General features: G+C 52.8%; 2 protein-coding genes and 1 pseudogene across 11 annotated transcripts; 2 read left to right on the top strand and 1 right to left on the bottom strand.

Annotated features, from left to right (window-relative positions):
* The first annotated feature begins 66,912 nt into the window (after positions 1-66,912).
* On the top strand, positions 66,913-175,315 carry kcnn3 (potassium intermediate/small conductance calcium-activated channel, subfamily N, member 3). 4 transcript variants are annotated; one of them, XM_070868551.1, is made up of 9 exons: positions 66,913-68,143; positions 75,793-75,927; positions 83,071-83,166; positions 110,907-111,325; positions 126,627-126,768; positions 159,229-159,339; positions 163,761-163,888; positions 168,288-168,357; positions 173,822-175,315. In XM_070868551.1, exons 1-9 carry the CDS (start codon positions 67,424-67,426, stop codon positions 174,101-174,103), a joined length of 2,103 nt encoding a protein of 700 aa, XP_070724652.1. In that variant the 5' UTR covers positions 66,913-67,423; the 3' UTR covers positions 174,104-175,315. The 4 variants fall into 4 exon arrangements, with proteins under 4 accessions (XP_070724652.1, XP_070724653.1, XP_070724654.1 ...); XM_070868552.1 differs by lacking the exon at positions 75,793-75,927; XM_070868555.1 differs by lacking the exons at positions 66,913-68,143; positions 75,793-75,927 and adding an exon at positions 71,101-71,324.
* Positions 175,316-198,010: 22,695 nt separating this feature from the next.
* Positions 198,011-285,760, top strand: adar (adenosine deaminase RNA specific). Of its 7 annotated transcripts, none has more exons than XR_011588693.1 (16): positions 198,011-198,088; positions 235,211-236,827; positions 239,056-239,236; positions 241,083-241,249; positions 244,445-244,580; positions 250,273-250,487; positions 254,776-254,929; positions 255,832-256,003; positions 265,357-265,450; positions 269,042-269,161; positions 270,332-270,465; positions 275,027-275,209; positions 276,875-276,987; positions 277,814-277,941; positions 279,217-284,417; positions 284,518-285,760. XR_011588693.1 is itself a non-coding variant. In XM_070868546.1 (16 exons), the coding sequence occupies exons 3-16, from the start codon at positions 235,314-235,316 to the stop codon at positions 279,455-279,457; spliced, it is 3,552 nt and encodes a 1,183-aa protein (XP_070724647.1). In that variant the 5' UTR covers positions 198,029-198,088; positions 216,329-216,622; positions 235,211-235,313; the 3' UTR covers positions 279,458-285,760. The 7 variants fall into 7 exon arrangements, 6 of the variants coding, with proteins under 6 accessions (XP_070724646.1, XP_070724648.1, XP_070724647.1 ...); XM_070868546.1 differs by adding an exon at positions 216,329-216,622 and having other exon boundaries at positions 198,029-198,088; positions 279,217-285,760; XM_070868545.1 differs by having other exon boundaries at positions 279,217-285,760.
* LOC139240274 (5S ribosomal RNA) lies at positions 222,776-222,894 on the bottom strand (annotated as a pseudogene).
* Positions 285,761-287,223: the final 1,463 nt, after the last annotated feature.

Below are 287,223 nucleotides of genomic sequence, written 5' to 3'. Positions count from 1 at the left end.
GTCAGTCTGAGCCTCCGTGGTCATGGGGGAAGCTGATAAAGTCCATCCTCCTCGCGTACCGGGCCTCCGTGACCTGTCTAATGCAGCGATGGTGAGACAGAGGAGGCCCGAAAGGAACCGGACGCGTGGAAAGACAGTGCCGCGGTGACCTTGACCTCGACCGACACTGATGTCCCGAGGGCAGGCTGCATACGTGGCCTGATGAGCTCACATACTTCAATGATCACCACCTTGTGGAAGTGCAGTCTCCTGAGGTGTGCTCAGAGACATCGAGGTAAGACCTCTTCTTCCTGTATGTGCGGGGTGTGTATGGTCTGGACCTCCTCCTCATTCTTGCACATCTTAAACTGGGGACATACTGATGTGCATCACACATTGAGCCATCTGCACTCTGCAGCATCTGCGTATTAATCGATGCAGGCTGAGAAATGGCTGGCCCCATTGCAATGAAAGTAGAATAGCGATTGATCAGAAGCAATGATTTCCTCACGAAAATACAGCTAGAGTAAACGCACAATAATCCAGAGTCTAAAAATACACCTGTTGAGATGGTCACTTCACCTGAGAAGAACTCAGAGTCAATGCAAACTGCTCCCCGAAATTGAAGCAGCCTTTTGAATGGAGCGCCCTGCGATTTTAAAAATGGCTTTTGTTCAGAACAGTTCCACCTCTTCTGGGTGTTTTTTTTGGGGGCGAGCGATATTGTGGGCGATTTGTGTGCGAGGTGGTGAAAGTGACAATGGGTGATCTCCTGGGTGTTAGTTTCGCCAAATGTGCTTTTTATGACAAAACAAAATGGGCGGGCGTTATTATTGAATCTCGGCGTTAATTCCGTGCGGAAAGTAACGCCGGGCGATATTATGGGCGCTGATTTCGTCCATTCTGATGATTCCGCCCCGAATAAATTGGGCGGGTGGTAATATTTTTTCCCGGCGTTAAGCACATGGGGAAAGTAACGATCGCCGATAAGTCTCCAAGAAATGCCCGTCAGTTTCCATTTTGTGGCAAAATGGGTGATATGGGCCAGAACCAGGGGTCACAGTCTAAGGATAAGGGGTAGGCCATTTAGGACCGAGATGAGGAGAAACTTCTTCACCCAGAGAGTGGTGAACCTGTGGAATTCTCTACCACAGAAAGTTGTTGAGGCCAGTTCACTGGATATATTCAAAAGGGAGTTAGATGTGGCCCTTACGGCTAAAGGGATCAAGGGGTATGGAGAGAAAGCAGGAAAGGGGTACTGAGGTGAATGATCAGCCATGATCTTATTGAATGGTGGTGCAGGCTCGAAGGGCCGAATGGCCTACTCCTGCACCTATTTTCTATGTTTCTATATGGGCGTTATACGTCATTTCACTGGTAAAATGGGCGTTAAGCATGCAAAAAAAAATGGAGGTTCTAGCCCTATGCCCACTAGTTCTAGATCCCCTCACGAGAGGAAAGCAATGATAAGCAGAACTTCAAATAGGGAAGAAACAACATGGCATGAACAAGAACCTAATTGGTGGTGAATTAAGGAAGAGTGCATGGAACCTAATAGGGCCTTGAGCTGTTCATGCAGCCAGAGTGACATTAAGGCACTTTTGTTGAGTGCCTGTGGATTGCGGTTCAGGAAGTGGAAGTCTGTGGATGATCAGAGCGATGAAGATGTGATGAATATCTCCCAGTTCTGGGAACTGATGGCCCACTTTACAAACAGGAGGTCCCTCTCACTTTAATCGATTAAAAAGACATCAGCCCACATCCTGTGAGTGTTGCTCATTGCCCAACCCACAATGGTCAGGCCACTCTCTGACACACAGCACGACTTCCTTACAACCTCTCCCTGCGTGGCAGAGTCAGGGATATTCATCGTAACTCAGCCGTCCCATCAAACACTTCCCAGGGCAGGTACAGCACGGGGTTAGATACAGAGTAAAGCTCCCTCTACACTGTCCCCATCAACACTCCCAGCGCAGGTACAGCACGGGGTCAGATACAGAGTAAAGCTCCCTCTACACTGTCCCATCAAACACTCCCAGGGCAGGTAAAGGGGGTTAGATACAGAGTAAAGCTCCCTCTACACTGCCCCATCAAACACTCCCAGGGCAGGTACAGGGGGTTAGATACAGAGTAAAGCTCCCTCTACACTGTCCCATCAAACACTCCCAGGGCAGGTACAGGGGGTTAGATACAGAGTAAAGCTCCCTCTGCACTGCCCCATCAAACACTCCCAGGGCAGGTACAGGGGGTTAGATACAGAGTAAAGCTCCCTCTACACTGTCCCATCAAACACTCCCAGGGCAGGTACAGCACGGGGTTAGATACAGAGTAAAGCTCCCTCTACACTGTCCCATCAAACACTCCCAGGGCAGGTACAGGGGGTTAGATACAGAGTAAAGCTCCCTCTACACTGTCCCATCAAACACTCCCAGGGCAGGTACAGCACGGGGTTAGATACAGAGTAAAGCTCCCTCTACACTGTCCCATCAAACACTCCCAGGCCAGGTACAGGGGGTTAGATACAGAGTAAAGCTCCCTCTACAATGTCCCATCAAACACTCCCAGGGCAGGTACAGCACGGGGTTAGATACAGAGTAAAGCTCCCTCTACACTGCCCCATCAAACACTCCCAGGGCAGGTACAGCACGGGGTTAGATACAGAGTAAAGCTCCCTCTACACTGTCCCATCAAACACTCCCAGGGCAGGTACAGGGGGTTAGATACAGAGTAAAGCTCCCTCTACACTGTCCCATCAAACACTCCCAGGGCAGGTACAGGGCGTTAGATACAGAGTAAAGCTCCCTCTACACTGTCCCATCAAACACTCCCAGGGCAGGTACAGGGGGTTAGATACAGAGTAAAGCTCCCTCTACACTGTCCCATCAAACACTCCCAGGGCAGGTACAGCACGGGGTTAGATACAGAGTAAAGCTCCCTCTACACTGTCCCCATCAAACACTCCCAGGGCAGGTTCAGGGGGTTAGATACAGAGTAAAGCTCCCTCTACACTGTCCCATCAAACATTCCCAGGGCAGGTACAGGGGGTTAGATACAGAGTAAAGCTCCCTCTACACGGTCCCATCAAACACTCCCAGGGCAGGTACAGCACGGGGTTAGATACAGAGTAAAGCTCCCTCTACACTGTCCCATCAAACACTCCCAGGCCAGGGACAGGGGGTTAGATACAGAGTAAAGCTCCCTCTACACTGTCCCATCAAACACTCCCAGGGCAGGTACAGCACGGGGTTAGATACAGAGTAAAGCTCCCTCTACACTGCCCCATCAAACACTCCCAGGGCAGGTACAGCACGGGGTTAGATACAGAGTAAAGCTCCCTCTACACTGTCCCATCAAACACTCCCAGGGCAGGTACAGGGGGTTAGATACAGAGTAAAGCTCCCTCTACACTGTCCCATCAAACACTCCCAGGGCAGGTACAGGGCGTTAGATACAGAGTAAAGCTCCCTCTACACTGTCCCATCAAACACTCCCAGGCCAGGTACAGGGGGTTAGATACAGAGTAAAGCTCCCTCTACACTGTCCCATCAAACACTCCCAGGGCAGGTACAGCACGGGGTTAGATACAGAGTAAAGCTCCCTCTACACTGCCCCATCAAACACTCCCAGGGCAGGTACAGCACGGGGTTAGATACAGAGTAAAGCTCCCTCTACACTGCCCTATCAAACACTCCCAGGGCAGGTACAGGGGGTTAGATACAGAGTAAAGCTCCCTCTACACTGTCCCCATCAAACACTCCCAGGGCAGGTACAGGGGGTTAGATATAGAGTAAAGCTCCCTCTACACTGTCCCATCAAATATTCCCAGGGCAGGTACAGGGGGTTAGATACAGAGTAAAGCTCCCTCTACACGGTCCCATCAAACACTCCCAGGGCAGGTACAGCACGGGGTTAGATACAGAGTAAAGCTCCCTCTACACTGTCCCATCAAACACTCCCAGGCCAGGGACAGGGGGTTAGATACAGAGTAAAGCTCCCTCTACACTGTCCCATCAAACACTCCCAGGGCAGGTACAGCACGGGGTTAGATACAGAGTAAAGCTCCCTCTACACTGCCCCATCAAACACTCCCAGGGCAGGTACAGCACGGGGTTAGATACAGAGTAAAGCTCCCTCTACACTGTCCCATCAAACACTCCCAGGGCAGGTACAGGGGGTTAGATACAGAGTAAAGCTCCCTCTACACTGTCCCATCAAACACTCCCAGGGCAGGTACAGGGCGTTAGATACAGAGTAGAGCTCCCTCTACACTGTCCCATCAAACACTCCCAGGCCAGGTACAGGGGGTTAGATACAGAGTAAAGCTCCCTCTACACTGTCCCATCAAACACTCCCAGGGCAGGTACAGCACGGGGTTAGATACATAGTAAAGCTCCCTCTACACTGTCCCATCAAACACTCCCAGGGCAGGTACAGGGGGTTAGATACAGAGTAAAGCTCCCTCTCCACTGTCCCATCAAACACTCCCAGGGCAGGTACAGCACGGGGTTAGATACAGAGTAAAGCTCCCTCTACACTGTCCCATCAAACACTCCCAGGGCAGGTACAGGGGGTTAGATACAGAGTAAAGCTCCCTCTACACTGTCCCATCAAACACTCCCAGGGCAGGTACAGCACGGGGTTAGATACATAGTAAAGCTCCCTCTACACTGTCCCATCAAACACTCCCAGGGCAGGTACAGGGGGTTAGATACAGAGTAAAGCTCCCTCTCCACTGTCCCATCAAACACTCCCAGGGCAGGTACAGCACGGGGTTAGATACAGAGTAAAGCTCCCTCTACACTGTCCCATCAAACACTCCCAGGGCAGGTACAGGGGGTTAGATACAGAGTAAAGCTCCCTCTACACTGTCCCATCAAACACTCCCAGGGCAGGTACAGGGGGTTAGATACAGAGTAAAGCTCCCTCTACACTGTCCCATCAATCTTGTATGTGTAGAACCAATACCTCGCCATCAGAACGCTTTCCTCGGGGTTGAGATGTTCCCGGACCAGTGTCGACAACTCATCGTACGGCTTGTCTGTGGGTGTCGCTGGAGCGAGCAGATTTTTCATGAGGCAATACGTTGGTGCCGTGCAAACGGTGAGGAGGATCGCCTTTCGTTTGGCCACGTTCGCTTCTCCTTCCCGCTCGTTGGCCACGAGGTATTGGTCGAGTCGCTCCACGAAGGTTTCCCAATCATCTCCCTCCGAAAATTTCTCCAGGGTGCCCACGGTTCTCTGCGTTATTGTCGTGGGGTTCGTCATTTGTAGTTTGTCGCCATTTGTTACGCCTTGAATAAAGAGTCAGACTAGATACTGCAAGCTCAAAGTAAGATGTGACCGTAGTCCTTTATTACAGATCTCAGAGCGCCTCGCCAGCCTGTGAGGCCTCCTTAGATACAGGTGTTCCCAAGGGATTGTGGGATCCCTTGGGACTTCAGAGGATAAGCCCTATGGTATTTAGACATGGTATTTACAGGTTTACATACATAACAGGGAGGGGTATAGGTCTGGAGGAGGTTACAGAGATAGGGAGTGGTGTAGGGGGCTGGAGGGGGTTACAGAGATAGGGAGTGGTATAGGTCTGGAGGAGGTTACAGAGATAGGGAGTGGTGTAGGGGGCTGGAGGGGGTTACAGAGATAGGGAGTGGTGTAGACCTGGAGGAGGTTACAGAGATAGGGAGGGATGTAGGGGCTGGAGGGGGTTACAGAGATAGGGAGGGGTGTAGGGGCTGGAGGAGGTTACAGAGATAGGGAGTGGTGTAGGGCTGGAGGAGGTTACAGAGATAGGGAGTGGTGTCGGCCTGGAGGAGGTTACAGAGATAGGGAGGAGTGTAGGGCTGGAGGAGGTTACAGAGATAGGGAGGGGTGTAGGGCTGGAGGAGGTTATAGAGATAGGGAGTGGTGTTGGCCTGAAGGAGGTTACAGAGATAGGGAGGGGTGTAGGGGCTGGAGGGGGTTACAGAGATAGGGAGAGGTGTAGGCCTGGAGGAGGTTACAGAGATAGGGAGTGGTGTAGGCCTGAAGGAGGTTACAGAGATAGGGAGGGATGTAGGGGCTGGAGGGGGTTACAGAGATAGGGAGGGGTGTAGGTGCTGGAGGAGGTTACAGAGATAGGGAGGGATGTAGGGGCTGGAGGGGGTTACAGAGATAGGGAGGGGTGTAGGCCTGGAGGAGGTTACAGCGATGGGGTGGGCGGAAATCAGGAAATGCGTCATGCACCCCTCGGTTGAATATCCCACCGAGAGACGCGCGCACACACACACACACACACACACACACACTTGGCCGCTGAGCTGTGCTCCCGGAGTGGTGCGGGCGAGGGAGGTGAGCGGGGAGATAGGAGACCCAAATGCAATCTCCCCTCCTCGCCCTTCAGTCGACAGGCAAAGTCTCCTTGGCAACTGGCTGCGGTTGTAGTTGACACCGCAGTGGGAGGCCGAAATAATGAGCAGGCTGCCTTGTCCCACTGCCGCCCCCTTGCTCTCCCCGGCCCACCTCCCGATTATGTGCTGCTTTGATTCAGCCGGGCCCGCGGGAAGCTTTGTCCTGGACCCATTGATTTCACATTTCGTGTCTCCTTAGGTGCAATCATTCACTCAGTCCTTATTGAACCTCTCACTACAAATGGCAAAGAGGCAGAATTGGTTCGAACTTTAATTAGATTTTGCTCCAATCACTCAAGAGGCCTATAATTAACTGATGAAGAATTACATCGAGTGTAAGCACAGACACAGGCCATTGGCCCCATCGGCTCCGTGCCGGGGTTTATTCTTCACACCAGCCCCCTCCCACCCCTCTCCGTCTCACTCCAACACCATATCCTTCTATTCCTTTCTCCCTCAAGTGTTTATCCAGCTTCCCCTTAAATGCCTCGATACTATTCGCCTCAACCACTCCCTGTGGCAGCGAGTTCCACATTCTCACCCCTCTCTGGGTGAAGAAGTTTCTCCTGAATTCCCCGTTGGGTTTATCAGTGACTGTCTGATATTCATGGCCCCCGAGTGCTGGTCTCCCCCACAAATATCTTCCCGACGCATGATTATAATCGCTCCACCATTGGTGGCTGTTATGTATTTAACCCCTTGTAACCTGTATTAGACTACCACCAGAGAGGGCCCACCTGTTGGAGTCCCAAGGGGATCCCGGCATCCCTTGGGAGCCACCACCCACGAGGTACCTGCACTCTGGAGTCTTATTAAAGGAGCTAGGGTCACACTTGCTCATTGTGCACAGTACTCACTTTCGTCCTTTATTGTGAACATATCGGTGACCGTGCCTTCAGCTGCCTGGGCCCCAAGCTCTGGAACGCCCTCCCGAAAGCTCTCCGCCTCTCCTTCCTCCTTTAAGACGCTCCTTCAAACCGGCCTCTTCGACCCAGCTTTTGGTCACCTGCCGTAATTTCTCCTCGGTGTCAAACTTTTCATCTCATGATGTTCCCGTGAAGCGCCTTGGAACGTTTGACTACGTTAAAGGCGCTATATAAATACACGTTGAGGTTGTTTACCTGAACAAAACCCCTTTCATAATTTTAAAGACCTCTATTAGGTCACCCCTCAGCCTTCCCTTTTCAAGAGAAAAGAGACCCGGCCTGTTCAGCCTTCACTGAGAGGTATAATCCCTCAGTTACATAAGAACAGAAGAAATAGGAGCAGGAGTCGGCCATTCGGCCCCTTGAGCCTGCTCCGCCATTTAATACGATCATGGCTGATCCGATCATGGACTCAGCTCCACTTTCCTGCCCGCCCCCTTATCCCCTTATCGCTCAAGAGACTGTCTATTTCTGTCTTAAATTTATTCAATGTCCCGGCTTCCACAGCTCTCTGAGGCAGTGAATTCCACAGATTTACAACCCTCAGAGAGAAGAAATTTCTCCTCATCTCAATTTTAAATGGACGGCCCCTTATTCTAAGACCATGCCCCCTAGTTCTAGTCTCCCCCATCAGTGGAAACATCCTCTCTGCATCCACCTTGTCGAGCCCCCTCATAATCTTATACGTTTCGATAAGATCACCTCTCATTCTTCTGAATTCCAATGAGGCCCAACCTACTCAACCTTTCCTCATAAGTCAACCCCCTCATCCCCGGGATCAACCGAGTGAACCTTCTCTGAACTGCCTCCAAAGCAAGTATATCCTTTCGTAAATACGGAAACCAAAACTGCACGCAGTACTCCAGGTGTGGCCTCACCAATACCCTGTATAACTGTAGCAAGACTTCCCTACTTTTATACTCCATCCCCTTTGCAATAAAGGCCAAGATTCCATTGGCCTTCCTGATCACTTGCTGTACCTGCATACTAACCTTTTGTGTTTCATGCACAAGTAACCCCCAGGTCCCGCTGTACTGCAGCACTTTGCAATCTTTCTCCATTTAAATAATAACTTGCTCTTTGATTTTTTTTATGCCAAAGTGCATGACCTCACACTTTCCAACATTATACTCCATCTGACAAATTTTTGTCCACTCTCTTAGCCTGTCTTTGGCCTTTTGCAGATTTTTTGTGTCCTCCTTACACATTGCTTTTCCTCTCATCTTTGTATCGTCAGCAAACTTGGCTACGTTACACTCAGTCCCTTCTTCCAAGTCGTTAATATAGATTGTAAATAGTTGGGGCCCCAGCACTGATCCCTGCGGCACCCCACTGGTTACTGGGGCCTAGTACTAATGGTGGTACTAGGCCTTGCACTGATCAGCCTTCATTCCCCTTGTGCCCAGTGACATATCGCACCTCCCCACTCCCCCACAGTTCTGTACCTCAAACAATTCCACAGGCAGCCCGGTCCCTCCCAGTCACGATGCTTTGGCACAGTGGGTCACACCATCCTCTTCCAACGCTCTCCTCCATTGTCCAGCTGGGAGGGTCCGCCCCTATCCTGGTTCCATTCTTATCTAGTCGTAGTAAGAGAATCTCTTGCACTGGCTTCTCTTCCCACAGGGGTCACTGGACAGTGACCAGGAGCAGGAACCCTGGCTGATTTCCCCCTCTCTCTAACCCAGGGGTCACTGGGCAGTGATCAGGAGCAGGAACCCTGCCTGATTTCCCCTCTCTCTAACCCAGGGGTCACTGGGCAGTGATCAGGAGCAGGAACCCTGGCTGATTTCCCCCTCTCTCTAACCCAGGGGTCACTGGGCAGTGATCAGGAGCAGGAACCCTGGCTGATTTCCCCTCTCTCTAACCCAGGGGTCACTGGGCAGTGATCAGGAGCAGGAACCCTGGCTGATTTCCCCTCTCTCTCTAACCCAGGGGTCACTGGACAGTGATCAGGAGCAGGAACCCTGGCTGATTTCCCCGCTCTCTAACCCAGGGGTCACTGGGCAGTAATCAGGAGCAGGAACCCTGGCTGATTTCCCCGCTCTCTAACCCAGGGGTCACTGGACAGTGATCAGGAGCAGGAACCCTGGCTGATTTCCCCGCTCTCTAACCCAGGGGTCACTGGACAGTGATCAGGAGCAGGAACCCTGGCTGATTTCCCCGCTCTCTAACCCAGGGGTCACTGGGCAGTGATCAGGAGCAGGAACCCTGGCTGATTTCCCCCTCTCTCTAACCCAGGGGTCACTGGACAGTGATCAGGAGCAGGAACCCTGGCTGATTTCCCCTCTCTCTAACCCAGGGGTCACTGGGCAGTGATCAGGAGCAGGAACCCTGGCTGATTTCCCCCTCTCTCTAACCCAGGGTTCACTGGGCAGTGATCAGGAGCAGGAACCCTGGCTGATTTCCCCTCTCTCTAACCCAGGGGTCACTGGGCAGTGATCAGGAGCAGGAACCCTGGCTGATTTCCCCTCTCTCTAACCCAGGGGTCACTGGGCAGTGATCAGGAGCAGGAACCCTGGCTGATTTCCCCCTCTCTCTATCCCAGGGGTCACTGGGCAGTGATCAGGAGCAGGAACCCTGGCTGATTTCCCCTCTCTCTAACCCAGGGGTCACTGGGCAGTGATCAGGAGCAGGAACCCTGGCTGATTACCCCTCTCTCTAACCCAGGGGTCACTGGGCAGTGATCAGGAGCAGGAACCCTGGCTGATTTCCCCCTCTCTCTAACCCCGGGGTCACTGGGCAGTGATCAGGAGCAGGAACCCTGGCTGATTTCCCCTCTCTCTAACCCCGGGGTCACTGGGCAGTGATCAGGAGCAGGAACCCTGGCTGATTTCCCCCTCTCTCTAACCCAGAGGTCACTGGACAGTGATCAGGAGCAGGAACCCTGGCTGATTTCCCCTCTCTCTAACCCCGGGGTCACTGGGCAGTGATCAGGAGCAGGAACCCTGGCTGATTTCCCCTCTCTCTAACCCCGGGGTCACTGGGCAGTGATCAGGAGCAGGAACCCTGGCTGATTTCCCCCTCTCTCTAACCCAGAGGTCACTGGGCAGTGACCAGGAGCAGGAACCCTGGCTGATTTCCCCCTCTCTCTAACCCAGGGGTCACTGGACAGTGATCAGGAGCAGGAACCCTGGCTGATTTCCCTTCTCTCTAACCCAGAGGTCACTGGACAGTGATCAGGAGCAGGAACCCTGGCTGATTTCCCTTCTCTCTAACCCAGGGGTCACTGGGCAGTGATCAGGAACAGGAACCCTGGCTGATTTCCCCTCTCTCTAACCCAGGAGTCACTGGGCAGTGATCAGGAGCAGGAACCCTGGCTGATTTCCCCTCTCTCTCTAACCCAGGGGTCACTGGGCAGTGATCAGGAGCAGGAACCCTGGCTGATTTCCCCTCTCTCTCTAACCCAGGGGTCACTGGGCAGTGATCAGGAGCAGCAACCCTGGCTGATTTCCCCTCTCTCTCTAACCCAGGGGTCACTGGGCAGTGATCAGGAGCAGGAACCCTGGCTGATTTCCCCTCTTTCTCTAACCCAGGGGTCACTGGGCAGTGATCAGGAGCAGGAACCCTGGCTGATTTCCCCCTCTCTCTAACCCAGGGGTCACTGGGCAGTGATCAGGAGCAGGAACCCTGGCTGATTTCCCCTCTCTCTCTAACCCAGGAGTCACTGGGCAGTGATCAGGAGCAGGAACCCTGGCTGATTTCCCCTCTCTCTCTAACCCAGGGGTCACTGGGCAGTGATCAGGAACAGGAACCCTGGCTGATTTCCCCTCTCTCTCTAACCCAGGGGTCACTGGGCAGTGATCAGGAGCAGGAACCCTGGCTGATTTCCTCTCTCTCTAACCCAGGGGTCACTGGGCAGTGATCAGGAACAGGAACCCTGGCTAATTTCCCCTCTCTCTCTAACCCAGGGGTCACTAGGCAGTGATCAGGAGCAGGAACCCTGGCTGATTTCCCCCTCTCTCTAACCCAGGGGTCACTGGGCAGTGATCAGGAGCAGGAACCCTGGCTGATTTCCCCCTCTCTCTAACCCAGAGGTCACTGGGCAGTGATCAGGAGCAGGAACCCTGGCTGATTTCCCCTCTCTCTAACCCAGGGGTAACTGGACAATGATCAAGAGCAGGAATCCTGGCTGATTTCCCCCTCTCTCTAACCCAGGGGTCACTGGGCAGTGATCAGGAGCAGGAACCCTGGCTGATTTCCCCTCTCTCTAATCCAGGGGTCACTGGGCAGTGATCAGGAGCAGAAACCCTGGCTGATTTCCCCCTCTCTCTAACCCAGAGGTCACTGGGCAGTGATCAGGAGCAGGAACCCTGGCTGATTTCCCCCTCTCTCTAACCCAGGGGTCACTGGGCAGTGATCAGGAGCAGGAACCCTGGCTGATTTCCCCTCTCTCTCTAACCCAGGAGTCACTGGGCAGTGATCAGGAGCAGGAACCCTGGCTGATTTCCCCTCTCTCTCTAACCCAGGGGTCACTGGGCAGTGATCAGGAACAGGAACCCTGGCTGATTTCCCCTCTCTCTCTAACCCAGGGGTCACTGGGCAGTGATCAGGAGCAGGAACCCTGGCTGATTTCCTCTCTCTCTAACCCAGGGGTCACTGGGCAGTGATCAGGAACAGGAACCCTGGCTAATTTCCCCTCTCTCTCTAACCCAGGGGTCACTAGGCAGTGATCAGGAGCAGGAACCCTGGCTGATTTCCCCCTCTCTCTAACCCAGGGGTCACTGGGCAGTGATCAGGAGCAGGAACCCTGGCTGATTTCCCCTCTCTCTAACCCTGGGGTCACTGGGCAGTGATCAGGAGCAGGAACCCTGGCTGATTTCCCCTCTCTCTAACCCAGGGGTCACTGGGCAGTGATCAGGAGCAGGAACCCTGGCTGATTTCCCCTCTCTCTAACCCAGGGGTCACTGGGCAGTGATCAGGAGCAGGAACCCTGGCTGATTTCCTCTCTCTCTAACCCAGGGGTCACTGGGCAGTGATCAGGAGCAGGAACCCTTCTTGAACCGCTGCAGTCCGTGTGGTGAAGGTGCTCCCACTGTGCTGTTAGGGAGGGAGTTCCAGGATTGTGACCCAGCGACGATGAAGGAACGGCCGATATATTTCCCAGTGGGGATGGTGTGTGACTGGGAGGGGAACGTGGAGGTGGTGGTGTTCCCATGCGCCTGCTGCCCTTGACCTTCTAGGGGGTAGAGGTCGCGGGTTTGGGAGGTGCTGCCGAAGAAGCCTTGGCGAGTTGCCGCAGTGCATCATCATTATCATCAGAGGCAGTCCCTCGGAATCGAGGGAGACTTGCTTCCACTCCTGAAGTGAGTTCTTTGGTTGCTGAACAGTCCCATATGAGAGCCACAGTCCCCTGTCACAGGTGGGACAGACAGTGGTTGAGGGAAGGGGAGGGTAGGACTGGTTTGCCGCACGCTCCTTCCGCTGCCTGCGCTTGGTTTCTGCACGCTCTCGGCGACGAGACTCGAGGTGCTCAGCGCCCTCCCGGATACACTTCCTCCACTTAGGGCGGACTGGTCTTTGGGCCCAGGGACTCCCAGGTGTCGGTGGGGATGTTGCACTTTATCAGGGAGGCTTTGAGGGTGGTCCCTTGTAACGTTTCCTCTGCCCACCTTTGGCTTGTTTGCCCGTGAAGGAGTTCCGAGTAGAGCGCTTGCTTTGGGAGTCTCGTGTCTGGGGGCATGCGGACAATGTGGCCCCGCCCAGCGGAGCTGGTCGAGTGTGTGGTCAGTGCTTCGATGCTGGGGATGTTGGCCTGGTCGAGGACGCTAACGTTGGTGCGTCAGCCCTCCCAGGGGATTTGCAGGACCTTGCGGAGACATCGTTGGGTGGTATTTCTCCAGCGACTTGAGGTGTCTACTGTACATGGTCCATGTCTCTGAGCCGTACAGGAGGGCGGGTATCACTACAGCCCTGTAGACCATGAGCTTGGAGGGCCTGGTCTTCAAACACTCTTTTCCTCAGGCGGCCAAAGGCTGCACTGGCGCACTGGAGGCAGTGTTGAATCTTATTGTCAATGCCTGCTTTTGTTGATAGGAGGCTCCTGAGGTATGGGAAATGGTCCACGTTGTCCAGGGCCACGCCGTGGATCTTGATGACTGGGGGGCAGTGCTGTGCGGCGAGGACAGGCTGGTGGAGGACCTTTGTCTTACGGATGTTTAGCGTATGACCCATGCTTTCGTATGCCTCGGTGAATACGTCGACTATGTCTGTACTCCAGGACAGAGGCTGCACTCCAGGACATAGTCGAGTTGCCGCGGTGCATCTTGTAGATGGTGCACACTGCAGCCACGGTGCGCCGGTGGTGGAGGGAGTGAGTGTTGAAGGTGGTGGGTAGCGTGCTGATCCAGCGGGCTGCTTTGTCCTGGATGGTGTCGAGTTTCTCAAGTGTTGTTGGAGATGCAACTCACCCAGGCAAGTGGAGAGTGTTCCATAGCACTGTCAGAGGGGCGGTACTGAGGGAGCGCCGCACTGTCAGAGGGGCAGTACTGGGGGAGAGCCGCACTGTCGGAGGGGCAGTACTGAGGGAGCGCTGCACTGTCAGAGGGGCAGTACTGAGGGAGTGCCGCACTGTCGGAGGGGTAGTACTGAGGGAGCGCCGCACTGTCGGAGGGGCAGTACTGAGGGAGCGCCGCACTGTCGGAGGGGCGGTACTGAGGGAGCGCCGCACTGTCGGAGGGGCAGTACTGAGGGAGCGCCGCACTGTCGGAGGGGCAGTACTGAGGGAGCGCCGCACTGACAGAGGGGCAGTACTGAGGGAGTGCCGCACTGTCGGAGGGGCAGTAGTGAGGGAGCGCTGCACTGACGGAGGGGCAGTACTGAGGGAGCACCGCACTGTCGGAGGGGCAGTACTGAGGGAGGGCCGCACTGTCGGAGGGGCTGAACTGAGGGAGCGCCACACTGTCGGAGGGGCAGTACTGAGGGAGCGCCACACTGACGGAGGGGCAGTACTGAGGGAGTGCCCCACTGTCGGAGGGGCAGTAGTGAGGGAGCGCTGCACTGACGGAGTGGCAGTACTGAGGGAGTGCTGCACTGACGGAGGGGCAGTACTGAGGGAGCCCCGCACTGTCGGAGGAACAGTAGTGAGGGAGCGCTGCACTGACGGAGGGGCAGTACTGAGGGAGCACCGCACTGTCGGAGGGGCAGTACTGAGGGAGGGCCGCACTGTCGGAGGGGCTGAACTGAGGGAGCGCCACACTGTCGGAGGGGCAGTACTGAGGGAGCGCCACACTGACGGAGGGGCAGTACTGAGGGAGTGCCCCACTGTCGGAGGGGCAGTAGTGAGGGAGCGCTGCACTGACGGAGTGGCAGTACTGAGGGAGTGCTGCACTGACGGAGGGGCAGTACTGAGGGAGCGCCACACTGATTGAGGGGCAGTACTGAGGGAGTGCCGCACTGTCGGAGGGGCAGTACTGAGGGAGCACCACACTGACGGAGGGGCAGTACTGAGGGAGCGCCACACTGATGGAGGGGCAGTACTGAGGGAGTGCTGCACTGACGGAGGGGCAGTACTGAGGGAGCCCCTGCACTGTCGGACGGGCAGTACTGAGGGAGCGCCGCACTGTCGGAGGGGCAGTACTGAGGGAGCGCCGCACTGTCGGAGGGGCAGTACTGAGGGAGCGCCGCACTGTTGGAGGTGCCATTTTCCAAATGAGACATTAAACCGAAGCCCCGTCTGCCCTCTCGGGTGGATGTAAAAGATCCCGGGGCCACTATTGGAAGAAGAGCAGGGGGAGTTCTCCCCGGTGTCCTGGGGCCAATATTTATCCCTCGACCAACATCACTAAAACAGATGATGTGGGTCATGGGTCATTATCACATCGCTGTGTGTGGGAGCTTGCTGTGCGCAAATTGAGCTGCCGCGTTTCCCACAATACAACAGCGACTACACATCAAATCCGCGCCTCCACCTCTCTGCTGCGAGCACACAAAACCTGCGAAGCGATGAAAAATCGCAATGTTTTTGACCTGTGGAACGCTCACAGACACAGCCTTGAGCAGCAGCTCTCCAGCGCTGAGAAAATAAACAACCACTTCTTGTTTGCTTTCAGCACAGAATTGATGGAAGTAATGAAACTTTATCTTTGGTCTGAAAATAAATCGAGCCTCTTGGCCAAAAGCACTTCACATTTATTTCCATTGGCATTCAGCTCCTCTTCTGTTGATGTCAACGGTGCCATATTTACAACTGTAACTAGGAATGATGTCACAGAACGAAGGAAACGGGTTTGAAGGATGCGTGCTCAGTCGAGCAAGCCTTTTCCTTTCACGGCACATTGGGTCGCACGCTTACCTCGGAGTCAGAAGGTCATGAGATCGTTCCCCACTCGAGTGACTCAACATACACTCCCAGTGCAGTACTGAGGGAGCGCCGCACTGTCGGAGGGGCGGTACTGAGGGAGCCCCGCACTGTCGGAGGGGCGGTACTGAGGGAGTGCCGCACTGTCGGAGGGGCGGTACTGAGGGAGTGCCGCACTGTCGGAGGGGCGGTACTGAGGGAGCGCCGCACTGTCGGAGGGGCAGTACTGAGGGAGTGCCGCACTGTCGGAGGGGCGGTACTGAGGGAGCGCCGCACTGTCGGAGGGGCGGTACTGAGGGAGCGCCGCACTGTCGGAGGGGCGGTACTGAGGGAGCGCCGCACTGTCGGAGGGGCAGTACTGAGGGAGCGCCGCACTGTGGGAGGGGCGGTACTGAGGGAGTGCCGCACTGTCGGAGGGGCAGTTCTGAGGGAGCGCCGCACTGTCGGAGGGGCAGTACTGAGGGAGCGCCGCACTGTCGGAGGGGCAGTACTGAGGGAGCGCCACACTGTCGGAGGGGCAGTACTGAGGGAGCGCCACACTGTCGAGCAGCCATTTTTGAGATGAGACATTAAACCGAGCTTCCGTCTGCTCTCGCGGGTGGATGTAAAAGACCTCATGGCGACTATTGGAAGAAGAGCAGGGGGGTTCTCCCAGGTGTCCTGGCAAATATTTATTCCTCAATCAACATCACTAAAATCAGATTATCCTATTGCTGTGTGTGGGAGCTTGCTGTGTGCAAATTGAGCTGCCGCGTTTCCCACATTACAACAGTGACCACACTTCAAAAAGTACTTCATTGGCTGTAAAGCGCTTTGGGACGTCCTGAGATTGTGAAAGGCGCTATATAAATGCAACATCAGTGCTGGGCTATCGACCGGTGTGAGCAATGCTCAGATGATTCCATGTAAGTCCCGACTAGCCTGAGCACTGGTTGTTCCTCTGGCCACTGATGGAGGCATTCATTGTGCCCACTCCACCAGGAACAATGGTCTGGAGATCCTATTGCTGACATCTTGAGGCTGCATCGACAATCCCCCGAGATCTCTGCACTCCTCCAATTCTGCCCTCTTGCCCATCCCCCGATTTCCATCGCTCCACCATCGGTGGCCGTGCCTTCAGCCGCCTGGGCCCCGAGCTCTGGAACTCCCTCCCTAAACCTCTCCGCCTCTCAATACACAGAAAAAGTGAGCAAGTAATTAGGAAGGCAAATGGAATGTTGGCCTTTATTGCAAAGGGGGATGGAGTATTAACGTGGGGACGTCTTGCTACAGCAGTACTGGGTATTGGTGAGGCCACACCTGGAGTACTGCGTGCAGTTTTGGTCTCCTTATTTAAGGAGGGATATACTTGCATTGGAGGCAGTTCAGAGAAGGTTCACTCGGTTGATTCCTGAGATGAAGGGATTGTCTTATGAGGAAAGGTTGAGCAGTTTGGGGCCTGTACTCATTGGAGTTTCGAAGAATGAGAGGGGATCTTATCAAAACATATAAAGATTCTGAGGGGGCTGGACAGGGTAGATGCAGAGAGGATGTTTCCCCTCGTGGGGGAATCGAGAACTAGGGGTCACATAGTCTCAGAATAAGGGCTCGCCCATTTAAGACTGAGATGGGGAGGAATTTCTTCTCTCAGAGGGTGGTGAATCTGTGGAATTCTCTGCCCCAGAGAGCTGTGGAGGCTGGGTCACTGAATATATTTAAGGCGGAGATAGGCAGATTTTTGAGCGATAAGGGAGTGAAGGGTTATGGGGAGCGGGCGGGGAAGTGGAGCTGAGTCCATGATCGGATCAGCCATGATCTTATCGAATGGCGGAGCAGGCTCGAGGGGCCGAATGGCCGACTCCTGCTCCTATTTCTGATGTTCTCTCTCTCCTCCTTAATGATGCCTCTTACACCCAACCTCCAACCTGTTGGGCCGAGCTTCTGTTCCCCTGAAATAATATCCCTTCATGTGGCTCAGTGTTGAATTATGTCTGATAATTGCTGTTGTGGAGTGCCTTGGTATGTTTTACTATATTAAAGGTGCGGTATAATTGTTGATCTCCTGGCTGGTCACAGTCACCAGCCCCCCATGACATCCCTCCTCAATGTGTTTGTGGACTTTCCCCAACTTACTCAGCGTCTCAGAGGGGACCAGCGCACCTTGAGCTGTGGTAGCTAGTCCTCTTCCTCCATGTGGTCAGCGCAAAGCAAATCAAACGTTAATATCCGAGTTGGATATCCGGGCCAAAGCTTCCGGTGTAACAGCGTGGAGATCCCGCAGGCTGCCTGGGAGTTCTCTCTGAGGGCAGGGCTCGATGATGTGCTCCAGGGTCTGACTCGGAGCTCCACGGTCGCACGATGGCGACGCGATGGAGAAGGAGGCAGCATTGACCGTGACCGGTTCTGAGGCGGCTGATTGCGAGGAAGGTGTGATCCTTCGGGTTGTTCTGTCGGGTCCGCGATAAGGAATCCATTCCGCGCGTCGCGGTTCTCCCCCAAGCATTTCGCCGTCAGTCATCGGGGCTGAGGGGAGCTCGCTGAAGGGCTTCAGCGACGGTCCAAAATGGCCCTCTAGATTGGAGACGGGATGCTGGCCGGTTGTTCAAGTCAGCCTGGATCGGCATGTCTTTGCTCGTGTAGCGGTTGTATTCTCCGGAGACGGCACATTCGCGCGTGGGTGTGGCGGTGTGATGTTTGCCAGCACGGGCAGCCAAGGTGTTGGTGTCGATAAAAGCGTACCGGTGATAATTCTCACAGCAGAATTCAGCTGGGCGTCAGCGGATTTTCCCTGCGGACTGGATAGCCATGCCGGAGGGCAGTACTCCGCGGTAGAGTACACCAGGGCGAGTGTTGCCATACCGAGGGTTTGAGCGTCTGCTCCCCCATGTGGATCCACCGAGTCTCTGGATCACGTTGACTTCTTCCCAAGGTTCTGGAGATGATGTCGATATGACAAGGTGCCATCAAGCATGACTCCTAAATAGGAGGGGATTATGGTGTGGTTTACCTCTGCGCCACAAAAGAAGACTTTCAAAAGCTTGGTTTGCTTGAGGTGGAATGCCGAGGTGACGGACTTTTGAGGGTTTGGCCGGAGTTGCCATCGGTGGAGTTAGGTCCCCATCCTCTGTAAATCACTGGTCAGGGTCTCCTCGGCGAGGGACACATTGGTGTTTTGCGTGGCCCAAGGCAATGTGGTCGGTAGGGGCAGAGAATGTGACCCAATCTCCACAGTCCCATCAGGACCCGGCCTATCACAACGTGGCATCAGCATGTTGCAGAAAATTCAGCCAGCAATCAGTCTTGCTAATTCACTGAAAATGCTTCCATGTGCTGCTCAGGCCTGGACCCTTTCCAGCACCACACAGATTTGTCCCGGCAAGGCACTGACCCCGCTCTCAACCATTCCAATTACCCAGCAATTTTTCCGATACAGTCACAGATTCAGCAAGATAGGTCCACATCTCTGTGGAGGTCCCGCTAACCCCGCTCTCACGCTCCGATATCTGGGGAGGTCAAATTAACACCTCTCCCACACTGCTGTATCTGGAGAGGTCCCTCTAACCCCTCTCTCACACACTCCTGTATCTGGGGAGGTCCCTCTAAACCCCTCTCTCACACTCCTGTATCTGGGGAGGTCCCTCTAACCCCTCTCTCACACTCCTGTATCTGGGGAGGTCCCTCTAACCACTCTCTCACACACTCCTGTATCTGGGGAGGTCCCTCTAATCCCTCTCTCACATACTCCTGTATCTGGGGAGGTCCCTCTAACCCCTCTCTCGCACACTCCTGTATCTGGGGAGGTCCCTCTAACCCCTCTCTCACACACTCCTGTATCTGGGGAGGTCCCTCTAACCCCTCTCTCACACACTCCTGTATCTGGAGAGGTCCCTCTAACCCCTCTCTCACACACTCCTGTATCTGGGGAGGTCCCTCTAACCCCCTCTCTCACAATCCTGTATCTGGGGAGGTTCCTCCAATCCCTCTCTCACACACTCCTGTATCTGGGGAGGTCCCTCTAACCCCTCTCTCGCACACTCCTGTATCTGGAGGGGGTCCCTCTAACCCCTCTCTCACACACTCCTGTATCTGGAGGGGGTCCCTCTAACCCCTCTCTCACACACTCCTGTATCTGGGGAGGTCACTCTAACCTCTCTCTCACACACTCCTGTATCTGGGGAGGTCCCTCTAACCCCTCTCTCACACACTCCTGTATCTGGGGAGGTCCCTCTAACCCCTCTCTCACACACTCCTGTATCTGGGGAGGTCCCTCTAACCCCTCTCTCACACTCCTGTATCTGGGGAGGTCCCTCTAACCCCTCTCTCACACACTCCTGTATCTGGGGAGGTCCCTCTAAACCCTCTCTCACACTCCTGTATCTGGGGATGTCCCTCTAATCCCTCTCTCACACTTATGTATCTGGGGAGGTCCCTCTAACCCCTCTCTCACACACTCCTGTATCTGGGGAGGTCCCTCTAACCCCTCTCTCACACTCCCGTATCTGGGGAGGTCCCTCTAACCCCTCTCTCGCACACTCCTGTATCTGGGGAGGTCCCTCTAACTCCTCTCTCACACTCCTGTATCTGGGGAGGTCCCTCTAACCCCTCTCTCACACTCCCGTATCTGGGGAGGTCCCTCTAACCCCCTCTCTCACACTCCCGTATCTGGGGAGGTCCCTCTAAACCCCTCTCTCACACTCCTGTATCTGGGGAGGTCCCTCTAACCCCTCTCTCACACTCCTGTATCTGGGGAGGTCCCTATAACCCCTCTCTCACACTTATGTATCTGGGGAGGTCCCTCTAATCCCACTCACACACTCCCGTATCTGGGGAGGTCCCTCTAACCCCTCTCTCACACACTCCCGTATCTGGGGAGGTCCCTCTAACCCCTCTCTCACACACTCCCGTATCTGGGGAGGTCCCTCTAACCCCTCTCTCACACACTCCCGTATCTGGGGAGGTCCCTCTAACCCCTCTCTCACACACTCCTGTGTCTGGAGGGGGTCCCTCTAACCCCTCTCTCACACACTCCTGTATCTGGGGAGGTCACTCTAACCCCCTCTCTCACACTCCTGTATCTGGGGAGGTCCCTCTAACCTCTCTCTCACACACTCCTGTATCTGGGGAGGTCCCTCTAACCCCTCTCTCGCACACTCCTGTATCTGGAGGGGGTCCCTCTAACCCCTCTCTCACACACTCCTGTATCTGGGGAGGTCCCTCTATCCCCCTCTCTCACACTCCTGTATCTGGGGAGGTCCCTCTAACCTCTCTCTCACACACTCCTGTATCTGGGGAGGTCCCTCTAACCCCTCTCTCACACACTTCTGTATCTGGGGAGGTCCCTCTAACCCCTCTCTCACACACTCCTGTATCTGGGGAGGTCCCTCTAACCCCTCTCTCACACTCCTGTATCTGGGGAGGTCCCTCTAACCCCTCTCTCACACACTCCTGTATCTGGGGAGGTCCCTCTAAACCCTCTCTCACACTCCTGTATCTGGGGATGTCCCTCTAATCCCTCTCTCACACTTATGTATCTGGGGAGGTCCCTCTAACCCCTCTCTCACACACTCCTGTATCTGGGGAGGTCCCTCTAACCTCTCTCTCACACACTCCTGTATCTGGGGAGGTCCCTCGAACCCCCTCTCTCACACTCCTGTATCTGGGGAGGTCCCTCTAACCCCTCTCTCACACACTCCTGTATCTGGGGAGGTCCCTCTAACCCCTCTCTCACACACTCCTGTATCTGGGGAGGTCCCTCTAACCCCTCTCTCACACACTCCTGTATCTGGGGAGGTCCCTCTAACCCCCTCTCTCACAATCCTGTATCTGGGGAGGTCCCTCTAACCCCTCTCTCGCACACTCCTGTATCTGGGGAGGTCCCTCTAAACCCCTCTCTCACACTCCTGTATCTGGGGAGGTCCCTCTAACCCCTCTCTCACACTCCTGTATCTGGGGAGGTCCCTCTAACCACTCTTTCACACACTCCTGTATCTGGGGAGGTCCCTCTACTCCCTCTCTCACACACTCCTGTATCTGGGGAGGTCCCTCTAACACCTCTCTCGCACACTCCTGTATCTGGGGAGGTCCCTCTAACCCCTCTCTCACACTCCTGTATCTGGGGAGGTCCCTCTAACCCCTCTCTCACACACTCCTGTATCTGGGGAGGTCCCTCTAAACCCTCTCTCACACTTATGTATCTGGGGAGGTCCCTCTAACCCCTCTCTCACACACTCCTGTATCTGGGGAGGTCCCTCTAATCCCTCTCTCACACTCCCGTATCTAGGGAGGTCCCTCTAATCCCTCTCTCGCACACTCCTGTATCTGGGGAGGTCCCTCTAACCCCTCTCTCACACTCCCGTATCTGGGGAGGTCCCTCTAACCCTTCTCTCACACTTATGTATCTGGGGAGGTCCCTCTAATCCCACTCACACACTCCCGTATCTGGGGAGGTCCCTCTAACCCCCTCTCTCACACTCCCGTATCTGGGGAGGTCCCTCTAACCCCCTCTCTCACACTCCTGTATTTGGGGAGGTCCCTCTAACCCCTCTCTCACACTCCTGTATCTGGGGAGGTCCCTATAACCCCTCTCTCACACTTATGTATCTGGGGAGGTCCCTCTAATCCCACTCACACACTCCCGTATCTGGGGAGGTCCCTCTAACCCCTCTCTCACACACTCCCGTAACTGGGGAGGTCCCTCTAACCCCTCTCTCACACACTCCCGTATCTGGGGAGGTCCCTCTAACCCCTCTCTCACACACTCCCGTATCTGGGGAGGTCCCTCTAACCCCTCTCTCACACACTCCCGTATCTGGGGAGGTCCCTCTAACCCCTCTCTCACACACTCCTGTGTCTGGAGGGGGTCCCTCTAACCCCTCTCTCACACACTCCTGTATCTGGGGAGGTCACTCTAACCCCCTCTCTCACACTCCTGTATCTGGGGAGGTCCCTCTAACCTCTCTCTCACACACTCCTGTATCTGGGGAGGTCCCTCTAACCCCTCTCTCGCACACTCCTGTATCTGGAGGGGGTCCCTCTAACCCCTCTCTCACACACTCCTGTATCTGCGGAGGTCCCTCTATCCCCCTCTCTCACACTCCTGTATCTGGGGAGGTCCCTCTAACCTCTCTCTCACACACTCCTGTATCTGGGGAGGTCCCTCTAACCCCTCTCTCACACACTCCTGTATCTGGGGAGGTCTCTCTAACCCCTCTCTCACACACTCCTGTATCTGGGGAGATCCCTCTAACCCCTCTCTCACACTCCTGTATCTGGGGAGGTCCCTCTAACCCCTCTCTCACACACTCCTGTATCTGGGGAGGTCCCTCTAATCCCACTCACACACTCCCGTATCTGGGGAGGTCCCTCTAACCCCCTCTCTCACACTCCCGTATCTGGGGAGGTCCCTCTAACCCCCTCTCTCACACTCCTGTATTTGGGGAGGTCCCTCTAACCCCTCTCTCACACTCCTGTATCTGGGGAGGTCCCTATAACCCCTCTCTCACACTTATGTATCTGGGGAGGTCCCTCTAATCCCACTCACACACTCCCGTATCTGGGGAGGTCCCTCTAACCCCTCTCTCACACACTCCCGTAACTGGGGAGGTCCCTCTAACCCCTCTCTCACACACTCCCGTATCTGGGGAGGTCCCTCTAACCCCTCTCTCACACACTCCCGTATCTGGGGAGGTCCCTCTAACCCCTCTCTCACACACTCCCGTATCTGGGGAGGTCCCTCTAACCCCTCTCTCACACACTCCTGTGTCTGGAGGGGGTCCCTCTAACCCCTCTCTCACACACTCCTGTATCTGGGGAGGTCACTCTAACCCCCTCTCTCACACTCCTGTATCTGGGGAGGTCCCTCTAACCTCTCTCTCACACACTCCTGTATCTGGGGAGGTCCCTCTAACCCCTCTCTCGCACACTCCTGTATCTGGAGGGGGTCCCTCTAACCCCTCTCTCACACACTCCTGTATCTGCGGAGGTCCCTCTATCCCCCTCTCTCACACTCCTGTATCTGGGGAGGTCCCTCTAACCTCTCTCTCACACACTCCTGTATCTGGGGAGGTCCCTCTAACCCCTCTCTCACACACTCCTGTATCTGGGGAGGTCTCTCTAACCCCTCTCTCACACACTCCTGTATCTGGGGAGATCCCTCTAACCCCTCTCTCACACTCCTGTATCTGGGGAGGTCCCTCTAACCCCTCTCTCACACACTCCTGTATCTGGGGAGGTCCCTCTAAACCCTCTCTCACACTCCTGTATCTGGGGATGTCCCTCTAACCCCTCTCTCACACTTATGTATCTGGGGAGGTCCCTCTAACCCCTCTCTCACACTTATGTATCTGGGGAGGTCCCTCTAACCCCTCTCTCACACACTCCTGTATCTGGGGAGGTCCCTCTAACCCCTCTCTCACACACTCCTGTATCTGGGGAGGTCCCTCTAACCCCCTCTCTCACAATCCTGTATCTGGGGAGGTCCCTCTAACCCCTCTCTCGTACACTCCTGTATCTGAGGAGGTCCCTCTAAACCCCTCTCTCACACTCCTGTATCTGGGGAGGTCCCTCTAACCCCTCTCTCACACTCCTGTATCTGGGGAGGTCCCTCTAACCACTCTCTCACACACTCCTGTATCTGGGGAGGTCCCTCTAATCCCTCTCTCACACACTCCTGTATCTGGGGAGGTCCCTCTAACCCCTCTCTCGCACACTCCTGTATCTGGAGGGGGTCCCTCTAACCCCTCTCTCACACACACCTGTATCTGGGGAGGTCACTCTAACCTCTCTCTCACACACTCCTGTATCTGGCGAGGTCCCTCTAACCCCTCTCTCACACACTCCTGTATCTGGGGAAATCCCTCTAACCCCTCTCTCACACACTCCTGTATCTGGGGAGGTCCCTCTAACCCCTCTCTCACACACTCCTGTATCTGGGGAGGTCCCTCTAACCCCTCTCTCACACTCCTGTATCTGGGGAGGTCCCTCTAACCCCTCTCTCGCACACTCCTATATCTGGGGAGGTCCCTCTAAACCCCTCTCTCACACTCCTGTATCTGGGGAGGTCCCTCTAACCCCTCTCTCACACTCCTGTATCTGGGGAGGTCCCTCTAACCACTCTTTCACACACTCCTGTATCTGGGGAGGTCCCTCTAATCCCTCTCTCACACACTCCTGTATCTGGGGAGGTCCCTCTAACCCCTCTCTCGCACACTCCTGTATCTGGAGGGGGTCCCTCTAACCCCTCTCTCACACACTCCTGTATCTGGAGGGGGTCCCTCTAACCCCTCTCTCACACACTCCTGTATCTGGGGAGGTCACTCTAACCTCTCTCTCACACACTCCTGTTTCTGGGGAGGTCCCTCTAACCCCTCTCTCACACACTCCTGTATCTGGGGAGGTCCCTCTAACCCCTCTCTCACACTCCTGTGTCTGGGGAGGTCCCTCTAACCCCTCTCTCACACACTCCTGTATCTGGGGAGGTCCCTCTAAACCCTCTCTCACACTCCTGTATCTGGGGATGTCCCTCTAATCCCTCTCTCACACTTATGTATCTGGGGAGGTCCCTCTAACCCCTCTCTCACACACTCCTGTATCTGGGGAGGGCCCTCTAACCCCTCTCTCACACTCCCGTATCTGGGGAGGTCCCTCTAACCCCTCTCTCGCACACTCCTGTATCTGGGGAGGTCCCTCTAACCCCTCTCTCACACTCCCGTATCTGGGGAGGTCCCTCTAACCCCTCTCTCACACTTATGTATCTGGGGAGGTCCCTCTAATCCCACTCACACACTCCCATATCTGGGGAGGTCCCTCCAACCCCCTCTCTCACACTCCCGTATCTGGGGAGGTCCCTCTAACCCCCTCTCTCACACTCCTGTATCTGGGGAGGTCCCTCTAACCCCTCTCTCACACTCCTGTATCTGGGGAGGTCCCTATAACCCCTCTCTCACACTTATGTATCTGGGGAGGTCCCTCTAATCCCACTCACACACTCCCGTATCTGGGGAGGTCCCTCTAACCCCTCTCTCACACACTCCTGTAACTGGGGAGGTCCCTCTAACCCCCCTCTCACACACTCCCGTATCTGGGGAGGTCCCTCTAACCCCTCTCTCACACACTCCCGTATCTGGGGAGGTCCCTCTAACCCCTCTCTCACACACTCCCGTATCTGGGGAGGTCCCTCTAACCCCTCTCTCACACACTCCTGTGTCTGGAGGGGTTCCCTCTAACCCCTCTCTCACACACTCCTGTATCTGGGGAGGTCACTCTAAACCCCTCTCTCACACTCCTGTATCTGGGGAGGTCCCTCTAACCTCTCTCTCACACACTCCTGTATCTGGGGAGGTCCCTCTAACCCCTCTCTCGCACACTCCTGTGTCTGGAGGGGGTCCCTCTAACCCCTCTCTCACACACTCCTGTATCTGGGGAGGTCCCTCTAACCCCTCTCTCACACACTCCTGTATCTGGGGAGGTCCCTCTAACCCCTCTCTCGCACACTCCTGTGTCTGGAGGGGGTCCCTCTAACCCCTCTCTCTCACACTCCGCTATCTGGGGAGGTACCTCTAACCCCTCTCTCACACTCCTGTATCTGGGGAGGTACCTCTAACCCCCTCTCTCACACTCCTGTATCTAGGGAGGTCCCTCTAACCCCTCTCTGACACACTTCTGTATCTGGGGAGATCCCTCTAACCCCTCACTTGCACATTCCTGTATCTGGGGAGGTCCCTCTATCCCCCTCTCTCACACTCCTGTATCTGGGGAGGTCCCTCTAACCTCTCTCTCACACACTCCTGTATCTGGGGAGGTCCCTCTAACCCCTCTCTCACACACTCCTGTATCTGGGGAGGTCCCTCTAACCCCTCTCTCACACACTCCTGTATCTGGGGAGGTCCCTCTAACCCCTCTCTCACACTCCTGTATCTGGGGAGGTCCCTCTAACCCCTCTCTCACACACTCCTGTATCTGGGGAGGTCCCTCTAACCCCTCTCTCACACACTCCTGTATCTGGGGATGTCCCTCTAATCCGTCTCTCACACACTCCTGTATCTGGGGAGGTCCCTCTAACCCCTCTCTCACACACTCCTGTATCTGGGGAGGTCCCTCTAACCCCTCTCTCACACTCCTGTATCTGGGGAGGTCCCTCTAACCCCTCTCTCACACACTCCTGTATCTGGGGAGGTCCCTCTAAACCCTCTCTCACACTCCTGTATCTGGGGATGTCCCTCTAATCCCTCTCTCACACTTATGTATCTGGGGAGGTCCCTCTAACCCCTCTCTCACACACTCCTGTATCTGGGGAGGTCCCTCTAACCCCTCTCTCACACACTCCTGTATCTGGGGAGGTCCCTCTAACCCCCTCTCTCACAATCCTGTATCTGGGGAGGTCCCTCTAACCCCTCTCTCGCACACTCCTGTATCTGGGGAGGTCCCTCTAACCCCTCTCTCACACACTCCTGTATCTGGGGAGGTCCCTCTAAACCCTCTCTCACACTCCTGTATCTGGGGATGTCCCTCTAATCCCTCTCTCACACTTATGTATCTGGGGAGGTCCCTCTAACCCCTCTCTCACACACTCCTGTATCTGGGGAGGGCCCTCTAACCCCTCTCTCACACTCCCGTATCTGGGGAGGTCCCTCTAACCCCTCTCTCGCACACTCCTGTATCTGGGGAGGTCCCTCTAACCCCTCTCTCACACTCCCGTATCTGGGGAGGTCCCTCTAACCCCTCTCTCACACTTATGTATCTGGGGAGGTCCCTCTAATCCCACTCACACACTCCCATATCTGGGGAGGTCCCTCCAACCCCCTCTCTCACACTCCCGTATCTGGGGAGGTCCCTCTAACCCCCTCTCTCACACTCCTGTATCTGGGGAGGTCCCTCTAACCCCTCTCTCACACTCCTGTATCTGGGGAGGTCCCTATAACCCCTCTCTCACACTTATGTATCTGGGGAGGTCCCTCTAATCCCACTCACACACTCCCGTATCTGGGGAGGTCCCTCTAACCCCTCTCTCACACACTCCTGTAACTGGGGAGGTCCCTCTAACCCCCCTCTCACACACTCCCGTATCTGGGGAGGTCCCTCTAACCCCTCTCTCACACACTCCCGTATCTGGGGAGGTCCCTCTAACGCCTCTCTCACACACTCCCGTATCTGGGGAGGTCCCTCTAACCCCTCTCTCACACACTCCTGTGTCTGGAGGGGGTCCCTCTAACCCCTCTCTCACACACTCCTGTATCTGGGGAGGTCACTCTAAACCCCTCTCTCACACTCCTGTATCTGGGGAGGTCCCTCTAACCTCTCTCTCACACACTCCTGTATCTGGGGAGGTCCCTCTAACCCCTCTCTCGCACACTCCTGTGTCTGGAGGGGGTCCCTCTAACCCCTCTCTCACACACTCCTGTATCTGGGGAGGTCCCTCTAACCCCTCTCTCACACACTCCTGTATCTGGGGAGGTCCCTCTAACCCCTCTCTCGCACACTCCTGTGTCTGGAGGGGGTCCCTCTAACCCCTCTCTCTCACACTCCGCTATCTGGGGAGGTACCTCTAACCCCTCTCTCACACTCCTGTATCTGGGGAGGTACCTCTAACCCCCTCTCTCACACTCCTGTATCTAGGGAGGTCCCTCTAACCCCTCTCTGACACACTTCTGTATCTGGGGAGATCCCTCTAACCCCTCACTTGCACATTCCTGTATCTGGGGAGGTCCCTCTATCCCCCTCTCTCACACTCCTGTATCTGGGGAGGTCCCTCTAACCTCTCTCTCACACACTCCTGTATCTGGGGAGGTCCCTCTAACCCCTCTCTCACACACTCCTGTATCTGGGGAGGTCCCTCTAACCCCTCTCTCACACACTCCTGTATCTGGGGAGGTCCCTCTAACCCCTCTCTCACACTCCTGTATCTGGGGAGGTCCCTCTAACCCCTCTCTCACACACTCCTGTATCTGGGGAGGTCCCTCTAACCCCTCTCTCGCACACTCCTGTATCTGGGGATGTCCCTCTAATCCGTCTCTCACACACTCCTGTATCTGGGGAGGTCCCTCTAACCCCTCTCTCACACACTCCTGTATCTGGGGAGGTCCCTCTAACCCCTCTCTCACACTCCTGTATCTGGGGAGGTCCCTCTAACCCCTCTCTCACACACTCCTGTATCTGGGGAGGTCCCTCTAAACCCTCTCTCACACTCCTGTATCTGGGGATGTCCCTCTAATCCCTCTCTCACACTTATGTATCTGGGGAGGTCCCTCTAACCCCTCTCTCACACACTCCTGTATCTGGGGAGGTCCCTCTAACCCCTCTCTCACACACTCCTGTATCTGGGGAGGTCCCTCTAACCCCCTCTCTCACAATCCTGTATCTGGGGAGGTCCCTCTAACCCCTCTCTCGCACACTCCTGTATCTGGGGAGGTCCCTCTAAACCACTCTCTCACACTCCTGTATCTGGGGAGGTCCCTCTAACCACTCTCTCACACACTCCTGTATCTGGGGTAGTCCCTCTAATCCCTCTCTCACACACTCCCGTATCTGGGGAGGTCCCTCTAACCCCCTCTCTCACACTCCTGTATCTGGAGGGGGTCCCTCTAATCCCTCTCTCACACACTCCTGTATCTGGAGGGGGTCCCTCTAACCCCTCTCTCACACACTCCTGTATCTGGGGAGGTCACTCTAACCTCTCTCTCACACACTCCTGTATCTGGGGAGGTCCCTCTAACCCCTCTCTCACACTCCTGTATCTGGGGAGGTCCCTCTAACCCCTCTCTCACACACTCCTGTATCTGGGGAGGTCCCTCTAACCCCTCTCTCACACTTATGTATCTGGGGAGGTCCCTCTAATCCCACTCACACACTCCCGTATCTGGGGAGGTCCCTCTAACCCCCTCTCTCACACTCCCGTATCTGGGGAGGTCCCTCTAACCCCCTCTCTCACACTCCTGTATCTGGGGAGGTCCCTCTAACCCCTCTCTCGCACACTCCTGTATCTGGAGGGGGTCCCTCTAATCCCTCTCTCACACTCCTGTATCTGGGGAGGTCCCTATAACCCCTCTCTCACACTTATGTATCTGGGGAGGTCCCTCTAATCCCACTCACACACTCCCGTATCTGGGGAGGTCCCTCTAACCCCTCTCTCACACACTCCCGTAACTGGGGAGGTCCCTCTAACCCCTCTCTCACACACTCCCGTATCTGGGGAGGTCCCTCTAACCCCTCTCTCACACACTCCCGTATCTGGGGAGGTCCCTCTAACCCCTCTCTCACACACTCCCGTATCTGGGGAGGTCCCTCTAACCCCTCTCTCACAAACTCCTGTGTCTGGAGGGGGTCCCTCTAACCCCTCTCTCACACACTACTGTATCTGGGGAGGTCACTCTAACCCCCTCTCTCACACTCCTGTATCTGAGGAGGTCCCTCTAACCTCTCTCTCACACACTCCTGTATCTGGGGAGGTCCCTCTAACCCCTCTCTCGCACACTCCTGTGTCTGGAGGGGGTCCCTCTAACCCCTCTCTCACACACTCCTGTATCTGGGGAGGTCCCTCTAACCCCTCTCTCACACACTCCTGTATCTGGGGAGGTCCCTCTAACCCCTCTCTCGCACACTCCTGTGTCTGGAGGGTGTCCCTCTAACCCCTCTCTCTCACACTCCGCTATCTGGGGAGGTACCTCTAACCCCTCTCTCACACTCCTGTATCTGGGGAGGTACCTCTAACCCCCTCTCTCACACTCCTGTATCTAGGGAGGTCCCTCTAACCCCTCTCTCACACACTTCTGTATCTGGGGAGGTCCCTCTAACCCCTCACTTGCACATTCCTGTATCTGGAGGGGGTCCCTCTAACCCCTCTCTCACACTCCTGAATCTGGGGAGGTCCCTCTAACCTCTCTCTCTCACACTCCGCTATCTGGGGAAGTCCCTTTAACCCCTTTCTCACACTCCTGTATCTGGGGAGGTCCCTCTAACCCCTCTCTCACACTCCTGTATCTGGGGAGGTCCCTCTAACCACTCTTTCACACACTCCTGTATCTGGGGAGGTCCCTCTAATCCCTCTCTCACACACTCCTGTATCTGGGGAGGTCCCTCTAACCCCTCTCTCGCACACTCCTGTATCTGGAGGGGGTCCCTCTAACCCCTCTCTCACACACTCCTGTATCTGGAGGGGGTCCCTCTAACCCCTCTCTCACACACTCCTGTATCTGGGGAGGTCACTCTAACCTCTCTCTCACACACTCCTGTTTCTGGGGAGGTCCCTCTAACCCCTCTCTCACACACTCCTGTATCTGGGGAGGTCCCTCTAACCCCTCTCTCACACTCCTGTGTCTGGGGAGGTCCCTCTAACCCCTCTCTCACACACTCCTGTATCTGGGGAGGTCCCTCTAAACCCTCTCTCACACTCCTGTATCTGGGGATGTCCCTCTAATCCCTCTCTCACACTTATGTATCTGGGGAGGTCCCTCTAACCCCTCTCTCACACACTCCTGTATCTGGGGAGGGCCCTCTAACCCCTCTCTCACACTCCCGTATCTGGGGAGGTCCCTCTAACCCCTCTCTCGCACACTCCTGTATCTGGGGAGGTCCCTCTAACCCCTCTCTCACACTCCCGTATCTGGGGAGGTCCCTCTAACCCCTCTCTCACACTTATGTATCTGGGGAGGTCCCTCTAATCCCACTCACACACTCCCATATCTGGGGAGGTCCCTCCAACCCCCTCTCTCACACTCCCGTATCTGGGGAGGTCCCTCTAACCCCCTCTCTCACACTCCTGTATCTGGGGAGGTCCCTCTAACCCCTCTCTCACACTCCTGTATCTGGGGAGGTCCCTATAACCCCTCTCTCACACTTATGTATCTGGGGAGGTCCCTCTAATCCCACTCACACACTCCCGTATCTGGGGAGGTCCCTCTAACCCCTCTCTCACACACTCCTGTAACTGGGGAGGTCCCTCTAACCCCCCTCTCACACACTCCCGTATCTGGGGAGGTCCCTCTAACCCCTCTCTCACACACTCCCGTATCTGGGGAGGTCCCTCTAACCCCTCTCTCACACACTCCCGTATCTGGGGAGGTCCCTCTAACCCCTCTCTCACACACTCCTGTGTCTGGAGGGGTTCCCTCTAACCCCTCTCTCACACACTCCTGTATCTGGGGAGGTCACTCTAAACCCCTCTCTCACACTCCTGTATCTGGGGAGGTCCCTCTAACCTCTCTCTCACACACTCCTGTATCTGGGGAGGTCCCTCTAACCCCTCTCTCGCACACTCCTGTGTCTGGAGGGGGTCCCTCTAACCCCTCTCTCACACACTCCTGTATCTGGGGAGGTCCCTCTAACCCCTCTCTCACACACTCCTGTATCTGGGGAGGTCCCTCTAACCCCTCTCTCGCACACTCCTGTGTCTGGAGGGGGTCCCTCTAACCCCTCTCTCTCACACTCCGCTATCTGGGGAGGTACCTCTAACCCCTCTCTCACACTCCTGTATCTGGGGAGGTACCTCTAACCCCCTCTCTCACACTCCTGTATCTAGGGAGGTCCCTCTAACCCCTCTCTGACACACTTCTGTATCTGGGGAGATCCCTCTAACCCCTCACTTGCACATTCCTGTATCTGGGGAGGTCCCTCTATCCCCCTCTCTCACACTCCTGTATCTGGGGAGGTCCCTCTAACCTCTCTCTCACACACTCCTGTATCTGGGGAGGTCCCTCTAACCCCTCTCTCACACACTCCTGTATCTGGGGAGGTCCCTCTAACCCCTCTCTCACACACTCCTGTATCTGGGGAGGTCCCTCTAACCCCTCTCTCACACTCCTGTATCTGGGGAGGTCCCTCTAACCCCTCTCTCACACACTCCTGTATCTGGGGAGGTCCCTCTAACCCCTCTCTCACACACTCCTGTATCTGGGGATGTCCCTCTAATCCGTCTCTCACACACTCCTGTATCTGGGGAGGTCCCTCTAACCCCTCTCTCACACACTCCTGTATCTGGGGAGGTCCCTCTAACCCCTCTCTCACACTCCTGTATCTGGGGAGGTCCCTCTAACCCCTCTCTCACACACTCCTGTATCTGGGGAGGTCCCTCTAAACCCTCTCTCACACTCCTGTATCTGGGGATGTCCCTCTAATCCCTCTCTCACACTTATGTATCTGGGGAGGTCCCTCTAACCCCTCTCTCACACACTCCTGTATCTGGGGAGGTCCCTCTAACCCCTCTCTCACACACTCCTGTATCTGGGGAGGTCCCTCTAACCCCCTCTCTCACAATCCTGTATCTGGGGAGGTCCCTCTAACCCCTCTCTCGCACACTCCTGTATCTGGGGAGGTCCCTCTAACCCCTCTCTCACACACTCCTGTATCTGGGGAGGTCCCTCTAAACCCTCTCTCACACTCCTGTATCTGGGGATGTCCCTCTAATCCCTCTCTCACACTTATGTATCTGGGGAGGTCCCTCTAACCCCTCTCTCACACACTCCTGTATCTGGGGAGGGCCCTCTAACCCCTCTCTCACACTCCCGTATCTGGGGAGGTCCCTCTAACCCCTCTCTCGCACACTCCTGTATCTGGGGAGGTCCCTCTAACCCCTCTCTCACACTCCCGTATCTGGGGAGGTCCCTCTAACCCCTCTCTCACACTTATGTATCTGGGGAGGTCCCTCTAATCCCACTCACACACTCCCATATCTGGGGAGGTCCCTCCAACCCCCTCTCTCACACTCCCGTATCTGGGGAGGTCCCTCTAACCCCCTCTCTCACACTCCTGTATCTGGGGAGGTCCCTCTAACCCCTCTCTCACACTCCTGTATCTGGGGAGGTCCCTATAACCCCTCTCTCACACTTATGTATCTGGGGAGGTCCCTCTAATCCCACTCACACACTCCCGTATCTGGGGAGGTCCCTCTAACCCCTCTCTCACACTTATGTATCTGGGGAGGTCCCTCTAATCCCACTCACACACTCCTGTATCTGGGGAGGTCCCTCTAACCCCTCTCTCACACACTCCTGTATCTGGGGATGTCCCTCTAATCCGTCTCTCACACACTCCTGTATCTGGGGAGGTCCCTCTAACCCCTCTCTCGCACACTCCTGTGTCTGGAGGGGGTCCCTCTAACCCCTCTCTCACACACTCCTGTATCTGGGGAGGTCCCTCTAACCCCTCTCTCACACACTCCTGTATCTGGGGAGGTCCCTCTAACCCCTCTCTCGCACACTCCTGTGTCTGGAGGGGGTCCCTCTAACCCCTCTCTCTCACACTCCGCTATCTGGGGAGGTCCCTCTAACCCCTCTCTCTCACACTCCTGCATCTGGGGAGGTCCCTCTAACCCCTCTCTCGCACACTCCTGCATCTGAGGGGAGGTCCCTCTAACACTTTTCTCTCACACTCTTGTATCGGGGGAGATCCCTCTAACCTCTCTCTCACATTCCTGCAAATTGGCTGCTGCGTTTCATCTAAAATAGGTGCAGGAGCAGGCCATTCAGCCCTTCTAGCCTGCACCGCCATTCAATGAGTTCATGGCTGAACATGAAACTTCAGTACCCACTTCCTGCTTTCACACCATACCCCTTGATCCCCCGAGTAGTAAGGACTTCATCTAACTCCCTTTTGAATATATTTAGTGAATTGGCCTCAACTACTTCCTGTGGTAGAGAATTCCACAGGTTCACCACTCTCTGGGTGAAGAAGTTTCTCCTTATCTCGGTCCTAAATGGCTTACCCCTTATCCTTAGACTGTGACCCCTGGTTCTGGACTTCCCCAACATTGGGAACATTCTTCCTGCATCCAACCTGTCCAAACCCGTCAGAATTTTAAACGTTTCTATGAGGTCCCCTCTCACTCTTCTGAACTCCAGTGAATACAAGCCCAGTTGATCCAGTCTTTCCTGATAGGTCAGTCCCACCATCCCGGGAATCAGTCTGGTGAATCTTCGCTGCACTCCCTCAATAGCAAGTATGTCCTTCCTCAAGTTAGGAGACCAAAACTGTACACAATACTCCAGGTGTGGCCTCACCAAGGCCCTGTACAACCGTAGCAACACCTCCCTGCCCCTGTACTCAAATCCCCTCGCTATGAAGGCCAACATGCCATTTGCTTTCTTAACCGCCTGCTGTACCTGCATGCCAACCTTGAATGACTGATGTACCATGACACCCAGGTCTCTTTGCACCTCCCCTTTTCCTAATCTGTCACCATTCAGATAATAGTCGGTCTCTCTGTTTTTACCACCAAAGTGGATAACCTCACATTTATCCACATTATACTTCATCTGCCACGCATTTGCCCACTCACCTAACCTATCCAAGTCACTCTGTAGCCTCATAGCATCCTCCTCGCAGCTCACACTGCCACCCAACTTAGTGTCATCCGCAAATTTGGAGATACTACATTTAATCCCCTCGTCTAAATCATTAATGTACAATGTAAACAGCTGGGGCCCCAGCACAGAACCCTGCGGTACCCCACTAGTCACTGCCTGCCATTCCGAAAAGTACCCATTTACTCCTACTCTTTGCTTCCTGTCTGACAACCAGTTCTCAATCCACATCAGCACACTACCCCCAATCCCATGTGCTTTAACTTTGCACATTAATCTCCTGTGTGGGACCTTGTCGAAAGCCTTCTGAAAGTCCAAATATACCACATCAACTGGTACTCCTTTGTCCACTTTATTGGAAACATGCTCAAAAAATTCCAGAAGATTTGTCAAGCATGATCTCCCTTTCACGAATCCATGCTGACTTGGACCTATCATGTCACCATTTTCCAAATGCGCTGCTATGACATCCTTAATAATTGATTCCATCATTTTACCCACTACTGAGGTCAGGCTGACCGGTCTATAATTCCCTGTTTTCTCTCTCCCTCCTTTTTTAAAAAGTGGGGTTACATTGGCTACCCTCCACTCGATAGGAACTGATCCAGAGTCAATGGAATGTTGGAAAATGACTGTCAATGCATCCGCTATTTCCAAGGCCACCTCCTTAAGTACTCTGGGATGCAGTCCATCAGGCCCTGGGGATTTATCGGCCTTCAATCCCATCAATTTCCCCAACACAATTTCCCGACTAATAAAGATTTCCCTCAGTTCCTCCTCCTTAATAGACCCTCTGACCACTTTTATATCCGGAAGGTTGTTTGTGTCCTCCTTAGTGAATACTGAACCAAAGTACTTGTTCAATTGGTCTGCCATTTCTTTGTTCCCCGTTATGACTTCCCCTGATTCTGACTGCAGGGGACCTACGTTTGTCTTTACTAACCTTTTTCTCTTTACATACCTATAGAAACTTTTGCAATCCGCCTTAATGTTCCCTGCAAGCTTCTTCTCGTACTCCATTTTCCCTGCCCTAATCAAACCCTTTGTCCTCCTCTGCTGAGTTCTAAATTTCTCCCAGTCCCCAGGTTCGCTGCTATTTCTGGCCAATTTGTATGCCATTTCCTTGGCTTTAATACTATCCCTGATTTCCCTAGATAGCCACGGTTGAGCCACCTTCCCTTTTTTATTTTTACGCCAGACAGGAATGTACAATTGTTGTAATTCATCCATGCGGTCTTTAAATGTCTGCCATTGCCCATCCACAGTCAACCCCTTAAGTATCATTCGCCAATCTATCTTAGCCAATTCATGCCTCATACCTTCAAAGTTACCCTTCTTTAAGTTCTGGACCATGGTCTCTGAATTAACTGTTTCATTCTCCATCCTAATGCAGAATTCCACCATATTATGGTCACTCTTCCCCAAGGGGCCTCGCACAATGAGATTGCTAATTAATCCTCTCTCATTACACAACACCCAGTCTAAGATGGCCTCCCCCCTAGTTGGTTCCTCGACATATTGGTCTAGAAAACCATCCCTTATGCATTCCAGGAAATCCTCCTCCACCGTATTGCTTCCAGTTTGGCTAGCCCAATCTATGTGCATATTAAAGTCACCCATTATAACTGCTGCACCTTTATTGCATGCACTCCTAATTTCCTGTTTGATGCCCTCCCCAACATCACTACTACTGTTTGGAGGTCTGTACACAACTCCCACTAACGATTTTTGCCCTTTAGTGTTCTGCAGCTCTACCCATATAGATTCCACATCATCCAAGCTAATGTCTTTCCTAACTATTGCATTAATCTCCTCTTTAACCAGCAATGCTACCCCACCTCCTTTTCCTTTTATTCTATCCTTCCTGAATGTTGAATACCCCTGGATGTTGAGTTCCCAGCCCTGATCATCCTGGAGCCACGTCTCCGTAACCTGCAATACAATGGGACCCTGGGCTTCATAAAGAGAGGCAAAGAGTACAAAAGTGTAGAAGGTATGATGAACCTGTATAAAACACTGGTTGGGCCTCAACTGGAGTATTGTGTCCAATTCTGGGCACCGCACTGTGGGAAGGATGTGAAGGCCCTTGGAGAGGGTGCAGAATAGATTTACAAGAATGGTCCCAGGGATGAGGGACTTCAGTGACGGGGAGAGACTGGAGAAGCTGGGGTTGTTCTCCTTGGAGCAGAGAAAGTTGAGAGGAGATTTGATCGAGGTGTTCAAAATCACGAGGGGTCCGGACAGAGTAGAGAGAGTGAGAAACTGTTCCCATTGGTGGAAGGGTGGAGAACCAGAGGACACAGATTTAAGGCGATTGGCAAAAGGCAACAGGAGGGAAAACGTTTTTCCGCAGCGAGTGGTTAGGATCTGGAATGTGCTGCCTGAGAAGGTGCTGGAGACAGACTCAATCGTGTCCTTTTTATGTTCACTGTGTCAAATGCCATCTGAAAGTCTAAATACACCACATCCACTGGTTCCCCTTGATCCATCCTGTTCGTTACATCCTCAAAGAACTCCAGCACATTTGTCAAACATGATTTCCCCTTCACTAATCCAGGCTGACTCTGCCTGACCCAATTTTGCTTTTCCAAATCTCCTGTTACTGATCATGGACTCAGCTCCACTTCCCCGCTCGCTCCCCATAACCCTTCACCCCCTTATCGCTCACAAATCTGTCCATCTCCACCTTAAATACAGTCAATGACCCGACCAAGGCTCTCCGGGGGCAGAGAATCCCACAGATTCACCAGGAGAAATACCTCCTCATCTCCGTCTGAAACAGGTGGCCCCTTACTCTGAGACAATGCCCCCTAGTTCTAGACTCACCGCACGAGGGGAAACATCCTCTCTGCATCTACCCTGTCCAGCCCCCTCAGAATCCGGAGGGGGGGAGAGGGAGGGGGGGAGAGGGAGGGGGGGAGAGGGAGGGGGGGGAGAGGGAGTGGGGGGAGAGGGAGGGGGGAAGAGGGAGGGGGGGAGAGGGACCTCATAGAAACGTTTAAAATTCTGACGGGTTTGGACAGGTTAGATGCAGAAAGAATGTTCCCAATGTTGGGGAAGTCCAGAACCAGGGGTCACAGTCTGAGGATAAGGGGTAAGCCATTTAGGACCGAGATGAGGAGAAACTTCTTCACCCAGAGAGTGGTGAACCTGTGGAATTCTCTACCACAGAAAGTAGTTGAGGCCAATTCACTAAATATATTCAAAAGGGAGTTAGATGAAGTCCTTACTACTCGGGGGATCAAGGGGTATGGCGAGAAAGCAGGAAGGGGGTACTGAAGTTTCATGTTCAGCCATGAACTCATTGAATGGCGGTGCAGGCTAGAAGAGCTGAATGGCCTGCTCCTGCACCTATTTTCTATGTTTCTATGTTTCTATGTGGCTTTCAAACGGGAGTTGGATAAGTAGCTGAAGGAGAGAGATGTGTCGTGCTCCGGGGAAAGGGCCGGGGAGTGGGACTGGCTGAGGTGCTCCTGCAGAGAGCCGGCATGGGCTCGACTGGCCCAATGGGATCCTCCTGTGCTGTAACCGTGCTGTGATTCTAAGTGACGACACTTCAAAAAGTACTTCACTGGCTGTGAAGTGCGGTGTGAAGTCCTGAGATTGTGAAAGGGGCTGTAGAAATGTAAATCCTGACTGGTATGGTTGGGTGTCAATTCCTTGCCTGATTCACGCTCCCGGGATGTTGAGCTGGGAATTAAAGTTTGTTGTTGGTGTCACCACCTTCAGGCCCACAATGTTGTTTGCCAATCGCGCCAAGCAGCCAACTAAATATTCTCGTGGGAACGGAGTGGAGATGGGAACACTGGGATCGATAAAGGCTGGACCGAGGGAGGGGGAAGGGCAGAGACTTACATTTCTATAGCGCCTTTCACGACCACCCACAGTGCGGTGCTCCCTCAGTGCTGCCCCTCCGACAGTGCGGCGCTCCCTCAGTACCGCCCCTCCGACAGTGCGGCGCTCCCTCAGTACTGCCCCTCCGACAGTGCAGCGCTCCCTCAGTACCACCCCTCCAACAGTGCGGCGCTCCCTCGGCACTGACCCTCCGACAGTGCAACGCTCCCTCAGTACCGCCCCTCCGACAGTGCGGCGCTCCCTCAGTACTGCCCCTCCGACAGCGCGGCGCTCCCTCAGTACCGCCCCTCCGACAGTGCGGCGCTCCCTCAGTACCGCCCCTCCGACAGTGCGGCGCTCCCTCAGTACCGCCCCTCCGACAGTGCGGCGCTCCCTCAGTACCGCCCCTCCGACAGTGCGGCGCTCCCTCAGTACTGCCCCTCCGACAGTGCGGCGCTCTCTCAGTACTGCCCCTCCGACAGTGCGGCACTCCCTCAGTACCGCCCCTCCGACAGTGCGGCGCTCCCTCAGCACTGCCCCTCCGATAGTGCGGCGTTCCCTCAGTACTGCCCCTCCGACAGTGCGGCGCTCTCTCAGTACTGCCCCTCCGACAGTGCGGCACTCCCTCAGTACTCCCCCTCCGACAGTGCGGCACTCCCTCAGTACTCCCCCTCCGACAGTGCGGCGCTCCCTCAGCACCGCCCCTCCGACAGTGCGGCTCTCCCTCAGTATTGCATGGGAGTGTCAGCCTGGACACGTTCACCAACAGAGGCTGTTTTCTGCTACTCCCTTGGCCAAGGCCAAGCCTTGCTCAGTGCCTCATTGTGTCAACAGCACACATATTGCCTGTTTTTGTCAGGACAGGAAGCCAGCAGCAGGCTCAATGAATCATTCCAAAGAAAGGGTTTGCTTCTCACCCTCCCCGGGAGCCTGAAAGCTTTGAAGGTCACAGCTTTCTCTGGGTATTGAGCGCTCAGGTTTACCGGCACACCGTGGCTGCAGTGTGCACCATCTACAAGATGCACCGCGGCAACTCGCCAAGGCTTCTTCGGCAGCACCTCCCAAACCCGCGACCTCTACCCGCCTAGAAGGACAAGGGCAGCAGGTCCATGGGAACACCACCCCCTCCACGTTCCCCTCCCAGTCACACACCATCCCCACTTGGGAATATATCACCGTTCCTTCGTCGGCGCTGGGTCAGAGTTTCCCCACGGTAGGCTGCCAGCAGGCCAGATGAAAAAACTGAAAGAAAAAGTTCCCGACTCTTCCCCACTGGTCCCGTTAATACATAAATGCGAGAAAACATAAACAGAACCACTTACCTTATAAGAACATGAGAAACAGGAGGCAGGAGTCGGCCATTCGGCCCCTCGAGCCTGCTCCGCCATCCAATGAGATCATTGGCTGATCTGATCTTGGCCTCAGCTCCACTTCCCCGCCCGCTCCTCACAACCCTTCAGCTCCCTGGATCCCTGGACGTGCCCCGATGTCCCGCCACCTTTCCCAGGCTGGACGGATGCTTGCCGGTAAGGCTGGCGCGCACAGGTCATTTCCCGGCCGCCGCGGCACACCTGAGCACGGCCCTCACCGCCCAGCTAAATGCGCCGTGAGCCCAGGAACCCGGTCGCCCTCGACGGTAAGGCCCGCCCTTGCCCGTTAGCCGGCCCCTCTCCGGCGGCGTTGAAATCAGCGCCTCAAAATACGGCGGGGCTGGATTTCCGCCCCGGTGTGCTTGGTTTTCTCTCGAACTATTTCTCTCAGCCACATGCCCGCGGCCTAACTCAGCCCGTCTGTTTCCAGCTCTGTAACATCGCCCGTCTCCGCCGCCCCACCCCCCTCCCTCCCCTGCCTCAGCTCATCCGCTGCTGAACCCCTCATCCCTGCCTTTGTTACCGCCAGGCTTGACGCACTCCTGGCTGGCCTCCCATTTGGCCTGGATGGGTCGGGGAGGAATTTTCCCAGATTTTTTTTCTCCCTAAATTGGCCTGGGTTTTTACCTGGTTTTTGCCTCTCCCGGGAGACCACCTGGCTCCGGTCGGGGTGGAGTGTCGAATGTTTCAGTGTAAGGGGCGTCGCAGTTGTGTGGGGCGGACTGGTTGGGCTGGTGGGTGCCCTTTATCTGTCCGCCATTGTTCATTGTTCATCGGTTTGTATGTAACCTTCAGGGGTGCTGACCGAGGGCCGTGCGGCTCTTTGTCGGCCGGCTCGCACACGATGGGGCCGGAATGGCCTCCTCCTGCGCTGTAAATTTCTATGTTTCTATTCTACCCGACGTAAACTAGAGGTCATCCAAAACTCGGCTGCCCCGTGTCCTAACTCACATCAAGTCTCGCTCACCCATTACCCCTGTGCTCGCTGACCGACATTGGCTCTGTCATGTATCCTACACATTACTGTTGGTACTATCACCAGGTGTGCCACCAGAGGGCACAGCAGTGGGAGACTCGTAGGTTACCTGTGCAGGTGTGCCTGGGCCTAGTATAAAAGGCAGGCCACCAGGTGTGATCCTCACTCTGGAGTTAACAAGTAAAGGACTAAGGTCACTACAGTTCAAGTACAACACACTGCCCCATGGAGTCATTATTAGAGCATCCTAGGATACAACAGGCTCCGGTTAAGCAATGCCGCAATTTCAAAATTCTCATCCTTATTTTCAAATCCCACCATGGCCCTCGTCCCCTCCCTATCTCTGTAACCTCCTCCAGTCCCTACACCCCTCCTTATCTCTGTAACCTCCTCCAGCCCCTACACCCCTCCTTATCTCTGTAACCCCCTACAGCCCCGACACCCCTCCCTATCTCTGTAACCTCCTCCAGCCCCTACACCCCTCCCTATCTCTGTAACCTCCTCCAGCCCCTACACCCCTCCTTATCTCTGTAACCCCCTACAGCCCCGACACCCCTCCCTATCTCTGTAACCTCCTCCAGCCCCTACACCCCTCCTTATCTCTGTAACCTCCTCCAGCCCCTACAACCCTCCTTATCTCTGTAACCCCCTACAGCCCCGACACCCCTCCCTATCTCTGTAACCTCCTCCAGCTCCTACACCTCTCCCTATTTCTGTAACCTCCTCCAGCCCCACACCCCTCCCTATCTCTGTAACCTCCTCCAGCCCCTACACCCCTCCCTATCTCTGTAACCCCCTCCAGCTCCTACACCCCTCCCTATCTCTGTAACCTCCTCCAGCCCCTACACCCCTCCCTATCTCTGTAACCACCTCCAGCCCCTACACTCCTCCCTATCTTTGTAACCTCCTCCAGCCCCTACACTCCTCCCTATCTCTGTAACTTCCTCCAGCCTCTATGCCCCTCCCTATCTCTGTAACCTCCTCCAGCACCTACACCCCTCCCTATCTCTGTAACCTCCTCCCGCCCCTACATCCCTCCCTATCTCTGTAACCTCCTCCAGCCCCTACACCCCTCCCTATCTTTGTAACCTCCTCCAGCCCTACACCCATCCCTATCTCTGTAACCTCCTCCCACCCCTACACCCATCCCTATCTCTGAAACCTCCTCCAGTGGCGTTAGAAACTGTAAAGTCCTGTCCCCTCAGTACAGATTCACACGAGGCATGTCGTGACGTCAAGGTCACTCTGGACCTGCACCTTTATTTCACAGCTCTGGAATGCTGCACTTGCCTGAGACCTGTCCTTATATATCTGTCTCTTGCAAGTGCACCCCTGGTGATTAGGTATGTTGGTGGTTACAGGTCATATCTTATTACAGTCATGTATAGCATGTTAGGATACAGTTATATATAATAATGTAAGATACATGACGTCACCCTCCCCCAAGGTCTTATTGTCTTTATAGGTTCAGTCTCTCAGGTGGTCTACGCTCTCGCATGCAGCGTCTGAGTTGTGGTTCAGTTGTTTGCCTTGGTGTCTGTTTTTCTTTGGGTGTGGTTGCTGGTATCTTGCCTGGACTGTCTGTTTCGATTGGTGTGATTGTTGTTGACTCGCCTGGGCTGTCTGTTGGGATTGCCATAGTTTAGTACAAACACTTTGTCCCCTATCTCATTCCATCTCCCTCTCGAATTTCTGTCATGGTACTCAGTCAGCTTACGGCGCTTTGCCTCAACAATTTCGTGCATGTCTGGGAGGATTAATGAGAGCCTTGTTTTTAAAGTCCTTTTCATCAACAGTTGCGCGGGGGGGATCCCAGTCAGTGAGTGCGGACGAGATCTGTATGCCAGCAGCAGTCGCGACAGGCGACCCTGCAGCGTGGGACCTTGGATTTTAAGCATGCCTTGTTTAATGATTTGCACTGCTCTCTCCGCCTGGCCGTTGGAGGCCGGCTTGAACTGTGCCGTCTTGACATGATTTATGCCGTGGTCAATTTTAAAGTCTTGGAATTCTGCGCTGGTGAAGCACGGACCATTGTCACTGACCAATATATCAGGGATTCCGTGCGTTGCAAACATGGTTGCGAGGCTCTCCACAGTGGTGGAGGTTGTGCTCGAGTTTAAATGGTGCATTCGATCCACTTTGAAAATGCATCTACAACTACGAGGAACATTTTGCCCATGAATGGGCCCGCATAGTCTACGTGCACCCGCGACCACGGTTTGGTAGGCCAGTGCCAGGGGCTCAGTGGAGCCTCCCTGGGGGCATTGCTGAGTTGGGCACAATGGTGCACCTTCGGACGCAGAGCTCCAAGTCCGCGTCAATACCAGGCCACCAGACGTGGGATCTGGCTATGGCCTTCATGAGAACGATCCCCGGGTGCTCACGGTGGAGCTCCCGGACAAATGCCTCTCTGCCTCACAGACGCATGACTACTCAGCTGCCCCACATCAGGCAGTCTGCTTGTAGTGATAGCTCATGCATGTGCCTGTGAAAGGGTTTTAATTCCTCGGGGCAGGCATCGCGAGCCTCTGCCCAGTCACCGGTTAGGACACATCTTTTTACTAAGGATAACGTGGGGTCGCTGGCCGTCCAGGCTCTGATTTGGTGAGCCGTCATGGGCGAACCTGTGGACTTAAAGGCATTGATTGCCATGACTATCTCACAGTCCTGTTCGTCAGACCCTTCCGTGGTCGCCAGGGGTAGCTTGCTGAGCGCGTCGGCACAGTTGTCTGTGCCTGGTCTGTGCCTTATGGTGTAGTCGTAGGACGCCAGCATGAGTGCCCACCGTTGAATTCGCGCCGAGGCGTTGGCGTTTATTGCCTTGCTCTCGGATAGGAGGGACATGAGAGGCTTGTGGTCGGTTTCTAATGCGAACTTGGCCCCGAAAAGGTATTGGTGCATCTTTTTGACACCATACACGCACGCGAGCGCCTCCTTCTCTACCATTCCGTACCCGCGCTCTGCCCGCGAAAGTGACCTGGAGGCATAAGCTATGGGTTGTAATTTGCCCGCACTATTGACATGTTGCAAAACGCACCTGACCTCATACACTGACGCATCGCATGTGAGAACTAGCTTTTTACCTGGGTCAAAGAAAGTCAAAACACTGTTGGAACACAGAAGGTTGCGTGCCTTATTGAAGGCGCGTTCCTGGGCGTCCCCCCAAAACCAATCGCACCCCTTCCTGAGTAGCACGTGGAGAGGCTCCAGCAGCGTGCTTAAGTTCTGCATAAAGTTCCCAAAGTAATTGAGTAGCCCGAGAAAGGCGCGCAGTTCTGAGACATTCCGGAGCCTGGGCGCCAGGCGAATTGCTTCTGTTTTGGACTCTGTTGGGCGGATTCCATCAGCGGCAATCCTTCTGCCCAAAAATTCAACCTCGGCTGCGAGAAACAGACACTTGGATTTCTTGACTCGTAGGCCTACCCGATCCAACCGCTTTAGTACTTCCTCCAAATTGCGGAGATGGGAGTCGGTGTCCCTGCCCGTGATAAGTATGTCGTCTTGAAATACAACCATCCCCGGGATGGACTTGAGCAGACTCTCCATGTTGCGCTGGAATATGGCAGCTGCCGACCTGATGCCGAATGGGCATCGATTGTACATGAAAAGGCCTCGATGTGTGTTGATGGTGGTGAGTAGCTTGGATTCCTCGGTCAATTCTTGCGTCATATACGCAGATGTGAGGTCTAATTTTGAGAAAAGTTTACCTCCAGCCAATGTGGCAAATAAGTCCTCCGCTCTGGGCAGCGGGTACTGGTCCTGTAGGGAGACTCTGTTTATGGTAGATTTGTAGTCCCCACAGATTCGTACGGATCCATCAGGCTTCGTGACTGGGACGATGGGACTTGCCCAGTCGCTAAATTCCACAGGTGATATAATGCCTTCCCGCAGAAGCCTGTCTAGTCCGTGTTCAATCTTTTCCCTCATCACATAGGGTACAGCTCTGGCCTTGTGATGGACCGGTCTAGCATCCTGTGTGATGTAGATTTTGACTTTGGCCCCTTTGAAAGTGCCCACACCTGACTGAAAGAGATGTTCAAATCGCTTTATAACTGTTGAGCAGGAGGTCCGTTCCTCTAATGACATGGCATGGACATCATCCCATTTCCAGTTTAGTTTTGCCAGCCAGCTTCTCCCCAGCAGTGCTGGGGGGTCTCCGGGGACAATCCACAGGGGAAGTCAGTTCACTGTCCCTTTGTGTGTGACAGAGAGCATGGCGCTGCCGAGGACTGGTACAATTTCTTTGGTATAGGTCCTTAGTTTGGTGTCAACCGTTGTGAGTTTTGGTCTGTCTCTTTTATGCGGCCACAGTTGTTCAAATTGTTGAGCGCCCATGAGAGATTGACTCGCTCCCGTATCCAGCTCCATGTTGATGGGTATCCCGTTGAGTAGGACCCTCAGCATTATAGGAGGCGTCCTGTTGTAGGAGCAGCGGCCATTGATCGTGTTGACCCGCTGTACATCGGTGTCCCGGGTACTGTCCCCACCATCTTCTGGTCCGCTTTCCGACCCTTCTGATTCGTATACCAGCTGAGCTGCCGTTTTTTTGCACATGCGGGCCAAATGCCCTGTATATTCACAGTTCCTGCAAACAGCCTGCTGGAATCGACATCCCCTTGACGAGTGCCCACCCCCACACCTCCAGCACAGACCTGTTCCATTGTTCAAAGTGTTTCCAAAGAATGAGCTGTGTCTGGCTGACCTCTCTTGAGCTTCTCTCAGTTTGTAGTTGATTACTCGCATTGTGGGTTGATGAGGTGTAAACGGCCGTTCCTGTGGCCCTTGATGGCTTCTGCCTGCTGTCGAGAGCCTGTTCTCCCGGTTTTGTCTGTGTGTGGGGGTAGCAGCTTGTTTAGTGCTGTGAACTTCTTGTTCCGATATTTCGTTAGTTGTCGTACCCGCATTGTCAATCAACCTCGTTTCTTCTTCCCCTACCAAGAATGTCTGTGCAACCAGTGCTGCTGCCTCTAAGGTCAGGTTCTTGGTCTCTATGAGCTTTTGGAATATGCCTGCGTGGCCTATTCCTTCAATGAAAAAGTCTCTCAGCATTTCTCTCCTCAGTTCATCGGAGAACTCACATAAACTAGCCAACTTCCGAAGTTCCGCCACGAAGTCGGGTATGCTCTGGCCCACACAGCGTCTGTAGTTGTAGAACCTGTGTCTGGCCATGTGTAGGCTGCTCGCTGGCTTCAGGTGGTCTCTTACCAGTGTGCTCAACTCTTCAAACGACTTGCTTGCTGGTTTCTCGGGTGCCAGCAGATCCTTCATTAAAGCGTATGTTTTCGAGCCACAGCTGGTCAAGAGATGGGCTCTTCTCTTGTCTGCCTTATCGTCGCCTAACCAGTCTTTGGTTACAAAGCTTTGCTGGAGCCTTTCTATAAAGTCCTCCCAATTGTCTCCCGCATTGTACTTTTCATCTGGTCCGTTGTTCGCCATTCCGTGGATTCTGTAATCCCGTAACTCGTCGCCACTGTAAAATCCTGTCCCCTCAGTACAGACTCACACGAGGCATGTAGTGAAGTCAAGGTCACTCTGGACCTGCACCTTTATTTCACAGCTCTGGAATGCTGCACTTGCCTGAGACCTGTCCTTGTATACCTGTCTCTTGCAAGTGCACCCCTGGTGGTAAGGTATGCTGGTGGTTACAGGTCATATCTTATTACAGTCATGTATAGCATGTTAGGATACAGTTATATATAATAATGTAAGATACATGAGAGAAACTGAATTTTGACCCCACCATTTTTTATCATGCACAATTGATTTGGAGATTGATTGTTAATTCCTGGAGACTCCCAGACCATTGTGCAGGGTCGTAGACCCAAGGCCCCAAAGGTGAAAGAGTGTCGAACCCACTGCCCTGTCCCTCCTCCCATTATACAATCAGAGCGCGATTCTCTTATCAACTCCTCCACATGTGAGACATTGTGTACAATCGCCGATTCAATGGGAGGGGTGGCAGGGTTTGTTTTTCTGAAGCAAACGTTGTTTTCAAAAATTTGCTAGACTTCCGAGGTCCTTTGTCTCCAAGTATTAATAATCCAGGCAGCAATCAATCAAGTGGAGTTTATAATGTTCCATTTGCCGGAGACAAAACATTAAGATCAAGAAACAAGGAGGTGCAAGAGAAACTGTGCACCGATTTCACAACATTCGTATTTACAGGGATGCTAGTCCCGGGGAATGGGCCCATCAAACACTCCCAGGGCAGGTACAGCACGGGGTTAGATGCACAGTAAAGCTCCCTCTACACTGTCCCATCAAACACTCCCAGGGCAGGTACAGCACAGGGTTAGATACAGAGTAAAGCTCCCTCTACACTGTCCCATCAAACACTCCCAGGGCAGGTACAGGGGGTTAGATACAGAGTAAAGCTCCCTCTACACTGTCCCATCAAACACTCCCAGGGCAGGTACAGCACGGGGTTAGATACAGAGTAAAGCTCCCTCTACACTGTTCCATCAAACACTCCCAGGGCAGGGACAGCACGGGGTTAGATACAGAGTAAAGCTCCCTCTACACTGTCCCATCAAACACTCCCAGGGCAGATACAGGGGGTTAGATACAGAGTAAAGCTCCCTCTACACTGTCCCATCAAACACTCCCAGGGCAGATACAGGGGGTTAGATACAGAGTAAAGCTCCCTCTACACTGTCCCATCAAACACTCCCAGGGCAGGTACAGCACGGGGTTAGATACAGAGTAAAGCTCCCTCTACACTGTCCCATCAAACACTCCCAGGGCAGGTACAGGGGGTTAGATACAGAGTAAAGGCTCCCTCTACACTGTCCCATCAAACACTCCCGGGGCAGGTACAGCACGGGGTTAGATACAGAGTAAAGCTCCCTCTACACTGTCCCATCAAACACTCCCAGGGCAGGTACAGCACGGGGTTAGATACAGAGTAAAGCTCCCTCTACACTGTCCCATCAAACACTCCCAGGGCAGATACAGGGGGTTAGATACAGAGTAAAGCTCCCTCTACACTGTCCCATCAAACACTTCCAGGGCAGATACAGGGGGTTAGATACAGAGTAAAGCTCCCTCTACACTGTCCCATCAAACACTTCCAGGGCAGGTACAGGGGGTTAGATACAGAGTAAAGGCTCCCTCTACACTGTCCCATCAAACACTCCCAGGGCAGGTACAGGGGGTTAGATACAGAGTAAAGCTCCCTCTGCACTGTCCCGTCAAACACTCCCAGGGCAGGTACAGAGAGTTAGATACAGAGTAAAGCTCCCTCTACACTGTCCCATCAAACACTCCCAGGGCAGGTACAGCACGGGGTTAGATACAGAGTAAAGCTCCCTCTACACTGTCCCATCAAACACTCCCAGGGCAGGTACAGCACGGGGTTAGATACAGAGTAAGGCTCCCTCTACACTGTCCCATCAAACACTCCCAGGACAGGTACAGTAGAGACAGTAGGGGCTGAATGGCCTACTCTCGAACCTTGGATTCGGCCTGAAAAAGCCCTCTGTTTACCCAGGAGTGGGCCAGACTGTTGACACTCACCCAGCCCGCCTGGCAGGCTGTGCTTTGTGCAATAGATTGTTGCAGCTCCCAGGCAAGAGCTGGTCAGATGACAGAAAGTCTGTAGGCGGTAAGTACCAGTTGCCTTGTGCTGTATTAATAGTCTACGTCTCTTTTATAACAGATTTTCGAAGGTGTAAATGTAAAATGGATGGAGGTTGCTGGTTTCCTGGTTCGCTGGTTACATTGGCCATTTGGATCAAAGCGTGAATGGGAATGTGACACACGAGGAACACAATAACACGCAGCACTGCCACAGCGCAGCAAGTGGGATCATTGCCTTTCCCCGGTGTAATGTTGCAGCTTCATGGGTTCTTTGCTTCTGAATTCGTAGCAACACATTGCTGTTAAGAACAAGTCAGTTTATCAGCAATAGGTTTAACAATCGCACACGACTCATCGGGGCTGCCACGCTGCCCAAGGCTACCGTTTGCCGCTCCTTTTAACGCCCCGACCTGCCGCTGATGGTCGCTCGCAGGCCGGGGCTACCTCGCCACAATAGGAGCATCAAGCGGCGGCCCCTTGGCGGCCAGGCGCGGCAAGGTACAGCGCGAGCTGGTGCAGGAGGGCCACGGCAACGACGGGGGAGGTCATCAAGGTCCAGGTCGGTGATTGGAGCGCGGGCAGGTACAGCAGGAGCGGCGAGGTCAGGGGGGGGGGCGAAGGAGCGGCGAGAGATTGTCGGGGGACGTGATCGGGGCCCAGGGGAGGCGCGAGCTCGGGGCGAGGGAGAGGCGAGGGCCCCAGGGGCAGCACGGGCCCAGCCCACACACTGTGTGCGATATGTGTGCGCGCACTAGGCCCGTGCAGCAGAGCTGGTCTCCAGTCGTCCTGGTTAACCCTTGCCCCTGGACCGAGACCTCGCTCGGTCAAGCCCCGTGTGGTGGCTGGTGTGCAACGGTCACCCCACGTTAAAACAACCCACCCACAGGCATCTTCCACCCTTCAGGATGGAGTTCGGGATCCGGAATATTAGGTCCTTCATTGAAACACCTGTGAACTCATCCCTTTTTTTGCGTGGAAGCAAGTTATCCTCGCTTCGAGGGACTGCCTATGATGATGGTGGCACATTACCAGTTCATCCACCAGGCTCACAACCACCTGCCCCATCGTGGATCCCCCGAACCCAACTGGCCGGGGTTTTATTGAGTCTTGTGAACATCACGTGACTGGCTAAGCCCCGCCCAACTCAACAGCTCTGCCAGCCGGTGAGCTTACTCAGAGGTGCCTGCACGACACACGGGCACGGGTCCAGGCACACTGCGCGGGCAGAGAGGGAGAGTAGAATAGCTTCCATTTCTAGATAGAAAATGAACGTCTCTCGTCCCTGGGACATTCCACAGCGCTTCACAGCCAATGAAGTCCTCGCGAAGTCCGGTCACTCTTGATATTTCGGCAAACGCGGCAGCCCATTTTATGTACAGCAAGATCCCACCAAAGCAAATGACACAAGTGGACAGATAATCCGATTCCCACCGGTGTTGGTTGCACTAGGAATATTGGTCTCGGGACACCGAGGAGAACTCACACCCTGTTCCCTGCCGGCTCTTCCTCTAAATAGTGTCCCTGCGATCTTTTATATCCACCTGAGAGGGCAGGGAGAGCCATTGTTTTAAAGTCTTATCTGAAAGAGAGCCCCTCCGACAGTGCGGCACTCCCTCAGTACTGCCCCTCCGACAGTGCGGCGCTGCCTCAGTACTGCCCCTCCGACAGTGCGGCACTCCCTCAGTACTGCCCCTCCGACAGTGCGGCACTCCCTCAGTACTGCCCCTCCGACAGTGCGGCGCTGCCTCAGTACTGCCCCTCCGACAGTGCACCTCTCCCTCAGTACTGCCCCTCCGACAGTGCGGCGCTCCCTCAGTACCGCCCCTCCGACAGTGCGGCGCTCCCTCAGTACCGCCCCTCCGACAGTGCGGCGCTCCCTCAGTACCGCCCCTCCGACAGTGCGGCGCTCCCTCAGTACCGCCCCTCCGACAGTGCGGCGCTCCCTCAGTATCGCCCCTCCGACAGTGCACCTCTCCCTCAGTACCGCCCCTCCGACAGTGCGGCGCTCCCTCAGTACTGCCCCTCCGACAGTGCGGCGCTCCCTCAGTACCGCCCCTCCGACAGTGCGGCGCTCCCTCAGTGCTGCCCCTCCGACAGTGTGGCGCTCCCTCAGTACTGTCCCTCCGACAGTGCGGCGCTCCCTCAGTACTGCCCCTCCGACAGTGCGGTGCTCCCTCAGTACTGCCCCTCCGACAGTGCGGTGCTCCCTCAGTACTGCCCCTCCGACAGTGCGGTGCTCCCTCAGTACTACCCCTCCGACAGTGCGGCGCTCCTTCAGTACTGCCCCTCCGACAGTGCGGCGCTCCCTCAGTACCGCCCCTCCGACAGTGCAGCGCTCCCTCAGTACTGCCCCTCCGACAGTGCGGCGCTCCCTCAGTACCGCCCCTCCGACAGTGCGGCACTCCCTCAGTACTGCCCCTCCGACAGTGCGGCGCTCCCTCAGTACCGCCCCTCCGACAGTGCGGCACTCCCTCAGTACTGCCCCTCCGACAGTGCGGCGCTCCCTCAGTACCGCCCCTCCGACAGTGCGGCGCTGCCTCAGTACCGCCCCTCCGACAGTGCGGCGCTCCCTCAGTACTGCCCCTCCGACAGTGCGGCGCTCCCTCAGTACTGCCCCTCCGACAGTGCGGCGCTCCCTCAGTACTGCCCCTCCGACAGTGCGGCGCTCCCTCAGTACTGCCCCTCCGACAGTGCGGCGCTCCCTCAGTACTGCCCCTCCGACAGTGCGGCGCTCCCTCAGTACTGCCCCTCCGACAGTGCGGCGCTCCCTCAGTACCGCCCCTCCGACAGTGCGGCGCTCCCTCAGTACTGCCCCTCCGACAGTGCGGCGCTCCCTCAGTACTGCCCCTCCGACAGTGCGGCACTCCCTCAGTACCGCCCCTCCGACAGTGCGCCGCTCCCTCAGTACCGCCCCTCCGACAGTGCAGCACTCCCTCAGCTCTGCACTGAAGTGCCAGCCAAGATTTTTGTGCTGGAGTGGGACTTGAGCCCACAACCTTCTGACTCAGAGGCGAGAGTGCTGCCCATCGAGCCACAGGGTTCCAAGGGAGAGCAAACGATTTTTTTTTGTCTTGATTCCGGGCAGAGGCCGATTGGGCATGCCTCGCACCCGCAACTACGCCAGAATCGTAGAACAATGCAGCACAGAAGGAGGCCATTCGTTGTTCCTGTGCCGGCTCTGTGACAGAGCGATCCAATCAGTCCCACTCCCCTGCTCTTTCCCCACAGCCCCCCCCAATTTTTTCCCTTTAAACATTTATCCAATTCCCGGTTTGAAAGTCACTCTTGAATCTGCTCCCACCCGCCTTTCCGGCAGTGTGTTGCCGATTGCAACAACCCACTGCGTAAAAACATTCTCCTCCTCTCCCTGCTCACTAACCTCGAACATGAGGCAAATCGTGAGATGGCGATTCAAAGACTGCATATTTGGGATTTAAAGCCTTGTCGGTTCGGACTAATGGGTGGAAGTGGGAGGAATCAGACACGGTCTCTGGAGGGAGTGGGACTGGTGATAGAATGGCTAATTGTGTTTATTAATGACTTGGATGATGGCGTAGAAAGTCATATATCCAAATTTGCTGATTACACAAAGATAGGCGGCATTGTTGGCATGGTAGACGGAAGCATCGAGTTACAAATGGGATGTTGACAGATTAAGTGAATGGGTAAACGGATTTCAATGTAGGCAAACTTTGGACCTAAAAAGGATCGAACGGGGTACGTTCGAAATGGAGAAAAGCTAAAAGCAGTGGAGGTCCAAAGAGACTTGGGGGAACGGTGAACATAGTTCATTAAAATGTCATGGACAGGTAAAGAAAATAATCAAAAAAGGCCAATGGAACGCTGGCCTTTATATCCAGAGGAATAGAACAGAAGGGGGTAGAGGTTATACTGCAGCTGTACAAAACCCTGGTTAGACCACACCTGGTGCACTGTGAGCAGTTCTGGGCACCAGACCTCGGGGAGGATATATTGGCCTTGGAGGGAGTGCAGCGTAGGTTTACCAGAATGATACCCGCACTCCAAGGGTTAATTTACGAGGAGAGATTACACAAACTGTATTCCCTGGAATTTAGACGGTTAAGGGGTGATCTAAACAAAGTTTTCAGGCTATTAAAAGGAACAGATCGGGTAGGTACAGAGAGAGACTGTTCCCGCTGGTTGGGGAGTCTAGGACCAGGGGGCATAGTCTAAAAATTAGCCAGGCCTTTCAGGAGTGAGATTAGGAAACACTTCTACACACTGCGGGCCCAAGTTTCCACATGATTTGCGCCTGATTTTTAGGAGCAACTGGAGGAGAACGGACTAGCTTAGAAATCGCAATTCTCCGCATTTTTTTTTCTGCAGTTCGAGTCAGGTCGAACAGTTCTACTTTGGAACAGAATTTTTTCTTCAAAAGGGGGCGTGTCTGGCCACTGACGCCTGATTTCAAAGTTTCCACAGTGAAAACTAAGTTAGAATGGAGCAAGTGAAGATTTTTGTAGAACTGAAAAAACCTGTTCTACACATTAAAAAATCAGGCGCAGGTTACAAATTAGGTGTCCAAAACGAGGTGGAGGGGGGGGGAAGGGAAGTCATTAAATTCTACAATCAATCCTTATTTATACTTCTACAAATATTATACAAATAAATCCAACCTGAATAAACATTTATAAGCAAAGAAAAGATTAAATAAACCATCTTCCTACCTGTGTGAAAGTGCTTCAGGCACAGAGAATGCTGCAGGCGTTTGTTCCTGCGGAGGGGAGGGAGGGGGGGAAGGAGACAGTGAGAAGGCTACAAGTGCTGATGTGCTTTTATTAAAAAATGTTCAAAAATTAAACAGCTACAAAGAACTACAAAAATGGCCGAGTGCCAATGGTTTTTTTCACACTGAGCATGTGCGAACGCTCCAACGCGCACGCGCAGCGTTGCCGGCAGGAAAAAAACTAATTTAAATAGTACCCGCCCCCTCCCACTTACAAAATCGGCGCGAGTGTAGGCTCCGCCCCCCCTGGGCGCCGCGCCAAACAGACAAGGGGCTGCAGGGCGCTCGAGAATAGCGCGGTTTTTTTTAGGCGCCATTTTAGGAAACTTGGGCCCAAAGGGTGGTAGAGATTTGGAACCCTCTTCCGCAAATGGCAATCGATGCTGGATCAATTGTTAATTTTAAATTGGAGATTGATAGATTTCTGTTAACCAAAGGTATTGAGGGATATAGGCCCAAGGCGGGTATGTGGATTTAGGTCACAGCTCAGTCATGATCTCATTGACCGGGGAAACAGGCTCGAGGGGCTGAATGGGCCTCCTGTTCCTAATGTAACAGGCTCGAGCGGCTGAATGGGCCTCCTCCTGTTCCTAATGTAACAGGCTCGAGGGGCTGAATGGGCCTCCTCCTGTTCCTGTGTAACAGGCTCGAGGGGCTGAATGGGCCTCCTCCTGTTCCTGTGTAACAGACTCGAGGGGCTGAATGGCCTCCTCCTGTTCCTGTGTAACAGGCTTGAGGGGCTGAATGGCCTCCTCCTGTTCCTGTGTAACAGGCTCGAGGGGCTGAATGGGCCTCCTCCTGTTCCTGTGTAACAGGCTCGAGGGGCTGAATGGGCCTCCTTCTGTTCCTGTGTAACAGACTCGAGGGGCTGAATGGGCCTCCTCCTGTTCCTGTGTAACAGGCTCGAGGGGCTGAATGGGCCTCCTTCTGTTCCTGTGTAACAGGCTCGAGGGGCTGAATGGCCTCCTGTTCCTGTGTAACAGGCGTGAGGGGCTGAATGGCCTCCTCCTGTTCCTAATGTAACAGTCTCGAGGGGGTGAATGGCCTCCTGTTCCTAATGTAACAGGCTCAAGGGGCTGAATGGGCCTCGTCCTGTTCCTGTGTAACAGGCTCAAGGGGCTGAATGGGCCATCTCCTGTTCCTGTGTAACAGACTCGAGAGGCTGAATGGGCCTCCTCCTGTTCCTGTGTAACAGGCTCGAGGGGCTGAATGGCCTCCTGTTCCTGTGTAACAGGCTCGAGGGGCTGAATGGCCTCCTGTTCCTGTGTAACAGGCTCGAGGGGCTGAATGGCCTCCTCCTGTTCCTAATGTAACAGGCTTGAGGGGGTGAATGGCCTCCTGTTCCTAATGTAACAGGCTCAAGGGGCTGAATGGGCCTCGTCCTGTTCCTGTGTAACAGGCTCAAGGGGCTGAATGGGCCACCTCCTGTTCCTGTGTAACAGGCTCGAGGGGCTGAATGGCCTCCTGTTCCTGTGTAACAGGCTCGAGGGGCTGAATGGGCCTCCTTCTGTTCCTGTGTAACAGGCTCGAGGGGCTGAATGGCCTCCTGTTCCTGTGTAACAGGCGTGAGGGGCTGAATGGCCTCCTCCTGTTCCTAATGTAACAGGCTCGAGGGGGTGAATGGCCTCCTGTTCCTAATGTAACAGGCTCAAGGGGCTGAATGGGCCTCGTCCTGTTCCTGTGTAACAGGCTCAAGGGGCTGAATGGGCCACCTCCTGTTCCTGTGTAACAGACTCGAGAGGCTGAATGGGCCTCCTCCTGTTCCTGTGTAACAGGCTCGAGGGGCTGAATGGCCTCCTGTTCCTGTGTAACAGGCTCGAGGGGCTGAATGGCCTCCTGTTCCTGTGTAACAGGCTCGAGGGGCTGAATGGCCTCCTCCTGTTCCTAATGTAACAGGCTCGAGGGGGTGAATGGCCTCCTGTTCCTAATGTAACAGGCTCAAGGGGCTGAATGGGCCTCGTCCTGTTCCTGTGTAACAGGCTCAAGGGGCTGAATGGGCCACCTCCTGTTCCTGTGTAACAGACTCGAGAGGCTGAATGGGCCTCCTCCTGTTCCTGTGTAACAGGCTCGAGGGGCTGAATGGCCTCCTGTTCCTGTGTAACAGGCTCGAGGGGCTGAATGGCCTCCTGTTCCTGTGTAACAGGCTCGAGGGGCTGAATGGCCTCCTCCTGTTCCTAATGTAACAGGCTTGAGGGGGTGAATGGCCTCCTGTTCCTAATGTAACAGGCTCAAGGGGCTGAATGGGCCTCGTCCTGTTCCTGTGTAACAGGCTCAAGGGGCTGAATGGGCCACCTCCTGTTCCTGTGTAACAGGCTCGAGGGGCTGAATGGGCCTCCTCCTGTTCCTGTGTAACAGGCTCGAGGGGCTGAATGGGCCTCCTCCTGTTCCTGTGTAACAGGCTCGAGGGGCTGAATGGCCTCCTCCTGTTCCGATGGTCCAGTGTGGATGGAGAAACACACGACCCTTGTGGGTACTCACTATTGTGTGAGCCCCATAAATTATGGATCGTAAATTGCTCACACATGACAAAAAAGAAAAAAAAAAATTTTTTTTATTAAAAACCTCTGCTGCTAATGTATTAATGCTGCCTGCCCACGCTACAGCTGTGTAGAGGGACTGTTGTCAGAGTGAATGATAAGCTTCCAGCACTGGATAATGGCTTCATCGAAGGGGCATTACCCTCAGCAGGCGTGGGCCCTGTCTATCGGTGTGACCAAAATAGCAGGCTGCAACCGGACACCAATCTCTCACGTTCTCTTCCCGTCTTTAAGCTTCTGAGTTTTGGGGCTCCGTTGTTGTGTTACAGATCTGCCAGGGTAGAGATCAATCTGTACCCAGTTTCATTGTCTCACGGTCCCAGGGCAGGTACATCATCATCGGCAGTGCCCAGAAACGAGGATGACTTGCTTCCACGGCGAAAAGGGATGAGCTCACAGGTGTTTCAATGAAGGATGTAATATTCCGGATCCCGAACTCCATCCTGAAGGGTGGAAGATGCCTGTGGGTGGATTTTTTTAACGTGGGGTGACCGTTGCACACCAGCCACCACACGGGGCTTGACAGAGCGAGGTCTTGGTCCAGGGGCAAGGGTTAACCAGGACGACTGGAGACCAGCTCTGCTGCACGGACCCAGTGCGCTCACATATCGCACACAGTGTGTGGGCTGGGCCCGTGCTGCCCCTGGGCCCCGATCATGTCCCTCTGCAATCTCTTGCCACTCCTACTGTACCTGCCCACGGTCCAATCAGTAACCAATCCTAGCCGAGGCCCCAGCACGAACCCAGAAACCCTCACCACATTTAAAAAGTACTTGGATGTGCACCTGAAGTGCCGTAACCCACAGGGCTACGGACCGAGAGCGGGAAAGTGGGATTAGGCCGGGTGGCTCTTGGTCGGCCCCTGGGCCCTCGGCTCTTCTGGGCCTCACATCCCTCTACGAACTCTCTCCGCTCCCTCGCCCCGACCTCGCTGCTCCTGCTGTAGCTGCCCGCACTGCCGTCAGCCGTTGCCTTCCTGCAGCAGCACGCACTGCTCCCTGCCGTGGTATACTGCCGTACGCTGCTCCCTCCACTGGCCCCGGTCTGCCGATGGTCTCGCAGGACGGGGCCACGGCAATTTCCGGATCAGGGGCAGGTACAGCACGGGGTTAGATACAGAGTAAAGCTCCCTCGACACTGTCCCATCAAACATTCCCAGGGCAGGTACAGCACGGGTTAGATACAGAGTAAAGCTCCCTCTACACTGTCCCATCAAACACTCCCAGGGCAGGTACAGGGGGTTAGATACAGAGTAAAGCTCCCTCTACACTGTCCCATCAAACACTCCCAGGGCAGGTACAGCACGGGGTTAGATACAGAGTAAAGCTCCCTCTACACTGTCCCATCAAACACTCCCAGGGCAGGTACAGCACGGGGTTAGATACAGAGTAAAGCTCCCTCTACACTGTCCCATCAAACACTCCCAGGGCAGGTACAGCACGGGGTTAGATACAGAGTAAAGCTCCCTCTACACTGTCCCATCAAACACTCCCAGGGCAGGTACAGGGGGTTAGATACAGAGTAAAGCTCCCTCTACACTGTCCCATCAAACACTCCCAGGGCAGGTACAGGGGGTTAGATACAGAGTAAAGCTCCCTCTACACTGTCCCATCAAACACTCCCAGGGCAGGTACAGGGGGGTTTGATAGAGTAAAGCTCCCTCTACACTGTCCCAATCTTCGACTACATGTACGCAAGTGACAATTCCACTTACTACACCAGCTGTTCTCATAACCTTTCTGAGTGAGGGTGTTATTTCCGTGTTAATTCACGCTGAATTGTGTGTTGCGGGGTCTGCCTTTTGGCACTGGGGTGGAACTGCTTAAAACAGAATTTGTGTAGGATCATGACATCCGGGAGAGAGAGACACTTTCACCCCAGCATTCCGGGCTAGATTATACTTAGATCCCAGAGTCCAGAGGCCACATGCCCTCTTTGCATCAGGGGCACTGGGTGGTGATGGGGAGCAGGATTTCTGCTTTGATTTCTGCCAGTGATTGTAGCCACCCCAACTGTAGTCCCAGAGATTGATCCAGTGACCTTCAGTACTGCATGGCAATTCTGAGGGAGCGCCGCACTGTCGGAGGGGCAGTACTGAGGGAGCGTGCACTGTCGGAGGGGCAGTACTGAGGGAACGCTGCACTGTCGGAGGGGCAGTACTGAGGGAGTGCCGCACTGTCGGAGGGGCAGTAATGAGGGGGTGCGGCACTGTCGGAGGGGCAGTTCTGAGGGAGCGGCGCACTGTCAGAGGGGCAGTACTGAGGGAGTGCCGCACTGTCGGAGGGGCAGTACTGAGGGAGCGGCGCACTGCCGGAGGGGCAGTACTGAGGGAGCGGCGCACTGTCGGAGGCGCAGTACTGAGGGAGCGCCGCACTGTCGGAGGGTCAGTACTGAGGGAGTGCCGCACTGTCGGAGGGGCGGTACTGAGGGAGCGCCGCACTGTCGGAGGGGCAGTACTGAGGGAGCGCTGCACTGTGGGAGGGGCAGTACTGAGGGAGCGCTGCACTGTCGGAGGGGCAGTACTGAGGGAGCGCCGCACTGTCGGAGGGGCAGTACTGAGGGAGCGCCGCACTGTCGGAGGGGCAGTACTGAGGGAGTGCCGCACTGTCGGAGGGGCAGTACTGAGGGAGCGCCGCACTGTCGGAGGGGCAGTACTGAGGGAGCGCCGCACTGTCGGAGGGGCGGTACTGAGGGAGCGCCGCACTGTCGGAGGGGCAGTACTGAGGGAGCCCCGCACTGTCAGAGGCGCAGTACTGAGGGAGCGCTGCGCTGTCGGAGGGGCAGTACTGAGGGAGCACTCCGGTAGATATAAAGATCCCGGGGCCACTATTGGAAGAAGAGCAGGGGGAGTTCTCCCCGGTGTCCTGGGGCCAATATTTATCCCTCAATCAACGTCATTAAAACAGACGATCTGGGTCATTATCACATTGCTGTGTGTGGGAGCTTGCTGTGCGCAAATTGGCTGCCGCGTTTCCCACATTACAAAGGGACTACACTTGAAAACTGTGTGTTGGCTGTAAATCGCTTCGGGACATCCCAGGGAATCTCAAAGACGTTCTCTCAATGTGAATTCCTCCTTTTTTCTATGACTTGATTCTCCCTTGTGCCCCAGCGATGTTCTGTTTCCCTCTTGTGCTGCCAGTGTCACTGCTTCTCGTTGGCTCTCTCTATTCTGCCAGCAGACGGCACCACAGGGTCAGCTGCCAACCTGGCAATCATCAGCTGGGAACTCGGTGCACAAACAGGCCCCAACCGGGCATTACCCTGCCCTCCCACTGCCTTCTCAGGCTTTTGATAAGCCCCGCTCGAATCATATCCTCAACTTTTCTCTCTCTCCCTCTCCGTTCACTCTATCTTTCTCCCCTCGACAGTACTGAGGGAGTACCGCCCCTCCGACAGTGCGGCGCTCCCTCAGCACTGCCCCTCCGACAGTGCAGCACTCCCTCAGTACCGCCCCTCCGACAGTGCGGCGCTCCCTCAGTACTGCCCCTCCGACAGGGCGGCGCTCCCTCAGTACTGCCCCTCCGACAGGACGGCGCTCCCTCAGTACTGCCCCTCCGACAGTGTGTCGCTCCCTAAGTACTGCCCCTCCGACAGTACGGCGCTCCCTCAGTACTGCCCCTCCGACAGTGCGGCGCTCCCTCAGTACTGCCCCTCCGACAGGGCGGCACTCCCTCAGTACTGCCCCTCCGACAGTGCAGCACTCCCTCAGTACCGCCCCTCCGACAGTGCGGCGCTCCCTCAGTACTGCCCCTCCGACAGTGTGGGGCTCCCTCAGTACTATCCCTCCGACAGTGCAGAACGGCGCTCCCTCAGTACTGCCCCTCCGACAGTGCGGCACTCCCTCAGTACTGCCCCTCCGACAGTGCGGCACTCCCTCAGTACTGCCCCTCCGACAGTGCAGAACGGCACTCCCTCAGTACTGCCCCTCCGACAGTGCGGCGCTCCCTCAGTACTGCCCCTCCGACAGTGCGGCACTCCCTCAGTACTGCCCCTCCGACAGTGCGGCACTCCCTCAGTACTGCCCCTCCGACAGTGCAGAACGGCACTCCCTCAGTACTGCCCCTCCGACAGTGCGGCACTTCCTCAGTACTGACCCTCCGACAGTGTGGCACTCCCTCAATACTGCACTGGGAGTGTCTGCCTAGATTTTTTATATGCACTAATCCAAGAAGATAAAAAGGTACGAGGAAATGGGGTTAGAGAGTATGGCTCCAGTTAAGAGGATAGCAACGTCCCGATGGGCCGAATGGGCCTCGAATTAAAGATTTTTATTTTTGGCCGCGTGAATGGGGCAGTGGTTACCGGGAACTGCTCACAGCATTGACAGAGGCTGCGAGCAGTAAAACGATGTCCCAGTGGGCAGCACTGAGATCGCTCACCTCCCAGAAGTGCTCTCTCCGCACATTCCCAGCTACCGCCAGGACACTCTGTCTTTTCATTTCACACACTGCCTTTAATTACTCAATTGCTGTTTCGGCGTCCCACAAAACATTAACTGCTGAGGGGGTTTTAACTGCGGATCAGGGCTCCAGTTACAGGCAAGAGTTGCGTGGAATATACAGCACAGACACAGGCCATTCGGCCCATCGGCTCCGTGCCGGGGTTTATGCTCCACACCAGCCCCCTCCCACCCCTCTCCATCTCCCCCCATCACCATATCCCTCTATTCCTTTCTCCCCCATGTGTTTATCCGGCCTCCCCTTAAATGCATCGATACTATTCGCCTCAACCCCTCCCTGTGGCAGCGAGTTCCACATTCTCACCCCTCTCCGGGTGAAGAGGTTTCTCCTGAATTCCCCGTTGTGTTTATGAGTGACTGTCTTGCATTGATGGGCCCCCAGGAAACACTGGTTCTGCCTCAACTGGAACACTGTGTCCAATTCTGGGCACCGCACTGTGGGAAGGATGTGAAGGCCCTTGGAGAGGGTGCGGAGGAGATTGACCGGAATGGTTCCAGGGGGATGAGGGACTTCAGTGACGGGGAGAGACTGGAGAAGCTGGGGTTGTTCTCCTTGGAGCAGAGAAGGTTGAGAGGAGATTTGATCGAGGTGTTCAAAATCACGAGGGGTCTGGACAGAGTAGATCGAGAGGAACTGTTCCCATTGGTGGAAGGGTCGGGAACCAGAGGGGACAGATTTAAGGTGAACTAAAGGCGACATGAGGAAAAATCTTTTTCCGCAGCGAGTGGTTAGGATCTGGAATGCGCTGCCTGAGAGGGTGCTGGAGGCAGACTCAATCGTGGCTTTCAAACGGGAGTTGGATAAGTAGCTGACGGAGAGAGATGTGTCGTGCTACAGGGAAGTGGGACTGGCTGAGGTGCTCCTGCAGAGAGCCGGCACGGGCTCGACTGGCCCAATGGGATCCTCCTGTGCTGTGACCGTTCTCTGATTCGATGGATTTATTAGTGACTATTCTACATTGATGGACCCTAGTTCTGATCTCCCCCACAAGTGGAAACATCTTCTCTACGTCTACCCTATCACACTCTTTCATAATTCACAACTCAGCCTTCTCTTTTTCAGAGAAAAGAGCACCAGTCTGTTCAACCTTTCCTGATAGTTATAAATTCTCAGTTCTGGTATTATCCATCTACATCATTTTGTGCACCTTCTCCAATGCCTCTATGGAGACCAGAACTGTGCACGGTGTTCCAAGTGTGGTCGAACCAGGTATATGGAGACCAGAACTGTGCACGGTGCTCCAAGTGTGGTCTAACCCAGGTATATGGAGACCAGAACTGTGCACAGTGCTCCAAGTGTGGTCTAACCCAGGTATATGGAGACCAGAACTGTGCACAGTGCTCCCAGTGTGGTCTAACCCAGGTATATGGAGACCAGAACTGTGCACGGTGCTCCAAGTGTGGTCTAACCCAGGTATATGGAGACCAGAACTGTGCACGGTGCTCCAAGTGTGGTCTAACCCAGGTATATGGAGACCAGAACTGTGCACAGTGCTCCAAGTGTGGTCTAACCCAGGTATATGGAGACCAGAACTGTGCACAGTGCTCCAAGTGTGGTCTAACCCAGGTATATGGAGACCAGAACTGTGCACGGTGCTCCAAGTGTGGTCTAACCCAGGTATATGGAGACCAGAACTGTGCACGGGGCTTCCAAGTGTGGTCTGATCCAGGTATATGGAGACCAGAACTGTGCACAGTGCTCCAAGTGTGGTCAAACCCAGGTATATGGAGACCAGAACTGTGCACAGTGCTCCAAGTGTGGTCAAACCCAGGTATATGGAGACCAGAACTGTGCACAGTGCTCCAAGTGTGGTCTAACCCAGGTATATGGAGACCAGAACTGTGCACAGTGCTCCAAGTGTGGTCTAACCCAGGTATATGGAGACCAGAACTGTGCACAGTGCTCCAAGTGTGGTCAAACCCAGGTATATGGAGACCAGAACTGTGCACAGTGCTCCAAGTGTGGTCTAACCCAGGTATATGGAGACCAGAACTGTGCACGGTGCTCCAAGTGTGGTCTAACCCAGGTATATGGAGACCAGAACTGTGCGCAGGGCTCCAAGTGTGGTCAAACCCAGGTATATGGAGACCAGAACTGTGCGCAGGGCTCCAAGTGTGGTCAAACCCAGGTATATGGAGACCAGAACTGTGCGCAGGGCTCCAAGTGTGCGTGTGCTCACTTAGTCTCTCCCTAAGGGTTAAGAAACGATTAGTTTGCGTGCTGATTAATGGGAGTTTGTCGTTTCTTTGTTTGCTGATTCTCTGCGTGATTTATAGCTGAAGCGGAGGGGAAAGGTTCCGTATTGTTTGCAGCAGCTTCGTGCCATTTGCTTATCAATTGTTGCTTTCTCTGAGTATTGTGCGCAGCAGGAAACTGGTGCCTGGGGCTTGGTTCAGTTTGTCGCGCACCCGCCTCTGAGTCACAAGGTCCTGCCTTCGTTGTCCCACTCCAGCACGTGAGCGCATTATGGCGGCGGACACTCCGGTGCTGTGTTGTTGGAGATGTTGTGCCTTGGAGGCATAACACAAGGTGAACTATATAATGTCTTTCATGTCAGTGCTTCACAGCGAATGAAATGGAGTTACTGTGTTGTCTCCTCCAATTCTGCCCTCTTGAGCATCCGCCCGGTTCCCATCGCTCCACCATCGGTGGCCGTGCCTTCAGCCGTCTGGGACCCAGGCTCTGGAACTCCCTCCCTAAACCTCTCCGCCTCTCTCTCCTCCTTTAAGACGCTCTTCAAAAAAACGATCTCTTTGACCCAGCTTTTCGCCACCTGTCCCTGCTATCTCCTTATGTGGCTCGGTGTCAAATTTTGTCTGATTAACGCTCCTGTGATGCACCTTTGCATGATTTACGACGTTGAAGGTGCTATGCAAATGAAAGTTGTTGTTGTTGTTTGGAACTGCGGCAGCCAATTCGTGCACAGCAAGGTTCCATAAACAGCGATGTGATACTGACCAGATCACCTGTTTTTTAGTGAAGTTCTTTCAGGGATAAATATTGGCCCCTGGGCACCGGGGATAACTCCGCTGCTCTTCTTCGAATAGTGCTGCACAATCTTTTGCACCAGAGAGAGCAGACGGCGCCTCAGTTTAACGTCTCATCCGAAGTACCGCCCCTCCGACAGTTCGGCGCTCCCTCAGTACCGCCCCTCCGACAGTGCGGCGCTCCCTCAGTACCGCCCCTCCGACAGTGCGGCGCTCCCTCAGTACTGCCCCTCCGACAGTGCGGCGCTCCCTCAGTACCGCCCCTCCGACAGTGCGGAGCTCCCTCAGTACTGCCTCTCCGACAGTGCGGCTCTCCCTCAGTACTGCTCCTCCGACAGTGCGGCGCTCCCTCAGTACTGCCCCTCCGACAGTGCGGCGCTCCCTCAGTACCGCCCCTCCGACAGTGCGGCGCTCCCTCAGTACCGCCCCTCCGATAGTGCGGCGCTCCCTCAGTACCGCCCCTCCGACAGTGCGCCGCTCCCTCAGTACTGCCCCTCCGACAGTGCGGCGCTCCCTCAGTACCGCCCCTCCGACAGTGCGGCGCTCCCTCAGTACTGCCCCTCCGACAGTGCGGCGCTCCCTCAGTACCGCCCCTCCGATAGTGCGGCGCTCCCTCAGTACCGCCCCTCCGACAGTGCGCCGCTCCCTCAGTACTGCCCCTCCGACAGTGCGGCGCTCCCTCAGTACCGCCCCTCCGACAGTGCGGCGCTCCCTCAGTACTGCCCCTCCGACAGTGCGGCGCTCCCTCAGTACCGCCCCTCCGACAGTGCGACACTCCCTCAGCACTGCCCCTCCGACAGTGCGGCGCTCCCTCAGTACTGCTCCTCCGACAGTGCGGCGCTCCCTCAGTACTGCCCCTCCCTCAGTACCACCCCTCCGACAGTGCGGCGCTCCCTCAGCACTGCCTCTCCGACAGTGCGGCGCTCCCTCAGCACTACACTGAGTGCCTGACTGCATTATATGATCAAATCTCTGGAGTGGGGCTCGAGCCCACAAGCCTCTGACTCAAAGATGTTTGTGCTACCATTTAATTAACATGCAGTAGCAATAAATAAGGACTGTTAAATATATAAGCATTATGTAACTTTTAATAAACACTGGAGTATTATACCCAGTTACGTAAGAAAGTGTTATTTAATACTGTTACACCAGTTACACGGGAGAGTATTATTTACGGGATACTTGCCTTTATTGGCCAGGTGATCGAATATAAGAGCAGGGAGGTTATGCTTGAACTGTATAAAACACCGGTTAGGCCACAGCTGGATTACTGCGTGCAGTTCTGGTCACTACATTACAGGAAAGATGTTATTGCACTACAGAGGGTGCAGAGGAGATTTACCAGGACGTTGCCTGGACTGGCGAATTTTAATGATGAGGAAAGATTGGATAGGCTGGGGTTGTTTTTTTTGGAGCAAAGGAGGCTGAGGGGAGACCTGATTGAGGTATATAAAATGATGAGAGGCCTGGATAGAGTGGATAGGAAGGACCTGTTTCCCTTGGCAGAGGGGTCAACAACCAGGAGGCATAGATTGAAAGTAATTGGGGGGAGGTTTAGAGGGGATTTGAGGGGAAATGTCTTCACCCAGAGGGTGGTGGGGGTCTGGGGGGGAACTCACTGCCTGAAAGGGTGGTAGAGGCAGAAACCCTCACCACATTTAACAAGTACCTGGATGTGCACCTGAAGTGCCGTAACCTACAGGGCTACAGACTGAGAGCGGGAAAGTGGGATTAGGCTGGGTGGCTCTTGGTCGGTAGCATGGTGGGCCGAAATGGCCTCCTTCTGTGCCGTGGATTTCCCGGATTCTACGATTAACGCACAGGAGTGTCACACCCAGTCGCTCAGGAATGCTATTTAACATCTGGAAACCTGGTTCATGCTGGACAGATGTTGTGCTTTGAGTCTGCCAGATGGGAAGGAAGGCAATCAAAGTCAGTTCTCCCAGCTGGGGCTCAGTGGGCAGCACACTCACCTCGGAGTCAGGTTGTGACACAAAAATCTAGGCTGACACTCCAGTGCAGTACTGAGGGAGTGCCGCACTGTCGGAGGGGCAGTACTGAGGGAGCACGGCACTGTCGGATGGGCAGTACTGAGGGAGCGCCGCACAGTCGGAGGGGCAGTGCTGAGGGAGTGCCACACAGTCGGAGGGGCAGTGCTGAGGGAGCGCCGCACAGTCGGAGGGGCAGTGCTGAGGGAGTGCAGCACTGTTGGAGGGGCAGTAGGAGGGAGCGCCGCACTGTCGGAGGGGTAGGGCTGAGGGAGCGCCGCACAGTCGGAGGGGCAGGGCTGAGGGAGCGCCGCACTGTCGGAGGGGTAGGGCTGAGGGAGCGCCGCACTGTCAGAGGGGCAGTACTGAGGGAGCACCGCACAGTCGGAGGGGCAGTGCTGAGGGAGCGCCGCACAGTCGGAGGGGCAGTAGGAGGGAGTGCCGCACAGTCGGAGGGGCAGTACTGAGGGAGTGCCGCACAGTCGGAGGGGCAGTACTGAGGGAGTGCCGCACAGTCGGAGGGGCAGTACTGAGGGAGCGCCGCACCGTCGGAGGGGCAGTACTGAGGGAGCGCTGCACTGTCGGAGGGGCAGTACTGAGGGAGCGCCGCACAGTCGGAGGGGCAGTGCTGAGGGAGCGCCGCACTGTCGGAGGGGCAGTGCTGAGGGAGCGCCGCACTGTCGGAGGGGCAGTACTGAGGGAGCGCCGCACTGTCAGAGCTGCCGTCTTTCGGATGAGGTTAAACCGAGGCCCCGTTTGCTCTCTCAGGAGGACCTAAAAGATCCCATGGCACTATTTCGAAGAAGAGCATGGGAGTTATCCCCGGTGCCGTGAGGCCAATATTTATCCCTCAATCAACTTAACAAAAACCAGATTATCTGCTCATTGTCACAATGCTGTTGTGGGAGCTTGCTGTGCACAAATTGAACTGCTGCGTTTACCACATTCCAACAGTGACCACACTCCAATAAATACTTCATTGGCTGTAAAGCGGTTTGAGATGACCGGTGGTCGTGAACGGCGCTATATAAATGCAAGCCTTTCTTCAAAAAAAAGTTATAATGAACTATTAGAGAAAATCAACTGATGCCCTTGGCTGGAGAGATTTGAAACAATTTTGACTGCAGGTACAAAGATTTTTATATATAGCCTCAAAGCAACTAAAATAAAAATTAAACAGATTTGCAGCACAGAAAGAAAGCCTTGCATTTATATTGCATTTGAGAAAGCAGTTCTCAAACTTGGAGCAAACTTTGTGCAGAGAATGCAAAGAAAAGTTTGCAGAGACCACAACTCCCGGCATGCCAAGGGGCGCATGCCCAGACCGCCTGCAAGGCTGGAGGACTACACGTCCCAGGGTGCCGCGGGGCTGGTGGGCGTGGCCGGCGGCAGCCAATGGGCGGGTGGGGAGGCGGGGCGCTGGGACAAAAGGAGGAGACGGCCAGAGAGCGAGAGACAGAGGCTGCTGGAGCCCTGCTGGGATGGACGGGGGCAGCAGGAGCAGGAGGAGGAGAAGAGGTCTGGCTGGCTGAGGGCAGGGCAGGGATGGGCAGCAGCGACAGGTCCTGAGCTCCCTTTGGCCAGTGGTCACTTGTGGGCAGAGGTGGGTGGGAGCTAGGGCAAGAGGGAAGAGCCAGCCCCCATGGCAGGTGTGCAGACACCTGTCCCAGCAGGACGCAGCAACTGAGGCTACTGGGAGGAGTTGTGGGTAAGAGGGAGGGTGAGGTAGGACTCATCTGAAGGTGGATTAAGGAGGTCTACCTGAGAGGGAAGAGAGGGAGAGGGGAGCTCCTCCAAGGAACATCTCATCTGAAGCTGGATCAGGGAGGTCTACCTCTGAGAGGGGAGGAGCCCTGCTGCGAGGAACATCTCAGTTGGGATCATCTGGTGGATGGGGGAGGTCTATCTCTGAGAGGGGAGGAGCTCACCTCCGAGGGACATCCCAGCCGGGATCATCCGGTGGATCGGGGAGGTCTATCTCTGAGAGGGGAGGAGCTCGCTTCCGAGGGAACATCAGTTGGGATCTCCCAAGTTGGAGATCTCCACCGGGGAAGGACTTAGACTGCTCCACGTTGGGGGAAGGACGATGGATAGCAGTCAGCACGGCCACTGCCATGACTCCGGGGTGGGAGACCTGGCCGAGGACATTGTCAGGTGCAAGTGTCCTGCCTCAACAGGTGGAGGGGAGGTCCAGCAGCAACAGCATTGCCACCAGCAGCTCCTGTCCAACCTGCTCAACACTTCATCGCCAGCCTTCAGGAAGATCTCGGCCACCTCCAGCCTGGGCAACGTGCACCAGCTAGCCTCTTCCAGGCCGGGCAGCCAAGCGCACCTGGATGACCACCTGTCCGGGGCAACGGCTGGCAAGCACAGGCAAGCGAGCCCTCTGGTCCACCGGAGAGACAGCAACCCGTTCACCGAGATCGCCATGAGTAGCTGCAAGTACAACGGAGGGGTGGTCAAGCCCCTAAGCAGCCTGGGCACCTCCAGGAGAAATCTCGTCGACCAGGAGCCCGACTCGCAAGCCCTGCAGCTATTCGGCTGCAGCAACGCGCCCGAGATAGTCATCTCCTGCAAAGAGGACCATCAGCACCATCTCTTGCACCCTCTGCACCACGCCGCCGGCGCCCCCAACTCCCGCAAGGGCACCAAGAGAAAAAATCAGAATGTTGGCTATAAGCTGGGCCACCGACGGTGCCTGTTCGAGAAGAGGAAGCGGCTGAGCGACTATGCCTTGATCTTCGGCATGTTTGGCATCGTTGTCATGGTAATTGAGACCGAGCTGTCTTGGGGGATCTACAGCAAGGTGGGTTGCTTCTCGGTTGCATTCTCTCTTAAAGAACCTGCATTTCGGCAGTGCACTGTCTGAATTTTCAGCGAACGGTACAAGCCATTCGGCCCATCGAATCTGTGCGGGCTCTGTGAAAGAGCGACCCAATTCACTCCCACTCCCCCACCCTCTCCCCTGTATCCCTGCAACAACAACAACAAAAAAAACCCCTTCAAGTATTTAATGATCTCCCTTGTGAAAGTTACTGTAAAATCTGCTCTCACCGCCCTGTGTGGATCACACAAACACCTCGCTGCTTAAAGACACGAGTCATCCTGATCGCCTCCGGTTCTTGCTGAATAAGCCTTGTTTTAAAGGTGCTGTCGATCGAGGGATCAATATTGGCCCCAGGTCACCGGGGAGAACTCCCCCCTCCCCTTATTCTTCTTCGAAATAGTGTCCCTGGGATCTTTTACGTCCACCCATAGGATTTAATTTTTTTTTGGGAGGGGGGCAGTGTTTTTTTTGGTAATAGAGTGAATAATATTCCCAGTCTTCCATCACACTTAGCACCAACATGTTGCATTTCTGCGCGGTGCTTTCGCTCGGTATCCGCCCATTGCAAAGACGTTTCTATCTATCTGTGTCGTCCCCCCCCCCCTTCCCTTGTATCAATAGCAAGGGGTGTGAAATGATGTGTTGTATCTTAAAGCTTACCCCTCCATCCCCACACCGCCCCCCGCGACCCCACCTTGGACTGTGTTACGAGCTGTGCTTATTATTATCTGGGGAGGAAGGGGGAAAGGGGGCATGGGAGGGGGTGGAGGAGGAATTGAAGGCTTCCCTCCTGGGTACGAATGCCCCACAGCCTTGCCCAGGGGTGTGTGGAATGGCACTGACCGTGGTAAGCATAACCCACACGTTGTCAAGCGAGATGGAGCGAACTGCTCCAGTTAAAATCTAATACCCCTCTCTCTCTCTCTCTCCACCCAACCCCTTCCCCCCCCCACGGGATATAGAACAGAAGTGCAGTTAAATGATAGCCACACATTTTTTTTGTGACTTGCTGTTAAAATAAGTTGTACTTTTTTTTTAATGGAAATTCAAGAGAGGATTTCTCGGCTCCCAAAACAGAGGAGGGATTTGCCTGTTTCTGGGCAGGTGCTGCTTTAAATAACGCGAGGGCTTTCAGACTGTGATGGACCAGGTCAGATGTCAGTGTTAGACAGGGGAGAGAATGGGGCAGGGAAGGGTCAGACTGGGTTGGTTAGTCAGTGCCAATTGACCTGTTGCTCTGTTTATATGCTATATATACACACACACACACTATATATATATATATATATATATATATATATTGCTGTTTGTGTGATTTGCAGGCCAGTTCAGTCCTCCACGTCTGTCAGATGCCAGTAGTCTGACTGATGCTAATTTGAGAATGGCAGAGCCTCACACAGCCCCAGCTGCTGTGAAGACATTCATCTTTGAGGACTCCCAGTGCACAGGGCGCGCAGGCAACTGGCTCACACACTTCACATTTCCTGATTAACAAGTGATTAACAACAGATTACATGGGTACTCTCCATTTTCTCTCACTCTGTCTCCCATTCACTCCTCTGTCTCCAGTCCTGCACTCCCTCTGTCTTGCTCCAGCTCCTGTCTCTCACTATCTCTCCTGTATTTCCCGTTTTCTGTGCCCTGACTCCCTTTTTCTCTCATAATATGTTTCCCTCTTTCTGATTCTCTTTTTCTCCCCGTCTTTCTCTCTCTTTTTTATTTCTTTGTGTTTCTCTCTTTCTGTCTGTCTCTCCCTCTCTCGTTCTGTTTCCTCTCCCCCTCTCGTCTGTTTCTCTGTGTTTGTCTCTCTCTCTCTTTTATGTCTGTCCATCTCTTTCTCTCTCATATATATATTTCTATCTCCCCCTGTTTCTGTCTCTCTTTCTGTCTCTCATTATTTCTGTCTGTCTCTCTGGTGATATATTTCTCTCTCCCCCCCCCCCCCCCCCCCCCGTCTCTCTTTCTGTCGCTCCCTTTTTCTGTCTGTCTGTCTCGCTATCTCTCTCTGGAGATATATTTTTCTTTCTCCCTCTGTCTCTCTTTCTGTCTTTCTCTTTGTCTGTCTTTCTCTCACTATCTCTCTCTCTCTGGAGATATATTTATCTCTCTCTGTTTCTGTCTCTCTTTTTCTATCTGTCTCTATTACTCTGGATATACATATATATATCTCCCTCTGTCTGTCTTTCTGTCTCTCACTATTTCTGTCTGTGTCTGTCTGTCTGTCTCTCTCTCTCTCTCTTATATATATATATATATATATACAAATACACACATATATATATATATATATATTTCTCTCTCTCTCCCTCTGTATCTCTTTCTGTCTCTCACTATTTCTGTCTGTGTCTGTCTGTCTGTCTGTCTCTCTCTCTCTCTCTTATATATATATATATACAAATACACACATATATATATATATATTTCTCTCTCTCTCCCTCTGTATCTCTTTCTGTCTCTCACTATTTCTGTCTGTCTGTCTGTCTCTCTCTCATAATATTTCTCTCTCTCCCCCTCTGTCTCTCACTATTTCTGTCTGTCTGTCTCTCTCTCTCTATCTCTCTCCCTCTGTCTCTTTTTCTGTCTCTCACTATTTCTGTCTGTCTGTCTGTCTCTCTCTCATAATATTTCTCTCTCTCCCCCTCTGTCTCTCACTATTTCTGTCTGTCTGTCTCTCTCTCTCTATCTCTCTCCCTCTGTCTCTTTTTCTGTCTCTCACTATTTCTGTCTGTCTGTCTCTCTCTGGAGATATGTTCCTCTCTCTCTCTCCTTTTCTGTCTCTCTTTTTCTGTCTGTTTCTGTCTGTCTCTCTCTCTCTCTGGCGGATATATTTATCTCCCTCTGTCTCCCTTTTTCTGACTGTCGTTCTCGCTATCTCTCTCCCTCTCCCTCGCTCTCTTTCTCTCAGCTGCTTTGCTCTCTCCAGATTGTGACCAACACATAACCATTAACACCCTGAAGCAGCGAGTTGAAATGCTGGGAAAGCAGAAATGCCACTTGCACCCAATCTATCTTGTAGGACAGAAATTGCTCAAAATGAGAAGAATTTTATTGAAAGACCGGGAAACGTTTAGCGTAGATTGCTACACCATCCAGATCCCTGGAAAGCGATTCCAGCAGCAGTTCACACATACAAAGCCAGAGCTGGATTAACAACTTTTGGGTATGTGGTCATCCAGAGACTTTGTGTATTTAGAATTGATACTCTAGATTATGCCCTGTTACAGTTAACCTAATATCGACATTCTCCGTTTTAACCCGAGACAGACAGAAAGAGAGACAGAAAAAGGAGAAAAAAAGAGAGACAGTTTAACCTGAGAGGGAGAGCGAGACGGAAAGAGATAGAGAGGGAGAAAGAGACAGAAACAGAGAGAGAGACAGAAACAGAGAGAGAAACAGAGAGATAGTTTAACCTGAGAAGGAGAGATGAAAACAGATAGAGAGAGAGAGAGAGGGGGAGAGAAACAGATAGAGAGAGAGGCGGGGAGAGAGAGAGACTGAAACAGAGAGAGAGAGAGAGACAGAGACAGTTTAACCTGAGAGGGAGAGAGAGAGATGGAACAAAATAGAGAGAGAGGGAGAGAGAGATGAAAGGAGAAAGAGAGACAATTTAACCTGAGAGAGAGAGACGAAAAGAGATAGAGAAGGAGAGAGAGACAGAAAGAGAGACAGAAATAGATAGATAGAGAGGGAGAGAAAGACAAAAACAGAGCGAGAAAGAGAGAGATATAGTTTGACCTGAGCGGGAGAGAAACACAGAGAGGGAAAGAGAGAGAGTTTAACCAGAGAGAGAGTAAGACAGAGAGAGGGAAAGAGAGAGAGAGAGAGTTTAACCAGAGAAAGAGTGAGACAGACAGAGAGAGAGAGAGAAACAGAGTGGGAAAGAGAGCGAGGCAGTTTAACCAGAGAGAGACAGTCAGAGAGAGAGCGCGAGGGGTAAAATGTGTCTTGGGCGGAGGGGCAGAACGGGTGGTATCGGATCGCTCGCCCGTTACACGGTGTGCTTGATATTCGGTGAACTTCTAGGCCGGAGAGTTTAGCCTGCTAGCAGCCAGCGCACTTGCAGTAAAATAACACAGCCCACTAAAAGTGAGATAGCAGAAAATTGCGTCCAACCCCAAAGTAATGCTTTGCCCCCTTTTACTCGTCAGCAGAAGTTACTTCCCCGCAGAGTGACGGAGAAGGAAGGAGGCCCACAAGCCTGTGGCGCCATTCAATGAGATCATGGCCGGTCCTGTATCTTAACTCCACACACTGGTTTGATTCCATAATCCTTAATACCCTTGCACAACAAAAATTGATCGATCTCGCTCACTCCTGGGGTGGTCATCATGGGCCCCCTGAGTTTTTCCGCTCCTGTATGATGCACTCCTCCTGCACCGGAAGATCTGCAAACTCTCCAGGAGATAAAAAGCAGCAGGGACTATTACCATATTGCTGTGTGTGGGAGCTTGCTGTGCGCAAATTGAGCTGCCGCGTTTCCTACAACAGTAACCACACTCCAAAAAAAATACTTCATTGGCTGTAAAGCACTCTGGGATGCCCTGAGGTTGAGAAAGGCGCTCTAGAAATGCAAGTCATTCTTTATTTTTTTTACAACAATGCACATTTATACACTGCCTTTAATTTCGTAAAATGTCCCAAGACGCTTCATAGGAGGGCAGTCAGACAAAATATAGAACCCGAGCCAAAGAAGGAGATATTAAATCAGTTGACTAAAAGCTTGGTCAAAGAGGTCGGTTTTAAGGAGCGACTTAAAGGTGGAGAGAGGCGGAGAGGTTTCGGGAGGGAGTCCCAGAGCGTGGGGCCCAGGCAGCTGAAGGCACGGCCGCCAATGGTGGAGCGATTATAATCAGAAATACACGAGAGGTCCGAATTGGAGGAGCTCAGAGATCTCGGAGCATTGTAGTGCTTGAGGAGGTCACAGAGATAGGGAGGGGTATAGGGACTGGAGGAGGTTACAGAGATAGGCAGGGGTGTAGGGGCTGGAGGAGGTTACAGAGATAGGGAGGGGTGTAGGGGCTGGAGCAGGTTACAGAGATAGGGAGTTGTGTAGGGGCTGGAGGGAGGTTACAGAGATATGGAGGGGTGTAGGGGCTGGAGGAGGCTACAGAGATAGGGAGGGGTGTAGGGGCTGGAGGAGGCTACAGAGATAGGGAGGGGTGTAGGGGCTGGAGGAGGTTACAGAGATAGGGAGGGGTGTAGGGGCTGGAGGAGGTTACAGAGATAGGGAGGGGTGTAGGGGCTGCAGGAGGTTACAGAGATAGGGAGGGGTGCAGGGGCTGGAGGAGGTTACAGAGATAGGGAGGGGTGTAGGGGCTGGAGGAGGTTACAGAGATAGGGAGGGGTGTAGGGGCTCTAGGAGGTTACACAGCTAAGGAGGGTGGAGTGGGACAGATGGGGGAAGAATCCACCATACAATAATCAGGCAGAGATTCTGGAATGAGTGGGACTGAGGGGCTGAACAGCCTGATCCAGCTCCTGATTCTCTCACGTTGGGTTGCAATATTAGACTGCGAACCAGCTGTCCAGATCAGGGTGCATATTCGTGGAGTCTTCCCTTCCTGCCAGCTCTCCCTGTCGTCACGGAGTGCTCGCAAGAGATGAAATGGATCGGATTGAGCCAGTGGGGCCAGCACTCGGTACTGCGTGTTCTCGGGCAGCAAGGTCAGGTGTCCTTCTAAAGATAACGTCTTGGGCCAGACAGCCGGGGAGGTGAGGCGTGCCTGGCTGGGGAACAGCTGGAATGGGTGGGAGCGACCTCTAAACTATCTGACAGTGGAATGTGAAGAATTCGGTAAGGAGGGTGTCCTTGGCGGTCTTTCAGCACGTGTCTGAGAACATCAAGTAATGGGGACTCGGGGAGAGGCATGGCGGGGGAGACAGACTCCTACACAGTGGGCTTTACAAAAAATAAAGAGAAGACTTGCATTTCTATAGCACCTCAGGAAGTCCCAAAGCGCTTTACAGCCAATGAAGTACTTTGGGAGTGTGGTCACGGCTGTAATATGGGAAACGCGGCAGCTCAATTTGCGCACAGCAAGCTCCCACACACAGCGATGTGATAATGACTCAGAGCATCTGTTTTTTTTAGTGATATTGGTTGAGGGATAAATATTGGCCCCAGGACACCGGGGAGAACTCTTCCTCCATGTAGTGCCCGTGGGATCTTTTACATTCAGCTGACAGGGGAGACGCCCCTCAGTTTAGCTTCTCATCCGACAGTGCGGTGCTCCCTCAGTACCGCCCCTCCGACAGTGTGGTGCTCCCTCAGTACCGACCCTCCGACAGTGTGGTGCTCCCTCAGTACCGCCCCTCCGACAGTGTGGTGCTCCCTCAGTACCGACCCTCCGACAGTGTGGTGCTCCCTCAGTACCGCCCCTCCGACAGTGCGGCACTCCCTCACTACTGCCCCTCCGACAGTGCGGCACTCCCTCAGTACTGCCCCTCCGACAGTGCAGCATGCTGTCTGTACTGCCCCTCCAACAGTGCGGCGCTCCCTCAGCACTGCCCCTCCGACAGTGCAGCGCTCCCTCAGCACTGCCCCTCCGACAGTGCGGCGCTCCCTCAGCACTGCCCCTCCGACAGTGCGGCGCTCCCTCAGCACTGTCCCTCCGACAGTGCGGCGCTCCCTCAGCACTGCCCCTCCGACAGTGCGGCGCTCCCTCAGCACTGCCCCTCCGACAGTGCGGCGCTCCCTCAGCACTGCCCCTCCGACAGTGCGGCGCTCCCTCAGCACTGCCCCTCCGACAGTGCGGCGCTCCCTTAGTACTGCCCCTCCGACAGTGCGGCGCTCCCTCAGCACTGCCCCTCCGACAGTGCGGCGCTCCCTTAGTACCGTCCCTCCGACAGTGCGGCGCTCCCTCAGCACTGCCCCTCCGACAGTGCGGCGTTCCCTCAGCACTGCCCCTCCGACAGTGCGGCACTCCCTCAGTACCGCCCCTCCGACAGTGCGGCGCTCCCTCAGTACCGTCCCTCCGACAGTGCGGCGCTCCCTCAGCACTGCCCCTCCGACAGTGCGGCACTCCCTCAGCACCGCCCCTCCGACAGTGCGGCACTCCCTCAGCACCGCCCCTCCGACAGTGCGGCGCTCCCTCAGCACCGCCCCTCCGACAGTGCGGCGCTCCCTCAGCACCGCCCCTCCGACAGTGCGGCGCTCCCTCAGTACTGCCCCTCCGACAGTGCGGCGCTCCCTCAGTACTGCCCCTCCGACAGTGCGGCGCTCCCTCAGCACCGCCCCTCCGACAGTGCGGCGCTCCCTCAGTACTGCCCCTCCGACAGTGCGGCGCTCCCTCAGCACCGCCCCTCCGACAGTGCGGCGCTCCCTCAGCACCGCCCCTCCGACAGTGCGGCGCTCCCTCAGCACCGCCCCTCCGACAGTGCGGCGCTCCCTCAGTACTGCCCCTCCGACAGTGCGGCACTCCCTCAGTACCGCCCCTCCGACAGTGCGGCGCTCCCTCAGTACTGCCCCTCCGACAGTGCGGCGCTCCCTCAGTGAAACACAGTCTGGCTCTGAGCTCCCCCCGCCCTGCTCCATGTCGCTCAGCGCTGCTTTGCTTTTTAAGAGTCTTTCTTTTTCCACAATAAACATCTGAACTAATTTGATCAGAGCAGAGCTTTTTCTTTTGAAGGAAACTCCTGATCTGGAGATTAAGTCCGTGCACACGTCAGCCCTTGCAGACACAGCGGACCGGAATCAATCACAGCCGACTTCACTGGGCACAGCTGTACGCCGCTCCCAGGAGCACTGTGCACATCTGGGCAATGTAGGTATTGTAGGGAGCATCGACATAACACGTTACATAAAGCACTGGCTGCACACGGCCCGGCAGTGGTCTGGGATTATATTAGGGACGCACATGTAACCCTGCACTTCTCAGTTGTTAGTAAAATCTCCTGGACGAGTTTGCGAGTCACCAGAGGCCAAGTGATTCCCCCGTGAGGATTAATCTCTTCATCTCGCAGAATGGGTGTTGTACATTTCCGACCTCAAAAAACAGAGAGGCTCGTCGTAATTGTCAACTCTCTTTCCCATTCTCTCTCTCTCCCTCTGTCTCTCTCTCTCTCTCTCTATCCCTCTGTCACTGTGAATGGTATCTTTCTCTCTCTTTCCCATTCTCTCTCTCTCCCTCTGTCTCTCTCTCTCTCTCTCTGTCTCTCTCTCTCTATCCCTCTGTCACTGTGAATGGTATCACACTCTCCTTCTGTCTCTCTCTCTCTCTCTAACCCTCTCTCTCTCCCTCTCTCTCTCTCTCCCTCTGTCACTGTGAATGGTATCACACTCTCCTTCTGTCTGTCTCTCTCTCTCTAACCCTCTCTCTCTCCCTCTGTCTCTCTCTCTCTCCCTCTGTCACTGTGAATGGTATCACACTCTTTGTCCCATTCTCTCTCCGTCTCTCGCTCTCTCTAACCCTCTCTCTCTCTCCCTCTGTCTCTCTCTCTCTCCCTCTGTCACTGTGAATGGTATCACACTCTTTGTCCCATTCTCTCTCCCTCTGTCTCTCTCTCTCTCTCTAACCCTCTCTCTCTCTCTCCCTCTGTCTCTCTCTCTCCCTCTGTCACTGTGAATGGTATCACACTCTCTTTCCCGTTCTCTCTCCCTCTGTCTCTCTCTCTCTCTCCCTCTCTCTCTCCCTCTGTCACTGTGAATGGTATCACTATCTCTTTCTCACTGTGTCTCTTTCTCTGTCACTATCTGTGTGTGACATCACTCTCATTCTCACTTTCCTATTCTCTCTCTCCCCCACTTGTATATCATGTATAAAAATGCTTTAATATAGACATATATCTCGTTTTCTCCCCTACTTTTCCCTTTTTTAACCTTGCTGGTTGTCCCCAATGGTTTTCGTTACTCTTTGTCTCGGTGATTTACTTGGTTATTACCTGGAGGGTGTGAGTCTGGGTGGGGTAGAGGAACAAAGGGATCTCGGATACAAATACACAAATCACTGAAAGTTGCGACATAGGTTGGCAAGGCCATAAAAAAGCAAACCAAGAACTAGGGTTTATTTCTAGAGGTACACCTGTATCGAACCTTGGTTGGACCACACTTTGAGCACTGCGTACAGTTCTGGTCGCCATATTATAAAAAGGATACAGAGGCACTGGAGAGGGTGCAGAGAAGATTTACAAGGATGATACCAGAGATGCGAGGGTATACATATCATAAGAACATAAGAAAGAGGTGCAGGAATAGTCCATACGGGCCCTCGAGCCTGCTCCGCCATTCAGTAAGATCATGGCTGATCATCGATCTCAATATCAGGAAAGGATGAACAGGCTGGGTCTCTTTTCTCTTAAAAAGAGAAGGCTGAGGGGTGACCTAATAGAGGTCTTTAAAATGATGAAAGGTTTTGAGAGTGGATACAGAGAGAGTGTTTCCACTTGTGGGGAAGAGTATAACTAGAGGCCATCGATATCAGATCGTCACCCAGAAATCCAACGGGGAATTCAGGAGAAACTTCTTTACCCAGAGAGCGGTGAGAATGTGGAACTCGCTGCCACAGGGAGGGGTTGAGGCGAATAGTATCGATGTATTTAAGGGGAACCTGGATAAACACATGGGGGAGAAGGGAACAGAGGGTTATGCTGATAGAGTTAGATGAGGAAAGACGGGAGGAGGCGCGAGTGGAGCATAAACGCCGGCATGGACTGGTTGGGCCGAATAGCCTGTGTCTGTGCCGTATAGCCGATATAATCCTGTGTAATAGTGGACATAAGAGACGGGTGTAAATGTACAGCTGATCCATCTGGGGAAGAAATTAAGTTGTTGCGTCTCTATAGCGCCTTTCATGACCTCAGAACCACCCAAAGCGCTTCACAGCCAATGAAGTACTTTTTTTGGAGTAGAATTGTTGTAATGTGAGAAAGGTAGCAGCTAATTTGCGCAGTACTGAGGGAGCTCCGCACTGTTGGAGGGGCAGTACTGAGGGAGCGCCGCACTGTCGGAGGGGCAGTACTGAGGGAGCGCCGCACTGTCGGAGGGGCAGTACTGAGGGAGCGCCGCACTGTCGGAGGGGCAGTACTGAGGGAGCGCCGCACTGTCGGAGGGGCAGTACTGAGGGAGCGCCGCACTGTCGGAGGGGCGATACTGAGGGAGCGCCGCACTGTCGGAGGGGTGGTACTGAGGGAGCGCCGCACTGTCGGAGGGGCGATACTGAGGGAGCGCCGCACTGTCGGAGGGGCGGTACTGAGGGAGCGCCGCACTGTCGGAGGGGCAGTACTGAGGGAGCGCCGCACTGTCGGAGGGGCAGTACTGAGGGAGCGCCGCACTGTCAGAGGAGCGGTACTGAGGGAGCGCCGCACTGTCGGAGGGGCAGTACTGAGGGAGCGCCGCACTGTCGGAGGGGCAGTACTGAGGGAGCGCCGCACTGCCGGAGGGGCAGTACTGAGGGAGCGCCGCACTGCCGGAGGGGTGGTACTGAGGGAGCGCCGCACTGCCGGAGGGACGGTACTGAGGGAGCGCCGCACTGTCGGAGGGGCGGTACTGAGGGAGCGCTGCACTGTCGGAGGGGCGGTACTGAGGGAGCGCCGCACTGTCGGAGGGGCGGTACTGAGGGAGCGCCGCACTGTCGGAGGGGCAGTACTGAGGGAGCGCCGCACTGTCGGAGGGGCAGTACTGAGGGAGCGCCGCACTGTAGGAGGGGCAGTACTGAGGGAGCGCCACACTGTCAGAGGAACGGTACTGAGGGAGCACTGCACTGCCGGAGGGGCAGTACTGAGGGAGCGCTGCACTGTCAAAGGAGCTGCCTTTTGGATCAGATGTTAATCCAAGGCCCCATCTGCCACCTCAGATGGATGTAGAAGAGTCCATGGCAACAATTGGAAGAAGAGCAGGGAGAGTTCTCGTGGGGTCCTGCGTCAATATTTATCCCTCAACCAACATCACTAAAAACAGATTAACTGGTCACTCGTCCCCTTGTTGTTTGTGGGAGCTTGCTGTGCCATTATGTGCCAGAGTAGTCTGTCATATGCGGAGCACTTTGAGAGGTGATTAAGGTTTGATTTCAATGCAGGTACTTAGTTATTTGGCCGGATAGAATTATTATATTGTGCTTCCCGTGGGATCTGTTGGGCAGGAAATAGGTTTTAATAATAAACTGTTTACGCAGGAAAGGTCTCTGGGTGGAATGTTGTATAATTCAGCTTCCTGCTGTGGAGAAAGAGGAATCGTTCATTGCTTAGTCAGTCAGCCGCCTACTCACGGGTTCAGGATTGTGCAGTGAGTAGGCACGGTGGGTGGGTGGGTGGGGGTTGGGATATCAGGGTGGGCCAGGCAAGGATTGGGGTGGTGGTCAGGTGAGGGGTTGTGGGGAGGGATCACAGTTGGAAGGTGCAAGGCATGCACCTGCGAGCATGCTCACGGGTTGGCAGAGCTGTTGCATTGTGAGTGGCTGAGCCAGTCACGTGATGTTCACAAGACTCAATAAAACCCCGGCCAGTTGGGTTCGGGGGATCCACGATGGGGCAGGTGGTTGTGAGCCTGGTGGACGAACTGGTAATGTGTCACCATATCATCATAGGCAGTCCCTCGGGATCGAGGAAGACTTGCTTCCACTCTAAAAGTGAGTCCTTAGGTGGCTGAACAGTCCAATACGAGAGCCACAGTCCCTGTCACAGGTGGGACAGACAGTGGTTGAGGGAAGGGGAGGGTGGGACTGGTTTGCCGCACGCTCCTTCCGCTGCCTGCGCTTGGTTTCTGCACGCTCTCGGCGACGAGACTCGAGGTGCTCAGCGCCCCTCCCGGATGCACTTCCTCCACTTAGGGCGGACTGGTCTTTGGCCAGGGACCCCCAGGGTGTGGGTGTGTGACTGTTAAACATTTTGCTAATAGTTCTTAATAACAATGTGTTGCTATGAATTCTGAAGCTAAGAACACATCAAGCACATGCATTACAGAAGGATTGGGGAGCGGGTCGGGAAGTGGACCTGAGTCCATGATCAGATCAGCCATGATCTCATTAAATGGCAGAGCGGGCTCGAGGGGCCGAATGGCCTACTCATGCTCCTATTTCTTATGTTCTTATGATTGGAGTTGAGGAAGGGATCAAGGTGTCAGAGTTGGAGGGAGGGGTCAGGGTCAGTGGGAGGGGGGGGTTTGTAACGACCGGGGTCAGTGGAGAGTTCACGGTTGGGGGTCAAGGGGTATGGAGAGAAAGCCGGAATGGGGTACTGAAGTTGCATGGTCAGCCATGATCATACTGAATGGCGGTGCAGGCTCGAAGGGCCGAATGGCCTGCTCCTGCACCTATTTTCTATGTTTCTATGGGACGTGATCGAGGTGGGGGATAGTACGGGACCCCCGACAGTCTCCGCCCACCAGACCTCCCCGCCTGCCCCCGCATTCCTGCCCGGTGCCATCTCGCACCCCCTCTCCGGCTCACCTCTCAGCCCGGTTGCGTTGACTTTTGTCGTCGTTTCCTGTTCTGCCCGGTGGGGGAAGACCCTGACTGAGGCCCGGTGTGTGTGTGTGTGTGTGTGTGTGTGTGTATGTGTGCGCGCTCGGCGAGCTGATCTCAGGACGATGGGGACAGAGAGGACGGTTTACGTGAATGCAGCTTGTGTTTATCGGAAGTCGATGGGCTGGTTATGGATCAATAATTCCAAAGCGCTTGATTCCTAATTAGACTGATTCTGAACAGCAAACTGCCTGGTTCAAACAAATGGCATCTACCCACCACTCACAGACCATCATGCCTGTCACATCCCGTTCCTCCCGGGATCTGTCGCCTCGCTGTTTAATCCTTTCCGTTTGTTAATTCCTGCAGTGAGGTCCCTTGGGTGTTTTGCTGCATCAAGGAAGTTAATATCTCCCGTTATCTAATGAGAGAGATTTTGTTCTCTCCTTTCTCTTTCCCTCCCTGTAATGTATTTGCTTCCTGGCTTCTTTGCTTAAGAATTCGCAGCAACACGTTGCTATTAAGAACTAGTTGGTTTATTAGCAAAAGGTTTAACAATCACACGTCGCAGTACCGGTTCATCCACCGGGCTCACAACCACCTGCCCCATCCCCCGAACCCAACTGGCTGGGGTTTTATTGAGTCTTGTGAACATCATGTGACTGGCTAAGCCCCTCCCAAACCAACAGTTCAACCAACCCGTGAGCATCCTCACAGGTGCATACATTACCCCTCCCCCCCTCCCCTACAACCCCTACACCCCAGCTGGACTGCGTGTGGATTCTACAACGAAGAAAAGACTTTCGGCAAGTTTGGGTCAGTGAAACTGAAGGACGTCCTTGCTCAATTGATCTGTTTTTAGGAGAGTCCACGAGAGGGGAGAGTGCACACGGGCAGTGGGAGAAGATTATATGAGTAGGAGAATGTAATGTAAGCACCTGTTGAGTTGCGAGGGGCTTAGCCAGTCACATGATGTTCACAAGACTCAATAAAACCCCAGCCAGTTGGGTTCGGGGGGATCCACGATGGGGCAGGTGGTTGTGAGCCCGGTGGATGAACCGGTAATGTGTAGTGTGATTGTTAAACCTTTGTTCATGAACCAACTCGTTCTCAATAGCAATGTGTTGCTGTGAATTCTTAAGCAAAGAACCCATGAAGCAAATACACTACATCTGAAACTAAGAAAGTGTACACGGGCTGTGGGAGGAGACTATATTAGCGGGAGAGTGTACACAGGCTGTGAGAGGAGACTATATTAGCGGGAGAGTGTACACGGGCTGTGGGAGGAGACTATATTAGCGGGAGAGTGTACACGGACTGTGGGAGGAGATTATAATAGTAGGAGAATATACACGGGCTGTGGGAGGAGATTATATTAGCGAGAGAGTGTACACGGGCTGTGGGAGGAGATTATAATAGCGGGAGAATGTACACGGGCTGTGGGAGGAGATTATATTAGCGGGAGAATGTACACGGGCTGTGGGAGGAGACTATATTAGCGAGAGAGTGTACACGGGCTGTGGGAGGAGATTACATTAGCGGAAGAGTGTACACGGGCTGTGGGAGGAGACTATATTAGCGGGAGAGTGTACACGGGCTGTGGGAGGAGATTATATTAGCGGGAGAGTGTACACAGGCTGTGAGAGGAGACTATATTTGGGAGAGTGTACACGGGCTGTGGGAGGAGACTATATTAGCGGGAGAGTGTACACGGGCTGTGGGAGGAGACTATATTAGCGAGAGAGTGTACACGGGCTGTGGGAGGAGATTACATTAGCGGGAGAGTGTACACGGGCTGTGGGAGGAGATTACATTAGCGGCAGAGTGTACACGGGCTGTGGGAGGAGATTATAATAGCGGGAGAATGTACACGGGCTGTGGGAGGAGATTATATTAGCGGAAGAATGTACATGGGCTGTGGGAGGAGACTATATTAGCGAGAGAGTGTACACGGGCTGTGGGAGGAGATTACATTAGCGGGAGACTACACTGGCTGTGAGAGGAGACTATATTAGCGGGAGAGTGTACACGGGCTGTGGGAGGAGACTATATTAGCGGGAGAGTGTACACGGGCTGTGGGAGGAGACTATATTAGCGGGAGGGTGTACACGGGCTGTGGGAGGAGATTATATTAGCGGGAGAGTGTACACGGGCTGTGGGAGGAGATTATATTAGCGGGAGAGTGTACACGGGCTGTGGGAGGAGATTATATTAGCGGGAGGGTGTACACGGGTTGTGGGAGGAGATTACATTAGCGGGAGAGTGTACACGGGCTGTGGGAGGAGACTATATTAGCGGGAGAGTGTACACGGGCTGTGGGAGGAGACTATATTAGCGGGAGAGTGTACACGGGCTGTGGGAGGAGACTATATTAGCGGGAGAGTGTACACGGGCTGTGGGAAGGGTGTGTTGAGGAGACAACTAGTCTTTTCTCGTCATGTGCTGTGGATCGATCTGATCGGGCTGGTCTGCCAATGCTGGTGATATTTTTGTATTTTATCTGTCTTTCAGGGCTCCATGTACTCGCTCGCCCTGAAATGCCTTATCAGTCTGTCCACGTTGATCTTGCTGGGGCTCATCATCGCCTACCACGCCAGGGAGGTCCAGGTACACAATCTTTCCCACCTATCAGCACTGCCGACGGAAGATACGCTTTGCGTCAAACACATTCTCCGTTTCTGCTCACTACCCCAGGATCATCCTGCAATGCAAAGATAACTCCCAGTTTCTCTTCTCCATTGCAAACCGTCTTCTTAAACCCCTCTCCCATGCCTCCTCCACTCTCGCCTCCGACAACAAGTGTGAGGAGCTCAAGGAATTCTTTGTCTCAAAGATTGAGACCATCCGATCAGCTGCCTCTGCCACTTGCCTTCCTTCCCCGAGCCCACAGGGCCCAATCTCCCTCAGGTTCCCCGCTGTCCTAGCCCTGACCTCACATCTTTCTCCAGTTTCGCTCCGATCCCCCCTCATGCTCTCGCCTGTCCCTGAGACCCACTTCCTGCTCTCTCGACCCTATTCCCACTAAACTGCTGAACACCCAACTTCCCTTCCTCAGTGCTGCCCCTCCGACAGTGCAGCGCTCCCTCAGTACCGCCCCTCCGACAGTGCGGCGCTCCCTCAGTACCGCCCCTCCGACAGTGCGGCGCTCCCTCAGTACCGCCCCTCCGACAGTGCGGCGCTCCCTCAGTACCGCCCCTCCGACAGTGCGGCGCTCCCTCAGTACCGCCCCTCCGACAGTGCGGCGCTCCCTCAGTACCGCCCCTCCGACAGTGCGGCGCTCCCTCAGTACCGCCCCTCCGACAGTGCGGCGCTCCCTCAGTACTGCCCCTCCGACAGTGCGGCACTCCCTCAGCGCTGCCCCTCCGACAGTGCGGCGCTCCCTCAGCGCTGCCCCTCCGACAGTGCGGCGCTCCCTCAGTACTGCCCCTCCGACAGTGCGGCACTCCCTCAGCGCTGCCCCTCCGACAGTGCGGCACTCCCTCAGTACTGCCCCTCCGACAGTGCGGCGCTCCCTCAGTACTGCCCCTCCGACAGTGCGGCGCTCCCTCAGTACTGCCCCTCCGACAGTGCGGCGCTCCCTCAGTACCGCCCCTCCGACAGTGCGGCACTCCCTCAGTACTGCCCCTCCGACAGTGCGGCGCTCCCTCAGCGCTACCCCTCCGACAGTGCGGCGCTCCCTCAGCGCTGCCCCTCCGACAGTGCGGCACTCCCTCAGTACAGCCCCTCCGACAGTGCGGCACTCCCTCAGTACCGCCCCTCCGACAGTGCGGCGCTCCCTCAGCGCTACCCCTCCGACAGTGCGGCGCTCCCTCAGTACCGCCCCTCCGACAGTGCGGCGCTCCCTCAGCGCTACCCCTCCGACAGTGCGGCGCTCCCTCAGTACTGCCCCTCCGACAGTGCGGCGCTCCCTCAGTACCGCCCCTCCGACAGTGCGGCACTCCCTCAGTACCGCCCCTCCGACAGTGCGGCACTCCCTCAGTACCGCCCCTCCGACAGTGCGGCACTCCCTCAGCGCTACCCCTCCGACAGTGCGGCGGCTGAGAAAGGGAAGCAGAGTGTGGGGTTGGGCTTGCGATTGTTGACCGGCTGTTCCAATAGGCCATTACTGGGGGTTCCCAACTCTGGGCGTATCCCTGGAGCGTTCATCACATGACCTCCAACCGCCTCGCCCCCACACTCCCGCCATTGGTCCATCCTCACGGTGGTCTGCCCCCTCTCCACCTTCAGTACCTGATTGGTTGGTTCTTGACTTCCTTTGTGCCCCCCCCCGCCATCTCCAATATTTTTCTAACTCCTTTTGATGTTAGCGGTACGCTGGAGATTCATCTTCAGTTCCTGGAGCCTTCGGGGCGACGCTGGAGGGCTGGGAATCCGAACGCTGACCGAGAGCGGCAGCAAACTCCAGCCAGACAAGGGGTGAACCGGAACACAGTCCCCTCTCTGCGTTGACACCCCTCGCTCCAGTCCAGCTTTGTATCCAGGAAGCTGTTTGGGTTCACGCTTGCTGGGATTTTTTTTGTTTGAAGTCTGCGAGGATGGGAAGGAGTGCGGTTCGCAGGCAGCGCTGTAACGGTGGTCCGCCTCCTATCCTTCAGCTGTTGACCTTTCCGACTGACTGCAGGGAGCCTGTCAAAAAGCAGAGAGACGCCGGTCATTCCCTGTGAGGGGCAGCCACGCGGACAGCAGGGATTCCCGATTCCGCCCCTTCCTGTGGCTCACCTCAGCTCCTGGCTTACAGGAACAGGAGGAGGCCCATTCAGCCACTCGAGCCTGTTACACAGGAACAGGAGGAGGCCCATTCAGCCCCTCGAGCCTGTTACACAGGAACAGGAGGAGGCCCATTCAGCCCCTTGAGCCTGTTACACAGGAACAGGAGGAGGCCCATTCAGTCTCTGGAGCCTGTTACACAGGAACAGGAGGAGGCCATTCAGTCCCTGGAGCCTGTTACACAGGAACAGGAGGAGGCCATTCAGCCCCTCGAGCCTGTTACACAGGAATAGGAGGAGGCCCATTCAGCCCCTTGAGCCTGTTACACAGGAACAGGAGGAGGCCCATTCAGCCCCTTGAGCCTGTTACACAGGAACAGGAGGAGGCCCATTCAGTCCCTCGAGCATGTTATACAGGAACAGGAGGAGGCCATTCAGCCCCTCAAGCCTGTTACACAGGAACAGGAGGAGGCCATTCAGCCCCTCGAGCCTGTTACACAGGAACAGGAGGAGGCCCATTCAGTCCCTCGAGCCTGTTACACAGGAACAGGAGGAGGCCCATTCAGTCCCTCGAGCATGTTATACAGGAACAGGAGGAGGCCATTCAGCCTCTCAAGCCTGTTACACAGGAACAGGAGGAGGCTCATTCAGCCCCTCGGGCCTGTTACACAGGAACAGGAGGAGGCCCATTCATCCCCTCGAGCCTGTTACACAGGAACAGGAGGAGGCCCATTCAGCCCCTTGAGCCTGTTACACAGGAACAGGAGGAGGTCCATTCAGCCCCTCGGGCCTGTTACACAGGAACAGGAGGAGGACATTCAGCCCCTCAGGCCTCACAGGAACAGGAGGAGGCCCATTCAGTCCCTTGAGCCTGTTACATTAGGAACAGGAGGCCATTCACCCCCTCGAGCCTGCTACATTAGGAACAGGAGGCCCATTCAGCCCCTCGAGCCTGTTACACAGGAACAGGAGGAGGCCCATTCAGTCCCTTGAGCCTGTTACATTAGGAACAGGAGGCCATTCACCCCCTCGAGCCTGCTACATTAGGAACAGGAGGCCCATTCAGCCCCTCGAGCCTGTTACACAGGAACAGGAGGAGGCCCATTCAGCCCCTCGAGCCTGTTCCGGCATTCAATGAGATCATGGCTGATCTGGGACCTAATCTCCATATCCCTTGATGCAGCTCGCAAAAATCTAGCGCTCTCAGATTTAAAATCATGAATTGATCTTGGCATTTTGTGGGAGAAAGTTCCACATTTGAGCCACCCTTTGTGTAAAGAGCTGTTTCCCAATTTCCCTCCTGAACGGCCTGGCTCTGATTTTAAGGTTATGACCCCTTGTTGTCCACTCCCCCCACCAGCGCGAACATTTTCTCTCTGTCTAGCCTTTCAATATCCTAAAAACCTCAATTTCATCAGCCCTTAATCCAGGATATAGTCCAGGAAATGCAAGCCTAGTTTCTGTAATCTCTCCTTGTAATCTGGTGAATCCGCACTGTCCTGCTTCCAAGGCCAGTATGTCCTTCCGACGGAGTGGTGCAGCCCAGAGCTGTACACAGTGCTCCAGATGTGGCCTAACGAGGCTTTGTATAGCTGCAGCAAAATGTCCCATTATATTCTAGCCCTCTAAAATTCCATTAACCTTTCTGAGTATTTTTTGCACTTGACTCGTACATTTTAGTGATCTGTGTACATGCTCCCTTTGCACCTCCACTGTTCATAGCTTTTCACCGTTTAAAAAAATAGTCGGATCGCTCCCTCTTTTGGTCCAAAATGGATGACCTGTGTGACGTCCGTCTGCCACAGTTTTGAATGCGAATGGGCAGAGGGGAGGGTGGCTTGATTCAGCCAATGCCCGATGAGGGCCCTGGGTCACAGTGTGCCTTGCTGCTGCTTCAAGTGGCAGAGTCTGGAGATTATTTTTGACTTCAATCAAATGATAAGATTCAACTGTACACCAGTGTGGCACAGTTGAACGTAAAGCCAAATGAGTGTCGTTGGGCAATTTGACTGCAGGGGCATCACAGCAGAGCCCGATACTGTTCTCACTCAACGTGCACTTGTCAGCGTGGCTGGCAGGGTGCAGGGAGGTCACCGGATAGTGACCAGGAGCACGAACCCCAGTTAACTTTGCCCCTCTGATCAACAGTCATGATCTCAGCTAACTCAGTGTAGACTAGAGATCAAGCCGGTGATCGTCAGACACTCAGGCCAAAGCAACTTGCATTTATATAGCACCTTTAACATAGTAAAACAGGAGGGTAAATCAAACAGAATTTGACACCGAGCCACATAAGGTGATATTAGGGACAGGCGACCAAAAGCTGGGTCAAAGAGGTAGAATTTTAAGGAGCATTTTAAAGGAGGAGTCAGAGGCGGAGAGGTTTAGGGAGGGAATTCCAGAGCTTGGGGCCCAGGCAGCTGAAGGCACGGCCGCCGATGGTGGAGCGATTATAATCAGGGATGTTCAAGAGGGCAGAATTAGAGGAGCGCAGACATCTCGGGTGGGGGGGGGGGGGGGAGGCGGGGGGCGGGAGTAGGGGCTGGAAGGGGTTACAGAGATAGGGAGGGGTGTAGGGGCTGGAGGAGGTAACAGAGATAGAGAGGGGTAGATGGGCTGGAGGGGATTACAGAGATAGGGAGGGGTGTAGGGGCTGGAGGAGGTTACAGAGATAGGGAGGGGTGTAGGGGCCAGAGGAGGTTACAGAGATAGGGACGGGTGTAGGGGCTGGAGGGGGTTACAGAGATAGGGAGGGGTGTAGGGGCTGGAGGGGGTTACAGAGATAGGGAGGGGTGTAGGGGCTGCAGGAGGTAACAGAGATAGGGAGGGGTGTAGGGGCTGGAGGAGGTTACAGAGATAAGGAGGGGTGTAGGGGCTGGAGGGGGTTACAGAGATAGGGAGGGGTAGGTGGGCTGGAGGAGCTTACAGAGATAGGGAGGGTGTAGGGGCTGGAGGGGATTACAGAGATAGGGAGAGGTGTAGGGGCTGGAGGGGTTACAGAGATAGGGAGGGGTAGGTGGGCTGGAGGAGGTTACAGAGATAGGGAGGGGTGTAGGGGCTGGAGGTGATTACGGAGATAGGGAGGGGTGTAGGGGCTGGAGGGGGTTACAGAGATAGGGAGGGGTGTAGGGGCTGGAGGGGGTTACAGAGATAGGGAGGGGTGTAGGGGCTGGAGGAGGTTACAGAGATAGGGAGGGGTGTAGGGGCTGGAGGGGGTTACAGAGATAGGGAGGGGTGTAGGGGCTGGAAGGGGTTACAGAGATAGGGAGGGGTGTAGGGGCTGGAGGAGGTTACAGAGATAGGGAGGGGTATAGGGGCTGGAGGGGGTTACAGAGATAGGGAGGGGGTTACAGAGATAGGGAGGGGTGTAGGGGCTGGAGGGGGTTACAGAGATAGGGAGGGGGTTACAGAGATAGGGAGGGGTGTAGGGGCTGGAGGAGGTTACAGAGATAGGGAGGGGTGTAGGGGCTGGAGGGGGTTACAGAGATAGGGAGGGGGTTACAGAGATAGGGAGGGGTGTAGGGGCTGGAGGAGGTTACAGCGATAGGGAGGGGTGTAGGGGCTGGAGGAGGTTACAGAGATAGGGAGGGGTGTCGGGGCTGGAGGCGGTTACAGAGATAGGGAGGGGGTTACAGAGATAGGGAGGGGTAGGTGGGCTGGAGGCGGTTACAGAGATGGGGGGGCGGGGGGGGGGGGTGGATGCGGGCGAGGCCATGGAGGGATTTGAACACGGGAATTAAAATTTTAATTTCGTGGTGTTGCCGGACCGGGAGCCAATGTAGGTCAGCGAGCGCAGAGGGTGATGGGTGAACAGTGCTGGGTGCGAATTAGGACACGGGGCAGCCGAGGACGAGGGTGATGGTGAAAGACACTTTGTTGGTCACATACTGGGGAGGGAGTCACCTCACTTTGTGTGTGGCCCCCCCTGAGCAAGGCAGGCACATTGGCTCAGTAAGGAGCTGTCAAAGCTCCAGACATCCTGTAATGCATGCACCTGCGAGTGTGCTCATAGGTTGGTTGAGCCAGTCACATGATTGTAACGTATTTGCTTCATGGGTTCTTTGCTTAAGAATTCATAGCAACACTATTAAGAACTAGTTGGTTTATCAGCAAAGGTTTAACAATCACACCGCACATTACCGGTTCATCCACCAGGCTCACAACCACCTGCCCCATCATGGTTCCCCCGAACCCAACTGGCCGGGGTTTTATTGAGTCTTGTGAACATCACGTGACTGGCTGAGCCCCTCCCAACTCAGCATACTCACAGGTGCATACATCACAGTCGTGTTCACAAAACTCAATAAAACCCCAGTCAGTTGAGTCGAGGTCATCCACGATGAGGTCGGCAGTTGTGAGCCCAGTGGATCTCCCCTCCCCATCACCCCAAACCAGCAGTGCTGAATCCCACCCTCCCGCAAAAACACCAAGGTAGAAGGGAGGGGCTGGGTGCACAATCCGGTTGGTAAAAATGAACTTTCTCAGGTTGGAAAGGATATTTCTTTGAGCATTCTTTCTGACAATTCCTGCCGCTGGGGATACGGGGTCGGTGATAAAGGATGGGCAAGAGGGTATGGGGGAAGTGCAACCGAACTGGTGTTCCACAACACGACTCCACACACCTTGGGAACAACGCAGATTTACACTTGCCCTGGCAAGTTTCCAATCTTCCCGGGGAGTTGGGTGAACGGAGAGAGACGGATAGAGAGAGAGAGAGACACGCAGACAGAGACGCAGAGAGAGGGAGATAGAGAGAAAGAGACAGAGAGAGAGAGACAGACAGACGAACAGACAGACAGTAAGAGACACAGAGACAGGCAGAAAGGGAGAGAGAGAGACAGAGAGTGAGAGAGCGAGACAGATACAGAGAGAGAGGCACAGACCGAGAGGGATAGAAAGAGACAGGGCTGTGAAAGGGAAACGGAGAAAGCGAGAGAGCCAGTGAGAAATTGTCGGGAGGGGGAGTGAAGAGACTGAGAGAGAGAGACTACGACAGAGCAAGTGAGAGGGAGAGAACCTTGATGGACTCCAAAAACATGGGAATGATGGAATAGGGAGTGACTGATGTTTTAAGGAAACAATGGCAAACACAGGGAACTCTCCTCCCCTCACAAACTTCAACATTATAATTCACAGTCTCCTCTTTATAAAAAACCCAACTTCCGAAACTTCCCTCGGAGCTGAAATTCCTGTTATGTGGAATAAACCGCACTGTGGGAAGGATGTGAAGGCCTTGGAGAGAGGGTGCGGAGGAGATTGACCGGAATGGTTCCAGGGGGATGAGGGACTTCAGTGACGGGGAGAGACTGGAGAAGCTGGGGTTGTTCTCCTCGGAGCAGAGAAGGTTGAGAGGAGATTTGATCGAGGTGTTCAAAATCACGAGGGGTCTGGACAGAGTAGAGAGAGAGAAACTGTTCCCATTGGGGGAAGGGTGGAGAACCAGAGGACACAGATTTAAGGCGATTGGCAGAAGAACCAAAGGCGACATGAGGGAAAACGTTTTTACGCAGCGAGTGGTTAGGATCTGGAACACGCTGCCTGAGAGGGTGCTGGAGGCAGACTCAATCGTGGCTTTCAAAAGGGAGCTGGATAAGTAGCTGAAGGAGAGAGATGTGTCGTGCTACGGGGAAAGGGCGGGGGAGTGGGACTGGCTGAGGTGCTCTTGCAGAGAGCCGGCACGGGCTCGACTGGCCCAATGGGATCCTGCTGTGCTGTAACCGTTTCTATCATCATCAGTGTCCTCCCAGATCCCTCTCAAGGGCAGAAAATTCTGTCCCCATTATTAAGTGAACAGAATTGCACCGACATTTTGATGAATTGAGGTTCACTTAAATTATTTCATTAATAAAATATTTTCACTTATAGTAAAGATTAAATATTAAAATGTTCTCCTCACAGATTGGCTGCGAACACTGATATTATTGAAGAATATCCGCCCTCGGGAAATTTCAAGCTTGCTTTGCTCAAAAGAGAGAAAAGTGAGTCTGGCTCGTGTGATTAATAACCGTCCCCTCCCACCGCCAATACACTCCCAGGGCAGGTACAGGGGGTTAGATACAGAGTAAAGCTCCCTCTACACTGTCCCATCAAACACTCCCAGGGCAGGTACAGGGGGTTAGATACAGAGTAAAGCTCCCTCTACACTGTCCCATCAAACACTCCCAGGGCAGGTACAGCACGGGGTTAGATACAGAGTAAAGCTCCCTCTACACTGTCCCATCAAACACTCCCAGGGCAGGTACAGCACGGGGTTAGATACAGAGTAAAGCTCCCTCTACACTGTCCCATCAAACACTCCCAGGGCAGGTACAGCACGGGGTTAGATACAGAGTAAAGCTCCCTCTACACTGTCCCATCAAACACTCCCAGGGCAGGTACAGGGGGTTAGATACAGAGTAAAGCTCCCTCTACACTGTCCCATCAAACACTCCCAGGGCAGGTACAGGGGGTTAGATACAGAGTAAAGCTGCCTCTACACTGTCCCATCACACACTCCCAGGGCAGGTACAGGGGGTTAGATACAGAGTAAAGCTCCCTCTACACTGTCCCATCAAACACTCCCAGGGCAGGTACAGGGGGTTTGATACAGAGTAAAGCTGCCTCTACACTGTCCCATCACACACTCCCAGGGCAGGTACAGGGGGTTAGATACAGAGTAAAGCTCCCTCTACACTGTCCCATCAAACACTCCCAGGGCAGGTACAGCACGGGGTTAGATACAGAGTAAAGCTCCCTCTACACTGTCCCATCAAACACTCCCAGGGCAGGTACAGGGGGTTAGATACAGAGTAAAGCTCCCTCTACACTGTCCCATCACACACTCCCAGGGCAGGTACAGGGGGTTAGATACAGAGTAAAGCTCCCTCTACACTGTCCCATCACACACTCCCAGGGCAGGTACAGGGCGTTAGATACAGAGTAAAGCTCCCTCTACACTGTCCCATCAAACACTCCCAGGGCAGGTACAGGGGGTTAGATACAGAGTAAAGCTCCCTCTACACTGTCCCATCACACACTCCCAGGGCAGGTACAGGGGGTTAGATACAGAGTAAAGCTCCCTCTACACTGTCCCATCACACACTCCCAGGGCAGGTACAGCACGGGGTTAGATACAGAGTAAAGCTCCCTCTACACTGTCCCATCAAACACTCCCAAGAGCAGGTACAGGGGGTTAGATACAGAGTAAAGCTCCCTCTACACTGTCCCATCAAACACCCAGAGCAGGTACAGGGGGTTAGATACAGAGTAAAGCTCCCTCTACACTGTCCCATCACACACTCCCAGGGCAGGTACAGCATGGGGTTAGATACAGAGTAAAGCTCCCTCTACACTGTCCCATCAAACACTCCCAGGGCAGGTACAGCACGGGGTTAGATACAGAGTAAAGCTCCCTCTACACTGTCCCATCAAACACTCCCAGGGCAGGTACAGGGGGTTAGATACAGAGTAAAGCTCCCTCTACACTGTCCCATCAAACACTCCCGGGGCAGGTACAGCACGGGGTTAGATACAGAGTAAAGCTCCCTCTACACTGTCCCATCAAACACTCCCAGGGCAGGTACAGCACGGGTTAAATACATAGTAAAGCTCCCTGTGCACTCTCATATACATTATTTACCCCCTTCCCCAACTGGACCTGCTCCTGTCCCTGAGCAGGTCGACAGCCCCACCGCTGTGATAGAGCTTGGTGCCTGACTGTATGCAGCGAAAACGCAGCTCCCAAACTTGTCTTCCTTTGCTGACGGGAAGCATCTGTGAAATCAGGGTCACCTCGCCACATCCCCATTGATTCAGCTGCATCCTATTGATGATTAGGCCACAAGGACAGATAGCCGCGAGTCATGTACTGGCAGACTCCCCCCTCACTCATCTACACCTCTCTCAGATCTGTAACTGTGGAATCCTCACCTCCCCCACCACCTACAATCTTCCCACATAGAAACTCAAACTCGGCGTCACCTAATCATAACTTCTTGATTAGTGAGATCTGGCTCAGTGGGCAGCACACTCGCCTCTGAGTCAGAAGGTTGTGGCTTCAAGTCCCACTCCAGGGACTTGAGCACAAAAATCTAGGCTGACACTCCCAGTGCAGTACTGAGGGAGCGCCGCACTGTCGGAGGGGCGGTGCTGAGAGAACGCCGCACTGTCGGAGGGGCAGTACTGAGAGAGCGCCGCACTGTCGGAGGGGCAGTACTGAGAGAGCGCCGCACTGTCGGAGGGGCAGTACTGAGGGAACGCCGCACTATCGGAGGGGCAGTACTGAGGGAGCGCCGCACTGTCGGAGGGGCGGTACTGAGAGAGCGCCGCACTGTCGGAGGGGCAGTACTGAGGGAGCGCCGCACTGTCGGAGGGGCAGTACTGAGGGAGCGCCGCACTGTCGGAGGGGCAGTACTGAGGGAGTGCCGCACTATCAGAGGGGCAGTAGTGTGGGAGCGCCGCACTGTCGGAGGGGCGCTACTGAGGGAGCGCCGCACTGTCGGAGGGGCGGTACTGAGGGAGCACCACACTGTCGGAGGGGCAGTACTGAGGGAGCACCACACTGTCGGAGGGGCAGTACTGAGGGAGCGCCACACTGTCAGAGGGGCAGTACTGAGGGAGCACCACACTGTCGGAGGGGCAGTACTGAGGGAGCGCCGCACTGTCGGAGGGGCGGTACTGAGGGAGTGCCGCACTGTCGGAGGGGCAGTACTGAGGGAGCGCCGCACTGTCGGAGGGGCAGTACTGATGGAGCGCCGCACTGTCGGAGGGGCAGTACTGAGGGAGTGCCGCACTGTCGGAGGGGCAGTACTGATGGAGCGCCACACTGTCAGAGAGGCAGTAGTGTGGGAGCGCCGCACTGTCGGAGGGGCGGTACTGAGGGAGCGCCGCACTGTCGGAGGGGCAGTACTGAGGGAGCGCCGCACTGTCGGAGGGGCAGTACTGAGGGAGCGCCACACTGTCAGAGGGGCAGTACTGAGGGAGAGCCGCACTGTCGGAGGGGCAGTACTCAAAGAGCAGTTTCACAATGAGTAACCCGAACCCTGAATAAACAGTGACTCTGTACAGTTACACAGTGAGTGACCCTTACCCTGAATAAACAGTGACTCTGTACAGTTACACAGTGAGTAACCCTAACCCTGAATAAACAGTGACTCTGTACAGTTACACAGTGAGTGACCCTTACCCTGAATAAAGAGTGAATCTATACAGTTACGTAGGGTGTAACCCTTCCCCTGAATAGATTCATAGTTAGTGCTGAAATCTATCCTTGCCTGTTCTGCTTCCAGCTGCTGCCAGGAACAGTGATTTTGTTCCCATTTGCTGTTTATTGACTTATTTTGTCGCCTTGGTGGCCTTGCTCAGTGGCTTGTGTGGGCTACAGTCCTTTTATGGTGGTGATTGATTGGTGGCAGTGAGTTATGGCGATCACTGATTGTGAGAGCTTGTTACAGAAAGCAACGTACAAAGATATCTCAGTGGCTTCTTTCATTCATTCCTGGGATGTGGGCGTCGCTGGCAAGGCCGGCATTTATTGCCCGTCCCTAATTGCCCCTCGAGAAGGTGGTGGTGAGCCGCCTTCTTGAACCGCTGCAGTCCGTGTGGTGAAGGTGCTCCCACAGTGCTGTTAGGGAGGGAGTTCCAGGATTGTGACCCAGCGACGATGAAGGAACGGCCGATATATTTCCAAGTGGGGATGGTGTGTGACTGGGAGGGGAACGTGGAGGTGGTGGTGTTCCCATGCGCCTGCTGCCCTTGTCCTTCTAGGCGGTAGAGGTCGCGGGTTTGGGATGCGCTGCCGAAGAAGCCTTGGCGAGTTGCCGCGGTGCATCTTGTAGACGGTGCACACTGCAGCCACGGTGCGCCGGTGGTGGAGGGAGTGAGTGTTGAAGGGGGTGGATGGACAGTCGATGAAGTGGGCTGCTTTGATGGAGTGGATAGAGAGAGAGAATGTTTCCACTTGTGGGGAAGAGCATAACTAGAGGCCATCAATAGAAGATGGTCACCCAGAAATCCAATGGGGAATTCAGGAGAAACCTCTTTACCCGGAGAGCGGTGAGAATGTGGAACTCGCTGCCACAGGGAGGGGTTGAGGCGAATAGTATCGATGTATTTAAGGGGGAGGCTGGACAAGCGTATGGGGGAAGAAGGGAATAGAGGGTTATGGGGATAGATTTAGATGAGGAAAGACGGGAGGAGGCTCGAGTGGAGCATAAACGCCGGCACGAACTGGTTGGGCTGAACGGCCTGTTTCTGTGCCGTATAGCCGATGTCCTGGATGGTGTCGAGCTTCTCGAGTGTTGTTGGAGCTGCACTCATCCAGGCAAGTGGAGAGTGATCCATCACACTCCTGACTTGTGCCTTGTAGATGGTGGGAAGGCTTTGGGGAGTCAGGAGGTGAGACACTGGCCGCACAATACCCAGCCTCTGACACCCTCAGGTAGCAATGGCATTTATGTTTCCCCCCCCCTTGCTTAGAAGGTGCTGAGACCAATTGAAGCAGATTTCAAAGAAATAAGAAAGACAGACTTGCATTTCCATGGTGCCTTTCATGACCACCAGACGTCCCAAAGCAGTTTACAGTCAATGAAGTACTTCTGAAGTGTAGTCACTGTTGTAATGTAGCAACGCAGCAACTCAATTTGCGCACAGCAAGCTCCCACAAATAGCAACGATCAGATCATCTGTTTGTAGGGAGGTCGGACAAAGGATAAATACTGGCCACAGGACACTGGGGAGAACCCCTCTGCTCTTCTTCAAAATACAGTCTTGGGATCTTTTACGTCCACCCGAAAGGGCAGACAGGGCCTACAACAGTGCGGCATTCCCTCAGTACTGCCCCTCCGACAGTGTGGCGCTCCCTCAGTACTGCCCCTCCGACAGTGCGGCACTCCCTCAGTACTGCCCCTCCGACAGTGCAGCACTCCCTCAGTACCGCCCCTCCGACAGTACGACGCTCCCTCAGTACTGCCCCTCCGACAGTGCGGCACTCCCTCAGTACTGCCCCTCCGACAGTGCAGCACTCCCTCAGTACCGCCCCTCCGACAGTGCGGCGCTCCCTCAGTACCGCCCCTCCGACAGAGCAGTGCTCCCTCAGTACCGCCCCTCCGACAGTGCGGCGCTCCCTCAGTACCGCCTCTCCGACAGTGCGGCGCTCCCTCAGTACTGCCCCTCCGACAGTACAGTACGGTGCTCTCTCAGTACTGCCCCTCCGACAGTACGACGCTCCCTCAGTACTGCCCCTCCGACAGTGCGGCACTCCCTCAGTACTGCCCCTCCGACAGTGCGGCGCTCCCTCAGTACTGCCCCTCCGACAGTGCGGCACTTCCTCAGTACCGCCCCTCCGACAGTGCGGCGCTCCCTCAGTACTGCCCCTCCGACAGTGCGGCACTCCCTCAGTACTGCCCCTCCGACAGTACGACGCTCCCTCAGTACTGCCCCTCCGACAGTGCGGCGCTCCCTCAGTACTGCCCCTCCGACAGTGCGGCGCTCCCTCAGTACTGCCCCTCCGACAGTGCGCCGCTCCCTCAGTACTGCCCCTCCGACAGTGCAGTACGACGCTCCCTCAGTACTGCCCCTCCGACAGCGCAGTACGGCGCTCCCTCAGTACTGCCCCTCCGACAGTGCAGTACGGCGCTCCCTCAGTACTGCCCCTCTGACAGCGCAGTACGGCGCTCCCTCAGTACTACCCCTCCGACAGTGCAGTATGGCGCTCCCTCAGTACTGCCCCTCCGACAGTGCGGCGCTCCCTCAGTACTGCCCCTCCGACAGTGCAGTATGGCGCTCCCTCAGTACTGCCCCTCCGACAGTGCGGCGCTCCCTCAGTACTGCCCCTCCGACAGTGCGGCGCTCCCTCAGTACTGCCCCTCCGACAGTGCGGCACTCCCTCAGTACTGCCCCTCCGACAGTGCAGCACTCCCTCAGTACCGCCCCTCCGACAGTACGACGCTCCCTCAGTACTGCCCCTCCGACAGTGCGGCACTCCCTCAGTACTGCCCCTCCGACAGTGCAGCACTCCCTCAGTACCGCCCCTCCGACAGTGCGGCGCTCCCTCAGTACCGCCCCTCCGACAGAGCAGTGCTCCCTCAGTACCGCCCCTCCGACAGTGCGGCGCTCCCTCAGTACCGCCTCTCCGACAGTGCGGCGCTCCCTCAGTACTGCCCCTCCGACAGTACAGTACGGTGCTCTCTCAGTACTGCCCCTCCGACAGTACGACGCTCCCTCAGTACTGCCCCTCCGACAGTGCGGCACTCCCTCAGTACTGCCCCTCCGACAGTGCGGCGCTCCCTCAGTACTGCCCCTCCGACAGTGCGGCACTTCCTCAGTACCGCCCCTCCGACAGTGCGGCGCTCCCTCAGTACTGCCCCTCCGACAGTGCGGCACTCCCTCAGTACTGCCCCTCCGACAGTACGACGCTCCCTCAGTACTGCCCCTCCGACAGTGCGGCACTCCCTCAGTACTGCCCCTCCGACAGTGCGGCGCTCCCTCAGTACTGCCCCTCCGACAGTGCGCCGCTCCCTCAGTACTGCCCCTCCGACAGTGCGGCGCTCCCTCAGTACTGCCCCTCCGACAGCGCAGTACGACGCTCCCTCAGTACTGCCCCTCCGACAGCGCAGTACGGCGCTCCCTCAGTACTGCCCCTCTGACAGCGCAGTACGGCGCTCCCTCAGTACTACCCCTCCGACAGTGCAGTATGGCGCTCCCTCAGTACTGCCCCTCCGACAGTGCGGCGCTCCCTCAGTACTGCCCCTCCGACAGTGCAGTATGGCGCTCCCTCAGTACTGCCCCTCCGACAGTGCGGCGCTCCCTCAGTACTGCCCCTCCGACAGTGCGGCGCTCCCTCAGTACTGCCCCTCCGACAATGCAGTATGGCGCTCCCTCAGTACTGCCCCTCCGACAGTGCAGTATGGCGCTCCCTCAGTACTGCCCCTCCGACAGTGCGGCGCTCCCTCAGTACTGCCCCTCCGACAGCGCAGTACGGCGCTCCCTCAGTACTACCCCTCCGACAGCGCAGTACGGCACTCCCTCAGTACTGCCCCTCTGACAACGCAGTACGGCACTCCCTCAGTACTGCCCCTCCGACAGCGCAGTGCGGCGCTCCCTCAGCACTGCCCCTCCGACAGCGCAGTACGGCGCTCCCTCAGCACTGCACTGGGAGTGTCAACCTGGATAATGTGCTCGGGTCTCTGGAGTGGGACTTGAACCCACAAACTTCAGACTCAGAGGCGAGAGTGCTGCCCACTGGGCCAAGGCTGGCACTGGATGCAACCTGGGACTTCCCTGATTTGAATGGCTGTAAGTCACACCAAGGCTTGGGGTAGTGGGGGCATAAATCTCAATTTTTGGCTATCATTTTTACAATGGCCTATGCCAAAAATGAAACATTTTGAAGTCGCGTTGGCACTGTGTCATAAATTCACTGCAAAATCAATAAGTTGGGAGAGGGACAGAGTGGTGCTCGTTCAGACTTTTTTGCAAGGGTGATAATTGCTGCCTCAATTGGTTTCCAGCTCTCAGTAACCATGGCGACCAGAACCCCTAGGCCGCAGATGCTGCATCAGTTTCTGCGGGTTTTTAGCTGGGATGAAGCTGGAAGCTTTGTCCAGCGAAAGCCCGTAGTCTGAAACACTGCGTCTGGTTAAAGGATTATTTACTTTAAAGCGAAACTCAAAGCTCAAGTCCTTGTCCCTTGGATGCACGCTGCCCAGGGTTGACTTGCCATCATCGCTCCGGGAGTTGCCTGGAGCCGCCAGGAATTAAAGATTAATCTTCAGGACACAACCGTGAGCAAGGAAACCCCAGGAGAGAAATCACAGGGCCACAAACTTTGCAAGCTTCTGTTTACTGAAATAAAAATCGGGGGCGAAAAGGCTGTTTGATGGCCTGTCAAGAGCCAAGTAGGAAAAAGGAATATTTTTTAAATGATGAGAAACTTTGAAATGTTGGTCTTCAGAGAGATTTGTGTGTCCTTGTGCATGAAACACACAAAGCTAGCATGCAGGTACAGCAAGCAATAAGGAAAGCAAATGGCATGTTGTCCTTTGTTGCAAAGGGGGTTGGAGTATAAGAGTAAGGACGTCTTGCTACAACTGTACAGGGCCTTGGTGAGACCACACCTGGAGTACTGCGCACGGTTCTGGTCTCCTTATCTAAGGAAGGATATACTTGCCTTGGAGGCGGTGCAACGAAGGTTCACCAGACTGATTCCCGGGGTGAGAGGGTTGTCCTTTGAGGAAAGATTGAGTAGATTGGGCCCGATACGCTCTGGAGTTGAGAAGAATGAGAGGGGACCTCATTCAAACATGTACGATCCTGAGGGGGCCTGACAGGGTAGATGCAGGGGGAGGGATGTTTCCCCCCGGGGCTGGGGAGTCTAGAACCAGGGGGTCACACAGTCTCAGGATAAGGGCTCGGCCATTGAGGACTGAGATGAGGAGGAATTTCTTCACTCAGAGGGTGGTGAATCTTTGGCATTCTCTGCCCCAGAGGGCTGTGGAGGCTCAGTCATTGAGTATATTCAAGGCTGAGATCGCTAGATTTTTGGGGTCTAAGGGAATCGAGGGATCGGGCGGGAAAGTGGAGTTGAGGTCGAAGATCAGCCGTGATCTCATTGAATGGCGGAGCGGTTTGAGAGGCCGTCGGGCTCCTCAAAACCTACCTTAGTGGGTAGCTCTCTCACCTCTGAGTCAGAAGGTCGTGGGTTCGAGCCCTGCTGCAGGGACTTGAGCACCAAGTCCAGGCTAGCACACCAGTGCGGGTACTGCACTGTCGGAGGTGCCGTCTTTCAGATGAGACGTTAAACTGAGGCTCTCTCGTGTGGACAGAAAAGATCCCAGGGCACTATTGGAAGATGAGCAGGGGAGTTCTCCCCGGTGTCCGAGCCAATATTTAACCCTCAACCAACACCTAAAAACAGATGATCTGGTCACATTGCTGTTTGTGGGAGCTTGCTGTGCAGAAGAACATAAGAAATAGGAGCAGGTGTAGGCCATAGAAACATAGAAACAAGTTGCAGGAGCAGGCCATTCGGCCCTTCGAGCCTGCACCACCATTCAATATGATCATGACTGATCATTCACCTCAGTACCCCTTTCCTGCTTTCTCTCCATACCCCCTGGTCCCTTTAACCGTAAGGGCCACATCTAACTCCCTTTTGAATATATCTAACGAACTGGTCTCAACAACTTTCTGTGGTAGAAAATTCCACAGGTTCACAACTCTCTGAGTGAAGAAGTTTCTCCTCATCTCGGTCCTAAATGGCTTACCCCTTATCCTTAGACTGTGACCCCTGGTTCTGGACTTCCCCAACATCGGGAACATTCTTCCTGCATTAACCTGTCCAGTCCCGGCAGAATTTTATATGTTTCTATGAGATCCCCTCTCATTCTTTTAAATTCCAGTGAATATAAGCCCAGTCGATCCAGTCTCTCCTCATATGTCAGTCCTGCCGTCCCGGTAATCAGTCTGGTGAACCTTCGCTGCACTCCCTCAATAGCAAGAATGTCCTTCCTCAGATTAGGAGACCAAAACTAACACAATATTCCAGGTGAGGCCTCACTAAGGCCCTGTACAACTGCAGTAAGACCTCCCTGCTCCTATACTCAAATTCCCTCGCTATGAAGGCCATCATATCATTTGCCTTCTTCACCGCCTGCTGTACCTGCATGCCAACCTTCAATGACTGATGTACCATGACACCCAGGTCTCGTTCCACCTCCCCTTTTCCTAATCTGCCGCCATTCAGATAATATTCTGCCTTTGTGTTTTTGCCACCAAAGTGGGTAACCTCACATTTATCCACATTATACTGCATCTGCCATGCATTTGCCAACTCACCTAACCTGTCCAAGTCATCCTGCACGCTCTTAGCATCCTCCTCACAGCTCACACCGCCACCCAGTTTAGTGTCATCTGCAAACTTGGAGATATTACACTCAATTCCTTTGTCTAAATCATTAATGTATATTGTAAATAGCTGGGGTCCCAGCACTGAGCCCTGCGGCACTCGCTAGTCACTGCCTGCCATTCTGAAAAGGACCCGTTTATCCCGACTCTCTGCTCCATTCAGCCCCTGAGCCTGCTCCGCCATTCAATAAGATCATGGCTGATCTGATCATGGACTCAACTCCACTTTCCTGCCTGTTCCCAATCACGCTCGACTCCTGTATATTTCAAGAATCTGTCTATCTCAGTCTTGAATATATTCAATGACCCAGCCTCCACAGATCTGTGGGGTCGAGAAATTTCTCCTCATCTTCATCTTAAATGGGCGACCTCTTATTCTGAAACTATGCCTCTAGTTCTAGATTCCCCCACGAGGGGAAACATCCTCCCTGCATCTACCCTATCAAGCCCCCTCAGAATCGTATATGTTTCAATAAGATCACCTCTCATTCTTCTAAACTCCAATGGAGACTGGTCCAACCTGCTCAACTTTTCTTCATAAGACAAGGAATCAACCGAGTGAACCTTCTCTGAACTGCTTCCAATGCAAGTAGATCCCTCCTTAAATAAGGAGACCCAAACTCCACGCAGTACTCCAGGTGTGGCCTCATCAACGCCCAGTACAGTAGTAGCAGGACTTCCCTACTTTTATACAGGACCAAATTGGCTCCCATGTTTCCTACAATGGGGGCGGGGGATGTCTCTCAGATTGGCCTGCCCTGAGAAGGAGTCGCCCTGCCTGACTGTTGAGGTGCACTCGTCATTCTCTCATGCCTCGTAGCAATTCCGGAACAGGCAGAGTTAACCGCAAATCCTGGGGACTCAATCTGCCTGTTTAAATTCAAAATGAGTTCACAAATAGAATCTGCATACTGTGGAAATGGTCCGTTTAAAGTGTTGGACGAGGGAGCCAGACAGAGATGCACTTCATTTCACATGTGCCACTCCATGGCCTACACTAGGAAGCTAATTACCTATTACTGGACTTTGATGTTGTCTCCTAGGCAACGGGAATAGCACACTGTGGCGTTCCATGCTCAGAGAACTGTTGTTGTTGCGCTCTCTCTCTCTCTGTCCTTCTCTCTGTCATGCTCCGTCTCTCACTATGTCTCCCTCTCTCTATTTCTCTCTCTCCTCTCTCTGTCACTGTCTCTCTCTCTCTCTCTCCCCCTTATTTTTCTCCCTCTGTGTCACACTCTCTCTGCCTGTGTCGCGCTATCTGTCTCTCATTCTTTGTCTCTCCATTTCTCTGTCTTTCTGTGCATTCCTCCATTTCCCTCACTCATTGCAACAGTCCCTCTCCAATTCCCTCACTCATTGCAACAGTCCCTCTCCAATTCCCTCACTCATTGCAACAGTCCCTCTCCAATTCCCTCACTCATTGCAACAGTCCCTCTCCAATTCCCTCACTCATTGCAACAGTCCCTCTCCAATTCCCTCACTCATTGCAACAGTCCCTCTCCAATTCCCTCACTCATTGCAACAGTCCCTCTCCAATTCCCTCACTCATTGCAACAGTCCCTCTCCAATTCCCTCACTCATTGCAACAGTCCCTCTCCATCACTGTGTTTCTCCATTTCTGTTCCAGTCTCTCCCTCTTCTTTTCTCTCATTCTCTGTCTGTCTCATTCTCTCTCTCTCATTCTCTCTCTCCCTCTCCATTTCTCATTCTCTCTCCCTCTCCATTTCTCATTCTCTCTCTCCCTCTCCATTTCTCATTCTCTCTCCCTCTCCATTTCTCATTCTCTCTCCCTCTCCATTTCTCATTCTCTCTCCCTCTCCATTTCTCATTCTCTCTCCCTCTCCATTTCTCATTCTCTCTCCCTCTCCCATTCTCTTTCTCCCTCTCCATTTCTCATTCTCTCTCTCTCCATTTCTCTCTCATTCTCTCTCTCCCTCTCTATTTCTCTCCCATTCTCTCTCCCTCTCCATTTCTCTCCCATTCTCTCTGCCTCTCTATTTCTCTCCCATTCTCTCTCTCCATTTCTCTCTCATTCTCTCTCCCTCTCCATTTCTCATTCTCTCTCCCTCTCCCATTCTCTTTCTCCCTCTCCATTTCTCATTCTCTCTCTCTCCATTTCTCTCTCATTCGCTCTCTCCCTCTCCATTTCTCATTCTCTCTCTCTCTCCATTTCTCTCTCATTCTCTCTCCCTCTCTATTTCTCTCATTCTCTCTCTCCATTTCTCTCTCATTCTCTGTCTCTCTCTCTCGCATTCTCTGTCTCTCTCCCTCTCCATTTCTCATTCTCTCTCTCCCTCTCCTTCTCTCATTCTCTCTTTCTCCCTACCCATTTCTCATTCTCTGTCGCTTCCTCTCCATTTCTCTCTGATTCTATCTCTCCCTCTCTATTTCTCTCTCATTCTCTGTCTGCCGCTCCCTCTGTTTCTCTCACTCGCTGTCTCGCTCTGTTCCACTTTCTCCGTCTCTCGTTCCCTCTCTTTTACAATTAACAGAGAAGGCTGCAATTTCTCTCTTATCTGCTTTAACACAGTGCCCCCAGCTTTCGATATCCTGTTTCATCCGCGATCCTTCTTTGAAGCATGTTTAAGTTGATTACTGTCCCTCGAGCATTTGACACTAGCTCACACCCTTTCCCCGGCACCAACCCATGGATTACTGGAGGACACAGCAACCTTGACACAAACAAATAAACAACTGCTACGACATGTCAGGTTAAAAGACTGAAAATGAAATCCGCAATAGATCTGAACGATCAGGGAGGCCACTCAGCCCTTCCATGAAAACCCATGACCTATGATCCACCATCAGAGCATCCTGCTCCCTCCTCAGTGACTGTAGTTTTGGAATGTCTCTACCCCAAGCCTACCCCAGGTACTGATCACAGGTTCTCCCTGATAGTATTGCTACACCCTCCCTATCTCTGTAACCTCCTCCAGCCTCTACACCCCTCCCTATCTCTGTAACCTCCTCCAGCCCCGACACCCCTCCCTATCTCTGTAACCTCCTCCAGCCCCGACGCCCCTCCCTATCTCTGTAACCTCCTCCAGCCCCTACATCCCTCCCTATCTCTGTAACCTCCTCCAACCCCTACACCCACCCCTATCTCTGTAACCTCCTCCAGCCTCTACACCCCTCCCTATCTCTGTAACCTCCTCCAGCCCCTACACCCCTCCCTATCTCTGTAACCCCCTCCAGCCCCTACACTCCTCCCTATATCTGTAACCTCCTCCAGCCCCTACACCTCTCCCTATCTCTGTAACCTCCTCCAACCCCTACACCCCTCCCTATCTCTGTAACCTCCTCCAGCCTCGACACCCCTCCCTATCTCTGTAACCTCCTCCAGCCTCTACACCCCTCCCTATCTCTGTAACCTCCTCCAGCCCCTACACCCCTCCCAATCTCTGTAACATCCTCCAACCTGTACACCCCTCCCTATCTCTGTAACCACCTCCAGCCCTACACCCCTCCCTATCTCTGTAACCCCCTCCAGCCCCTACACTCCTCCCTATCTCTGTAACCTCCTCCAGCCTGTTCACCCCTCCCTATCTCTGTAACCTCCTCCAGCCCTACACCCCTCCCTATCTCTGTAACATCCTCCAGCCCCTACACCCCTCCCTATCTCTGTAACATCCTCCAGCCCCTACACCCACCCCTATCTCTGTAACCTCCTCCAGCCCCTACACCCCTCCCTATCTCTGTAACCTCCTCCAGCCCCTAACATCCCTCCCTATCTCTGTAACCTCCTCCAGCCTCTACATCCCTCCCTATCTCTGTAACCTCCTCCAACCCCTACACCCACCCCTATCTCTGTAACCTCCTCCAGCCCCTACACCCCTCCCTATCTCTGTAACCTCCTCCAGCCCCTACACCCCTCCCTATCTCTGTAACCTCCTCCAGCCCCTACATCTCTCCCTATCTCTGTAACCTCCTCCAGCCTCGACACCCCCCCCTATCTCTGTAACCTCCTCCAGCCTCTACACCCCTCCCTATCTCTGTAACCTCCTCCAGCCCCTACACCCCTCCCTATCTCTGTAACCCCCTCCAGCCCCTACACCCCTCCCTATCTCTGTAACCTCCTCCAGCCCCTACACCCCTCCCTATCTCTGTAACCTCCTCCAGCCCCTACACCCCTCCCTATCTCTGTAACCTCCTCCAGCCCCTACATCCCTCCCTATCTCTGTAACCTCCTCCAGCCCCTACACCCCTCCCTATATCTGTAACCTCCTCCAGCCCCTACACCTCTCCCTATCTCTGTAACCTCCTCCAACCCCTACACCCCTCCCTATCTCTGTAACCTCCTCCAGCCTCTACACCCTCCCTATCTCTGTAACCCCCTCCACCCCCTACACCCCTCCCTATCTCTGTAACCTCCTCCAGCCCCTACACCCCTCCCTATCTCTGTAACCTCCTCCAGCCCCTACACCCCTCCCTATCTCTGTAACCTCCTCCAGCCCCTACACTCCTCCCTATCTCTGTAACCTCCTCCAGCCCCTACACCCCTCCCTATCTCTGTAACCTCCTCCAGCCCCTACACCCCTCCCTATCTCTGTAACCTCCTCCAGCCTCTACACCCCTCCCTATCTTTGTAACCTCCTCCAACCCCTACACCCCTCCCTATCTCTGTAACCTCCTCCAGCCTGTACACCCCTCCCTATCTCTGTAACCTCCTCCAGCCCCTACACCCCTCCCTATATCTGTAACCTCCTCCAGCCCCTACACCCCTCCCTATCTCTGTAACCTCGTCCAGCCCCTACACCCCTCCCTATCTCTGTAACCTCCTCCAGCCCCTACACCCCTCCCAATCTCTGTAACATCCTCCAACCTGTACACCCCTCCCTATCTCTGTAACCTCCTCCAGCCCTACACCCCTCCCTATCTCTGTAACCCCCTCCAGCCCCTACACTCCTCCCTATCTCTGTAACCTCCTCCAGCCTGTTCACCCCTCCCTATCTCTGTAACCTCCTCCAGCCCTACACCCCTCCCTATCTCTGTAACATCCTCCAGCCCCTACACCCCTCCCTATCTCTGTAACATCCTCCAGCCCCTACACCCCTCCTTATCTCTGTAATCTCCTCCAGCCCCTACACCCCTCCGTATCATTGTAAACTCCTCCAACCCCTACACCCCTCCCTATCTCTGTAACCTCCTCCAGCCCCTACACCCCTCCTTATCTCTGTAATCTCCTCCAGCCCCTACACCCCTCCGTATCATTGTAAACTCCTCCAACCCCTACACCCCTCCCGATCTCTGTAACCTCCTCCAGCCCCTACACCCCTCCTTATCTCTGTAATCTCCTCCAGCCCCTACACCCCTCCGTATCATTGTAAACTCCTCCAACCCCTACACCCCTCCCGATCTCTGTAACCTCCTCCAGCCCCTACACCCCTCCCTATCATTGTAAACTCCTCCAACCCCTACACCCCTCCCGATCTCTGTAACCTCCTCCAGCCCCTACACCCCTCCCTATCATTGTAAACTCCTCCAGCCCCTACACCCCTCCCTATCTCTGTAACCTCCTCCAGCTCCCCCCCACCCCCCCGAGATCTCTGCGCTCCTCTAATTCTGCCCTCCTGAGCATCCTTGATTTTCATCGCTCCACCATCGGTGGCCGTGCCTTCTGTTGCCTGGGCCCCAAGCTCTGGAACTCCCTCCCTAAACCTCTCCGCCTCGCTACCTCTCTTTCCTCCTTCAAGACGCTCATTAAAACCGACCTCTTTAACCAAGCTTTTGGTCACCTGCCCTAATTTCTCCTTATGTGGCTCAGTGTCAAATTTTTTGTCTCATAATACTCCTGTGAAGCGCTTTGGGACATTTCAGTTGGTTAAAGGCGCTATATAAATACAAGTTGTTGTTGCACCTGCCTTTTACCAGTTTTCCCTATGTCCCCTCATCCTGCAGTTATAGTTTCATATAAAATCTTTCTCCACACTTCACATCCGTAGCTCAGTGGGCAGCACTTTCTCTCGCCTCGGAGGCAGAAGGTTATGGGTTCAAATCCAGGCCGACATTCTCAGTGCAGTACTGAGGGAGTGCCGCACTGTCGGAGGGGCAGTACTGAGGGAGTGCCGCACTGTCGGAGGGGCGGTACTGAGGGAGCGCCGCACTGTCGGAGGGGCGGTACTGAGGGAGCGCCGCACTGTCGGAGGGGCAGTACTGAGGGAGCGCCGCACTGTCGGAGGGTCAGTACTGAAGGAGCGCCGCACTGTCGGAGGGGCAGTACTGAGGGAGCGCCGCACTGTCGGAGGGGCAGTACTGAGGGAGCGCCGCACTGTCGGAGGGGCAGTACTGAGGGAGCGCCGCACTGTCGGAGCGGCAGTACTGAGGGAGGGCCGCACTGTCGGAGGGTCAGTACTGAGGGAGGGCCGCACTGTCGGAGGGTCAGTACTGAGGGAGCACCGCACTGTCGGAGGGGCAGTACTGAGGGAGCGCCGCACTGTCGGAGGGGCAGTACTGAGGGAGCGCCGCACTGTCGGAGGAGCAGTACTGAGGGAGTGCCGCACTGTCGGAGGGGCAGTACTGAGGGAGCGCCGCACTGTCGGAGGAGCAGTACTGAAGGAGCGCCGCACTGTCGGAGGGGCAGTACTGAGGGAGCGCTGCACTGTCGGAGAGGCAGGGAGCACCGCACTGTCGGAGAGGCAGTACTGAGGGAGCACCGCACTGTCGGAGGGGCAGTACTGAGGGAGCGCCGCACTGTCGGAGAGGCAGTACTGAGGGAGTGCCGCACTGTCGGAGGTGCAGTACTGAGGGAGTGCCGCACTGTCGGAGGGGCGGTACTGAGGGAGCGCCGCACTGTCGGAGGGGCGGTACTGAGGGAGCGCCGCACTGTCGGAGGGTCAGTACTGAAGGAGCGCCGCACTGTCGGAGGGTCAGTACTGAAGGAGCGCCGCACTGTCGGAGGGGCAGTACTGAGGGAGCGCCGCACTGTCGGAGGGGCAGTACTGAGGGAGGGCCGCACTGTCGGAGGGGCAGTACTGAGGGAGGGCCGCACTGTCGGAGGGTCAGTACTGAGGGAGGGCCGCACTGTCGGAGGGGCAGTACTGAGGGAGCACCGCACTGTCGGAGGGGCAGTACTGAGGGAGCGCCGCACTGTCGGAGGGGCAGTACTGAGGGAGCGCCGCACTGTCGGAGGAGCAGTACTGAGGGAGTGCCGCACTGTCGGAGGGGCAGTACTGAGGGAGCGCCGCACTGTCGGAGGAGCAGTACTGAAGGAGCGCCGCACTGTCGGAGGGGCAGTACTGAGGGAGCGCCGCACTGTCGGAGAGGCAGTACTGAGGGAGCACCGCACTGTCGGAGGGACAGTACTGAGGGAGCGCCGCACTGTCGGAGGGGCAGTACTGAGGGAGCGCCGCACTGTCGGAGGGGCAGTACTGAGCGAGAGCTGCACTGTCGGAGGGGCAGTACTGAGGGAGCACCGCACTATCGGAGAGGCAGTACTGAGGGAGTGCCGCACTGTCGGAGGTGCCATCTCTCGGATGAGACATTAAACCGAGGCCCCATCTGCCCTCTCGGGTGGTTGTAAAAGATTCCATGGCCACTATTTCGAAGAAGAGCAGGGGAGTGCACCCCGCTGTTAAATAATTATCCCTCAACCATCATCACTAAAAAACAGATTATCCGGCCATTAGGTTTGTGGGAGCTTGCTGTGCACAAGTTGCCCCGTTTCTAACAGCGACTACACTTCAAAAAGTACTTAATTGGCTGTAAAATGCTTTGGGAAGTCCTGCGCTTGAGAAAGGCCCTGTAAAAATGCAAGTCTGTTCGACTTCCTATTCTCATTCAGCTCTGCAAGTTTCCCTTCCACCCAGCGCTTCCCCTAGTGGACTACTGCTCCACATAGTGGGCAACTGTGGTAATGCAACTGCTGGTGTCGCTAATAAAAGGAGCCTGTGACAAGGTCACGTGACCAGTTGCTGTCGTGCCATCTTGTGTGTGTGTGTGTGTGTGTGTGTGTGTTTGTGATGTCGTCGCGAAGATATCACACCCGCCTCCCCTCAAAAGTTTTTTCCAGCCCATTTCCCGAGCACGTTAATCACAAGGGTCGTGCGGAGCCACAAAGTGATGCTGCACTGGGAGGATTCAGATGCTGGGAGGACGGGGCGTCGAGGTCTCAGTGGCCCAGACACGTCCGCAACTTACCACACCTTGCCGATCGGCAAAACTGACAGCAAGCGGTGCAGCTGAGCTCCCGTGTCGCCGTGAAATCCCGAGTCGGGGCGAGGGCAGGGAGCAGTCAGTCATAACATGACGGCTGACTGACCACCTCCCAGCAGGATGAACTCTCCAGCCCCGCGTGACCCCTTGTCGACTGTAGAGTCACACAGAACAGACGGAGGCCACTCCCCGCCATGGCTTCTGTGCTGGTTCTCTCAAGTAATTTCCTTTGGAACGTTGCTTTTGCTATCCTCCACACTTTCAGGCAGTGCATTCCAGATCACAACTACTCAGTGCATAAATAAAATAAACTTTCCTCCTGTTGCCGCCTCTGGTTCTTTTGCCCAGCAGCTTAAACCCGTGCCAACTGATTATCAACCTCCCTGTCGTGAAAACAGTTTCCCTCTAACTCCTCTGTCAGAGCCCCACATAGTTTTTATTAAATCTCCCCGTAAGCTTCTCTGCTTCAATCCCAGCTTCTCCAGTCGCGCCACACAACTGAAGTCGCTCGTCCCCGGAACCATTCTGGTGAATCTCCCCCGCACCCTCTCCAAGGCCTTGACATCCTGCCGAAAGTGCGGTGCTCGGAACTGGCCGCAGCACTCCAGCCGGGGCCTAAGCAGTAGAAACATAGAAACATAGAAAATAGGTGCGGGAGTAGGCCATTCGGCCCTTCTAGCCTGCACCGCCATTCAATGAGTTCATGGCTGAACATTCAACTTCAGTACCCCCTTCCTGCTTTCTCGCCATACCCCTTGATCCCCCTAGCAGTAAGGACCTCATCTAACTCCTTTTTGAATATATTTAGTGAATTGGCCTCAACAACTTTCTGTGGTAGAGAATTCCACAGGTTCACCACTCTCTGGGTGAAGAAGTTCCTCCGCATCTCGGTCCTAAATGGCTCACCCCTTATCCTTTTTATACAGGTTCAGCAATAACTCTTTGGTGGGGGTTGGTGGTGGGTTGGGGGGTGGGGGGGGGGAGAGGGGGGCGGGCGGGGGGGTGGTGTGTGTGGGTGGAATTGCCCCCTTCTTTGAGGCCGGTTTTCTAATGGGGTGGTAAGGCCTTTCCGACAGAGGGGGCCGAGCCGTCCGCGATTGCCCCCCGGGGCCCCGGGGGGCAGCACAGACGGCTTTGCTCCGTGTGTGGCCGTCCCGTCCGGCCCGCTGACCCCTTACCGTCCGACGGCGAGCCCCGTTCCCCGCCCCGCGGGGCAAACTGCTTCGCGCGGCGGGAAGCTGCTGGTCCGGCCGCCCTTGAAGGGGAGGTTGGGGGGGGGGGGGCCCTGCCGCGGTGGCCATTTTCTTTTAATTGTCGGTCGCCGCCTGGGGCCCGGCCGAACCCCTCCCCCCGAAGTGAAGGGACCTTGCGACGTGTCAGCGCGACGCAGCATGTCCCCGGCTTGACGCCGCCGCCCCCGCCCCCCGATACCACCTCAAACAGCACCCCGCTCTGGGAATCCGGGGTGAAAGAGCCGAATTTTCCGGCTCTTCCCTCTGCCTCCCGCCGGGATAACTCCGGAACTCTCCCCAATTTCCCGCTGCGGCCAACGTCGGCCCCTATCTCTTCATTCACTGTGCGGAAACCTCCGCCCGTTCTGCCTTGCAGCTGTTCATGATAGACAACGGAGCAGATGATTGGAGGATCGCAATGACCTACGAACGCATTTTCTTCATCAGTTTGGAGATGGTGGTGTGCGGCATCCACCCAGTGCCTGGGCGCTACATATTCCACTGGAAGGCCCGCCTGGCATTCTCCTACACCCTGTCGGAGACCTGGGCCGACGTCGACATCATCCTCTCCATCCCCATGTTCCTGCGCCTCTACCTCATCGCCCGGGTCATGCTGCTCCACAGCAAGCTCTTCACCGACGCCTCCTCGCGCAGCATCGGGGCGCTCAACAAGATCAACTTCAACACCCGCTTCGTCATGAAGACGCTCATGACCATCTGCCCCGGCACTGTGCTCCTTGTCTTCAGCATCTCGCTGTGGATCATCGCCGCCTGGACCGTCCGCGTCTGCGAGAGGTGAGAGTTACGGCGCTTTCGGGGGGGGGGGGGTTTCTCCCTCCGCGAGGAGGGGAAGGGGAGCGCCGCACTGTCGGAGGGGCGGTACTGAGGGAGCGCCGCACTGTCGGAGGGGCGGTACTGAGGGAGCGCCGCACTGTCGGAGGGGCGGTACTGAGGGAGCGCCGCACTGTCGGTGGGGCAGTACTGAGGGAGCGCCGCACTGTCGGAGGGGCGGTACTGAGGGAGCGCCGCACTGTCAGAGGGGCGGTACTGAGGGAGCGCCGCACTGTCGGAGGGGCAGTACTGAGGGAGTGCCGCACTGTCGGAGGGTCAGTACTGAGGGAGCGCCGCACTGTCGGAGGGGCAGTACTGAGGGAGTGCCGCACTGTCGGAGGGGCAGTACTGAGGGAGCGCCGCACTGTCGGAGGGGCGGTACTGAGGGAGCGCCGCACTGTCGGAGGGGCAGTGCTGAGGGAGTGCCGCACTGTCGGAGGGGCAGATCTGGGGGAGTGCCGCACTGTTGGAGAGGCAGTGCTGAGGGAGCTCTGCATTGTTGGAGAGGCGGTATTGAGGGAGCGCCGCACTTTTGGAGAGGCAGTGCTGAGGGAGCGCTGCATTGTTGGAGAGGCAGTGCTGAGGGAGCGCTGCATTGTTGCAGAGGCAGTGCTGAGGGAGCGCTGCATTGTTGCAGGGGCGGTACATAAGAACATAAGAATTAGGAACAGGAGTAGGCCATCTAGCCCCTCGAGCCTGCTCCGCCATTCAATAGGATCATGGCTGATCTGGCCGTGGACTCAGCTCCACTTACCCGCCCGCTCCCCGTAACCCTTAATTCCCTTATTGGTTGAAAATCTATCTATCTGTGATTTGAATACATTCAATGAGCTAGCCTCAACTGCTTCCTTGGGCAGAGAATTCCACAGATTCACAACCCTCTGGGAGAAGAAATTCCATCTTAGCTTGGTTTTAAATTGGCTCCCCCGTATTTTGAGGCTGTGCCCCCTAGTTCTAGTCTCCCCGACCAGTGGAAACAACCTCTCTGCCTCTATCTTGTCTATCCCTTTCATTATTTTAAATGTTTGTATAAGATCACCCCTCATCCTTCTGTACTCCAACGAGTAAAGACCCAGTCTGCTCAATCTATCATCATAAGGTAACCCCCTCATCTCCGGAATCAGCCTAGTGAATCGTCTCTGTACCCACTCCAAGACTAGTATATCCTTCCTTAAGTAAGGTGACCAAAACTGCACGCAGTACTCCAGGTGCGGCCTCACCAATACCCTGTACAGTTGCAGCAGGACCTCCCTGCTTTTGTACTCCATCCCTCTCGCAATGAAGGCCAACATTCCATTCGCCTTCCTGATTACCTGCTGCACCTGCAAACTAACTTCTTGGGATCCATGCACAAGGACCCCCAGGTCCCTCTGCACCGCAGCATGTTGTAATTTCTCCCCATTCAAATAATATTCCCTTTTACTGTTTTTTTTCCAAGGTGGATGACCTCACATTTTCCGACATTGTATTCCATCTGCCAAACCTTAGCCCATTCGCTTAACTTATCTAAATCCCTTTGCAGCCTCTCTGTGTCCTCTACACAACCCGCTTTCTCACTAATCTTTGTGTCATCAGCAAATTTTGTTACACTACATTCTGTCCCCTCTTCCAGGTCATCTATGTATATTGTAAACAGTTGTGGTCCCAGCACCGATCCCTGTGGCACACCACTAACCACCGATTTCCAACCCGAAAAGGACCCATTTATCCCGACTCTCTGCTTTCTGTGAGCCAGCCAATTCTCGATCCATGCTAATACAGTTCCTCTGACTCCGCATACCTTTATCTTCTGCAGTAACCTTTTGTGTGGCACCTTATCGAATGCCTTTTGGAAATCTAGATACACCCCATCCATCGGTACACCTCTATCCACCATGCTCGTTATATCCTCAAAGAATTCCAGTAAATTAGTTAAACATGATTTCCCCTTAATGAATCTATGTTAGGTCTACTTGATTGCACTATTCCTATCTTGATGTCCCGCTATTTCTTCCTTCATGATAGCTTCAAGCATTTCCCCACTACAGATGTTAAACTAACCGGCCTATAGTTACCTGCCTTTTGTCTGCCCCCTTTTTTAAACAGAGGCATTACATTAGCTGCTTTCCAATCCGCTGGTACCTCCCCAGAGTCCAGAGAATTTTGGTAGATTATAACGAATGCATCTGCTATAAGTTCTGCCATCTCGTTTAATACCCTGGGATGCATTTCATCAGGACCAGGGGACTTGTCTACCTTGAGTCCCATTAGCCTGTCCAGCACTACCCCCCTAGTGATAGTGATTGTCTCAACGTCCTCCCTTCCCACATTCCCGTGACCAGCAATTTTTGGCATGGTTTTTGTGTCTTCCATTGTGAAGACCGAAGCAAAATAATTGTTTACGGTCTCAGCCATTTCCACATTTCCCATTATTAAATCCCCCTTCTCATCTTCTAAGGGACCAACATTTACTTTAGTCACTCTTTTCCGTTTTATATATCGGTAGAAGCTTTTACTATCTGTTTTTATGTTTTGTGCAAGTTTACTTTCGTAATCTATCTTTCCTTTCTTTATTGCTTTCTTAATCATTCTTTGCTGTCGTTTAAAATTTTCCCAATCTTCTAGTTTCCCACTAACCTTGGCCACCTTATATGCATTGGTTTTTAATTTGATACCCTCCTTTATTTCCTTGGTTATCTCTTCTCTTACCGCCCTTCTTTTTCACTGGAATATATTTTTGTTGAGCACTATGAAAGAGCTCCTTAAAAGTCCTCCACTGTTCCTCAATTGTGCCACCGTTTAGTCTGTGTTTCCAGTCTACTTTAGCCAACTCTGCCCTCATCCCACTGTAGTCCCCTTTGTTTAAGCATAGTACACTCGTTTGAGACACTACTTCCTCACCCTCAATCTGTATTACAAATTCAACCATACTGTGATCACTCATTCCGAGAGGATCTTTTACGAGGAGATTGTTTATTATTCCTGTCTCATTACACAGGACCAGATCTAAGATGGCTTGCTCCCTTGTAGGTTCTGTAACATACTGTTCTAAGAAACAATCCCATATGCATTCTATGAATTCCTCCTCCAGGCTACCCCGTGCGATTTGATTTGACCAATCGATATGTAGGTTAAAATCCCCCATGATTACTGCCGTTCCTTTTTCACATGCCTCCATTATTCCCTTGATTATTGTCCGCCCCACCGTGAAGTTATTATTTGGGGGCCTATAAACTATGCCCACCAGTGACTTTTTCCCCTTACTATCACAAATCTCCACCCACAATGATTCAACATTTTGTTCATTAGAGCCAATATCATCTCTCACAACTGCCTTGATATCATCCTTTATTAACAGAGCTACCCCACCTCCTTTCCCTTCTTGTCTATCCTTCCGAATCGTCAGATACCCCTGTATGTTTAATTCCCAGTCTTGGCCACCCTGCAACCACGTTTCTGTAATGGCCACCAAATCATACCCATTTGTAATGATTTGTGCCGACAACTCATTTACTTTATTTCGAATGCTGCGTGCGTTTAGGTAGAGTGTTTTAATACTAGTTATTAAACCATGATTTTTAGTTTTGACCCCTCCTGCAGCTCCTTTATATTCATACATATTGTCCCTTCCTATCACCTTGTGGTTTACACTTACCCCAGTGCTACTCTGCTCTGTTGCCTCCTGCCTTTTGCATTCTTTCTTGGGGTCCTGTTCATCTGTGCTCTCACCCACTCTAACTAGCTCAGAACCCTCTCCTGGGTTCCGAATACACCTCGCAGTGAGGCACCGAGCTTTCAGGCTTGCCTTTTTATTACACTTTGACACTTTAGAATTTTGCTGTACAGTGGCCCTTTTTGTTTTTTTGCCTTGGGTTTCTCTGCCCTCCACTTTTACTCATCTCCTTTCTGTCTTTTGCTTCTGTCTCCATTTTGTTTCCTTCTGTCTCCCTGCATTGGTTGCCTGCATTGGTACTGAGGGAGCGCCGCATTGTCGGAGGGGCAGTACTGAGGGAGCGCCGCACTGTCGGAGGGGCAGTACTGAGGGAGCGCCGCATTATCGGAGGGGCAGTACTAAGGGAGTGCCGCACTGTCGGAGGGGCGGTACTGAGGGAGTGCCGCACTGTCGGAGGGGCAGTACTGAGGGAGCGCCGCACTGTCGGAGGGGCAGTACTGAGGGAGCGCCGCACTGTCGGAGGGGCAGTACTGAGGGAGTGCCGCACTGTCGGAGGGGCGGTACTGAGGGAGTGCCGCACTGTCGGGGGGCGGTACTGAGGGAGTGCCGCACTGTCGGAGGGGCGGTACTGAGGGAGTGCCGCACTGTCGGAGGGGCGGTACTGAGGGAGTGCCGCACTGTCGGAGGGGCGGTACTGAGGGAGTGCCGCACTGTCGGAGGGGCGGTACTGAGGGAGTGCCGCACTGTCGGAGGGGCAGTACTGAGGGAGTGCCGCACTGTTGGAGGTGCCATCTGTCGGATGAGGCATTAAACCGAGGCCCCGTCTGCCCTCTCAGGTGAATGTAAAAGATTCCATGGCCACTATTTCAGATAGGCGCAAAGAAAAAGAGAGTGAGGGAGAAAGTGGGACAGACAGAGAGTGGAGAACAAAAGAGAAACAGACAGAGGGAAAAATAAGAGAGAGTGAAAGTGAGAGAAAATCAATGAGAGACAGAGACACAGACTGAATGAGACAGAGAGAAAGAGAGAGCCATTGTGAGAAGAGAGAGACAGAGAGATAGAGAAGTAAAAGAGGTAGCCAGACAAAGCAGAGAACAACACCAACGTGTATTTATATAGCACCTTTAACGTAGTGAAATGTCCCAAGGAGTATTAGGGCAGAAGCAAAATTTGACACCGAGCCACATAAAGAGAAATTAGGGCAGGTGACCAAAAGCTTGGGCAAAGAGGGAGATTTGAAGGAGTGTCTTAAGGGAGAAGAGAGAGGCGGAGAGGTTTAGGGAGAGAGTTCCAGAGCTTGGGGCTCAGGCAACTGAAGGCACGGCCGCTGAAGGTGGAGCGATTAAAATCGGGGATGTTTAAGGAGAGGGAATGAAACCGAGACAGAGACAGAGGCAGAGTGGGAGCGAGAGACGTAGACACACCAACAGAGGGAACGACACACTGAGAGACAGAGAGAGAATGAGGCAAACAGAAAGAGTGAGAGAGCCAGGTACAGAGAGAACTAGAGGCAGCGAGCGAGAGTAGGCCCCTAAAAGCTCCGTAAAACACACAGAAGATTGCTCCCTGCTGTGGTTCCATTGTCCACACCACTCATCATCATGGCTGTGTTTTGAGTGAGATTGCCCAATTAGTGCCACATTATGGGCTGTTGACTCAGCCTCGCTGCAATCGAGTATCCGACTCACAAATGTGTTTAACTCGGGCCACGATCTCTTGTTCAAAGCATCAGAGCCAGGCCACTGATGAGGGACTTCAGTGACGGGGAGAGACTGGAGAAGCTGGGGTTGTTCTCCTTGGAGCAGAGAAGGTTGAGAGAGGTGTTCAAAATCACGAGGGGTTTTTAAGGAGTAAATAAGGAGTAGCTGTTTCCAGCGGCAGGAGGGTGGGTAACCAGAGGGACACGGATTGACGATAATCGGCGATGGAACCAGAGGGACACAGATTGACGATAATCGGCGATGGAACCAGAGAGACACGGATTGACGATAATCGGCGATGGAACCAGAGGGACACAGATTGACGATAATCGGCGATGGAACCAGACGGACACAGATTGACGATAATCGGCGATGGAACCAGAGGGACACAGATTGACGATAATCGGCGATGGAACCAGAGGGACACAGATTGACGATAATCGGCGATGGAACCAGAGGGACACAGATTGACGATAATCGGCGATGGAACCAGAGGGGGAGAGGGGGAGAATGTTTTTACGCAGCGAGTTGTTGTGATCGGGAACGCGCTGCCTGAAAGGGCGGTGGGAGCAGATTCAATCGTGGCTTTCAAACCGGGAATTGGATAAATACTGGAAATGTGCCGGGCTGTGGGGAAAGAGCGGGGGAGAGTGGGACTGATCACTCTGTCACAGAGCCGGCACAGCACGGGCTGGATGGGCCTAATGGGGATCCTCCTGTGCTGCGAGATTCTATCTGCTAACAAAAAGGCGAGTCTGACTGTTAGTGCCATCCTCCCCATTCCCAACCTTGCAACAATGCATCAAAAAACATGACCGCAAAATCTATTCAGATTCGGTCGTTAAAGGCTCATTAATTCCATTAATGAGCATCTCCGCAATAATTCACAGCCACACAATCGAATCATATTGGATTTTACTCCGGGACCAGCATTAACGAGCTTTTCAAATTTAAAATCCTACCCTTGTGTTCGAGTCCCTCCATGGCCTCGCAACTCCCTCCCTATCTCTGTAACCCCCTCCAGCCTCTACACCCCTCCCTATCTCTGTAACCCCCTCCAGCCACGTCACAGCTCCCTATCTCTGTAACCTGCTCCAGCCCCTACACCCCTCCCTATCTCTGTAACCTCCAGCCCCTACACCCCTCCCTATCTCTGTAACCTCCTCCAGCCCCCTACACCCCTCCCTATCTCTGTAAACTGCTCCAGCCCCTACACCCCTCCCTATCTCTGTAACCCCCTCCAGCCCCTACACAGCTCCCTATCTCTGTAACCTCCTCCTGCCCCTACACCCCTCCCTATCTCTGTAACCCCCCTCCAGCCACTACACAGCTCCCTATCTCTGTAAACTGCTCCAGCCTTACACCCCTCCCTATCTCTGTAAACTCCTCCAGCCCCTACACCCCTCCCTATCTCTGTAACCCCCTCCAGCCCCTACACAGCTCCCTATCTCCGTAACCTGCTCCAGCCCCTACACCCTATCTCTGTAACCTGCTCCAGCCCCTACACCCCTCCCTATCTCTGTAACCTGCTCCAGCCCCTACACCCCTCCCTATCTCTGTAACCTGCTCCAGCCCCTACACCCTTCCCTATCTCTGTAACCCCCTCCAGCCCCTACACAGCTCCCTATCTCTGTAACCTGCTCCAGCCTTACACCCCTCCCTATCTCTGTAAACTCCTCCAGCCCCTACACCCCTCCCTATCTCTGTAACCTCCTCCAGCCCCTACCCCCCTCCCCATCTCTGTAACCTCCTCCAGCCTTACACCCCTCCCTATCTCTGTAACATCCTCCAGCCCCTACAACCTCCCTATCTCTGTAACCTCCTCCAGCCTTACACCCCTCCCTATCTCTGTAACCTCCTCCAGCCCCTACAACCTCCCTATCTCTGTAACCTCCTCCAGCCCCCACATCCCTCCCAATCCCTGTCATATAGGTACCAACGATATAGGTAAAAAAATGGGATGGGGTCCTACAAGCTGAATTTAGGGAGCTAGGAGTAAAATTAAAAAGTAGGACCTCAAAGGTAGTAATCTCAGGATTGCTACCAGTGCCACGTGCTACTCAGAGTAGAAATAGTAGAAGTGTTCAGATGAATACTTGGCTTGAGGAATGGTGCAAGAGGGATTCAAATTCCTGGGACATTGGAACCAGTTCTGGGAGCAGTGGGACCAGTACAAACCAGACAGTCTGCACCTGGGCAGGACTAAAATCGATGACCAGAGAGAGTGTTTGCTAGTGCTGTTGGGGAGGGTTTAAACTAATAGGGCAGGGGGATGGGAATCTATGCAGGGAGACAGAGGGAAGTAAAATGGGGGCAGAAGCAAAAGGTAGAAAGGAGATCAGGAAAAATGGAGGGCAGAGAAATCAAAGGCAAAAATCAAAAAGGGCCTCATTACAACATAATTCTAAAAGGACAAAGAGTAATAAAACAAAAAGCCTGAAGGCTCTGAGTCTCAATGCGAGGAGCATTCATAATAAGGTGGATGAATTAACTGTGCAGATAGCAGTTAACAGGTATGATGTAATTGGGATTACGGAAACATTTTTCTCCAGGGTGACCAAGGCTAGGAACTCAACATCCAGGGGTATTCAATATTCAGGAAGGATAGACAGAAAGGGGAAGGAGGTGAGGTAGCGTTGATGGTTAAAGAGGAAATTAGCGCAATAGGAAAGACATTAGCTTGGATGATGTGGAATCTGTATGGGTGGAGCTACGGAACACCAAAGGGCAGAAAACGCTAGTGGGAGTTGTGTACAGACCACCAAACAGTAGTAGTGAGGTTGGGGATGGCATCAAACAAGAAATTAGGGAAGCGTGCAATAAAGGTACAGCAGTTATCATGAGTGACTTTAATCTACATATAGAATGGGCAAATCAAACTGGTAGCAATGCAGTGGAGGAGGATTTCCTGGAGTGTATAAGGGATGGTTTTCTAGACCAATATGTCGAGGAACCAACTAGAGAGCTGGCCATCCTAGACTGGGTGATGTGTAATGAGAAGGGACTAATTAGCAATCTTGTTGTGCGAGGCCCCTTGGGGAAGAGTGACCATAATATGGTAGAATTCTTTATTAAGATGGAGAGTGACACAGTTAATTCAGAGACCAGGATCCTGTACTTAAGGAAAGGTAACTTCAATGGTATGAGACGTGAATTGGCTAGAATAGACTAGCGAATGATACTTAAAAGGTTGACGGTGGATTGGCAATGGTAAACATTTAAAGATCACATGGATGAACTTCAACAATTGTACAGCCCTGACTGCAGTAAAAATAAAAAAGGGAAGGTGGCTCAACCGTGGCTAACCAGGGAAATTAGGGATAGTGTTAAATCCAAGGAAGAGGCATATAAATTGGCCAGAAAAAGCAGCACACCTGAAAACTGGGAGAAATTTCGAATTCAGCAGAGGAGAACAAAGGGTTTAATTAGGAGGGGGAAAATAGAGTACGAGAGGAAGCTTGCTGGGAACATAAAAACTGACTGCAAAAGCTTCTATAGATATGTGAAGAGAAAAAGATTAGTGAAGACAAACGTAGGTCCCTTGCAGTCAGATTCAGGTGAATTTATAATGGGGAACAAAGAAATGGCAGACCAATTGAACAAATACTTTGGTTCTGTCTTCACAAAGGAAGACACAAATAACCTTCCGGAAATACTGGGGGATGGAGGATCTAGTGAGAAGGGGAAACTGAAGGATATCCTTATTAGTCAGGAAATGGTGTTCGGGAAATTGATGGGATTGAAGGCCGATAAATCCCCGGGGCCTGATTGTCTGCATCCCAGAGTACTTAAGGAAGTGGCCCTAGAAATAGTAGATGCATTGGTGATCATTTTCCAACATTCGATAGACTCTGGATAAGTTCCTACGGACTGGAGGGTAGCTAATGTAACCCCTACTTTTTAAAAAAGGAGGGAGAGAGAAAACAGGGAATTATAGACCGGTTAGCCTGACATCAGTAATGGGGAAAAGGTTGTAATCAATTATTAAAGATGTAATAGCAGCGCATTTGGAAAGCAGTAACAGGATTGGTCCAAGTCAGCATGGATTTATGAAAGGGAAATCATGCTTGAAAAATCTTCTAGAATTTTTTGAGGATGTAACTAGTAGAGTGGACAAGGGAGAACCAGTGGATGTGGTGTATTTGGACTTTCAAAAGGCTTTTGACAAGGTCCCACACAAGAGATTAGTGTGCAAAATTAAAGCACATGGTATTGGGGGTAATGTATTGACGTGGATAGAGAACTGGTTGGCAGACAGGAAGCAAAGAGTAGGAATAAATGGGTCCTTTTCAGAATGGTAGGCAGTGACTAGTGGGGTGCCGCAGGGTTCAGTGCTGGGACCCCAGCTATTAACAATATACATTAATGATTTAGACAAAGGAATTGAATGTAATATCTCCAAGTTTGCAGATGACACTAAGCTGGGTGGCAGTGTGAGCTGTGAGGGGGATGCTAGGAGGCTGCAGGGTGATTTGGCCAGGTTAGGTGAGTGGGCAAATGCATGGCAGATGCAGTATAATGTGGATAAATGTGAGGTTATCCACTTTGGTGGCAAAAACAGGAAGGCAGATTATTATCTGAACGGTGAAAGATTAGGAAAAGGAGAGGTGCAACGAGACCTGGGTGTCATGGTACATCAGTCATTGAAGGTTGGCATGCAGGTACAGCAGGCGGTGGAGGCAGCAAATGGCATGTTGGCCTTCATAGCCAGGGGGATGGAGTATAAAAGTAGGGAAGTCCTGCTACAACTGTACAGGGCGTTGGTGAGACCACATCTAGATTACTGCATACAGTTTTAGTCTCCTTATTTAAGGAGGGATATACTTGCATTGGAACAGTTCAGAAGATTCACGAGGTTGATACCTAGGATAAAAGGGTTGTCTTATGAGGAAAGGTTGAGCAGGTTGGGCCTGGCTCGAGGAGCCAAATGGTCTACTCCTGCTCCTATTTCTTTTGTTCTTATGTACTGAGGGAGCGCCGCACTGTCGGAGGGGCAGTACTGAGGGAGTGCCGCACTGTCGGAGGGGCAGTACTGAGGGAGTGCCGCACTGTCGGAGGGGCAGTACTGAGAGAGCGCCGCAATGTCCGAGGGGCAGTACTGAGGGAGCGCGCACTGTCGGAGGGGCAGTACTGAGGGAGCGCCGCACTGTCCGAGGAGCAGTACTGAGGGAGCGCCGCACTGTCGGAGGGGCAGTACTGAGGGATCGCCGCACTGTCCGAGGGGCAGTACTGAGGGAGCGCCGCACTGTCGGAGGGGCAGTACTGGGGCAGTGCCGCACTGTCGGAGGGGTAGTACTGAGGGAGCGCCGCCCTGTCCGAGGGGCGGTATTGAGGGAGCGCCGCACTGTCGGAGGGGCAGTACTGAGGGAGCGCCGCACTGTCCGAGGGGCAGTACTGAGAGAGCACCGCACTGTCCGAGGGGCAGTACTGAGGGAGCGCGCACTGTCGGAGGGGCAGTACTGAGGGAGCGCCGCACTGTCCGAGGAGCAGTACTGAGGGAGCGCCGCACTGTCGGAGGGGCGGTACTGAGGGATCGCCGCACTGTCCGAGGGGCAGTACTGAGGGAGCGCCGCACTGTCCGAGGGGCAGTACTGGGGCAGTGCCGCACTGTCGGAGGGGTAGTACTGAGGGAGTGCCGCACTGTCGGAGGGGCAGTACTGAGAGAGCGCCGCAATGTCCGAGGGGCAGTACTGAGGGAGCGCGCACTGTCGGAGGGGCAGTACTGAGGGAGCGCCGCACTGTCCGAGGAGCAGTACTGAGGGAGCGCCGCACTGTCGGAGGGGCAGTACTGAGGGATCGCCGCACTGTCCGAGGGGCAGTACTGAGGGAGCGCCGCACTGTCGGAGGGGCAGTACTGGGGCAGTGCCGCACTGTCGGAGGGGTAGTACTGAGGGAGCGCCGCCCTGTCCGAGGGGCGGTATTGAGGGAGCGCCGCACTGTCGGAGGGGCAGTACTGAGAGAGTGCCGCACTGTCGGAGGGGCGGTACTGAGGGAGTGCCGCACTGTCGGAGGGGCGGTACTGAGGGAGTGCCGCACTGTCGGAGGGGCGGTACTGAGGGAGCGCCGCACTGTCCGAGGGGCAGTACTGAGGGAGCGCCGCACTGTCGGAGGGGCAGTACTGAGGGAGCGCCGCACTGTCGGAGGGTCGGTACTGAGGGTGCGCTGCACTGTCAGAGGTGCAGTACTGAGGGAGCGCCGCACTGTCGGAGGGGCGGTACTGAGGGAGAGCCGCACTGTCCGAGGGGCAGTACTGAGGGAGCGCCGCACTGTCGGAGGGGCAGTACTGGGGCAGTGCCGCACTGTCGGAGGGGTAGTACTGAGGGAGCGCCGCCCTGTCCGAGGGGCGGTACTGAGGGAGCGCCGCACTGTCGGAGGGGCAGTACTGAGGGAGTGCCGCACTGTCGGAGGTACCACTTTCCAAATGAGACGTTAAACCGAGGCCCCGTCTGCCCCCTCAGGTGGATGTAAAAGATCCCGGGGCCATTATTGGAAGAAGAGCAGGGGGAGTTCTCCCCAGTGTCCTGGGGCCTATATTTATCCCTCAACCAACATCACTAAAACAGATGATTCGGGTCATTGTCACATTGCTGTGTGTGGGAGCTTGCTGTGCACAAAATGGCCACTGTGAGTTTGCCTACAGAACAACACTCATTGCACTAACAAGTAATTCACCGCAGGGGTAAGCCTTTGGGATGTTTCTGAAAGCTAGTATATAAATAAGTCAGTTTTTTTCATTTCGAACTGTGGTGTAATTGTCAAGTGACGGATTAATACAGCCCAGCGGCCCCAGAACTATTCCTTCTGTATCACTTACTCCCCTAATCAAGTTTGCTGTGATGAATCCCAGCTATAACCAGGTTTCACAGCATAGCCTCAGGCTGCATTCTCCGCAACCTAAAGACTGAATGTAACTTTATTCAATTGGTGTCTCTGGGATCGGACTGCATTTAAGACCCAAAACTGGGTAAATTTTATATTCTACATCGGCGCAAAAGTGTAGATGTGTACCAGTTACAGGTCAGACATGGTAAATAAAGATCACCACCACCACTGAAGAGGGAGCTGGACAGGTTCTTAACAGACAAGGACACCTCAGAGCAATCTCCAGAGTCACAAGGTCCTGTGTTCAAGTCCCACTCCAGAGACTATTCAAAATCCACACTCCCAGTGCAGTGCTGAGAGAGCCCCGCACTGTCGGAGGGGCAGTGCTGAGGGAGTGCCGCACTGTCGGAGGGGCAGTGCTGAGGGAGCCCCGCACTGTCGGAGGGGCAGTGCTGAGGGAGTGCCGCACTGTCGGAGGGGCAGTGCTAAGGGAGCGCCGCACTGTCGGAGGGGCGGTACTGAGGGAGCGGCGCACTGTCGGAGGGGCGGTACTGAGGGAGAGCCACACTGTCGGAGGGGCGGTGCTGAGGGAGCGCCGCACTGTCGGAGGGTCAGTACTGAGGGAGGGCCGCACTGTCGGAGGGGCGGTACTGAGGGAGAGCCACACTGTCGGAGGGGCGGTGCTGAGGGAGCGCCGCACTGTCGGAGGGTCAGTACTGACGGAGGGCCGCACTGTCGGAGGGTCAGTACTGAGGGAGCGCCGCACTGTCGGAGCGTCAGTACTGAGGGAGCGCCGCACTGTCGGAGGGGCGGTACTGAGGGAGCGCTGCACTGTCGGAGGGTCAGTACTGAGGGAGCGCCGCACTGTCGGAGGGGCAGTACTGAGGGAGCGCCGCACTGTCCGAGGGGCAGTACTGAGGGAGCACCGCACTATCGGAGGGGCAGTACTGAGAGAGCGCCGCACTGTCGGAGGGGCAGTACTGAGGGAGCGCCGCACTGTCGGAGGGGCAGTACTGAGGGAGCGCCGCACTGTCGGAGGGGCAGTACTGAGGGAGCGCCGCACTGTCGGAGGGGCAGTACTGAGGGAGCGCCGCACTGTCGGAGGGGCAGTACTGAGGGAGCCCCGCACTGTCGGAGGGGCAGTACTGAGGGAGTGCCGCACTGTCGGAGGGGCAGTACTGAGGGAGCGCCGCAATGTCGCTAGTGCCGTCTTTTGGATGAGGAGTTAAATTGAGACCCCGCCTGCTCGTAAAAGATCCCACGGCCAGTATTTGGAAGAAGAGCAGGGGGAGTTCTCCCCGGTGTCCTGGGGCCAATATTTATCCCTCGACTCACAGCAGCAAAAAAAAAGCACAGAATGTGCCCATTGAAATCCCTGCCTTTTAACGTATGTCCGTGTCGCCCAGTCACTCAGGCTGAGGCTGACGGGTTGGGTATCCAGGGTTGTGGGATGACTCCAAACTACCTGTTGTCCGATTGTGTTGGGATTTGGCGATGGAAAGCCTGAGCCTGTGGCTCTCGAGGTTCTGGGGGCGGTGGGGGTGAGGGGGAAGAGGGAGCGAGAGACTCCTGTAAAACATGGGACGTCAAACGAGCTTTTGCACATCAGCTAATGGCTGCTCCGGGTAGGTTTGTTTTTGTAATTTGTAATTGAAATAATTAAGAAAAACAAATTAGTGTGCAGAGCGAGGGGAGTCAGAGAGATTCTGAAGAAAGATTAGGTGTGACGTGTGGTGGGAGCGACGTTTGTTATTTTTATAACTGTTGACCTCAGTTACTCTTTGCATTGCCACTGTGTGCTTGTGATGTTTGTCAATGACCACCGAACATCCCAAAGCCCTTTACAGCCAATTGGTGTCGTCACAGTTGTAAATGTGGCAGCCAAATTGCCAACTGCAAGCTCCCACAATCAGCGCTGAGATAATGACCAGATCATCTGTTTAGTCATGTTGGTTGAGGGATAAATATTGGCCGAAGGACACTGGGGAGAACTCCCCTGCTCTTCTTCAAAATAGCACCTTTTATGTCCACCTGAGAGGGCAGACAGAGCCTCGGTTTAATGTCTCATCCGACAGTGCGGCGCTCCCTCAGTACCGTCCCTCCGACAGTGCAGCGCTCCCTCAGTACCGTCCCTCCGACAGTGCAGCGCTCCCTCAGTACCGCCCCTCCGACAGTGCGGCACTCCCTCAGTGCTGCCTTCTGACAGTGCGGCGCTCCCTCAGTACCGTCCCTCCGATAGTGCATCGCTCCCTCAGTACCACCCCTCCAACAGTGTGGCACTCCCTCAGTACTGCCCCTCCGACAGTGTGGCACTCCCTCAGTACTGCCCCTCCGACAGTGCGGCGCTCCCTCAGTACTGCTCCCTCCAACAGTGCAGCGCTCCCTCAGTACCGCCCCTCCGACAGTGCAGCGCTCCCTCAGTACTGCCCCTCCGACAGTGCAGCGCTCCCTCAGTACCGCCCCTCCGACAGTGCGGCGCTCCCTCAGTACTGCTCCCTCCAACAGTGCAGCGCTCCCTCAGTACTGCCCCTCCGACAGTGCAGCGCTCCCTCAGTACTGCCCATCCGACAGTGCGGCGCTCCCTCAGTACTGCCCCTCCGACAGTGCAGCGCTCCCTCAGTACTGCCCATCCGACAGTGCGGCACTCCCTCAGTACTGCCCCTCCGACAGTGCGGCGCTCCCTCAGTACTGTGGTGGGAATGTCAGTCTGGATTATGGGCTCAAGTCTCTGGATTCGAACACACAACTTTCTGACTCAAGAGACTAAAAACTTATCTGGGTCATTATCACATTGCTGTGTGTGGGAGCTGGCTGGTCGCAAATTGGCTGCCCCGTTTCCCACATTACAACAGTGAGCACACTTCAAAAAGTACTTCATTGGCTGTAAAGTGCGTTGGGACATCCTGAGGTGGTGAATAGCGCTATAGAAATGGGAGTCTTTCTTTCAACAAGCGGTGGTGAAGTACCAGGCGTGAGGGGCTCGGAACCATTTCTCAGGGGGGGATAACATCTTTTTTGTCGTTGTGTCACTTATGGTCACCTGAGGCTGTTCTAACTCTCTCCGTCTGCCTCCCCTCCCCTCCCTCCCCAGGTACCACGATAGGCAGGACGTCACCAGTAACTTTCTGGGCGCGATGTGGCTCATCTCCATAACCTTCCTGTCCATCGGATATGGTGACATGGTACCTAACACCTACTGCGGGAAGGGGGTGTGCCTACTGACTGGGATCATGGTAAGTGAACTTCGGCAATTCTTCACCTGGGTTGTTCAGGCTGCCCTCATCCGTGCCTTTGTTACCTCCAGACTTGACTATTCCAACGCACTCCTGGCCGGCCTCCCACATTCTACCCGACGTAAACTAGAGGTGATCCAAAACTCAGCTGCCCCCCGTGTCCTAACTCGCACCGAGTCCCACTCACCCATCACCCCCTGTGCTCGCTGACCCCGTGTCCTAACTCACACCCAGTCCCGCTCACCCATCACCCCCTGTGCTCACTACCCCCGTGTCCTAACTCGCACCGAGTCCCACTCACCCATCATCCCCTGTTCTCGCTGCCCCGTGTCCTAATTCGCACCGAGTCCCGCTCACCCATCACCCCCTGTGCTCACTGCTCCGTGTCCTAACTCACACCGAGTCCCGCTCACCCATCACCCCCTGTGCTCACTGCCCCGTGTCCTAACTCACACCGAGTCCCACTCACCCATCACCCTCTGTGCTCACTGCTCCGTGTCCTAACTCACACCGAGTCCCACTCACCCATCACCCCCTGTGCTCACTGACCCGTGTCCTAACTCGCACCCAGTCCCACTCACCCATCACCCCCTGTGCTCACTACCCCCGTGTCCTAACTCGCATCGAGTCCCACTCACCCATCATCCCCTGTTCTCGCTGCCCCGTGTCCTAATTCGCACCGAGTCCCGCTCACCCATCACCCCCTGTGCTCACTGCTCCGTGTCCTAACTCACACCGAGTCCCACTCACCCATCACCCTCTGTGCTCACTGCCCCGTGTCCTAACTCACACCCAGTCCCGCTCACCCATCACCCCCTGTGCTCGCTGCCCCGTGTCCTAACTCGTACCCAGTCCCGCTCACCCATGACCCACTGTGCTCGCTGCCCAGTTCCTAACTCACACCGAGTCCTGCTCACCCATCACCCTCTGTGCTCACTGCCCCGTGTCCTAACTCACACCCAGTCCCGCTCACCCATCACCCACTGTGCTCACTGCCCCGTGTCCTAACTCGTACCCAGTCCCACTCACCCATCACCCTCTGTGCTCACTGCCCCGTGTCCTAACTCACACCGAGTCCCGCTCACCCATCACCCCCTGTGCTCGCTGTCCCCGTGTCCTAACTCGCACCAAGTCCCACTCACCCATCACCCGCTGTGCTCACTGCCCCCGTGTCCGAACTCACATTGAGTCCCACTCACCCATCACCCCCTGTGCTCACTGCCCGTGTCCTAGCTTGCACCGAGTCCCGCTCACCCATCACCCCCTGTGCTCGCTGCCCCGTGTCCTAACTCACACCCAGTCCCGCTCACCCACCACCCCCTGTGCTCGCTGCCCCGTGTCCTAACTCGCACCGAGTCCCGCTCACCCATCACCCCCTGTGGCTCCCGGTTAAGCAACAACTCGATTTCAAAATGCACATCATTGTTTTCAAATCCCTCCTTGGTCCTCGCCTCCTCCCTATCTCTGTAACCTCTTCCAGCCCACAACCCCCCGAGATCTCTGCACTCCTCCAATTCTGCCCTCTTGTGCATTCTCCGGTTTCCATCGCTCCACCATCGGTGGCCGTGCCTTCAGCTGCCTGGGCCCCAAGCTCTGGAACTCCCTCCCTAAACCTCTCCGCCTCTCTCTCCTCCTTTAAGATGCTCCTTAAAACCGACCTCTTTGACCCAAGCTTTTGGTCACCTGTCCCTAATTTCTACTTATGTGGCTCGGGGTCAAATTTTGTGTCTCATAATACTCCTGTGAAGCACCTTGGGACATTTCACTATGTTAAAGGCGCTATATACATCCAAGTTGTTGTTGTTGCCCTGCACTGGGCTCAGTGAACTCTGGTTGGTTTAATTGGCCCCCGCCGCCTCCGTGGGATCTTTTATGCCCACCTGAGAGGGCAGACGATGCCTCAATATTTATCCCTCAAGCCCCATCACTAACAAACGGTTATGTGGTCGTTATCAGGTTGCTGTTTGTGGGAGCTTGCTGTGCGCTGTTTGTCGTTTCCTACATTACAACAGTGAGCACACTCCGAAAATTGTCTGGACGGGGCTTCGGGGGACGTCTAACGGTGGTGAAAGACACTGTATAAGTGCAAGTTCTTTCCCCCTCTCTCCGCAACAAGGTTAATGCCCGCAGAACTGCAGCAAGAAACGTAAGGAGAGATGGTGTAATTTGACATGGTCCAGCAGAGAGGGGTCAAGGAGGCTTTTAAAGGCAGAGGGGAGCGGTCGCATAGCAGAAGGGAACTCCAGAGATTCGGGCAGAAACAGCTGAAAGGCGCTGGTAGCGGATCGTGGAGTGAAAGCAGGAAACAGACACTCAATCCCCCAGCAATCGACAAACCCTTGGATTCCCACCGATCACTTTGAGAAACGAGCCGGCCTCTTCGCTGGGGACTGTGGGGTGTGAGCAAGTTTATCGCTGCAACATTAGCTGGTATCGCAGTGCATTCCCCTGCCTGCCCTCTCACTGCCGGACTCATCATCATCATCATCATGGGCAGACCCTCGGAATCGAGGAAGACTTGCTTCCACTCCCAAAGTGAGTTCTCTGGTGGCTGAATAGTCCGATACGAGAGCCACAAACCCTGTCGGCTCGTTTACCGTTTCCCGGACTATATCTAGAGCAAGGGCCGTCGGCTGGGAGAGATTCGCAACGGAGGGTATTCCCCTGTCCGACCAACGGCTCATGTTCCAGCCATCGAGGACACACGGAGAGAGCAAAGCAGGACCAGGATTGGCAGAAGGGCCGTATGGCCTACTCCTGCTCCTAGTGTCAGCTGTGGCTCAGTGGGCAGCACACTCGTCTCCACGTCAGAAGGTTGTGGGATCAAGTCCCACTCCAGGGACACGAGCACAAAGAAATCTAGGCTGACACTCCAGTGCAGTGCCGAGGGAGCGCCGCACTGTCGGAGGGGCAGTACTGAGGGAGCGCCGCACTGTCGGAGGGGCAGTACTGAGGGAGCGCCGCACTGTCGGAGGGGCAGTGCCGAGAGAGTGCCGCACTGTCGGAGGGGCAGTGCTGAGAGAGCGCCGCACTGTCGGAGGGGCAGTACTGAGGGAGCGCCGCACTGTCGGAGGGGCAGTGCTGAGAGAGTGCCGCACTGTCGGAGAGGCGGTACTGAGGGAGCGCCGCACTGTCGGAGGGGCAGTACTGAGGGAATGCCGCACTGTTGGAGGGGCGGTACTGAGGGAGTGCCGAACTGTTGGAGCTCCGGTACTGAGGGAGCGCTGCACTGTCGGAGGGGTGGTACTGAGGGAGTGCCGAACTGTTGGAGCTCCGGTACTGAGGGGGCGCTGCACTGTCGGAGAGGCAGTACTGAGGGAGTGACGCATTGTCGGAGGTACGGTACTGAGGGAGCGCCGCACTGTCGGGGGAGGTGCCATCTTTTGGATGAGATGTTAAACCCAGGCCCCATCTGCTCTCTCAAGTGGACATAAAAGATCCCATGGCACTATTTCGAAGAAGAGCAGGGAGAGTTCTCCCCGGTATCCTGGGGCCTGGTGTCCTGAGAGTTATGTCTCAATCAACATAACAAAAAAACAGATTGATCTGGGTCATTATCACATCGCTGTGTGTGGGAGCTTGCTGTGTGTAAATTGAGCTGCCGCGTTTCCCACATTACAACAGTGACTACACTCCAAAAAATATTTCATTGGCTATAAGCGCTTTGAGATGTCCGGTGGTCATGAAATGCGCTATATAAATCCAAGTCTTTCTTTCTTTCTATTTCTTGTGTTCTTGGTACACCACCCAGTGTGGCGTGGGGCCACACAGACTGGGTTTGTTCCTCGGTCTCTGCCTAGTTGGCTGATCTCCATAAATTACTTTGTAGAATGATACAACAGAAGGAGGCCATTCGTCCCATCATGCCTGTGCCAGCTCTTTGATTAAAGCTATCCAATTAGTTCCACTCCCCCCCGCTCTTTCCCCATAGCCCTACAAATTTTTCCTTTTCAAGCATTTATCCAATTCCCGGTTTGAAAGTCACTATTGAATCTGCTCCCACCGCCCTTTCAGGCAGCGCGTTCCCGATCACAACAACTCGCTGCGTAAAAACATTCTCCCCATCTCCCCCTCTGGTTCCATCGCCGATTATCGTCAATCTGTGTCCCTCTGGTTCCATCGCCGATTATCGTCAATCCGTGTCCCTCTGGTTCCATCGCCGATTATCGTCAATCTGTGTCCCTCTGGTTCCATCGCCGATTATCGTCACTCTGTATCCCTCTGGTTCCATCGCCGATTATCGTCAATCTGTGTCCCTCTGGTTCCATCGCCGATTATCGTCAATCTGTGTCCCTCTGGTTCCATCGCCGATTATCGTCAATCTGTGTCCCTCTGGTTCCATCGCCGATTATCGTCAATCTGTGTCCCTCTGGTTCCATCGCCGATTATCGTCAATCCGTGTCCCTCTGGTTACCCATCCTCCTGCCCCTGGGAACAGTTTCTCCCGATCTACTTTAGCAAAACCCCGAGGAATTTTGCACACACTCTGACAGCACACCCGCCCCTGCCCTGCAACCTCTACCACTGCAAAGGACAAGAGCAGCTGTATGATGGAAACGCCATCACCTACCTCTAACCTCCCCTCCAACTCACAAACCATCCTGACTTGGACATATCACCGTCTGGTTCACCGTCTCCTTCCTTTAAGGAAGGACATCTGCCGTCCTTACCCGGTCTGGCTGATATGTGACTCCAGACCCACATGTGGTTGACTCTTAACTGCCCTCTGAGATAGCCTAGCCACTCAGTTGTACTCAAGAAGGCGGCTTCTCGAGTAGGGATGGGCAATAAATGCTAGTCTTGCAGGTGACCTCCGCTCGGAATTACCGCTCTGCACTCGGTGCCAAGCCTCGAGCTTTCTCCTGTGTCGGGAGAAGAGGTCAGACAAGTTCCACTCTCCCCCCCACCCCCCCCGACAAACCTTCAGGCTGAAACTGTCCCCACCAGCTGTCCGACAGCCATGCTGGGGAGAGCAGCTGCTCCCGACTGTCGGGCCACCGCAGAAATCCGAGCTGTGTGTTCCAATCGATGTGGTTCGAGTTCCCCTCCCCCCCCACCCCGCCCCCGCTCCTGCCCTCCCTCCTTGCGTTAGTCACCTGGCCCAACACTTTCACCCACTCTGTGAAATGTCCGGGGCCATTCGAGTCATTAAAGCTGCTGCCCGAACTGGACAGCTGTGAGCTGGGACTGCCTGCCTCTGATTGGAAGCCAGCATTCGAGACGAGACCTTAATAGAATCATAGCTTGATACAGCACCGAAGGAAGGCATTTGGCCCATCGTGCCAAATCAGTAAGAGCAGGAATTGCAGGCTAGTTCAGATTAATACGTGGCTTGAGGAATGGTGAAAGGGAGAGGGATTCAAATTCCTGGGACATTGGAACCGGTTCTGGGGGAGGTGGGACCAGTACAAACCGGACGGTCTGCACCTGGGCAGGACCGGAACCGATGTCCGAGGCGAAGTGTTTGCTCGTGCTGTTGGGGAGGGTTTAAACTAATATGGCAGGGGGATGGGAATCAATGCAGGGAGACAGAGGGAAGTAAAAAGGAGGCAGAAGCAAAAGGTAGGAAGGAGAAAAACGAGAGTGGAGGGCAGAGAAATCAAGGGCAAAAATCAAAAAGGGCCACATTACAACATAATTCTAAAAGGACAAAGAGTGTTAAAAAAACAAGCCTGAAGACTCTGAGTCTCAATACGAGGAGCATTCATAATAAGGTGGATGAATTAACTGTGCAGACAGCTGTTAATGGATATGATGTAATTGGGACTACGGAGATATGGCTCCAGGGTAACCAAGGCTGGGAACTCAACATCCAGGGGTATTCAATATTCAGAAATGATAGACAGGAAGGAAAAGGAGGTGGGGTGGCGTTACTGGTTAAAGAGGAGATTAACACAATAGTTAGGAAAGACATTAGCGTGGATGATGTGGAATCTATATGGGTGGAGCTGCAAAACACCAAAGGGCAGAAAACGTTAGTGGGAGTTGTGTACAGACCACCAAACAGTGGTAGGGAGGTTGCGGATGGCATCAAACAGGAAATTAGGGACACGTGCAATAAGGGTACAGCTGTTATCATGGGTGACTTTAATCTACATATTGATTGGGCTAACGAAACTGGTAGCAATATGGTGGAGGAGGAGTTCCTGGAGTGTATAAGGGATGGTTTTCTAGACCAATATGTCGAGGAACCAACTAGAGAGCAGGCCATCCTAGACTGGGTCTTGTGTAACAACTGAGGATTAATTAGCAATCTGGTCATGCGAGGCCCCTTGGGGAAGAGTGACCATAATATGGTAAAATTCTTCATTAAGATGGAGAGTGACACAGTTAATTCAGCAACTAGGGTCCTGAACTTAAAGAAAGGAAACTTTGACGGTATTAGACGTGAATTGGTTAGGATCGATACTCAAAGGGTTGATGGTGGATAGGCAATGGCAGACATTTAAAGATCACATGGATGAACTACAACAATTGTACAACCCTGTGCTGTGTAAAAAATAAAAAAGGGAAGGTGGCTCAACCGTGGCTAACAAGGGAAATTAGAGAAAGTGTTAAATCCAAGGAAGAGGCATATAAATTGGTCAGAAAAAGCAGCAAACCTGAGGACTGGGAGAAATCTAGAATTCAGCAGAGGAGGACTAAGGGTTTAATTAGGAGGGGGAAAATAGAGTATGAGAGTAAGCTTGCAGGGAACATAAAAACTGACTGCAAAAGTTTCTATAGATATGTGAAAAGAAAAAGATTAGTGAAGAATAATGTAGGTCCCTTGCAGTCAGAATCAGGTGAATTCATAATGGGGAACAAGGAAATGGCAGACCAATTGAACAAATACTTTGGTTCTGTCTTCACGAAGGAAGACACGAATAACCTCCCGAAAATACTAGGGGACCGAGGGTCTAGCGAGAAGGGGGAACTAAGGGAAATCCTTATTAGTCTGCATCCCAGAGTACTTAAGGAAGTGGCCCTAGAAATAGTAGATACATTGGTGGTCATTTTCCAACATTCCATGGACTCTGGATCAGTTCCTATGGATTGGAGGGTGGCTAATGTAACCCCACTTTTTAAAAAAGGAGGGAGAGAGAAAACAGGGAATTATAGACCGGTTAGCCTGACATCAGTAGTGGGGAAAATGCTGGAGTCAATTATTAAAGATGTAATAGCAGCACATTTGGAAAGCAGTGACAGGATCGGTCCAAGTCAGCATGGATTTATGAGAAGGAAATCATGCTTGACAAATCTTCTAGAGTTTTTTGAGGATGTAACTAGGAGAGTGGACAAGGGAGAACCAGTGGATGTGGTGTATTTGGACTTTCAAAAGGCTTTTGACAAGGTCCCACACAAGAGATTGGTGTGCAAAATTAAGGCACATGGTGTTGGGGGTAATGTATTGATTTGGTTAGAAAAATGGTTGGCAGACAGGAAGCAAAGTGTGGAAATAAACAGGTCCTTTTCAGAATGGCAGGCAGTGACTAGTGGGGTGCTGCAGGGTTCAGTGCTGGGACCCCAGCTATTTACAATATACATTAATGATTTAGATGAAGGAATTGAATGTAATATCTCCAAGTTTGAAGATGACACTAAGCTGGATGCCAGTGTGAGTTGTGAGACTTGTTTTTTTAACACTCTTTGTCCTTTTAGAATTATGATGTAATGTGTCCCTTTTTGATTTTTGCCCTTGATTTCTCTGCTCTCGACTCTTGTTTTTGTCCTTCATTCCTTTTAGAAACATAGAAACATAGAACATAGGTGCAGAAGTAGGCCATTCGGCCCTTCTAGCCTGCACCGCCATTCAATGAGTTCATGGCTGAACATTCAACTTCAGTACCCCATTCCTGCTTTCTCGCCATACCCCTTGATCCCCCTAGTAGTAAGGACCTCATCTAACTCCTTTTTGAATATATTTAGTGAATTGGCCTCAACAACTTTCTGTGGTAGAGAATTCCACAGGTTCACCACTCTCTGGGTGAAGAAGTTCCTCTGCATCTCGGTCCTAAATGGCTTACCCCTTATCCTTAGACTGTGACCTCTGGTACTGGACTTCCCCAACATTGGGAACATTCTTCCTGCATCTAACCTGTCTAACCCCGTCAGAATTTTAAATGTTTCTATGAGGTCCCCTCTCATTCTTCTGAACTCCAGTGAATACAAGCCCAGTTGATCCAGTCTTTCTTGATAGGTCAGTCCCGCCATCCCGGGAATCAGTCTGGTGAACCTTCGCTGCACTCCCTCAATAGCAAGAATGTCCTTCCTCAGGTTAGGAGACCAAAACTGTACACAATACTCCAGGTGTGGTCTCACCAATGCCCTGTACAACTGTAGCAACACCTCCCTGCCCCTGTACTCAAATCCCCTTGCTATGAAGGCCAACATGCCATTTGGTTTCTTAACCGCCTGCTGCACCTGCATGCCAACCATTTGCTTTTGCATCCTTTTTAGTTCCCTCTGTCTCCCTGCCTGGATTCCCATCCCCCTGCCATATTAGTTTAACTCCTCCCCAACAGCACTAGCAAACACTCCCCCTAGGACATTGGTTCCGGTCCTGCCCAGGTGCAGACCGTCCGGTTGTACTGGTCCCACCTCCCCCAGAATCGGTTCCAATGTCCTAGGAATTTGAATCCCTCCCTCTTCCACCATTTCTCAAGCCACGTATTCATCTGAGCTATCCTGCGATTCCTGCTCTGACTAGCACATGGGCACTGGTAGCAATCCTGAGATTACTACCTTTGAGGTCCTACTTTTTAATTAAGCAGCAATCACACAAGTACAGCGTGCATTTAACTCCAAGCTCCTTAAATTCAGCTTGTAGGACCTCATCCCGTTTTTTACCTATATCGTTGGTACGTATATGCACCACGACAGCTGGCTGTTCACCCTCCCCCTCCCCCTCCAGAATGCGCTGCAGCCGCTCCAAGACATCCTTGACCCTTGCACCAGGGAGGCAACATGCCATCCTGGAGTCTCGTTTGTGGCCGCAGAAACGCCTATCTATTCCCCTTACAGTAGAATCCCCGATCACTATAGCTATTCCACCCTGGCTGATTTCTCCACTCTCTCTAACCCAGGGATCACTGGGCAGTGATCAGGAGCAGAAATCCTGGCTGATTTCCCCTCTCTCTAACCCAGGGGTCACTGGGCAGTGATCAGGAGCAGGAACCCTGGCTGATTTCCCCTTTCTCTAACCCAGGGGTCACTGGGCAGTGATCAGGAGCAGGAACCCTGGCTGATTTCCCCTCTCTCTAATCCAGGGGTCACTGGGCAGTGATCAGGACCAGGAACCCTGGCTGATTTCCCCTCTCTCTCTAACCCAGGGGTCACTGGGCAGTGATCAGGAGCAGGAACCCTGGCTGATTTCCCTCACTCTAACCCAGGGATCACTGGACAGTGATCAGGAGCAGGAACCCTGGCTGATTTCCGCTCTCTCTAACCCAGGGGTCACTGGGCAGTGATCAGGAGCAGTAACCCTGGCTGATTTCTCCACTCTCTCTAACCCAGGGATCACTGGGCAGTGATCAGGAGCAGGAACCCTGGCTGATTTCCCCCTCTCTCTAACCCAGGGGTCACTGGGCAGTGATCAGGAACAGGAACTCTGGCTGATTTCCCCCTCTCTCTAACTCAGGGGTCACTTGGCAGTGATCAGGAGCAGGAACCCTGGCTTATTTCCCCTCTCTCTCTAACCCAGGGGTCAGTGGGCAGTGATCAGGAGCAGGAACCCTGGCTGATTTCCCCGCTCTCTCTAACCCAGGGGTCACTGGGCAGTGATCAGGAGCAGGAACCCTGGCTGATTTCCCTCTCTCTCTAACCCAGGGGTCACTGGGCAGTGATCAGGAGCAGGAACCCTGGCTGATTTCCTCTCTCTCTAACCCAGGGGTCACTGAGAAGTGATCAGGAGCAGGAACCCTGGCTGATTTCCCTCTCTCTCTAACCCAGGGGTCACTGGGCAGTGATCAGGAGCAGGAACCCTGGCTGATTTCCCCTCTCTCTAACCCAGGAGTCACTGGGCAGTGATCAGGAGCAGTAACCCTGGCTGATTTCTCCACTCTCTCTAACCCAGGGGTCACTGGGCAGTGATCAGGAGCAGGAACCCTGGCTGATTTCCCCCTCTCTCTAACCCAGGGGTCACTGGGCAGTGATCAGGAGCAGGAACCCTGGCTGATTTCCCCTCTCTCTAACCCAGGGGTCACTGGGCAGTGATCAGGAGCAGTAACCCTGGCTGATTTCTATTGTGTTCCTAACACAGATGAGACTGCACACAGGGAGGTTAAAGTAACAGTAACCTCAGTCTTTATAAAGACACTCCAGAGTGAGGAACAGGCCTCAGGGGCCGGCTTATATACAGTGCTCCCAAGGAATGCTGGGATCCCTTGGGACTTCAGGGGATGCGCTCCCTGGTGGCGGAACATGGGAGTGCATGCTTTACAGATACACAACATCACTCCCCCGCAAAGTCAAAGTGAAAACTATTTACAAGGTGAGGCGGTTGGGAGCCTTTCTTTCCCTGGTGGACCACCTCGGTACAAATGTCTGTTCTGGTGTGTTGGCTGTGCCCTCGCTGGGCTGGCGTGTTGTTGGCCCTGCAGGGCTGCTAGGTGAGCCTGGCCTTGCTGGGCTGTTGGGCGTGATGGGTTCGATTTCCTGGTCCGGCGTGGTGTCGTTGATCCTTTGGGTGTGTGTTGTGGGCTCGAAAAAGGTAGTGTCTGCTGTGGGTTGTTCAGGGCAGTCTGTGAACCGCAGCCTCGTTTGGTCCAGGTGCTTTCTGCAAATTTGTCCATTGTCTAGTTTGACTACAAACACCCTACTCCCTTCTTTAGCTATCACCGTGCCCGCGATCCACTTGGGACCATGTCCATAGTTTAGCACATACACAGGGTCATTCAGATCAATTTCCCGTGACACAGTGGCGCGACCATCGTTTACATTTTGTTGCTGCCGCCTGCTCTCTACCTGATCATGCAGGTTGGGGTGAACCAGCGAGAGTCTGGTTTTAAGTGTCCTTTTCATGAGTAGCTCAGCCGGGGGCACCCCTGTGAGCGAGTGGGGTCTCGTGCGGTAGCTGAGCAGTACTCAGGACAGACGGGTTTGGAGTGAGCCTTCTGTGACTCGTTTAAGGCTCTGTTTGATGGTTTGTACTGCCCGCTCTGCCTGCCCATTGGAGGCTGGTTTAAACGGGGCTGAGGTGACATGTTTGATCCCATTGCGGGTCATGAATTCTTTAAGTTCGGCACTGGTGAAACATGGCCCGTTGTCACTGACCAGTATGTCAGGCAGGCCATGGGTGGCAAACATGGCCCTCAGGCTTTCAATGGTGGCGGTGGCAGTGCTTCCCGACATTATTTCACAGTCAAACCATTTTGAAAAAGCATCCATCACCACCAGGAACATTTTACCGAGAAACGGGCCCGCATAGTCGACATGGATCCTCGACCATGGTCTGGAGGGCCAGGACCACAAACTTAGTGGTGCCTCTCTGGGCGCATTGCTCAACTGAGCACACACGCTGCATTGCCGTACACAGGACTCTAAGTCAGAGTCGATACCGGGCCACCATACGTGGGATCTGGCTATCGCTTTCATCATTACAATACTCGGGTGTGTGCTGTGGAGATCCGAGATGAACGTCTCCCTGCCCTTTTTTGGTAGCACTACGCGGTTACCCCACAACAGGCAGTCTGCCTGAATGGACAGCTCGTCCTTTCGCCGCTGGAACGGTTTGATTGGCTCTTGCATTTCAACGGGGATGCTGGCCCAGCTCCCATGCAGCACACAGTTTTTTACTAGGGACAGCAGACGATCTTGGCCTGGTCCAAGTCCTAATCTGGCGGGCCGTGACAGGTGATTTATCATTGTCAAACGCTTCCATGACCATCAAGAAGTCTGCGGGCTGTGCCACCATCAACAAGTTTGCAGGCTGCGCCATTTTCACCCCCGTGGTGGGCAATGGTAGTCGACTGAGAGCATCCGCACAGTTCCCGGTGCCTGGCCTGTGGCGGATGGTATAGTTATACGCTGATAGCGCGAGTGCCCACCTTTGTATGCGGGCTGAGGCATTAGTATTTATCCCCTTGTTTTCAGCAAACAGGGATATGAGGGGCTTGTGATCGGTTTCCAGCTCAAATTTGAAGCCAAACAGGTACTGATGCATTTTCTTTACCCCGAACACACACGCTGATGCCTCTTTCTCAATCATGCTGTAGGCCCTCTCGGCCTTAAACAAGCTCCTGGAAGCATAGGCGACAGGTTGCAACTTCCCCGCAACGTTAGCTTGTTGTAATACACACCCGACTCTGTACGACGACGTGTCACATGCTAATACAAGTCTTTTACACGGGTTATACAATACAAGCAGCTTGTTGGAGCATAAAATATTTCTGGCTTTCTCAAAAGCAATTACTTGTTTTTTTCCCCATACCCAGTTCTCACCTTTACGCAATAACACATGTAGGGGCTCTAAGAGGGTGCTTAACCCCGGTAGGAAGTTACCAATATAGTTGAGGAGTCCCAGGAACGACCGCAGCTCCGTGACGTTCTGTGGCCTGGGCGAGTTCCTGATAGCCTCTGTCTTGGCGTCTGTGGGCTGAATGCCGTCCGCCGCGATCTTTCTCCCCAAAAACTCCACTTCTGTTGCCATGAAGACGCATTTCGACGTCATCAGCCGCAGCCCTACGCGATCCAGGCGCTGGAGGACCTCCTCCAGGTTTTGTAGGTGCTCGACGGTGTCCCGACCCGTGACCAATAAGTCGTCCTGAAAGAGCACCGTGCGTGGTACTGACTTGAGTAGGCTCTCCATGTTTCTCTGGAAGATCGCTGCAGCCGACCGAATTCCAAACGGGCATCTGTTGTAGATGAACAGTCCCTTGTGCATGTTGATGCAGGTGAGGCCCTTCGAAGACTCCTCCAGCTCCTGCGTCATGTAGGCCGAAGTCAGGTCGAGCTTGGTGAACGTCTTGCCTCCTGCCAGTGTCGCAAGTAGGTCGTCTGCCTTAGGTAGCGGGTATTGGTCCTGTAGCGAGAAACGATTAATAGTTACTTTATAATCGCCGCAAATCCTGACCGTGCCATCGCTTTTGAGTACTGGAACAATCGGGCTGGCCCACTCGCTGAATTCCACTGGGGAGATGATGCCCTCGCGTTGCAGCCTGTCCAGCTCGATTTCCACTCTCTCCCTCATCATGTGAGGTACCGCTCGCGCCTTGTGGTGAATGGGTCGTGCCTCTGGGACCAAGTGGATCCGCACCTTCGCCCCGGAAAAGTTTCCAATGCCTGGCTCAAAAAGGGAAGGAAATTTGTTAAAAACCTGGGTACATGAGGCCTCATCAATATGTGATAGCGCTCGGATGTCATCCCAGTTCCAGCAGATTTTGCCCAGCCAGTTCCTTCCAAGCAGTGTTGGGCCAGCTCCCGGGACAATCCAGAGTGGCACCGTGCCCTCGTAGGTGACCTTGACCATGGCGCTGCCCAGGACAGTGATGAGCTCTTTGGTGTATGTTCTCAGTTTCATGTGGATGGGGCTCAGGGCTGGTCTGAGAGCCTGGTTGATGCACCACAGCCTCTCAAACATCTTTTTACTCATGATGGATTGGCTAGCGCCAGTGTCCAGTTTCATGGCTACGGGTAAGCCATTCAATTTTACGTTTAGCATTATAGGTGGACATTTCGTCGAAAATGTGTGCACCCCCTGTACTTCAGCATCTGCCTCCTCTCTCTAAGGCTCGAAATTACTTTGATCCACCATGGACCGATCTTCCTCTGCCACGTGGTGGTTAGTAGGTTTTGCAGAGCTTGCAGCTCGTCTGCAAGCTCGTTGGAGGTGCCCCATTGTTCCGCAGCTCTTGCAAACATACCCTTTGAAGCAGCATGAATAAGCTGAATGGAAGCCTCCACAACATCAACAAGGTGTGAATTGCCTTGCATTCATCCTTTGTTGCGGACTCTGAGCCATCTGGGTCACCTGAGGCCTGCTGGCAGTTGCAGACTCTTGGTTTCTGCCCTGTACATTTCTGCTCGCAAACAAAGTTCCAGTTAATTTATGAACATTGCTAGCACTTGTGTGCTGAGAGATTTGTTTGGTGTTATCACTGGTGGACATAAACGCCTGTGCTATCGCAATGGCCTTACTGAGGGTCGGTGTATCTACAGTCATAGGTACAAAAAAGTCTCTGAGCATCTGCTCCAGGTAGCCATCAAACTCACATTGTCCTGCAAGTCGCCTTAGCTCGGCGACATAGCTCGCCACTTCCTGACCTTCAGATCGCTGGCACGTGTAGAACCGATACCTCGCCATCAGCACGCTCTCTCTCGGGTTAAGATGCTCCCGAACCAGTGTACACAGCTCCTCATACGACTTATCTGTGGGTTTCACCGGAGCCAGAAGATTCTTCATGAGGCTGTAGTTCGGTGCCCCGCAGACTGTGAGGAGGACCGCTCTCCTTTTTGCAGCGCTTCCTTCTCCGTCCAGCTCGTTGGCTACAAAGTACTGGTCTAGCCGTTCGCATAGGCTTCCCAGTCCTCACCCTCCGAGAACTTCTCCAGGATGCCCAGTTTGCTGCATCTTTGTGTTGGATTCGTATTCTTGTCGCCAGTTATTGTGTTCCTAACACAAATGAGACTGCACACATGGAGGTTAAAGTAACAGTGACCTCAGTCTTTAATGAGACACTCCAGAGTGAGGAACATGCCTTGGGGGCCGGCTTATATACAGTGCTCCCAAGGAATGCTGGGATCCCTTGGGACTTCAGGGGATGCGCTCCCTGGTGGCGGAACATGGAAGTGCATGCTTTACAGATACACAACAGTTTCCACTCTCTCTATTTCAAGGGTATTGAGACTAATTGTAGAACCACTCCATTCAACCTAGCTATACAGCGCCTTTAACATAGTAACCCGTCCCAATTCGCTTCGTCAGAATGTTATCATACACAATTTGTCATCGAGCCACATAAGGAGATATTAGGACAGGTGGAATGTAAGTTTTAAGCCATGTCTTAAAAGGAGCAGAGAGAGGCTGAGAGGGTTGGAGAGGGAATTCAGAGGTTAGGGCCCAGGCAGCTGAAGGCACAGCCACCAATGGTGGAATGAAGGGAGTGAGGAATGTCCTAGAAGCCAGAATTGGAGCAGTGCAGAGATCTTGTTGGCTTGAAGGGACTGGAGGAGGTTACGGAGATAGAGAGGGGTGTAGGGTTGGAGGAGGTTACAGAGCTAGGGAGGGTGTAGGGACTGGAGGAGTTTGCAGAGATAGGGAGGGATGTAAGAGCTGGAGGGGGTTACAGAAATAGGGAGGGGTGTAGGAGCTGGAAGAGGTTACAGAGATAGGGAGGGGTGTAGGAACTGGAGGAGATTACAGACATAGGGAGGGGTGTAGGGGCTGGAGGAAGTTACAGAGATAGGGAGGAGTGTAGGGCTGGAGGAGGTTGCAGAAATAGGGAGGGGTGCAGGGGCTGGAGGAGGTTACAGAGATAGGGAGGGGTGTAGGGGCTGCAGGAGGTTACAAAAATAGGGAGGAGTGTAGAGCTGGAGGAGGTTGCAGAGATAGGGAGGGGAGTAGGGGCTGGAAGAGGTTACAGAGATAGGGAGGGGTGTAGGGGCTGGAGGAGTTTACAGAGATAGGGTGGGGTGTAGGTTTGGAGGAGGTTACAGAGCTAGGGAGGGTGTAGGGACTGGAGGAGGTTACAGAGATAGGAAGGGGTGTAGGGCTGGAGGAGGTTACAGAGATAGCAAGGGGTGTAGGGGCTGGAGGAGGTTACAGAGATAGGGAGGGGTGTAGGGTCTGTAGGAGGTTACAGAGATAGGGAGGGGTGTAGTCCTGGAGGAGGTTACAGAGGTAGCGAGGGGTGTAGGGGCTGGAAGAGGTTACAGAGATAGGAAGGGGTGTAGGATGGAGGAGGTTACAGAGATAGGGAGGGGTGTAGGGGCTGGAGGAGGTTACAGAGATAGAGAGGGGTGTAGGGCTGGAGGAGGTTACAGAGATAGGAAGGGGTGTAGGATGGAGGAGGTTACAGAGATAGGGAGGGGTGTAGGGGCTGGAGGAGGTTACAGAGATAGAGAGGGGTGTAGGGCTGGAGGAGGTTACAGAGATAGCGAGGTGTGTAGGGGCTGGAGGAGGTTACAGAAATAGGGAGGGGTGTAGGGGCTGGAGGAGGTTACAAAGATAGGAAGGGGTGTAGGGTCTGTAGGAGGTTACAGAGATAGGGAGGGGTGTAGGGCTGGAGGAGGTTACAGAGATAGGGAGGGGTGTAGGGCTGGAGGAGGTTACAGAGATAGGGAGGGGTGCAAGGTCTGGAGGGGGTTACAGAGAGAGGGAGGGGTGTAGGGGTTGGAGGGGGTTACAGAGATCGGGAGGGATGTAGGGGCTGGAAGAGGTTGCAGAGATAGGGAGGAGTGTAGCGGCTGGAGGAGGTTACAGAGATAGGAAGGGGTGTAAGGTCTGGAGGGGGTTACAGAGATAGGGAGGGCTGCAGGAGGTTACAGAGTTAAGTAGGGCTTGAGGAGGTTACAGAGGTAGGGAGGGGTGTCGGGGCTGGAGGAGGTTACAGAGGTAGCGAGGGGTGTAGGGGCTGGAGGAGGTTACTAAGATCGGGAGGGCTGGAGGAGGTTACAGAGATAGGGAGGGCTGCAGGAAGTTACAGAGATAGGGAGGGGTGTAGGGGCTGGAGGAGGTTACAGAGATAGGGAGGGGCTGTAGGAGGTTACAGAGGTAGGGAGAGGTGTAGGGGCTGGATGAGGTTACAGAGATAGGGAGGGGTGTAGGGGCTGGAGGAGGTTACAGAGGTCGGGAGGGCTGTAGGAGGTTACAGAGGTAGGGAGGAGTGTCGGGACTGGAGGAGGTTTCAGAGGTAGGGAGGGCTGGAGGAGGTTACAGAGATAGGGAGGGCTGGAGGAGGTTACAGAGATAGGGAGGGGCTGGAGGAGGTTACAGAGGTAGGGAGAGGTGTAGGGGCTGGAGGAGGCTACAGAGATAGGGAGGGGTGTAAGGGCTGGAGGAGGTTACAGAGGTTGGGAGGACTGGAGGAGGTTACAGAGGTAGGGAGGGCTGGAGGAGGTTACAGAGATAGCGAGAGCGGGGAGGGCAGGCAGTGGGGGCAGGATGGGAGACCAGGGAGACACTTCGACACAAGACCGGGAGCCAATGTCGGTCAGCGAGCATGGGCCGGTGGGTGGGGGTGAATGGGACTCAGAGCGAGTCAGGATCGGGACAGCAGAATGTTGGGTGAGCTCCTGTTTACGGAGGGTGGAAGGCCGGACAGGAGAGCATATGGAATGGTGGAGTCAGCAGCAAGGGACGGACTCCCCACCCACCAGTCCATGGGGCCCAGCCACTCAGCCCCTTTAAGCAGTTGAGGTGCCATCGGAGCCACGAGATATGAAAAGATATTTCCATATTCCTGAGGCAGATGTTGGATCAACTGCGAAGTGCCTTCATTTCATGTTTATTGCCTCTTTATTGCAGCCTGTTCCCCAACCTCCCATTGCCGCAAATCCAATTAAATCTCTTTGTCGGAACAGCGGAGGTGAAATTGTGCTGGCTCTGCAAATTAATATTCCCGGCACAAATGGTTGTTAATATAAACTGGACCGCGACTGTGCCTCCCACTCGTTCATTTCCTCTGTGCCTTCCTGCATCCAAGCCAGTCAGAGGTCGGCCATTGAGGACTGAGATGAGGAGCAATTTCTTCACTCAGAGGGTGGTGAATCGTTTGAACTCTCTACCCCAGAGGGCTGTGGAGAATCAGTCTTTGATTATGTTCAAGGCAGAGATAGAAAATGTTTTGGTATATAGAGGGAATCAAGCGACATGGGGATCGGGCGGGAAAGTGGAGTTGAGTTCGAAGATCAGCCGTGATCGTATTGAATGGCGGAGCAGGCTCGAGGGGCCGAATGGCCGACTCCTGCTCCTAATTCTGATGTTCTTAAGCCCATCACCCGTCCTGTGCAGTCCCCTGCCTCTCTGTGCCACACCGTTGATAGAATAGCCTCTGCCATATCCGTCCTGCTCTCTGGGGCTCCCCTCTCGATTACACTTCCCATCCCCCATTTAAAATAAATAAAGGAAGTCTTGCATTTATATAGCGCCTTTCACGACCACCGGACGTCTCAAAGCGCTTTACAGCCAATGAAGTACTTTTGGAGTGTGGTCACTGTTGTAATGTGGGAAACACAGCAGCTCAATTTGCGCACAGCAAGCTCCCACACACAGCGATGTGATAATGACCCAGATCGTCTGTTTTAGTGACGTTGGTTGAGGGATAAATATTGGACACTGGGGAGAACTCCCCCTGCTCTTCTTACAATACTGGCCATGGGATCTTTTACATCCACCCGAGAGGGCAGACGGGGCCTCGGTTTAACGTCTCATCAAAAGATGGCACCTCCAACAGTGCAGCGCTCCATCAGTACTGCTCCTCCGACAGTGCGGCACTCCCTCAGTACTGCCCTTCCGACAGTGCGGCGCTCCCTCAGTACTGCCCCTCCGACAGTGCGGCGCTCCCTCAGTACTGCCCCTCCGACAGTGCAGCGCTCCCTCAGTACCACCCCTCCAACAGTGCGGTACTCCCTCAGCACCGCCCCTCCGACAGTGCGGCACTCCCTCAGTACCGCCCCTCCGACAGTGCGGTGCTCCATCAGTACTGCCCCTCCGACAGTGCGGCACTCCCTCAGTACTGCCCCTCCGACAGTGCGGTGCTCCATCAGTACTGCCCCTCCGACAGTGCGGCACTCCCTCAGTACTGCCCCTCCGACAGTGCGGCGCTCCCTCAGTACTGCCCCTCCGACAGTGCGGCGCTCCCTCAGCACTGCCCCTCCGACAGTGCGGCACTCCCTCAGTACTGCCCCTCCGACAGTGCGGCACTCCCTCAGTACCGCCCCTCCGACAGTGCGCCGCTCCCTCAGTACCGCCCCTCTGACAGTGCGGCACTCCCTCAGTACTGCTCCTCCGACAGTGCGGCGCTCCCTCAGTACTGCCCCTCCGACAGTGCGGCACTCCCTCAGTACTGCCCCTCCGACAGTGCGCCGCTCCCTCAGTACCGCCCCTCTGACAGTGCGGCGCTCCCTCAGTACCGCCCCTCTGACAGTGCGGCGCTCCCTCAGTACCGCCCCTCTGACAGTGCGGCGCTCCCTCAGTACCGCCCCTCTGACAGTGCGGCGCTCCCTCAGTACCGCCCCTCTGACACTGCGGCGCTCCCTCAGTACTGCACGGCGGGTGTGTCGGCCTAGATTTTGTGCTCAAGTCTCTCGAGCGGGGCTCGAACCCACAACCTTCTGACTCAAGTGGCGGGAGTGGTGTACTCAAAATTTCATAAGGTTATATCAATGCAAGTTGTACTCGTGTGATTGCTGTTTAAAATTAGCCCGACAAACTGGGTGGTGTCGTTAGGTGCACAAACGACCTCGACATCAGGGATCTGGGTTCATATCCACTCACACTCCAGCTCCTGTTTATGCTCACATGGGTGGGGTCCGGCAGGTTTGATCCAGGTCCACAGGCCTGTAGCAGAAAACGGCTCCTAATTCGGGACCCAGTGGAAATCTCACGCAAATGGTAAATATTTGATGGGACAGTGTAGGGGGAGCTTTACTCTGTATCTAACCCCCTGTACCTGCCCTGGGAGTGTTTGATGGGACAGTGTAGAGGGAGCTTTACTCTGTATCTAACCCCGTGCTGTACCTGCCCTGGGAGTGTTTGATGGGACAGTGTAGAGGGAGCTTTACTCTGTATCTAACCCCCTGTACCTGCCCTGGGAGTGTTTGATGGGACAGTGTAGGGGGAGCTTTACTCTGTATCTAACCCCGTGTACCTGCCCTGGGAGTGTTTGATGGGACAGTGTCAAGGGAGCTTTACTCTGTATCTAACCCCGTGCTGTACCTGCCCTGGGAGTTTTTGATGGGACAGTGTAGAGGGAGCATTACTCTGTATCTAACTCCGTGCTGTACCTGCCCTGGTAGTGTTTGATGGGGACAGTGTAGAGGGAGCTTTACTCTGTATCTAACCCCGTGCTGTACCTGCCCTGGGAGTGTTTGATGGGACAGTGTAGAGGGAGCATTACTCTGTATCTAACCCCGTGCTGTACCTGCCCTGGGAGTGTTTGATGGGACCGTGTAGAGGGAGCTTTACTCTGTATCGAACCCCCTGTACCTGCCCTGGGAGTGTTTGATGGGACAGTGTAGAGGGAGCTTTACTCTGTATCTAACCTCCTGTACTTGCCCTGGGAGTGTTTGATGGGACAGTGTAGAGGCAGCTTTACTCTGTATCTAACCCCGTGCTGTACCTGCCCTGGGAGTGTTTGATGGGACAGTGTAGAGGGAGCATTACTCTGTATCTAACCCCGTGCTGTACCTGCCCTGGGAGTGTTTGATGGGACAGTGTAGAGGGAGCTTTACTCTTTGTCTAAAGTTGGCCTGAAATGAGAAGAGTTCATTTGCCTGGAGCCAGCATCCATTACGGTGAAGAGCACGAAAATGCCTCGGGTAGTCCCATGATATTCTTTAAATTTCCTCTTTGAAAGAAAAATGCGTGTAAAATCACAAGAAAACAGAATGATTGGTTGCCCCCTCAGATCTCGGCTGGTTTCAGGATAATATTCCCTCAATCTTATAAAATTTGGAGACAGTCTGTGCTGGACTACAGTTCATTATCTTTTATTAAAAATGAGGCTTGTCTTGTGCCTGGAGCTCCAGTCAGAGACAGCTGGATGTGGGAAATACTCCGGAGAATAAAGCCTTCTCAAAATACTGATGTGAATTTTTTTTTCCTATAATCCCTTTACTCCCCTCCTCGCTAGAATCGCAGACTCTCCAGTCACGTGGCCGATTCAGGATCTGAGTGGACCTCTGGGTCTGAAATGCCCCTGGGACTTTCACTGGCCTTGCACCGGGGACCATTTTCCCATAACTAGGGAGCCTCATCAACAAGGGCAGACATTGACGACGAGGTCCAACACTGCCTCCAGTGCGCCTGTGCAGCCTTTGGCCGCCTGAGGAAAAGAGTGTTTGAAGACCAGGCCCTCAAATCTACCACCAAGCTCATGGTCTACAGGGCTGTAGTGATACCCGCCCTCCTGTACGGCTCAGAGACATGGACCATGTACAGTAGACACCTCAAGTCGCTGGAGAAATACCACCAACGATGTCTCCGCAAGATCCTACAACTCCCCTGGGAGGATAGATGCACCAACGTTAGCGTCCTCGACCAGGCCAACATCGAAGCACTGACCACACTCGACCAGCTCCGCTGGGCAGGGCCACATTGTCTGCATGTCCCCCAGACACGAGACTCCCAAAGCAAGCGCTCTGCTCGGAAATCCTTCACAGCAAACGAGCCAAAGGTGGGCAGAGGAAACGTTACAGGGACCACCCTCAAAGCCTCCCTGATAAAGTGCAACATCCCCCACCGACACCTGGGAGTCCCTGGCCAAAGACCAGTCCGCCCTAAGTGGAGGAAGTGCATCCGGGAGATCGCTGAGCACCTCGAGTCCCGTCGCCGAGAGCATGCAGAAACCAAGCGCAGGCAGCGGAAGGAGCGTGCGGCAAACCTGTCCCACCCTCCCCTTCCCTCAACCACTGTCTGTCCCACCTGTGACAGGGACTGTGGCTCTCATATTGGACTGTTCAGCCACCTAAGGACTCATTCTAAGAGTGGAAGCAGGTCTTCCTCGATTCCGAGGGACTGCCTATGATGATATGATGACTGGGGACCAGCAGTAGTTGGCATGCAGGTACAGCAGGCGGTGAAGAAGGCAAATGGCATTTTGGCCTTCATAGCGAGAGGATTTGAGTATAGGAGCAGGGAGGTCTTACTGCACTTGTACAGGGTCTTGGTGAGGCCACACCTTGAGTATTGCGTACTGTTTTGGTCTCCTAATCTGAGGAAGGACGTTCTTGCTATTGAGGGAGTGCAGCGAAGGTTCACCAGACAGATTCCCGGGATGGCAGGACTGACATATGAGGAGAGACTGGATCAACTGGACTTATATTCACTGGAGTTTAGAAGAATGAGAGGGGATCTCATAGAAACGTATAAAATTCTGACGAGTTTAGACAGGTTAGATGCAGGAAGAATGTTCCCAATGTTGGGGAAGTCCAGAACCAGGGGTCACAGTCTAAGGATAAGGGGTAAGCCATTTAGGACCGAGATGAGGAGAAACTTCTTCACGCAGAGAATTGTGAACCTGTGGAATTCTCTACCACAGAAAGTTGTTGAGGCCAGTTCGTTAGATATATTCAAAAGGGAGTTAGATGTGGCCCTTACGGCTAAAGGGATCAAGGGGTATGGAGAGAAAGCAGGAAAGGGGTACTGAGGTGAATGATCAGCCATGATCATATTGAATGGCGGTGCAGGCTCGAAGGGCCGAATGGCCTGCTCCTGCACCTATTCTCTACGTTTCTATGACCTTGTACCAGTAGTGGGATCGGGGCCCAGGGAAGTCCGCGAGGTCCACACCGGGACTCTATGAATTCCAAGAACAGTAGGAGTATGTGTGTACACTAGGTCCATTCAGCGGGGCTTGGTCTCCAGTCGTCCTGGTTAACCCTTGCCACTGGACCAAGACCTCGCTCTGTCGAGCCCGTGTGGTGGCTGGTGTGCAACGGTCACCCCACGTTAAAAGAATCCACCCACAGGGCATCGTCCACCCTTCGAGATGTAGTTTGAGATCCGGAATGTTCGGTCCCTCATGGAAACACCCGAGAACTCTGGTTTTTTTTTGATGTGGAAGTGGATTAACCTCGACACGAGGGACTGCCTAATACGATACTACACTACTGGAGACCAACAATACTCTGGTGCAATTACAACAAACCGCACCCCCCCCCCCTCCCCACTCCCCTCCGCCCATGTAAAGGAACTGTTGGGGGGAGGGGGAGCTGGATGGTGTGGGGCGGGGTGGGGGGGGTGGGGGTAACAGGGTTACAAAACAGGACAGGAAAAGGTCAGCTGGTCCATCGAGCTGACCCCATTCCACAATCCCCTCCCCCCCCCCGCGCAGTCACGCAATCTCCTGGGAGATTCCAGTAACGACAATAGCTTGCATTTAAACAGCTCCGTGAACGTAGAATGACCTCCCAAGGTTCGTAATCAGAGGTGTCGTCGGACAAAGTTTGACACCGAGCCACATAAAGCGATGTTGGGACGGGTGACCACAGGCTGGGTCAAAGAGGCAGGTTTTAAGGAGCGTCTTAAAGGAGGAGAGAGAGGTGGAGAGGTTTAGGGAGGGAGTTCCTGAGCTTGGGGCCCAGGCGGCTGAACGCACAGCCACCAGAGTGCCTGTGGAACTTTACTTCAGGATCAATCACCCCGGGCTCAGGAAAGGAAGGGAGAGGTTTAAGGAATTATTAAAGCATTTGACGTCATTACCAGGCAGAAAAGATAAATCCTCACTTTAATATTTCATGTATAAAATGAATTTGATGCAGAGTAAGGAACATCTATAATTCTCACAGAACTGAGTGTGTGTGTGCGAGAGACAGCTGGCTCCTAACCTCTCTCATCCTGTGAGTTGCTTTATGCAGACAGAGTTGCTCCGAGTGTGGGTTCAGTTTATGGGGAGGGGTTCTTTGTGGCAGCTTTACTCCTCGCCTCTCCTAAAAACACTGACTCTCACTGGAGTATGGGTCCCACACATACTGACTCTCACTGGGGTACGGGTCCCACACACACTGACTCTCACTGGGGTATGGGTCCCACACATACTGACTCTCACTGGGGTACGGGTCCCACACACACTGACTCTCACTGGGGTACGGGTCCCACACACACTGACTCACTGGGGTACGGGTCCCACACATACTGACTCTCACTGGGGTACGGGTCCCACACACACTGACTCTCACTGGGGTACGGGTCCCACACACACTGACTCTCACTGGGGTACGGGTCCCACACACGCTGACTCTCACTGGAGTATGGGTCCCACACACACTGACTCTCACTGGGGTACAGTCCCACACACACTGACTCTCACTGGGGTACGGGTCCCACACACACTGACTCTCACTGGGGTACGGGTCCCACACACACTGACTCTCACTGGGGTACAAGTCCCACACACACTGACTCTCACTGGGGTACAGTCCCACACACACTGACTCTCACTGGGGTACAGTCCCACACACACTGACTCTCACTGGGGTACGGGTCCCACACACACTGACTCTCACTGGGGTACAGTCCCACACACACTGACTCTCACTGGGGTACGGGTCCCACACACGCTGACTCTCACTGGAGTATGGGTCCCACACACACTGACTCTCACTGGGGTACGGATCCCACACACACTGACTCTCACTGGGGTACAGTCCCACACACACTGACTCTCACTGGGGTACAGTCCCACACACACTGACTCTCACTGGGGTACGGTCTGGGGTACAGTCCCACATACACTGACTCTCACTGGGGTACAAGTCCCACACACACTGACTCTCACTGGGGTACAGTCCCACATACACTGACTCTCACTGGGGTACAGTCCCACACACACTGACTCTCACTGGGGTACGGGTCCCACACACACTGACTCTCACTGGGGTACAGTCCCACACACACTGACTCTCACTGGGGTACGGGTCCCACATACACTGACTCTCACTGGGGTACAAGTCCCACACACACTGACTCTCACTGGGGTACAGTCCCACACACACTGACTCTCACTGGGGTACAGTCCCACACACACTGACTCTCACTGGGGTACAGTCCCACACACACTGACTCTCACTGGGGTACAAGTCCCACACACACTGACTCTCACTGGGGTACAGTCCCACATACACTGACTCTCACTGGGGTACAGTCGCACACACACTGACTCTCACTGGAGTATGGGTCCCACACACACTGACTCTCACTAGGGTACAGTCCCACACACACACTGACTCTCACTGGGGTACAAGTCACACACACACTGACTCTCACTAGGGTACAGTCCCACACACACTGACTCTCACTGGGGTACAGTCCCACACACACTGACTCTCACTGGGGTATGGGTCCCACATACACTGACTCTCACTGGGGTACAGTCCCACACACACTGACTCTCACTGGGGTACGGGTCCCACACACACTGACTCTCACTGGGGTATGGGTCCCACATACACTGACTCTCACTGGGGTACAGTCCCACACACACTGACTCTCACTGGGGTACAGTCCCACATACACTGACTCTCACTGGGGTACAAGTCCCACACACACTGACTCTCACTGGGGTACAGTCCCACACACACTGACTCTCACTGGGGTACAGTCCCACACACACTGACTCTCACTGGGGTACAGTCCCACACACACACACTGACTCTCACTGGGGTACAGTCCCACACACACTGACTCTCACTGGGGTACAGTCCCACACACACACTGACTCTCACTGGGGTACGGGTCCCACACACACTGACTCTCACTGGGGTACGGGTCCCACACACACTGACTCTCACTGGGGTACGGGTCCCACACACACTGACTCTCACTGGGGTACGGGTCCCACACACACTGACTCTCACTGGGGTACGGGTCCCACACACACTGACTCTCACTGGGGTACAGTCCCACACACACTGACTCTCACTGCGGTACAGTCCCACACACACTGACTCTCACTGGGGTACAGTCCCACATACACTGACTCTCACTGGGGTACGGGTCCCACACACACTGACTCTCACTGGGGTACAGTCCCACACACACTGACTCTCACTGGGGTACAGTCCCACACACACTGACTCTCACTGGGGTCGGGTCCCACACACACTGACTCTCACTGGGGTACGGGTCCCACACACACTGACTCTCACTGGGGTACGGGTCCCACACACACTGACTCTCACTGGGGTACGGGTCCCACACACACTGACTCTCACTGGGGTACAGTCCCACACACACTGACTCTCACTGGGGTACGGGTCCCACACACACTGACTCTCACTGGGGTACAGTCCCACACACACTGACTCTCACTGGGGTACGGGTCCCACACACACTGACTCTCACTGGGGTACGGGTCCCACACACACTGACTCTCACTGGGGTACGGGTCCCACACACATTGACTCTCACTGGGGTACAAGTCCCACACACACTGACTCTCACTGGGGTACAGTCCCACACACACTGACTCTCACTGGGGTACAGTCCCACACACACTGACTCTCACTGGGGTACAGTCCCACACACACTGACTCTCACTGGGGTACGGGTCCCACACACACTGACTCTCACTGGGGTACGGGTCCCACACACACTGACTCTCACTGGGGTACGGGTCCCACATACACTGACTCTCACTGGGGTACAAGTCCCACACATACTGACTCTCACTGGGGTACGGGTCCCACACACACTGACTCTCACTGGGGTACAGTCCCACACACACTGACTCTCACTGGGGTACGGGTCCCACACACACTGACTCTCACTGGGGTACAGTCCCACACATACTGACTCTCACTGGGGTACAAGTCCCACACACACTGACTCTCACTGGGGTACAAGTCCCACATACACTGACTCTCACTGGGGTACACGTCCCACATACACTGACTCTCACTGGGGTACAGTCCCACATACACTGACTCTCACTGGGGGCACTGGATAGTGACCAGGAGCGGTAACCCTGGCTGATTGCACCACTCCCCACCTCAGGCGCTGGAACTAGTTTGCCCCACCGTGCCTGCCCTCGGTTACACCACGAAATAAACAGCACATTGGGAGACTGATTTTGCCGGTCATGTGACTGCGGCGCTCCCGCCATGCAATCTGTAACTTGTGTCGGGACCTGAGTTAGTGCAGACCGGCATCATCGAGGGAATTATCTGAATGATTTAAAAACCTGTTATTAAAAATCTCGTACAACCTGTCAGTAAATTATCAAGGATTAACACTGCCACGCGCACTGTTCGGCTGGCAATCAGCCCCTGGGGGATTGACAGTGAGGCCACACTGACTGATTGTTTGGACACACTGTCTGAGCAGTTTATAATCCCACTCGGAGAACTTAACCTGTCTACATCTTTTCAATTTATTTTCATTCCTTCCTTTCTTTGGTTCTTCCCATCGCTTACCAATCACTGGGTGAGGCAGCAGACTGTGTCTGCAAAGATGCCGACTGCTCATATCCTTCTCCCACCCAACCGCTCTCTCTTTCTCTCTCTCTCTCTGGTCTCTCTTTCTCTGCTCTCTCTCTGTCTCTCTTTCTCTGCTCTCTGTCTCTCTTTCTCTGCTCTCCCTCGTTCCTCCTTGCTCTCATTTTCTCTTTCCTTCCCCCTTTCTCCTCTGCCTCTTTACCACTTTCTCTCATTCTCTCCTCATCCTCTTTGTCTGTTTATTGCCTGCTCTGTCTGTCTGTTTCACACTCTGTCTCTCTCTTCCTCCTTTCTCTAGCTTTTTCTCTTTCCCTCCGTCTGTCTCTCCCCCACTCTTTCTATCCCTCCTACTTTGTCTCTCTCTACCCCCTTTCTCTTTCACTGTCTTAGAAACATAGAAACATAGAAAATAGGTGCAGGAGCAGGCCATTCAGCCCTTCTAGCCTGCACCGCCATTCAATGAGTTCATGGCTGAACATGAAACTTCAGTACCCCCTTCCTGCTTTCTCGCCATACCCCTTGATCCCCCGAGTAGTAAGGACTTCATCTAACTCCCTTTTGAATATATTTAGTGAATTGGCCTCAACTACTTTCTGTGGTAGAGAATTCCACAGGTTCACCACTCTCTGGGTGAAGAAGTTTCTCCTCATCTCGGTCCTAAATGGCTTACCCCTTATCCTCAGACTGTGACCCCTGGTTCTGGACTTCCCCAACATTGGGAACATTCTTCCTGCATCTAACCTGTCTAAACCCGTCAGAATTTTAAACGTTTCTATGAGGTCCCCTCTCATTCTTCTGAACTCCAGTGAATACAAGCCTAGTTGATCCAGTCTTTCTTGATAGGTCAGTCCCGCCATCCCGGGAATCAGTCTGGTGAATCTTCGCTGCACTCCCTCAATAGCAAGAATGTCCTTCCTCAAGTTAGGAGACCAAAACTGTACACAATACTCCAGGTGTGGCCTCACCAAGGCCCTGTACAACTGTAGCAACACCTCCCTGTCCCTGTATTCAAATCCCCTCGCTATGAAGGCCAACATGCCATTTGCTTTCTTAACCGCCTGCTGTACCTGCATGCTAACCTTCAATGACTGATGTACCATGACACCCAGGTCTCGTTGCACCTTCCCTTTTCCTAATCTGTCACCATTCAGATAATAGTCTGTCTCTCTGTTTTTACCACCAAAGTGGATAACCTCACATTTATCCATATTATACTTCATCTGCCATGCATTTGCCCACTCACCTAACCTATCCAAGTCACTCTGCAGCCTAATAGCATCCTCCTCGCAGCTCACACTGCCCCCCAACTTAGTGTCATCCGCAAATTTGGAGATACTGCATTTAATCCCCTCGTCTAAATCATTAATGTACAATTTAAACAGCTGGGGCCCCAGCACAGAACCTTGCGGCACCCCACTAGTCACTGCCTGCCTTTCTGAAAAGTACCCGTTTACTCCTACTCTTTGCTTCCTGTCTGACAACCAGTTCTCAATCCACGTCAGCACACTACCCCCAATCCCATGTGCTTTAACTTTGCACATTAATCTCTTGTGTGGGACCTTGTCGAAAGCCTTCTGAAAGTCCAAATATACCACATCAACTGGTTCTCCTTTGTCCACTTTACTGGAAACATCCTCAAAAAATTCCAGAAGATTTGTCAAGCATGATTTCCCTTTCACAAATCCATGATGACTTGGACCTATCATGTCACCATTTTCCAGATGCACTGCTATGACACCCTTAATAATTGATTCCATCATTTTACCCACTACTGAGGTCAGGCTGACCGGTCTATAATTCCCTGTTTTCTCTCTCCCTCCTTTTTTAAAAAGTGGGGTTACATTGGCTACCCTCCACTCCATAGGAACTGATCCATAGTCAATGGAATGTTGGAAAATGACTATCAATGCATCCGCTATTTCCAAGGCCACCTCCTTAAGTACTCTGGGATGCAGTCCATCAGGCCCTGGGGATTTATCGGCCTTCAATCCCATCAATTTCCCCAACACAATTTCCCGACTAATAAAGATTTCCTTCAGTTCCCCCTCCTTACTAGACCCTCTGACCCCTTTTATATCCGGAAGGTTGTTTGTATCATCCTTAGTGAATACCGAACCAAAGTACTTGTTCAATTGGTCTGCCATTTCTTTGTTCCCCGTTATGACTTCCCCTGATTCTGACTGCAGGGGACCTACGTTTGTCTTTACTAACCTTTTTCTCTTTACATACCTATAGAAACTTTTGCAATCCACCTTAATGTTCCCTGCAAGCTTCTTCTCGTACTCCATTTTCCCTGCCCTAATCAAACCCTTTGTCCTCCTTTGCTGAGTTCTAAATTTCTCCCAGTCCCCAGGTTCGCTGCTATTTCTGGCCAATTTGTATGCCACTTCCTTGGCTTTAATACTATCCCTGATTTCCCTAGATAGCCACGGTTGAGCCACCTTCCCTTTTTTATTTTTACGCCAGACAGGAATGTACAATTGTTGTAATTTATCCATGCGATCTCTAAATGTCTGCCATTGCCCATCCACAGTCAACCCTCTAAGTATCATTCGCCAATCTATCCTAGCCAATTCACGCCTCATACCTTCAAAGTTACCCTTCTTTAAGTTCTGGACCATGGTCTCTGAATTTACTGTTTCATTCTCCATCCTAATGCAGAATTCCACCATATTATGGTCACTCTTCCCCAAGGGGCCTCGCACAATGAGATTGCTAATTAATCCTCTCTCATTACACAACACCCAGTCTAAGATGGCCTCCCCCCTAGTTGGTTCCTCAACATATTGGTCTAGAAAACCATCCCTTATGCACTCCAGGAAATCCTCCTCCACCGTATTGCTTCCAGTTTGGCTAGCCCAATCTATGTGCATATTAAAGTCACCCATTATAACTGCTACACCTTTATTGCATGCACCCCTAATTTCCTGTTTGATGCCCTCCCCAACATCCCTATTACTGTTTGGAGGTCTGTACACAACTCCTACTAATGTTTTTTGCCCTTTGGTGTTCTGCAGCTCTACCCATATAGATTCCACATCATCCAAGCTAATGTCTTTCCTAACTATTGCATTAATCTCCTCTTTAACCAACAATGCTACCCCACCTCCTTTTCCTTTTATTCTATCCTTCCTGAATGTTGAATACCCCTGAATGTTGAGTTCCCAGCCCTGATCATCCTGGAGCCACGTCTCCGTAATCCCAATCACATCATATTTATTAACATCTATTTGCACAATTAATTCATCCACCTTATTGCGGATACTCCTTGCATTAAGACACAAAGCCTTCAGGCTTGTTTTTTTTAACACCCTTTGTCCTTTTAGAATTTTGCTGTACAGTGGCCCTTTTTGTTCTTTGCCTTGGGTTTCTCCGCCCTCCACTTTTCCTCATCTCCTTTCTGTCTTTTGCTTTTGCCTCCTTTTTGTTTCCCTCTGTCTCCCTGCATTGGTTCCCATCCCCCTGCCATATTAGTTTAAATCCTCCCCAACAGCACTAGCAAACACTCCCCCTAGGACATTGGTTCCGGTCCTGCCCAGGTGCAGACCGTCCGGTTTGTACTGGTCCCACCTCCCCCAGAACCGGTCCCAATGCCCCAGGAATTTGAATCCCTCCCTGCTGCACCACTGCTCAAGCCACGTATTCATCTGCGCTATCCTGCGATTCCTACTCTGACTAGCACGTGGCACTGGTAGCAATCCCGAGATTACTACTTTTGAGGTCCTACTTTTTAATTTAGCTCCTAGCTCCTTAAATTCGTTTCGTAGGACCTCATCCCTTTTTTTACCTATGTCGTTGGTACCAATGTGCACCACGACAACTGGCTGTTCTCCCTCCCATTTCAGAATGTCCTGCACCCGCTCCGAGACATCCTTGACCCTTGCACCAGGGAGGCAACATACCATCCTGGAGTCTCGGTCGCGGCCGCAGAAACGCCTATCTATTCCCCTCACCATTGAATCCCCTATCACTATTGCTGTCCCACTCTTTTTCTTGCCCTCCTGTGCAGCAGAGCCAGCCACGGTGCCATGAACTTGGCTGCTGCTGCCCTCCCCTGATGAGTCATCCCCCTCAACAGTACTCAAAACGGTGTATCTGTTTTGCAGGGGGATGACCACAGGGGACCCCTGCACTACCTTCCTTGCACTACTCTTCCTGCTGGTCTTCCATTCCCTATCTGGCTGTGGACCCTTCACCTGCGGTAAGACCAACTCACTACACGTGATACTCACGTCATTCTCAGCATCGTGGATGCTCCAGAGTGAATCCACCCTCAGCTCCAATTCCGCAACGCGGTCCGTCAGGAGCTGGAGGTGGATACACTTCCTGCACACGTAGTCATCAGGGACACCGGAAGTGTCCCTGAGTTCCCACATGGTACAGGAGGAGCATAACACCCGACCGAGCTCTCTCTTTCCTTCACGCATCGTGAAATCACCATATTACACGGCAATGGGTTGGAAGTGTGTTTGTTTGAGTTTGGGACCTGATCTTGGAACCCGTGAGGGGCAGTGCGGGGCTCCACTCCAGTGCCCCTCCTGTTTTATATTGGTGTGTGCTCTCCAGGACAAGAGTTTGTGGTTACTTTCGAGAAGAAACAGCTTGTTCAAAAATAATTAATCTCCTCTTTGTTTTTTTTCCTTCCTTTTTCTGGGTCTCCCCCTCTCTTTCCTTATTTGTGTGTGTGTGTGTTGCCTTGTTCCTCATTTGTTCTCTGTTTCTCTGTCTCTATCCATTTGTTTCTCTCTCTCTCTCTTTGTGTTTCTCTCTCTCTATCCATTTGTCTCTCTGTTTATGCACTGCCTTTGTCTCCCATCCTGTCTCCCTATTTATGCATCTTTCTCCCTCTCTCTTCCTATCGGTCTCTCTTTCCGTCTCTTCCTCTTTCTATCCATCTCTCTTTCTGCCTCTCTTACTTTCCCTGTGTCTCTCTATATCCATTGGACACCCTCTCTGCCTGTTTCTCCCTGTATCTATTGCTTGTGTATATGATTCTCTATTTCGCCATCTCTCTTTATGACTCTGTCTCTCTTTCTATCTCTCTGTCTCTTTCTATCTCTCTCTTTCTGTCTCTTTCTCTCTCACTCTCTGTTTCTCTTTCTCCCTCTCTCGGTCTCTCTGACTCTATCGCTCTCTCTTACTTTCCCTGTCTCTCTCTCTCTATATATCCATTGGACACCCTTCCTCCCTGCGTCTCCCTGTATCTATCTGCTTGTGTGTATGGTTCTCTGTTTTACCATCTCTCTCCGCGTCTCTCGCTGTTGATGTGTTGCCCTCTCTGTCTTTGTGTGTCTCTCTGTGCGTACACCTCCCTCTCTCCCTCCCTCCCCTTCCCTTTCTGTTTGCGTGTGTCTCATTGTCTCTCTCATCCCTTCCCCCCTCCCCAAGGGTGCAGGATGTACAGCGCTGGTGGTAGCTGTCGTTGCTAGGAAACTAGAACTAACCAAAGCCGAGAAGCATGTCCATAACTTCATGATGGATACACAGCTCACCAAGCGGGTAAGGAGACCAGGCTCCAGTAACCTCCATCAATGTATGCCACATGTCAGCATATACTGTGACACTGCGCTCAGCTGGTCAATCCGCGGCTATTACACCCGTGGACTCGAGCCAGCGATCGAGTGAGCTGACGGGAGCGGACAAGCATCTTCAGCGAGCGCTGTCGGAGTGAAGGGCACTCTTCCTCCCGCCCATCACAAAGCGCAGACCCAGTGATCTCCAGCATCGATCCCCCCCGCCATTGCTATTCTTTATATTTTGAGGGCCTCCCTTTTATATATTCAAAATGTGTGTTTTGCTCAATATTTGCCCACCCTTGCTGGACCGACCGCCCTCTGGGACTTTGCCACAAGTGTCTGTGATTCCAGCGCGAGTCTGGACAGGGAGCGCCAGCAGGCTGATCGACCATGGGGGCATCGTAGCCGAGCCCCATCCTGCCTGCGCCCGATGCCTGCGCTCGTTCCACAGCAGGGGTCAGCGATCAGGAGCAGGGACCGCACCCAGCCCAGTAATATCGAGGTGTCTCTACTGCCCCTCTCCCCCGCCCCCTCGCTACCAGATGGGCCTCAGAAGATGTAACTGAGGTGACGGTCCTTCTCCTGCCCGGGACACGGGAAACAGCTGGGAATCTTGGCCAATTACGGGCTGGGGCAGGGAGAGGAATCCTTCTCTCGTCTTTGGAGCTGCCAGAGCTCTGTCAGAACAGGATATCTGCGGGCTGCCAGAGTGTGCGGGCGTCTGACCAGGTCAGGCTGACATTCTCGCAGCAGGCTCCAGTCTCCAGACCTGTCGAAGTCTGCAGGAGGGCAGAACCTCCTTGTGTCACTCATCAGTTCGGTGGGATTCCCGGCAGGATCCGCAAGATCTTACAAATCCCCTGGGAGGACCAAGGTTAGCGTCCTCGACCAGGCCCAACATCCCCGGCATCGAAGCACTGACCACACTCGATCGGCTCCATTGGGCAGGGCCACATTGTCCGCATGGTCCCCCAGACACGAGACTCCCAAAGCAAGCGCTCTACTCGGAGCTCCTTCACGGCAAACGAGCCAAAGGTGGGCAGAGGAAACGTTACAAGGGACCACCCTCAAAGCCTCCCTGATAAAGTGCAACATCCCCCACCGACACCTGGGAGTCCCTGGGCCCAAAGACCAGTCCGCCCTGAGTGGAGGAAGTGCATCCGGGAGGGCGCTGAGCACCTCGAGTCTCGTCGCCGAGAGCATGCAGAAACCAAGCGCAGGCAGCGGAAGGAGCGTGCGGCAAACCAGTCCCACCCTCCCCTTCCCTCAACCACTGTCTGTCCCACCTGTGACAGGGGACTGTGGCTCTCGTATTGGACTGTTCAGCCACCCAAGAACACACTTTTGGAGTGGAAGCAAGTCTTCCTCGATTCCGAGGGACTGCCTATGATGATGATGATGATGATAATGGGATTTCCGGGATCCGTGGCTGAAGGCAGGCGGCCACAGTGACGTCAGGTGCCACATTCCCTGGTGTCACACACGTCATTCTTTGGCTGAGACACTGTGCACACGGGCCTACTTCCAGGCCTCTGTGCTTACCTTGCCTGCCCTAGAGAGGCAGATGAAAGAAAGCTCTTGCATTTATAGAGCGCCTGACACAACCACCCGACATCCCCAAAGCACTTCACAGCCAATGAAGTACGTTTGCAAATGTTGTCACTTTCATAATGCAGGGAACAGAGGAGCCACGTTAGGCACAGCAAGCTCCCACAAACAGAAGTGTGATAATGACCAGATAATCTGTTGGATAAATATTGACCAGGACACTGGGGAGAACCGCCCCCCCCACAACCAACCCACATGTGCTCTTCTTCGAATTAGTTCATCTGATCTTTTACATCCGCCTGAGAGCGCAAACAGGGCCTCGTTTTAACTCAATTCCAAAACACGACACCTCCAACAGTGCGGGGCTCCCTCAGTACTGCCCCTCCAACAGTGCAGCGCTCCCACAGTACTGCCCCTCCAACAGTGCGGCGCTCCCTCAGTACTGATCCTCCAACAGTGCAGCACTCCCTCAGTACTGCCCCTCCGACAGTGCGGCGCTCCCTCAGTACTGCCCCTCCGACAGTGCGGCGCTCCCTCAGTACTGTCCCTCCGACAATGCGGCGCTGCCTCAGTACTGCCCCTCCGACAGTGCGGCGCTCCCTCAGTACTGCCCCTCCGACAGTGCGGTGCTCCCTCAGTACTGCCCCTCCGACAGTGCGGCGCTCCCTCAGTACTGCCCCTCCGACAGTGCGGTGCTCCCTCAGTACTGCCCCTCCGACAGTGCGGCGCTCCCTCAGTACTGCCCCTCCGACAGTGCGGCACTCCCTCAGTACTGCCCCCCTGACAGTGCAGCACTCCCTCAGTACTGCCCCTCCGACAGTGCGGCACTCCCTCAGTACTGCCCCTCCGACAGTGCGGTGCTCCCTCAGTACTGCCCCTCCGACTGTGCGGCGCTCCCTCAGTACTGCCCCTCCGACAGTGCAGCGTCCCTCAGTACTGCCCCTCCGACAGTGCGGCACTCCCTTAGTACCGCCCCTGACAGTGCGGCGCTCCGCCAGTACTGACTCTCCGACAGTGCGGCACTCCCTCAGTACTGCCCCTCCGACAGTGCGGCGCTCCCTCAGTACTGCCCCTCCGACAGTGCGGCGCTCCCTCAGTACTGCCCCTCCGACAGTGCGGCACTCCCTCAGTACTGCCCCTCCGACAGTGCAGCGTCCCTCAGTACTGCCCCTCCGACAGTGCGGCACTCCCTTAGTACCGCCCCTGACAGTGCGGCGTTACGCCAGTACTGCCCCTCCGACAGTGCGGCACTCCCTCAGTACTGCCCCTCCGACAGTGCGGCGCTCCCTCAGTACTGACTCTCCGACAGTGCGGCACTCCCTCAGTACTGCCCCTCCGACAGTGCGGCACTCCCTCAGTACTGCCCCTCTGACAGTGCAGCACTCCCTCAGTACTGCACCTCTGACAGTGCAGCACTCCCTCAGTACTGCCCCTCCGACAGTGCGGCGCTCCCTCAGTACCGCCCCTCCGACAGTGCGGCGCTCGCTCAGTACTGCCCCTCTGACAGTGCGGCACTCCCTCAGTACTGCCCCTCCGACAGTGCGGCGCTCCCTCAGTACTGCCCCTCCGACAGTGCGGCGCTCGCTCAGTACTGCCCCTCTGACAGTGCGGCACTCCCTCAGTACTGCCCCTCCGACAGTGCGGCGCTCCCTCAGTACTGCCCCTCCGACAGTGCGGCGCTCGCTCAGTACTGCCCCTCTGACAGTGCGGCACTCCCTCAGTACTGCACTGGGAGTGTCAGTCTGGATTATGGGCTCAAGTCTCTGGAGTGGGGTGAGAGTGCTACCCACTGAGCCACGGCTGACACCCTTGAGGGAGTGACTCCCTCCAGCAAAAGGCGACGGGGCAAGGATGGGATGAAAGGTTGGCAGAAGACTGTATCTCGGGGCTGCAGTTATTGCCAGTTTCCAAATAACATCAATACAGACCTGGGCCGTGTGGCTCCATCCAGCCCCCACAGATGGAGTTGGGGCGGGACGCAGAAAACAATTGTGAAGACATAGCTGGGCCTCCCCCTTGGTTACAGACGATAATTTAACACACTTGAAATGGACACACTGCACCATTAAGAGTTGGCCCTCACTTTGTGTTCCGGTGATGGGCAGCTGCGGCATGTGAAGTGGTCTGTCCACTTGGACACCTTGGATATCCGAAGTTATCACAAAGCTGGGGACAGGCAGCAGCTTAATTAACAGAGCAAGTCACTGTAACCCAAACAAGGCAGCGGAGGTACTGGGCCAAGTTATTGTTTCTCTCTGCTGTAACTTTGAAAGGTTCCCGATAGTGACTCCCCTGATAAAGGGGTCCCGATGGTAAGGTTCCCTCTGATAAAGGGGTCTCCTGGTGAAACTTCCCTGATAATGGGGTCTCCTGGTGAGACTCCCCCTGATAAAGGGGTCTCCGGGCATGACTCCCCCTGATAAAGGGGTCTCCTGGTGAGACTCTCCCTGATAAAGGGGTCTCCTGGTGAGACTCCCCCTGATAAAGGGGTCTCACAGTGAGGCTCCCCTGATAAAGGGGTCTCACAGTGTGTCTCCCCCTGATAAAGGGGTCTCCTGGTGAGACTCTCCCTGATAAAGGGGTCTCCTGGTGAGACTCCCCCTGATAAAGGGGTCTCCTGGTGAGACTCCCCTGATAAAGGGGTCTCCTGGTGAGACTCCCCCTGATAAAGGGGTCTCCTGGTGAGACTCCCCCTGATAAAGGGGTCCCGATGGTGAGATTCATTGTTGCAAGGTGACCACTGAAGGTCTTGATGGTGAGACCATACCTTTGAAAGGGTCCCGATGTTCAGACTCTCCCTCAGTTGCTTCCCTAATCCGTTGCTCTCCTCTCCTCCTCCTCCCATCCCCTAACTAGATAAAAAATGCAGCAGCCAATGTTTTGCGGGAGACCTGGCTCATCTACAAACACACGAAACTGCTGAAGAAAATCGACCATGCCAAAGTGAGGAAGCACCAGCGAAAATTCCTGCAGGCCATCCACCAGTGAGTTCATGGGAAGGGGCAGTGACGCGCACCCTTCAAACAGGGGACCCATATACAGGACCATAGGCAGTACTTGGGAGTGAGGTACAGCCTGGGATCTGATCGAGGGGTTCCGGGGGTTTACATATAGAAAAACAGATACCCGGGAGTGAGTTACAGGCTGGAATCTAATCGAGGGGTTCTGGGGGTTTATATATAGAATAACAACTACCCGGGAGTGAGTTACAGGCTGGAATCTAATCGAGGGGTTCTGGGGGTTTATATATAGAATAACAGATACCCGGGAGTGAGTTACAGGCTGGAATCTAATCGAGGGGTTCTGGGGGTTTATATATAGAAAAACAGATACCCGGGAGTGAGTTACAGGCTGGAATCTAATCGAGGGGTTCTGGGGGTTTATATATAGAATAACAACTACCCGGGAGTGAGTTACAGCCTGGGATCTGATTGAGGGGTTCGGGGGGGTTTATATATAGAATAACAGATACCCGGGAGTGAGTTACAGGCTGGAATCTAATCGAGGGGTTCGGGGGGGTTTATATATAGAATAACAGATACCCGGGAGTGAGTTACAGGCTGGAATCCAATCGAGGGGTTCGGGGGGGTTTGTATATAGAATAACAGATACCCGGGAGTGAGTTACAGGCTGGAATCTAATCGAGGGGTTCGGGGGGTTTGTATATAGAATAACAGATACCCCGGGAGTCAGTTACAGACTGGAATCTAATCGAGGGGTTCGGGGGGTTTATATATAGAATAACAGATACCCGGGAGTGAGTTACAGGCTGGAATCTAATCGAGGGGTTCGGGGGGTTTATATATAGAATAACAGATACCCCGGGAGTCAGTTACAGACTGGAATCTAATCGAGGGGTTCGGGGGGGGTTTATATATAGAATAACAGATACCCGGGAGTGAGTTACAGGCTGGAATCCAATCGAGGGGTTCGGGGGGTTTGTATATAGAATAACAGATACCCCGGGATTGAGTTGCAGGCTGGAATCTAATCGAGGGGTTCCGGGGGTTTACATATATAATAACGGATACCCGGGAGTGAGTTACAGGCTGGAATCTAATCGAGGTGCTTGGGGGGTTTATATATAGATTAACAGACACCCCGGGAGTGAGTTACAGGCTGGAATCTAATCGGGGGGTTCGGGGGGTTTATATATAGAATAACAGATACCCGGGAGTGAGTTACAGGCTGGAACCTAATCGAGGGGTTCGGGGGGTTTATATATAGAATAACAAATACCCGGGAGTGAGTTACAGGCTGGAATCTAATCGAGAGGTTCCGGGGGTTTACATATAGAATAACGGATACCTGGCAGTGAGTTACAGGCTGGAATCTAATCGAGGGGTTCCGGGGGTTTATATATAGAATAACAGATACCCCGGGAGTGAGTTACAGGCTGGAATCTAATCGAGGGGCTTGGGGGGTTTATATATAGATTAACAGACACCCCGGGAGTGAGTTACAGGCTGGAATCTAATCGAGGGGATCGGGGGGTTTATATATAGAATAACAGATACCCCGGGAGTCAGTTACAGACTGGAATCTAATCGAGGGGTTCGGGGGGGGTTTATATATAGAATAACAGATACCCGGGAGTGAGTTACAGGCTGGAATCTAATCGAGTGGTTCGGGGGTTTATATATAGAATAACAGATACCCGGGAGTGAGTTACAGGCTGAAATCAATTCGAGGGGTTCGGGGGGGGGGGGTTTATATATAGAATAACGGATACCCGGGAGTGAGTTACAGGCTGGAATCTAATCGAGGGGTTCGGGGGGTTTATATCTGGAATAACAGATACCCCTGGAATGAGTTACAGGCTGGGATCTAATCGAGGGTTTCGGGGGGTTTATATATAGAGTAACAGATACCCCGGGAGTGAGTTACAGGCTGGGATCTAATCGAGGGGTTCGGGGGGATTTATATATAGAATAACAGATACCCGGGAGTGAGTTACAGGCTGGAATCTAATAGAGGGGTTCAGGGGGGTTTGTATATAGAATAACAGATACCCCGGGAGTGAGTTACAGGCTGGAATCCAATCGAGGGGCTTGGGGGGTTTATATATAGAATAACAAATACCCGGGAGTGAGTTACAGGCTGGAATCTAATCGAGGGGTTCGAGGGGGTTTAGATATAGAATAACGGATACCCGGGAGTGAGTTACAGGCTGGAATCTAATTGAGAGGTTCGGGAGGTTTATATATAGAATAACAAATACCCGGGAGTGAGTTACAGGCTGGAATCTAATCGAGGAGTTCGAGGGGGTTTATATATAGAATAACGGATACCCGGGAGTGAGTTACAGGCTGGAATCTAATCGAGGGGCTTGGGGGTTTATATATAGAATAACAGATACCACTGGAATGAGTTACAGGCTGGGATCTAATCGAGGGGTTCGGGGAGTTTATATATAGAATAACAGATACCCCGGGAGTGAGTTACAGGCTGGGATCTAATCGAGGGGTTCGGGGGGGTTTATATATAGAATAACAGATACCGGGGAGTGAGTTACAGACTGGATTCTAATCGAGGGGTTCGTGGGAGTTTATATATAGAATAACAGATACCCGGGAGTGAGTTACAGGTTGGAATCTAATCGAGGGGTTCGAGGGTGTTTATATATAGAATAACAGATACCTGGGAGTAAGTTACAGGCTGGAATCTAATCGAGGGGTTCGGGGGGCTTATATATAGAATAACAGATACCCGGGAGTGAGTTACAGGCTGGAATCTAATCGAGGGGTTCGGGGGGGTTTATATATAGAATAACAGATACCCCGGGAATGAGTTACAGGCTGAAATCTAATCGAGGGGCTTGGGGGGTTTATATATAGAATAACAGATACCCCGGGAGTGAGTTACAGGCTGGAATCTAATCGAGGGGTTGGGGGGGTTTGTATATAGAATAACAGATACCCGGGAGTGAGTTACAGGCTGGAATCTAATCGAGGGGCTTGGGGGATTTATATATAGAATAACAGATACCCGGGAGTGAGTTACAGGCTGGAATCTAATCGAGTGGTTCGGGGGGTTTATATATAGAATAACAAATACCCGGGAGTGAGTTACAGGCTGGAATCTAATCGAGGGGCTTGGGGGGTTTATATCTGGAATAACAGATACCCCGGGAATGAGTTACAGGCTGGGATCTAATTGAGGGTTTCGGGGGGTTTATATATAGAATAACAGATACCCCGGGAGTGAGTTACAGGCTGGGATCTAATCGAGGGGTTCGGGGGGGTTTATATATAGAATAACAGATACCCGGAAGTGAGTTACAGGCTGGAATCTAATCGAGGGGTTTGGGGGGGTTTATATATAGAATATCAGATACCCCGGGAGTGAGTTACAGACTGGAATCTAATCGAGGGGTTCGGGGGGTTTGTATATAGAATAACAGATACCCCGGGAGTGAGTTACAGGCAGGGATCTAATCGAGGGGTTTGGGGGGTTTATATATAGAATATCAGATACCCCGGGAGTGAGTTACAGGCTGGAATCTAATTGAGGGGTTTAGGGGGGTTTATATATAGAATAACAGATACCCGGGAGTGAGTTACAGGCTGGAATCTAATCGAGGGGTTCGGGGGTTTATATATAGAATAACAGATACCCTGGGAGTGAGTTGCAGGCTGGAATCTAATCGAGGGGCTTGGGGGGTTTATATATAGAATAACAGATACCCCGGGAATGAGTTACAGGCTGGGATCTAATCGAGGGGTTCGGGGGGTTTATATATAGAATATCAGATACCCCGGGAGTGAGTTACAGACTGGAATCTAATCGAGGGGTTCGGGGGGGGTTTATATATAGAATAACGGATACCCGGGAGTGAGTTACAGGCTGGAATCTAATCGAGGGGTTCGGGGGGTTTGTATATAGAATAACAGATACCCCGGGAGTGAGTTACAGACTGGAATCTAATCGAGGGGTTCGGGGGAGGTTTATATATAGAATAACAGATACCCGGGAGGTAACGAGGTGGTGGCGGGGTAGTGTTAGTGTTTATGGTGGTGGGGGGGGGGAGGGGGAGGGAGTGAGAATGTTTACACGGGGAGGGAGGGGAAGGGGAGGGAGTGAGAGTGTTTACACGAGAAGGGAGGGGGAGGGAGTGAGAGTGTTTACATGGTGAGGGAGGGGAGGGGGAGGGAGTGAGAGTGTTTACATGGGGAGGGAGGGGAGGGGGAGGGAGTGAGAGTGTTTACACGGGGAGGTAAGGGAGGGGGAGGGAGTGAGAGTGTTTACACGGGGAGGGAAGGGAGGGGGAGGGAGTGAGAGTGTTTACACGGGGGAGGGAGTAGGAGAGGTGAGGACTGAGTGGGTTCCCATGTGGAGCATCCAGCAGTTGTGTCGAGCTGTGTTTTTCTGTTTCTCCCGCAGACTTCGCAACGTGAAGATGGAGCAGAGGAAACTCACCGACCAGGCCAACACACTGGTTGATCTCTCAAAGGTAATATTTGTGGAAAGAAACAAAACTCTCCTGGGGACGGTGGGTGCGGGGTTGGGACAGCTCACGGTGCCTCTGGCCCCTCTCCCATTCTACCCAACTACAATCTTGCCTCAATCGGTGAAGACAGAGCAGGAAGTTCCCAGGTTCCATGTCCCGTCTGTGCTGTGTCAGCTGACCTCTGGACGTCAGTCTATAAAAACATAAGACTTAGGAGCAGGAGTCGGCCATTCGGCCCCTCGAGCCTGCTCCGCCATTCAATAAGATCAGGGCTGATCTTCTACCTCAACTCCACTTTCCCGCCCAATCCCCATATCCCTCGATTCCCTTAATATCCAAAAATCTATCGATCTCCGCCTTGAATATACTCAGCGACTGAGCCTCCACAGCCCTCTGGGACAGAGAATTCCAAAGATTCACCACCCTCTGAGTGAAGAAATTCCTCCTCAGCTCAGTCCTCAATGGCCGACCCCTTATCCTGAGACTGTGTGACCCCTGGTTCTCGACTCCCCAGCCCGGGGGAAACACCCTCCCTGCATCTACCCTGTCGAGCCCTGTAAGAATGTTGTATGTTTCAATGAGATCACCTCTCATTCTTCTAAACTCCAGAGAATATCGGCCCAGTCTGCTCAATCTCTCCTCATAGGACAATCCCCCCCATCCCAGGAATCAGTCTGGTGAACCTTCGCTGCACTCCCTCTGTGGCAAGTATATCCTTCCTTAGGTAAGGAGACCCAAACTGTGCACAATACCCCAGGTATGGTCTCACCAGGGCCCGGTATAATTGCAGTAAGACGTCTTTACTCTTATACTCAAATCCTCCTGTAATAAAGGCCAACATACCATTTGCTTTCTTAATCACTTGCTGTACCTGCAGGTTAACTTTCAGTGGTTCGTGTACAAGGACACCCAGGTCCCTCTGAACACCGACATTTCCCAATCTCTCACCGTTTAAAAACTACTCTGCTTTTCTATTGTTCCTACCATAGTGGATAACTTCACATTCCTCCACATTATATTCTATTTGCCACGTTCTTGCCCAGTCACTGAGCCTGTCTGTAGCCCCTTGAGGCCTCTTTGCATCCTCCTCACAACTTGCATTCCCACCGAGCTTTGTATCATCAGCAAACGTGGATCTATTACATTTGGTCCCCTCATCCCAAATCTTTGATATGATCCAGTTGGCGTCAGTTCCCCTGAGATCAGGACAGTGTGGGGGGGGGGGGGAGAGGGTAATTCACTATCCGTCACCCCCACCCCAACTGGACGCAGGCTGAGGATGGGCTCGGCAATGATGCCCCCTTCGGTTGATTGACCTACCCTCACTGACTGTCTGGCCTCACACGTGAAGAAGGGTGACTTGGAGCATGTACCGGGGTTAAGGGGCTGGAGTGGCAGGGGTGGTGTGCACTCCATCAGTGAGGGCCCCTGCCAGCAGGGGAGGAGAACGACAGAGATCGAAGGCAGAGAGGCAAAGTTGGGACAAAAATGGGCAGCAACTTATGGCCGTCACAAGATCCAGAGGCAGGCGTAATGAGGGGATTATTCCGAAGCGGCGGCGAGGCAATAGACAGGAGTTTAGATCACGCTTTAAATTATTACAGGATTATATCAGTGTGGCAGGAGCCTCTTGGCCTGTGCTAGGTTAATCTCGCCACCCGTTCCATCTCACTTCATTCTCCTGCCTCTTGTTTCCTTTCACCTCTGCCCCCTGATTGTGGCCATGGTAACAAGCAGCTTTTTAACCCAATTGCAGATTTCCTTATTTAATTCAATTAGAAATCCTCGAACACAGGAACGGCCAGCTCAGGGAGCGTCTCTAAAAGGTGAAGCTCAACCCACGCACACCGTGTATTATTTTATTTTAATTGATTGCAGGAATAAAGCGAGTGGCACCAGTAAAACTGATCTTCCTTCAGGATTTAATTCATGGTGGAAATTGGGTGGAGCTGGCATCTTTTTCTCTCCTTCTTTCTAAAAGGAGCAGAACAGGGAGTTTTACTCTGTAACCAGTGCCTGGTGTATCTTCAGCCGTGGCTCAGTGGGTCGCACTCTCTCTTGCCACAGATTCAGAAGGCCGTGGATCCAAGTCTCACTCCAGAGACTTGCGCACACAATCCATGACACTCCCAGTGAAGTACTGAGGGAGCGCCGCACTGTCGGAGGGGCGGTACTGAGGGAGCGCCGCACTGTCGGAGGGGCAGTGCTGAGGGAGCGCCGCACTGTCGGAGGGGCAGTGCTGAGGGAGCCCCGCACTGTCGGAGGGGCAGTACTGAGGGAGCGCCGCACTGTCGGAGGGGCAGTGCTGAGGGAGCCCCGCACTGTCGGAGGGGCAGTGCTGAGGGAGCGCCGCACTGTCGGAGGGGCAGTGCTGAGGGAGCGCCGCACTGTCGGAGGGGCAGTGCTGAGGGAGCGGCGCACTGTCGGAGGGGCAGTGCTGAGGGAGCGCCGCACTGTCGGAGGGGCAGTGCTGAGGGAGCCCCGCACTGTCGGAGGGGCAGTACTGAGGGAGCGCCGCACTGTCGGAGGGGCAGTGCTGAGGGAGCCCCGCACTGTCGGAGGGGCAGTGCTGAGGGAGCGCCGCACTGTCGGAGGGGCAGTGCTGAGGGAGCGCCGCACTGTCGGAGGGGCAGTGCTGAGGGAGGGCCGCACTGTCGGAGAGGCAGTGCTGAGGGAGCCCCACACTGTCGGAGGGGCAGTGCTGAGGGAGCGCCGCACTGTCGGAGGGGCGGTGCTGAAGGAGCGCCGCACTGTCGGAGGGGCGGTGCTGAGGGAGCCCCGCACTGTCGGAGGGACAGTGCTGAGGGAGCGCCGCGCTGTTGGAGGGGCGGTACTGAGGGAGCGCCGCGCTGTTGGAGGGGCAGTACTGAGGGAGAGGCGTACAGTCTCTCGAGTGAGAGATTGGTGGTGTGAGATATACAGGGGGCAATGGCGGTGTGAGATATACAGGGGGCAATGGCAGTGTGAGATATACAGGGGGCAATAGCGGTGTGAGATATACAGGGGGCAATGGCGGTGTGAGATATACAGGGGGCAATGGCGGTGTGAGATATACAGGGGGCAATAGCGGTGTGAGATATACAGGGGGCAATGGTGGTGTGAGATATACAGGGGGCAATGGCAGTGTGAGATATACAGGGGGCAATGGCGGTGTGAGATATACTGGGGCCAATGGCAGTGTGAGATATACAGGGGCCAATGGCGGTGTGAGATATCCAGGGGGCAATAGCGGTGTGAGATATACTGGGGGCAATAGCGGTGTGAGATATACAGGGGCCAATGGCAGTGTGAGATATACAGGGGGCAATAGCGGTGTGAGATATACAGGGGGCAATGGCGGTGTGAGATATACAGGGGGCAATGGCGGTGTGAGATATACAGGGGGCAATAGCGGTGTGAGATATACAGGGGGCAATGGCAGTGTGAGATATACTGGGGGCAATAGCGATGTGAGATATACAGGGAGCAATAGCGGTGTGAGATATACTGGGGGCAATAGCGGTGTGAGATATACTGCGGCAATAGGGATGTGAGATATACTGGGGCCAATAGGGATGTGAGATATACTGGGGGCAACAGCGATGTGAGATATACAGGGGGCAATAGCGGTGTGAGATATACAGGGGGCAATAGCGGTGTGAGATATACTGGGGGCAATGGCAGTGAGGACAGAGGCTGATATTGTGTTGGTTAGGTAGCCAGTTGTCAGATTAATGATGTTTTGTTGTGACATTTACAGATTCAGTTCATGAGTGTCTGCCCCCACCATGAGGTTACTAATGTAAATTACAAGAGGCAATCTCAGTTTAAAGAAGGAAGCTCGTTCAAGTGGTAGTTTGTGAATTGTTGGCTGGATTGGGGGACATTAGTGTTAGGAATGGGAGAATTTTCCGTCTTTTGTGACACGGCGTCAGTATCAAGAACTCACAGCTCAGGGACAGTGGAGATTAGACACGGAGTAAAGACCCCTGACTCATTTCATAGCAAAATACTGCGGCTGCTGGAAATCGGAAAGAAAAACAGAAAATACTGGACGCGCTCAGCAGGCCAGACTGCACCTTTAGAGAGAATCAGAGCGGGAGAGGAGAATTGTTTAACGCAGCGAGTTGTTGTGATTGGGAATGCGATGCCTGAAAGGGTGGTGAGAGCAGACTCAATCGTACCTTTCAATAATAACTTGCATTTATATAGCACCTTTAAAGTAGTAAAACGTCCCAAGCGTTTCACGGGAGCGTTATCAGACAGAATTTGACACCGAGCCACGTAAGGAGATATTCGGGCAGGTGAACAAAAGCTCAAAGAGGTCGGTTTTGAGAAGAGTCTTAAAGGAGAGAGGCGGACAGGTTTAGGGAGGGAATTCCAGAGCTTAGGGCCCGGGCAGCTGAAGGCACGGCCACCGATGGTGGAGCGATGGAAGTGGGGGTTACACAAGAGACCAGAATTGGAGGAGCGCAGAGATCGGAGAGGGTTTTAGGGGTGGAGGAGGTTACAGAGATAGGGAGGGATTGAGGCCATGGAGGATGAGAACTTTAAATTCAAGGAGTTACCGGACCGGGAGCCAATGTAGGTCAGTGAGCACAGAGGGGAGTGATGGGTGAAGGGGACTCGGTGCGAGTTAGGAAATGGGCAGCCAAGCTTTGGATGAGCTGCAGTTTATAGAGAGGGTAGATGGGAGGCAGGCCAGGAGAGCACTGGAAACTTATGGTCTCCTTACCTAAGGAAGGATATACTTTCCTTTCCATTGAGGGAGTGCAGCGAAGGTTCACCAGACTGATTCCTGGGATGGGGGGATTGTCCAATGGGGAGAGATTGAGTAGACTGGGCCAATATTCTCTGGAGTTTAGAAGAATGAGAGGTGATCTCATTGAAACATACAACATTCTTACAGGGATTGACAGGGTAGATGCAGGGAGGGTGTTCCCCCCCCCCCCCCCCCCCCCCGGGCTGGGGAGTCTAGAACCAGGGGGTCACACAGTCTCAGGATAAGGGCTCGGCCATTGAGGACTGAGATGAGGAGGAATTTCTTCACTCAGAGGGTGGTGAATCTTTGGAATTCTCTGCCCCAGAGGGCTGTGGAGGCTCAGTCATTGAGTATATTCAAGGCTGAGATCGATAGATTTTTGGACTCGAGGGGAATTCGAGGGATCGGACGGGAAAGTGGAGCTGAGGTCGAAGATCAGCCAATGATCTCACTGAATGGCCGACTCCTGCTCCTGTTTCTGATGTTCTTGTGAATAATCGAAGTTTGGGGGGGAGGCAAAAGTATGGGTGAGGGTTTCGGCAGCAGATGGGCTGAGGCAGGGGGCGAGAGGGTGGAAGTAGGTGATCTCGGTGAGGGGAGAGGAGGGCCGGGATGCGGGTAGCAGGAATGCTGCCAAATTCTATGACCATCCCTCCGAGCAGCCTTGACACTAAACGCCACTGCTCTTTCTCTCTGTGTGTGTGTGTGTGTGTGTGTCCGTCCCAGATGCAGACGATCATGTACGACCTGATCACGGAGCTGAACGATCGCGGCGAGGACCTGGAGAAGCAGATCGTGAGCCTGGAGAACAAGCTGGAGGGGCTGACCAGCAGCTTCCACGCCTTGCCGGGGATGATCGCCGAAACCCTGCGCCAGCACCAGCAGCAGCTGCTCGGCGCCATTGCCCAGGTGGGCAGTGCCCAGGGCGGCTCCCAGCGCCCCGACAGCCAGCTGGGGCTCAGCTCGGCCTCCTTCCCCACCCCTTGCACCAGCTCCAGCAGCTGTTAGGGCCTCGAACCTTGGAGCGGGATTGATTTTCCGTGCCGTCCTGTCCCGTCCCGTTCCCCCCCCCCCCCCCCCTCCACCCCCCACACACAACCCCAGCTCCCCTCACCACCCTCCTCCCGGCTGGCTCTACCAACAGGAAGATACGCCCAGGCGGGCACATAGGATCAGAGCTTTCGTCTTACACGGGGCGGCCCCCTGCTGGCTGAAGGAGTGGGGGTGCGGATGTTCCGTGCTCTCCCTCTCTCCGCTGCAAACCCCCTAACCCTCAGCAACTCGGGCAGACAGGCGGAGAGGAACACAGATGCCGTTCTGAAGCACGGACAGCGAGTGCGCTGGCCAGGGAGCGGCCACAAGGACTGCCTGCAACGGGAACGGAGACCCAGGGGGGAGGGTTTTTTTTTTTAAGCAACCAAAACCGTGTCCGTCACCGGGACAGGCGAAGCCAACCAGAAGCATTCCAGTCGCCGCCTGTTGTCAAAACGCTTTTCTTTTGGAAAACTAGGAATATAACCACACTATCGACAAGAAGCACAACTCGCTGAGTGGCAGACACCGCGCCTCTTCATCGGTGGGTGTGACTCTCAGGGTTACCCGACCCCCCCCCCTGAGCCTGGCTCGGTCCGACGCGGCCCGGCTTAGCCTTGCTCGGCTCCCACTCCAGGGTTTGAGCCCATGACCGACGCCAACGCTCCAGTGCAACATTGAGGGAGCGCCGCACTGTCGGAGGGGCAGCTGAGGGAATAGTGTCCTGTCAGAGGGGCAGTACTGAGGGAGCGCCGCACTGTTGGAGGGGCAGTACTGAGGGAGTGCCGCACTGTCGGAGGGGCGGTGCTGAGGGAGCGCCGCTCTGTCGGAGGGGCAGTACTGAGGGAGTGCCGCACTGTCGGAGGGGCAGCTGAGGGAATAGTGTCCTGTCAGAGGGGCAGTACTGAGGGAGCCCCGCACTGTCGGAGGGGCAGTACTGAGGGAGCCCCGCACTGTCGGAGGGGCAGTACTGAGGGAGCGGCGCTCTGTCGGAGGGGCAGTACTGAGAGAGTGCCAGACTGTTGGAGGGGCGGTACTGAGGGAGCCCCGCACTGTCGGAGGGGCGGTACTGAGGGAGCCCCGCACTGTCGGGGGGGCGGTACTGAGGGAGCGCTGCACTGTCAGAGGGGCAGTACTGAGGGAGCGCCGCACTGTCGGACGGGCAGTACTGAGGGAATAGTGCCCTGTCAGAGGGTCAGTACTGAGGGAATGCCGCACTGTCAGAGGGGCAGTACTGAGGGAGCGCCGCACTGTCGGAGGGGCAATACTGAGGGAGCGCCGCACTGTCGGGGGGGGGGGGGGCGGTAGGACTGAGGGAGGCCGCACTGTCGGAGGGGCAGTACTGAGGGAGCGCCGCACTATCGGAGGGGCAGTACTGAGGGAGAGCCGCACTGTCGGAGGGGCAGTACTGAGGGAGCGCCGCACTGTCGGAGGGGCAGTACTGAGGGAGCGCCGCACTATCGGAGGGGCAGTACTGAGGGAGCGCCGCACTGTCGGAGGGGCAGTACTGAGGGAGCACCGCACTGTCAGAGGGGCAGTACTGAGGGAGCGTCGCACTGTCGGAGGGGCAGTACTGAGGGAGCGCCGCACTGTCGGAGGGGCAGTACTGAGGGAGCGCCGCACTATCGGAGGGGCAGTACTGAGGGAGCGCCGCACTGTCGGAGGGGCAGTACTGAGGGAGCGCCGCACTGTCAGAGGGGCAGTACTGAGGGAGCGCCGCACTGTCGGAGGGGCAGTACTGAGGGAGCGCCGCACTGTCGGAGGGGCAGTACTGAGGGAGCGCCGCACTGTCAGAGGGGCAGTACTGAGGGAGCGCCGCACTGTCGGAGGGGCAGTACTGAGGGAGCGCCGCACTATCGGAGGGGCAGTACTGAGGGAGCGCCGCACTGTTGGAGGGGCAGTACTGAGGGAGCGCTGCACTGTCGGAGGTGCCGTCCTTCGGAGGAGAGGTTAAACCGAATCTCCCCCCCCCCCCCCTCCCTCCTCCCTCCCCAATTGCCTGTCCGGGTGGATGTTAAAAGTCCCACAGACGAGCTGCGGATGGGTTGAACGGCCTCCTTTGTTGCTGGAGGGCATCCTTGGGCCATCACTGCTCCCTCAACCAAACACAAAAACCAGACTAACCGGTCGATTCAACATAAAAAGACAGGAGAAATTCCCGATGAGGAAAATCATGGAACAACTCGGCGTGATGGGAAGAAAAAATACTTAGCGAGCTCTGCCAGCTTTTTTTTTAAAGAATCGACGATGCAAAGACAACAGACGAAATTGATTTTATGCAAAGGTTTTGCCTGTCACGAGCGAAATGAACGGAGAGAGGGACCCAGAAAGAAAGAGGGAGACACCGTTCTCAGACGCTTGCAAAACCTGTGTTTTTTTTTTAAAAAGGAGAGACTGCTGCTTAGAATTACATAGAATATACAGCACATAAACTGGCCATGCGTGAACAGAGCAGAAAATGTAGTCGCAACTCGTTCTTTTATGAATAAAAGGATGAGAGAGGTTGACCTGACTGCTCGGAGGAGGATGTCAAACAGCCAAAGGAACTGGATACACATAACAGTGTGTGCACTCACTGGATATCAGTGTAACGGTGATGGATTCGCTTCAGTATTTTGCAGCTGTTAAACTGTCCAGGGCTGGCAATAGACCCTCGCCGCATTCTGTGAGAAACATGAGCTTAAACCAGAGCGGTTATGTTATTTTTCACCCCCCCCCCCTCCCCCGGCACTGCCCCATTCTTCGTGTGCGAGTCCAGACGGTGAGTGACGGAGGGATATTTGCCTCTGGAAGGCATCGCAGCCGAGCCTGGCTGCTCTGAACCCTCCGCCAACCCACCCCATCTCTGAGGCCAAAGATTTTTTTAATTTGAAAGCAGATTTTCTATTGTTTGCCCAACACTTCTTGGCTCCCCCGCCAGCCCCCCCCCCCCCCTCTCTCACTTACCGTAACCCAATCAGCAGCCCCCTTTTTTTCCTGTTGCAATTCCGATGGAACGTAACTTTGGGGCTGAGGTAAAAGTGATGGGGCAGCAATTGGAAAGCTCTCTCGCAGAGCCGGCACAGGCACGATGGGCCGAGTGGCCTCCTTCTGTGCCGTATCGTTCTGTGATTCTGGGATTGGTCGGGGTAGGCGTGGACCACCATATCCAAAGCTGGTGTCGTCTCAGGCATGCTCTAATCCTGCCCAATTGCCAAGAGCCCGTGAGACTGATGGAGATGCTAGTAGCAGCCCTGGACTGTCTGGTGGTCGGGCACTTGACCCAGTCACTCTATGCGTTTCCTCTTGCCCTTGTCTCGGGGTCGTGCCCCTCGAGTGGCATGTGGCTGGGTGACTGCGGGGGGGGCAGCCTAAACAGCAAGGCCCGCAGTGCAAGGATCCCACCAAGATTGAAAAGAGTAAGAGAGAAGTCTCTTTTTGAACACCAAGATTGGATTTTTAAAACTTGCAGGTGTTACGTGAAGATGCTGAGGGAGGGGAAAGAGTTTGAGGTCCGGGGAAGGAAGCAGTTAGATTAGGAGATGGTGCAACGAGTCTGGATTTCAACAGTGATGTTAAGGGGAGCAGGGAGGTTGTGTAGGGCGTGGATTGGGAGCTGACGGACGAGAGGGGAGTTCAAAGGAGCACCATTAGAGACAAGAGAGTTGCAACAGAGAGATGATAAAGGCCAGAGGTGGGAGGAGAGAGACCACTGAACAGAGAACAACCTGGCCCAACCAGGAGAGGGGTGTGAGAAGGCGGGCAGACCCGCCAAAGTGGCGCAGAGAGATGCGGGTTCAAAAGAGCTGTTAGAATCGGGCTTTTCGTTGGCTCGCTGAGCAGGAGAGGGGGAGCGGGGGTCTGAAGGAGTGTGATGAACGGAGAGTGGAATCATCAGCTGAAGATAGTGCGGGTGGAAAGTGGAGAAGCCTCCGGGAACACCTCGAGTCTCTTCGCCGGGAGCAGGCGTAAGCCAAGCGCAAACAGCGAAAGGAGCGCACAGCAGCCCAGGCCACACCCCCACACACCCACCGTCTGCCCCACACACCCACCGTCTGCCCCACACACCGCCTGTGACAGAGACTCTAGATCCCGCATTAGACTCATCCATCACCTGAGAACTCATGTTAGTGCCGAAGCAAGTCATCCTCGACTCCGAGGGACTGCCTCAGTAGAAGAAGTAGGGATGGGACAGTGGCAGGGGATGCGATTTGAGGAAACGGATGAGGAGACGGTGCGATGCGGGCCGGGAAAGTGGAGCTGAGGCCAAGATCGGATCAACCATGATCTTACTGAATGGCGGAGCAGGCTCGAGGGGCCGAATGGCCTACTGCTGCTCCTGGGTTGTTGTGTCTACATTCCAACCCGGTGAGGGTGTGCAGGATGGGGATGGGGACGGGGGGGGGGGGCGACTGGTGGGGCAATGAGGAGAGTTGAGAGGCCGCCTGTTACACGCCCCGCCCCATATTCCGTTCCACTGACGGTAACAGAATGTCGAGTGTGTGGTCCAGCGGGCGATTCCGTCTGTTTCACAACTCTGCCCGTGCCTGATATCATCCCGAGTGAGTGAGGGAGGTGACTGGTTTCGGGAACGGGAAGCAAGGACAGAGGCGTGGGGGGAGAAAGCCAGTGACAAGCCACGGAGGAGATCAGGTAACAGTCGACAGGGGACTATATATTGATAACTTGTTTAGAATTGCACGGCTTAAAAGCTAGAATTATCCTTCTATTAACTGCCTGGATAACTGTTTGCAATATCCAATAACCCTAACCTTGGTCAGACTCTTAGAGATTTTTTTATTTTTTTATCTGTAAGGCAAATTTAAAAGTATTTTAAAAAGTGGTTCAGCCAAAGTTTGATTCATCCCTTTAAGTCAGATCGATTAAAAACAAAATGAAAGCACCGTTCTATAGTTACCTGGAGATGATTTAATTTGAACTATTTTCCGCGCATTATTCAGCGTGTGTCTGTGTAAGTTGCTCTCTGTTATTTTGACTGGCATCGATATATATATATCGATATATAGATATGTCACTCATTTATACTGGGACAAAACCAAGGTATAGAACTGTCCTGAGAGCCAAGTGTAAAGAAGCTCCCCGGTGTAGTACTGAGCTCAACAGAGGCAGATCTGATCCGCAGCAAGTTCGCAGACCTTGGGTGCGACCATTGGTCCGAGGACCTGGAGGCTAAGGTGGGCCTTACTCAGCCCCCCCACCCCGCCTTTGACCACTACCCAGTGACGAGTTATGGGGGGGGGGGGCGGGGTGCATCAGTGACTGGGCTCGGGAGCAGAAATGGGACACCAGTCCTCGGGAACGTTCCCCAGGGAGTGGTCGGCAAAGTCACAATCCAGCGACTTGGTTACATTCTGGGATGTTACAAGCCCCGGCCCCAATAGCCACTGAGCCTCTCCCCAGCTCTTTATCCTGCAAAAACACCCAGGTTATCCTGGCCGAAAGAGGCAATGAGTTTCTCTGATCACTGCAGTGGGGAGTCATCCTAAAGAGGCCGCGCTTTTAATGCTCTTGGCGTCCATGGTAAGTTCTTTGGAATACTTTGCTTGCTCCGTGGGGATGGGGCGTGTTGCATCAACCTATTTTCCATCTGATATTTGCAGTCTACCCACAGGGAGCATCAGAGCCGAGCCCAGTTTGGTCTTTATCCAACCGGTGTGCTTTCCAGAAAAGGGGGAGGTCACTGGAGAGTGGTCAACGGTGGGAACCCTGCTTTTCTCCATCTCTACCCCCACACAGATACCAAGAACAATTGTAGGGCCCCCGTTGCCTCTCCCTGCTCGGGTCAATGAACTGCGAATCGAATCTGGAACCTCGCTGGTCTGCATCTTTCAGTAGCACACTGGACTGCAAGTCTGGGTCAGTGGAATCAAGTGCTGTACACTGCAAATGGCTATCAGTCTGAGACAATGTGACTAATTAATGTACACTGCAAATGGCTACCAGTCTGAGACAATGTGACTAATTAATGTACACTGCAAATGGCTATCAATCTGGGCCAATGGGCCAATTAATGTACACTACATATGGCTACTAATCTGAGACAATGGGCCAATTAATGTACACTGCAAATGGCTACCAATCTGAGACAATGGGCCAATTAATGTACACTACAAATGGCTACCAGTCTGAGACAATGGGCCAATTAATGTACACTACAAATGGCTACTAGTCTGAGACAATGGGCCAATGAATGTACACTACAAATGGCTACTAATCTGAGACAATGGGCCAATGAATGTACACTACAAATGGCTACCAATCTGAGACAATGGGCCAATTAATGTACACTACAAATGGCTACCAATCTGAGACAATGGGCCAATTAATGTACACTACAAATGGCTACCAGTCTGAGACAGTAGGTTATACAAATGGGCAGGAAAGTGGATGCACAAGTGCTGCTAGAGTGGAAATAATTTATTTCCCAGTCCCTCCAACCTATTTTGGCCTGTAAGTTCAACCAAACAAGCAGTGTGCACACAGGCCCGAGCAGAGATGTGTGGTAGCGATTGCAAACATCGAATCGGCTGCTTGTTTCTTGGTCATCCACTTTCCATCCCCACCTGGTTCTTGGCTGTGTTTCGGTCATGTGTGCAGTGTGATTGTACCCAAAATCAGACACGGTCTAATCAATGGTTTAAACCTGTTCACTGTACAAAGTGCCTTGGACTTCAAGCTAAGGGGGTCATCATAATCAAAGGATATTCATTAAAGGCTTTAGAACCTAACCGACTGACTCTCTGGCTGTTTATTTTCTCCTTGAACTTTGCTGTTTTTACTCCAGGAGACTGGAATATAAAGTGGAAGAGCTTGTGCATCAGTTGTACAGAGCCTTGCCAGCAAGGTTGAAGCCCATGGAATAAAATGGACAGTGGCAGCATGGATATGAAATTGGCTCAGTGACAGGAAACAGAGAGTAGTGGTGAACAGTTGTTTTTCGGACTGGAGGAAGGTATACAGTGATGTTCCCCAGGGGTCGGTACTGGGACCACTGCTTTTCATGATATATATTAATGACTTGGATGTGGGTGTACAATTTGCAGATGACACAACACTTGGAAGTATAGTGAACAGTGAGGATAGTGATGGACTTCAAGAGGATATAGGTTGGTGGAATGGGCGGGTACGTGGCAGATGAAATTTAACACAGAAAAGTGTGGAGTGATATTCTTTCTACCAAAATGTGAGAGGCAACATAAACTAAAGGGTACAATCCTAAAGGGGGTGCATGAACAGAGAGACCTGGGGGGGTGTATGTGCACAAATTGTTGAAGGTAGCAGGGCAGGTTGAGAAAGCGGTTAAAAAAACTCACGGGATCCTGGGCTTCATAAATAGAGGCATAGAGTACAAAAGCGTGGAAGTTATGATAAACCTGTATAAAATACTGGTTCGGTCTCAACTGGAGTATTGTGTCCAATTCTGGGCACCGCATTTTAGGAAGGATGTGAAGGATTTGGAGAGGGTGCAGAAAAGATTGACGAAAATGACTCCAGGGATGAGGGGCTTCAGTGACGGGGAGAGACTGGAGAAGCTGGGGTTGTTCTCCTCAGAGCAGAGACGGTGGAGAGATTTGATAGAGGGGTTCAAAATCACAAGGGGTCTGGACAGAGTAGAGAGAGAGAAACTGTTCCCATTGGTGGAAGGGTCGAGAACCAGAGGGCATGGATTTAAGGTGATTGGCAGAAGAACCAAAGGTGACATGAGGAAACACCTTTTTCCGCAGCGAGTGGCTAGGATCTGGAACGCGCTGCCTGAGAAGGGTGGTGGAGGCAGACTCAATCGTGGCTTTCAAAAGGGAGTTGGATAAGTAGCTGAAGGAGAGAGATGTGCAGGGCTACGGGGAAAGGGCCGGGGAGTGGGACTGGCTGAGGTGCTCCTGCAGCGAGCCGGCACGGGCTCGATGGGCCCAATGGCTTCCTACCCTGCTGTAACCGTTCTGTGATTCTATCTCTGCGCTCCTCCAATTCTGGCCTCTTGTGCATCCTCGATTTTAATTGTTCCACAATTGGCGGTCGTGCTGTCAGCTGCTGGGGCCCTATGCTCTGCAATTTCCTCCCGAAACCTCAACACATCATCATCATAATAGGCAGTCCCTCGTATCGAGGATGACTTGCTTCCACACCAAAAAGGGATGAGTTCACAGGTGTTTCAATGAAGGACCTAAAATTCCGGATCCCGAACTTAAAACCTACCTCTTTGAGCTTTTAGTCACCTGTCCCTAATATCTCCTTATGTGGCTTGGTGTCAAATTTTGCCTGATAGCTCGGTAAAGAGGCGGATGGTGGACACTGATGGAGTATGTACAGCAGGGGGAGCCAGAGCGTCCGAGTTGTGATGTGTCGGGACTCCCTCGCGTCACCCGCCTGCATTTTGCTCCGTGATGGCCCTCTTGTGGCTCGAAGCAGTAATGTGGAGCGGAACCGGGTCCAGTGTCACACTAAAGGTCTCTCCAACTTCCAGACGCAAGGGAATACAAACTAAGTTTAAGCAACCTCTCCTCGTAATTGAATCCTTTAAGCCCGGATGCATTTCTTATGAATCTATTCTGCACCCTTGGTGGGCAAGGCCAGTATTTCTTTCCTGATGGTTAACAGAATGGTGTTTAAAATGTTAAAAGGATTTGATCGGGTAGATACTGAGAAACAATTTCCTCTGGAGAGGAAATCAATAGCGAGGAGATGGAATATAAAAACTGGAGCTAGGCCGTTCAGGAGTGAAATCAATTGTCAGTTACACCAGAAACAGGAGCAGGAGTCGGCCATTCGGCTCCTCGAGCCTGCTCCGCCATTCAATGAGATCACAGCTGATCTTCTACCTCAACTCCACTTTCCCCCGCCCGATCCCCATATCCCTTGATATCCAAAAATCTATCGATCTCAGCCTTGAATACACTCAACGACTGAGCCTCCACAGCCCTCTGGGGCAGAGAATCCCAAAGATTCACCACCCTCTGAGTGAAGAAATTCCTCCTCAGCTCAGTCCTAAATGGCCGAGCCCTTATCCTGAGACTGTGTGACCCCTGGTTCTAGACTCCCCAGCCCCGGGGGGAACATCCTCCCTGCATCTACCCTGTCAATCCCTGTAAGAATGTTGTATGTTTCAATGAGATCACCTCTCATTCTTCTAAACTCTAGAGAATATCGGCCCAGTCTACTCAATCTCTCCTCATAGGACAATCCCCCCATCCCAGGAATCAGTCTAGTGAACCTGCGTTGCACGCCATCTATGGCAAGTATATCCTTCCTTAGGTAAGGAGACCCAAATTGTGCACAATACTCCAGGTGCGGTCTCACCAGGGCCCGATATAATCGCAGTAAAATGTCTTTACTCTTATACTCAAATCCTCTTGTGATAAAGGCTAACATACTGTTATAACTGCAGACTATAGATACTGTGTAGTCACTGTATAGTTGCATAAGATGGAGACGTTACCTGATGTACTTAAAATAAGGTTTACACTGTGTATATAGTATGCTGGCACCATTAGAGGGCGCAACTGGTGGAGACCGGGGTTTCCTGCCCCTGTGGCAGCGGCTGCCCACCAGAGGGCACTGCGGTGGGAGACCCGAGGGTCACTTGCATAGGTGTGCAGGGCCCAGTATAAAAGGCTGCTCACCATGCGTGTGCCTCACTCTGGAGTTACGAATAAAGGACCAAGGTCACTACAGTTTGAGTACAACACATTGCCTCGTGGAGTCATTCGTAAGGGCATTACAGATATGACACATACTATTTGGTTTTTTAATTGCTTGCTGTACCTGCATGTTAACTTTCAGTGACTCATGTACAAGGACACCCAGGTCCCTCTGAACACCAATATTTCCCAATCTCTCATCAGTTGTGGCTCAGTGGGTAGCATGCTCGTCCGAGTCAGAAGGTTGTGGGTTCAAGTCTGACTCCAGCACAAAAAACTAGGCTGACACTCCCAGGAGCACTGCACTGTCGAAGGCGTTGTCTTTCGGATCAGACGTTAAATCAAGGCCCAATCTGACCTCTCAGGTGGAGGTAAAAGATCCCACGGGCACTATTTCAAAGAAGGAGTTATCCCCAGTGTCCTGGGCTAATATTTATCCCTCAATTAATATCACATTGCTGTTCGTGGGAGCTTGCTGTGTGCAAATTGGCTGCCACGTTTCCTACATGACAACTTCAAAAAGTACTTCAAATGGGGCAGTACTGAATTTTCAGCCACAGAACTATACACAATACTCCGGGTGCGGTCTCACCAGGGCCCGATATAATCGCGTAAGACGTCTTTACTCTTATACTCAAATCCTCCTGCAATAAAGGTCAACATACCATTCGCTTTCCTGATTGTTCTCTGTACCTGCATGTTAACTTTCAGTGATTCATGTACAAGGACACCCAGGTCTCTCTGAACACTGACATTTCACAATCTCTCACCTTTTGAAGAACACTTTGCTTTTCTATTTTGCCTACCAAAGTGGATAACTTCACATTTCTCCACAGTATATTAAAATATAAACTGGTGACGGAGGCTTCAGGGGTGGTGAGGTGGCTCTGGAAATAGATGGCACAAGGCCAAACAGGACTCTGAGGTTATGTACCCATATTGTCAGCCATGGCTCAGTGATCGCATTTGTCTTCGTCAGTCAGAAGGTTGTGGGTTCAAGTCCCATTCCAGAGCGTGTAATCTAGGCTGACACTTCCAGTGCTGTATTTTGGATGAGGTGTTAAACCGAGGTCCTCGGGTGGATGTAAAAATCCCATGGCATTATTTTGAAGAGTTCTCCCTCGTGTCCTGGCCAATATTTGTCCCTCAATCAATTGTTTGGTTCTTTATCACATTTCTGTGTGTGGGAGCTTGCTGTGTGCAAATTGGCTGCCGCATTTCCCACAATGCAACAGTGACTACACTCCAAAACTGACATGCTGGGCTGTAAAGAGGTCATGAAAGGCGCTATATAAATGCCAGTCTTTCTTCCTTTTGAACAGAATGATTGCTGCCAATGACTGGAAGCTGTGAGGGAAGAGTAATGGGGCATAGGGGAGTCCCAGAGAGCACGGTGAGACAAAGTGATAGCTATTTTACACACAGTAAGAGCCCAAAATCGTAAGAACCCAGTTATAGCACAGTAACATGCGCGGCATTCAAATCCATCCAACAAATGAACCCTGGGAAGTTTATTCAGCTCCCGGATGGCCACACGGGTAAAACCCTAACCTGTTGTGGGAAGAATGTGCATTCATATCGAACCAATATTTCCTTGGGACATCCCAACCAAGCCAACTGAGCTGGCTGCCCAGGATCCTTGGTTTCTGTGCACATGGGTGAGGGATCGGGAAAATCAGCCCGGCCTCCTGTTCGAGCTCAGTATCCCAGATTCCCGCTGGAACGTCAGTCGGGGACAAGATTGGGCTCAGCTGGTCAAAGGAGTTAGATGAAGTCCTTACTACTAGGGGAATCAAGGGGTATGGTGAGAAAGCAGGAATGGGGTACTGAAGTTGCATGTTCAGCCATGAACTCATTGAATGGCGGTGCAGGCTAGAAGGGCCGAATGGCCTACTCCTGCACCTATTTTCTATGTTTCTATGTTTCTAAGAGCCTGCCAGTGCTCTCGGCTCGCGCGCGGCAATACAGGGCAGCTGTACCTGTGCAACCTGCGAGTGTCAGCACCTTCAGGGAGGCTGGTAGCGACATTGTCAGCATTGCAAAAAAGAAAGCTTTTCTATCGCACCTTGCACCACACTTGGCACACTGCAGCCGTTGCGGTACTTTTTGAAGTGCAGTCGCTGCTTTTAATGCAGGAAAATCAGCAGCCAATTTGTGCACAGCAAGTTCCCACAAACAGCAGTGAAATAAATGACCAGATGATCTGTTTTTAGGTGTAGATTTGAGGGATAAATGTTGGCCAGGGCATTGGGAGACATCCTTTGCTCTGGGAGCTTTTACATCGAAGATGGAAGAATGAGACCTCGGTTTAATATTGCAAAATTTAGCTTTTAGAGGTCTCTGAACCACCTCAGCCTTGGCTCAGTGGGTAGCACCCTTGCCTCTGAGTCAGAAGGTTCTGGTTTGAGTCCCACTCCAGAGACTTGAGCACAAAAGTCTAGGCTGACACTCACAGTGCCGCACTGTCGGAGGGGCAGTACTGAGGGAGCACCGCACTGTCGGAGGGGCAGTACTGAGGGAGTGCCGCACTGTCGGAGGGGCAGTACTGAGGGAGCACCGCACTGTCGGAGGGGCAGTACTGAGGGAGCACCGCACTGTCGGAGGGGCAGTACTGAGGGAGCGCCGCACTGTCGGAGGGGCAGTACTGAGGGAGTACCGCACTGTCGGAGGGGCAGTACTGAGGGAGCGCCGCACTGTCGGAGGGGCAGTACTGAGGGAGCACCGCACTGTCGGAGGGGCAGTACTGAGGGAGTACCGCACTGTCGGAGGGGCAGTACTGAGGGAGCGCCGCACTGTCGGAGGGGCGGTACTGAGGGAGCGCCGCACTGTCGGAGGGGCGGTGCTGAGGGAGCGCCGCACTGTCGGAGGGGCGGTACTGAGGGAGCGCCGCACTGTCGAAGGGGCAGTACTGAGGGAGCGCCGCACTGTCGGAGGGACGGTACTGAGGGAGCGTCGCGCTTGTCGGAGGGGCAGTACTGAGGGAGCATCGCGCTGTCGGAGGGACGGTACTGAGGGAGCGCCGCACTGTCGGAGGGGCGGTACTGAGGGAGCGCCGCACTGTCAGTCGGGGCAGTACTGAGGGAGCGCCGCACTGTCGGAGGGGCGGTACTGAGGGAGCGCCGCACTGTCGGAGGGGCAGTACTGAGGGAGCGCCACACTGTCGGAGGTGCTGTCCTTCGGATGAGATGTTAAACCGAGGCCCAGTCTGCTCTCTCAGGTGAGCGCAACAGATCTCACGCCCATGATTTTGAAAAAGAGCAGGGGAGTTATCCCCAGTATCCTGGGGCGAATATTTATCACTCAGTCAACATCACTAAAAAGCAGAGTTTCTGGTCATTATCACATTGCTGTTTGTGTTAGCTTGCCGTTTGCAAATTGGCTGCCTCATTTCCTACATTACAACAGTGACTACTCTTCATTTGTTGTAAAGCGCTTTGGGACGTCAGGTAGTCTTGAAAGGCGCTATAGAAATGCAGCTTTTTCTTTTGAAATGGAAGCCATTTCTTCTTTAAAAGTAGAGTAATCACAGAATGGTTACAGCACAGCAGGATCCCATTCAGCCCGTGCCGGCTCTCTGCAGGAGCACCTCAGCCAGTCCCACTCCCCCGCCCTTTCCCCGTAGCCCTGCAATTTTTTTTTTCGCTTCAGCTACTTTTCCAATTTGATTTCGAAAGCCACGATTGAGTCTGCCTCCAGCACCCTCTCAGGCAGCGCATTCCAGATCCTAACCACTCGCTGCGGAAAAAGATTTTTCCTCATGTCGCCTTTGGTTCTTCTGCCAATCGCCTTAAATCCGTGCCCTCTGGTTCTCGACCCTTCCGCCAATGGGAACAGTTTCTCTCTCTCTACTCTGTCCAGACCCCTCGTGATTTTGAACACCTCGATCAAATCTCCTCTCAACCTTCTCTGCTCCAAGGAGAACAACCCCAGCTTCTCCAGTCTCTCCCCGTCACTGAAGTCCCTCATCCCCCTGGAACCATTCTGGTCAATCTGCTCCGCACCCTCTCCAAGGCCTTCACATCCTTCCCACAGTGTGGTGCCCAGAATTGGACACAGTGCTCCAGTTGAGGCTGAACCAGTGTTTTATAAAGGTTCATATCTTCCTTGCTTTTGTACTCTATGCCTCTATTTAAGAAGCCCAGTATTCCGTACGATTTTTTAAACCACTTTCTCAACCTGCCCTGCCACCTTCAACGATTTGTGCACCCCCTTTAGGATTGTATCCTTTAGTTTATATCACTTCTCCTCTTTATTCCTACCAAAAGACATCACTTTGCACTTTTCTGCATTAAATTTCATCTGCCCCGTGCCCGCCCATTCCACCAGCCTGTCCATGTCCTCTTGAAGTCTATCCCTCTCCTCCTCACTGTACTTCCAAGTTTTCTGGCATCCGCAAATTTTGAAATTGTGCCCTGTACATCCGAGCCCAAGTCATTAATATATATCAAGAAAAGCGGCTGTCCCAGGACCGAACCCTGGGGAACACCACTGTACACCTTCCTCCAGTCCCAGAAACAACCATTCACCACTACTCCCTGTTTCCTGTCACTGAGCCAATTTCGAATCCACACTGCCGCTGTCCCTTTTATTCCATGGGCTTCAACATTGCTGGCAAGGCCTTTTGGAAATCCATGTATACCACGTCACCGCATTACCCTCATCAACCCTCTCTGCTAACTCATCAAAACACTCAATTCAATTTAGTTAAACACAAAATAAAAACAGAAAATACTGCCTGACCTGCTGAGTATTTCCGTTTTTAATTCAGATTCCAGCATCCGCGCCAATTTGCTTTTGTATCAGTTAAACACGACTTGCCTTCAGCAAATCCGTGCTGACTTTCCTTCATTAGGCCACACTTGTCCAAGTGAGTGTTAATTTTGCCACGGATTATCGTTGCTCAAAGCTTCCCCATCACCGAGGTTAAACTGACTGGCCTGTAGTTACATACGAACATAAGAAATAGGAGCAGGAGTAGGTCATACGCCCCTCGAGGCTGCCCCACCATTCAATAAGATCATGGTCGATCTAATCTTAGCCTCAATGCCACTTCCCTGCCCACTCCCCATAACCCTCGACTCCCTTATCGTTCAAAAATCTGTCTATCTCCACCTTAAATATATTCAATGACACAAATCCACAGCTCTCTGGGGCACAGAATTCCACAGATCCACCACCCTTAGAGAAGAAATTCCTTCTCATCTCAGCTCATCCACTGCAGAAACCCTCATCCATGCCTTTGTTACCTCCAGACTTGACTACTCCAACGCATTCCTGGCTGGCCTCCCACATTCTACCTTATGTAAAGTCGAGGTGATCCAAAACTCGGCTGCTTCGTGTCCTAACTCGCACTGAGTCCCACTCACCCATCACTGGTGCTCACTGACCTACATTGGCTCCCGATTAAGCAACGCAATTTCAAAATTCTCATCCTTGTTAACAAAGCCCTCCATGGCCCTCGCTCATTCCCTATCTCTGTAACCTCCTCCTACCCCTACATCCCTCCCTATCTCTGTAACCTCCTCCAGCCCCTACACCCCTACCTATCTCTGTAACCTCCTCCAGCCCCGACACCCCTCCCTATCCCTGTAACCTTCTCCAGCCCTACACCCCTCCCTATTTCTGTAACCTCCTCCAGCCCCTACACCCCTCCCTCTCTGTAACCTCCTCCAGCCCCTACACCCCTCCTTATCTCTCTAACCTCCTCCAGCTCCTACACCCCTCCCTATCTCTCTAACCTGCTCCAGCCCCTTCACCCTTCCCTATCTCTGTAACCTCCTCCAGCCCCTACACCCCTCCCTATCTCTGTAACCTCCTCCAGCCCCTACACCCCTCCCTATCTCTGCAACCTCCTCCAGCCCCTACACCCCTCCCTATCTCTGTAACTTCCTCCAGCCCCTTCACCCCTCCCTATCTCTGTAACCTCCTCCAGCCCCTACACCCCTCCCTATCTCTCTAACCTGCTCCAGCCCCTTCACCCCTCCTTATCTCTGTAACCCCTTCCAACCCCTACACCCCTCCCTATCTCTGTAACCTCCTCCAGCCCCTACACCCCTCCCTATCTCTCTAACCTGCTCCAGCCCCTTCACCCCTCCTTATCTCTGTAACCCCTTCCAACCCCTACACCCCTCCCTATCTCTGTAACCTCCTCCAGCACTACAACTACAGAGGTCTCTGCGCTCCTCAAATTCTGCCCTCTTGATCATCACTGATTACAATTGCTTATAATCATTGGTGGCCGTACCTTCTGTTCCCTAGGCCCGAAGCTCTGCAACTCCCAACCTAAACCTCTCCGCCTCTCTAGTCTCCTCCAAGACGTTCCTTGAAACCTACCTCTTTGACCAAGCTTTTGGTCACCTGCTGTAATTCCGTCTTATGCGGCTCGGTATCAAATTTAAATTTATTTGTTTTGTCTTATAATATTCCTGTGAAGTGCCTTGGGACATTTTACGTTAAAGGCGCTATATAAATAAAAGTTGTTGTTGTCTTAAATGGGCGACCCCTTATTCTGAAACTATGCCCCCCCCCAGTTCCAGATTCTCCCACGAGGGGATATATCCTTGTTGGATTTATCCTTACACCCTTTTTTGAATTTACATGCAAAGTGTTACATTTGCAATTAAAATCAGCATCTCTCCTTGTTGTGTACGGCCTGCCCATCCAAAATAAAAAAAAAAGAGAGGCAGAGACACGAGATTGGTATGTGAGAGAACTGCTCCTGGGCATGGCCATGGGTGCCATTAACCGGTCCAGGCAGCGGCCGGTCAAGGGGGTCGTTCAGCCCGACTGCCTGCCTCTCTTCTGTGGTTACGTTCGAGCCAGGGCGTCCCTGGAGCTGGAGCACGCGGTGTCCACCGGTACGCTCGCGGCCTTCCGCGAGAGGTGGGCGCCGGAGGGACTGGAGTGCGTCATCCACCCCCCCGGCAACCAAATTTTAATTTGATTTAAGGTTTTAGTTCAAATTTAAATTGTTAATTTGTGGGTTCTAATGCCCTTTTAATAAGGGGGCATTTGATTTACGTTTCTACGAAAATATTGGGAGATTCCTCTCTTCGTTAACATCATAGGCAGTCCCTCGGAATCGAGGGAGACTTGCTTTCACTCTTAGCACGAGTCCTTAGGTGGCTGAACAGTCCAATACGAGAACCACAGTCCCTGTCACGGGTGGGACAGCCAGTGGTTGAGGGAAGGGGAGGGTGGGACAGGTTTGCCGCACGCTCCTTCCGCTGCCTGCGCTGGGGTTCTGCACGCTCTCGGCGACGAGACTCGAGGTGCTCAGCGCCCTCCCGGATGCACTTCCTCCACTTAGGGCGGACTGGGTCTTTGGCCAGGGACTCCCAGGTGTCGGTGGGGATGTTGCACTTTATCAGGGAGGCTTTGAGGGTGGTCCCTTGTCACATTTTCTCTGCCCACCTTTGGCTCGTTTGCCGTGAAGGAGTTCCGAGTAGAGCGCTTGCTTTGGGAGTGTCGTGTCTGGCATATGGACAATGTGGCCCTGCCCAGCGGAGCTGGTCGAGTGTTGGTCAGTGCTTCGATGCTGGGGATGTTAGTCTGGGCAAGGTCACTGATGTTGGTGCGCCTGTCCTCCCAGGGATTTGCAGAACACTGACACCTGGGAGCCCCTGGCCAAAGACCGCCCTAAGTGGAGGAAGTGCATCCGGGAGGGCGCTGAACGACTCGAGTCTCATCGCTGAGTGCGTGCAGAAATCAAACGCAGGCTGCGGAAGGAGCGTGCGGCAAACCTGTCCCACCCACCCTTTCCCTCAACGACTGTCTGTCCCACCTGTGACAGGGGCTGTGGTTCTTGTATTGGACTGTTCAGCCACCTAAGGACTCATTCTAAGAGTGGAAGCAAGTCTTCCTCGATTCCGAGGGATTGCCTATGATGATGATGAGGCTGGGGATGTTGGCCTGGTCGAGGACGCTAACGTCGGTGCACCTCTCCTCCCAGGGGATTTGCAGGATCCCTGTGGATCTGTGAACCTGTGGAATTCTCTACCGCAGAGAGTTGTTGAGGCCAGTTCGTTAGATATATTCAAAAGGGAGTTAGATGTGGCCTTTACGGCCAAAGGGATCAAGGGGTATGGAGAGAAGGCAGGAATGGGGTACTGAAGTTGCATGATCAGCCATGATCTTATTGAATGGTGGTGCAGGCTCGAAGGGCCGAATGGCCTACTCCTGCACCTAGTTTCTATCTTGCGGAGGCATCGTTGATGGTATGTCTCCACCGGCTTGAGGTGTCCACTGTCATCATCATCATCGCCCTGATCGAGTGTGGTCAGTGCTTCAGTGCTGGGGATGTTGGCCTGGTTGAGGACGCGAACGTTGGTGCGACTGTCCTCCCAGGGGATTTGTAGGATCTTGCGGAGACATCCCTGGTTCTATTTCTCCAGCAACTTGAGGTGCCTACTGTACATGGTCCATGTCTCTGAGCCATACAGGAGGGCGGGTATCACTACAGCCCTGTAGACCATGAGCTTGGCGGCAGATTTGAGGGCCCGGTCTTCGAACACTCTTTTCCTCAGGCGGCCGAAGGCTGTGCTGGCGGCGGTGTTGGATCTCGTCGTCAATGTCTGCCTTTGTTAATAGGAGGCTCCCGAGGTATGGGAAATGGTCCACGTTGTCCAGGGCCGCGCCGTGAATCTTGATGACTGGGGGGGCAGTGCTGTCCAGCGAGGACAGGCTGGTGGAGGACCTTTGTCTTACGGATGTTAAGCGTAAGGCCCATGCTTTCATACGCCTCGGTGAATACGTTGACTATATCCTGGAGTTCAGCCTCAGAATGTGCGCAGACGCAGGCGTTGTCCGTGTACTGCAGCTTGACGACAGAGGTTGGGGTGGTCTTGGACCTGGCCTGGAGGCGGCGTAGGTTGAACAGCTTCCCACTGGGAGGACAGTCGCACCAACGTCAGCGTCCTCGACCAGGCCAACATCCCCAACATTGAAGCACTGACCACACTTGATCAGCTCCGCTAGGCAGGCCACACTGTCCTCATGCCTGACATGAGTCGTTGCGGGAAAGGGAGGGTGGGACAGGTTTGCAGCACGCTCTTTCCGCTGCAGAAATGGCAGACCAATTGAACAAATACTTTGGATCTGTCTTCACTAAGGAAGACACAAATAACCTTCCGGAAATACTAGGGGTTCGAGGGTCTAGTGAGAAGGAGAAACTGAAGGAAATCCTTATTAGTCAGGAAATTGTGTTCGGGAAATTGAAGGGATTGAAGGCGGATAAATCCCCAGGGCCTGATAGGCTGCATCCCAGAGTGCTTAAGGAAGTGGCTCTAGAAATAGTGGATGCATTGGTGGTCATTTTCCAACATTCTATTGACTCTGGATCAGTTCCTTTGGACTGGAGGGTTGCTATTGTAACACCACTTTTTAAAAAAGGAAGGAGTGAGAAAACGGGGAATTATAGACCGGTTAGCCTGACATCGATGGTGGGGAAAATGTTGGAATCAATTATTAAAGATGAAATAGCAGCGCATTTGGAAAGCAGTGACAGGATCGGTCCAAGTCAGCATGGATTTATGAAAGGAAAATCATGCTTGACAAATCTAGAATTTTTTGAGGATGTAACTAGTAGAGTGGACAAGGGAGAACCAGTGGATGTGGTGTATTTGGACTTTCAAAAGGCTTTTGACAAGGTCCCACACAAGAGATTGGTGTGCAAAATTAAAGCACATGGTATTGGGGGTAATGTAGTGACGTGGATAGAGAACTGGTTGGCAGACAGGAAGCAGAGAGTCGGAATAAACGGGTCCTTTTCAGAATGGCAGGCAGTGGGGTGCGCAGGGTTCAGTGCTGGGACCCCAGCTATTTACAATATACATCAATGATTTAGATGAAGGAATTGAATGTAATATCTCCAAGTTTGCAGATGACAGTAAGCTGGGTGGCGGTGTGAGCTGTGAGGAGGATGCTAAGAGGCTGCAGGGTGACTTGGACAGGTTAGGTGAGTGGGCAAATGCATGGTAGATGCAGTATATTGTGAATAAGTGTGAGGTTATCCACTTTGGTGGCAAAAACAGGAAGACAGAATATTATCTGAATGGTGACAGATTAGGAAAAGGGGATGTGCAACGAGACCTGGGTGTCATGGTACATCAGTCATTGAAAGTTGGCATGCAGGTACAGCAGGCGGTGAAGGCGGCAAATGGCATGATGGCCTTCATAGCTAGAGGATTTGAGTATTGGAGCAGGGAGGTCTTACTGCAGTTGTACAGGGCCTTGGTGAGGCCACACCTGGAATATTGTGTTCAGTTTTGGTCCCCTAATCTGAGAAAGGACTATTACTTTTGAGGGAGTACAGCGAAGGTTCAATAAATTGATTCCCGGGATGGCAGGACTGACATATGAGGAGAGACTGGATCAACTGGGCTTGTATCCACTGGAGTTTAGAAGAATGAGAGGGGATCTCATAGAAACATATAAAATTCTGACGGGATTGGACAGGTTAGAGGCAGGAAGAATGTCCCCGTTGCTGGAGAGTTCCAGAACCAGGGGTCACAGTCTAAGGATAAGGGGTAAGCCATTTAGGTCCGAGGTGAGGAGAAACTTCTTCACTCAGAGAGTGGTTAACCTGTGAAATTCTCTACCGCAGAAAGTTGTTGAGGCCAGTTTGTTAGATATATTCAAAAGAGAGTTAGATATGGCCCTTACGGCCAAAGGGATCAAGGGGTATGGAGAGAAAGCAGGAATGGGGTACTGAGGTTGAATGATCAGCCATGATCTTATTGAATGGTAGTGCAGGCTCGAAGGGCCGAATGGCCTGCTCCTGCACCCAGTTTCTATGCCTGCGCTTGGTTCCTGCATGCTCTCGACGACGAGACTTGTGGTGCTCAGCGACCTCCCAGATGCTCTTCCTCCACTTAGGGTGGACTGGTCTTTGGCCAGGGACTCCTAGATGTTGGTGGGGATGTTGCACTTTATCAGGGAGGATTTGAGGGTATCCTTGAAACGTTTCTTCTGCCCACCTTTGTCTCGTTTGCCGTGAAGGAGTTCCGAGTAGAGCGCTGGCTTTGGGAGTCTTGTGTCAGGGCATGCGAACAATGTGACCTGCCCAGTGGAGCTGATCAAGTGTGGCCAGTGCTTCGATGCTGGGGATGTTGGCCTGGTCGAGGACGCTAACGTTGGTGCGTCTGTCCTCCCAGGGGATTTGTAGGATCTTGTGGAGGCATCGTTGGTGGTATTTCTCCAGCGGCTTGAGGTGTCTACTGTACATGGTCCACGTCTCTGAGCCATACAGGAGGGCGGATATCACTACAGCTCTGTAGACCATGAGCTTGGTGGTAGATTTGAGGGCCTGGTCTTCAAACACTCTTTTCCTCAGGCGGCTGAAGGCTACACTGGAGGCAGTGTTGGATCTCGTCGGCGATGCCTGCTTTTGTTGATAAGAGGCTCCCGAGGTATGGGAAATGGTCCACGTTGTTGAGGTCCGCGCCGTGGATCTTGATGACTCGGGGGGAGGCAGTGCTGTGTAGCGAGGACAGGCTGGTGGAGGACCTTTGTCTTACTGATGTTAAGCGTAAGGCCCATGCTTTCATACACCTCGGTGAATACATCGACTATATCCTGGAGTTCAGCCTCAGAATGTGCGCAGACGCAGGCGTTGTCCGCATACTGCAGCTCAACGACAGAGGTTGGGGCAGTCTTGGACCTGGCCTGGAGGCGGCGCAGGTTGAACAGCTTCCCACTGGGAGGACAGTCGCACCAACGTCAGCGTCCTCGACCAGGCCAACATCCCCAACATTGGAGCACTGACCACACTTGATAGCTCCGCTGAGCAGGCCACATTGTCCGCATGCCAGACACGAGGCGTTGAAGGAAAGGGAGGGTGGGACTGGTTTGCCACATGCTCCTTCCGCTGCCTACGCTTGGTTTCTGCATGCTCTCGGCGACGAAATCGGGGTGCTCAGCGCCCTCCCGGATGCACTTCCTCCACTTAGGGCGGACTGGTCTTTGTCCAGGGATTTCCCAGGTGTCGGTGTGGATGTTGCACTTTATCAGGGAGGCTTCGAGGGTGTCCTTGAAACGTTTCTTCTGCCCATCTTTGGCTCATTTGCCGTGGACGAGTTCCGAGCAGAGCGCTTGCTTTGGATCTGTGAACCTGTGGAATTCTCTACCACAGAAAGTTGTTGAGGCCAGTTCGTTGGATATATTCAAAAGGAAGTTAGATGTGTGGCCCTTACGGCTAAAGGGATCAAGGGGTATGGAGAGAAAGCAGGAATGGGGTACTGAAGTGGATGATCAGCCATGATCTTATTGAATGGTGGTGCAGGCTCGAAGGGCCGAATGGCCTGCTCCTGCACCTATTTTCTATGTTTCTATGTTTGTTTCTTGCGGGGGCAGCGATGGCGGTATTTCTCCAGCGACTTGAGGTGTTTACTGTATTACCATAGCCTTAGGCAGTCCCTCCTATCGAGGATGACTTGCTTCCACACAAAAAAGGAAGAGTTCACAGGTGTTTCAATGAGGGACCTGACATTCTAGGTCCCAAACGCCATCCTGAAGGGTGGAAGATGCCTGTGCGTGGACTCTTTTAACGTGGGGTGGCCGTCGCACCCCAGCCACCACACGGGCTTGACAGAGCTAGGACTTAGTCCAGTGGCAAGGGTTATCCAAGACGAACTGGAGACCAAGCTCTGCTGCACTGACCTAGTGCGCACGCCTGCTCCTACTATCCATAGATCGCAGTGTGGACTGGTCCGTGCTGCCCCTGGGCCCTCGCCTCTTCTGGGGCCCCCGACTGTACATGGTCCATGTCTCTGAGCCATACAGGAGGGCGGGTATTACTACAGCCCTGTAGACCATGAGTTTGGTGGTAGATTTGAGGGCCTGATCTTCGAACATTCTTTTCCTCAGGCGGCCGAAGGCTGCGCTGGCGCACTGGAGGCGGTGTTGGATCTCATCGTCGATGCCTGCCTTTGTTGATAGGAGGCTCCTGAGGTATGGGAAATGGTCGACGTTGTCCAGGGCCGCGCCGTGGATCTTAATGACTTGGGGGGGGGGGGGGCAGTGCTGTCCGGTGAGGACAGGCTGTTGGAGGACCTTTGTCTTACGGATGTTTAGCGTAAGGCCTATGCTTTCATATGCCTCGGTGAATACGTCGACTATGTCTTGGAGTTCAGCCTCTGTGTGTGCGCAGACGCAGGTGTTGTCCGTGTACTGCAGCTCAACGACAGAGGTTGGGGTGATCTTGGACCTGGCCTGGCGGCGGCGCAGGTTGAACAGCTTCCCACTGGGAGGACGGTCGCACCAACGTCAGCGTCCTCGACCAGGCCAACATCGAAGCATTGACCACACCTGATCAGCTCCGCTGGGCGGGCCACATTGTCCGCACACCTGACACGAGTCGCTGAGGGTAAGGGAGGGCGGGACAGGTTTGCCGCACGCTCCTTCCGCTGCCTGCGCTTGGTTTCTGCACGCTCTCGGGCGACGAGACTCGAGATGTTCAGCGCCCCTCCCGGATGCACTTCCTCCACTCAGGGCGGACTGGTCTTTGGGCCCAGGGACTCCCGGGTGTCGGTGGGGGATGTTGCAGTTTATCAGGGAGGGCTTTGAGGGGTGGTCCCTTGTAACGTTTCCTCTGCCCACCTTGGACTCGTTTGCCGTGAAGGAGTTCCGAGTGGAGCGCTGGCTTTGGGAGTCTCGCGTCGGGGGGGCATGCGGACAATGTGGCCCTGCCCAGCGGAGCTGATCGAGTGCGGTCAGTGCTTCGACGCCGGGGATGTTGGCTTGGTCGAGGGCGCTGACGTTGGTGCCACAGTCCTGCCAGTGGGAATCTGTTCAACCTGCGCCGCCTCCAGGCCAGGTCCAAGTCCAAGTCCAACCTCTGTCGTCGGTTGCACCTGTCCTCCTGGGGGGGGGGGGGGGGGGATTTGCAGGATCTTGGCGGCGACATCGTTTGGTGGGGGTATTCCTCCAGCGCCCCTTGAGGCGTCTGCTGTACGCGGTCCGCGGTCCCTGAGCCACACAGCGGGTGCTGCAGGGCATCAAGGCATCAAGGCATCTGCTATGAGCCCAAACAGGAGGGGAGGGGGGGTTGGAAGGTTGGGGTGGGGGCAGGTCCTGCGGCAAGGCGGCTGCCATCCTGGCGGGCGGCCGAGTGCCTTGATCAAAGATGGCCGACTTGCAAAAAGGCGTCAGGCGCGTGTGGTGGTTCGGGGGGAGCGCGACGGACGGGGAGCGCGCGTGCGCACGCGAGGCCCCTCCCCCCTCCCTGGCCCCTCCCTCCTCCTCTCCCCCCCCCCCCGTCGTCGTCCCAGAGCCGCCCGCCGAGGCAGGAGACGCAAGATCCGGATTTCGGCAGCGAGGGGAGGAGTGAGTGAGTGAGGGGGAGAAATAAATGTGTTTTTTTTTTTAAATTCGAAGCCGGAACACAATTAAAGGAGAGCGGGTTGTTTTTGGGAGGGGAAGGGGAAGGAAGGCCGGCTCGGTGAGGCGCGACGCGACGGGACCGGGGGGGGGGGGGTTTATTGTGAGGAGAAACAGCCCGAGGCTTGGCGGCCTAGTCGCTGAAAATGCGGGAGGAATCGCCGCCTTTTTTTTTTCAAAAAGCTACCCCCCCCCCCCGCGGGGAGATCGATTGTAAAAAGAGGCATTTGTGTAAACGGTGTGGTTTTTCTTTGCTTGCAGTTGTTTTCTGGCTTACCTGAGGTGATGAGGAGAGCGCGGGGCGGCGGGGGGAGGAGGAGAAGGCGGCGCTCGAGCCGCTGCCGCCCGGGCCGGCGCGCGCGCGTGTGTGTGTGTGTGGGGGGGAGGGGCAGAGGGTGGGGGGGGGGGGGGGGGGGGGGGAGAGAGCAACCGTCATCGGGGGGCCCGCGAGAGAGAGAGAGTGGGCGGGGTCAGGGCCCGCGAGAGAGAGAGAGGGGGGCGGGGTCAGGGCCCGCGAGAGAGAGAGAGGGGGGCGGGGTCAGGGCCCGCGAGAGAGAGAGATGGGGGCGGGGTCAGGGCCCGCGAGAGAGAGAGATGGGGGCGGGGTCAGGGCCCGCGAGAGAGAGAGATGGGGGCGGGGTCAGGGCCCGCGAGAGAGAGAGAGTGGGCGGGGTCAGGGCCCGCGAGAGAGAGTGGGCGGGGTCAGGGCCCGCAAGAGAGAGAGTGGGCGGGGTCAGGGCCCGCGAGAGAGAGTGGGCGGGGTCAGGGCCCGCGAGAGAGAGGGGGCGGGGTTATCAGGGACAGGGGGCCCGCGAGAGAGAGAGTGGGCGGGGTCAGGGCCCGCGAGAGAGAGGGGGCGGGGTTATCAGGGACAGGGGGCCCGCGAGAGAGAGAGTGGGCGGGGTCAGGGCCCGCGAGAGAGATGGGGGCGGGGTCAGGGCCCGCGAGAGAGAGAGGGGGCGGGGTTATCAGGGACAGGGGGCTGCAAGAGAGAGAGGGGCGGGGTTATCGGGTACAGGGGGCCGTGAGAGAGAGAGGGGGCGGGGTTAGTGGGTATAGGGGGCCGCGAGGGTGGGGTCAGGGCCTGCGAGAGAGGGGGCGGGGTTATCGGGTACAGGGGGCCGTGAGAGGGGGCGGGGTTAGTGGGTATAGGGGGCCGCGAGGGTGGGGTCAGGGCCTGCGAGAGAGGGGGCGGGGTTAGTGGGTATAGGGGGCCGCGAGGGTGGGGTCAGGGCCTGCGAGAGAGGGGGCGGGGTTATCGGGTACAGGGGGCCGTGAGAGAGAGAGGGGGCGGGGTTAGTGGGGAGAGGGGGCCGCGAGGGTGGGGTCAGGGCCTGCGAGAGAGGGGGCGGGGTTATCGGGTACAGGGGGCCCGCGAGAGAGAAGGGGCGAGGTTAGTGGGTACCGGGGAAGTGAGAGAGGAAGGGGTAGTGGGCCTGCCCCGCGAGAGAGGGGGAGGGGTTTGTGGGCCTGCCCCGCGAGAGAGATGGGGAGGGGTTTGTGGGCCTGCCCCGCGAGAGAGATGGGGAGGGGTTTGTGGCCTGCCTCGCGAGAGAGAGGGGGGGGGTTTAGTGGGATCGCCCCGCGAGAGAGGGGGGGAGGGGTTAGTGGGATCGCCCTGCGAGAGAGGGGGGAGGGTTTAGTGGGATCGCCCTGCGAGAGAGGGGGGGAGGGGTTAATGGGATCGCCCCGCGAGAGAGGGGGGGAGGGGTTAGTGGGATCGCCCCGCGAGAGAGGGGGGAGGTGTTAGTGGGATCGCCCCGCGAGAGAGGGGGGGAGGGAGGGGTTAGTGGGATCGCCCCGCGAGAGAGGGGGGGAGGGAGGGGTTAGTGGGATCGCCCCGCGAGAGAGTGGGGGAGGGAGGGGTTAGTGGGATCGCCCCGCGAGAGGGGGGGGGAGGGAGGGGTTAGTGGGATCGCCCCGCGAGAGAGGGAGGGAGGTGTTAGTGGGATCGCCAGAGAGAGCGGGGGAGGGGTTAGTGGGATCGCCAGAGAGAGCGGGGGAGGGGTTAGTGGGCCCGCCAGAGAGAGCGGGGGAGCGGTTAGTGGGCCCGCCAGAGAGAGCGGGGGAGGGGTTAGTGGGCCCGCCAGAGAGAGCGGGGGAGGGGTTAGTGGGCCCGCCAGAGAGAGCGGGGGAGGGGTTAGTGGGCCCGCCAGAGAGAGCGGGGGAGGGGTTAGTGGGCCCGCCAGAGAGAGCGGGGGAGGGGTTAATGGGCCCGCCAGAGGGGGAGGGGTTAGTCGGCCCGCCAGAGAGAGGGGGAGGAGTCGGTGGCCCCGTGAGAGAGGGGGAGGGGTCAGGGGGCCCACGAGAGAGGGGAAGGAGTCGGGGGCCCCGCAAGAGAGGGGGAGGGGGTCAGGGTGCTCAGAGGGCCTGCAAGAAATGGGGAGGGGTTAGTTGGCGCGGGGGGAGGGTTAGTGTGGGCGCGAGGGTGGAGTGGGCTGAGGAGATGGGTCAGCGTATGATTTTGGGATTGTGTGTGAGGGGAGGGGCAGCGGTGCTCCCGGTACCTGGTACATGCGCGCTATCTCGCTGTGTAGCTGGAGCGCGAGCGCATGCGCACTCTTGCTCTCTTCCCCCTGCGCTTGGTGCACTGTTCCCCACTTTGTGTCTCTGCGTGTGTGTGTGTCTCAGCGTGTGCACGTGTGTCTCTGTCTGTGTGTCTCAGTGGGCAGCACACTCGCCTCTGAGTCAGAAGGTTGTAGGCTCAAGATGCACTCCAGGGATTTGAACACATAAATCTAGGCTGACACTGCCAGTGCAGTACTGAGGGAGCGCCGCCCTGTCGGAGGGGCAGTCGTTTGGACGAGACGTTAAACCGAGGCCCCATCTGCGCCCTCAGGTGGATCCCATAGCACTATTTTGAAGAAGAGCAGGGGAGTTATCCTCGTTATTTGGGCAAATATTTATCCCTCAATCAACAGAACAAAAAAACAAATGATCTGGGTCATTATCACATTGCTGTTTGTGGAGGGTTGCTATGCACAAATTGAGCTGTGAAGCACTTTGAGACGTCCGGTTGTGTGTGTCTCTCTGTTTCTGTGTTTCTCTCTCTGCACTTGGCGCACTATTCTCTCTCTCTCTGCCCCTGGAGCGTATGTGTGCGCTCTCCCCCTCTCCAGGCTCCGGTGGTTGGGTAGGATTCGGGCACACTGGAACTTGCCTTATTTCTTTTTCTTTATACGCAGGCATGTGATTCCCCCCCCCCCCCCCCATGTTTTGCTGCATTTGTTGTAAAGTTAAATTAAAACCAGGATTTAAATGTTTTATTTTGCAAAGCTCTTAATATTTGGAGGTAAATTGCAAACAAACTTAAGACTATTTTAATTTGCAAATTCCACATTTGTAAATGTTTTGTATTGTAAAACTTTTAATATTTGGAGGCAAACTGCGTGCTGGTGTTCGAACATTCTTCAGACTTGAATTTTCCCGCTGCAGGATTCTCTCTTCCACCCGCCCCCCCCCCCCCAATTGCATTGCTTATAGTCAATCAGGAGAACATGCTGGTTAAGAACAACTGGATTATTCTGCTGCTAAGATGGCGCTGTGCTACGACACAGTGTATTATTCTGCTGCTAAGGTGGCGCTGTGCTACGACACAGTGTATTATTCTGCTGCTAAGGTGGCGCTGTGCTACGACACAGTGTATTATTCTGCTGCTAAGGTGGCGCTGTGCTACGGCACAGTATTATTCTACTGCCAAGAAGGTACTGTGATCTTTTTAGAAAGTGTTCATTTCTGTGGGTAATTGCCATTGAATGGAAGTTTGTGGATGGGTGACTGCCTGTAAATTCCTTTGTCTTTCTGTCTCTATATATACAGTATGTTGAAGTGTGACAGACACGTGATGATCACTAGATGCGCGTGTGTGTGTGTGTGTGGAACATAGTTTGTAATTCTGGATGTTGCAGGAAATGTGCTACTGGTGTTAAGTTTTATTAAACGGTGTGAAATTCCTATTTATTTTTAATTTCTTCAGTTTTTTTTTTATACAGGCACTTGCAAACAATTCCCACGTGCCTTTTATTTCATTTTGGAATTAATTTTAATTATTGCAACTCCTGGTGCAGCAAACTGCTTCTGCTGTGAAGGTATTTTAATAGTGTCAAATTATAATTTATATCTTTGCACCTCTAGAATCTAAGAACTTGTGTTTGTGTATATTCTGAAATGAGCTCCAAAATACATCCATGGCATAACTAAGACTGCCTTTTTCCACCTCTAACATCGCCCGTCTCCGCCCCTGCCTCAGCTCATCCGCTGCTGTAACCCTCATCCAAGTCTTGATTGCCTCTAGACTTGACTATTCCAATGCACTACTGGCCGGCCTCCCACATTCTCACCCACGTAAACTTGACGTGATCCAAAACTCGGCAGCCCGTCACCTAACTCACACCGAATCCCGTTCAGCCATCACTCCCTGTGCTCGCTGACCTACATTGGCTCCTGGTCCGGCAACACCTCCATTTAAAACTTCTCATCCTTGTTTTCAAATCCCTCCAGGGCCCTCGCCCCCTCCCTATTTCGGTAATCTCCTCCAGCCCCTACACCCCTCCCTATCTCTGTAACCTCCTCCAGCCCCTACACCCCTCCCCATCTCTGTAACCTCCTCCAGCCCCTACACCCCTCCCCATCTCTGTAATCTCCTACAGCCCCACAACTCCCTCCCCCCGAGATCTCTGCGCTCCTCTAATTCTGCCCTCTTGAACATCCCTGATTATAATCACTCAAACATTGGTGGCCGTGCCTTCTGTTGCCTGGGCCCCAAGCTCTGGAACTCCCTCCCTAAACCCCTCCACCTCTCTACCTTTCCTTCCTCCTTTAAGACGTTCCTTAAAACTGACCTACGTTAAAGGCACTTCATAAATTGTTGTTCTCGCTGTTGCTTGGTTTAATTTTCAATCGCATTTATGCAGCTATTTATTTCTGACTCTTTGTCCTGGATTTCATACACTGCAAATTGTTTTTTATGTGTTTAATATTTTCAGCTTATTTTGAATGTTTGCATTTCTGGATCACAGGCATTGCACATAGTACCTCAACGCTCACTAGTGTTTTGTGTAGTTTTATCTTGGCAGTATTTATAAACCTCGTGTATTAATCATTGCAGTTCTGGCTGCAAACTGTATGTGCTAGGAACTGTTCTTGCTTTAAAAAAATGGGTGTTAAGTTCTGCATTTATTTTAGTGTCGTACAATTCTGGATTAATAACAGCTTGGGAACAATATTCCTGGTATGTTTTATTCTGAATATTTTTGTTTTCTGGACTGTGGGTGAGCCTGGCAACGTGGGCATTAATAAGAATCAACCTGATATGAGCTAGATTGGGTAGAGCTGACAGGGTCCCTCCCCTGAATGACGCCAGGTTTACGACACGTGTCTTTCCAACATGGCGCTCAGCTAGTCAAAGTGCTGTTCTAATTAGCCAGAAGTCTGTGTTGCAGACTGGCTGTTCATGCTGTAACTGGGCAAAATATTTGCTGACTGGTGCTTTTGGGAACATTTCAAGAACATGTGTTGCCTGTGTGAAAAAGAAAGACTTGGATTTCTATAGCACTTTTCACGACCAACGGACATCTCAAAGCGCTTTACAGCCAATGAAGTACTTTCGGAGTGCAGTCGCTGTTGTAATGCAGGAAACGCGGCAGCCAATTTGCACACAAGCAAGCTCCCACACACAGCAATGTGATAATGACCAGATAATCTGAGGGATAACTATTGGCCCCAGGACACCGGAGATAACTCCCCTGCTCTTCTTTGACATAGTCATCAGCATAGGCAGTCCCTCGGGATCGAGGAGGACTTGCTTCCACTCGCAAAGTGAGTTCTTTGGTGGCTGAACAGTCCGATATGAGAGCCACAGACCCTGTCACAGGTGGGATGAGATGTGATGAATATGAGATGAATAGTGCGGTGAGATCTTTTATGGTACGTCCAGAGTTCCCCTGCATCCCAAGGATGATCATCGGTAACCCTTGCGTGTGGTCACTGTGCCTGTGAATTACGCCCTGGCGACTTCATCAGGAGAATGGAGAAACACACAAAGCTGTACAATTTTAAAAAATCAAGAATTTGCACTTATTCATCTTACTCCCGCCCCCAACAAAGCTCTAAGTACATTATGATTTCTGTTTTGTTGGCAAAACACAGCCATTTTGTAGCGCACTGTGGTCCCAGAAACAGGAGTAAGATAAATGGCCAGTTGAGCTAAATCTTTTTGGCATGTTTGATTTTTTTTTCCCTTGTCCCTTTTTCATGACTACTGTAAACCTGGGTGATGTCGTTTTATTCTGCGTTTAATGGGACAGTGTAGAGGGAGCTTTACTCTGTATCTAACCCCGTGCTGCACCTGCCCTGGGAATGTTTGATGGGACATTGTAGAGGGAGCTTTACTCTTGTATCTAACCCCGTGCTGTACCTGCCCTGGGAATGTTTGATGGGACAGTGTAGAGGGAGCTTTACTCTTGTATCTAACCCCGTGCTGTACCTGCCCTGGGAATGTTTGATGGGACAGTGTAGAGGGAGCTTTACTGTGTATCTAACCCCGTGCTGCACCTGCCCTGGGAATGTTTGATGGGACAGTGTAGAGGGAGCTTTACTCTTGTATCTAACCCCGTGCTGTACCTGCCCTGGGAATGTTTGATGGGACAGTGTAGAGGGAGCTTTACTCTTGTATCTAACCCCGTGCTGTACCTGCCCTGGGAATGTTTGATGGGACAGTGTAGAGGGAGCTTTACTCTTGTATCTAACCCCGTGCTGTACCTGCCCTGGGAATGTTTGATGGGACAGTGTAGAGGGAGCTTTACTGTGTATCTAACCCCGTGCTGCACCTGCCCTGGGAATGTTTGATGGGACAGTGTAGAGGGAGCTTTACTCTTGTATCTAACCCCGTGCTGTACCTGCCCTGGGAATGTTTGATGGGACAGTGTAGAGGGAGCTTTACTCTGTATCTAACCCCGTGCTGCACCTGCCCTGGGAATGTTTGATGGGACAGTGCAGAGGGAACTTTACTCTGTATCTAACCCCGTGCTGTACCTACCCTGGGAGTACCTAATGCCAACATTGGGTGCCTGACTAAATGTGTTCTGTTCCATTCCGCAGCACTTGTTTCTTGAGCATAAACATCACCCCCAAAAATTAAATCAGTTTTAGCAGAGACTGAAATGTTGGGTCTGTGTGTACAGTTAATGAAGTGTGCAACTATCCCTGTCTCAGCACTGCATGTCCAAACTGTAGTCTTTGACCTTGGTGTAGCAATATTATCAAGCACCAGCGATTGGAACCAGAATCCCAAGGGCTACCTGTTTGTTACTACTCAGGTGGTTCCATGAGTTTGGTGTGGTGGGTGGGACATATGTTCCAAGTCACACTATGCGAAATAAGACTTGCTGTCCCAGTGATCTGAGGCGGCCATTAACTATCCTGCTGTCCTCATTAAAGGACAGAGCGTTCTCCCGGTCTCCTTGTCAACGCTCCTCCCTCAAGCAAGCACCGCCAGAAATAGCTGAACTCAACATTTGTCTTGCTGTTTGTGCAATCTTTCTATGTGCAAAATGGATGCCGTTTATATACCTAGTTATTCACTAAAAGTGTGACATACTGAAAGAACAGTGATGTGGGCTATATAAATGCAATTCTTTCTTTCAAGAGCGTGAGTTTTCTCACTGGGAGGGGAGAGTCCACTCTCATGTAACCCAAGCAGTATTGGCACACCTCTGTCGGCTGTGGCTCAGTAGACAGCACCCTCGCCTCTGGATCAGAAAATTGTGTGTTCGGGTTCCGCTCTGGAGACTTGAGCACAAAATATGGCTGACCGTCCCAGTGCAGTACTGAGGGGCCGCCTTTCAGATGAGACTTTAAACCGAAGCTCCGTCTGCTCTCTCGGGTAGACGTAAAAATTCCCACAGCCGCTATTTGGGGCCAATACTTAATCCCTCAATCAACGTCACTATAACAGATGATCTGGTTATTATCACATATGTGGGAGCTTGCTGTGGACAAATTGGCTGCCATGTTTCCTATATTACAACAGTGACTGCACTCCAACAACAAAGAGTACTTAATTGACTAGAGCGCTTTGGAATGTCCGGTGGTCGTGAAAGGCGCTATAGAAATCCAAGTCCTTCTTCCTTTTGCCGCCTTCCTTTTGCCTTCTATCTTAGATCTGGTCCTGTGTAATGAGACAGGAATAATAAACGATCTCCTAGTAAAAGATCCTCTCGGAATGAGTGATCACAGTATGGTTGAATTTGTAATACAGATTGAGGATGAGGAAGTAGTGTCTCAAACGAGCGTACTATGCTTAAACAAAGGGGACTACAGTGGGGTGAGGACAGAGTTGGCTAAAGTAGACTGGGAACACAGACTAAACGGTGGCACAATTGAGGAACAGTGGAGGACTTTTAAGGAGCTCTTTCATAGTGCTCAACAAAAATATATTCCAGTGAAAAAGAAGGGCGGAAAGAGAAGGGATAACCAGCCGTGGATAACCAAGGAAATAAAGGAGAGTATCAAATTAAAAGCCAATGCGTATAAAGTGGCCAAGGTTAGTGGGAAACTAGAAGATTGGGAAAATTTTAAACGACAGCAAAGAATGACTAAGAAAGCAATAAAGAAAGGAAAAATAGATTACGAAAGTAAACTTGCGCAAAACATGAAAAACAGATAGTAAAAGTTTTTACCGATATTTAAAACAGAAAAGGGTGACTAAAGTAAATGTTGGTGCCTTAGAAGATGAGAAGGGGGATTTAATAATGGGAAATGTGGAAATGGCTGAGACCTTAAATAATTATTTTGCTTCGGTCTTCACAATGGAAGACACAAAAACCATGCCAAAAATTGCTGGTCACGGGAATGTGGGAAGGGAGGACCTTGAGATAATCACTATCACTAGGAGGGTAGTGCTGGACAGGCTAATGGGACTCGAGGTAGACAAGTCCCCTGGTCCTGATGAAATGCATCCCAGGGTATTAGACAAGATGGCGGAAGTTATAGCAGATGCATTCGTTATAATCGACCAAAATTCTCTGGCCTCTGGGGAGGTACCATCGGATTGGAAAGCAGCTAATGTAACGCCTCTGTTTAAAAAAGGGGGCAGACAAAAGGCAGGTAACTATAGGCTGGTTAGTTTAACATCTGTAGTGGGGAAAATGCTTGAAGCTATCATTAAGGAAGAAATAGCAGGACATCAAGATAGAAATAGTGCAATCAAGCAGACACAACATGGATTCATGAAGGAGAAATCATGTTTAACTAATTTACTGGAATTCTTTGAGGATATAACGAGCTTGGTGGATGGAGGTGTACCGATGGATGTGGTGTATTTAGATTTCCAAAAGGCATTTGATAAGGTGCCACACAAAAGGTTACTGCAGAAGATAAAGGTACGCGGAGTCAGAGGAAATGTATTCGCATGGATCGAGAATTGGCTGGCTAACAGAAAGCAGAGAGTCGGGATAAATGGGTCCTTTTCGGGTTGGAAATCGTTGGTTAGTGGTGTGCCACAGGGATCGGTGCTGGGACCACAACTGTTTACAATATACATGGATGACCTGGAAGAGGGGATAGAGTGTAGTGTAACAAAATTTGCAGATGACACAAAGATTAGTGGGAAAGCGGGTTGTGTAGAGGACACAGAGAGGCTGCAAAGAGATTTAGAAAGGTTAAGCGAATGGGCTAAGGTTTGGCAGATCGGATACAATGTCGGAAAGTGTGAGGTCATCCACCTTGGGGGAAAAAAAACAGTAAAAGGGAATATTATTTGAATGGGGAGAAATTACAACATGCTGTGGTGCAGAGGGACCTGGGGGTCCTTGTGCATGAAACTCTTTTTGGAGTTCACCTGCAAAACATAAAACATTAAATGGTGCCACCCGACCTGGGTGACACTCCAAACATTTACAAGGCCCTTTTTTTTTTTTTTCCCCCTTTTTTTTGTGTTTTTTTTTTTTTTTTTTTGGGCACTAAAATCACAATTTTTCCCAGTGCCCCCTATAAAAGGGAAGGGGGACACTAACAGCACCGGCAATTAAAACAAATTAAACTTAAAAAACGTAAAATCAAATTAAAATTTGGTTGCCGGGCGTGATGATGCACTCCAGTCCCTCCGGTGCCCTCCTCTCGCGGAAGGCCGCGAGCGTACCGGTGGACACCGTGTGCTCCATCTCCAAGGACACCCTGGACCGGATGTAAGAGCGGAAGAGAGGCAGGCAGTCAGGTTGAACGACCCCCTCGACCGCCCGCTGCCTGGACCGGCTGATGGCACCCTTGGCCGTGCCCAGGAGCAGTCCTACGAGGAGGCCTTCGGACCTACCCGCTCCCCTCCGCACAGGGTGCCCAAAGATCAGGAGAGTGGGACTGAAGTGCAGCCAGAATTTCAGGAGCAGCCCCTTTCCTTGTGCATGAATCCCAAAAAAAAGTTAGTTTGCAGGTGCAGCAGGTAATCAGGAAGGCGAATGGAATGTTGGCCTTCATTGCGAGAGGGATGGAGTACAAAAGCAGGGAGGTCCTGCTGCAACTGTACAGGGTATTGGTGAGGCCGCACCTGGAGTACTGTGTGCAGTTTTGGTCACCTTACTTAAGGAAGGATATACTAGCTTTGGAGGGGGTACAGAGACGATTCACTAGGCTGATTCCGGAGATGAGGGGGTTGGTTACCTTATGATGATAGATTGAGTAGACTGGGTCTTTACTCGTTGGAGTTCAGAAGGATGAGGGGTGATCTTATAGAAACACTTAAAATAATGAAAGGGATAGACAAGATAGAGGCAGAGAGGTTGTTTCCACTGGTCGGGGATACTAGAACTAGGGGGCACAGCCTCAAAATACGGTGGAGCCAATTTAAAACCGAGTTGAGAAGAAATTTCTTCTCCCAGAGGGTTGTGAATCTGTGGAATTCTCTGCCCAAGGAAGCAGTTGAGGCTAGCTCATTGAATGTATTCAAGTCACAGATAGATAGATTTTTAACCAATAAGGTAATTAAGGGTTACGGGGAGCGGGCGGGTAAGTGGAACTGAGTCCACGGCCAGATCAGCCATGATCTTGTTGAATGGCGGAGCCGGCTCGAGGGGCTAGATGGCCTACTCCTGTTCCTAATTCTTATGTTCTTATGTTCTCTTTTTTTTTTCCCTTCTCTCTTTTTTTCCCTTCTCTCTTTTTTCCCCTTCTCTCTCCTTTTTCCCCTTCTCTCTTTTTTCCCCTTCTCTCTTTTTTCCCCTTCTCTCTTTTTTCCCTTCTCTCTTTTTTCCCCTTCTCTTTTTTTCCCCTTCTCTCTTTTTTTCCCCCTTCTCTCTTTTTTCCCCCTTCTCTCTTTTTTCCCCTTCCCTCTTTTTCCCCCTTCTCTCTTTTTTCCCCTTCTCTCTTTTTCCCCCCTTCTCTCTTTTCCCCCTTCTCTCTTTTCCCCCTTCTCTCTTTTCCCCCTTCTCTCTTTTTCCCCCTTCTCTCTTTTCCCCCTTCTCTCTTTTCCCCCCTTCTCTCTTTTCCCCCCTTCTCTCTTTTCCCCCCTTCTCTCTTTTCCCCCTTCTCTCTTTTCCCCCCTTCTCTCTTTTCCCCCCTTCTCTTCCCCCCTTCTCTCTTTTCCCCCCTTCTCTCTTTTTCCCCTTCTCTCTTTTTTCCCCTTCTCTCTTTTTCCCCCTTCTCTCTTTCCCCCCCTTCTCTCTTTTCCCCCTTCTCTCTTTTTTCCCCCTTCTCTCTTTTTTCCCCCTTCTCTCTTTTTCCCCCCTTCTCTCTTTTTCCCCCCTTCTCTCTTTTTCCCCCCTTCTCTCTTTTTTCCCCTTCTCTCTTTTTTCCCCTTCTCTCTTTTTTCCCCTTCTCTCTTTTTTCCCCCTTCTCTCTTTTCCCCCCTTCTCTCTTTTTTCCCCCTTCTCTCTTTTTTCCCCCTTCTCTCTTTTTCCCCCCTTCTCTCTTTCCCCCCCCTTCTCTCTTTTTCCCCCCCTTCTCTCTTTTTTCCCCCTTCTCTCTTTTTTCCCCCCTCTCTTTTTTCCCCCTTCTCTCTTTTTTCCCCTTCTCTCTTTTTTCCCCCTTCTCTCTTTTTTCCCCCTTCTCTCTTTTTCCCCCTTCTCTCTTTTTTCCCCCCTTCTCTCTTTTTCCCCCCTTCTCTCTTTTTTCCCCCTTCTCTCTTTTTCCCCCTTCTCTCTTTTCCCCCTTCTCTCTCTTTTCCCCCTTCTCTCTTTTTCCCCCCCTTCTCTCTTTTTCCCCCCTTCTCTTTTTCCCCCTTCTCTCTTTTTCCCCCCTTCTCTCTTTTTCCCCCCTTCTCTCTTTTTCCCCCCTTCTCTCTTTTTCCCCCCTTCTCTCTTTTTCCCCCCTTCTCTCTTTTTCCCCCCTTCTCTCTTTTTCCCCCCTTCTCTCTTTTTCCCCCCTTCTCTCTTTTTCCCCCCTTCCCTCTTTTTTCCCCCCTTCTCTCTTTTTCCCCCCTTCTCTCTTTTTCCCCCCTTCTCTCTTTTCCCCCCCTTCTCTCTTTTTCCCCCTTCTCTCTTTTTCCCCCCTTCTCTCTTTTTCCCCCCTTCTCTCTTTTTCCCCCCTTCTCTCTTTTCCCCCCTTCTCTCTTTTCCCCCCCTTCTCTCTTTTTCCCCCCTTCTCTCTTTTTCCCCCCTTCTCTCTTTTTTCCCCCTTCTCTCTTTTTTCCCCCTTCTCTCTGAAGATTGATTGGTTGCATGCATGGTGGCCATGAGAAGAGGGCTGATGAACAGGCGCAAGGAGAAAGATGCCATTAATTTTAGAAAAGAGTCTTATTTTTATAATTACCAGCCAAGATTGAGGGCTCTGATTTCCCCCCCCCCCATCCGCCCCCCTTTCCTCCTGAATGCTCCACAGATTAAAAACATCCTCTGACGCGGGAATACCTCAGGTTCCATCGCTGTCAGTCATCTGATCTCAGTAAAGGGCAGCTGGGGGAGGGAGCGCCGCACTGTCGGAGGGGCAGTACTGGGGGAGCGCCGCACTGTCGGAGTTGCAGTACTGAGGGAGCGCCGCACTGTCGGCGGGGTGGTACTGAGGGAGCGCCCACTGTCGGCGGGGCGGTACTGAGGGAGCGCCCACTGTCGGCGGGGCGGTACTGAGGGAGCGCCCACTGTCGGCGGAGCGGTACTGAGGGAGCGCCCACTGTCGGAGGGGCGGTATTGAGGGAGCGCCCACTGTCGGAAGGGCACTGAGGGAGCGCCACACTTTGGAGGGGCGGTACTGAGGGAGCGCCGCACTGTCGGAGGGGCTGTATTGAGGGAGTGCCGCACTGCTGGAGGTGCTATCTTTCGGATGAGACGTTAAACTGAGGCCCCCTCTGTTCTCTCGGGTGGGCGTAAAAGACCCCCTGGCACTATTTCAAAGAAGAGCAGGGGAGTTATCCCCAGTGTCCTGGCCAATATTTATCCCTCAATCAATATCACTTTTTTAAAAAAAAAACAGATTATCTGGGTCATTCTCACAGTGCTGTTTGTAGGAGCTTGCTGTGCCCAAATTGACTGCCACATTCCCACTTCTAAAAATGCTGTAAAGTGCTTTTAGACGTCCAGTGGTCATGAAAAGATGCTATATAAATGCAAGTCTTTCTTCAGTTTCACTCCCCTCCCCATGGATTTGTGATGAGCAGCATTGGTTTTGTCTATGATTTCTCCTCTCCTCTCGCCTTCTCTTCTCCCCAGTTGGACCTGCTGGAGAATTGTGCGTGTGTGTGACTGTTGCGGGCCGGGTTGGGCTCAGCTGCTGCACCCTACAGTCAAATAGCCCGTCGGCACTCGCTGTCTCGATTCCCACACGAGGAATGACCATGTGGCGGACTCTCTGGGTGCTGGTGACTGAAGCTGTTACTGTGCATCTTCAGAAGCAGAGGAATAAAAATTAGACAGGCGATGGAGGAGAGAGTGAATTCACTGTTGGCATGTCTTAGAAATATTGAGTCAGATAATCCTTGTGCCCACCAAGTGTAATTGTTCTTGTGTGAACAGACGGCTAGTTGGAATAACACTTGGGCCTTGTTCGCTGTTATCGGGTAGTCAGTCAGTCAGGCTGTGACAGTGGGGGCAACTTTGACTACTTGCACAGAGTATCACACTGTCAAAGATGACAGTTGTAACTAAAGGAATTTGCCTTTCTTTCTGTTAATTTCTACTGGTTTACTCGCCCATTATGCCATTTTTCGCAACTTAACACATAATAACATTTTCCCATGACCGCCATCTGAAAAGCAAAGAATGTATCGGGAGCGCTGTGTGACATCTGTGCGCGCTGTTGGAACAGGCCTGGAGTCGTCTTAATAAGAACATAAGAATTAGGAACAGGAGTAGGCCATCTAGCCCCTCGAGCCTGCTCCGCCATTCAACAAGATCATGGCTGATCTGTCGTGGACTCAGCTCCACTTACCCGCCCGCTCCCCGTAACCCTTAATTCCCTTATTGGTTAAAAATCTATCTATCTTTGACTTGAAAACATTCAATGAGCTAGCCTCAACTGCTTCCTTGGGCAGAGAATTCCACAGATTCACAACCCTCTGGGAGAAGAAATTCTTTCTCAACTCGGTTTTAAATTGGCTCCTCCGTATTTTGAGGCTGTGCCCCCTAGTTCTAGTCTCCCTTACCAGTGGAAACAACCTCTCTGCCTCTATCTTGTCTATCCCTTTCATGATTTTAAATGTTTCTATAAGATCACCCCTCATCCTTCTGAATTCCAACGAGTAAAGACCCAGTCTACTCAATCTATCATCATAAGGTAACCCCCTCATTTCTGGAATCAGCCTAGTGAATCGTCTCTGTACCCCTTGCAAAGCTAGTATATCCTTCCTTAAGTAAGGTGACCAAAACTGCACGCAGTACTCCAGGTGCGGCCTTACCAATACACTATACAGTTGCAGCAAGACCTCCCTGCTTTTGTACTCCATCCCTCTCGCAATGAAGGCCAACATTCCATTCGCCTTCCTGATTACCTGCTGCACCTGCAAACTAAATAAAAGGGCCTGTAAATGTTTGGTGTTTCCCCCAGATCGGGGGGGCACGGTTTAATGTTTTTTATTTACTCCCAAAAAGAGTTTCATGCACAAGGCCCCCAGGTCCCTCTGCACCACAGCATGTTGTAATTTCTCCCCATTCAAATAATATTCCCTTTTACTGTTTTTTGTTCACAAGGTGGATGACCTCACACTTTCCGACATTGTATTCCATCTGCCAAACCTTAGCCCATTCGCTTAACCTATCCAAATCTCCTTGCAGTCTCTCTCAGTCCTCTACACAATCCGCTTTCCCACTAATCTTAGTGTCATCTGCAAATTTTGTTGCACTACACTCTGTCCCCTCTTCTAGGTCATCTATGTATATTGTAAATAGTTGTGGTCCCAGCGCTGATCCCTGTGGCACACCACTAACCACCGATTTCCAACCCGAAAAGGACCCATTTATCCCGACTCTCTGCTTTCTGTTAGCCAGCCAATTCTCTATCCATGCTAATACATTTCCTCTGACTCTGGGTACCTTTATCTTCTGCAGTAACCTTTTGTATGGCACCTTATCGAATGCCTTTTGGAAATCTAAATACACCACATCCATCGGTACACCTCTATCCACCATGCTCGTTATATCCTCAAAGAATTTCAGTAAGTTAGTTAAACATGATTTCCCTTTCATGAATCCATGCTGCGTCTGCTTGATTGCACTATTCCTATCTCGATGTCCCGCTATTTCTTCCTTAATGATAGTTTCAAGCATTTTCCCCACTACAGATGTTAAACTAACTGGCCTATAGTTACCTGCCTTTTGCCTGCCCCCTTTTTTAAACAGAGGCGTTACATTAGCTGCTTTCCAATCCGCTGGTACCTCCCCAGAGTCCAGAGAATTTTGGTAGATTGTAACGAATGCATCTGCTATAACTTCCGCCATCTCTTTTAATACCCTGGGATGCATTTCATCAGGACCAGGGGACTTGTCTACCTTCAGTCCCATTAGCCTGTCTAGCACTACCCCCCTAGTGATAGTGATTGTCTCAAGGTCCTCCCTTCCCACATTCCTGTGGCCTGCAAATTTTGGCATGGTTTTTGTGTCTTCCACTGTGAAGACCGAAGCAAAATAATTGTTTAAGGTCTCAGCCATTTCTACATTTCCCATTATTAAATCCCCCTTTTCATCTTCTAAGGGACCAACATTTAATTTAGTCACTCTTTTCCGTTTTATATATCTGTAAAAGCTTTTACTATCTGTTTTTATGTTTTGCGCAAGTTTACCTTCGTAATCTATCTTCCCTTTCTTTATTGCTTTTTTAGTCATTCTTTGCTGTTGCTTAAAATTTTCCCAATCCTCTAGTTTCCCACTAACCTTGGCCACCTTATATGCATTGGTCTTTGATTTGATACTTTCCTTTATTTCCTTGGTTATCCACGGCTGGTTATCCCTTCTCTTGCCGCCCTTCTTTTTCACTGAAATATATTTTTGTTGCGCACTATGAAAGAGCTCCTTAAAAGTCCTCCACTGTTCCTCAATTGTGCCACCGTTTAGTCCTTGTTTCCAGTCTACTTTAGCCAACTCTGCCCTCATCCCACTGTAGTCCCCTTTGTTTAAGCATAGTACGCTCGTTTCTGACACAACTTCCTCATCCTCAATCTGTATTACAAATTCAACCATATTGTGATCACTCATTCCGAGAGGATCTTTTACTAGGAGATCGTTTATTTTTCCTGTCTCATTACACAGGACCAGATCTAAGATGGCTTGCTCCCTTGTAGGTTCTGTTACATACTGTTCTAAGAAACAATCTTGTCGCAAAATAAACAGCAGTAACAGGGAGGGTTGATGGACCTTGCAAACTGTTTGGGTGATTTCAGTGCATTGACTTTGTGATGTCCTCATAGCCTCTGTGATGGAACAGGTTTTTACTGGCTGTAAAGTTAACATCAGTAATGTCGCAAGCAGTGCTCGTGATAAAGATACTGACGTTAGGTGTAATTCAGATACAGTAAATCCTTTTTATATTGGGACTGAGTTACACTGGTTCTTTCAAAGCAAGTGTATGGAGATGTCCCTCCCTGTGGGGCTTGTAATCCAGTAACTATAAAACTTACACACTTTTCTGTACTGTTTGGATCATATCCTAAAGGAACAGGAGGAGGCCATTCAGCCCCTCGAGCCTGTTCCGCCATTCAATGAGATTGCTGATCTGCGACCTAACTCCATATACCCATCATTGGCTCATAACCCTTAATACCTTTGGTTAACAGAAATCTATCAATCTCAGATTTTAAATTAACAATTGACCCAGCATCAGTTGCCGTTTGCGGAAGAGAGTTCCAAACCTCTACCATCCTTTGTGTGTAGAAATGTTTCCTAACTTCACTCTTCAAAGGTCTGGCTCTAATTTTTAGACTCTGCCTCCTGGTCCTAGACTCCCCAACCAGTGGGACATTGTTACTCTCCCTCTGTTCCCCTTAATATCTTGAAAATGTCGATGAAATCTCCGCTTCATCTAAATTCCAGGGAATACAGCCCTAGTTTGTGTAATCTCGCCTCGTAATTTAACCCTTGGAGTCCGGGTATGATTCTGGACAGCTGAGAGCAGTGCAAGGTGTGGAAACCCGTGTTTCTGGGCTGATTGGAATGTCAGTAGGAAGGCGGTGCTTGCTTTCTGGTGCACCCAATCAGTGGTCTTTGGGGTAGTTCCCCTCCTTTACATTGTGTGATGGGATCAGAGGTCCTGCACACCTTATTCTGATGTCACATTACGAGCGCTGAAGGGCTGTTAAAGTTGGGGAGCACTCCCACTATTGGGTCCAGTACTGTGTTTCTCGGCTCGATTTGCCTGCCCCTGTCCACAGCATCTCCAGACACACATGCACATGTAGTTTTCTCAGCCAGACATCGTGCTGTTGAATGATTTATTCGAAGCAGGGTGCATGAGGGACCTGTCCATTACGATGCTTTATCCAAGGACCCCAAACAAATAATATGCAGGCAACAAATTATCCAGGTGAGCTGCAACGACCAAGTGTGGAGTCGAGTTGCTGCGGGGTAAGTTGATCTGGTACAGTTAGTTAATTTAGAGCGCTGTCCAGCACAGGATTCGTCCCTGTGAAGTGTGGAGTTTCCTGTCGTGTGTCTGAAAGAGGAGGAGCTGTTTGAGATTGAAAGACAAAAGTGCAAGAGGCCTATTTTGCATCCAAAGCATTTCGCTGTTTATATTCAAAAAGTAACTATTCTTTGATTTTTTTTACACATGTCCAATCTAGCTGAGTGGAGACGTGTCAGATGTTTGGGTGAGGAGAGGCCCTGTGATGTACACCAGATAAACATCACTGAGTGTCTCCAAGTGCAGGCGCAACTTCTACCTGCAATGCATTGGACCAGTTCCATCACCAACTACTCCCGGTCACTGCTTGTGGAGAGACCGTTCCAGCTTCCCTTCTACAGCAGAGTGGCGGGCCCCCATTAATTGCAATATGGATCGCAACTTCAAGCTGTCCTGACGCAGTGGCACCGGACTGGGAAAACATACTGCCACTGGGCGCTCCACGTGTATTCAGGTGCTTTTAATTCCGCTTATCTCCCCAACGTTACGGATAAAGTTAACCGTCTCGCTTGTATTTCTCTCTTTACATCACCTTGTTGGTCTCCTGTGATGTTGCAAGGTTGGGGTATGTAGGGTGTAGGTGAAGCTGGAACGGTTTCTCCACAAGCAATGGCCTGTAGTAGTCGGTGATGCAACTTGTCCAGCTCATTTCAGACAGACGTGTGTCTGCGTTGGAGACGTTCGGTGATATTTATCGAGTGTGCCTCACAGGGCCTTGGTCGTCCAGAGTTACTTTATTATATATACAGGTTCTTGCTCCTGCCTTCTCAAGATTTTCAGGTTCCTGCCTCATCACTTTTAACAAATTCTTCCCTTTGCTGTTTTTTTAGTTTGTATTTAGTTTTGTACTTTTGTGGTACACTTAGTTACATTGAGTGTTTTTTTTTTAATAAGTATTCTATGTCAGTTGCATTTCTCAGCACTCGAAGTCTGCTTGTGGGGTCTCGGTGTGTTCGGGCAGAGGCTGGACAATCCAGTTAAAATGGTGCGAGTGATTGGTGGGTTTCGGTGAGAAAGGAATTGGTAGTGGAGAGAGTTGCCCCAGAGATGACGGCAATTGGGTGCGAGGAGGGAGTGCAACAAAGGTTCACCAGACTGATTCCTGAGATGGGGGGATTGCCCCATGAGGAGAGATTGAGTAGACAAGGCCGATATTTTCTTTCGAGTTTAGAAGAATGAGCGGTGATCTCAATGAGACATACAAAATTCTTACAGGACGTAACAGTGTAGATGCAGGGAGGTCGTTTCCCCCTGGCTGGGGAGTCTAGAACCAGGGGTCACCGTCTGAGGATAAGGGGTCGGCCACTTAGGACTGAGATGAGGAGGAATTTCTTCACTCAGAGGGTGGTGAATCTTTGGAATTCTCTGCCCCAGAGGGCTGTGGAGACTCAGTTTTGGAAACATAGAAACATAAAAAATAGGTGCAGGAGTAAGCCATTCGGCCCCTCGAGCCTGCACCTCCATTCAATTTGATCATGGCTGATCATTCAACCTCAGTACCCCACTCCTGCCTTCTCTCCATACCACCTGATCCCTTTAACCCTCAGGGCCACATCTAACTCTCTTTTTTTGAATATGTCCAATGAAGTGGACTCAACAACTTTCTGCGGCAGAGAGTTCCACAGGTTCACAACTCTCTGGGTGAAAAAGTTTCTTCTCATCTCGGTCCTATATGGCTTACCCCATATCCTTAGACTGTGTCCCCTGGTTCTGGACTTCCCCAACATCGGGAACATTCTTCCTGCATCTAACCTGTCCAGTCCCGTCAGAATTTTATACGTTTCTATGAGATCCCCTCTCATTCATCTAAATTCCAGTGAGTATAAGCCTAGCTGATCCAGTCTTTCTTCATATGTCAGTCCAGCCATCTGGGAATCAGTCTGGTGAACCTTTGCTGCACTCCCTTAATAGCAAGCACGTCCTTCCTCAGATTAGGAGACCAAAACTGCACACAATACTCAAGGTGTGGTCTCACCAAGGCCCTGTACAACTGCAGCAAGACCTCCCTGCTCCAATACTCAAATCTCATCGCTATGAAGGCCAGCATGCCATTTGCTTTCTTTACTGCCTGCTGTACCTGCATGCCAACTTTCAATGACTGATGTACCATGACACCCAGGTCTTGTTGCACCTCTCCTTTTACTAATCTGTCACCATTCAGATAATCTGCCTTCCTGTTTTTGCCACCAAAGTGGATAACCTCACATTTATCCACATTATACAGCATCTGCCATGCATTGCCCATTTACCTAACCTGTCCAAGTCACCCTGCAGCCTCTTAGCGTCCTCCTCACGGCTCACACCACCACCCAGCTTAGTGTCATCTGCAAACTTGGAGATATTACATTCAATTCCTTCGTCTAAATCATTAATGTATATTGTAAATAGCTGGGGTCCCAGCACTGAGCCCTGCAGCAGCCCACTCGTCACTGCCTGCCATTCTGAAAAGGGCCCGTTTATTCCGACTCTCTGTTTTCTGTCTGCCATCCATTTCTCTATCCACGTCAATGCATTACCCCCAATACCATGTGCCTTAATTTTTCACACTAATCTCTTGTGTAGGACCTTGTCAAAAGCCTTTTGAAAGTCCAAATACACCACATCTACTGGTTCTCCCTTATCCACTCTTAGTTACATCCTCAAAAAATTCTAGAAGATTTGTCGAGCATGATTTCCCTTTCATAAATCCATGCTGACTTGGACCGATCCTGTCGCTGCTTTCCAAATGCGCTGTTATTTCATCTTTAATAATTGACTCCAGCATTTTTCCTCACCACCGATGTCAGGCTAACCGGTCTATAATTCCCTGTTTTCTCTCTCCTTTTTTAAAAAGTGGGGTTACATTAGCTACCCTCCAATCCATAGGAACTGATCCAGAGTCCATGGAATGTTGGAAAATGACCACCAATGCATCCACTATTTCTAGGACCACTTCCTTAAGTACTCTGGGATGCAGACTATCAGGCCATGGGGATTTATTGGCCTTCAGTCCCTTCAATTTCCCTAGCACCATTTCCTGACTAACAAGGATTTCCCTCAGTTCTCCCTTCTCGCTAGACCCTCGGTCCGCATGTATTTTCGGGAGGTTATTTGTGTCTTCCTTAGTGAAGATAGAACCAAAGTATTTGTTCAACTGGCCCGTCACTTCCTTGTTTCCCATTATAAATTCACCTGATTTTGACTGCAAGGGACCTACGTTTGTCTTCACTAATCTTTTTCTCTTCACATATCTATAGAAGCTTTTGCAATCAGTTTTTATGTTCCCTGCAAGCTTCCTCTCATACTCTATTTTCCCCGTGCTAATTAAACCTTTGTCCTCCTCTGCTGAATTCTAAATTTCTCCCAGTCCTCAGGTTTGCTGCTTTCTCTGGCCAACTTATATGCCTCTTCCTTGGATTTAACACTTTCCCTAATCTCCCTTGTTCGAGAGTATTCGAGACCGATCGATAGATTTTTGGATATTAAGAGATATGGGGATCGGGTGGGAAAGTGGAGTTGAGGTCGATGATCAGCCATGATGTTGTTGAATGTCGGAGCAGACTCGAGGGGCTATGTGGCCTACTCCTGTTCCTATTTCTTATGTTTTTGGGTCTAGAGGCACTAGGAATTGGGTGAGAGGTTGGACGAACAAGGAGGCTGGAGTCGGGAGCAGGGTCTGATTGGATTTGCTGACTGCAGCCAGAGGATGAGATGCAGTTGCCGGAGACTGCAACCTGTTCAGTGAGTGCTTAATGGTGCCCTGTACCTTTTTTTTTTAATTTTAAAATGTTCCTGTGGTAGGTAGGGCTCTTGATTCCAGTTCTGCATTTGAAAGTCAGGAAAATGGAAGACGTTTAATTTTTTGTGTATCATCAGCTGCAAGTGTGGCAATAGAGACTTTCCTAAGATTTGGAATAGTTTGACTGAAGTGTGATAGGCAGGATATAGCGTGCTGGACTATTACTGTAGAGAGTTATACTTTAATATGTTGGCCTAATATTGCTGTTCCTCCTCACTCTGCCTTGGCCCATCACCGTTGCCAGTTATGGCGAGGTTGCTGTAAAAGTGAGTTCATTGTGTTTCGTCTTGGTCGCCAGCTCTACAGTCGCATGAATCGAGACAAACCTTTGTGGTCTCGGTTATTGTTAATTAGCTTCGTACACTAATCTGCCCCCATTCTGCCCGGAGTTGCAGAATCGTCTGGTCTAGGGCTGGTTATGTGCATTGTCAGGTGGCTGAGGATAAGGGGCAGATGGCCCTATTGGCGCGACCAGAGCTTACCGATGATGCGACTCATTTTATAAATCCGGCTGCTACATTGGCACTGATTGGGGGGGGGGGGCGGATTGAACCCATCGACTCCAGCACCCGCCGTGAACTTGTAGTTTGATATTAGCCGGCAATGCTTCAGTTCAGCGAGTCGGGTTGATTGAATTTCTGACCTGAGATAAGTGGATGGGAGCTTTGGCAGTAAATTAACTTTCCGTGGAAGTGATGTCAATCGAGACAAATCATGCAGTCGTCTGAGAGCTGGTTCCTGGTATAGATAATCCAATAAATGAGGCATCTCCTATGCAGTGTTGTGTTGGGGTTATCCTCTGTTCCTGTCTATAACTTGTGATTTTTGAGCTTTCCTGTGTGAGGGATCTCTGCAATTATTAACGGACTCCCAGGGCACCTCTGTGCTAACTTCCATAAGACTTTGTTAGCTACCCAAAGGAGGACATGGTTGCCGGATCTTTTTTCGGGAAGTGAAAGACGCGGTAGAATGGACGTTGGGCTTCGCCTGCCATGAAATGTCAGAGTAGACTGTGTGCTTGGGAACCTGACCTGTTCCGATAAGGTGTTGCTGCCCTCTAGAACGTCCGTTATGGAGGCGCAGAAGGGGTGGTGGGTCAATCTGCAATTAAAGCCCATCAGATCTGGCTAGTTACCGATGGGCGCGTAGCCTCTGGGCGATATCTGTTACGGTGACCAAGGCAGCAGCGAATTGGAAGCTGGCTGCTTCGCTGTGAGACCTGTGTGAAACCAGCCGCGAGCTGCTTGGTGTTTAATGCACTGGGATAATACTGTAGTTTAACAGAACTGCCACTGTGCTGTAGCTGGATACCACCAAGGCCAAACATTGCAGCTTGAGAAGATTTTTGCATGGAATTGCATTGCGTCTATAGCACAGAAACAGGCCATTCGGTCCCACTGGTCGGTGCCAGCGTTTATTCTCCACACGGGCCTCCTCCCACCCCTCTTCATCTCACTCCATCAGTACTTTTATTTTTGTCCAGTTTCCTCCTGTGTCCGTGTGTGACACCGTGTGTGAGCATATCAGGCAGTGTGGTTCCCTGCGGGTGGGAGACTATATCGGGCAGTGTGGTGCCCTGCGGGTGGGAGACTGTATCGGGCAGTGTGGTTCCCTGTGGGTGGGAGACTGTATCGGGCAGTGTGGTGCCCTGCGGCTGGGAGCCTGTATCGGGCAGTGTGGTTCCCTGGGCACAAGTGTGTTTCTTGTGATCTTAGTGTTGGAGAGTCGATGTGCCAGCATGGTCTGGCATTGAGTGAGAATGAAAGGTGAAAAAGTTTGACGGGTTCTAAAATAGACCATCTGTTTTGCGTAAATTTGAGAACTAGAATAGTTAAAAGTATGTTCCTAATTCAGACAGAAACTGGCCTGGAGCTTGTGTTCACCGTTCTGGCACCTCTCCATCATCTCTCGCACACCGGCAATTGCTTGAAAAAGGAGCTATTTGTGTTCAACGGGGATTTTATTGCGATTGTATTCTCATTCAGGTAGAAAGACACTTGGTTAAATTTTTAGCAGGGCCATGCACCTGTGCCCAGGGAGTTGTGTTGCATTGTTTGCTCTGCCTTGGTTCGAGAGGGACTGTGTATGGAGGGGAAACCCAGAATCTTAATATAGCAAGGAAGGAAGTGAACAATGAACAAGAAAAGTGCTGAACTGAGGCAATCTCACTCCATTGGGGCCCAGACAAAATTCCACTGATTATAAATCAGGAGAGACGCACCAGAACTTTCGACCAGTTCAGTTCAGATGCCCTTTATTTGACAATGAGATTTACACCCATAAATTTCAATTTCACAGCTTCGTTGTAAAGGCACTGAGAGATGTATGGTTCGATGCAGGATCACTAGTTGATTCTCTCTCTCTCCCATGCCCAAGGCCGCTGTGTCCTACACAGCCGGATTGTTTTGGAGTCGATCACCTGGTTTGTGTTGAGTTGGTCGATGTCGGTGGCAAAGGCACAGTGCTCCGAGTTAGGGAGGGGGAAATATCTTTATTACTGGCTTGTATTTATACAGCGCCACTCACGACCGTGGGATGTCCCAAGGTGTTTTACAGCTGATGAAGTGCATTTGAAATGAAAACCGAAAATGCTCAGCGGGCCAGGCAGCACCGGTGGAGAGGGAACCAGTTAACGTTTCAGGTCGATGACCTTTCGTCAGAACTGGAAAAAGTTCAAGATGTAACCGATTTTAAGCAAGTGCCGGGAGGGAGGGGGGGAGACAAATTTTAAAAGTAATTTAAATTCCACAGCTGCCGTGGTGGGATTTGAACTGATGTCTCTGAATCATTAGTCCACCAACATAACCACTATGCTACCATACCCATTAAAGCCTTCTGCACCTGGTATTCCCACATGGACTCCCATCCAAGTACTAACCCGGCCTGACTCTGCTTAGCTTTTGAGATCAGATGAGATCTGGCGTTTTCAGACTAGTGTGGCTGTATACAAAAATGTTTACACCCGGTTTCAAACCGGGGACCTTTCGCTTGTTAGGCAAACATGATAACCACTATACGAGGGAAACACTGCAAACGGTTTATTCTTGCTCCTATTTCTTATGTTAACCGTAGTCGGCAGGATTCGTACCTGCGCGGGGAAACCGCAATGGATTTCTAGTCCATCACCTTAACCACTCGGCCACGACTATCTGTGACCAGGTGGGAGGCGGGAGAGATTTAATGTCAAACTGTATGATTGCACAAAGCTAAAGGAGATGGCAGTGGGACAAGAAACAAGTGGAATCTAAAAGAGATGCAAATGGGAATGGCAGAATCATCAACTCCTGCCATGTGGAACAAAATAGGGGCAGAGGTTCTGGTCTGAAATTGTTGAATCGATGTTGAGCCCAGAAGGCTAAAAAGTGCCTAATAGAAAGATGAGTCATTGAAAGTTGGCATGCAGATACAGCAGGCGGTGAAGAAGGCAAATGGCATGTTGGCCTTCATAGCGAGAGGATTTGAGTATAGGAGCAGGGAGGTCTTACTGCAGTTGTACAGGGCCTTGGTGAGGCCACACCTTGAATATTGTGTACAGTTTTGGTCTCCTAATTTGAGGAAGGACATTCTTGCTATTGAGGGAGTGCAGCGAAGGACTGATTCCCGGGATGGCAGGACTGACATATGAAGAAAGACTGGATCGTCTAGGCTTGTATTCAATGGAATTTAGAAGAATGAGAGGGGATCTCAAAGAAATATATAAAATTCTGATGGGACTGGACAGGTTAGATGCAGGAAGAATGTTCCCGATGTTGGGGAAGTCCAGAAAAAGAGGTTACAGTCTAAGGATAAGGGGTAAGCCATTTAGGACCGAGATGAGGAGAAACTTCTTCACTCAGAGAATGGTGAACCTGTGGAATTCTCTACCACAGAAAGTTGTGGAGGCCAGTTCGTTAGGTATATTCAAGGGGGAGTTAGATATGGCCCTTACGGTTAAAGGGATCAAGGGGTATGGAGAGAAAGCTGGAATGGGCTACTGAGGGAATGATCAGCCATGATCATATTGAATGGTGGTGCAGGCTCGAAGGGCTGAATGGCCTGCTCCTGCACCTATTTTCTATGTTTCTATGAGGTGTTGTTCCCTCGAGCTTGCGTTGAGCTTCATTGGAACAGTATCAGAGGCCGAGGATGGAGCGATCAGAGTGGGAGTGCTGTGGAACATTAAAGTGACTGGTGACCGGAAGCTCGGGGTCACACTTGAACTGAACGGAGGTGTTCCGCAAAGCGGTCACCCAATCTGCGTTTGGTCTCCCTGAGGAAGCCGCATTGTGAGCAGTGAATACAGTATACTACATTCCAAACAAGTACAAGTAAAATAGCTGTTTCACCTAGAAGGAGTATTTGGAGCCCTGCACTGTGGGAAGGGAGGAGGTAAAAGGGTAGCTGTTGCATCTCCTGCGCTGGCACGGGAAGGTGACGTGGGAAGAGTGGGGTGGTGATTGAAGAGTGGACCAGGATGCCGCGGAGAGAGCAGTCCCTTCGGGATGCTGAGAGGGGAGGGGAAGATGTATTTGATGGTGGGGTGAAATGTTGAGGACAAGGGGAGCAATATCAAAGTATACTTGAACTTTAGTCACTGTTGTGATGTCGGAAAGCGACTCAAGCCACCGTGCTTTAATGTGCAGTGTGCTCGTGTGATTCTCTTTATAAGAACATAAGAAATAGGAGCAGGAGTCGGCCATAAAGCCACTTGAGCCTGCTCCGCCATTTAATAAGATCATGGCTGATCCCTTCATGGACTCAGCTCCACTTCCCTGCCCGCTTCCCATAACACTTTATCCCCTTATCGTTTAAGAAACTGTCTATCTCTGACTTAAATTTATTCAATGACCCAGCCTTCACAGCTCTCTGAGGCAGCAAATTCCACAGATGTACAACCCTCTGAGAAGAAATTCCTCCTCATCTCAGTTTTAAATGGACGGCCCCTTATTCTAAGATTATGCCCCCTAGTTCTAGTCTCCCCCACCAGTGGGGACATCCTCTCTGCATCCACCTTGTCGAGCCCCCTCATAATCTTATACGTTTCGATAAGATCACCTCTCATTCTTCTGAATTCCAATGAGTAGAGGCCCAACCTACTCAACCTTTCCTCATAAGTCAACCCCCTCATCCCCAGAATCAACCGAGTGAACCTTCTCTGAACTGCCTCCAAAGCAAGTATATGCTTTCGTAAATATGGAAACCAAAACTGCACGCAGTATTCCAGGTGTGGCCTCACCAATACCCTGTACAACTGTAGCAAGACTTCCCTGATTTTATACTCCATCCCCTTTGCAATAAAGGCCAAGATACCATTGGCCTTCCTGTTCCCAGACGACATGTTCCCAGCTTTTTAGTCCTGTCCGGCAGAAGCGCCCACTGTGTCTCGCTCCCCCCTTTTACATTGGGCCTTGGGTGCTGGTCTCTCGTGTTGCTGTGCTCTGCTGTATAGTACAGCAACGCATTGCTAGTGCATTTACTTCAATGAGCTCAGTGGCTGTAACCCGACAACATGTTTATAGATCCAGTTTTGTGGGTCTGCAAAGCCTTTCGTTCCCCGTATGTTGTGATGCTCACACAATGGAGTGCAGCCGATCGGGAGGTGGCTGCCTGTCCCATCGAACTCTGCAATCCAGTGAAGTAGTTTCTCCTCGTCTCAAGCCATTTAGGGCAGAGATGAAGAGAAACTTCTTCACTTAGAGAATTGTGAACCTGTGGAATTCTCTACCACAGAAAGTTGTTGATGCCAGTTCGTTGGATATATTCAAAAGGGAGTTAGATGTGGCTCTTGCGGCTACAGGGATCGGGGGTATGGAGAGAAAGCAGGAATGGGGTACTGAAGTTGCATGATCAGCCATGATCAGATTGAATGGTGGTGCAAGCTCCAAGGGCCGAATGGCCTGCTCCTGCATCTATTTTCTATGTTTCTATGTTTCAGTTTTATGCCTTCAATCTCCGTCCACCGCAAGCGACAGGCTGTAACCACCAGTATTTCATCGTGGTCGTTTACAGCCCAAATTGTTCTCCAAAAAACAGCCCAAGCTTGGAATTTTAGAGGACAATTATGCGTCCGGATGTTCGCGCAGTTCATGTGCAGCCAGAAAATGTCCCAGCCTCCATTCGTTGTGCCCAGTGACAACACAGTGCAGGATGAGAAGGTTGCATGAGTGAACTTGTTGCAGTACTAAACTGCAGATGGGTCAGAGCGGCAGTTATTTCTTGAGAAACTGAAAGTGAAACTGGCTGGGGTCCTTGTAAAAGTGGCTTTGTGAGCAGGATTGGTGGAGTCTCTGCCAATCACAATCAGTGTACGAGGAGGCCCTGTAAACTGCTCTGGGGATAACGAGTCACTCCTTGCTATCAGGCAGTGCAGTGAGGACCAGAATCAAAACTGAAACTGGGGCCTTGCCGGAAGGGATGGTTAAAGGCAGTATTGAGGCCAAGCAAGTACAGTCAGCTGAGGCCTAGCAAGTACAGTCAACTCTGCTTAAGATCAAGTAAGATTCTTGTAGCTAAAGCTTTCTGACTCTTCACTACAAGGATAAAATAACTTGTTCTTGAGTGGAGTGAACTATACTGTAGGAATCAGGCAGTGAATCTTGTGTATCGAGCAGGAGGCCCTTTCCCACATTGCAAGTTAACCTGACGTCTTCAAAAGGAACTGACTACATTTTAGACTTCTGAAACCTTTTCACGCCTGCCCCAAAGTTTGAGGTGTCAGTCCGGCAGGGATTCATCTGGCTTTCGCTGTCTAGGAAGCTGGCAGTTTTGCTGTAAAGCCTTCAGTCCAGTGAGTTTCCAGCGAGACCGAGACAGGGGATTCCCAACTCTAGCTGCTCCTCCAAACTCCTCTCTGCAGAAACTTCTAGTAACCCGTTCGACTGCAATTGTGGAAGCTCTTCCAGGCGTGTGTTCGACAACAGGTACTTTAGTGAAGCGCGTTGATTTGTGCATGAGTTCAGATTAATTTGCCGATGAAGCAATTTATCCAGCTGGCTTCCTTCTGAGGAGCAGGTGTTTGTTCCGGGTTTGTTTTGCTAAATATCTGCTACTCTGAACCTCTGTCTCTGCACTCGCTCAGTATGGTGTGTCGCTACCAATACACAAGCTGCTTTCGTATTGCTGTGTATCCCTCTATTCCTTTCTCCCTCGAGTGTTTATCCAGCTTCCCCTTCAAAGCATCGATACTATTCACCTTAACCTCTCCCTGTGGGAGCAAGTTCCACATTCTCACCGCTCTCTGGGCAAAGAAGTTTCTCCTGAATTCCCCATTGGATTTATGAGTAACTGTCTTTTATATTTTAGGCCACAAGTTTTGGACTCTCCCACACAGACGGAGTGCAGTAAGTGTCCTACTGACCATGCGAGATCCACACAGGGACACCAGCAGGGCACAGCAGCGATATAAAAGCAGGTTCAGTGTGGGGTTAACACTGCATTATTTAAGTACAGGTCTGTGTGATCCGACACCGCACGTATAATGGAATAAACTAACAGCCTGTGGAGCGCCCAGGTCCAAAATATTTCGCCCTGGAAATAATTGGAGAAGGGTTGATTGCTGAGACCCTTTTTTTATATTTAAGAAATAGTGTGGGCATCGAATAACTAATATATATTTAAAATTACGGTAGCAATGTTCTTTTTTCAAGTTTTTAATTCCCTGCAGTCTTCTCTTGACAGGCTGTGTAAGACGAGTCCCAACTCCATCCGGATTGGCATCTGTTGCTCGCACGGCCTGGTGGAGCGGAGGTCCGCGCACTTGCTCAGCTGACACTCGAGCACATTCTGCTCCCAGATTGCCTGACCCGAAGACAGCTGGGTCCTGGCAGAATCGGGATTGTGTTGCCTTTGTTACATTTCACGGCACTGAACCTGGGGGAGGGAGGGGAGTGGGGGGCCGTGGGGGAGGGGAGTGGGCTGAGGGCGGGGAGGGTGTGGGGGTGGTGGGGGCGGGCCAGAGGAGTGGTGGGGGAGGGGAGGGGGTGCTGGCGGAGTGGGTTGTGGGGGGGGGGGGGGGGGGAGGGAAGTGAGTGGGGGGGGTGGGGGGCTGAGGATGCCTAGTAATTGAAGCAGCAGTTTTGCAATGATGTTCTGAATTAAAAATGTAATTGTGTAATGCATAGTTAGAGGAATCTTTGTTCTCGACCATCCCCCGGCCTTGAGCTAGTCTGAGATTTCCACCCTCCTTCACTAACTGCGTCAGTACTGAGTCAGAGCTCATCCTCGGTGATTTCAGTTTCCATCTCCACTTGTCTCCCCTTCCCCCCACCCCCCCCCCCCACCCCCACCCTCTGATTTCAGTGTCTCCCTCCAGATAAATTCTCACCCAGATTCAGATTCACAGCCACACCCCTTGCCCGCGCCAACCTCGCGTGGTCTCGATCACCAATGAGGCCGTCTCTGACCACTGCCTTGTGTCCCTCGCCACCCACATTCTCCAACCCCAGCTTCCTTCTGCGTCCATCCCCGCAGCAAAACTCTCGCCCCCCCCCCCCCCCCCCCAGTCACTTACAGCTGTAGCTCCAAACACCCAACTGCTTAGCCTTTGTCCCTGCATTTGCCACAATACCCTCTGCAGCTCTCGATCTGCTCAACCACATCCTCTTCTCTACCCGTGTCCCCAGTACAGAAAGGCATTGCTCTCCGCCGTTCAATTCGGTCACGGCTGATGGACACATTCTCTCGCCTTTGCTGCCTAACTTTGAGCTGTAAACTCTAAAACTTCTGCAAATCATTCTCAAATTCTTGGTGCTTGCTTTTGAATGGCTCCGTGTTGGCTTCGCCTTAACTGTCTTTCAGCCCACGTTTCCCCCACACCCTTCACTCCTCTGAAGGAGTCTGCTCCTTGTTAACTGTCCTTTCTGCCTCCCCCTTGGCGATCCCCTTCAGCTACCCTGTCCCTGCCCTCTGGGTCTCCCTTCTCCCTGCACGCTAAGACTTTACTCCAACCAGTTTTGTCTTTTGTCCCGGGCCTTTCGCTCACCTGGTATTCGCTCTTCTTCCTTCTGTAAAATGCTGAAACATCTGTCTGAACTGTGAAGAGTGCTAAGGTTGCAAGTTGTGTGGTGACGGCCTGGTAGCTGTAGATCTGTTACTGACTGTTCGAGTCGCGCACCACATTATTGGCTTGTATTATCTCTGCAGGAGCTCCGATTCTTTATTTGACGTGTCTTTTGGGGAGCAGGAGTATATTCTCAGATTTTTGTCTTGTATAAACAAGTGTTGGTATTTTTAAAAATCCGAGCGGTGTGGGGAGTATTGTAATTTCACGAAACAAGTTATTTTGGGGGGGTAATCTTTGAGCAGCTTGTTGATGGTACCTAGACACGCCCGAAAGAAAGTGGTCCCTTTGGTAACGGTCTTTTAAAACGGGCTTTTGCAGCTGTGGAGCTGACTCCATTCAGTTACAATAAATGCATTGCTGGCCGATTTCTGCTGCGATCACCGGCGTGACCTTGAAACCTGACTTCAGTTTGCCAGCACGCACTGACTCAGGGCTGACGTCAGCGATGCTGTTCGTGTTTTTGATGGCGCAGGGAACGACCCGACTCTCTGCAAATTCCGTGGCTCGCTTGCCTCTCCCGAGTGCAGCCAAACCCCTGTTCAGAGGTTCGGGTCGGGGAGGGGTTGCCGTCTGTGTTTTGTGCAACCTCCCAGTGAAATTCAGGCCAGGGGTTTTGCTGGAATCCCCTGGAGTTTGTCCTCTGAATTTGGCGGTATCAGCAGTTTTGGACCTCTGTCGTCCACAGCTTATTGTACAAAGGCTCCTTGTGTGGGGATAAATGACGTGGACTGGTTGGATCGACTGTCCGGCCGCCTTTGCCATGTTGTCGTTTCTGCGTGTAAAGCCGCCATCAAGGGACCTGCTGGCCAGTGCGAGCTAGTAAATGTTTCCCAGCCATGCTTAGCTTCGAACCTCCACCATGTTCCAATTAATCAGTGCAATCTGCTAGCGATGCCACTTGCACCCATAGTGCATCCATTGATTGAAGCTGAGCCCTTCGTTCCTTAATATTCGTTCCTGGGATGTGGGCCTCGCTGGCCAAGGCTGGCATTTATTGTCCATCCCTAATTGCCCCTTGAGAAGGTGGTGGTGAGCCACCGCTTTGAACCGCTGCAGTCCGTGTGGTGAAGGTGCTCCCACAGTGCTGTTAGGGAGGATTGTGACCCAGCGACGATGAAGGAACAGCGATATATTTCCAAGTCACGATGGTGTATTAGACTCAGAGGGGAACTTGGAAGGTGATGGTGTTCCCATGCCCTGTCCTTCTAGGCGATGGAGATCGCGAGTTTGGGAGGTGCTGGTGTGATGAGGAATAATGGAATGAGGAACAAGAGATTGGTGTGCAAAATCAAAGCACATGGTATTGAGGGTAATGTACTGACGTGGATAGAGAACTGGTTGGCAGATAGGAAGCAGAGAGTCGGGATAAACGGGTCCTTTTCAGAATAGCAGGCAGTGACTAGTGGAGTGCCGCAGGGCTCGGTGCTGGGACCCCAGCTCTTTACAGTATACATTAATGATTTAGATGAAAGAATTGAGTGTAATATCTCCAAGTTTGCGGATGACAGTAAACTGGGTGGAGATGTGAGCTGTGAGGAGGACGCTAAGAGGCTGCAGGATGACTTGGACTGGTTAGGTGAGTGGGCAAATGCATGGCAGATGCAGTATAATGTGGATAAATGTGAGGTTACCCACTTTGGGGGCAAAAACACAAAGGCAGAATATTATCTGAATGGTGGCAGATTAGGAAAAGGGGAGGTGCAACCAGACCTGGGTGTCATGGTTCATCAGTCATTGAAAGTTGGCATGCAGGTACAGCAGGCGGTGAAGAAGGCAAATGGCATGTTGGCCTTCATAGCGAGAGGATTTGAATATAGGAGCAAGGAGGTCTTACTGCAGTTGTACAGGGCCTTGGTGAGGCCTCACCTGGAATATTGTGTTCAGTTTTGGTCTCCTAATCTGAGGAAGGACATTCTTGCTATTGAGGGAGTGCAGCGAAGGTTCACCAGACTGATTCCCGGGATGGCTGGACTGATATGAGGAGAGACTGGATCGACTAGGCTTATATTCACGAGTTTAGAAGGATACATAATAAGAACATAAGAATTAGGAACAGGTGTAGGCCATCTAGCCCCTCGAGCCTGCTCTGCCATTCAACAAGATCATGGCTGATCTGGCCGTGGACTCAGCTCCACTTACCCGCCCGCTCCCCATAACCCTTAATTCCCTTATTGGTTAAAAATCTATCTATATGTGATTTGAATACATTCAATGAGCTAGCCTCAACTGCTTCCTTGGGCAGATAATTCCACAGATTCACAACCCTCTGGGAGAAGAAATTCCTTCTCAACTCGGTTTTAAATTGGCTCCCCTGTATTTTGAGGCTGTGCCCCCTAGTTCTAATCTCCCCGACCAGTGGAAACAACCTCTCTGCCTCTATCTTGTCTATCCCTTTCATTATTTTAAATGTTTCTATAAGTTCACCCCTCATCCTTCTGAACTCCAACGAGTAAAGACCCAGTCTACTTAATCTGTCATCATAAGGTAACCCCCTCGTCTCCGGAATCAGCCTAGTGAATCGTCTCTGTACCCCCTCCAAAGCTAGTATATCCTTCCTTAAGTAAGGTGACCAAAACTGCACACAGTACTCCAGGTGCGGCCTCACCAATACCCTGTACAGTTGCAGCAGGACCTCCCTGCTTTTGTACTCCATCCCTCTCGCAATGAAGACCAACATTCCATTCGCCTTCCTGATTACCTGCTGTACCTGCAAACTAACTTTTTGGGATTAAGAGTTTCATGCACAAGGACCCCCAGGTCCCTTTGCACCGCAGCATGTTGTAATTTCTCCCCATTCAAATAATATTCCCTTTTACTGTGTTTTTTTTCCAAAGTGGATGACCTCACATTTTTCGACATTGTATTCCATCTGCCAAACCTTTGCCCATTCGCTTAACCTTTCTAAATCTCTTTGCAGCCTCTCGGTGTCCTCTACACAACCCGCTTTCCCATTAATCTTTGTGTCATCTGCAAATTTTGTTACACTACACTCTGTCCCCTCTTCTAGGTCATCTATGTATATTGTAAACAGTTGTGGTCCCAGCACCGATCCCTGTGGCACACCACTAACTGCCGATTTCCAACCCGAAAAGGATCCATTTATCACGACTCTCTGCTTTCTGTTAGCCAGCCAATTCTCGATCCATGCTAATACATTTCCTCTGACTCCGCATACCTTTATCTTCTGCAGTAACCTTTTGTGTGGCACCTTATCGAATGCCTTTTGGAAATCTAAATACACTACATCCATCCGTCCACCTCTATCCACCATGCTCGTTATACCCCACACTCACATACCAGAAACTGACAGGTACAGATTAACCCGCACTCTCACACCAGAAACTGACAGGTACAGATTAAACCCACACTCTCTTACCAGACACTGACAGGTACAGATTAAACCCACACTCATATAGCTGAAACGGATAGGTACAGATTATAAACCACACTCACATACCAGAGGCTGACAGGTACGGATGATACCCCACACACTCACACCAGAAACTGACAGGTACAGATTATACCCCACACTCACACACCAGAAACTGACAGGTACAGATTATACCCCACACTCACACACCAGAAACTGACAGGTACAGATTAAACCCACACTAACATACCAGAGACTGACAGGTACAGATTATACCCACATTCACATACCAGAAATTGATAGGTACAGATTATGCCCACACTCACATACCAGAGGCTGACAGGTACACATTATACCCCACACTCACATACCAGAAACTGACAGGTACAGATTATACACCACACTCACATGCCATAAACTGACAAATACAGGTTAAACCCACACTCACATACCAAAAACTGACAGGTACAGATTAAACCCACACTCACATACCAGAAACGAACAGGTACAGATTAAACCGCACACACACATACCAGACACTGACAGGTACAGATTATACCCCACACTCACATACCAGACACTGACCAGTACAGATTATACCCCACACTCACATACCAGAGACTGACAGGTACAGATTATACCCCACATTCACATACCAGAAGCTGTCAGTAACAGATTATACCCTACACTCACATAACAGAAACTGACAGGTACAGATTATACATAAGAACAGAAGAATTAGGAACAGGAGTAGGCCATCTAGCCCCTCGAGCTTGCTCCGCCATTCAACAAGATCATGGCTGATCTGGCCGTGGACTCAGCTCCACTTACCCGCCTGCTCCCCGTAACCCTTAATTCCCTTATTGGTTAAAAATCTATCTATATGTGATTTGAATACATTCAATGAGCTAGCCTCAACTGCTTCCTTGGGCAGAGAATTCCACAGATTCACAACCCTCTGGGAGAAGAAATTCCTTCTCAACCTGGTTTTAAATTGGCTCCCCCGTATTTTGAGGCTGTGCCCCCTAGTTCTAGTCTCTCCGACCAGTGGAAACAACCTCTCTGCCTCTATCTTGTCTATCCCTTTCATTATTTTAAATGTTTCTATAAGATCACCTGTCATTCTTCTGAACTCCAACGAGTAAAGACCCAGTCTACTTAATCTGTCATCATAAGGTAATCCCCTCATCTCCGGAATCAGCCTCGTGAATCGTCTCTGTACCCCCTCCAAAGCTAATATATCCTTCCTTAAGTAAGGCGACCAAAACTGCAAGCAGTACTCCAGGTGCGGCCTCACCAATATGAGAGGGGATCTCATAGAAACGTTTAAGATTCTGACGGGACTGGACAGGTTAGATGCAGGAAGAATGTTCCTGATGTTGGGGAAGTCCAGAACCAGGGGACACAGTCTTAGGATAAGGGGTAAGCCATTTAGAATTGAGATGAGGAGAAAATTCTTCACTCAGAGAAGAATTGTGGAATTCCCTCTGCAGAGAGTTGTTGGTCCAGTTCGTTAGATATATTCAAGGGGGAGTTAGATATGGCCCTTACGGCTAAAGGGATCAAGGGGTATGGAGAGAAAGCAGGAAAGGGGTACTGAGGGAATGATCAGCCATGATCATATTGAATGGTGGTGCAGGCTCGAAGGGCCGAATGGCCTACTCCTGCACCTATTTTCTATGTTACTCCTGGAACCTTGCTTGACTGCCTCAAGGAGTCAGCAATTTCCCAGAGTTTTTCCCCAAACTAGCCCCAAGTTAAGAGGTGGGCCAATGGTGTGGGTAGTTATGCTGGAGATGGACGGGGTGGTCTTGGTGGGTCTCGGCGTTCGTCCGGTCATATTCTGGAGGCACAAACAAGATAGCTGTGGTGATGTGCGGCCTGGGTGACTGGCTGGCATGGCAACCAGTGGCTAATTTCTCCACAAGTGTGTTGGAAAGGTATAGAACGCCTCTCTGTAAGGTACACTCCAGCACACACTTGGTTTCGAATGGGGGGGGTTCCTTTTCCAAGGCTTCCCAGAAGCTTTGCCGCGGTGCATCCTCAACTGGTGCCAGCAACCCCTCCAGCACATTGCCCAAATGGCCGTCCCAGCCCATGAGCGTCGACCCGTATCACGGCGCACCCTGTCCTCGCTCCTAGGAACAGGAATAAGCCATTGAGCCCCTGGAGTCTGTTCCGCTCAGTGTCCTTGTGCTCGCTTTCCAGCAAGGATTGTTGGGTGGCCATCCGGAGCGGGAACCCTGGCTGATTTCACTGCCCCCCTCAGCCACCTCACCATGTTCCCAGGCCCAGGGCAAGTAAAGATTAATTTTAACACCACCTTCCATTTAGTCTAAAGAAACTTCCCAAGGAGCTTCACAAATGGGTGTGAAGGACATTTCCAAACATCTCGGTTTGGATCATCCAACTTGGGACAGACTGGGAATCTAACCTGGGGCCTTCTGGTCTGTAGGTTTGGTACTGTTTGTCATCATCATCATAGGCAGTCCCTTGGAATTGAGGAATACTTGCTTCCACTCTTAAAATGAGTCCTTAGGTAGCTGAACAGTCCAATACGGGAACCACAGTCCCTGTCACAGGTGGGACAGACAGCCATTGAAGGTAAGGGAGGGTGGGACAGGTTTGCCGCACGCTCCTTCTGCTGCCTATGCTTGGTTTCTGCATGCTCTCGGCGACGAGACTCGAGGTGCTCAGCGCCCTCCCGGATGTACTTCCTCCACTTAGGGCGGACTGGTCTTTGGCCAGGGACTCCCAGGTGTCGGTGAGACATTGGTTCAGTAGGCTGCAGGGAGATGTTTTGTGTTGTTAATCCATTCTGCGCCCCTAACAGTGATTTTTATTTTTTGTTTAGGTGTGCGCACGTGATCAATTGGACGGAGGTTCCAACTGCATGCCCATTCGTGTGTTGATAAAGCCCCCCTCCCCACCACCCGCCCTGCTCTCAGTGAAGAGCTATGAGCAGAGGTAGTGGCGGTGACAGAAGAGCACGAAGAGGCAACGCAAAAGGTTTCCAGCACTACAATCACCCCCACGACCAGTACAACTACAGCCACCCGGTTTTCAACCCCTCAGCTCCGGGAACGGGACTCGATCACTTTCGCAGCCAGCAGATCCGCTTCCTCAGTGGGCAGATTGCACAGGCCCCCTCCTTCCTGTTTCAGTCGGCGAACCGGAACCAGGCCTGGTGCCAGCAGAGGCAGCGAGATTTCCGCCCCGCGGCTTACAGCGGCTTCCCGCAAAAGGCCAGGGTCTGGAACGGCAGCTTTTGCCCACAGCCAGCCGCGTATCCGCAGCAGCCGGCTGGCCAGAAAGGGAGCAAGGACCCTAAGACCGACCAGGAACTAAATCAGCTGAACTTGCGCTTTGAGAACATCTCCATCGGCGGAGACAGTCGGCAGAACATTGTGTGCATTTTGGGAAGGCTCAAACCGGGGACAAGGTTACCGGCGCATAAAATCGGCAAGTTGCTTGGCATCGGGAAGAAACTCGCCAACCACTTCCTGTACCGGCTGCTCCAGGAAAACCGGGTGAGGAAGGAGGACACTTCACCCCCTCTGTGGAGCCTTGCAGCCCAAGCTGCAGCCGGCGACGAACAAATCACAAACCCCGAACACCAGCGCTCGTCGCCCGAGGGCAAAGCTTTGCCCCTCCCGTCCGAGGAAGAGGAGCAGGCGTCCGAAGACGAAGACAGCTCCAAGGGCAGCTCTGTCGACCAGTCCGACATGGGGGACGCCGAGAGCCAAAAGAACAGAATCCTTTCCTTCCTTCTGGACAAGACCAAGGCCACCGCCCTCGAGATTGCCAAAAATGTCGGGCTGAAGTCAGCCCGGCAAGTCAATCCCGCCCTGCACTTGCTGGAAAATCAGGGCGATCTCTACAAAGAGTCGGCCTTTCCGCCAATTTGGTTCCTTTCCGACCGGAAGAAGGAAGTGCTCCTGAGGAAGAAGAAAGTGCTTGAATTGAACGAGCCCAGAATCGAAGGCGTGGAGGCAGTGCCAGCGGAAGTTCCCGACGCGAGTGATGTTTTGCCAGAAGAGGTCCAAATCAAAGTCGGGGACAGTATTGGCAATGGCCAGCCAGTTGCCCTCGAAGGGGAAGCCAATGATTTGCAGCCCCTCGTTCCCCCCGGCCCGCCGCTGCTCGCCATCAAAGTGGAGTCCGGCCGCCCCAATCACGCCTACTACGACACGGCCACGGGGAACGGCCAGTGGGCATCTGACGACATCCCCGACAACCTGAACATCATCAACCGGGCGAGCGGGCCCGGCGAGGCACTCGGCCTGCCGCAGGGTGTGCTGGCCGGTAAGCCCGGCGGTGCCGAGCAGCACCCGCCGCTGTCGCCCACCGACCGGCTGCGGGCCTGCTTGGCCAAGAACCCAGTCAGCGGCCTGATGGAATATTCGCAGGGCTCGTCGCTGCAGTGTGAATTCATCCTCCTCGCCCAGACGGGGCCATCCCACGACCCTCGGTAAGAAAACTCGTCAACTCGCCCTCGTGCGCTGACTCGGTCATCGATGTCTCGTTCCCCCTGAACATAACGATTAGGAGCAGGGGTCGGCCATTCGGCCCCTCGAACCTGCTCCGCCATTCAATGAGATCATTGGCTGATCCTCCACCTTCCTGCCCCATCCCCATATCCCTCAATTCCCTTAATAGCCAAACATGTATCATAAGAACTGTTGTGTTCCCAACACAGATGAGACTGCACACAGGGAGGTTAAAGTAACAGTGGCCTCAGTCTTTAATAAGACACTCCAGAGTGATAAACAGGCCTTCGGGGCCGGCTTATATACAGTGCTCCCAAGGAATGCTGGGATCCCTTAGGACTTCAGGGGATGCACTCCCTGGTGGCAGAACATGGGAGTGCATGCTTTACAGATACACAACAAGAACATAAGAAATAGGAGCAGGAGTAGGCTATACGTCCCCTCGAGCCTGCTCCGCCATTTAATACGATCATGTCTGATCCGATCATGGACACGGGTCCACTTCCCCACCCACTCCCAATAACCCCTTCTTCAATGAGATCATGGCTGATATTCTACCTCAACTCCACTTGCCTGCACTGTCCCCATATCCTTCGATTCCCTTAATATCCAAAAATCTATCGATCTCAGCCTTGAATATATTCAACGACTGAGCCTCCACAGCCCTCTGGGGCAGAGAATTCCAAAGATTCACCACCCTCTGAGTGAAGAAATTCCTCCTCATCTCAGTCGTCAATGACCAACCCCTTATCCTGAGACTGTGACCCCTGGTTCTAGACTCCCCAGCCCGGGGGAAACATCCTCCCTGCATCTACCCTGTCAATCCCTCTCATTCTTCAGCTGAATTGTACAGGCTGGAGCAGAGGTTTCCAAATTTCACTTATCGCGTACCCTGTTCCAGATCGATCAGCCTGCATACCCCCACCAGCATTCCGGTTTAATAATTTAACTCCTTCAATGGCCAAGCATTGTCCAAAGTTGTACGGTGATTGGAGGTTGAGGGCTCTGTATGTCACGGTGTCTGTATTCTCATTGATGCATCGTGAATTAAATTAACTACTTCTTATAACAGATTCCCACAGAGTATCAAAGCTCCGTCTAAGTAGCCGATTGTAAATATGTAATAAATTAATAAAATAATGAATAAATAAAATCCACCATTAGACAGTTTCTCCCGCGTTACTCGCCCCCGCCCGCCCCTGGCCACTGCATGAGATGTCTGACGTACCCCCAGGGGTAAGTGTTCTACAGTTTGGGAACACCAGGGATCCCAGTGGTGGTAACTGATCACCGTTGAGGCAGCAGCAGGGCCTGAATGCCCCAACTTAAAGAAGGAAGCCAGGCTGCTGAATGACTGGAGGTGGTAGGGGGTGTGTATACGAATACAATGAAGCTGTGAAAACGCTGGACATGTACAGCAGGTTCCATCAACATCCAAACAGAGAGAACCTTCCAGGGACCCTCCTCTGTTCAGAAGCTGATGGACCGACTGTGTTTTTCCACCATTTTTTCAGACTTGCAGCTTTGCCAGTTTCTTGGGATTTCCCTAAAATGGTGAACAGTGCTGTGTTTCGTTGCAGAGGGACCTTTTGTCTCTATGTCTCGTACCAATTACAGCAGAGTGCCCCCTCCAGCTGTCAGATAGACTGGGACTGCCTAATAGGAACAGGAAGGGGCCATTCAGCCCCTCGAGCCTGTTCCGCCATTCAATGAGATCACGGCTGATACGCGATCTAACTCCACACACCCGCCTTTGGCCCATATCCCTTGATACCTTTTGGTTAACAAAGATCTATCAATCACCGATTTATTATCAATTGACCCAGCATCAGTTGCTGTTTGTAGAAGAGAGTTCCAAACCTCTACCACCCTTTGTGTGTAAAAGTGTTTCCCAACTTCACTCCTGAAAGGTCTGGCTCTAATTTTTAGACTCTGCCCCCTGGTCTTAGACTGCCCAACCAGTGGGACATTGTTTCTCTCTATCTGTACCCCATAATATCCTGAAAACCTCGATCAGATCACCCTTTAACCGTCTAAATTCCAAGGAACACACCTCGCTATTTATTGCATTACAGCAGTGACGACACTTCAAAAGTACGTCATTGGCTGCAAGACTTTTGGATGCCCCAAGGTCGTGAATGGCGCTAAATAAATGCAAGTCTGTTTCTTCCTTTCACTGACCGTCTCCTCTATCCCCTCGTCATTGAAGGTTCAGGATGCAGGCCGCTATCAGTGGCAGGAGGTTCCCTCCGGCCGAAGCCAACAGCAAGAAAACGGCCAAGAAGGACGCAGCGACCAACGCCCTGAAGGTGCTGCTGCAGGAGATGCTGGGCGAAGACGTGGAGATCCCGCCGGCCTCGCCGCAGCCCGAGCCTCCGGTTGCAATGGAGGTTGGTACAGGACCCGGACTCGGTGCCCGCTGCGCCCGCTCATCGTCTTCGCAAAGTTTGGGGGCAGGCTCCTGACTCTTTCTGCAATGAGTTAGTCTCCCGAGTGCTGCCGGTGCGCAGGCGCCCGCGGGGGGGGGGGGAATGTCTGCGCCTAACTTCACCCTCTCGGAGGGCGGTTCAACCAGCAACCCCCTGCCCCTTTGACCGGTTTGCGGTGTCACTACTTCCAGTACAGGAGCTGCCATGATCGCTTCCAACAGTGCCCCAGGAAAAGGAATCTTTCAGCAGCATCCTCTTGTCCCACACCATGCTGTTAACATTAACCTTTCAACACGGTGCTTACCAACACACAAACGTGACGGGCAGGAGAGGCCAGCTGGTCCTCCAACCTGCCCCCCACTCATGGCTAAAGACTACTAACCCCCTCCCTTTGCTCCTCATACACTCCCACAGACTCTCCTGGCGGAGGCAAATAAGCTTAAGGGCAATCGGGGGAAAACGTACTCTGGTAAATTCCTCCCTGGCCCCCACAGGCGATGGAACCTAATCTGGGAGATTGCACAGACCGAGTGTGATCTATCAAGACACATGCCCCCCTACGCCCCGATCTCTCCCTGCCCCAGTCAGGGAGCACCCCAGCTCCCTCTTGGAAGGGGTGCAGGCAGTCAACGCCCACCACAGCAGCCAGCAACACATTGCAGAGACTCGCTGCTCCCTGGGGAAACGAGGAGCCGCCCCAGTTCTATAAGATCACCTCTACAACTGTACAGGGCATTGATGAGGCCACACCTGGAGTACTGCGTACAGTTCTGCTCTCCTTATTTAAGGAGGGATAGACTTGCATTGGAGGCAGTTCAGAGAAGGTTCACTCGGTCGATTCCTGAGATGAACGGGTTGTCTTATGAGGAAAGGTTGGGCCTGTACTCATTGGAGTTTAGAAGAATGAGAGGTGATCTTATTGAAACGTATAAGATTCTGAGGGGGCTGGACAGGGTAGATGCAAAGAGGATGTTTTCCCTCGTGGGGGATTCTAGAACTAGGGGGCATAGCTTCAGAATAAGGGGTCGCCCATTTAAAACAGAGATGAGGAGGAATTTCTTCTCAGAGGGTGGTGAATCTATGGAATTCTCTGCCCCAGAGAGCTGTGGAGGCTGGGTCATTGAATATATTTTAGCTGGAGATCGACAGATTTTTGAATGATAGGGGAGTGAAGGGTTATGGGGAGTGGGCGGGGAAGTGGAGCTGAGGCCAAGAGCAGATCAGCCATGATCGTATTAAATGGCGGAGCAGGCTCGAGGGGCCGAATGGCCGACTCCTGCTCCTATTTCTTATGTTATTAAGAACCTAAGAATTAGGAGCAACAGTAGGCAACATGGCCCCTCGAGCCTGCTCCACCATTCAATTAGATCACGGCTGATGTGCTCCTGGCCTCAGCTCCACTTCCCCGCCCGATCTCCATTTCCTCCAATTCCCCGAGAGTCCAAAAATCTATTGATCTCTGCCTTGAATATACTCAACGACTGAGCCTCTACAGCCTCTGGGGCAGAGAATTCCAAAGATTCACCACCCTCTGAGTGAAGAAATTCCTCCTCATCTCAGTCCTAAATGGCCGATCCCTTATTCTGAGACTGTGACCCCTGGTTCTAGACTCCCCAGCCTGGGGGAAACACCCTCCCTGCATCTACCCTGTCAATCCCCCTCAGAATCTTCATTGTTTCAATGAGATCGCTCCTCGTTCTCCTGGGAGTTTAGGCCCAATCGACCCAATGTCTGTGCTATACGTTCTATATATTGTGTTTCTCCAAAGTGTATAACATGTCTTTGTTTTTCCCTCCACCCTGCCCAGAGTGTGGCTGCACCAAGTGAAATGAAGATTGAACCACCTGTTGTGTCTCCACCCACACTGCCTGCAGGGAAAAACCCAGTCTGCATGCTAATGGAGTATGCACAGAAATCGGGCAATGCCTGTGAGTTCCAGCTCGTGTCACAGAGTGGCCCTCCCCATGATCCCAGGTGCGTGGTTGCAGAAGCTCTGAATGCAGAAACCAGATTTTCTTTTAATACAAATATATTCTGCTCATCAAGTTGAGGGATTTAGGTGCTGGAAAATGGACCCTTTCCCATTTCAGGCAGTAGTGCTTCAAGCAAGGGCTAGATACAGAGTAAAGCTCCCTCTAGACTGTCCCATCAAACACTCGCAGGGCAGGTGCAGCACGAGGTTAGATACAGAGTAAAGCTCCCTCTACACTGTCCCATCAAACACTCCCAGGGCAGGTACAGGGGGTTAGATACAGAGTAAAGCTCCCTCTACACTGTCCCATCAAACACTCCCAGGGCAGGTACAGCACGGAGTTAGATACAGAGTAAAGCTCCCTCTACACTGTCCCATCAAACACTCCCAGGGCAGGTACAGGGTGTTAGATACAGAGTAAAGCTCCCTCTACACTGTCCCATCAAACACTCCCAGGGCAGGTACAGCACGGAGTTAGATACAGAGTAAAGCTCCCTCTACACTGTCCCATCAAACACTCCCAGGGCAGGTACAGCACGGAGTTAGATACAGAATAAAGCTCCCTCTACACTGTCCCATCAAACACTCCCAGGGCAGGTACAGCATGGAGTTAGATACAGAGTAAGACTCACTGTAGACACTTTGCACCATATCCCAGTATGTGTTTGATCTGCAGGAGAGGAAATTGGAAAGAAGTGGGGATGGGGTGCAGGATGGTAAGCTGTCAATGTAATCACTTGAAGTTTCAGACACAGTGCTCAACTTGTTGTTCTGGCTGAATTGAAGTATGGGGACCATGTTAGATCATTCCCTCTCTTGGGTGTTCCAGTTCAGGAGCGAGCAGTTGCCTATTCGGTGGCAATACTGCAAACTGGACTAGCATCGGATTCTCCAAGTTCTCCTGTCAAACCAGAAGGCAGCCTCGACAACAACAACTTGTATTTATATAACTTCTTTAACATAGCAAAACAGCCCAAGGCACTTAACGAGCGATTTATCCAACCGACCTTTGACACTGAGGCACATGCGATATGAGGGCAGGAAGAAGTAGGTTTTACCGATAAGGGATTAAGGGGTTATAGGGAGTGGGCAGGAAGTGGAGCTGAGTCCATGATCGTATTAAATGGCGGAGCAGGCTCGAGGGGCCGTACGGCCTACTCCTGCTCCCTATTTCTTATGTTAAGGAGGATCTTAAAGAAGGAGAGAGAGAGGCAGAGAGGTTTAGGGAGGGAGTTCCAGAGCTTGGGGTCCAGGCAGCTGAAGGCACGGCTGCCAGTGGTGAAGCGATGGAAATCGGGGGATGGGCAAGAGGCCAGAATTGGAGGAGCGCAGAGATCTCGGGGGGCGGGGGGGGATTACAGAAATAGGGAGGGGTGTAGGGGCTGGAGGAAGTTAGAGATAGGGAGGGGTGTAGGGGCTGGAGGAGGTTACAGGGCTAGGGAGGGATGTCGGGGCTGGAGGAGGTTAGAGATAGGGAGGGGTGTAGGGGCTGGAGGAGGTTACAGAGATAGGGAGGGGTGTAGGGGCTGGAGGAGGTTCAGAGATAGAAAGGGGTATAGGGGCTGGAGGAAGTTACAGAGATAGGGAGGGGTGTAGGGGCTGGAGGAAGTTACAGAGATAGGGAGGGGTGTAGGGGCTGGAGGAAGTTACAGAGATAGGGAGGGGTATAGGGGCTGGAGGAGGTTCAGAGATAGGGAGGGGTATAGGGGCTGGAGGAGGTTACAGAGATAGGGAGGGGTATAGGGGCTGGAGGAGGTTACAGAGATAGGGAGGGGTGTAGGGGCTGGAGGGGGTTACAGAGATAGGGAGGGGTGTAGGGGCTGGAGGAGGTTACAGAGATAGGGAGGGGTATAGGGGCTGGAGGAGGTTACAGAGATAGGGAGGGGTATAGGGGCTGGAGGAGGTTCAGAGATAGGGAGGGGTATAGGGGCTGGAGGAGGTTCAGAGATAGGGAGGGGCAAGACCATTGAAGGATTTGAAAACGACAATACGTCCCACTTGGTGTTGGCTAAAACGAGAGTAGGTTTATTTGCTGCAAGACCAGTGACAGAAGCGGATACTATACAGCACAAGGAACCATTTCCAGCACACCAACTATACTGACCATAGCTATTAATACTCTGAGCTGCTATTCTCTCAGCACCTTTCGGCAAGCTGTTAAAGTGACGCAGCTTCTCCCAATCCACAAGCCCCTGCACCTGTCACAGGTCAGTGTATCTGACTGGATATCAGCGACAAAGCAACTGAAGTGAGAGAGCTTCTCTTATTTCCGTCTTTAGTTCCTTTATAGAAGTAGAGCTTGCATTTATATAGCGCCTTTCACGCCCTCAGGCGCTTTACAACCAATGAAGTACTTTATTTGAAATGTAGCCACTGTTGTGATGTCGGAAACGCAGCAGACAATTTGCGCACAGCAAGCTCCCACACACAACAATGTGGTAATGACCCAGATCATCTTAGTGATGTTGGTTGAGTGATAAATATTGGGCCCAGGACACCGGGGAGAACTCCACTGCTCTTCTTCAAAATAGCTTCCATGGGATCTTATACGTCCACCTGAGGGGGCAGACAGGTCCTCGGATAAATATCTCATCCGAACGACAGTGCGGTGCTCCCTCAGTACTGCCCCTCCGACAGTGCGGCGCTCCCTCAGTACTGCCCCTCCGACAGTGCGGCACTCCCTCAGTACCGCCCCTCCGACAGTGCGGCGCTCCCTCAGTACCGCCCCTCCGACAGTGCGGCACTCCCTCAGTACTGCCCTGGGAGTGTCCGCCTGGATTTCACGCTCGAGTCTCTGGAGTAGGGCTTGTACCCAAAACCTTGTGACTTGGATAGTAAGAGCCAGCTTTGAGTTTAGAGGAGCTGGTTGATGATTTGATGTGGGGTGCCACACCAGGTGTTAATCCCACATCTGTTAACGAACATGTCTAAACCTGGTTCCCTACCCACACGATCAGCTGTGACTGGGTGTACGATTGTGTGAGGCTGGTGTACGGCTGTAGCTTTGGAAGAGAGTTCATTTATTACACGAGTTCCGGATGGAATATTAGGGTGCCCTTAGAGTCAGGGTGCTTTGCTGTACTTTGTAATACTTTAGAATAATCCACGAATTTCTAGCTCGTCCTGTGGTAGCTGTATTCAGTGGCCGGCCTGAACCGCTACGTTTTGTGATTTGGTTTTCTCTCTACCCCCTGCAGGTTCACCATCATGGTTAAGTTGGGCAACGAGACCTTCCCCGCCGCCACGGCAAACAGCAAGAAGCTGGCCAAGATGTTAGCGGCAAAGGCCGCCGTCCTCATCCTCCTGGGGAATTCCCCCCACTTTCCTTCCAAGGTAAGCTGCGTTGGCAGTATCGGCCGCTTCATTCTGCTGGGGGTTGGCTGGGAGGAGGGAGAGGAGCCTGTGTGGGACAGAATGGACAAGTGTAAGATCACCCAGTTTTCCATCTATCCCCACCCCGCCCTCGCACCGTACGAGAGTGCCACAATGCTGCAGTATTGAGAAAGGAAAGAAAACAAAGACTTGAATTCCTCCAGCGCCTCCCATGACCGCCAGCCAATGAAGTACTTTTTGGAGTGTACTCCCTGTTGTAATGTGGGAAAATCGGCAGCCAATTTGCACCCAGCAAGATCCCATCAGACGACCTGATCATTTTTTTTTTAGTAATGTTGGTTGAGGGATAAGTACTGGCCCAGGACACTTGGGAGAACTCCCCTGCTATTCTTCGAAATAATTGGGATCTTTACGTCCATCTGAAAGGGCAGCCTTGGTTTAACGTCCCATCTGAAAAACGGTACACCGACAGCGCGGTGCTCCCTCAGCCCCGCCCCTCCGACAGCGCGGTGCTCCCTCAGCTCCGACAGCGCAGCGCTCCCTCGGCCCCGCCCCTCCGACAGCGCGCAGCTCCCTCGGCCCCGCCCCTCCGACGGCGCGCCGCTCCCTCAGCCCTGCCTCTCCGACGGCGCGCAGCTCCCTCGACACCGCCCCTCCGACTGCGCGCCGCTCCCTCGGCACTGCACTGGGAGTGTCAGCCTAGATTTTTGTGCTCAAGTCTCTGGACTGGGACTTGAGCACACAACCTTCTGACTCCAAGGCGAGAGTGATTGAACTGAGCCACGGCTGACACCGCTATCCGTAACATCAAGCAGTTTGATGCTTCTGATGCAGTGCCTTCGTCAGACCTGAAGGGTCCACATAGGAAGCTGGTCTCTCTTCAGGTGCTGACCGTCCCATTTACTTTTAGCCCATTAGCCCAGTCTTCACATTGCTTTCGGCAGTTCCTCCTCCCACCATCCGAGGTGGTCACCGCACAGCTTCATGCTGTACCATTTGAGAGCAGGACTTCCCTTGCAATCAGCCTTCCCTTCCCTCTGCACTAATCCTTTGCTGTGGTCACGGAGAGCCTGCTGCCCCATTCTTGCACTGACCCCCGTACCTGCGAAGGACGGAATGTTTTCTGTGCAATATGCAACCACAAGTGTGCCAGCTCGTCTCAGTCGGTCGCGCTTCCACCTCTTGAGAAAGGTTGTGAGCTCGGGCTGCCCTCCGGATATCATCTCGGTGGCTGCTCCAGTTAAACACGCCCCCACCCCCCACCTACCCATTCAGGTGGCTGTTATGAGATCCAACGACCCTGCTTGAAGAGAAAAACCCGGCTCAAATGATGGTTTTGTGCACTTTACAAGCCACGCACTGTCAGAAATGCTGTCCCACGCTTGTGTTAATAGAAACATAAGAAATAGGAGCAGGAGTCAGCCATTCAGCCCCTCGAACCTGCTCCGCCATTCAATAATTCTGTGCTGGGGCCCCAGCTGTTTACATTGTATATTAATGATTTAGACGAGGGGATTAAATGTAGTATCTCCAAATTTGCGGATGACACTAAGTTGGGTGGCAGTGTGAGCTGCGAGGAGGATGCTATGAGGCTACAGAGTGACTTGGATAGATTAGGTGAGTGGGCAAATGCGTGGCAGATGAAGTATAATGTGGATAAATGTGAGGTTATCCACTTTGGTGGTAAAAACAGAGAGACAGACTATTATCTGAATGGTGACAGATTAGGAAAAGGGAAGGTGCAACGAGACCTGGGTGTCATGGTACATCAGTCATTGAAGGTTGGCATGCAGGTACAGCAGGCGGTTAAGAAAGCAAATGGCATGTTGGCCTTCATAGCGAGGGGATTTGAGTACAGGGGCAGGGAGGTGTTGCTACAGTTGTACAGGGCCTTGGTGAGGCCACACCTGGAGTATTGTGTACAGTTTTGGTCTCCTAACTTGAGGAAGGACATACTTGCTGTTGAGGGAGTGCAGCGAAGATTCACCAGACTGATTCCCGGGATGGTGGGACTGACCTATCAAGAAAGACTGAATCAACTGGGCTTGTATTCACTGGAGTTCAGAAGAGTGAGAGGGGACCTCATAGAAACATTTAAAATTCTGACGGGTTTGGACAGGTTGGATGCAGGAAGAATGTTCCCAATGTTGGGGAAGTCCAGAACCAGGGGTCACAGTCTAAGGATAAGGGGTAAGCCATTTAGGACCGAGATAAGGAGAAACTTCTTCACCCAGAGAGTGGTGAACCTGTGGAATTCTCTACCACAGGAAGTAGTTGAGGCCAATTCACTAAATATATTCAAAAGGGAGTTAGATGAAGTCCTTACTACTCGGGGGATCAAGGGGTATGGCGTGAAAGCAGGAAGTGGGTACTGAAGTTTCATGTTCAGCCATGAACTCGTTGAATGGCGGTGCAGGCTAGAAGGGCTGAATGGCCTGCTCCTGCACCTATTTTCTATGTTTTTCTATGTTTCTATAAGATCATGGCTGATCTGATCGTGGACACAGCTCCACTTCCCCGCCCGCTCCCCATAACCCTTGATTCCCTTATCGTTCAAAGATCTGTCTATTTCCTCCTTAAATATATTCAATTACCCAGCCTCCACAGCTCTCTGGGGCAGAAAATTCTACAAATTCACCACCTTCTGAGAGAAGAAATTCCTCCTCATCTCTGTCTTAAATGGGCGGCCCTTTATTCTGAAACTATGCCCCCTAGTTCTAGATTCCCTCACGAGGGGAAACATCCTCTCTGCAGCTACCTGGTCTAGCCCCCTCATAATCTTATACAATTCTATAAGATCACCTCTCATTCTTCTGAATTCCGATGAGTAGAGGCCCAACCTACTCAGCCTTTCCTCAAGTCAACCCACTCATCCCTGGGATCAACCTAATGAACCTCTGAACTGCCTCCACAGCAAGTATATCCTTTCGTAAATATGGAAACCAAAACTGCACGCAGTATTCCAGGTGTGGCCTCACCAATACCCTGTACAGCTGTAACAAGACTTCCCTGCTTTTATACTCCATCCCCTTTGCAATAAAGGCCAAGATTCCATTGGCCTTCCTGATCACTTGCTGTACCTGCATACTATCCTTTTGTGTTTCATGCACAAGTAACCCCCAGGTCCCGCTGTACTGCAGCACTTTGCAATCTTTCTCCATTTAAATAATAACTTGCTTTTTGATTTTTTTTCTCTGCCAAAGTGCATGACCTCACACTTTCCAACATTATACTCCATCTGACAAATTCTTGCCCACTCACTGAGTCTGTCTCTGGCCTCCTGCGGCCTCTTTATGTCCTCCTCACACATTACCCTTCCTCCCATCTTTCAGTCGTCAGCAAATTTGGCTACGTTGCACTCAGTCCCCTCTTCCAAGTTGTTAATATAGATTGTAAATCGTTGGGGTCCCAGCACTGATCCCTGCGGCACCCCACTAGTCACTGGTTGCCAACCCGAGAATGAACCATTTATCCCGACTCTCTGTTTTCTGTTAGTTAGCCAATCCTCTATCCATGCTAATATATTATCCCCAACCCCATGAACTTTTATCTTGTGTAGTAACCTTTTGTGTGGCACCTTGTCAAATGCCTTCTGGAAATCCAAATACACCACATCCACTGGTTCCCCTTTATCCACCCTGTTCGTTACATCCTCAAAGAATTCTAGCAAGTTTATCAAACATGACTTCCCCCCTTCATAAATCCATGCTGAATTTGCCTGACCAAATTTAGCTTTTCCAAATGTCCTGTTACTGCTTCTTTAATAATGGACTCCAACATTTTCCCAACCACAGATGTTAGACTAACTGGTCTATAGTTTGCTGCTTTTTGTCTGCCTCCTTTTTTGAATAGGGGCGTTACATTTGCAGTTTTCCAATCTGCTGGGACCTCCCCAGAATCCAGGGAATTTTGGTAAATTACAACCAATGCATCCACAATCCGTACCGCTACTTCTCTGAAGACCCTAGGATGCAAGTCATCAGGTCCAGGGGATTTATCTGCCTTTAGTCCCATTATCTTACTGAGTACCACCTCCTTAGTGATTGTGATAAGTTCCTTCCCCCCCCCCCCCCCCCATAGCCCCTTGACTATCCACTGTTGGAATATTGTTTGTGTCCTCTACCGTAAAAACTGATACACAATACTTGTTTAGAGTTTCTGAAATCTCCATGTTTCCCCATTACTAATTCCCCGGTCTCGTCCTCTAAGGGGCCAACATTTACTTTAGCCACTCTTTTTTTTTTTTCCTTTTTACATACCTATACAAGAAACTCTTGCTATCTGTTTTTATATTTTGTGCTCGTTTACTTTCATAGTCTATCTTCCCTTAATAATTTTTTTTAGTCATTCTTTGCTGGCCAATCTTCTGTCCTCCCACTAGTTTTGGCCACTTTGTATGCCCTTGTTTTTAATTAGATACCGTCCTTTATTTCTTTAGTTAGCCATGGATGGCTATCTTTTCTCTTACACCCTTTCCTCCTCACTGGAATATATTTTTCTTGAGAGTTGTGAAATATCTCTTTAAATGTGCACCACTGTTCATCAACTGTCCTACACTTTAATCTATTTTCCCAGTCCACTTTAGCCAACTCTGCCCTCATAACTTCATAGTCTCCTTTATTTAAGCTTAGTACGCTGGTTAGAGATCCAACATTCTCACCCTCCATCTGAATTTGAAATTCAACCATGCTATGATCACTCATTCCGAGGGGATCCTTTACTAGGAGATTGTTTACTAATCCCCTCTCATTACACAGGACCAGATCTAAGATAGTCTGCCCCCTGGTTGGTTCTGTTACATACTGCTCAAGGAACCCGTCCTTTATGCACTCTATGAACTCTTCCTCAAGGCTACCCTGACCAATTTGATTTGTCCAATCAATATGGAGGTTAAAATCACCCATGATTATTGCTGTTCCCTTTTTACAAGCCCCCACTATTTCCTGGTTTATGCTCCGACCAACAGGGTTGCAACTGTTGGGGGGCCTATAGACTTTGCCCACCAGTGACTTTTTCCCCTTATTGTTCCTTATCTCCACCCAAACTGTTTCAATATCTTGATCCTTTGAGCCAATATCGTTTCTCACTATTGCAGTGATTCCATCCTTTAGCAATAGAGCTACCCCACCTCCTTTTCCTCTCTGTCTGTCCTTCCGGATTGTCAAATACCCTGAATATTTAATTCCCAGTCCTGGTCACCTTGCAACCACGTCTCTGTAATGGCTATCAGATCATTCCCATTTGTCTCAATTTGTGCTGTCGCCTCATCTCTTTTGTTACAAATGCTACGTGCATTTAGACAAAGTGCCTTTAAATTTGTTCTTTTACCTTTTTTTCCTGCTTGTTTCCTCTCTCCTTCAAACTCACTTTCTTTATTTTTGCTTTCTAATTTCCGCTTTTCTCCCCTCCCTACTGAATCAACTCTCCGGTTCTCATCCCCCTGCCAAGCTAGTTTAAACCCTCCCCAATAGCACTAGCAAACCCTCCGCCCCCCCCCGCGAGGATATTGGACCCTGCTTCATTGAGGTGCAACCTGTCCAACTTGTACAGGTCCCACCTCCCCCAGAAGTGCTACAGGCCCAACCTGCTCAACCTTTCCTCATAAGACAACCCCTTCATCTCCAGAATCAACCGAGTGAACTGTTCATCTTTCAGTCTTGCTGGTAACTAAATCTCTCCCTTTTTCTGCCAGCCCTCTGACAATAATATGGAGAGCTCCCTTGCTCAGAGCTGCATTCCATCCCTGACGCCGATGGACTTGGAAGCCGCCCAGGCAGCTGGCTTGGGCGAGCTGATCGCCTATCTGAACAAGAACCCCATCGGCGGCCTCTTGGAGTACGCGCGCTCGAAGGGATTCGCGGCCGAGCTGAAGATGATTGACCAATCGGGACCGCCGCACGACCCCAGGTTGGTGTTTCCTCCCGCCGCATTCCCGTGCCATTGTCTTCCACCCTTTCCCCAGAGGTGTTGACTTGGCGCGCACCTCCCTCAGCTGCCTCGCCTGCGTGCGTCAATCCGTGACAGCGGGGTGTTTGACCCGCTGGGCCGATTGCAGCCGAACACCACCCCGGTACGGGCCGCCACGTCATCGTTCGCCCTCGAGAGGATCCAAACTGTGTGCCGGTTGTGGAAGCAGATTCAATCGTAACTTCCAAAAGGGAATTGGATACATACCTGAAGGGGAATCTAATTGCAGGGCTGGACTTTATTGGGTTGCTCATCGGGCACCAGCACAATGGGCTAAATGGCCTCCGTCATCAGCTTTGCAAATGCATCCCAAGTGTTGGGCACGCTGCTGGATAATAATCAGTAGCAGGAAACCTGGCTGATTCTCTCTCTCTCCCTCCCTTCTCCATGGGTAGTCTTTTCCACCTTCAGAGAAGATTCTCATTGTCAGGTTATAACCTTCCCATCGCCTCGCCCCTTCACTTCTCTCTGCTCCCCCCTCCTTCCCAACACCTCCACCCTCCCCTTCTCTCAGCTCCCCTCCCTCCTACTTTCGCCCACCTCCACATTCAGGTATTGCTGCAATGCAGGCCTTAAGGTCAGGTGGCCTGCACTTCTAAAGCTGGCTGAACTGTGCTGTGGGGAGAAGTGCCTTAGCCCTTCATAGAAAATTACAGCGCGGAACGAGGCCATTTCGGCCCATCGTGTCCCGTGCCGGCCGACCAAGAGCCACCCAGCCTAACCCCCACTTTCCAGCTCTCGGTCCGTAGCCCTGCAGGTTACAGCACTTCAGGTGCACATCCAAATATGGTGAGGGTTTCTGCCTCTACCACCCTTTCAGGCAGTGAGTTCCAGACCCCCACCACCCTCTGGGTGAAGAAATTTCCCCTCAAATCCCCTCTAAACCTCCCCCCAATGACTTTCAATCTATGCCTCCTGGTTGTTGAGCCCTCTGCTCAGTGTTTCCCAACAGTGCAATTGATAGCTCGATGGACCATCGTCAGGTGAGCCTGCGTCTTACTGCCCTTGTGTCCAAGTAACAGCGGTGGCATGTGAAACTACCCGTGCAGTTTGCGTAGAGTTGTAGACTCGCGCTGCACAGGAGGAGTATATTCGAGCCTGAAGTGCCTCCTCCTGTGACTGCGCCGGCTCTTTGGCAGCGCAATCCAACTAGTCCCCACCCCCCCCCAGCCCCGGTCTTTCCCTGTAGCCTTTTATTTATTCCCTTTCAAGTATTTATCCAATTCCCGGTTTGAAAGTCACTATTGAATCTGCTCCCACCGCCCTTTCAGGCAGCGCGTTCCCGATCACAACAACTCGCTGCGTTAAACTAAAATAAAAATGTTTTTAATCTCCTCTGTCCTCTGGTTACTGGCCCTCCTGCCATTGAAAACCCCTTCATTATTTTGAAGACCTTAACCTCTGCTCCAAGGAGAACAATGCCAGCTTCTCTCGTCTCCCCGCAAAACTGAAGTGGCTCATCCCCTGGTCCCATTCCTGTAAACCCCCTCCGCACTCTGAGGTTCACACCTCTTACATTCCCACTGCCGTTTCGATGAAGTGAGTGCGAGCCTGTGAAATTTCTGTATTTATAAACTCTCAGTCACAATTATAGATTCGGTCATTCCAAAATTGGGATGCGTCTGGGAGAGAGAGAGAGAGAGAGAGAGAGAGAGAGATCATTTTGGGTTGTGCAACACCTGAGGTGACATAGTCGCAGGTCTGCCTGCTGGTGTGAGGGCAGCGATCGGAGGTGCCATGCCGACGTGTCGGGGTTTGTTCTCCCGCTGGTGCTAACTCAGCCTCGTGACCAAACTGTTCACTCGGCACCGCCCGTTATCAGGCGTGGCTGGGAACTGCAGCCAGCTTGGATACTGTTTCTGTGAAGATACCGACGCCTCGGCTCAGAGACTGCCCGTGGTCGTCAGTCGCTATTTAAAGTTGCTGCTTACGCGAGCTGAGGTTTCTGCTTCTACCCTGGTGTCCGAGCTCTCGTCCCTTCGAATCTAATAGGAGGCAGTTCGGCCTGTCGTGCTTGTGCCGGCTCTTTGAAAGAGCTGTCTGCTTTAGTCCCAGCCCCCCCCCCAGCTTTTTGTCCCCATAACCCTGCAAGTTCAAGCACATGTCCAATTGCTGTCGGAATCTGATTCCACCTCCCTCTTCAGGTAGTGCGTTCCAGACCTCGCCAGCCCTCGGTGTGACCGTTTTAGCTTTCGAGGTGGGTGGGTGTTTGCGGTTTGCACAGGCACCTCCTCTGCTCGTGTCCCCCGTCGCGTTTAGAATTGCAGAGGCTGACCGCGCGGGCAATTCCAAACTGATCCCACTGGCCCTCTCGGCGCCTTCCTCTGCTTCAAATCGTTGCCCACCTTTCGCACGAGGGATGCGATGGTCAGTGCTGCAGCCGCGCCTTGTGGCACGACCTTCCCAACTGCTCTCTGATTGCTGCAGGGGCTGCAGAAAATCGCCCCAGCCCACCACCTCCCCGGTGAGGGAGGCAGGAACTCGATCCGGGGTCCCACATCAGATTATCCAGGAACCCCTGCGAGAGAGTATCTGGATATCGATATCGGATGAGCACGCGTTACTGGAAACTTACAGCGCAGAAACAGGCCCAATGGGTCCGTGCCGGTGTTTATGCTCCACACGAGGCTCCTCCCACCCCCTTTTTCTCTCCCCATCAACATATCCTTCTATTCCTGTCTCCCTTCCCCCATGTGTTTATCCAGCTTCCCCTTAAATGCATCTCTGCTATTCGCCTCAACCACTCCCTGCGGTAGCAAGTTCCACATTCTCACCACTCTCATAGAAACATAGAAAATAGGTGCAGGAGCAGGCCATTCAGCCCTTCTAGCCTGCACCGCCATTCAATGAGTTCATGGCTGAACATGAAACTTCAGTACCCCCTTCCTGCTTTCTCGCCATAACCCTTGATCCCCCGAGTAGTAAGGACTTCATCTAACTCCCTTTTGAATATATTTAGTGAATTGGCCTCAACTACTTTCTGTGGTAGAGAATTCCACAGGTTCACCACTCTCTGGGTGAAGAAGTTTCTCCTCATCTCGGTCCTAAATGGCTTACCCCTTATCCTTAGACTGTGACCTCTGGTTCTGGACTTCCCCAACATTGGGAACATTCTTCCTGCATCTAACCTGTCTAAACCCGTCAGAATTTTAAACGTTTCTATGAGGTCCCCTCTCATTCTTCTGAACTCCAGTGAATACAAGCCCAGTTGATCCAGTCTTTCTTGATATGTCAGTCCCGCCATCCCGGGAATCAGTCTGGTGAATCTTCGCTGCACTCCCTCAATAGCAAGAATGTCCTTCCTCAGGTTAGGAGACCAAAACTGTATACAATACTCCAGGTGTGGCCTCACCAAGGCCTTGTACAACTGTAGCAACACCTCCCTGCCCCTGTATTCAAATCCCCTCGCTATGAAGGCCAACATGCCATTTGCTTTCTTAACCGCCTGCTGTACCTGCATGCCAACCTTCAATGACTGATGTACCATGACACCCAGGTCTCGTTGCACCTTCCCTTTTCCTAATCTGTCACCATTCAGATAATAGTCTGACTCTCTGTTTTTACCACCAAAGTGGATAACCTCACATTTATCCACATTATACTTCATCTGCCATGCATTTGCCCACTCACTTAACCTATCCAAGTCGCTCTGCAGCCTAATAGCATCCTCCTCGCAGCTCACACTGCCACCCAACTTAGTGTCATCCGCAAATTTGGAGATACTGCATTTAATCCCCTCGTCTAAATCATTAATGTATCTGGGTAAAGAAGTTTCTCCTGAATTCCCCATTGGGTTTATTAGTGACTGTCTTATACTGATGGCCCCTAGTTCTGGTCTCGGTCGCAAGTGCAAACAGCTACCCTATCGAAACCCTTTCATAATCTTAAAGACCTCTATCCGGTCACCGGTCATCCCTCAGCCTTCTCTTTTCTAGAGAAAGGAGGCCCAGCCTATTTAATCTTTCCTGATGGTTCTACCCTAATTGGGTTTGTGACTGCTCCTTGCAGTTGAATAGCCTGTTGACCTCGCGCACTAGCGGGCACTTGGAGTGAGTTCCCAGCTGCCTGTGGGATCCTACTTCAACACGAGTCCGTGCCTTCAGGTTGCGGGGGGTGGGGTTTAAGCGATAATAATGTGCATTGCCTGTTTGACTCTGCTGTCCAAACGCTCGCCAGTGACCCAAGCAATGTCGGCGTTTTGTCTCCCTCTCCTTTCGCCGTGCCGCAGGTTTACGTACCAGGCGAAGGTCGGAGGCCGCTGGTTCCCCCCGGTGAGCTCGAGCAGCAAGAAGCAGGCGAAGCAGGAGGCGGCAGATGCAGCGCTGCGCGTCCTCATCGGCGAGGGCGAGAAGGCGGCGCGGACCGGAGAGTTCTGCTCTGAGGTGGGTACCGCAATAATCAAACAAGCACGGCTCGCTGGGCGAGATCTCACAACCCGCCACAGCTGAGGAGTCGCTAGTTTTAGCCTTGGGGCGGGGGGGAGGAATCCAACCGTCCTCTCACTCTCGATCAAATCCCCTGTCAGTGTGCGTGGGTGGACTTTGCCCAAGGGTAGGATCGTGTGATGTGCCCCACAGTTGAATAGCTTGCCACTGCTCACTGTCACCTCGCCCCCGACAAACACAACATTTGGATGAAGTCAAGGGTGGAAACAGTCTCCAACACTTGGAAGGGCAAGTGCAGCAGCAGGCATGTGGGAACACCACCACCACGCAGTTTCACGTCTGACCCTCGCCCCCCCCCTCCCCCCGCCCTCCAAGTCTCTCCATCCCGACTTGGGAATTTATTTGCCGTTCCTTCATCGATGCTGGGTCAAAATCCCCAACTTGCAGCACTGTGGGAGCATCTTCACCACACAGGGCTGCAGCGGCTCACGAAGGCGGCTCACCGTGCCACCTTCTCCAGGGACAATAAATGCCGGCCTTCCAGTGACGCCACATCCCGAATTTTAAAAATAAACGGCCACGTTCTCGGCTGTCGAGGGAGAAAACTGCGGACCGGAGGGTTCGGAAGTCGGGAACGTGCGACAGGACGTTTGGCTGCTGGGCGCGTTTTGTTTTTGAAACGTGTAGTATGCCTTTTCTGCAGCCACCGCGTGGAGCTGATGGGTTGTGCAAGTGGAAATGGTATCGCGTGCCAGTGCAGTAAGCTGGGGATAAGAGCTGCTGAACTGAGTTGCAAGGTTAAATCACCTTGTGAGGGATGTGCTGAGGCTCAGCAGTCCCCCCAAATCCCCTTGCGTGATGTAATATTCTCTCTCTCTCTCTCTCTCTCTCTCTCTCAGTTGCCGGTATCCGGGGGTACGCTGCATGACCAGATCGCCATGCTGAGCCACCAGTGCTTCAACAGCCTGACCGCCCGCATCCAGCACAGTCTGCTGGGCCGCAAGATCCTGGCGGCCTTCATCATGAAGCGGGGCGACGACGATCTGGGCACCACGGTTAGCCTGGGCACAGGTACGGGTTCGCGGGAGGACGTGGGAATAAGCGGGCACCGTCTCGTGGAGTCTACCCCCATCCCACGCGTGGCTCGGTTGGATAAATGCACTTCCCGGTGTGGTAGTAGGGTCTCGCACGCCAGCTAGGTTTTGGTCCCTCTGTGCTGTGCCCAGTTGGCTGATCTCATCATCATAGGCGGTCCCTCGTATCGAGGATGACTTGCTTCCACGCCAAAAAGGGATGAGTTCACAGGTGTTTCAATGAAGGAACTGATATTCCGGATCCTGAAGGGTGGAAGATGCCTGTGCGTGGATTTTTTTAACGTGGGGTGGCCGTTGCACACCAGCCACCACACGGGCTTGACCGAGCTAGGCCTTGGTCCAGTGGCAAGACGACTGGAGACCAGCTCTGCTGCACGGACCTAGTGTGCACACATATCGCAGTGTGGGCTGGACCGTGCTGCCCCTGGGCCCTCTCCTCTTCTTGGACTCGGTCACTTCTGTCTACAAACTCTCTTCGCCCCTCCTGCAGCAGCATGCGCTGCTCCCTGCAGTGGTTTTCCACTGCACATGGCTGATCGAGACAGGAGAAATCAGCCCTTCCCGATCACGGCTCTCTTTTCCCCCCCCCCTGCCCCCCCCAGCAGTGAACGTCAGGCGATTTTACTCTTGCGATGCTCCCCGGGTCGAATAGTCCACCGACTTTCACTGTCTGGGCCCTCGCGCAAAGAACTAGAAACCATACGCCAGCAGGAATCAATGCCAATAGCAGAGGGGAAGAGAATATGGCAGGAGAGGGTACAAGAGTGAAGAAGTGCTGATGGCTTTCTCCAAAAGCATGGTTGGGTCTCGGTTAGTGTGCTATGCGCGGTTTTGGGTGCCTTGTTTAGGAAAGAACATTAGAGCCGATGGTGTAGGTTCACCAGGTGATGCCATGAGGTGGATGCTGAGAGGATGTTTCCCCTCGTGGGGGAATCTAGAACTAGGGGGCAGAGTTTCAGAATAAGTGGTCACCTATTTATGACGGAACTAAACTAATATGGCAGGGGGATGGGAACCTATGCAGGGAGACAGAGGGAAATAAAATGGAGGCAGAAGCAAAAGATAGAAAGGAGAATAGTAAAAGTGGAGGGCAGATAAACCCAAGGCAAAAAACAAAAAGGGCCACATTACAGCAAAATTCTACAGGGGCAAAGTGTGTGAAAAAGACAAGCCTGAAGGCTCTGTGCCTCAATGCGAGAAGTATTCGGAATAAGGTGGACGAATTAACTGCGCAGATAGCAGTTAACGGATATGATGTAATTGGCATCACGGAGACATGGCTCCAGGGTGACCAGGGATGGGAACTCAACATCCAGGGGTATTCAACATTTAGGAAGGATAGGCAGAGAGGAAAAGGAGGCGGTGTGGTGTTGCTGGTTAAAGAGGAAATTAATGCAATAGTAAGGAGGGACATTAGCCTGGATGATGTGGAATCGGTATGGGTGGAGCTACGGAATACCAAAGGGCAGAAACCGCCAGTGGGAGTTGTGTACAGACCACCAAACAGTAGTAGTGAGGTTGGGGACAGCATCAAAAAAGAAATAAGAGATGTGTGCAATAAAGGTACAGCAGTTATCATGGGCGATTTTAATCTACATATTGATTGGGCAAACCAAACTGGCAGCAAGGAGGATTTCCTGGAGTGTATTAGGGATGGTTTTCCAGACCAATATGTCGAGGAACTAACTAGAGAGCAGGCCATCCGAGACTGGGTGATGTGTAATGAGAAGAGACTAATTAGCAATCTTGTTGTGTGAGGCCCCTTGGGGAAGAGTGACCATAATATGGTAGAATTCTTTATTAAGATGGAGAGTGACACAGTTAATTCGAAAACTAGGGTCCTGAACTTAAGGAAAGGTAACTTCGACGGTATGAGGCGTGAATTGGCTAGAATAGACTGGCAAACGATACTTAAAGGGTTGACGGTGGATAGGCAATGGCAAACATTTAAAGATCACATGGATGAACTTCAGCAATTGTACATCCCTGTCTGGAGTAAAAATAAAACAGGGAAGGTGGCTCAACCGTGGCTAACAAGGGAAATTAAGGATAGTGTTAAAGCCAAGGACAGGCATATAAATTGTCTAGAAAAAGCAACAAACCTGAAGACTGGGAGAAATTTAGAATTCAACAGAGGAGGACTAAGAATTTAATTAAGAGGGGGGAAATAGACTACGAGAGGAAGCTTGCAGGTAACATAAAAACGGACTGCAAAAGCTTCTATAGATATGTGAAGAGAAAAAGATTAGTGAAGACAAACGTAGGTCCCTTACAGTCGGATTCAGGTGAATTTATAATGGGGAACAAAGAAATGGCAGACCAATTGAACAAATACTTTGGTTCTGTCTTCATGAAAGAAGACACAAATAACCTTCCGAATGTACTAGGGGACAGTGAGTCTAGTGAGAAGGAGGAACTGAAGGATATCCTTGTTAGGCGGGAAATTGTGTTAGGGAAATTGATGGGATTGAAGGCCGATAAATCCCCGGGGCCTGATAGTCTGCATCCCAGAGTACTTAAGGAAGTGGCCCTAGAAATAGTGGATACATTGGTGATCATTTTCCAACAGTCTATCGACTCTGGATCAGTCCCTATGGACCGGAGGGTAGCTAATGTAACACCACTTTTTAAAAAAGGAGGGAGAGAGAAAACGGGTAATTATAGACCGGTTAGCCTGACATCAGTAGTGGGGAAAATGTTGGAATCAATTATTAAGGATGAAATAGCAGCGCATTTGGAAAGTAGTGACAGGATCGGTCCAAGTCAGCATGGATTTATGAAAGGGAAATCATGCTTGACGAATCTTCGGGAATTTTTTGAGGATGTAACTAGCAGAGTGGACAAGGGAGAACCAGTGGACGTGGTGTATTTGGACTTTCAAAAGGCTTTTGACAAGGTCCCGCACAAGAGATTGGTGTGCAAAATCAAAGCACGTGGTATTGGGGGTAATGTACTGACGTGGAGAGAGAACTGGTTGGCAGACAGGAAGCAGAGAGTCGGGATAAACGGGTCCTTTTCAGAATGGCAGGCAGTGACTAGTGGAGTGCCGCAGGACTAAGTGCTGGGTACCCAGCTCTTTACAATATACATTAATGATTTAGATAAAGGAATTGAGTGTAATATCTCCAAGTTTGTGGATGACACTAAACTGGCTGGCGGTGTGAGCTGTGAGGAGGACGCTGAGAGGCTGCAGGGTGACTTGGACAGGTTAGATGAGTGGACAAATGCATGGCAGATGCAGTATAATGTGGATAAATGTGAGGTTATCCACTTTGGGGGCAAAAACATGAAGGCAGAATATTGTTTGAATGGCAGCAGATTAGGAAAAGGGGAGGTGCAACGAGAACTGGGTGTCATGGTACATCAGTCACAATCTAAGGATAAGGGGTAGGCCATTTAGGACTGAGATGAGGAGAAACTTCTTCACTCAGAGTTGTTAACCTGTGGAATTCCCTGCCGCAGAGAGTTGTTGATGCCAGTTCATTGGATATATTCAAGAGGAAGTTAGATGTGGCCCTATGGCTAAAGGGATCAAGGGGTGTGGAGAGAAAGCAGGAAAAGAGTACTGAGGGAATGTTCAGCCATGATCTTATTGAATGGTGGTGCAGGCTCGAAGGGCCGAATGGCCTACTCCTGCACCTATTTTCTATGTTTCTATGAGGGGGAATTTCTTCTCTGAGGGTGGTGAATCTGTGGAATTCTCTGCCCCAGAGAGCTGTGGAGGCTGGATCATTGAATATATTTAAAGTGGAGATAGATAGATTTTTGAACAATAAGGGAGTCAAGGGTTATGGGTAGCGGGTGGGGAAGTGGAGTTGAGGCCATGATCATATTATTGAATGGCGGAGCAGGCTCGAGGGGCCGAATGGCCGACCCTTCCTATTTCTTATTACCAGAGATGGGTGAGACTGAGATTATTTCCACTGGAGCAGAGAAAGCTGAAAGGGGATTTAATTGAGGTTATTATGAAGGCTTTTGATAGAATATGGTTGGGGAGTTGGTGACGAGACATCATTGATTTAAAATTATTACTGCGAGTGAGGAGAGAGGGTAGATATTTCTTCACACAGAGGGGTGCTGGAGCATTGAATGCTTCGCCACACGGAGAGGTTAAGGCAGAAACCATTGCATCCTTTAAAGAAAAATTGGCTAAATATTTCAAAACATAAGAAATAGGAGCAGGAGTCGGCCATACGGCCCCTCGAGCCTGCTCCGCCATTTAATACGATCATGACTGATCCGATCATGGACTCTGGTCCACTTCCCTGCCCGCCCCCCTAGCGGTTAAGAAACTGTATCTCTGTCTTAAATATATTCAATGACCCAGCCTCCACAGCTCTCTGAGGCAGCGAATTCCACAGATTTACAACCCTCTGAGAGAAGAAATTCCTCCTCATGTCAGTTTTAAATGGGCGGCCCCTTATTCTAAGATCGTGCCCCCTAGTTCTAGTCTTCCCCCATCAGTGGAAACATCCTCTCTGCATCCACCTTGTCGAGCCCCCTCATAATCTTATACGTTTTGATAAGATCACCTCTCATTCTTCTGAATTCCAATGAGTAGAGGCCCAACCTCCTCAACCTTTCCTCATCCCCGGAATCAACCGAGTAAACCGTCTCTGAACTGCCTCCAAAGCAAATATATCCTTTCGTAAATATGGAAACCAAACCAAAACTGCGGCAGATACTGGTCTCTGAGGAGAGAGCAGGGCGGTGGGGATCAGTTTCCGATTGCGCTCGGAAGAGCCGCCAAGGCACGATGGGCTGAATGGCCGGCCGCCTTCTGTGCGATTAAGCCTCTGTACTTCAGCCCCCATCCTGTGCATTCACTGCATCGAATGCAATTCCTCAGGGGACAGCGACTTCAACGCAGGGAGCTGGCAGTAGTTCAGCTTCAGACAGGGAGGCTTGTGGCGTACTGGGTTTGAAGAGTGAGGACTCTGGAGGTTGGTGCAGTATTTATAGGCGCGTTTGATGTTTGCCTCTTTCAGATCCTTCTCTCGGGAAGGTTGCTGACGCAGCTGGCAACTTGTTGGGAAGGCAGATTTTCTAAACAAAAAGAGCACTGGCAATTGGAGATCTAAATCGCGTCTGAGAGAAAGCTTCACATTATCTGTGGGCTGCTAAAAGGTCCCACCTAAAAGCCACCAGTCTGTCTCTTTCAGACAGACTGAGCTGCTGTGTATGAACACACTGGAGTGTTGGTGCTGCACAATGGTTTACTTGAAATTTTAAACACCCAGCACTCCCAGGTCAGGTACAGCATGGGGTTAGATACAGAGTAAAGCTCCCTCTACCCTGTCCCATCAAACACTGCCAGGGCAGGTACAGGGGGTTAGATACAGAGTAAAGCTCCCTCTACACTGTCCCATCAAACACTCTCAGGGCAGGTACAGCACGGGGTTAGATACAGAGTAAAGCTCCCTCTACACTGTCCCATCAAACACTCCCAGGGCAGGTACAGCACGGGGTTAGATACAGAGTAAAGCTCCCTCTACACTGTCCCATCAAACACTCTCAGGGCAGGTACAGCACGGGGTTAGATACAGAGTAAAGCTCCCTCTACACTGTCCCATCAAACACTCCCAGGGCAGGTACAGCACGGGGTTAGATACAGAGTAAAGTTCCCTCTATACTGTCCCATCAAACACTCCCAGGGCAGGTACAGCACTGGGTTAGATACAGAGTAAAGCTCCCTCTACACTGTCCCATCAAACACTCCCAGGGCAGGTACAGCACGGGGTTAGATACAGCTCCGTGACCTTTCTCCCACTCGCAATCTTCTATTCTGACATCTTAACAACATAGGAACAGGAGTAGGCCATTCGGCCCTTCGAGCCTGCTCCGCCATTTAATAAGATCATGGTTGATCCGATCATGGACTCAGGTCCACTTCCCTGCCCGCTCCCCATAATCACTTATTGGTTAATAAACTGTTGATCTCTGTCCTACAAACGTAGGTCCCTTACAGTCGGATTCAGGTGAATTTATAATTGGGAACAAACAAATGGCAGACCAATTGAACAAATACTTTGGTTCTGTCTTCACGAAGGAAGACACAAATAACCTTCTGAAAGTACTAGGGGACCAAGGGTCTAGTGAGAAGGAGAAACTGAAGGATATCCTTATTAGGTGGGAAATTGTGTTCAGGAAATTGATGGGATTGAAGGCCGTTAAATCCCTGGGGCCTGATAGTCTGCATCCCAGAGTACTTAAGGAAGTGACCCTAGAAATAGTGGATGCATTGGTGATCATTTTCCAACAGTCTTATCAACTCGGGATCCGTTCCTATAGACAGGCGGGTAGTTAATGTAACACCACTTTTTAAAAAGGGAGGGCAAGAGAAAACGGGTAATTATAGACCGGTTAGTCTGACATCAGTGGTGGGTAAAATGTTGGAATCAATTATTAAAGATGAAATAGCAGCACATTTGGAAAGCAGTGACAGGATCGGTCCAAGTCAGCATGGATTTATGAAGGGGAAATCATGCTTGACAAATCTTCTGGAATTTTTTGAGGATGTAACTAGCAGAGTGGACAAGGGAGAACCAGTGGATGTGGTGTATTTGGACTTTCAAAAGGATTTTGACAAGGTCCCACACAAGAGATTGGTGTGCAAAATCAAAGCACATGGTATTGGGGGTGATATACTGACGTGGATAGAGAACTGGTTGGCAGACAGGAAACAGAGAGTCGGGATAAACGGGTCCTTTTCAGAATGGCAGGCAGTGACTAGTGGGGTGCCGCAGGGCTCAGTGCTGGGACCCCAGCTCTTTACAATATACATCAATGATTTGGATGAAGGAATTGAGTGTAATATCTCCAAGTTTGCAGATGACACTAAACTGGGTGGCGGTGTGAGCTGTGAGTAGGATGCTAAGAGGCTGCAGAGTGACTTGGACAGGTTAGGAGAGTGGGCAAGTGCATGGCAGATGCAGTATAATGTGGATAAATGTGAGGTTATCCACTTTAGGGGCAAAAACGCGAAGACAGAGTATTATCTGAATGGTGGCAGATTAGGAAAAGGGGAGGTGCAACGAGACCTGGGTGTCATGGTACATCAGTCATTGAAAGTTGGCATGCAGGTACAGCAGGGGGTGAAGGAAAATGGTATGTTGGCCTTAATAGCTAGGGGATTTGAGTATAGGAGCAGGGAGGTCTTACTGCAGTTGTACAGGGCCTTGGTGAGGCCTCACCTGGAATATTGTGTTCAGTTTTGGTCTCCTAATCTGAGGAAGGACATTCTTGCTATTGAAGGAGTGCAGCGAAGGTTCACCAGACTGATTCCCAGGAAGGCAGGACTGACATATGAGGAGAGACTGGATCAACTGGGCCTTTATACATTGGACTTTAGAAGGATGAGAGGGGATCTCATAGAAACATATAAAATTCTGATAGGATTGGACAGGTTAGATGTGGGTAGATTGTTCCCGATGTTGGGGAAGTCTAGAACCAGGGGACACAGTCTTAGGATAAGGACTGAAATGAGGAGAAACGTCTTCACTCAGAGTTGTGAACCTGTGGAATTCTCTACCACAGAGAGTTGTTGAGGCCAGTTCGTTAGATATATTCAAGGGGGAGTTAGATGTGGCCCTTACGGCTAAAGGGATCAAGGGGTATGGAGAGAAAGCAGGAAAGGGATACTGAGGGAAAGATCAGACATGATCATATTGAATGGTGGTGCAGGCTCGAAGGGCCGAATGGCCTGCTCCTGCACCTATTTTCTATGTTTCTTTGTCTTAAATGTATTGAATGACCCAGCTTCCACAGCCCTCTGGGGCAGAGAAAATTGCAAAGTTTCACCACCCTCCGAGTGAAGAAATTCCTCCTCATCTCAGTCCTAAATGGCTGACCCCTTATCCTGAAACTGACCCCTGGTTCTAGACTCCCCAGCCCGGGGGGGGAAACATCCTCCCTGCATCTACCCTGTCATGTACTGTAAGAGTGTTGTATGTTTCAATGAGATCACCTCTCATTCTAGGGAATACAGGCCCAGTCTGCTCAACCTTTACTCATAGGACAATCCCCTCATCCCAGGAATCAGCCTGGTGAACCTTCGCTGCACTCCCTCTATGGCAGGTATATCCTTCCTTAGGTAAGGAGACCCCAAACTTCACGATACTCCAGGTGTGGTCTCACCAGGACCATATATAATTGCAGTAAGACATCTTGTGGTCTGGCCTCATACGGAAAGGGATAAAGATCGGTGTTTTAGTGTCGGCAGGGCAAAAGAGGTGGTCTGCTGTCAAAGCAGACGATACTGAGTCTCCAGTTTAGCGAATTGAGACGTAAACTGTAGCAGTCCGTCCTTCGGGAATGTTTCTTGTGCTGAAACGCCGTGAGACTTTCGATTTCAGGGTTCTTAGACTGCAGGAATAATCTGCGAGAAGGGAATATAATGTAGCATATAAGTCATTATTTCATGTTGAATGGATTCGTTGAACACTTTCTCAATCTTAATCTCTAACGGCGAGTACTACACTGAGTGGAGATGGCTGGCGTGCTCGGTAATAGATTACCATCTGTGCCTGAGCAACAGGGATTTATATAATTGCAAACCGCCAGCAAACAAGACTGCTCCTTGAGGCTATTAATTTTAGCGCTTATTTTCGGTAATCTTTCTCTGAACTGCTCTTTGATTTGCAAAGAGTTTCTGCAGGAGGGGATTTGCCAAGCCCAGCTCTCTTTGATTAGTCTCCAGTTACTGGGTTATGCACATCGAATGGAAAACTGCGCTCTCAGTGTGGAGCTGGGGGGGATGGGCATCTTCAGGGGTCCTCAAATAATATACGAGAGAGAGAAAGGGGAAATCAGCCAGGGTTCCTGCTCCTGATCACTGTCCAGTGACTCCTGGGTTAGAGAGAGGGGGAAATCAGGCAGGGTTCTTGCTCCTGATCACTGCCCAGTGACCCATGCTGGTGTGTGTGCGTGTGTGTGTTGACGACAGGATCCGACTTGGCTGTGGCGCATTCCATGGTCGACTAGCCTGCTGAATCTGTGTGAGTTGCGATGTGAAGGTCGGGCGCTTGAGTGAGTTTTAGGAAGGTCCATGTCACAATCTCAGCAAGAGTCGGCGCCTTCAGGAGGTTGGGGAAATAGACGAGAAAAATGTATTTTTATTGCAAATAATTTTTCACTGTTTCCAAGCAAGAGGAGGCTGCATTCTGACACTGACTGCTTGTGGCTATTTAATCTGGTCACCGTGCGCTTGACAATCAGTCAACATGGCGCTATGGGCACTCCTGGTGTCGGGAATGTCGGGGCCGGGGAGCACAGTTGGGAATGCCGGGGATCGCTGTAACGCTGCTGACACACACTCTTGCTTCTTCACAGGTAACCGATGCGTTAAGGGGGAAGAGCTGAGTCTTAAAGGGGAGACGGTTAACGACTGTCACGCTGAAATCATCTCACGGCGGTGCTTCATAAGGTAAAGCGTTCCCGGGGCTTAGTGTGGTCGGTGAATGGGCTACTTGGCGCGGTGCTGTGCTACACAAACCAGCAGATGGCAAGGGAAGGGAGAGCCGGGGTTCAGGTGGGGTGCCGAGTGTGTGTATTGTGCTGCACAAGGTGCCACATTTGTGTGACATAGACTGGATGGGCCACACGGTCTTTGCCCACCTGTCATTGTTCGGTCTGTTCCCGATCCCGCGACTCTCGCTGGAACGTGCGTGCGTGCGTGCAGAGACCGTCGGGGCTCCGAGCCCCTCTTCGGTGCGTAGCATTGTGTCACAGTGTCTCGGTTTGTGAAGGAAGGCCAGTTGGGTGAGGTGCGGAGGGGCCGGGACCTGTGGGATTGCACCCCAGCAAGAGGAGGGGATTTGTAGCACATCGTTTGTGCCCAGCATCATGACCAGGAGCTTCCCCTCCCTGCGCAGACACAGGACATGGGGTTATGTTTACCCCATCCCGGTGAACACTCGCTTCCCTTCCTCGTTCCTTCAACTTTCTCGCTGGGCAACGGTTGTTTGTCGATTGATGGAGCCGTAAGACAGGGAGCCACGAGGCAATGCCAAGAGTTAGACCCAGGAGTTTAGGAGAGGGGCAGGTCCACAGTCTTGAGGTCCAGGGAAAGGGTGATTTAAATAGAAGACAGCTCAATTACACCGGAGGACAACAGAGTCTTTGGAACTCTGGGTGGGGATGTTAAACTCCTGAAATCTTTTGAGTGACTGTTGCACTGGCATCTGGCTTAAGCCGGAGCTGCGATTTTCCCCTCCGCGATTGTAGGACGAAGGGAAGACCCGCAAGAGTTGAGGATCTCCACCTATTGGTCGTTGCTGCAATGCCGGCATTTATTGCCCATCCCTAAAGTGGTGAGCCGCCTTCTTGAACCGCTGCAGTCCGTGTGGTGAAGGTGCTCCCACAGCGCCGTCAGGGAGGGAGTTCCAGGATTGTGACCCAGCCACGATGAAGGAACGGCCGATATATTTCCAAGTGGGGATGGTGTGTGTGTGACTGGGAGGGGAACGTGGAGGTGGTGGTGTTCCCATGCGCCCTGCTGCCTTTGTCCTTCTCGGTGGTGGAGGTCGCGGGTTTGGGAGGTGCTGGAAAATGTGGGAGTGAGCGACGTTGTGACGAATCCCGCAGGGCCGAGGAAGGAGATAGCTTGCTGAATAACTGGGGTCTTGGCTCCGAGATGAAATGTGCATTTTGTGAGATATGTTGCATTAAGCTGCCTGGAGACTGAGGGCAACCTCACCGTTTCTCGCTCCCCTCATGTAATTAAAGTTGGCCTCGTCTCCGCAACGACCATGCCAACCAAATCCCTGCAGATCCTTTTTTTTTTAATTCTCCCACCAGGATCTGGCAGTGTTAAATCCCATCTGTGGCACAGTTAACCTTGACTCTCCTTCACGGGCTTTCGAAGCGCGCGTTGATTCCTTGTGCAACTGCGAGCAGTGGCACCCTAACTCAATCGAAATTCAGAACATATAAGATATGTTTGGGTTTTTTTTCCCCCTCAGTGCTACACGGACTGTGTGTTTGCAGGAGGGGAGGGAGAGGGAGGAGGAAGGTAGAGGGGAAGTGGGGGTGGAGGGAGGGAGGGGGGGAAGGAAGGGAGGAGGGAGGGGAGGGGAGCAGGGGAGAGGAGGGGAGGGAAGGGGGGGGGAGGGGATGGAGGGAGCGGGGTTTGCCTGGAACAGATGGTTCGTTGGTAGCAAACTGTTTCTGTATCACAAATAGGAGCACCATCACACCGGGCTGCTCACAGCAGCTTCACAGGGACAGTTGCGTGCCAGGGCTTAATACGGTGCTCTGTACCGGGAACAGGTTGTACACCAGTGGCACGCAGGATTAATTTAAAAACAAATGAAGGCAACACCATGAAACCTTCAGTGAAAATGAGCCAGCCTGCTATCAAACTGCTCGCTTCAGCATTCATTTTAATCCCTTCTGAAAGCTGCTGCCTGTAATGGGAATAAATGACCAGTTCAACATTTTCTTTCACTTGACTGACTGCTTCTCCTCAACGCATCATTATTTTCTCCCAGTTCTGTACCTAGGATGCACAATCTTGCTATCAGCATCTTGGACTCCCAACTTCCACCCAGATAACTTGGCCTCAACTTTGTTACTCCCCCTGTAGATACTGACACACTCCCGGGGACCTCCCCCTCCCCCTGTAGATACTGACACACTCCCGGGGACCTCCCCCTCCCCCTGTATAATTGGCACACTCCCAGGGACCTCCCCCTGTATAATTGGCACACTCCCAGGGACCTCACCCTGTATAATTGGCACACTCCCAGGGACCTCACCCTGTATAATTGGCACACTCCCGTGGACCTCCCCCTGTATAATTGGCACACTCCCGTGGACCTCCCCCTGTATAATTGGCACACTCCCGTGGACCTCCCCCTGTATAATTGGCACACTCCCGGGGACCTCCCCCTGTATAATTGGCACACTCCCGGGGACCTCCCCCTGTATAATTGGCACACTCCCGGGGACCTCCCCCTGTATAATTGGCACACTCCAGGGGACCTCTCCCTGTATAATTGGCACACTCCCGGGGACCTCCCCCTGTATAATTGGCACACTCCCGGGGACCTCCCCCTGTATAATTGGCACACTCCAGGGGACCTCTCCCTGTATAATTGGCACACTCCAGGGGACCTCCCCCTCCCCCTGTATAATTGGCACACTCCCGGGGACCTCCCCCTGTATAATTGGCACACTCCTGGGGTCCTCCCCCTCACCCTGTATAATTGGCACACTCCAGGGGACCTCCCCCTCACCCTGTATAATTGGCACACTCCAGGGGACCTCCCCCTGTATAATTGACACACTCCCGGGGACCTCCCCCTGTATAATTGGCACACTCCCGTGGACCTCCCCCTGTATAACTGACACACTCCTGGGGTCCTCCCCCTCACCCTGTATAATTGGCACACTCCAGGGGACCTCTCCCTGTATAACTGACACACTCCCGGGAACCTCCCCTTCCCCCTGAATACCCGGGGTCCTCCCCCTGTATAATTGGCACACTCCAGGGGACCTCTCCCTGTATAACTGACACACTCCCGGGAACCTCCCCTTCCCCCTGAATACCCGGGGTCCTCCCCCTGTATAATTGGCACACTCCCTGTGCTTTGATAACTGGGCACGGGGTCTCTGTGCTGCTTGTCATTGCCCTGCCGGGGCTGCCTGCTGCCCCCTCCCTGCTGCTGGGTAGCGTTACTCCGGTGCCACGTTTGGTGTACCTCTCCCTCCTCCCCGGCAGGGCTGGTATTGCAGCGTCCCCATTGTGGGAATCGGCAGCGCAGAGGCAAATGCCCGTCGGAAAATAGGAATTTATGGAGAAAACTTTATCGGCAGTGAGCACAGATGGAAGATTTTGAACGTATTCATATAGCCATGAGGGGAGAGGGAAATCCTTCAGTAATGAATTGGAAATTCACAACGGGTCCATCAGCGACTGTGAGGGGGGCCCAGTTCAGGTTTCAGGTGAGGGATCTGCTCTGCCTTGCGAGTGTCTGCAGTTTAATTGTATTTAGACCTTCTGCTTCCTCCGCAGATTCCTGTACAGCGAGCTGTTGAAGTATGACCCTGCGTATCCAGACCAAAGCCTTTTTGTGCCAGCACAGGACAACAGGTTACAGATTAGACCAGGAGTAACGTTTCACCTCTACATCAGGTCAGCTTATGCCCTGCCTTCCCGTTTGCGTTCTATAGCGGGTGGTCGCACTGTATTAGGGGGTCGTTCACAACAGGCAAAGCTCCACAGCCACTTTTTGAAACATAGTCACTGTTGTGATGCAGGAAATGTGGCCGCCACTTTTCACAGCAAGCTTTCCATACAATAGCCAGATCTGTTTGGGATGTTAACTGAGCGATAAATATTGGCACCAGGACACCGCAGAGCACTCCTCTGTTCTTCTTCCGATAGTGACCATGCGATCTTTTGCATCCACCTGAGAGAGCAGACGGACCTTCAGTGCAGCGCTCCCTCAGTACCGCCCCTGCGACAGCGCGGCGCTCCCTCAGTACCGCCCCTGCGACAGCGCGGCGCTCCCTCGGTACCGCCCCTGCGACAGCGCGGCGCTCCCTCGGTACCGCCCCTCCGACAGCGCGGCGCTCCCTCGGTACCGCCCCTCCGACAGCGCGGCGCTCCCTCGGTACCGCCCCTCCGACAGCGCGGCGCTCCCTCGGTACCGCCCCTCCGACAGCGCGGCGCTCCCTCGGTACCGCCCCTCCGACAGCGCGGCGCTCCCTCGGTACCGCCCCTCCGACAGCGCGGCGCTCCCTCGGTACCGCCCCTCCGACAGCGCGGCGCTCCCTGAGTACTGGGACTGGGAATGTCAGCCTGGATTGTAGGCTCAAGTCTCTGGGCTGGGACTCGATCTCACGGGCTTCTGACTCCGAAGCGAGAGAGAGAAAGCAGTGCCCACTGAGCCAGGGCTAACGGAAGCCTGGAGCAAGAAGGGAAGTCCGGAAACATTTTCTGGCCTAAGGGGAATTAAGCTACGGGATAACTGGAAGAATAGTGAAGCGGTCTGAATAAATGGCTGATGAAGCGATTAAACGTGTCCGGAGTGAAGGCATTGAGGGACGTGGTAGAAGGTGGGAGGGGGCATTGCTGTATCGGAAGGCCAGGGTTGTTGGGCCCAAGAGCCTGTTCATGTAAATAGCCATCTAATTTTGAGGATAGGACTGTGCCAAGTGCCAAAGGGATACTGCAGCAGTTATAATTCCACGGCAGGAGCCGCGGACGTTATGCATAGGGTTTAATCAATGTAAATGCATGTGTGGAGTCCCGCCAGTCTTTGCCGTCCTCACTCTGCTTTTCTTGCTGTGCCTTCCCCAGCACGGCGCCGTGTGGTGATGGGGCCCTGTTCGACAAGTCGTGCAGCGAGCCCCCCACCAAGGAGGGAGACGAGTCGCACCACCCGCTCTTCGAGAACATGAAGCAGGGCAAGCTGCGCACCAAGGTGGAGAACGGTAAGTCCGCGAGCTGCCCGCGGCCAGGCGCACACAGCGACAACACCTAACCGTGTCTGCACTCACACCGATACAATCCACACATAGGGACAACACCTAACCGTGTCTGCACTCACACCGATACAATCCACACACAGGGACAACACCTAACCGTGTCTGCACTCTCACCGATACAATCCACACATAGGGACAACACCTAACCGTGTCTGCACTCACACCGATACAATCCACACACAGGGACAACACCTAACCGTGTCTGCACTCTCACCGATACAATCCACACACAGGGACAACACCTAACCGTGTCTGCACTCTCACCGATACAATCCACACACAGGGACCCTTCTAAACCGTGTCTGCGCTCTCACCGATACAATCCACACACAGGGACCCTTCTAAACCGTGTCTGCACTCACACCGATACGATCCACACACAGGGACCCTTCTAAACCGTGTCTGCACTCACACCAATACAATCCACACACAGCGACAACACCTAACTGTGTCTGCACTCACACCGATACAATCCACACACAGGGACAACACCTAACCGTGTCTGCACTCACACCGATACAATCCACACACAGGGACCCTTCTAAACCGTGTCTGCACTCACACCGATACGATCCACACACAGGGACCCTTCTAAACCGTGTCTGCACTCACACCGATACAATCCACACACAGCGACAACACCTAACTGTGTCTGCACTCACACCGATACAATCCACACACAGGGACAACACCTAACCGTGTCTGCACTCACACCGATACAATCCACACACAGCGACAACACCTAACTGTGTCTGCACTCACACCGATACAATCCACACACAGGGACCCTTCTAAACCGTGTCTGCACTCACACCGATACGATCCACACACAGGGACAACACCTAACCGTGTCTGCACTCACACCGATACAATCCACACACAGGGACAACACCTAACTGTGTCTGCACTCTCACCGATACAATCCACACACAGGGACAACACCTAACCGTGTCTGCACTCACACCGATACAATCCACACACAGGGACAACACCTAACCGTGTCTGCACTCTCACCGATACAATCCACACACAGGGACAACACCTAACCGTGTCTGCACACACACCGATACAATCCACACACAGGGACAACACCTAACCGTGTCTGCACTCACACCGATACAATCCACACATAGGGACAACACCTAACCGTGTCTGCACTCACACCGATACAATCCATACACAGGGACAACACCTAACTGTGTCTGCACTCACACCGATACAATCCACACACAGGGACAACACCTAACTGTGTCTGCACTCTCACCGATACAATCCACACACAGGGACAACACCTAACCGTGTCTGCACTCACACCGATACAATCCACACACAGGGACAACACCTAACCGTGTCTGCACACACACCGATACAATCCACACACAGGGACAACACCTAACCGTGTCTGCACTCTCACCGATACAATCCACACACAGGGACAACACCTAACCGTGTCTGCACTCTCACCGATACAATCCACACACAGGGACAACACCTAACCGTGTCTGCACTCTCACCGATACAATCCACACACAGCGACAACACCTAACTGTGTCTGCACTCACACCGATACAATCCACACACAGGGACATCACCTAACCGTGTCTGCACTCACACCGATACAATCCACACACAGGGACAACACCTAACCGTGTCTGCACTCACACCGATACAATCCACACACAGGGACAACACCTAACCGTGTCTGCACTCACACCGATACAATCCACACACAGGGACAACACCTAACCGTGTCTGCACTCTCACCGATACAATCCACACACAGGGACAACACCTAACCGTGTCTGCACTCACACCGATACAATCCACACACAGGGACAACACCTAACCGTGTCTGCACTCTCACCGATACAATCCACACACAGGGACAGCACCTAACTGTGTCTGCACTCACACCGATACAATCCACACACAGGGACAACACCTAACCGTGTCTGCACTCTCACCGATACAATCCACACACAGGGACAACACCTAACCGTGTCTGCACACACACCGATACAATCCACACACAGGGACAACACCTAACTGTGTCTGCACTCTCACCGATACAATCCACACACAGGGACAACACCTAACCGTGTCTGCACTCTCACCGATACAATCCACAACTGCGTCTGTGTGGTTTTGTGTCACAATCGACACTGACCTCATGAGAATCTGAGTTCAAATCCAGTCCACACTGAAAGATTAAAACATTCTCCACTATCCTGTGAGGATGCCTGACCTGGGAATGGGAAGATCACAGGTTACAGTAGTGTCAGAGCAACGGGTGCTTTACTCTGTATCTAACAGCGTGCTGTACCTGCCCTGGGAGTGTTTGATGGGACAGTGTAGAGGGAGCTTTACTCTGTATCTAACCCCGTGCTGTACCTGCCCTGGGAGTGTTTGATGGGACAGTGTAGAGGGAGCTTTACTTTGTATCTAACCCTGTGCTGTACCTGCCCTGGGAGTGTTTGATATGGCAGTGTAGAGGGAGCTTTACTCTGTATCTAACCCGTGCTCCTGTGAGCTTGGTGCTAATACTGGGTACTAAAAATGTGAAATGTTCAGATCCCACAGCAATGACATTTCTCTGAGCACCAAGTATACCAAAGCTCATCTGCTTCACAGTTAGTTGTCTGCACAAACGTCTTAACTTCCACCAAGGAACAGTTTTAACTTCAGCAAAGCATGTTTTGGGTTTTAGTGCTATTTATGCTTTAAAGTTCGTTCTTGCTATTGAGGGAGTGCAGCAAAGGTTCACCAGACTGATTCCCTGGATGGCAGGACTGACATATGAGGAGAGACTGGATCGACTAGGCTTATATTCACTGGAGTTTAGAAGAATGAGAGGTGATCTCATAGAAACATATAAAATTCTGATGGGACTGGACAGGTTAGATGCAGGAAGAATGTTCCCGATGTTGGGGAAGTCCAGAACCAGGGGTCACAGTCTATGGATAAGTGGTAAGCCATTTAGGACCGAGATGAGGAGAAACTTTTTCACTCAGAGAATTGTGAACCTGTGGAATTCTCTGCCACAGAAAGTTGTTGAGGCCAGTTCGCTTACGGCTAAAGGGATCAAGGGGTATGGAGAGAAAGCAGGAATGGGGTACTGAGGTGAATGATCAGCCATGATCATATTGAATGGTGGTGCAGGCTCGAAGGGCCGAATGGCCTGCTCCTGCACCTATTTTCTAAAGCGGATAGATGTGTCCATATTATCAGGACCCCCCACCCCCCCTCCACATTTAGATAGTGCTTGGAATAGTTGCTCCTCCGAGAAAGAAGGACGTGCATTTCTATAGCGCCTTTCACAACCTCGGGACGTTCCCAAAGCTCTTCACAGCCAATAAGCTCTGGTTGAAGTGTGGTGACCGCTAATAACGTAGGGAGCACGGTGCAGAGCAGCCGCTCGGTCTCTGCAGACCAGGTTCGATTCCCCAGAGCTGGGTTGATGTGGCCCGTTTCCCCTGGGGCGATGCCCGAGGTACTAATGTTGGCCTCGGCGTCCCCGATCTGTAGTGTGGGCAAGCGGTCAGAGTCTCCCCTCCTCGCAGTTGAACGACCCCTTTCTCTCAGTCGTGTGCGGATAGCTGGATGAGGGCGTGATTAGAGCGGATGGCAATGGATCTGATGACTGTGTCCGTAGAAAATAGGAGCAGGAGTAGACCATTCGGCCCCTCGAGCCTGCACCATTCAATATGATCATGGCCGATCCTCTATCTCAACACCATATTCCCGCTTTTTCCCCATACCCCTTGATACCTTTTGTGTCTAGAAATCTATCTATCTCCCTCTTAAATATATTCAGTGACTCGGCCTCCACAGCCTTCTGTGGTAGAGAATTCCACAGGTTCACCTCCCTCCGAGTGAAAACATTTCTCCTCATCTCGCTCCTAAATTCCCTGCCCCGTATCCTGAGACTGTGACCCCTTGTTCTAGACTTCCCAGCCCCAGGGGAAACATCCTCCCCGCATCCAGTCTGTCCAACCCCGTCAGAATTTTATACCTTTCAATGAGATCCCCTCTCATTCTTCTAAACTCCAGTGAATACAGGCCCAGTCGACCCAATCTCTCCTCATACGTCAGTCCTGCCATCCCAGGAATCAGTCTGGTGAACCTTCGCTGCACTCCCTCTCTGGCAAGTATATCCTTCCTTAGGTAAGGAGACCAGAACTGCTCACAATACTCCAGGTGAGGTCTCACCAAGGCCCTGTATAACTGCAATAAGACATCCTTGCTCCTGTACTCAAATCCTCTCGCAATGAAGGCCAACGTACCATTTGCCTTCCTAACTGCTTGCTGTACCTGCATTTTTGCTTTCAATGACGGGTGTACAAGGACCAGTTAGTGCGTCGCCGGGCTGAACTACTGGGTGCGAGTTCTGACGTGTTTTTTTTACTGCGGGGATACTTTGACTGCTAACTGCCGGCCTTTCCTCCTCCGCTAACCACGAACAGGACTGTTGGGCGTCGTTAATGGCTCTGTGTTGTTGGGTCCGCAGGTGAAGGTACCATCCCAGTGGAGTCGAGCGACATCGTCCCGACGTGGGACGGGATTCAGCACGGAGAACGTCTCCGCACCATGTCCTGCAGCGACAAGATCCTGCGCTGGAACGTGCTGGGCCTCCAGGGGGCCCTGCTCTCCCACTTCATCCACCCCGTCTATCTCAGCTCCATTACCCTGGGTGAGCTGAGGGGGGGTGGCGGGGGGGTGGGGAGGGCGGTTGGGCCTGGGGCCTCTGGGCGCGAAGTGTAACCATTCGATCGCGGCGAGCTCGGGTCGGGGTAGGCCAGGAGCTGGCACCGTGGCGTAAGCGGGTAGATTCGCGGTGCCCCGCGTCTGGAGCACCCTGCCCTCCGCACCTCTCCTGAATGTCCCCGAGCGCTTCTCCACCTAGTAAATTACTTTTGAAGTGCAGCCGCTGTTGACGTAGAATTCCATAGAAATCTAAGCTGTGCGAGAAGCCGTTGCTGGAGATGTTCCGCGTACGATTGTGTCGGTAAGAGCGGAACGAAGGATGAGCCGTCTCAGTGAGGTAGTGGGGTCGGCCATGTCAAAGGCTGCAGAGAAAGAAGGCTGACTTGCATTTCTCCAGCTCCTTTTGCTACCTCGGGACGTCCCAAAGCGCTTTATCGTCAATTAAGTACCTTCCCCACGCCCCCAAGTGTTGTAATGTGGCAGCCAATTTGCACACAGCAGTATGACAGTGACCAATCATCTGTTTTAGTAATGTTGGTTGAGGGATAAATATTGGCCGCAGGTCACCGGGGAGAACTCCCCCTGCTCTTCTTTGAAATAATTGCCGTGGGATCTTTTATGTCCACTTGAGAGGGCAGACGGGGCCTCGGTTTAATGCCTCATTCGAAAGACGGCACATCCGACAGTGCGGCGCTCCCTCGGCACCGCCCCTCCGACAGTGCGGCGCTCCCTCAGTACTGCCCCTCCGACAGTGCGGCACTCCCTCAGTACTGCCCCTCCGACAGTGCGGCACTCCCTCAGTACTGCCCCTCCGACAGTGCGGCGCTCCCTCAGTACTGCCCCTCCGATAGTGCGTCACTCCCTCAGTACTGCCCCTCCGACAGTGCGGCGCTCCCTCGGTACTGCCCCTCCGACAGTGCGGGGCTCCCTCAGTACTGCCCCTCCGACAGTGCGGCGCTCCCTCGGTACTGCCCCTCCGACAGTGCGGGGCTCCCTCGGCACTGCCCCTCCGACAGTGCGTCACTCCCTCAGTACTGCCCCTCCGACAGTGCGGCGCTCCCTCGGCACTGCCCCTCCGACAGTGCGTCACTCCCTCAGTACTGCCCCTCCGACAGTGCGGCGCTCCCTCGGTACTGCCCCTCCGACAGTGCGGCGCTCCCTCGGCACCGCCCCTCCGACAGTGCGGCGCTCCCTCGGCACCGCCCCTCCGACAGTGCGGCGCTCCCTCGGCACCGCCCCTCCAAAGGCACTGCACCGGGAGCTGTGGTGGCTTCAGTGCTGTGGCTGGGGCAGAAACCGGATGGCAGCGATTGTAACGGAGTCTTGGGAAAGATAGTCCCGGGTTTGGGCGGCTTTGGACAGGAAAGGTGGGATGGGAACGGGGTGGTAGTTTGCAAGGACACTTGGGGCGAGGGTGGTTTGTTTGAGGAAGCAGTTGATGACTGCGGCCTTGAAATGGAAGAGGAGCAGTTAGTCCCCGAGGAGGGGGAAAAATGTAACCGTCTCTGATTCAGCCGTTCTCTGTGGAGGTGGGGGGGGAATTCCGTGCTGCTAACCGTTCGCCCGGGACCGTTCAGGCGCTAATTGTTGCCCTGGGATTTGTAGTGCGGGCCTCTCGCGATGCTGACCTGTTCCTTCCTTCGCCCTGCAGGTTACCTGTACAGCCACGGGCACCTGGCTCGAGCGGTCTGCTGTCGCATGTCCAGGGATGGTGACGAGTTTCGAGCGGGTCTGCCTTACCCTTACACACTGAACCACCCACAGGTAAGGCCGTCAGCTCCCTCCTCGGTTACTGCCGTCAGCCATGCCGGGTGGGGGCGGGAGTCGGAATACAAGCACAGGAGGAGGAGGCCGTTCAGCCCCTCATCTGTTCAGATCTTGGCTGATCTGAACCTCCGCTCCATTTACCCGCCTCAGCTCCCTGTCCCTCGACGCTCTCGCCCAATTGCTCTGAGGCGCAGTTCCTGCCGTGGGAGGGAAGGCACTCGAGGACCCCTGGTCGCTAGCCACAAATGGAAGAGAGTGCGTGGAGACTTGCGGCGAGGGCGGAATCGATCTCTGTGCTGTGCTGCCCTCTGCAGTCCAATAGCCCGCCATGTAGCACCCTTAAAGAATGGCCACTCTGGCGAGGTGCTGCTGGGCCGCAGTTACTTGTACCCTGGCGAGAGCCAGTGTCTTGAGGAGAGAGGTGGGGGGAGGAACGGGGGGGTGTTGAAGGGGAAAATATCTCCTGCAGTGGATCCTCCCCGGCTGCTTTGCTGACTTGAGGGCAGCGTGCAGCAGCAGCCAAATATTTATTTTCTCCCAATGTGGCCAGGCCGGCATTTATTGCCCCTTGAGACGTTGGTGCTGAGCCGCTGCCTTGAACCGCTGCAGTCCCGTGTGGTGCTGTTGGGGAGAGAGTTCCAGGAGTTGTGACCCCTCCCGCGGCGGTGAAGGAATGGCACTCCCCCCCCAGCCCCGCTGTGTAAGCGATCAGAGAAAGGGAAGGTCCCGGGGCTATGCAGGGAGAATGGGGCAGTGGTGGGACGCGTCGGAGGTTTGCGCCGTGTTCCTTACTCTGCCGCGTCTCTCTCTCTCTCCCTCCCAGATCGGTCGAGTTAGCGTCTACGACTCAACGCGGCAAACCGGGAAAACGAAGGAGTCGAGCGTCAACTGGTCGTTGGCGGATGGAACCGAGGTGGAAATTCTGGATGGAACCAAAGGGAAGGTCGATGGGTAAATAAAAATACAACACCCGCCGTTTTATATGTGCTGAGATACAACCGCCACCGTCTGGCGCTTGATTTAATCCCAGCTCGGCAGGGCGTCGGTACTCGTCTTCACACCGAAGCCTAGGCCCGGGCTCCGAGTGCAAGGCACCAAGATTGCAAAAGAGTGGCAGTGACGCAAAGAAAGAACTTGCATTTATATAGCGCCTTTCGCCACTTCAGGCCGTCCCAAAGCGCTTTACAGCCAATGTTTTGAAGTGCAGTCACTGTTCTAATGTAGGAAATACATTAGGCAGCTCCATATGCGCACAGCAAGCTCCCACAGATAACCACATCTGTTGTAGTGATGTTGGTGGAGGGATAAATCTTAGCCCCAGGACACCGGGGAGAACTCCTGCTCTTCTTCGAAATAGTGGCCGCGGGATCTATCGCATCCACTTGAGAGAACAGACGGGGCCTCGGGGTTTAACGTCTCGTCCGAATGATGGCACTTCCGACAATGTGGCGCTCCCTCGGCACCGCCCCCTCCGACAGCACGGCGCTCCCTCGGCACCGCCCCCTCCGACAGCGCGGCGCTCCCTCGGCACCGCCCCCTCCGACAGCGCGGCGCTCCCTCGGCTCCGCCCCCTCCGACAGCGCGGCGCTCCCTCGGCACCGCCCCCTCCGACAGCGCGGCGCTCCCTCGGCACTGCCCCCTCCGACAGCGCGGCGCTCCCTCAGTACCGCCCCTCCGACAGTGCGGCGCTCCTTCAGTACTGCCCCCTCCGACAGTGCGGCGCTCCCTCAGTACCGCCCCTCCGACAGTGCGGCGCTCCCTCAGTACCGCCCCTCCGACAGCGCGGCGCTCCCTCAGTACTGCCCCCTCCGACAGTGCGGCGCTCCCTCAGTACCGCCCCTCCGACAGTGCGGCGCTCCCTCAGTACTGCCCCTCCGACAGCGCGGCGCTCCCTCGGCTCCGCCCCCTCCGACAGCGCGGCGCTCCCTCGGCTCCGCCCCCTCCGACAGCGCGGCGCTCCCTCGGCTCCGCCCCGGAGTGTCGGCCTGGATTACGTGCTCAAGTGTGGAACTTGAACCCACGGCCTTCTGACTCGGGCGAGAGAGCAACCCACACAGCCACTACCGGCACCCACCGAACAGTGAGCCAATGCTGCTCAGCGGACCCCCGCCCCCCCCCCCCAGCTTGGTGCGGGACGGAACACCGAGTTTTGGTCGGTGAAGTATCGGGAACCGAGGGCTTGTAAAAGAAAAAAAAAAATGGTTTGTCTTTTCTTCCCCTGCCCAGGCCTCAGCTTGACGTCTCGCGAGTCTCTAAAAACAACCTGCACGACCTGTTCCAGCGGCTGTGCGCCAAGAACAATCGCGCCGACCTGCTGGCACTGCCCTCCTACTCTGACGCCAAGGAGGCGGCGGCTGATTTCCAGAATGCCCGCACCCTGTTCTTTAAAGCCCTGGAGCAGATGAACTATGGCAACTGGATCCAGAAGCCCCTGGAGGAGAAGAGCTTCATGAAGAGTGAAGCGTAGTTTCCCGCTCGCGGGGTCCGGGGTGGGTGGGGTGGCTCAGCGGGGAGCCATTCTGTACAGAGGTTGTAGAGAGTTTAAAAAAAAAACACACACAAAACTTTGAAAAAAAAAATTAACCATATAATTCCGGACATTCCTTTATAAATCTGTAAAGTGTTTATAATCGAATGTAGTTTAGAAACCAATGACGTAGACCTGATTTTAAAAACAAAGAGAAAGTCACTTAAGCTAAGAATGGGGGGGAAGGGGGCCTCTTTCACTCACAAACTTCTGCAAGATCAGGGGGCTGAATGTTCTGCTTGGCGACGCTGTAATATCTCGCCCTGTATTATTGGACCAACTGAGTGTAAAGGGTGGGGAAGGGGAGAGTAGCAGGGGGGAGCTTAAGCTGCGGGGTGAGATACAGCTGTCGTCGACAGACTGCTGCCAACGCCAGTGGTTCACTCTCTATCTCCAGCGCTCCCTTCCCCCTCTTATCTCCCCGCCCCGTGTCAGTGCTTGCACGCGCTTAGGAGCTGCCAGGCCCCAGTCACGTTTCTCTCTAGTTCGTGGTTCAGATTACCCGAACTAACATCGCAAAATTAAAAGTTCCTCACAGAACGCTGGGGGCTTTTAAAAATGTTTTTTTTTTTTTTTTTTGCAGCCGAATACTTGGCTTGACGTTCGCCGCACAGTTTCAGAGGTCAGTCAGTGACGGTGGTCTCCAGAGCCAGGTGGCCATCCGCCTTTACCCTTCCACATCTCAGTGGCCGAAACCCCTCTTTGGATCGACTCGGGGAAACCCCTCCCGGTTGCCAGGTCCGCCATCCTCCAAGTTTACCGCGCAGACCGAGGCCATTTCGGCCCACCGTTCCCGTGCCGGCCGACAAAGACCTTAATCCCACTTTCCAGCTCTTGGTCCGTAGCCCTGCAGGCGCACATCCAAGTACTTTTTAAATCGAGGTGAGGATTTCTGCCTCTACACACCCTTTCAGGCTGTGAGTTCCAGACCCCCACCACCCTCTGGTGGAAAAAAACTTCCCTCTAATCCTTCTACCATTGAATTTTAATCTATGCCCCCTGGTTATTGACCCTCTGCTAAGGGAAATGGGTTCTTTATCTAGGCCCCTCATAATTTTATACACCTCAATTAAATCTCCCCTCGGCCTCCTCTGTTCCGAAGAAAACAACCCCAGCCTATCCAATCTTTCGTCATCGCTAAAATTCTCCAGTCCAGGCAACATCTGGGTAAATCTCCTCTGTACCCTCTCCAGTGTAACATCCTGGTAAATCTCCTCTGTACCCTCTCCAGTGCAACATCCTGGTAAATCTCCTCTGCACCCTCTCCAGTGCAACATCCTGGTAAATCTCCTCTGCACCCTCTCCAGTGCAACATCCTGGTAAATCTCCTCTGTACCCTCTCCAGTGCAACATCCTGGTAAATCTCCTCTGCATCCTCTCTAGTCCAACATACTGGTAAATCTCCTCTGTACCCTCTCTAGTGCAACATCCTGGTAAATCTCCTCTGTACCCTCTCCAGTGCAACATCCTGGTAAATCTCCTCTGTACCCTCTCTAGTCCAACATCCTGGTAAATCTCCTCTGCATCCTCTCTAGTGCAACATCCTGGTAAATCTCCTCTGTACCCTCTCTAGTGCAACATCCTGGTAAATCTCCTCTGTACCCTCTCCAGTGCAACATCCTGGTAAATCTCCTCTGTACCCTCTCTAGTGCAACATCCTGGTAAATCTCCTCTGCATCCTCTCTAGTGCAACATCCTGGTAAATCTCCTCTGTACCCTCTCCAGTGTAACATCCTGGTAAATCTCCTCTGTACTCTCTCTAGTGCAACATCCTGGTAAATCTCCTCTGTACCCTCTCTAGTGCAACATCCTGGTAAATCTCCTCTGTACCCTCTCTAGTGCAACATCCTGGTAAATCTCCTCTGTACCCTCTCTAGTCCAACATACTGGTAAATCTCCTCTGTACCCTCTCTAGTGCAACATCCTGGTAAATCTCCTCTGTACCCTCTCTAGTGCAACATCCTGGTAAATCTCCTCTGTACCCTCTCCAGTGCAACATCCTGGTAAATCTCCTCTGCACCCTCTCCAGTGCAACATCCTGGTAAATCTCCTCTGTACCCTCTCCAGTGCAATCACATCTTTCCTGTAATGTGGTGACCAGAACTGCACGCAGTACTCCAGCTGTGGCCTATACAGTTCGAGCATAACCCTCCCTGCTTTTGTATTCTATGCCTCGGCTAATAAAGGCAAGTATTCCATATGCACTTCTCAATGTCCTACCATTTAATGTGTATTCCCTTGCCCTGTTAGCCCTCCCCAAATGCATTACCTCACACTTCTACGGATTGAATTCCATTTGCCACTGTTCTGCCCACCTGACCAGTTCATTGATATCTTCCTGCAGTCCACAGCTTTCTTTATTATCAACCACATGGCTGATTTTAGTATCAACTGCAAACTTTGTAATCATAGCCCCTACATTCAAGTCTAAATTATTGATATACACCACAAAAAGCCAGGGACAGAGTACTGAGCCCTCCCAGTTGCCGGGCCTGCCCAGCTCCGAGGTGCTGGAATTAGCCCGTTACACCCCTGGGATGAATCGGCTGCGATTCTTGCTGCTGATCGGTAATGCCGGAAATCAGTGTGTGCGCGCAGGTAGAGTGAGGGACTGGTCTGCGGATTCTGTCTCCCTCCCCGCCATGGTTCAGTAGCCACCGCCCTCCATGTCGAGACAGGCACCTGAAGAATGGCCGTTTGAGCAAGGTTAGCCATCCAATGCCCGCAGAATCCGTACCCCGAGTAAGTCGGTCCAACGTCTCCAGGAAAGGGTGGAGAATATTCAAGGGCCGGCACTGGTGGGGGGTGGGGGGGGGAGGGGAGGGGGAGAGAGGACATGTCAGGGTGCCCCTAGCCTCTCTTTAAAATCACGATCGGTCAGTGCTGCTCTGTGGAGAGGTTCATCGATCCTCGTTCAGCGTCCTGCTCCCCGAGCTCATTGCAGGCAGCGAGTTCCCCGGCACGTGTGGGCAACTGCTGCCCGCTGGCGTGCCGCGCGTCTGATGGGGGGGAGCAGGGCAGCAGCGCCTGCAGTCTAACACGCATTACTCCGGGGGCCACCGCTGCACACGCAGCCGGCTTTCACCCCCCCACCCCCCATTCCCTTTTACAGTCTGCTGACACAGAATTCCTGCCCCATTCTTTGCATCCCAGCGTTCACTCGACTTACACAAACCGTGGGGGGGGTGGGGGGGTGGGGGGAGTGCAAGGCAACGACGATGCTGCCATACCCCGGGAGCGGGGAAGTGTGTGGGTGGGGGGGGGGAGCAGCTTTCTACCGATCGATGAGCTAGATGGGTTCAAAGCACCTCCCTCCAGCATGTGTCCAAGTGAAGTTGCGACGGTCCTGCTCCTGTTCCAGCTTTATCTTTTTTTTTTAAATTTACTATAAAAAGGCTGACCGACGGCTGTGTGGAACATTGAAGCAGAAACCGAAAGTATTAGAATCATTGGAGGTCTGTCACTGTTTCACACTGGGGTACAGTACTGGTGGGTACAGGTCTGTCACTGTATAACACTGGAGTACAGTACTGGTGGGTACAGGTCTGTTACTGTAACACTGGGGTACAGTACTGGTGGGTACAGGTCTGTCACTAACTGGGGTACAGTACTGGTGGGTACAGTCTGTCACTGTATAACACTGGGGTACAGTGCTGATGGGTACAGGTCTGACACTGTAACACTGGGGTACAGTACTGGCGGGTACAGGTCTGTCACTAACTGGGGTACAGTACTGGTGGGTACAGTCTGTCACTGTATAACACTGGGGTACAGTACTGGTGGGTACAGGTCTGTCACTGTATAACACTGGGGTACAGTACTGATGGGTACAGGTCTGTCACTGTAAAACTGGGGTACAGTACTGGTGGGTACAGGTCTGTCACTGTGTAACACTGGGGTGCAGTACTGGTGGGTACAGGTCTGTCACTGTAAAACTGGGGTACAGTACTGGTGGGTACAGGTCTGTCACTGTGTAACACTGGGGTGCAGTACTGGTGGGTACAGGTCTGTCACTGTATAACACTGGGGTGCAGTACTGGTGGGTACAGGTCTGTCACTGTATAACACTGGGGTACAGTACTGGTGGGTACAGGTCTGTCACTGTGTAACACTGGGGTGCAGTACTGGTGGGTACAGGTCTGTCACTGTATAACACTGGGGTGCAGTACTGGTGGGTACAGGTCTGTCACTGTATAACACTGGGGTGCAGTACTGGTGGGTACAGGTCTGTCAGTGGATCTAGCAACAAAGGAATCGGTTTGAGTTACTGGTTTAATTGGGTGTTGGACACGGGTGATTTTTCCCTTCAGTGAACTGGTGCAGGAACTGAGTGTGGTGACTGCCCTTAATTCTGAGAGAAAGAAATATCTTGGATGGTGGCAAGGGTTGGAGTGGACAACAGAGCAGTGGATTTGTTAAAGAGTGTCTGGCTGTATTTTCAACTGCTGCTAGGGTACTCTGGCCAGGAGAACTGCGCAGACAATAACCGATCTTGTGTTGTCAATGGAAAGGATCCGATGGTGTCGAGTATCTGGCCACTGAGCCTCTGGTTTTTGGGAGAGAGGGAGGGGGTGGTCGGAGACCTGCACAGTTACTGGGATGTTTTACGTGCATCGCACTATTTCGTGGAAATTGTGAAGAAACTTCAACATTTTTTTTTTGACGTTTGATCACTTTCTGATGTATTGTAGTTTTGGAAAGCCCACCTACATTATACCCAATTTTTAGTTTCCTTTTAAATTGTTCTGCGGGGAGAAGCGGGCTTGAAGCTCTGCTTCTCCAGGTGTGTGTCCTTTTGTTGTTGCGGGTGTCCTTTTGTTGTTGCGGTCGTCCTACAATCCAGGTGTGCAGCTCGGTGGGCCTGGGCCGGAGGAGGTTGGCTGGGCCTGGGCCGGAGGAGGTTGGCTGGGCCTGGGCCGGAGGAGGTTGGCTGGGCCTGGGCCGGAGGAGGTTGGCTGGGCCTGGGCCGGAGGAGGTTGGCTGGGCCTGGGCCGGAGGAGGTTGGGTTAATCGATGAACGATGAGAGGAGGAAAGTCAGTTCGCGGAGAATTGCTCTCTGCTCTTCCTCTCTTTCCCCCATGGCACAGGCTACTGAACCTCTGCATGAACCAGTTTGGATCATGTTGGGTAGAATTGTGGGGTTTTTGATGATTGAGATATCAGTACACACCGAAGCACCTCGCCGATTTCACTTACAACTGCAGTTCCCATGTGCAACAAGAAACCACTGGAAGCGCATAGCGGGACACAATATCTGCGAGAGAGAGCGAAGACGGGGGTTTGGGTTTCGAGTGAGGGGCCATACCGCGAGCACTGTGCTTTACGTTTCTGATCTGCGGCATTCAACGGAGGGAAGAAGCTGTAGCGGCACTTTCAATCATTGCAATCGTTTTTAATCACACGATTACATTGGATATTCGGCCCAACCAGTTCATGCCGGCGTTTCTGCCCCACTCGAGCCTCCTCCCGTCTTTCCTCATCCCAATCTATCAGCATAACCCTCTATTCCCTTCTCCCCCATACGCTTGTCCAGCCTCCCCCTTAAATACATCGATACTATTCGCCTCAACCCCTCCCTGTGGCAGCGAGTTCCACATTCTCACCGCTCTCCGGGTAAAGAAGTTTCTCCTGAATTCCCCATTGGGTTTCTTAGTGACTATCTTATATTGATGGCCTCTAGTTATGCTCTTCCCCACAAATGGAAACATTCTCTCTGTGTCCACTCCATCAAAACCTTTCATCATTTTAAAGACCTCTATTAGGTCACCCCTCAGCCTTCTCTATTCTAGAGAGAAGAGGCCCAGCCTGTTCATCCTTTCCTGATTATGTATACCCTCGTATTTCTGGTATCATCCTTGTAAATCTTTGCACCCTCTCCAGTGCCTCTATATCCTTTTTATAATACGGCGTCCTTTTTATAAAGAACTGTACGCAGCACTCCAAGCATGGTCCAATCTTTCCTTAATAGTTTTTTTGCGATAGAGAGGCACCTGACGCTGTGAGGCTTTTGAGTGAAAGAGGCTTAGAATTGTTTTTTGTGGCAGTGCACCGCATGTCAACCAACCTGTCCCCAGCGTTTGTTAGTACACTTTGGGGTTTTATTTTTGGGGTGGGAGGGTGCGGGTATGTGTTACTTTTTCTGTGCGTGTGTGTGTGTATATGCTCAGGTTTTACAGGGTTTTGTTTTTTGTAACAGGTAGCGTCATGTTATCATCCATTAAATCCTCTAGAATAAATTGGATGTTCATCTTTTAAGAAAATTGGTGTGGGACTTTTTATTTTGTACTGTGGGCCGGGTGGGGGCATTCAGCGGGAAAGCCACGGTCTGGGGTGGGATCCTGCTCCATTCCTCGGGTGCCCGAGGACAATCGGCTTTTCTCACCACCAGCAGTTTTGCAAGTTGCTGTTCCTTTCAGCCAGCAGTGCTGTCTAATGTTGGGATAGTTGTGTCTCCCTTCCTGTTGGATTCTGATGGGTTGTTCCACTCTCTGGTCCGAACCCAACATTTTTCACCGTGTGCTCGTCATGGAGAGGGGCATTGGTGCATGTCGGAAAGGAATCCTGTCGGATACTGGCACCCAGCATCCACATTCAACACCGGGTTAGATACAGAGTAAAGCTCCCCCTATACTGTCTCATCAAACACTCCCAGGGCAGGTACAGCACGGGGTTAGATACAGAGTAAAGCTCCCTCTACACTGTCCCATCAAACACTCCCAGGGCAGGTACAGCACGGGGTTAGATACAGAGTAAAGCTCCCCCTATACTGTCTCATCAAACACTCCCAGGGCAGGTATAGCATGGGGTTAGATACAGAGTAAAGCTCCCTCTACACTGTCCCATCAAACACTCCCAGGGCAGGTACAGCACGGGGTTAGATACAGAGTAAAGCTCCCGCTACACTGTCCCATCAAACACTCCCAGGGCAGGTACAGCACGGGGTTAGATACAGAGTAAAGCTCCCTCTACACTGTCCCATCAAACACTCCCAGGGCAGGTACAGCACGGGGTTAGATACAGAGTAAAGCTCCCGCTACACTGTCCCATCAAACACTCCCAGGGCAGGTACAGCACAGGGTTAGATACAGAGTAAAGCTCCCTCTACACTGTCCCATCAAACACTCCCAGGGCAGGTACAGGGGGTTAGATACAGAGCAAAGCTCCCTCTACACTGTCCCATCAAACAGTCCCAGGGCAGGTACAGCACGGGGTTAGATACAGAGTAAAGCTCCCTCTACACTGTCCCATCAAACACTCCCAGGGCAGGTACAGCACGGGGTTAGATACAGAGTAAAGCTCCCTCTACACTGTCCCATCAAACACTCCCAGGGCAGGTACAGCACGGGGTTAGATACAGAGTAAAGCTCCCTCTACACTGTCCCATCAAACACTCCCAGGGCAGGTCACCTGAGGATGATATGTCCTGCTGCGTGCAGTTCTTTTCAGTACCGCTCGATCCTTCAGTACCTGGGCCAAGTCTCAGGGTTTGCAGCATATTTTACGTAAGGAGATCCCAGCTGAGCCCAAGCCTTTCCCCACACGGTGGCCATGCTCATGTCCTATCAGGAACACGGAACCTTGGCTGATTTCCCAGTCTCAAGCCCCGGGCACTGCTGTCCCAGCTAAATCAGAAGAGGCTGTTTAACTAACTATTAAAAAAATCTTCCAGAAAGGGGACCAATTCACTTCTTCCACTCCCAAAAAT

The sequence above is a fragment of the Pristiophorus japonicus genome, chromosome 30, assembly GCF_044704955.1.
Source record: "Pristiophorus japonicus isolate sPriJap1 chromosome 30, sPriJap1.hap1, whole genome shotgun sequence".
Lineage (NCBI taxonomy): Eukaryota > Metazoa > Chordata > Chondrichthyes > Pristiophoridae > Pristiophorus > Pristiophorus japonicus.
The sequence above is the reverse complement of the archived record's forward strand: the minus strand, read 5'-3'. Positions and strand labels throughout refer to the sequence as shown.

What these genes read in the sequence shown, in the direction of transcription:
- kcnn3 (XM_070868551.1), top strand. Translation starts at nt 67,424, where the DNA reads ATGGATAGCAGTCAGCACGGCCACTGCCATGACTCCGGGGTGGGAGAC. An exon ending in ACCACGCCAGGGAGGTCCAG is followed by an intron (nt 83,167 to 110,906) that starts GTACACAATCTT and finishes TCTGCCTTGCAG; the next exon opens with CTGTTCATGATAGACAACGG. An exon ending in TTCCTGCAGGCCATCCACCA is followed by an intron (nt 163,889 to 168,287) that starts GTGAGTTCATGG and finishes TTTCTCCCGCAG; the next exon opens with ACTTCGCAACGTGAAGATGG.
- adar (XM_070868545.1), top strand. Translation starts at nt 235,314, where the DNA reads ATGAGCAGAGGTAGTGGCGGTGACAGAAGAGCACGAAGAGGCAACGCA. An exon ending in GGCCCTCCCCATGATCCCAG is followed by an intron (nt 241,250 to 244,444) that starts GTGCGTGGTTGC and finishes TACCCCCTGCAG; the next exon opens with GTTCACCATCATGGTTAAGT. An exon ending in ACACACTGAACCACCCACAG is followed by an intron (nt 276,988 to 277,813) that starts GTAAGGCCGTCA and finishes TCTCCCTCCCAG; the next exon opens with ATCGGTCGAGTTAGCGTCTA.